The sequence below is a fragment of the Taudactylus pleione genome, unplaced genomic scaffold, assembly GCF_031769625.1.
Source record: "Taudactylus pleione unplaced genomic scaffold, aTauple2 ptg000685l, whole genome shotgun sequence".
Classification (NCBI taxonomy): domain Eukaryota; kingdom Metazoa; phylum Chordata; class Amphibia; order Anura; family Myobatrachidae; genus Taudactylus; species Taudactylus pleione.
In genome coordinates this window covers 5,160,336-5,429,034 of record NW_028285087.1, presented here as the reverse complement: position 1 = coordinate 5,429,034, position 268,699 = coordinate 5,160,336, and the positions used below count along the sequence as shown (strand labels likewise).

The 268,699-nt window shown below is 48.0% G+C and overlaps 4 protein-coding genes across 7 annotated transcripts; 3 read left to right on the top strand and 1 right to left on the bottom strand.

Annotated features, from left to right (window-relative positions):
• Window positions 1–40,764: 40,764 nt before the first annotated feature.
• Window positions 40,765–124,424, top strand: GNB3 (G protein subunit beta 3). The gene is made up of 10 exons (XM_088456062.1): window positions 40,765–41,472; window positions 95,687–95,753; window positions 97,433–97,471; window positions 98,697–98,803; window positions 106,458–106,521; window positions 110,327–110,489; window positions 113,665–113,731; window positions 115,508–115,709; window positions 122,993–123,209; window positions 123,825–124,424. Exons 2-10 carry the CDS (start codon window positions 95,697–95,699, stop codon window positions 123,929–123,931), a joined length of 1,023 nt encoding a protein of 340 aa, XP_088312188.1. The 5' UTR covers window positions 40,765–41,472; window positions 95,687–95,696; the 3' UTR covers window positions 123,932–124,424.
• Window positions 124,425–140,508: 16,084 nt separating this feature from the next.
• CDCA3 (cell division cycle associated 3) lies at window positions 140,509–151,055 on the bottom strand. Of its 3 annotated transcripts, none has more exons than XM_088456065.1 (6): window positions 150,966–151,055; window positions 149,644–149,794; window positions 142,499–142,628; window positions 142,092–142,379; window positions 141,811–141,929; window positions 140,509–140,821 (listed from the first exon to the last, which is right to left on the bottom strand). In XM_088456065.1, exons 2-6 carry the CDS (start codon window positions 149,761–149,763, stop codon window positions 140,702–140,704), a joined length of 777 nt encoding a protein of 258 aa, XP_088312191.1. In that variant the 5' UTR covers window positions 149,764–149,794; window positions 150,966–151,055; the 3' UTR covers window positions 140,509–140,701. The 3 variants fall into 3 exon arrangements, with proteins under 3 accessions (XP_088312191.1, XP_088312189.1, XP_088312190.1); XM_088456063.1 differs by lacking the exon at window positions 150,966–151,055 and adding an exon at window positions 150,839–150,959; XM_088456064.1 differs by lacking the exon at window positions 150,966–151,055 and adding an exon at window positions 150,767–150,830.
• Window positions 151,056–165,127: 14,072 nt separating this feature from the next.
• Window positions 165,128–213,301, top strand: USP5 (ubiquitin specific peptidase 5). 2 transcript variants are annotated; one of them, XM_088456060.1, is made up of 20 exons: window positions 165,128–165,340; window positions 177,936–178,061; window positions 182,915–182,981; window positions 183,226–183,359; window positions 183,507–183,652; window positions 183,779–183,963; window positions 184,894–184,988; window positions 185,068–185,261; window positions 186,369–186,440; window positions 186,792–186,873; window positions 194,928–195,053; window positions 195,225–195,378; window positions 195,455–195,629; window positions 203,695–203,783; window positions 205,237–205,428; window positions 206,811–206,954; window positions 209,202–209,347; window positions 209,596–209,752; window positions 212,410–212,494; window positions 212,794–213,301. In XM_088456060.1, the coding sequence occupies exons 1-20, from the start codon at window positions 165,233–165,235 to the stop codon at window positions 212,885–212,887; spliced, it is 2,571 nt and encodes an 856-aa protein (XP_088312186.1). In that variant the 5' UTR covers window positions 165,128–165,232; the 3' UTR covers window positions 212,888–213,301. The 2 variants fall into 2 exon arrangements, with proteins under 2 accessions (XP_088312186.1, XP_088312187.1); XM_088456061.1 differs by having other exon boundaries at window positions 165,130–165,340; window positions 205,237–205,359.
• Window positions 213,302–231,899: 18,598 nt separating this feature from the next.
• Window positions 231,900–249,690, top strand: TPI1 (triosephosphate isomerase 1). The gene is made up of 7 exons (XM_088456094.1): window positions 231,900–232,094; window positions 240,864–240,987; window positions 241,072–241,156; window positions 247,607–247,739; window positions 247,933–248,018; window positions 249,044–249,131; window positions 249,396–249,690. Exons 1-7 carry the CDS (start codon window positions 231,983–231,985, stop codon window positions 249,512–249,514), a joined length of 747 nt encoding a protein of 248 aa, XP_088312220.1. The 5' UTR covers window positions 231,900–231,982; the 3' UTR covers window positions 249,515–249,690.
• The last annotated feature ends 19,009 nt before the right edge of the window (window positions 249,691–268,699 follow it).

The following is a 268,699-nucleotide window of genomic DNA, read 5'->3' as shown; positions in this document are numbered from 1 at the left end:
TTATTAGTGAGAGCTCAGGGGAGGAGCTGGTTATTAGCGAGAGATCAGGAGAGGAACTGACAATTAGTGAGAGTGCAGGGGAGGAGCTGGTTATTAGTGAGAGCGCAGGGGAGGAACTAGTCATGGGGAGGAGCTGGTTATTAGTGAGCGCTTGGGAGGAGCTGGTTATTACTGAGAGCTCAGGGGAGGATCTGGTTATTAGTGACAGCTCAGGGGAGGAGCTGGTTATTAGTGAGAGCTCAGGGGGGGGAGCTGGTTATTAGCAGGAGCTCGGTAGCAGCTGGTTATTAGCGACAGCTCAGGGAGGAGCTGGTTATTAGTGAGCTCAGGGCTGAAGCTGGATATTAGAGAAAGCTCAGGGGAGAAGCAGGTTATTAGCAAGAACTCGAGGAGGACATGGTTATTACTAAGAGCTTGCAGAGCAACTGGTTATTAGCGAGAGCTCAGGGAGGAGCTGGTTATACCGGTCTACAAAATTTTAATTTTCGAATGTTAAATTGATCTGATAGGGTACTTTTTATAGTATTTTTGTGCTGATTTCAAATCTGTTTGCCAAATTTACATGGAGGGCTGGGTTTCGAGCACTATGCATTTAAAAATAATTGAAATATGAATTTTCCTTAATATTCAAAATATAATACATAATAATAACGCACCTAACATTAACGTGTAGTGGTTTTTCTACTGTATTCAGCTTGAGGAACATCCCTTTTTAATATCCAGCAGTAATATGGAAGCATATTTGGACTCCGAGTTTCCATCGTTGATATATCCCGCTGGAAGCGTTCACCGTGTTTCTCACTTATATCTTCAAGATTTTTTGGAAAAGAAGTCCAGATGCGAATCCAAAATGTACTTACAAAGACATATTACATCCTTGGGCTCTGTAGTTTTTAAGAAGTTCACTAAGCAGTTCGTTGTAGTTCACAGCCTTCTTGTTTCCAAGGAAGTTTTTCACAACTGCCTCAGACTCGTTCGAGCTTCCCTCAAAATCTTCATCCTTCGTGAGCTCTCGTATTGTGAGGCCGACAAACAACATTTTTATTTCCAGGTCACGGCCATGGCTTCTTAATAAAGTGGTTTTCCCTAACCCTACGATCCCACTCTATCCACTTTATTTTCTGCTTAGACATAAATAAATGATTCATAGGAAATGGCTAATGCATTTTACATGATTGTTTGCTCATTATGAACTTCATGAAACAAAAAAATAAATCATTTAAAAAAAACACATTTATACACTAGGTGGTTTTGAGCAAAATGTATAATTAAAAAAACAAAAATAAATATGTCGGTTTACAAAAAAATGGATCCCTTAGGACAAATTCTGACTTCATTTTTGGAATCAGCACCAGAAAATGCATAAAAATCAGTCAAGATTATCCATTTAACAAAACCATTGTTGACCAGTGTTTTTACTGAGAACTCAGAGGAGGAGCTGGTTATTAGCCAGAGCTCAGGAGAGGAGCTGGTTATTAATTAAAGTTCAAGGGAGGAGCTGGTTATTAGAAGGTACTCAGGAGAGGAGCTGGTTATTGGCAACAGCTCAGAGGCTATTAGCGAGAGCTAAGGAAAGGATCTGGTTATTAGCGAGAGCTCGGGAGGAGCTGGTTATTAGCGAGAGCTCATGAGGAGCTGGTTATTAGCGAGAGCCCATGAGAGGAGCTGGTTATTAGCGAGAATTCAGAGGAAGAGCTGGTTATTAGCAACTTCTCCGGGACGTAATTGTTATTAGCATTGTTATTAGGTGTTCAGGGGAGGAGCTGGTTATTAGTGACAGCTCAGGAGAGAAGCTGGTTATTAGTGAGAGTTCAGGAGAGGAGCTGGTTATTATGAGAGCTCACGAGAGAAGCTGGTTATTAGTGAAAGCTCAGGAGAGGAGCTGGATATTAGTGAGCTCAGGGCTGGAGATGGGTATTAGCGAGAGCTCATGAGGATTATTAAAGTAAAGGGAGAACTGCCTAATTACAAGACTGCAAACGAGAGCTCGGGAGAAGCAGGTTATTAGCAAGAGCTCGAGGAGGAGATTGTTATTAGAAGGTGCTCAGGGGAGGAGCTGGTTATTAGTGACAGCTCAGGAGAGAAGCTGGTTATTAGTGAGAGTTCAGGAGAGGAGCTGGTTATTATGAGAGCTCACGAGAGAAGCTGGTTATTAGTGAAAGCTCAGGAGAGGAGCTGGATATTAGTGAGCTCAGGGCTGGAGATGGGTATTAGCGAGAGCTCATGAGGATTATTAAAGTAAAGGGAGAACTGCCTAATTACAAGACTGCAAACGAGAGCTCGGGAGAAGCAGGTTATTAGCAAGAGCTCGAGGAGGAGATTGTTATTAGCAGTTGCTCAGGGGAGGAGCTGGTTATCAGCGAAAGCTCAGAGAGGAGCTGGTTATTACTGAGAGCTTGCAGAGGACCTGGTTATTAGAGAGAGCTCGGGAAGGAGATGGTTATTAGTGAGCTCAGGGCTGGAGAAGTTTATTATACCCCTTTTACACCAGAGCAAAAACATGGGTTTTTGCTGGGTCTACCCAGGTCGCAGCTCAGTGTAAAAGGGTCCCTGAAAAATAACCCGGGTCAAGTGACGCGGCAATCCAACCCAGTTAACTACCAGGGGATGACCCAGGATGGACCTGGGTAATGGTGCAGTGTAAACGGTGCAACCTGGGTTATTCGACCTGGGTCATGCCTAAAATTAGCTGATTGGTGGTTGTGGAGCAGTCACCTCCCACTTTTTATGACCTCACAAGTTTAGCAGGGCAGACCCAGGTTCAGTGTGAAAGGGGCTGACCTGAGAATAACCCAGATCGATGGTGCTGTGTAAATGGGGTCTGACCTGGGTTGGAACCATGTCTGAAAACCCAGGTCGGACCCGGGTTTGTGGTGGAAAAGAGGTATTAGTGAGAGCTCAGGAGAGAAGCTTAGTTAATAAAGTAAAGGGAGATCTGCCTAATTACAAGTCTGCAAGGAGAGTTTTGGGTATGTATGACAGTGCTGGTTATTTAGGAGAGTGGTGGCTATGTAGGACAGTGCTGGTTATTTAGGAGAGTGGTGGCTATGTATGACAGTGCTGGTTATTTAGGAGAGTGGTGGCTATGTAGGACAGTGCTGGTTATTTAGGAGAGTGGTGGCTATGTATGACAGTGCTGGTTATTTAGGAGAGTGTTGGCTATCTATGACAGTGCTGGTTATCTGTGAGAGTGCTGGTAATATATGAGAGAGAACAGGGATAGTGCTGTGAGAGCATTTGGGAGAGTGCTGATTATATATGAGAGAACTCTGGCTATCTGAGAGAGGTCATTTTGGAGAGTGCTGGTTAAATATGAGCATGGAGAGAGTGCTGTCTGTCTGTGAGAGCATTTGGGGCAGTGCTGGTTATCTGATCATACAGGGAGAGTGCAGGCTATCTGTTATATTATTTTGGAGATTGTTGGCTTATGTATGTAAACACAGAGAGAGTGCTGGTGATCTGTGAGTGGCAGGCGCTGATTACCTGCGAGACTGCAGGGCTAATGCTGTTTTTCTGATAACCTGCTTCCCCCTTTGTAATCTAATCTGTGAGAGTGCAAGGGAAGTGCCGAGAGAGATTGCATGGAGAGAGTTAACCAGTTTGCAAGGACTAATTTGCTAATAAAATGTTTCAGGTTTGTGTAACCAAATTAGTTACAAGCTCTCTCCCCATCCATCCATTTCTGTCTGTCACTTGTACAAACTATCTGTCTTCTTGCTCTCTCCTGAAATTCAGGGATACATTTGTATTTCCTCACCTGTCTTTAATGCCCAAGCCCGAGTCTCCTGTGAGATCTCCCCCTTCAGCATTGGAGTCTCTTAAGTACTCAATGTACGGTACTCAATGTAAGGGGCCGTAGGCCTCATCTGGCACTGAAAGAACTATAATAACTGGATGTCACTCTGTATTATGAGTTAATAAACACATGTGCTACATATTAATTACATGCTTTAACTCTCAGTATGCAGAGGTTTTCCTGATTTCCTGGCAGGAGCTTCGTACCCCAACATGCCCCCACCCCCGCACTCTCCAAAATGCCCACCTCAACCAATCAGCAAAGAAATAAAAGTTTCTTGTTACACCATGACCTGCATTAATGTGGGTGGTTAATAATAATAATAATAATCTCCATTATTAATAGTAACAGCACAGCTGCTTCCCCAGTAACACCTGTGTTTGGCTAGCAGGGGCCCGCGCTCTGCAGTTGCGCCCAGCGCTTCCTTCCTATGGTCTGGGAGCTCAGCTTCCTGGTCCCGGTGGCGGATCAGCCCTCTCTTTGTGACTTCATGATGTCACATGTGCGGGGGGGGGGGGGGGGATAGGGCCCATTGTCGCCCTGCCTGGCTCTGCATTCCTATTCCTGGGGGTGCAGTCTACTCCCCATGCCCTTACAGTTAGGTGCTCCAAGCTGAACCCCAAATTGAGTATGTGGTCTAACCAGTGACTTATAAAAGGCTAATACTATGCTGTCGATTCAATTGTGGACAATACCTGTGATGTTTTGTCAGAACGGTGTGGAAGTACCTGCAATGGCACATCAAAATGGCCCCCATCATGCCCGATTTCACCCCTATGATGTTGCAAACAAACGTTTGCGCGCACACTTGCTTGCTGGGCGCATTGTGTACATGTATTCTCTCTTTTATGCATAACAGGATGGTGTGTGCTGAAACTCCATTTTATGACTGTTTGGTATACCCAGGGCTATTTTTCTTGAAAAATAGGTTTAGGAACTGTGGGTGGAGCTATGGAAAAACAATTATATATACATATATATGTATTTTATATACAGTGCATCCGGAAAGTATTCACAGCGCTTCACTTTTTCCACATTTTGTTATGTTACATCCTTATTCCAAAATGGAATAAATTCATTTTTGTCCTCAAAATTCTACACACAATACCCCATAATGACAACGTGTAAAAAGTTTTTTTGAGATTTTTGCAAATTTAATAAAAAAAATCAAACTAAGAAATCACACGTACATAAGTATTCACAGCCTTTGCTCAATACTTTTTTGATGCACCTTTGACAGCAATTGCAGCCTCAACTCTTTTTGAATATGATGCCACAAGCTTGGCACACCTATCTTTGGGCAGTTTCGCCCATTCCTCTTTGCAGCATCTCTCAAGCTCCATCAGGTTGGATGGGAAGCGTCGGTGCACAGCCATTTTCAGATCTCTCCAGAGATGTTCAATCGGATTCAAGTCTGGGCTCCGGCTGGGCCACTCAAGGACTTTCATAGAGTTGTCCTGAAGCCACTCCTTTGATATCTTGGCTGTGTGCTTAGGGTCGTTGTCCTGCTGAAAGATGAACCGTCGCCCCAGTCTGAGGTCCAGAGCACTCTGGAGCAGGTTTTCATCCAGGGTGTCTGTACATTGCTGCATTCATCTTTCCCTCTATCCTGACTAGTCTCCCAGTTCCTACCACTGAAAAACATCCCCACAGCATGATGCTGCCACCACCTCCAAACATAACGCCTGGCATTCACACCAAAGAGTTCAATCTTTGTCTCATCAGACCAGAGAATTTTGTTTCTCATGGTCTGAGAGTCCTTCAGGTGCATTTTGGCAAACTCCAGGCGGGCTGCCATGTGCTTTTTACTAAGGAGTGGCTTCCGTCTGGCCACTCTACCATACAGGCCTGATTGGTGGATTGCTGAAGAGATGGTTGTCCTTCTGGAAGGATCTCCTCTCTCCACAGAGGAATGCTGTAGCTCTGACAGAGTGACCATCGGATTCTTGGTCACTTCCCTGACTAGGGCTCTTCTCCCACGATCGCTCAGTTTAGATGGCCGGCCAACTCTAGGAAGAGTCCTGGTGGTTCCGAACTTCCTCCATTTACGGATGATGGAGGCCACTGTGCTCATTGGGACCTTCAAAGCAGCAGATATTTTTCTGTACCCTTCCCCAGATTTGTGCCTCGAGATAATCCTGTCTCGGAGGTCTACAGACAATTCCTTGGACTTCATACTTGGTTGGTGCTCTGACATGCACTGTCAAGTGTGGGACCTTATATAGACAGGTGTATGCCTTTCAAAATCATGTCCAAACAACTGAATTTACCACAGGTAGACTTAAATTAAGCTGTAGGAAAATCTCAAGGATGATCAGTGGAAACAGGATGCACCTGAGCTCATTTTTGAGCTTCATTGCAAAGACTGTGAATACTTATGTAAATGTGATTTCTTAGTTTTTTTTTTTGTTTGTTTTTTATTAAATTTGCAAAAATCTCCAAAAAACTTTTTACACGTTGTCATTATGGGATATTGGACCTCATTCAGACCGGTTCGATGTTTAGGCCCTGCGCACCCGCAGTGACCGCACTGCGCGTGCGCAAGCCCTGGAGCGAGAGAGACATTCTCTTGCTCTTCCAAAAGGGGTGACTGTCGATGTTGATCGACAGATTGACCAGTTTTCTAGGCGTGGCAGGGGTGGTTTCACAAATGGAGGCGTTCCTTAAGGAACGCCAGCCATTTTGTAGGCGGCCGCACTGACATTAGCAGTGATGTCAGTGCGGAGCTTCCTGCTCGATCAGAGCAGGAAGCTCCCTGGGGCTTGCGGTTGCCGAGACCCAACCTTAGGGTCTCGTCGAAAGCCCCGATGGTCAAGACCATCGCGCCCATCAACCTGGTCGGTCACTAAAGCTGTGAGTGGTAATCCACAGCTTAGCTAGCGACCAGGAGGCCGCACTAGAAAAGTCAAGCGGCCGCCCTCATTCAGAGCGAGCGCTCACTTCTTGCAACCGCGTCTGAATGAGGGCCATTGTGTGTAGAATTTTGAGGACAACAATTAATTTATTCCATTTTGGAATAAGGCTGTAGCATAAAATGTGGAAAAAGTGAAGTGCTGTGAATACTTTCCGGATTCACTGTACATATACTGTATATAATACACAGTCGAGTCACATTATTACGACCACCAGCTAATAGCCAGAGTAGCAGCCTAGGGCAGCATGGCATCAGCTAGACGGACTGGGGGTGACTCAATAAGGTGCTGGTAGGTTGGCCCAGGTATCTGGAGCCATGCTGATCTTAGTGCATCCCAAAGCTGCTGGAGGGTGCGTGGTGGAGTATCCATAGAGTAAACACAACGATCGAGGTGGTCCCACAGATTCTCAATCGGGTTCAAGTGCAAGGAATTAGGGGGCCAGGGAAGTACTTGGAAGTCTTGGTCATGCTCGTCCAACCACTGTTGGACATTTCTAGCCGTGTGACATGTCGCCTTGTCTTGCTGAGAGATCCCATTCGCCTCAGGGAAGACAATCAGCATGTATGGGTGTACTTGCTCTACAAGGATGGATTCATAACCTAATCGGTTGTGGGTGCCTTCCACATGGATGAGTGGGCCCAGAGAATGCCATGAAAACATTCCCATAACGCTGCCACCACCAGCTTGTGTTCTTTCAGCAATGGTTGCAGGGTGTTTGTTCTCCGATGTTTCTCTTCTGACACGCCAACGTCCATCTGTTCGGTGAAGCAGAAAACTCATCGGAGAAGGCAGCCCTTCACCAATCAGCGGAGGTCCAATTCTGATACAGGAGTGAAAATGCAAGCCTTTTCCGCCGATGCACCTTTGTTAGTATAGGTGCAGTGACCATCAGTTTGCTTCGGAGCCCCATATGCAGCAGTGTTCGCTGAACTGTCATTTTAGACACACGTCTGGTGGCCCCCAGGTTCATTGTGACGGTGAGCTGCTCCACTGTAGTGTGTCGGTCAGCGCTCATGCACCTTCGTAGCCGACGTTCACCTCGCACATCAATGGCACATGGTGCTCCGCAGTTTCTATGTCGGTTATTCGCAATGGTGTCATATGCCCAGTCACGATACACTTTCACCACAGCAGCATGCGGACAGTTCACAAACTGCGCTGTTTCAGAAATACGCCACCCTTGGCCCAAAAGCCAATAATCATCCTTTTTTTACTACTCGGATAAATCGCCCCTTTTACCCATGACAGCGACAAGTGATATGTGTGCAGACGGTCTATCACACACCTTGTATACCCACCAAGCCAGCGCACGGAACGTGATGTACTTCATGGGCTACACGCTGCCGATGTCAAATGTAGGAGGTGGTCATAATATTGTGACTCAACGGTGTATTTAGAAAGAATGGCACCCAAAAGGGACTTTAAAATAAAACTTATCATATGGAAAATAAATTTTGGCCTAAGACATTACGTCATAGTTAATGAGAGGTTCCTGCTGAAAAAATAGCACCTCTTCCACTTCAGTCTTCTATTCCATAGGTGTATATTTTTTTTATATTGTTTTTATTGAAGCATTGAATCAACAATTATACATTATACAGAGTAATCAGAAATACAATCAATGTTTCAGAAAGTGATCATCTCAGCAACGATACATAATGCAATTAGCTGAGTGGTATAATTCAACTGCAGTATCTATAAGAATCCCTGACAAACAGCACACGGTGAACATTGTTAATTTGAAATTGAAGAATAACAATTTTTAATACATTATACAACAAAGTTATAACAGTTTCAATTTATATACCAAATCTGGAAGTATTTCCGAGACACAATATAAGGCGGACATATAAATAACAACAATTACCGAAACATTGTACAACAAAATTATAATAGTTTATAGAGGTATGCAGTCGGGAAGTCGGCTGACCTAATCCCGACAGCCGGCTTCCCGACTGCTTAATCCCAGCGAGGGTTAAATGACAGGCGTCTAAATCTAGACAAAAGATAGTTTAAACAAACGCGAACCACATTAAATAGGGCAGCACTGAAACAATGGTGATTATCACAGATCACCCCAATATCAGTATACAAACAGACAAAATGTTTCTATGCGCTCCTAATAGGAATTTGATTTTCAACTCTATTCCTTCTTTAGACGTGGCTTCTCTTTTATGCAGACTTTGAATATGACCTTTTGAGAAAGGTACAGTTTAACACATATAGGGGTATTATTTTGCTCCCCCTATAGAGCGTTACCTTCCCCGTCTGGGTGTGCGTCCAATATATGCCGGGAGACCGGCGCCCGGCATCCCGATCGAAGGGACGCCGAGCACGGATGGCCGCGCGGGGTGGGAGGGTTAGGTTTAGGGTTCCCAGGGGGGACTTAGGGATAGGCACCCCCCCCCCCTGGGATGTTGGGTTTAGGCTAGGGGAAGGGGGGGGTAGCATTAGGCACCCCCGGGGGGAGGTTAGGGATGAGCACCTCCCGGGGGACTTGGGTTTAGGCAGTGGGGAAGGAGGGGTTAGGTTTAGGCACTTAGAGGTTGGATTAGGGTTAGGCCCCGGGGGGAAGGTTAGGGTTGGGCACCCCCCGGGGGACTTAGGTTTAGGCGGCGGGGAAGGAGGGGTTAGGTTTAGGCACTTAGAGGTTGGATTAGGGTTAGGCCCCGGGGGGAAGGTTAGGGTTGGGCACCCCTAAGGGAGGGTTAGGGGGTAGAATTAGGTTAGAGAATACTTACCTTGGACGATCAGGATTTGCTCCTCTGCCGGTTTGTCGCTGTCGGGATTCCAACCGCCGGGCATGGGTCTGGCAGTAAATCATACCGATTCCCTTATAGAGAATCAAAAAAGAATAGAGGCACCGCAATCCAAAGCCAACACCCAGAATATAAGATCTCAACCAGTAGTGGGCACAAAATCTATTGGGGGATCATTGTCCAGTACACATAATAAGTACCAGGATGTGTTTTTAAGGCATTGGTGTATTTGACTTCTCATTTTCCATAGGTGTATATAATGTGTAAGTGGCTTAGGGGCCCATTTATCAATGAGTTTTATCATACAAACTAGTTTTAAAACTCGTTACATATGATATTTTTACTCATTGCTTTTTTTTTTTTTCCATCAATACATTTTTATTGAATATATTGCAAAATATTTATGGGGGTACAAAAAAAAAAGAAAAGGGAGAACATACATAAAATAAATTATAAGGGAAAAGGGGGTGACAGTACCTCCAGAGACATTAGCCAAAAACTTAAAACCGTAAATACAGAAATGAATAATAAACTAAGTGTTTTGGTCCGCCTGTGGGAGCTCATTCAAGTCAAAAGCAGAAGGACTCCGAGGGTTTGGAGAAGGTAGGGATAGGTGTGCACCCCTTCCATCTGTAACATATAGGTGCCAGGGGTGCCATTTCACAATGGGGGATGAAATGGCCGTAGAGTAATCGACCTCTCTCGTCTCCATTTCGAAATGGAATTGTGTTTTCGTTATAACTTTGGCAAATGGGGGAGGAGAAGGGGATTTCCAGTGCTGGGCTATAGTGGCTTTGGCAGATATCAGAACATAACATAACGGTCAGATTTAGGGACAGAGGGCCTGATTCAGAGCCGCTCGTAAGCGGCCGCTCGTTCGTTCCGAGTGATGTTTGCCCAACTGCGCATGCGTACGGATCGTAATACGCATGCGCGAACCAGTCAGTGCAGCCGAAAATCGTTTGTTCGCTAAATAGCGAAGGCCTGCTAATTTGAGTGACAGGAGGAGGCGTATGTGGGTGGTAACAGGGGAAGGTGCTTGAAAACGGGGAGTGGAGATCAGAACGCAGGCGTGCTTAAAGGTCAAAACGGGCGTTTTATGGGTGTGCATAATTAATACAGCAGCGTCATTGACCACGTCACTGGGTTATTTTATAGTCAGAACTGCTCGCATGATTGCGGTAGGAAAAACCAACCACAAGAATAGCGAGCAGTTCATACGCTGGTCGATGTACTCGATTAATCTAATAAATAGCGGACATGACGTAGGATGCGAGCGGCCAGGGGGCGTAGTTTCCAAAAAAACGACCGCAAGTTTTGTTCGCTTATTCAGACATAGAGGCATGAACAGACCGCAAAGAGCGAACGGTTCATTTGAATAGCCACCCCTTTTTTCAGAACGAACGAGCGCAAATAGCGTCCGGCTCTGAATCAGGCCCAGAGGCCGGATACCGGTGAAGAAGAGCGAGTGAGGGGTCCAGAGTTAGAGTGAGACCTAGAACATAGTTAATAAGAGTGAATACTTCTTCCCAGAAGGGGCGTAATATAGGACAATCCCAGAAGACACGGAAATAGAGCCTTCAGAGTGACATAGGCGCCAACAGAACTTTGAGACTGTGGGCCAAATTTTATGCAACCTAGAAGGGGTCAAATATAATCTATTTAAAAGTTTTACATACATTTCAATGTGGTTAGTACATTTAGATAGTGAGAAGGTAGAAAAATGAATAGTCTCCCATTGTGAGAAGGTGAAGGTACGTTGGAGATCTGTTTCCCACCGGAGTTGGGCAGGGGATTTAACTGTCAGAGCTGTAGGAGACAATAGAGAATACCAGTAAGATATAGCCCCACTAGAGGAGGGTTTAGTGAATTTACTCAAAATTTGGTTTGGTGAAGCTTGGAATACGGTGGGACCTGTATTCATCAGGACCTACCAATGTGTTGGTGGTAGTAAAACCAGGCTGAGGGTCCTAATGGATACTTAGCGCATTGGTCTACACATGATAAAATAGAGGTAGAGGAAAAAAAAAGTCTGCTAGGGACTCAGGGCCTGATTCAGAGCCGCTCGTAAGCAGCCGCTCGTTCGCTACGAGCGATGTTCGGACATCTGCGCATGCGTATGGGTCGTAATGCGCATGCGCCAACCAGTCAGTGCGGTCGGAAATCGAGTGCTCGCAAAAATATGAGATATGGTAAGAACTTACCCTTGTTATCTCTATTTCTACGAAGTCCATAGGGTTCCACAGGATACCTTGGGGTATAGGCGATGGCGGCAGACATCCAGGCACCACAGAGTTACATTTTCAGCCTCCCAGGATGCACTGGGGTCCCTCTCCTATACCCCGCCCCCGAGCCTCAGGCCACTCAGTTTCGTAACAAGCCATAGGCCTGGGCAGGAGCAAAAAAGAGAGAGAAGACAGTCTGGAACACACAAGAATCACATTCTCACCAGAAGGAGACGGAGAAACCGGTGACCAGATCAAAGCCCATCTGCAGTACAGGTGCGACAGGGCGGGAGTCCTGTGGAACCCTATGGACTTCGTAGAAATAGAGATAACAAGGGTAAGTTCTTACCATATCTCATATCTTCTACTTCAGGGTCCATAGGGTATCCACAGGATACCTTGGGGATGTCCCAAAGCAGTATTCTTTAAGGGTGGGGACGCTCCTGTGCTGTAAGAGGAATCCGCCGCCCGAAGGAAGCATCCTGAGAGGCGAAGGTATCAAAAGCACATTACCTTACAAAAATATGGACAGATGACCACGTGGCTGCCAATCACCGCTGAGGCGCCACGTCGAGCTGCCCACGAAAGACCCACAGACCTAGTGGAAGAGCTTTAATAGAGGATGGAACAGGAAGACCTGTGAATCCATCCTGCCAAAGTTAGCGTAGTGGCAGGCCAACCCTTTTTTTTTTTTTATGGAAACCAGAAAGGACAAAACCGAGAGTCTGATTTCCTAAATGGACTGGTACGGTCAACTTAAATTCTTAGCGCCCATACCACAGCCAAATAGGCCTCACCAGCAGACAGGACTGGGGAAGTAAAGGCCTGTACTATAATTTCCTCATTGATGTGGAAACTAGACACCCCCGTAGGTAAAAAAAAACCAGGGCAAGTGTGAAGCACTGCCCTGTTCCTAGGAAAGATGAGAAAAAGGGAGGTCTACATGACAGAGACTCCCATTCTGAGATCCTACTGGCCAAATTAAGAGCCAGAAGGAATATAGTCCTAGCCGTAAGCCATTTGAAATCCACTGAGCCCAGTGGATCAAATGGCGGTCCTCAGAGAGCCCTAAGGACCACAGCCAAATCCCAAGGAGCCACAGGTGGAACAAAGGGATGCTGAATATAACGTACACCCTGCACAAAGGTGCGGACATCAGGAAGAGTAGCAATCCTACACTGAAACCATACTAACAGGGCAGAAACCTGCACCTTTCAGGTAAGCAAGGCAAAGACCGTTATCTAAGCCCACCTGTAGGAAAGCCAACCTCTGGATATCCGGAATACCCGAGGAGCCTCGCCTCTAGGGCAACACAACTGAAAGAAAGTATACCATACCTAATGGTAAATTCTTGCAGATAAAAGCTTCCGAGCTCTTAGCATGGACAGAGCCCCTGTTAATTACAGAGCTGGAAAAAACTCCTAGACCTTAAGAGGGCAGTCTCCACCGCCACACCGTCAAGGACAAACAACCCAGGTCTGGGTATCAGCCAGGATCCTGAGACAACAGGTTCGGGCGTAGAGGCAACAGCTTCGGAGTGTTAACTGAGAGGCTCCGAAGATCTGAGTAATAGTGCCATCTGGTCTACGCTGGAGCTATCAACAGGAGTGTGCCTCCTTCTTGCTATTACTGGAGGAAGAAGGGATAACGGAGGGACGAGGTACACAACTTGGAAGGTCCACTGGACCTACCTACGTCTATCAGAAGAGTCTCATCTCTGAAAGCCTCCACTTGTTCACCAGAAGATTGAACACCTCCTGATACAGAGGACATTTCCCTGAATGCACGTCTTGACAGCTGAGAAAGCCTGCTTTCCATCTGAGGACTCCTGAATGAACACTGCCGATGACGGCAGGGATATAGCCTTCCACCCAAGCCAGAATTCGGGACACCACTGTTAGTGTCGCCTGACTTCGGGAACCTCCTAGGTGGTTTACATGAGCCATCATGATGGCGTTGTCAGACTGTACCTGCACGGTATTTCCGTGGAGGACCTGTCCTGCATGCTGGAGAACCTTGAATACTGCTCAGAGTTCTCAGATGTTTATGGGAAGCGCAAAAACTACTGGTGTCCACCTGCCGTGGAACAAGTGTGGACCCGTCACTGCTTCCCAGCCACGGATACTGGCGTCCGTCGTCAGAAGGACCCTGTCCGCAATCCCAAAGGGGGTGCCCCTTGTTTAGGTGAGCTTTCCGCAGCCACCAGGCCAGAGAGAGACAAACCTCCGGGGAAAGCCTATTGACTTTATCCTATGGGGCAACCCATCCCATCCGGAGAGGATCAAGTTTTTCAGAGGTTTACAGTGAAGCTGGGTATTCTCCACCATGTCGAACAGCGACACCCTGGAACCCAGGAACCACATTGCCAAGTGAATAGACACTCGGCGACTCTGCAGGCACCTGCGTACCTTTGCCTGTAATGCAGAGATCTTTTCCTCAATCACAAAGATCCTCAGATGTTGGGATATGGAGCATCCTCTGTGAAGAATCAGAGAGGACCATTTCCAGTTTCTCAGTCAGCCTTAACGTAGCAACACAGATATTGTCCGTTGCATATGGCACTGAAGTATCTCTGGAGACCGTGGTAACAACAGGAGGTCACCCGGATAGGGTAACAAGCGGACCCCCTGCATCCGCAGGTGGGCTGCCATAACTGCCATGACCCTGGTAAACCATGAGGCGTGGAGGCCAGACTAAGGGGCAATGCCAGAAACTGGAAATGCTTATCGACCACTGCAAACCTGAGGAAAACACTGGTGTGCTAAGAAAAGAGGGATATTCAGGTAGTCACCCTGAATATATCCAACGACACCACAAAATGCCCAGGCTCCATTGAATGATGGAATGCAGGGTCCCCCTCCCGAACCGAGGAACCCTTAAGAATTTGTTGAAGGATTCGAGGTTGAGAATGTCCTGGTAAGACCAATTGGGTATCTGTACCAGAAAGAGGATGGAGTAATACCTCGTTCCCCTTTGGGGCAACGGAATAACTCCTGCCTGGAGCATAGAGTGTAACACCCTCAAAAATTACAGGGCCTTGTCCTGAATTGACAGAAGACCTGTAACGAAAAACCGTCTGGGAGGCTTTTACCGGGAGGAGAGGACATACCTTCAAGAAAATACTTCTCTTACCCCCAGTGTCCGTAGTGGTCAGACACCAGCACTGGGCGAACTGGAGAAGCCGGCCTCCAACTCTGGGGTCTCCCGAGAGGAGGCCCGTCCCGTGAGGCTGAAGGCTTATAGTCCAACTTGGGAGTAGGACGTCTTGTACTCCAAGCCTGTTCTTATGGCTGAGCAGATTTCCTGGCTACTGACTGTCTTGGAAAGCTGTATTGTAGACTTACCCTGGCCTCACAGGGCCGAAAAGACAAAGCCCCAGACCCTGATGGGACTGTAGCCGATGGCAGACATGCAGACGTAGCTGCTGCCTGCAGGGCCACAATTGCGTCCAGACGAGGGCCAAACAGGACTTGTCCCGTAAAAGGCAAAGCATTCCAAATGGAATCTGCGTCCGCTTTCCAAGAGCGCAACCACAGGGAGCGGCAAGCCGCTACTGCTGCCGAGGAGATTGTGGAAAGGAGTAGGCTATATGTAAGACTGTCTCATTATGAACGTGGCAAAGTCTCTGAGAATTTGCCACTATCCACCTGCTCTGCTGGAGAGTCAGTGTGCAGAGATCCAGTTACCTACTCAGCGCTCCATGGCTCTGGCCCCCCAGCACACGGCCATAGCCGGCCTGAAAGCCCCTCCAGCAAGGGAATATTGGATTTTAGATATATTTGCACCTTGCAATCTGGAACCTCCTTCAAAGAGGACCTGGAGGGCATGGGCAACGTAGCACTCCTCACTAGGCGTGTAACATGAGAATCTACCCGTAAAGGTAACTCCCATTCGGAAATGTAATTATCCGCAAAAGGGGTATGCAAAAGGTCAACCGTTTTTGAGGCTGGAACCGCTTACCCGGATTTTCCACACCTCCTCTAAATGATCCACCTGACCAGATAGAGGAATTACAGTGGCAACACCCTTATCCTTAAAGAAGGCATATTTGGATTTAGCCACGGGGGATATGTAATAACCAAAGCCGCACGGACTGCCCGTATAAGGCCAGGTATATAGACTTTAGACCCAGACTACGCCTCCTTTGCACTAAGGGGCTCGTGTCTGAAAAAGTCAACAATGTCACCGTCATCAGACGTCATGTCTTTACCCGTCTGAGACCCGAAAGGCCGTTTAGAAGGCCGAAATGGTGACTCCCCCTGTAAAACGTCCATCAGGTGCTATACCATTTGGACAATAAATTCACCCACACAGGCTCCTGCGAGACCTGGGGGGGCGAAAAACAGGATACACTGGGGTACCATCAACTGTCCAGGGACCCCTGCATGTGATGAGACCACCACAGGCTGCGATAACCCCTATGGGGAAACGCAGGGGGCGTTGCCCACAAGGGCTGTAAGCATCTTAGCCAGCCGAGGGCGGTCCCCTTTTTTGTGCAGGCACAGTGACAGAAATGGGGCGTGATATATAATACAACATGCCCTCCATAAACCCTCAGCGTCTACATATCCCTCCGCTAACTGCACATGATATCAGTACATTATAGCTGGAAGAGGATATCCTCGTTCACTTTCAGACATGAGGAGTGTGAATGGAGCGTATGTGACCTCCCACACAGAAAAACCACGTTTACTGTGAGGTAATAAACACCCTGCAACACCGCACCGCAAGGGCTGTAGCAGAAGAACAGGGATAGGAAAAAGGCTGACAGTCAGAAATGAAAGTACAGGCAAACAGCGCTAGCATTTAAGTCACATAAAATGCACATATAATATCCTGCATTACAAGCACTGCGATCAACTACACAGACCAGAGCCTGGTAGGAAACAGTGCTGCATACACTGACCTTAATTGAAGGAGAGGTATGCGGGGGACCCGGACCGCAATGGCATCTGTATCAGCTTCCAGCAGCGTTTGCCATCCCCAGCACATGAAGTGAGAAAATGGCCACCGAGGAGCAGAGAGAAGGCAGGGCCCGGGGGAGGAGCGCTGACACAGCCCGCTCAGACCGCTGTGGAATGGCACTGTGCAGCGGGGGAGACACTGGCTGTGAGACAGGGAAGGCGTTCTCCCCTGGCCTGCTATTAACCCCTGGGACGCCGCGCTGTACTGCACATGCTGTGGTCCGCTGTCCCTGGTGGTCTAGTGGAAGGCGCAGGATCAGTACCTGTCCCCACGTGCAGCCGGTCTCCAGGGAGCCCCCTGCCTGGGGAGCAAACAGAACTGTGTTACAGGCGGGTGCCCACCGCGGGACTCCGCCGCTTACCTTGTTCCCCGTGCATCCGGCCACAGTCCAGGTAGCTGGGCTAGCGGTGACCCCAGCTACCTACCAGCATCCCCGGATCGGTACCGGCGTTCTGGTACCGGCGGGGTGTAGGAGTGACAGCATGGACGTCAATATTGACTGTCCTATGCTGGAGCACTCTAGTTGTGCAGCCACAGCTGCGAAGAAATATTCAGGGGCCTTAAAAAGACCCCCCTCTGTACGGTGCGACTGGTCCGGCCAGGCACCGACGAAGACTGAGTTGCCTGAGGCTCGGGGGCGGGGTATAGGAGAGGGACCCCAGTGCATCCTGGGAGGCTGAAAATTTAACTCTGTGGTGCCTGGATGTCTGCCGCCTATACCCCAAAGTATCCTGTGAATACCCTATGGACCCTGAAGTAGAAATAGCGAGTGCCTGCTAATTTGAGTGACAGGATGAGGCATTTGTGGATGGTAACAGGGGAAGGTGCTTGAAAATGGAGAGTGGAGATCCGAACGCAGGCGTGCCAAACGGTCGAAAAGGGCGTTTTAAGGGTGTGCAGAAAGCAGCGTCATCGACCACGTCACTTGGTTGTTTCTTAGCCTGAACTGTTCGCATGATTGCGGTAGGAAAATCCTACCACAAGCACTGCGAGCAGTTCAGACGCCTTTCGATGTACTCGATTAATCAAATAAATAGCGGAGATGACGTAGGATGCGAGCGGCCAGGGGGCATCTTTACAAAATAGCGAGCGCATATTTCGTTCGCTCGCTCAGACATAGAGGCGTCAACAGACCGCAAAAAGCGAGCACTCAATTTAAATACCCGGACCCTTTTTCTGAACGAGCGAGTGCAAATAGCGTCCGGCTCTGAATCAGGCCCTCAATACCCAGAGTCATCCAGTAGGACATATTAAGACTGGGCAATACTTTGTCCAATGCCTGAAGGGAAATAGTTCTAGTGGGCAGGGTAAAATCAAAATGAGCTGGGAGGTTAAGATCCCAAACTTATAAGGTATCAAGGATTGCTTTAGGGAATAGGGGGAGTCGTGGTCGAAGTCGTTGGGGTATCCATAAAAGGTCAGGAAAGGGAAATCGCCGGAGGAGAGCATGTTTTAGGTCTACCCAAGGTTTAACAGAAGGGGGGAGAAAACAATCGCATATTTGAGAGAGAAGGGCTGCTTCATGATATCTGGTCAGATCAGGGAGGTTGAGGCCTCCCTGGGGTTTAGAACGAACCATACGACCATAAGCCATTCTATGGGCTTTACCCTTCCACACATAAGAAATCAAACGGCGCATCTGTTGTAGTAGTTTACAGGGGATAGCATACGGAATAGCACGAAGTAGCTACATCAATTTGGTAATAGCATAATTTTGAACGCCGCTATACGGCCCAACCAGGAGATCTCGTGGCTCATCCAGGCAGTGGCTAAAGAAGACAATTGAGTCAGAAGGGGAAGATAATTTTCATTGAAAACAGCATTAATAGAGGATGGTATATTAATTCCCAGATAGTATAGGGAAGAATCCTTCCAAATAAAAGGGAAGCGTCTCTTTAAGGAACATAGAGACGAAGGTGGAATATTAATGGGTAAAGCTTCAGTTCTCGTAACATTCAATTTATAACAGAAAGCTGCGCTGTAGCTGTCTAAAATAATGTGGAGAGGTAGCAACGAGATCTCCGGGTCGGTTACAAATAACAAAACATCATCTGCAAACAGACATAGGGCTGATTCAGACCCGGTCGCAAGCGCTGAGCGCTCGCAACCGGGTCGATGGTGGCCCAGAGCGCATTGCGCACGACGGAGCCGACTCCGTCGTGCGCATGCGCGAGACACGGATAGCGACGGGCAATCCGTCGCTCCGGGTCTCGCACCGAAGGGGGCGTGCTGTTGATGTTGAGTGACAGCACGCCCCCTTTGGTGGGCGGGCCGGGGGGGTGGCTGCCCAGAGAACGCCTACCGTTTGGGGGCATCACAAGTGATGTCAGGGGAGAGCTTTCGGCTCTGTTTGAGCCGAAAGCTCTCTGGGGCTTGCAGCCACGAGACCCTACCACAAGGGTCTTGTCGCAAGCCCGATGGTCGCGATGGTCAAGACACAGCTATGCAAGTGGCCAAGAGGCCGCTCCATAAAAAAAAGATGCCCTGATTCAGAGCGAGCGCTCTGTCAGAGCGTCCGGCTCTGAATCAGGGCCATAGTTTGTGAGAGGTGTCATAGATGGATAGTCCCGGGAACTCAGATGACTGACGGATTTTTTGGGCAAGGGATTCTATGGCCAGCACATATATTAGTGGGGAAAGGGGTCACCCCTGTCTGGTGCCGTTGGAAATTGAGAAGGGTAAGGAAAGAAACCAGTTACTAAAAATTCGAGCAGAAGGGCCAGAATATAGGGCATTAATGGACCGGAGAATGTCACCCTGGATTTGTACAATACCTGGCGCATGTACAATACCTGGCGCATGCGATTTGTACAATACCTGGCGCATGTAGTCCCAGTGGAGCCGGTCGAACGCCTTTTCAGCATCAAGAGAGAGGAGGAGGCATTGTAGTTTATTGAACGACACTCATTCAACCAAATCTAAAACCCTACGGGTATTATCGGGAGCCTGACATCCGTGAACAAAACCCACCTGGTCAGGGTGTATCAATTGTGGGAGTAATGGATTCAAGCGATTAGCTATCAACTTAGCAAAGATTTTCACGTCCGTGTTAAGGAGCGCAATGGGTCTATAGTTTTTACTCTCAGAGGGGTCTTTACCAGGTTTCGGGATGGTAACTATTTGTGCTTCTACAATTTCGGGTGGTAAAGAACCAATATCAGAAGCTTCTGTAAACAAATTTAGAAGAACTGGGGAAAGGTCCTCAGTACATACAGAATAAAAAGAATTTGAAAAACCGTCAGGGCCGGGGGCTTTGCCCTTGAGCAATTTCTGAATTACTTCCTAAATTTCCTTCAAAGACCAGGGGGCATTCAGAGACTCTATTGCGAGCTTGATGTCCACGAAGCTTACATGCCAGAAGACGGGAAGCTTTGTTACCGGCCGTATAAAATTTATGGCGGAGACGAGTAAAAGCCACTTGCATGCGTGACTAAAAAAGTTTTGGGAGCTGTGCTCTCACCTCTTGGAGTTGTTTGCGTAATGCTCTAGTAGGGCGGAGCTGATTCTGGGACTCTAAAGACCGTAGGGTAGATTCCAGACCAATCTGTAATTCACGAGAGCGAGCCTTAAGTTGAGCTCCTTTTTGAATGGAGGTACCACGGAGGACCGCTTTTAAGGCACACCAGTGTGTGAAAACAGAGGTATCAGTAGGAGAATTAGTCTGTATATATAACATAAGAGAGTCGGTAAGAGCCTTCAGAGTCTCAGGATCTTTTAATTGGTCTTCAGGAAGATGCCAAGGACGGGTGAGAGAAAAGTGATGGCCTATATCCCAAATCCATAAAACAGGCGCATGGTCAGACCAAGTAATCGGGAGGATTTTAACCTTTTTAGTAAATTGTAGAATTCTTTTATCTAAAAGGACAAGATCTATTCTAGAATAACTATTGTGGACTGAGGAAAAAAAGGTATAGTCTCTCTCGTCCAGTAGATGGGTGCGCCAGGCATCATACAAATTGTACTCCGCTAATAGTTTCTTAAAGGCCAATGAGAGGCCTAAATCACGAGGGGAAGAGGAAAGGCCCTAGGGAGAGGATCTATCTATTTTGGGGTCAAGGACTAAATTAAAGTCACCCAGCAAAATAAGTGCTCCTTGCCGAACCTTAGATATTTCCTCAAAAGTTTCTCGTAAAAAGGGGACCTGATGGGAATTAGGGGCATAGGGCTCTGACCAGAGTGCTCGCTCTGAATCAGGGCCCTCCTACCTTTTTTTGGAGCGTCCTCATGGACGCTCGCATAGCTGTGGGTTACCACCCACAGCTATAGCGAGCGTTCATGATGATGGTCGCGATGGTCTTGACCATCGCGACCATCGGGCTTGCGACGGAGACCCTGCGGTAGGGTCTCGCTGCCGCAAGCCCTGGAGTGATTTTGGCTCTATCAGAGCCAAAATCACTCCCACTGACATCACTAGTGATGTCAGTGGGGCCGGCTTCAGACGGTAGGCGTTCCCATGGGAACGCCTCTGTCTGGCAGGCACGCCCACCAAAGGGGGCGTGCTGTCAATCAACATCGACAGCACGCCCCCTTTGGTGCAAGACCCGGAGCGATGGAGAGCCCGTCGCTCGCCGGGTCTCGCGTATGCGCACGACGGAGCTCCCTCCATCGTGCGCATGCGCAGTGGGGGAACATCGACCCTCTTGCAAGCGTACTGCCGCTCACGAGCGGGTCTGAATGACCCCCATAGAGAGACCAAAGTGACAAGAGTCTCCACAATTTTTCCGATAAGAATGAGGAACCTACCGTTCCCATCTTCTATCTTCTTATGTAAAACAAATGGGGTATTGACATGAAACAAATGGCAACGCCATTACGTTTGAGTGGACTATTAGCAGTGTAGCATAAAGGGTATCGTTGGTCCTTAAAAATGGGGGAGCTGAGGATGAGAAATGCGTCTCCTGGAGAGCCACAATATTAGCCTTATGGTGGTGGAAAGTAGAAAGGGCCAGGCATTGCTTATGTGGAGAATTAAGTCCTTTGACATTCAGCGAAAGGACTTTAACCATTGGGCATATTAAGACACTGGAACAATGAGAATGTCTTAAATGTACAATAAAAGAAAAAAGAATAACACATAGAAATAAAGAAAAAAATAGAGAACCCAAAAGGCCCAGTATATCGGGCCATAGTAGTTGCCGTGAAAAAAAACAATACGGCAAAATGGTTAACATGTGGGGGAGGACTGTGTCATTCCCCATCCCTGAGACCTATTATAGAACATATTATAAAAATAGAGCAATAAATCACATTTACCATCCCTCTCAAACCTAAATACAGAGAAATAATCTCAATACATACTGTAGCGAAGGAAAAGGTAGGAGAGGGAGAAATAACTATAGTAGAACAGTAAACCACTTACTTTAAGTGAAACCTTAAACATAAATCGCAAGGATACAACAAACCTTACACCGGGAGCACTCATAACTAAAAGGTGCAGCAGGGAACGTCCACTAAGAAGATCCAAAACTATAGATATGAGAAAGAAAAACAATGTTCTGGAGAGAGGACCTTGATTGTAGCGAATAGCTGAGGAGTGCTGAAGTAGACCGTATCGGCCCAGTGCAGGACAGATCCAGAGTCGGCCAATAAAAGACCAAACAATACCGAAGAAGTCCAAGGAGATAGGACAATGCGGCTTCATCCCACTCGGGACCGTTCCGATTGGAGAAGAGGGCCTTGGGAGGATGTGGGAAGCGAGACAGAAATTTCCCATTCTGTCCGCAATTTAGCACCAGCTTCCAAGGAGGAGATAATAAACGTTGAGCCGTCCTTTCGCACCAAAAGCTTTACCGGGAAACCCCATCTGTATTGAATATCATTATCCTGAAGTGCTTTCGTGAGAGGTTCTCCGTTTATTAATGGTGTGGACCGAGAAGTCAGGAAATAATTGAAGACTATTAAGAACTTCCGCATTCTCCGTCTCACGTGCAGCCCTCAGTATATCCTCTTGGATATGAAAGTGGAGCCGCAGGAGGACATCTCTGGGAGAGCCTGCCGGGGCTGAACGGGGCTTAGGTAGACGGTGGATACGATCGATCAGCAAATTGCGGGCCTCCGCAGAGGGCAATAATTTCTGAAAGATGTTCAAAACAAAGTTTTGGCGGTCGGAGTTAGATACCGATTCCCGGGATGCCCCTGATTTTAACATTTTTCTCCGGGATCTGTCCTCCAAGTCTGCCAATTTGTCTTTGACAGCAACCAACTCCATTAGGACCGAATTATGAGATGCTAGAAGGTCATTATGAGAGGAAACTAGTTCTTGCATCTTAGTCTCCAAGTTGTTCGTACGGTCTCCGATACCAGTCACTTCACTAGTGAGTTGTTTAATAGAGACTTGAAAGTCAGAGGTAAGGTCCGTGCGGAATTGCTTGAAGCATTTGGTGGGGTGTACGGAGTGTAACCGGAGCATCAGTAGAGAGATCGAGGTTGGCGTCAGAGTTAGGAGAGGGGACAACCTTGGTTGTCAGCGGAGATTTCCCAGTAGACATTGAATCGGTGGTTTTCTGCTATACAAATTTGATTGGTGGTGCAAGAGTGGACAGCTTACTCCATTTGTTGGGCATAATGGCTTCTCCGGATTTTAAATATTAACAGTAGTGAAAAGGCAAATCGTTTCTGTTGCAGTCATTGCAATATTAGGTAAACATGAACTGTGGAGGTCTCATAGGGATGAGTGACGGATATCACTGAGAAAACATGGCAGCGTAGGGTGTTATTACTCTGCTGGTAGGGAGATGTTGAGGAGCCAAATATTGAGCCACTAATAGGGGTATAGCAATGGGGTAAAAAAGCCATATACACTGTGTGGCAGGGTGGTGGAAGTGGAGGCAGAGCGGATTGCTTGCAGGTGTGCTGTGACTGGAGGACCCAGACCCAAGATGGCGCCTGAGGCCCCCCAGGGAGAAACTTCCACGAACCTGGTGTCCAGCAGCTCTATAGAGGAGGGATCTGGCTCAGCAGGCTGATAGGAAGAAGCGGAGGTCGTAGCATGGTATGCCCTCAGGCCGGGGGGACAAAGCGGCGTCTGTGGCAGTGACGTCACGCGGGTCCCCGCCGGGGGTTCCAAACTTGAGGTCGTGGCAGATAGGCCGTGGAGCGCCGGAGGTCACCGGGTTCTCAGGGGACACAGAGGGCTGAACAGGGGGGCAGCAGGCACCCTCAGGCAGTGAGGAAGCAAGTCTGCGTCCACGGCAGTGTCTTCACGCAGGTCCCCGCCGGGCCTCCAAACTCTAGGCCGCGGCTTCTGGGCGGCAGGCAGGCCGTGGAGCGCGGGAGGTCTCCGGGGTCTCAGATGGCTGAGCAGGGGGATAGCAGGTACACTCAGGCATGCAGGGAGACAGCGCTGGCTGCCAATAATTAGCATAAAGGGCTCCTTTATATTGAAGTCGGCAGGAGCTCCAGCAAGGCACGTCCGTGCTAGAAGACAGTCAGGCCACGCCCCCCCTCGTTACATATGATATTGATGCTCCAGCCAATCAGCTCCCAACTGACATGTTTGAAAAATGACAATTGGGAGCTGATTGGCTGGAGCTTATCATACGCCCTAAGTGTCACCACCTACACACAAAACACTATTATTGTCCATTACATGGCTCAATTTGCCATAGTATCTACTCCTTCCTGTTAAATTACTATCATGCTCCGTGTTAATTACCCAACACGGGTTTGTGTCATCATCAGATAAAGACACCTTGTTTACCAGGCCATTAAAGAGATTCAAAAGAACAGGAGCCGACACTGGGGCTAATTCAGCAGTGCACGCTAGATGTTCGGGAATCTGGGCAGGCCCCAGACCCATTCTGCGCATGTGTGGAACGGGTCTGCGATGCCACACGTAAACTGGCAGCAGACTATCAGTTATTGACAGCTTGCTGCCGTTTGGGGACGGGGAGGTGGGCAGCGATGCCCTCTGTTTCCCAAAACGGAGGTGAGTAGCCGCCGTTGCAGGGGAGGGAAGAAGCCAGGATCTCCGTAAGCTGACGGAGATTTCCTGGCCTCTTCCTCTAAATTGCAGTGACCAGCTCCGGAACCCCATGGGTCACCGCAGCCGACCGGTGTTACGCAGATTATCCGATGCTGCTTTGGACAAGTAATGCACAGGGGGTGTGATGGCTCCTGCTGCATTACCATATCTGCAAGGATCGCAATTGCAAAGCTTCCTGCGTGCATACATCATATCTATAGCCTGCGTGCATACATCATTTATCTATAGCCTGCGTGTATACATCATATATCTATAGCCTGCGTGCATACATCCTATATCTATAGCCTGCATGTTTACATCATATATCTATAGCCTGCGTGCATACATCCTATATCTATAGCCTGCGTGTATACATCATATATCTAAAGCCTGCGTGCATACATCCTATATTTATAGCCTGCGTGCATACATTATATCTATAGCCTGCGTGCATACATCATATATCTATAGCCTGCGTGTATACATCATATATCTATAGCCTTCGTGCATTCATCATATATCTATAGCCTGTGTGCATACATCCTATATCTATAGCCTGCGTGTATACATTATATATATATAGCCCGCGTGCATACTTCATAGCTATAGCCTGCGTGCATACATTATAAATCTATAGCCTGCGTGCAGCTTTGCAATTACGATCCTTGCAGAATCAGGTCCACTGATCCCTGAGGGACCAACTGATGACTTGCCCAGCCTACATATATATGTACTGTTTTTCCTCACCCAGTTCTCTACCCATGTACATAACTTTCCACGCCCCCGTTTACATCACTAATGGGCTTGTCCAGCATCTCCGAGATGCTCTTCTGCCCACGGGCTTCCTCCCTGCACTGTGAATAGATGCCATGCGCATGCAGACGGCATCTATTATCGCTCTGCTTACCTGCTGCTCTGTTATGCAACACTCCTATAAGACGCAACATCCCCGTGCCTCCTTTTAGCCTCCCCCGTTACCTCCCAGTCACTGCATGCGCGTGTTGTGACTCAGATGCGTGTACAGATGAAAAACACTGCTCCACTGCGTCCAACATAGCCGCTGCGTCCGACTCAGACCCAACGTCAGTATGCTATAGAAGAGCCGGATCATCCATCAGGCAACCTAAGCTCCAGTCACATCATTCACCAGGGCTGGAGTCAGACCCAGTAATTCCAATTTTGTTCTGTGCTGAAAGACTGGTACCACATCCACTTTCTGCCAACCTTATGGAGCTGGTCATGCAGGACACATAAATATATCAGATTTCTATCAAATACCTTAGTTACTTTACCATATCTGAGGCACCAGTGCATACCACCAATATGTCACATTGTACTGGTAGATGTACAACCCATCAAAAGTGCATGGAATAAGGAATAAAAGTGCATAAGTAAATACGTTGAGTGTGTTTTACAGTTTCCCAGGTAATAAGTGCAAACGAGCCCTCATCGGTGTGTATACAGTAGGCCAGGGGTCAGCATCCCCAGGCACGCGGAACGCCGAAGGTTCGGCAGATTTATCAGCTAGTATCAATGCGTCAGTATCATTTAGGTCTCCATATTTTATAAGTAAAACATATATTTGTTTTTTATTCAGTGAAATAGCAAACAATGCCATTAAGCCTAAACTAACTGATTTACCTATGGTCGGTCAGCGTATTGGTATTGCCGGATGCCACAAACTCTTCGGTTCTACCACTCTCACTACTTCCTCCTCTGGCCCGTTCTATTCTCGGTGCAGTACAATCAGTGAGTCAGTCTGTTTTCATTTCCATGGCGACACTGCTAGGTGACTTATGTGTGGTTTCTGGTGATATTGTTAGACTGATGGGATTGTTGTGTGTTCAAACTGTACGTTTTGTTCTGTCTGTGTATATGATGATTTATATATATATATATATACTGTATATATAATACACTTACATGATGTTTGGTAGCAGACAAAAAGAACGTCTTGTTCTAAGAAGCAAAAAAAGAACCTGATGTTTGTGCCTTCCAAAACTTTTGGACTTATGACTACACATTTATTCAACAAAAAGAATGAGCTGTTTTTGCAGCGAATTGTGGTTTTAAACAGTAGGTCCATTGCCATGCTTACAAGAGTACCATCCACGTCCTCTGCCCATCTGCCCCCTCCGGGAGATTTTGGAAAGTAGGCATGTCTGATCATACGGGATGCGGTCCCGACCGCAAGAACCCAAAGGTAAATAGCAGGATTAGGAGGAGGGTTAGCGTTAGGCACTAGGGGGAGGGTTAGGCACTAAGGGGGGTAGGGGGTTAGGTTCAGGCACCGGGGAGGGAGGGTTAGGGTAGGTAGAGGGGGAGAGTTAGGATACCTATTGGCAGGTGTCGGTATCCTAACCCTGTCGGGATTCCAGCATTGGGATACTGACCGCTGGGATCCCGAGCCCCGCATCCTGTACCCATCCTGGTCATACATCGAGCACCCAAACACATTCTCAATGAAAACTACGTATGCCAACACTGCGGAAAGAGCAGAAGCCATCAGAAAATACCTTATTAATATTAAATCATTGATTAGCATAAAATAGGAAATAATCAATTAAGTAAATTTATTATACATATAAACTGATTTCTGTTATTTATCCTCCTCTGTGAATATTCTCTCTATACCGTCTAGGATTAGTTTTCCTGCTTTAACATCATTTTGTGGCCCATCCTTGTAAGTTTTATCTTACTTGCGTCTGTACTTAAGGCCCCTACACACAGAACGATGTAGGCAACGATACGATCTCGCTAACGATTTCCCTTGAACTCCTGAACACTCCCGGACAAACGATATTGTGCATACACATGGAACGATTGTACAAACGATATAGGTGGGTCTTTAACGACTGCAAATCGTTAACGGTACATCGTTTGACAGCAAACAACCTCACAAAGCATCTTCTGTCTCTGCATTGGGATACGTTCGGCATCCCGGTGGTCGGGATGCCGACGTTTACATTACCGGCGCCGGTCAAAATCCTGGCGCCAGCATCCTGACCGACGGGATGCCGTAGGTAAATAGCAGGGTTGGGGGAAGGGTTAAGTTTAGGGTGCGGGGAGGGGGAGGTTAGGTTCAGGATTATACAGTTGAGAAGCCGGCGGACCTAATCCAGACAGCCGGCTTCCCAACCGTCATATCCTGGCAAGGGTCTAAAGACAGGCGTCGATATGCCGACGCCTGTCATTAGACATACGCCAGGAGCCCGACGCCCGGCATCCAAAGGTAAGCCGCGGAGGGGGAGTTAGCGTTAGGCACCCCCGGGGGGGACTTAGGGTTAGGTACCCCCCCACGGGGGACTTCGGTTTAGACGGCGGGGAAGGGGGAGTTAGGTTTAGGCACTTAGAGGGAGGGTTAGCGTTAGGGGGTAGAAATAGGTTAGTATATACTTACCTTTGACGGTCGGGATTTCCTCCTCTGCCGGGATGCTGCTGTCGGCATTTGAACCGCCGGGCATGGGTCCGGCGGTAAATCATACCGATTCCGGTTCAGGCACTAGGGGGGGGAAGGTTAGGGTTAGACACCAAAGAAGGAGGGTTAGGGTAGGGAGAGGATTAGCATACCGAACAATAAGTGCCGGTATGTTAACCCTGTCGGAATCCTGGCGTTAACGGTTGTTATGCCCCAAGATGGAGGATGATGTACATGTTAATGGTTGCTAGGACACCAAGAACGTCTAGAAATAAAGCAGTGTGTTAGCCAAGACATATGTGCAAATAGCGCTAGCATTTTCAGATCATCACACCCGGAGCAAATGTATCAAGCTACAGGTTTTGCAAAAATCATTGCGGGATTTTTAAATGGTGACTTCATTAATTGGAAAATGCACAATGATTTGCCTTTAATAAAAATGTCCCTATTAAATGTAAAAGCGCTATTCTGCAGAAGGCAGCGTGATGTGTATCCTACGGAGAGGCCTGAGCAGACCATTAGCAGGAGGGGGATTGGTTGTGAAGTGTTCTGGGACCCTGCCCTGTACATTTCTCCCCTGACTGATATTACTAGTTCCACCTGTCCTTTCACTGTATGTAATGCCCTTCTCCTAGTGTGTCTCCGTATTGTAATCTCTTTAGTGTAATCTGGTGGCTTTTGCTGCCCTTATCTTGCAGAACTCCCCCCCCCCCCCAGCCCTCCCTTCCCCCCCCCCACGGCTACATACACACGTACACACACTAATACACACAAACCTCTCCCACTTTACTTTACACATATAACAATATACACACACATACACACACAGAACACTCATGTCACTTAGAATGTAACTATTATACATACAGAACACTCGTGACACTTAACATGTAACTATCTGGCCAATGAAATTGGTTCCATTAACTAAAGATGGCTATGATCAAGTAATGGACGAAATGGAAGGTTTTAAATTGGACAGTAATTTACAGCTGTTATATTATAATATTCAGGTTTTCTTCCTTAAAGCTAAAATCTTGTGCTGAGAAAGCTTTTTTCTATTTCTCATGTTGCGGAATCACATCCAACGCAGTGGGGCCAGCAATACAGTGCTTTATATGGCGTCACAGGGCACGATTCAGAGATGGACGCCAATGCCGCCGCCGCTGCCGCCGCCAATGTGTACACAGTGGCTGTGCAAAAAAATGTAAATGTCGCGGTTGCCAGGATTTGCATTTAGATGCCTAATGGCGGCTCAGCAAATCCAAACAACTGCGTACAAATAGGCAGCTCGGTTGCAGATCTGTCAATTATAGTACTTCTGAGTAACCGTAGGGTTGTGCAGAATGGCCGCGGGAATTGAGATGCTGGAGCCATTTTGATTGAGTGCGGGATCGCAGTCGCAGGCAGAACAATGGTCGCTGAACTTCTGCGTTTGAGTAGCCACCTCCCTGCTGCATAACTCCCAACTTTGCTGTTCCAGGATGCGGTACAATAAGACAGGGCCTTGTTTCGCTATATGTATTATAGCCAGTGTGGAGTAGAACATCTATATTGTAGGTAGGTGGGGTACAATAAGACAGGGCCTTGTTTCTCTATATGTATTATAGCCAGTGTGGAGTAGAACATCTATATTGTAGGTAGCCGGGGTACAATAAGACAGGGCCTTGTTACTGTATATGTATTATAGCCAGTGTGGAGTAGAACATCTATATTGTAGGTAGCCGGGGTACAATAAGACAGGGCCTTCTTTCTGTATATGTATTATAGCCAGTGTGGAGTAGAACATCTATATTGTAGGTAGCCAAGGTACTATAAGACAGGGCCTTGTTACTGTATATGTATTATAGCCAGTGTGGAGTAGAACATCTATATTGTAGGTAGGTGGGGTACAATAAGACAGGGCCTTGTTTCTGTATATGTATTATAGCCAGTGTGTAGTAGAACATCTATATTGTAGGTAGCCGGGGTACAATAAGACAGGGCCTTGTTTCTGTATATGTATTATAGCCAGTGTGGAGTAGAACATCTGTATTGTAGGTAGCCGGGGTACAATAAGACAGGGCCTTGTTTCTCTATATGTATTATAGCCAGTGTGGAGTAGAACATCTATATTGTAGGTAGATGGGGTACAATAAGACGGGGCCTTGTTTCTATATATGTATTACAGCCAGTGTGGAGTAGAACATCTATATTGTAGGTAGCCGGGGAACAATAAGATAGGGCCATGTTTCTGTATATGTATTATAGCCAGTGTGGAGTAGAACATCTATATTGTAGGTAGCCAAGGTACAATAAGACAGGGCCTTGTTTCTGTATGTGTATTATAGCTAGTGTGGAGTAGAACATCTATATTGCAGGTAGGTGGGGTACAATAAGACAGGGCCTTGTTTCTGTATATGTATTATAGCCAGTGTGGAGTAGAACATCTATATTGTAGGTAGATGGGGTACAATAAGACAGGGCCTTGTTTCTGTATATGTATTATAGCCAGTGTGGAGAAGAACATCTATATTGTAGGTAGGTGGGGTACAATAAGACAGGGCCTTGTTTCTCTATATGTATTATAGCCAGTGTGGAGTAGAACATCTATATTGTAGGTAGATGGGGGTACAATTAGACAGGGCCTTGTTTCTGTATATGTATTATAGCTAGTGTGGAGTAGAACATCTATATTGTAGGTAGCCAAGGTACAATAAGACAGGGCCTTGTTTCTGTATCTGTATTATAGCCAGTGTGGAGTAGAACATCTATATTGTAGGTAGATGGGGTACAATAAGACAGGGCCTTGTTTCTGTATATGTATTATAGCCAGTGTGGAGTAGAACATCTATATTGTAGGTAGATGGGGTACAATAAGACAGGGCCTTGTTTCTCTATATGTATTATAGCCAGTGTGGAGTAGAACATCTATATTGTAGGTAGCCGGGGTACAATAAGACAGGGCCTTGTTTCTCTATATGTATTATAGCCAGTGTGGAGTAGAACATCTATATTGTAGGTAGCCGGGGTACAATAAGACAGGGCCTTGTTTCTCTATATGTATTATAGCCAGTGTGGAGTAGAACATCTATATTGTAGGTAGCCGGGGTACAATAAGACAGGGCCTTGTTTCTGTATATGTATTATAGCTAGTGTGGAGTAGAACATCTATATTGTAGGTAGCCAAGGTACAATAAGACAGGGCCTTGTTTCTGTATATGTATTATAGCTAGTGTGGAGTAGAACATCTATATTGTAGGTAGCCGGGGTACAATAAGACAGTGCCTTGTTTCTGTATATGTATTATAGCCAGTGTGGAGTAGAACATCTGTATTGTAGGTGATGGGGATACAATAAGACCGGGCCTTGTTTCTGTATATGTATTATAGCCAGTGTGGAGTAGAACATCTATATTGTAGGTAGCCGGGGTACAATAAGACAGGGCCTTGTTTCTGTATATGTATTATAGCCAGTGTGGACTAGAACATCTATATTGTAGGTAGCCAAGGTACAATAAGACAGGGCCTTGTTTCTGTTTGTGTATTATAGCTAGTGTGGAGTAGAACATCTATATTGTAGGTAAATGGGGTACAATAAGACAGGGCCTTGTTTCTGTATATGTATTATAGCCAGTGTGGAGAAAAACATCTATATTGTAAGTAGGTGGGGTACAATAAGACAGGGCCTTGTTTCTGTATATGTATTATAGCCAGTGTGGAGTAGAACATCTATATTGTAGGTAGATGGGGGTACAATAAGACAGGGCCTTGTTTCTGTATATGTATTATAGCGTGTGTTTAGTAGAACATCTATATTGTAGGTAGCCAAGGTACAATAAGACAGGGCCTTGTTTCTGTATATGTATTATAGCTAGTGTGGAGTAGAACATCTATATTGTAGGTAGCCGGGGTACAATAAGACAGTGCCTTGTTTCTGTATATGTATTATAGCCAGTGTGGAGTAGAACATCTGTATTGTAGGTGATGGGGATACAATAAGACAGGGCCTTGTTTCTGTATATGTATTATAGCCAGTGTGGAGTAGAACATCTACATTGTAGGTGATAGGGATACAATAAGACAGGGCCTTGTTTCTGTATATGTATTATAGCGTGTGTTTAGTAGAACATCTATATTGTAGGTAGCCAAGGTACAATAAGACAGGGCCTTGTTTCTGTATATGTATTATAGCTAGTGTGGAGTAGAACATCTATATTGTAGGTAGCCGGGGTACAATAAGACAGTGCCTTGTTTCTGTATATGTATTATAGCCAGTGTGGAGTAGAACATCTGTATTGTAGGTGATGGGGATACAATAAGACAGGGCCTTGTTTCTGTATATGTATTATAGCCAGTGTGGAGTAGAACATCTACATTGTAGGTGATAGGGATACAATAAGACAGGGCCTTGTTTCTGTATCTGTATTATAGCCAGTGTGGAGTAGAACATCTATATTGTAGGTAGATGGGGTACAATAATACAGGGCCTTGTTTCTGTATATGTATTATAGCCAGTGTGGAGAAGAACATCTATATTGTAGGTAGGTGGGGTACAATAAGACAGGGCCTTGTTTCTGTATATGTATTATAGCCAGTGTGAAGTAGAACATCTATATTGTAGATAGCCGTGGTACAATAAGACAGGGCCTTGTTTCTGTATATGTATTATAGCCAGTGTGGAGTAGAACATCTATATTGTAGGTAGCCGGGGTACAATAAGACAGGGCCTTGTTTCTGTATGTGTATTATAGCCAGTGTGGAGTAGAACATCTATATTGTAGATAGCCGCGATACAATAAGACAGGGCCTTGTTTCTGTATATTTATTATAGCCAGTGTGCAGTAGACCATCTATATTGTAGGTAGCCGGGGTACAATAAGATAGGGCCTTGTTTCTGTATATGTATTATAGCCAGTGTGCAGTAGAACATCTATATTGTAGGTAGCCGGGGTACAATAAGACAGGGCCTTGTTTCTGTATATGTATTATAGCCAGTGTGGAGTAGAACATCTATATTGTAGGTAGATGGGGGTACAATAAGACAGGGCCTTGTTTCTGTATATGTATTATAGCCAGTGTGGAGTAGAACATCTATATTGTAGGTAGCCGGGGTACAATAAGACAGGGCCTTGTTTCTGTATCTGTATTATAGCCAGTGTGGAGTAGAACATCTGTATTGTAGGTAGATGGGGTACAATAAGACAGGGCCTTGTTTCTGTATATGTATTATAGCTAGTGTGGAGTAGAACATCTGTATTGTAGGTAGATGGGGTACAATAAGACAGGGCCTTGTTTCTGTATATGTATTATAGCCAGTGTGGAGTAGAACATCTATATTGTAGGTAGACGGGGTACAATAAGACAGGGCCTTGTTTCTGTATATGTATTATAGCCAGTGTGGAGTAGAACATCTATATTGTAGGTAGCCGGGGTACAATAAGACAGTGCCTTGTTTCTGTATATGTATTATAGCCAGTGTGGAGTAGAACATCTGTATTGTAGGTAGGTGGGGTACAATAAGACAGGGCCTTGTTTCTGTATATGTATTATAGCCAGTGTGGAGTAACATCTGTATTGTAGGTAGATGGGGTACAATAAGACAGTGCCTTGTTTCTGTATATGTATTATAGCCAGTGTGCAGTAGAACATCTATATTGTAGGTAGCCGGGGTACAATAAGACAAGGCCTTGTTTCTGTATATTTATTATAGCCAGTGTGCAGTAGAACATCTATATTGTAGGTAGCCGGGGTACAATAAGACAGGGCCTTGTTTCTGTATATGTATTATAGCCAGTGTGTAGTAGAACATCTGTATTGTAGGTAGCCGGGGTACAATAAGACAGTGCCTTGTTTCTGTATATGTATTATAGCCAGTGTGGAGTAGAACATCTATATTGTAGGTATCCGGGGTACTATAAGACAGGGCCTTGTTTCTGTATATGTATTATAGCCAGTGTGGAGTAGAACATCTATATTGTAGGTAGCCGGGGTACAATAAGACAGGGCCTTGTTTCTGTATATGTATTATAGCCAGTGTGGAGTAGAACATCTATAGTGTAGGTAGCCGGGGTACAATAAGACAGTGCCTTGTTTCTGTATAGGTATTATAGCCAGTGTGGAGTAGAACATCTATATTGTAGGTAGACGGGGGTACAATAAGACAGGGCCTTGTTTCTGTATATGTATTATAGCCAGTGTGGAGTAGAACATCTATATTGTAGGTAGCCGGGGTACAATAAGACAGTGCCTTGTTTCTGTATATGTATTATAGCCAGTGTGGAGTAGAACATCTATATTGTAGGTAGAAGGGGGTAAAATAAGACAGGGCCTTGTTTCTGTATATGTATTAGAGCCAGTGTGGAGTAGAACATCTATGTTGTAGGTAGCCGGGGTACAATAAGACAGGGCCTTGTTTCTGTATATGTATTATAGCCAGTGTGGAGTAGAACATCTATACTGTAGGTAGCCGGGGCACAATAAGAGATATTGGGCTCGATCCAATTAGGTGTGAAGGGGTTGAACTGTCGTTGCAACGGCATAAAAGCACTGGCTATGGCATGACAAATCTAATGTCCCAAAGCCCTACAAGAGAGGTAGGACAGGGCTGTAATTTCAGAGATGTAGTGTCATGCTGTGCGATCAAATAAGAGGTAGTACAGGACTGTGATTTGGATATGCAGTAGAACAGGACAGGACTGTGCTTTGTATATACAGTAGGACAGGACTGTACTTCGTATATACAGTAGAACAGGCAGGGACGGATTAAGCCCTTGGGGGGCCCGGGGCATTTAATACAGAGGGGCCCTCCCCCTCTTCTCAGCACTGCCCCCTGGCTTTGCCTGCTGTGTGCCTCCTCCCCCAAACACTTTCATGAGGCAGCAGCGCAGGCAGGTGCTACCTGCACTGGGGGCAGACTTGGAAACCTCCTCCAGGCTCCATCACCAGCAGCAGCGTGCCATTTTGTCATGTTGCTGCTGGGAGAGCTGCTGCTGGCAGCTGAGGCTGGAAAGGAGTAGAATCGTCCTTGGACCTGTGGCAAACACAGGAAGGGGAGGGTACCTATAAATTATATATATATTTATATACACACACACACACACACACACACACTGTACATGAAAAGTCATGCACACTGATTGCAGCTAAATAGATTATCTTTTACCTTGTAGCCAATCAGGTCGGTTTTGATGATATTGGAAATTCAGCAGCACATACCTCATTGAGAGACAGGAGAAGACTTATGGAACATATTGTAGGTAGCGCATAATGCTGCAGCCATTACCCTGGAGGGAAATCCGCCTCCCAGACAGACAGTGGAGCATGGTGCCCACACTACTCACCTCCTGAAGTCAATAGCAATGGCATTGTGTAATGTACAGTCTCCCACCGACACTGGCTGCTAACTTGCAGGGGCTGCTGCGTGCGAGTCACAGTCTCTGCAGGGTAGAAACAGAGGAACTGGCATCCGCAGTGGGTTGATAGTAGAATCTATCCGACCTAACCATCAGCGGTGCTCAGGAGCTCGCTGTGATTGGGAGCTGAGTGGAAGGCAGAAAAGTCACATCCAGCCCTGGTTACATGATAGATTCAAGTCAGAGAGCTCTGCTCTGAGGAGCTGCCGCCTGCCACGCATGCGCAGCAGTGCCGATCAAGCACCGCAGGCAGCGCAGTGACAGTCCCCAGCCGGTGTGAAAAGGAGTGTGTCCCATCGGACAGCAGTGCAAGTACTCGCTCAAGGTACCTCTGAGTATGGCTGGGAAGGGGGCCCCCTAAGAAAGGGGGGCCCGGGGGTACTAGCCTCCTATGCCCCCCCCTTAATCCGGCTCTGAGAACAGGACAGGACTATGCTTTGTATATATTATACAGTAGAGTAGGACAGGACTGTACTTTGTATATACAGTAGGACAGGACTATAATTTGGATATATAGTAGAGCAGGACAGGACTGTGCTTTATATATACACAGTAGAACAGGACTGAACTGTGTTTTGTATATACAGTAGGACAGGACTGTACTTTGTATATACAGTAGAACAGGACAGGACTGTGCTTTGTCTGTACAGTAGAACAGGACTGGACTGTGCTTTGTATATACAGTAGGACAGGACTGTACTTTGTATATACAGTAGAACAGGACAGGACTGTGCTTTGTATATACTGTACAGTAGAACAGGACAGGATTGTGATTTGTATATAGTTATATACAGGACGACAACACTGTGATTTGGATATACAGTAGAACAGGACACGACTGTGCTTTGTCTGTACAGTAGAACAGGACTGGACTGTGCTTTGTATATACAGTAGGACAGGACTGTACTTTGTATATACAGTAGAACAGGACAGGACTGTGCTTTGTATATACTGTACAGTAGAACAGGACAGGATTGTGATTTGTATATAGTTATATACAGTAGGACAGGACTGTGATTTGGATATGCAGTAGAACAGGACACGACTGTGCTTTGTCTGTACAGTAGAACAGGACTGGACTGTGCTTTGTATATACTGTACAGTAGAACAGGAAAGGATTGTGCTTTGTATATACTGTACAGTAGAACAGGACAGGAGTGTGATTTGTATATAGTTATATACAGTAGGACAGGACTGTGATTTGGATATGCAGCAGAACAGGACAGGACTGTAATCTGGATATACAGTAGAGCAGGACAGAACTGTGCTTTGTATATACGGTAGAACAGGACAGGACTGTCAGGACAGTAGATCAGGACAGGACTGTGCTTTGTATATACAGTAGGACAGGACTGTGATTTGTATATACAGTAGGACAGGACTGTGATTTGGATATGCAGTAGGACAGGACTATAGTTTGTATATACAGTAGAACAGGACAGAACTGTGCTTTGTATATACAGTAGAACAGGACAGGACTGTGCTTTGTATAGACAGTAGAACAAGACAGGACTGTGATTTTGATATGCAGTAGAACAGGTCAGGTCTGTGCTTTGTCTGTATAGTAGAACAGGGCAGGACTGTGCTTTGTTTAGACAGTAGAACAGGACAGTGATTTGTATATACAGTAGATCAGGACAGGACTGTGCTTTGTATATACAGTAGGACAGGACTGTGATTTGTATATACAGTAGGACAGGACTGTGATTTGGATATGCAGTAGGACAGGACTGTGATTTGGATATGCAGTAGAATAGGACAGGACTGTGCTTTGTATATACAGTAGGATAGGACTATACTCTGTATATACAGCAGAACAGGGCAGAACTGTGCTTTGGATATACAGTAGAACAGGACAGGACCGTGCGTTGTATAGACAGTAGAACAGGACAGGACTGTGATTTGGATATGAAGCAGAACAAGACAGGACTGTGATTTGTATATACAGTAGAACAGGACAGAACGGTGCTTTGTGTATATATATATATATATATATATATTAGAACAGGACAGGACTGTGCTTTGTATATACAGTAGAGCAGGACAGGATTGTGTTTTGTGTATACAGTAGAACAGGACAGGACTGTGCTTTGTATATACAGTAGAACAGGAGAGGATGGTACATTGTATATACAGTAGAACAGGAGAGGATGGTACATTGTATATACAGTAGGACAGGACTGTGATTTGGATATGAAGTAGAACAGGACAGGACTGTGATTTGGATATACAGTAGAAAAGGACAGGACTGTGCTTTGAATATACAGTAGAACAGGACAGGACTGTGCTTTTGTATATACAGTAGGACAGAACTGTACTTTGTTTATACAGAACAGCACAGGACTGTGCTTTGTATATACAGTAGAACAGGACAGGACAGGATTTGGATATGCAGTAGAACATGACAGGACTGTGCTTTGTATATATAGTAGAACAGGATAGGAATGTGCTTTGTATACACAGTAGAACAGGACAGGACTGTGATTTGTATATACAGTAGAACAGGACTGTAATTTGGATATACACTAGAGCAGGACAGAACTGTGCTTTGTATATATAGTAGAACAGGACAGGACTGTACTTTGTCTATACAGTAGAAGAGGACAGGACTGTGCTTTGTATATACAGTAGGACAGGACTGTACTTTGTATATACAGTAGAACAGGACAGGACTGTACTTTTTATATACAGTAGAGCAGGACAGGGCTGTGATTTGGATATGAAGTAGAACAAGACAGAACTGTGATTGAATACAGTAGAACGGTACAGGACTGTATTTTGTATATACAGTAGAACAGGACAGGACTGTGCTTTGTAGATACAGTAGAACAGGACAGGACTGTGCTCTGTATATACAGTAGAGCAGGACAGGTCTGTGCTCTGTATATACAGTAGAAAAGGACAGGACTGTGCTTTGTATATACAGTAGAACAGGACAGGAATGTGCCAAATAGGACAGGGCAGTGGTAATATATATCTATAAATCTCTCTCTATAAATATATATAAAGCGGAATGAGACAGGGCAATGCTATTATATACACAACGGAATAATACAGGCGGAATAAGACAATGCAGAGCTTTATATATACAGCGGAATATGACAGTTCAGCGCTATTATATATACAGCTGAATAAGACAGCGCAGCACTATTATGTATACAGCAGAATAAGACAGTTCGGCACTATTATATATACAGCGGAATAAGACAGGGCAGTGCTATTATATATTACAGCGGAACAAGACATGGCAGTGCGATCACATATACAGCGGAACAAGACAGGGCAGTGCAATCACATATACAGCGGAACAAGACATAGCAGTGCGATCACTTATACAGTGGAATAAGACAGGGCAGTGCGATCACATATACAGCTGAACAAGACAGGGCAGTGCAATCACATATACAGCGGAACAAGACATAGCAGTGCGATCACTTATACAGTGGAACAAGACAGGGCAGTGCGATCACATATACAGCGGAACAAGACAGGGCAGTGCAATCACATATACAGCGGAACAAGACAGGGCAGTGCGATCACTTATACACTGGAATAAGACATGGCAGTGCGATCACATATACAGCGGAACAAGACAGGGCAGTGCGATCACATATACAGTGGAATAAGACAGGTGGAATAAGACAGGGCAGAGCTATTATATATACAGCGGAATAAGACAGGGCAGTGCTATTATATATTACAGCGGAACAAGACAGGGCAGTGCAATCACTTATACAGCGGAATAAGACATGGCAGTGCGATCACATATACAGCGGAACAAGACAGGGCAGTGCGATCACATATACAGCGGAACAAGACAGGTGGGATAAGACAGGGCAGAGCTATTATATATACAGCGGAATAAGACAGGGCAGTGCTATTATAGTCCACAGAATAAGACAGGGCAGGGCAATATATATATATATATATATATATATATATATACACATACATACATACACACAGTTTATACAGCTGATTAATATGGGGCAGTGCTTTGGATACCAGTGCAGCAGGACAGGGATTGCTGGAGAGTCATGGTTGGCCAGCGCATGTAGAGGAGAGGTAGGACAGGGCAGGCAATCCTGGGGTTATGGAGTATTATCTGCTTTGCTCAGGATAACAGCAGGTTCAACAGATGCAGCTGAAGAGGATTTACTAGAAGCTAAAATCAGAAATCACAGAGGCAGCGACCTGTTCCACTAATCAGGCTGCTTCTAACAGCCTCATCTTGTAGCTTCTCCTTGTTCACAACCTGATCCACGGTGACACCAGCTCAGTACCTAATAATCATATGTGACACACGCATACACACATGTACAAGGCTTGTGCTTATTATTCCAAATTCATTTACTAATAAGGAATAGAATAAAAAATGCTTTAGATATATATATATATATATATATATAGCGCTGCACGTGCTATTTTATACAGTTGTTCAAATAATTTTGTGCCTCTCCAGCAATATATATATATATATATATATATATATATGACATAATCTATGCTTGGAATGTGGATGCCTACAATGAATTACTATAAAGCAACAAGTGCATAATACCCAATGAATTCAGTACTCTGGATGGTCAAATAGGAAGATCTAAGTAATGCTGGGTACACTCTTTGACGACGGATCGGTCAGTAGATCGATCCGCCGTCAGAGCAGCCGATTGGTAAGCTATACACACTTACTGATCTGCCGTTCGATGTGTCTGGGGTGACATCACAACTGGGAGGGCATTTACATTTGCCCGTCCAGTTAAGATGTCAGTGTCGGCGTTCCCATGCAGCAAGCGTGCGGTGAGTCGCCATTACACACAGCCAGATTCAATATACAGTATCGGCATCGGCTGTGCTGCAGGGTTGACCTGATAAGTCTGTGACTGACGTTGTTCACAAACATATCTGCACTCGTGATATATCGCTCGTCGATAGAACGAGAGCTCCCTCCGCGCAATACATATATATATATATAAAATATAAATAATTAACATTAATAATAACAGTAAGCCCTTGGCTAGGCCTAAGTGTTCCGTCATGTGCTTTGCCCACATGATAAGAGCAGAATAAGTTAATGGGACACTTCCCATTTGTATGGTCACAGTGTGGTGTTTGCAGAAGGGCCGGCCTGTAGTTTTGGGGAGTATATTTAGCTTATTTATACTATAGAGATTTTCCATGCATAAAAAAAAAAAAGTGTGAACAATTCCATACAACTGACAGCATGAAGTCATAAGTAAGTTACTGACAAGTGCACATGCAACACTACAGACAATGCTGGTGACATGTCTGTATAAGTAGTAATAGACACACACACACATACACACCCATCCTTTTATTTCCTGGCTCCTGTTTTCCCATTTGCAAACTGCTTTGCATTTAAGCATTTAACTCCAAATCGGCTTTTAGCCTCATTCCTCCTCCTCCTCCAGCCCCCACCCGTCTGTCTCCCCCTCCCCAGAAACGTCTCATACCTCGGCAGCAGAGAGAGGATACGCACAGGGCAGGTGGGAGCACTGGAGCAGTACCAGGGGCAGGACACAGGGGGCCTGGAATAGGGGCTCTCGCAGGTGAGGTGAAAGGGAGGCACAGAGAGGGGAGAGGAACCCGGCCGGACAAGTGCACGGGGAAGGGGTGCAGCGAGGAGAGGCAACAGGTGGACACGAAGGTCCAGGAGGCCAGCACAGATTGCAGGAGGCAGTAAAACTGTGCAGGGGTAATAAGCAGACTGGAGGGGGCAGCAACACTGTGTAGTACCCGGGAGGAGTAGCACAACCGTGCAGGGGTAAGAAGTACCCGGGAGAAGTAGCACAACCGTGCAGGGGTAAGAAGTACCCGGGAGGAGTAGCACAACCGTGCAGGGGTAAGAAGTACCCGGGAGGAGTAGCACAACAGTGCAGGGTACCCAGGAGGAGACAGTGATAAAGTTTTGGGAGTAATAGGCAGGAGGGGCAGTTTCATAGGTTGGGTAATAGAATCAGCCTATTGGAGACTGTAGCAGAGTAATAACAGCTGACAGAAGCGGGATCCTTCCTACACAGGTAAGAGATAACTGTATCTTGTGTTTTTTTTTTTTATGGGACATGTGTTGGATGTTTAGCACTGATGTCTGCTGGTTATAACTTTGCATGTGGTGTTCATACAGAACTGGAGAATTGTGTGCATCTGTACATCAATGGGTTACATTGTACACTACACCCCACATCATCCTGACCCCTGGGCACACTATTACTGTTCTGTTACACTCTATACTAATATAGAACACTACACCCCACATCATCCTGACCCCTGGGCACACTATTACTGTTCTGTCACACTATGCTAATATAGAACACTACACCCCACATCATCCTGACCCCTGGGCGCACTATTACTGTTCTGTTATACAATGCTAATATAGAACACTACACCCCACATCATCCTAACCCCTGGGCGCACTATTACTGTTCTGTTATACAATGCTAATATAGAACACTACACCCCACATCATCCTAACCCCAGGGCGCACTATTACTGTTCTGTTATACAATGCTAATATAGAACACTACACCCCACATCATCCTAACCCCAGGGCGCACTATTACTGTTCTGTTATACAATGCTAATATAGAACACTACACCCCACATCATCCTAACCCCAGGGCACACTATTACTGTTCTGTTACACTCTATACTATTATAGAACACTACACCCCACATCATCCTGACCCCTGGGCACACTATTACTGTTCTGTTACACTATGCTAATATAGAACACTACACCCCACATCATCCTGACCCCTGGGCACACTATTACTGTTCTGTTACACTATACTATTATAGAACTCTAAACCCCACATCATCCTGACCCCTGGGCACACTATTACTGTTCTGTTACACTCTATACTGTTATAGAACTCTAAACCCTACATCATCCTGACCCCTGGGCACACTATTACTGTTCTGTTACACTATGCTAATATAGAACACTACACCCCACATCATCCTGACCCCTGGGCGCACTATTACTGTTCTGTTACACTCTATACTGTTATAGAACTCTAAACCCTACATCATCCTGACCCCTGGGCACACTATTACTGTTCTGTTACACTATGCTAATATAGAACACTACACCCCACATCATCCTGACCCCTGGGCACACTATAATGGTGCATACACACGGTCAGATTTTTCTTCAGATCTGAACGATAACTATTTAAAAAATCAATCAATCGTTCATATCTGAAGGAAAATCTGACATCTGAACGATGCGCGTTCCCGATGGTCAGATAACGATATCTGATGTGTTTGCAGTCAGATTTGGACGATTCCATTCATTTTAATGCAGTCAAAAATCGTTCGTAGTTCAAATCCGTCAAATCGTTTATCAAATGCCAGCGTTTTTCAACCACTGTGCCGCAGCCACGAGCGCTTGTCAAGTGTGCCGCGGCGGTCAGCTCATGTAGTGTGTTTTATTCCTGTGGAGGCCAATGTAGTGTGTTGTATTTCAGTGGAGGCCAATGTGTGTGTGTGTGTGTGTGTGTGTGTGTGTATTTCGTTTATGTGGGAGCCAATGTGTATGTTTTTTCATTGGTCAAACTCTGGGCCTGATTCAGACCCGTTTGCTGCCGCTGGCCGCTCGCAGGGTTTGTGGGCGTTTTTTGTTTTCTTTTGTTCTCCGGCCTCTCGCAAAGCTGTGGGAGGCCACCCACAGCTTCTGTGAGCGGCCAGGAGACCATCGCGATAATCGCGACCATCGGCCTTGCGACGAGACCCTACGGTAGGGTCTAGGCTGCTGCAAGGCCGAGTGGACTTCCTGCTCTAATAGAGCAAGAAGTCCACTACTGACATCAGTAGTGATGTCAGTTAGACCTAAGGGAACGCCTGCGTTTGTCCAGCTACCCGCCCACAAAACGGGGCGAGCTGTCACCATCGACAGCCGCCCCGTCTTGTTGCGAGCCCGTAGCGACTGAAGTTCAGTTGCTTGTCGGGTATCGCGCACGATGGATGCGGCGTATGCACAGTGCACAAACATCAGGCCGCTTGCGAGCGGCTCTGAATGAGCTCATCTGTGCATCGCCGTATAGTGTGCCTTGGCAATTTTGTGTAGTGTGCCACGAGTTGAAAAAGGTTGAAAATCACTACTCTATGCTAATATAGAAAACTACACCCCACATCATCTGGGCACACTATTACTGTTTATTTTTATTACCAGTTATTTATATAGCGCACACATATTCCGCAGCGCTTTACAGAGAATATTTGTCCATTCACATCAGTCCCCGCCCCAGTGGAGCTTACAATCTATGTTCCCTATCACATGCACACACACATACACACTAGGGTCAATTTTTGTTGGGAGCCAATTAACCTACCAGTATATTTTTGGAGTGTGGGAGGAAACCGGAGTACCCGGAGGAAACCCACGCAAGCACAGGGAGAATATACAAACTCCACACAGTTAGGGCTGTGGTGGGAATTGAACCCACGACCTCAGTGGTGTGAGGCAGTAATGCTAACCATTACACCGTCTGTGCTGCCCATCTGTTACACTCTATACTATTATAGAACACTACACCCCACATCATCCTGACCCCTGGGCACACTATTACTGTTCTGTTGGACAAGAGCTTAATACAATTCTATTACACTGTATACAGACATAGGACACTACAACCCCAACATGACCTGACCACTGTACATGACCATAATACACATCTATTACACTCTATACAGACATAGGACACTACACCCCCCGACATGGCCTATACACTGGACATGACCATAATACACTTCTATTACACTGTATACAGACATAGGACACTACAACCCCAACATGACCTGACCACTGTACATGACCATAATACACATCTATTACACTCTATACAGACATAGGACACTACACCCCCCGACATGGCCTATACACTGGACATGACCATAATACACTTCTATTACACTGTATACAGACATAGGACACTACAACCCCAACATGACCTGACCACTGTACATGACCATAATACACATCTATTACACTCTATACAGACATAGGACACTACACCCCCCGACATGGCCTATACACTGGACATGACCATAATACACTTCTATTACACTGTATACAGACATAGGACACTACACCCCCAACATGACCTGACCACTGTACATGACCATAATACACTTCTATTACACTGTATACAGACATAGGACACTACACCCCCAACATGACCTGACCGCTGTACATGACCATAATACACATCTATTACACTGTATACAGACATAGGACACTACAACCCCAACATGTCCTGACCGCTGTACATGACCATAATACACTTCTATTACACTGTATACAGACATAGGACACTACACCCCCAACATGACCTGACCGCTGTACATGACCATAATACACATCTATTACACTGTATACAGACATAGGACACTACACCCCCAACATGACCTGACCACTGTACATGACCATAATACACATCTATTACACTGTATACAGACATAGGACACTACACCCCCAACATGACCTGACCACTGTACATGATCATAATACACATCTATTACACTGTATACAGACATAGGACACTACACCCCCAACATGACCTGACCACTGTACATGTCCATAATACACATCTATTACACTGTATACAGACATAGGACACTACACCCCCAACATGACCTGACCACTGTACATGACCATAATACACATCTATTACACTGTATACAGACATAGGACACTACACCCCCAACATGTCCTGACCACTGTACATGACCATAATACACATCTATTACACTGTATACAGACATAGGACACTACACCCCCAACATGACCTGACCACTGTACATGACCATAATACACATCTATTACACTGTATACAGACATAGGACACTACACCCCCAACATGACCTGACCACTGTACATGATCATAATACACATCTATTACACTGTATACAGACATAGGACACTACACCCCCAACATGACCTGACCACTGTACATGATCATAATACACATCTATTACACTGTATACAGACATAGGACACTACACCCCCAACATGACCTGACCACTGTACATGATCATAATACACATCTATTACACGCTATACAGACATAGGACACTACACCCCCAACATGACCTGACCACTGTACATGATCATAATAGAGTTCTATGACACCCCAGATGTGATCTCATCCATTATTGCTGCAGTTGCGCCAAACGGCCCTTCTCGGTCCAGACTGACTCCGTCTGCTGTGAGCGTCTTTTTCACCAGAAAATGTGTTTTATGGTGGGTACACACTGGACGATGTGTGCCATGACGATATATCGTACTATGGGTACACATCAAAACGATGTAATGAACAACGGAATGATCATTCGTTCCATCCTTCATTAACATGAGTGGGGCTGCATGCGTTATCGTCGGGTTTGATGTGCAGCACATCAAACCTGATGTCGTTGCATGCGACCGCGGATGCGCACAGTGAGCACGATTTGTCACTCCGATTTGCCCAAACAATGACATCGTCCCAGTGTGTACCCAACATTAGTCGCAACAGGTGGATGGGACTGCACTGATTTATCTGATATGTGATACTTGTATACCTACAGCAGGCATGTATTACACAGAAATACCAACCGGGCCGAATATTCAAGGTCTGTAGCTCCATACACACGGAGCGATCAGACAACGATAACGATATCGCTGTCTGATCACCCTGCGCCCTCCTGGTGTGCTGGATGATTGATATCGATCATCCAGCACACCACCAACTTACCAAAGACTATATCGACCCGCGGTCAACGATTGCGGGTCCCTATCGAGCAAGTTGACCTGCATGCATGGGTGATGGACGATATCGCTATCGTCCATACGTGTTGGCGCATCACAAGTAGTTGGTGGGTTGGAAGGGGCCAAAAACATAACGATATGAACAATATCGTTATAGTTCAAATTGATCAATTTTATCGTACCGTGGGCCTGATTCAGACCCGATCGCAAGCTCTGAGCGCTCGCAACCGGGTCGATGGTGGCCCACAGCGCATGCGCATGATGGAGCCGGCTCCGTCGTGCGCATGCGCGAGACCTGGCTAGCGACGGGCACTCCGTCGCTCTGGGTCTTGCAACAAAAGGGGCGAGCTGTCGATGTTGAGTGACAGCTCGCCCCCTTTGGTGGGCAGGCCGGGGGGGTGGCTGCCCAAACGGAGGCGTTCCCATGAGAACGCCTGTCAGTGGGGCCGCCCCCAAACGACATCACGAGTGATGTCAGTGGAGAGATACCGGCTCTGTTAGAGCCGAAATCTCTCTGGGGCTTGCGGCCACGAGACCCTACCACAAGGGTCGCAAGCCCGATGGTCGCTCGCTGTAGCTGTGGGTGGTCACCCACAGCTAGGCGAGCGGCCAAGAGGCCGTTCTAAAAAAAACCGAAAGAAAACCCGGCCCTGATTCAGAGCGAGCGGGTCTGAATCAGGCCCCGTGTGTACGCAGCTAGAGTGCGGGCAGCAAGAAAATGCAATGCCCCCCCTGTATTAGAGCCCCTTATGTAATGCCCCCTGTATTAGAGCCCCTTATGCAATTTCCCCTAAAGTAGTGCCCATTATCCAATGCATCTGTATTAGAGCCCCTTATGTTGTGCCCCCAGTAATGCCCCTAGTAGTGCCCCTTTTGCTTTTGTCCCTATCAGTGTAGAATAGGCCCCACTCCCCACAGTGCAGTATTTGCCTCTCTTCACGCTGGCCGTTGGGCACCGCTCCAGTCCACGCCGTCAGCGCTCCCGCGTACACGCTGCCGCTGACTGGATCTAACTAGATCAAAAACCTTGTATATGATGTATAATTATTAATGGTTGTATGATGCATATGGTCTTTTTTTTTTTTTTTCCAACTGGATCCATCAGGCGCAGGTTCTTCTCATTGCGGGTGACGTCATCCGCGGACTGCTTCACTGGGAACGCTGGCCTCTAAAGCTATTAGAGCCTTCTTTAGTCTCCGGGTTTGGGCCGCATAATATATGTATTTGGGCCCACACTGTCGGGCCGCATAAAATGTTTATTTGGGCCGCACGTTTGCCATGCTTGATCCACAGTATATAGACATAGGACACTACTCCACCAACATGACCAGACCACTGGAAATGACCATAATACAATTCTATTAAACCCCTATACAGACCTAGGGCCTGATTCAGTACAGATCACAATTTCGACTGAGGTCACAGCCTGGGATCACCGATCTTGGACAGCGCAGGCCAGCTGAGTAAGCCTAAGCTTATGCAGGCTTGTCCGAATGTGAGGCCTGGAATCTGCATCCATGGACGTAGATCCAGGCCTTGCCACTCCTGGAAAACGGAGGCGACATGCCCCCATTTCCAGGGACGCAGGCTGTCCCTGCACCGCCCTGTAAACACCTCTGCCTGTTGATAAGGCAGAATCATACGGGGGCCTGCGCGTGATCCCGTTAATTAGAAATCTGCGATCAGCCCCCCAACATAACCGAACCACTGGACATGGCCATAATACAATTCTATTACACAGTATGTACACATCAATCTGCTTCTCCAAAATTATATGATTATCAAACACTTAAGTTTTTTTGTTTGCGTAATGTATATATTTGTATTATTGCAGTGTAAAAATTTTCAGTTGCATGCAAATCCTTGCAAGTGATGTGTTTGGAAGCGGTTTATATACTTTATTTTAATTTGTATATTTACGGCGTGCATATCTGTACATTGCACGTGTCGGTTATTTACATATCTAATTTGTTATACGTGCGCTGTTTACATACCGGCACAATTAGTTATTTGTGAGAGAGAGAGTTGCGTATATACCTTTGACAGTTGTTTTGCAAGTTATATGTGTGCTCGGACAATATTGGTGTGGGGAATTGCTAGTACACCTGTGCAGGTGATGTCAGTAAGTATGTCTGTCTGTACAGCTCATGACAATGTGTAAACATTGCTGGCACTTTGTAAGTCATCTTATTGATATAACTGCGGAGACAAACATGGCTGGTAAAGCAAATATTTGATAGATGTCCCTGCCCTCCAGAGCTTACAATCTAATGGGAAAAAAGAACTACACCCCCAAGGGATTAGTTGATTTAAATTGCCACTAAGAATTGTAATTTTTCATCCCTGACTTTTTTATTTGTCTTTTTTTTTTTTTTTTTTTTTTTGAGATTATGACCTTCAACTATTTATTTCTTCTTCAGGGTCCATAAGGGGTCCACAGGGTTGACCTTGGGGTATAGGTTGGGAACCAAATCCGGGCACCACGCAGTTAAAACTTTCAGCTCCCAGGATGCACTGGGTCCACTCTCCCTTTAACCCTGCCCCCAAGCCAGAGGCACCTCAGTTTTAAGTTGGTGCCCGGCTGGAGTCGGGTCACCGTTAATGTGGGGGGGGGGGCTGATTAGCAGCCCCTAAGCTACTTTTTATTTTATGAGTTTAAAGTTTTTTAAATCCCTTTAGACTCCAGAGCGGCAGCATCGGACTGTCCATAGGACGTCCAAGCTGCCGCTGCTCCACCCCACCGGTACAGAGACGCCAGTACAGATCTGGGGGTCTGTACTAGCCGGACTCTGCGGGCGCCCAGGGCTGCTGCTGGATTGACAGGGACAGGTAAGGTCGCGGATCGCCGCTTGCGGTGATCCGCGCATTTATGCAGTCCGATGTCTCTGGGGATAGACCGGAGGCGTTGGCATTGGCAGTGGCGGCGGGCCCCCCCATACCCCGGGGGTCCACTAGACCACCAGGGACTTAATGATCGGCAGCGGGAGCCGGAGTTCCGGGGTTAATAGCAGGCCGGGGGAGGCAGCCTGTTCAGCAGCTCCTCCCCTCAGCTCAGCGCGCCTTTCAGTTCTATAGTCTGGCGTCCCTGAGCTGCCTCCTCCGTGGGCCACGCTTCCTCTGAGGTCTCCAGGCGGCCATTTTATTTCTATGGTGCAGCACAGAACTCCTAGGACGGCAGTTGGTCCGGTCCCCCTTCGTACCTCACCATTTGGGTATGTGTACACAGTGCTATAGCCTTCCCAGACACTGAATCTGGGCAGTTGAATGTAGTGCCATTTGCAGTATATTATATGTAATGTTTATTAATTGTATGTGACTTATGCTAGTGCTGACTGTCTGTGTTTTTTCTCTCACCTGGCAGTATATATCTATCCCTTTTCTTTACAATCTGCCCTAATACAAGTGTACTTAGGGTGGTTCTGAGACCTCACATATATATACTTGTCAATATTTGTGAGGTTTGTCACATACTGTTGCGTGCTGCACGTTGCCATATTTTAGATGGAACTGTGTGTTGCATACGCTGGTAATGGGCCCCTGCAGCTAATCCTAGCGTCAGTCAGGACCAGGCTGCTTGATATTTCCACAAGGATGGTTAGTCAGATAGGTCTGACCAGAAAATAGAGCACGATACTGTACCCATTTTTGCTATCCTGCAAGTCATGGATTGCAGGTTTGTGTACGGAAGATTTGACTCAGAAAGGGTTATATATATACTGCGCCATCAGGTGCTGGGCCTCTTACAGGACCCCGTGGGCGGTTTCTTTCTCAAGATTCTAGCAGCCATTGCGGATCACCTGGCGGCCCACATTGTTGTAACTTACTTGGGGTTACTTCAACATGCTGCCTTTTCATCTCAGGGTATCTCGCAGTTATTGCGGTTTACCAGTGACACCAGTGGAGTAACTACTGCCCCCGCGGTGGCTTGGAGGCGCTGGGTAGCTTGGGGGCGACGGGGGCAGTAGTTACGCCACTCAGTGGTGGAACTCCCGTAACTACGGAGGGTGCAGGGGGTGCGGTCGCAACCTCCATCTGCCGGGCGCCCGCTGAGTGTGTTACCAGCGGATGCCCGGCTCCTATTCAAACCCCCGGCAGCAGCCAAAGGATGGAGCTCCCTCCGTCTACCGGGTCCTGCAGGGTACTATGGGAGTGACGTCATGACGTCACTCCCATAGTACCGAGGAGCGGACGCCGGGGACGGAGCTCAGGTGTGAGCTCCGTCTTCCGGGTCCCGCAGAGCAGTATGGGAGTGACATCATGACGTCACTCCCATAGTGCTGAGGAGTGGTCGCCAGGGATGGACGGCAGCAGCACTGGAGCGGGGATAAAGGTAAGTGTCTTTTTTTTTTTGTGTGTGTGCGCAAGGGGGGGGGGGGAGTCACTACTGGGGGCTCACTATTGGGATCGACTAGGTGCAACTACAGGGGGCTCACTACTGGGGGCAACTACAGGGCACACTACTAAAATGGGTACAACTACAGGGGGCACAACTACAAGGGGCACTGCATATGGGCACAACTACAGGGGGCACTGCTTTAATGGGCACAATTACAGGGGGCCCTGCATAATGGGCCCTACTACAGGGGGCATTGCATAAGGGGCACTATTACAGGGGGCATTGCATAAGGGGCACAACAACAGGGGGCACTACTTTAATGGGCATAACTACAAGGGGCCCTGCATAATGGGCACTACTACAGGGGACATTGCATAAGGGACACTATTACAGGGGCCATTGCATAAGGGGCACTAGTATAGGGGCATTGTGTTTTGGGGCACAACTACAGGGGGCACTGTATAAGGGGCACTAACTTGATACACACAGTTTACAAGTTATAAACTATGTTCCCAATAATCTGGTTCTACACGGACATAAAAACTGTGCAACCTGTCTTGAGCTGAGGTGACAGACTGGCAGGAGCAGAGAGGAGGGTTGGTGAAGTAGATCAGTCAGGGTGGGAAGTAATAATGGGCATTACTGTTTGGCATAATGTGTTTTTGGCATTACTGTGTGCACAATGTGCTATTAGGGGCATTACTGTGTGGCATAATGTGCTATGGCGCCTGAAACTTTTTTGGCATGGGGGAGCAAAATTTATAGTTACGCGACTGAGTGACACAGACTATCGCTCCCTAACGGGGTTTTTCACAGTACATGCAATTCCCTCAGGTACTACAGTCTGTCATTTTCCTTGCAGGGATTATCACAACAGCCACCCTGGGTGGATGTAGTTTCTAAGGAACACAAAATGGCGTAATAAACGCCCTGTGGTTACTTCCCAGTCTGCACTGCTGTCTATATATCGTCAGCCAAGGGTGAACTGGATGATGTATCGGACTCCTTTCCTCTCACACGAGGGGGAGCTTAAATCAAGAAGTATTATCCCGGCTTTGGTGCTGGCAGTCAAGTCCATCCTAGTTATAGAGGATGTCGAACCTGCACCTAAATCAAATCACCCTCAGTTTCAGCATTGTTTGGCCTCATGTTTCCCATTCCCTGAGGGTCATTATAAGTAATAGGAATCACCTCCTGGGGTGGATTTTCATATTACTCGTCTGTTTAAAAGCGCTACTACGCCTCCCATTCCTGCCCGGACGGATTCTGCGGATCCGTAGGTGGTAACTTTCCCTGAAATCAATATACTCGCTTTCAGGGGTTGTTGCCCGTCCAACCATGGCTTTCGCATGGTTGGCTAATGTAATTGAGTCCTGGGCTGATGCATTTGTAGAGCTGTTTCCCTCCAGAAACTTCTGGGTGTCAGATGTCTTTTGTTGCTCACATAAAAAATGCAGTTTCATATGTTGGAGTAACTATATTCAATGCCAGTCTCCTCACGTTCAGGGTTTCAGTTGCGACTGTATCCACTGCCATACCCTATGGCTGCGCTCTTGGAAGGCCGAGGTGGACTTCAAGATAGACCTTAAAATGGATACCCTATATTGGGGAGATCTTGTTTGGTCCTAACCTTGACAAGATTGTAGCAATGTTGGAAGTTTCACTAACGGCTAAATTTCCGCCTTCAGCTACTCCCACTACAAGGCCTCGGACTAAATCTGTTAAGTCTTTTTGTCCTCAGGGGCAGCCTGAAGGCCAGTCTTTTCCTCGGCTGTCGGCCTCCATAAGTGCCGCCATACCCGGTACCGACATCCAGACGTCTTGCTGCTAAACCTTCAGCCTGACGGGACAGGTCTTCATCTGGGGGATCCCAGAGTGAGATGCCGACACTTTCAGTTCGCCCAGTGCTGGTGTCAAGTCACCACGGATGCATGGGTAAGAGTTGAAGTCTCTCACCGGTGCGCCCTCTCATTGCTCAGACAGCCTCCCCACATGGTTTGCTACACAGGCCCTTCTTCAGACCTGAACAAGGGCCTTACAGATCCAGAAAGCTATACAGTTCTAGCGGTAGGCAGGGGTCGTTATGCTAGCCCCGCTATCTCAACGAGGGACTGTTCATTCTACTTTCTTTCTGGGGCAGAGGCCGAATGGTCCTCATTGGCCATTCCGCTATCTCAAATCCCTGAACCAATTCCTAAAGGTGCCTAGGTTCAGGAGGGTACCCCTACACTCCATCATCTGAGCTATGGAACCTGGGGACTTAATGGTATCGCTGGATATTCAGGACGCGTACCTACAGGTACCTAGATAGCCCTCTCATCAGTGTTCCTCAGGTATGCTGTGCCACAGCAACACTTCCAATTTTCGGGCTCTGCCCTTTGGCCTGTCCACAGCCCACCGGGGTTTACCAGATTTATGGCTTTTGTGACGGACCACCTGTTCAGGGTATCTGACTGCTCTTGTATCCGGACGACTTCCTGCTCTTAGCAGGATCACCAAGATACTTTAAGGCCAGTTCCAGTTAACCATTGCTTTCCTTCACACGCATAAATAGTTAATCACCTGGGAAAAAAGTCCTCCCTGAATCCCTCACAGAGTATGATTCATCTGGGAACCCTGCTGGATTCTCAGAATCGGAGAATACTTCTTACGTCAGACAAGATCTCCACTCTTCTTCAACTATGAGTGCGTGGATGTCTCCACAGTCGACAAGTGTCATTACACTCTGTACTGCAGGTTCTGGAATCTAGGGTGTCTTCCTTCTAAAGGGTGGCATATGCTCAGTTCCATTCCAGGCCTTTGCAAAAACTGATCCTCTCCAGATGGAATGGGTTTCCCCATCGGATCACTGTTCAGACGATGATGCTCTCTCTGGAGGTGCATCTGTCTATCTGGGTGGCTATGGCCATCTCATCTAGGGTAATCCTTACTACAGACGTCAGTCTCTGGGGTGCAGTGACTGGTCCACACTCCTTTCGGGGCAGTTGGACATCTGTCGCTTTCGCCCTGCCAATCAACTTATTGGATCTTCAAGCTGTCTTGGGCCCTTGCTCTGGCCTAACACATACTTCACAGTAAAGGTTCAGTCTGACAATGTCACAACAGTGGCTTACATGTAGGAGACACTCGAAGTTGGGCAGCAATGACGGAAGTGTCACACATTCTGACACAGGCCAAGGGTCTCCTCCCGGCCATCTCTGCAGTGTTCATTCAGGGAGTTCTCAATTGGGAAGCGGACTTCCTCAGCTGTCACGACGTGCATTCTGGGGAACTAGTCTTTTCTCCAAGAGTGAGCAGAGAGGGCCTCCCAGAGGTGGTCCTCATGGCCTCCTTACTCTATCACACACTGCCGGTGTTTGGGTCCAGACCTAAAGGCGCTGAAGCAACCTTCGGTGACGCGTTATCAGTGAAGTGGTCCTTCAAATTTGTGTACCTGTTTGCTCCGGTCTCCCTTCTTCCTCGAGTTCTTCGGAAGTTCAATCAAGACGAAGGTACTGTCCTGCTGGTGGCTCCAGATTGACCCAGACGTCACTGGTACTTAGATTTTCGGAGTCTCTCCATCGACACTCCTTTCCTGCTGCCTCAATATCCGGACCTGTGGTCTCAGAGTCCTTGCCTTTCCCTGGACCTGGATCGTTTGTCTTTGACTGCGTCCCTACTGTGGTCCTAAGGCTTCTCTGGCTTTGTCATCATCGGGATGTTTAGAGCGTGTAGGCCAGCTTTTGCTGGGATCTACCTTCAGAATGTGGCATACATCATTTTTATGGTATCGTACCTGTAGCTACGATCCTCAGGTGTGTAGGATTTCCAGATGTTCTGGCATTCCTTCCAGCTAGCTTGAGTCTAGCCCTCCGCCTGGCCTCCCTGAAAGTGGTCTCTGCACTGTCAGCATGGTTCGGATGTGGAATTGCTCCACACTCTGGTATCCAGTTCCTCCTTTACAGGTGTTTTCTGGATTTTACTTCCCTTTATCCCCCCAGGGGCTCTTTGGGATTTGGCAGTGGCCCTTCGTGCCCTCCTGGGGCCTTCATGTTAACCACTGATTTGGATAGTCCTTACGTGGTTTATGACTTAGACTCTCTTTCTTATGGCGTATGCATCTGCCAGGAGAGTATCGGAATTGGAAGCGTTCTCATAGGGCTCCCTCTTTTGGATGTTTCACCAAGACAGGGTTGTGAGTCGAACTTGCCTTGTGTTTCTTCCTAAAGTGGTTTTTGAGTTCCATATTATTCAGGTACTTATTGTACCGACATTTCAGTCTCCAGTCCTATCGGCTGGGGTGACCTCATTGACTGTGGTCCGGCCTCTCCAGGATTTAAGTGGTCCATTCAAGTTCCTTCAGGAAATCAGACTCCTTATTTGTGGTCTATGGATTTCTGGATTTCACAGGAAAGGATGGCCAGCCAGTGAACAGATATTGTCTGGATGGCTTCGTATGCCTATCTCAGGGGCCTACACATAGGAAGGCCTTTCTGTGCCTTTCTGTTTCTGTTGATGCTTATTCTACTCGGGCTGTGGGCCCCTCTTGGGCGGCTCGCTGTGGCGCCTCGGCTGTTCTGTCTTGCAAGGTGGCCACGTGGTCTTCTGTCCACACCTTTCTAAGGTGATATGCATTGGATTCCTTTGCCTCTCAGGATGCTTCCTTTTGGGCGACGGATTCTCCTCTCAGCACAGGAGCATCCCCACCTTTATAAGGACTGCTTTGGGACATCCCCAAGGTTAACCCTGTGGACTCTGAAGAAGAAAATGAGAGATATGGTAAGAACTTACCCTTGTTATCTATCTTTCTTCGTAGTCCACAGTGCACCCGCCCTGACGCACCTGGCTTCATATGGGCCTGTGTTACTGGTCACCGGTTTCCCTTCTCCTTCTCTGTGAGTATGGTTCTTGAGTGTTCCAGTCTTCTCTCTCTTTTCTTTCCTCCTCCGGCCTTTGGCTACTTACAAACTGAGGTGCCTCTGGTTTGGGGGCGGGGTTATAGGGAGAGTGGACCCAGTGCATCCTGGGAGCTGAAAGCTTTAATTGCGTGGTGCCCGGATTTGGTTCCCAACCTATACCCCAAGGTCAACCCTGTGGACCCTATGGACTTTGAAGAAAGACAGATAACAAGGGTAAGTTCTTACCATATCTCTTGTTTTCTTCAAACACTTAACCCTTGTGGGAGACATATGTATCATTAAAAGTGCATGATGGCAGCCATTTTGTTGACTGACTCATTTTCCAGCCTATTACTATAGTTGGCGAGGTACTGATGACCTCTCTGAGGGAACAGGTCACTTATTCCTAGTGAGCAAGTTGGCTGCTTTTACTTGCATTTTAGTTGCTTCCTCACAGTGGCTGCCTCTGGTTTGAGGCAACTAGCTTAATTTCAAATAATACAAATATTTCAAACTACTCCTTTTATCATTATCACAGATTTTAAAGCTGTATCGCTGCATCTTCATATTTTTAATATTAACCAATAAAATGTATGCAGGGGCGTTTTAAGAGAGGAGGGGGCCCGTGTGCACTCCTCATGCGGGGCCTCCTCCTCTCTCCCTGGTGGCTGGCAGCCGACTGACGCGGCTGGCCAGCCACCGGAGCAATAGTAGACTCCGGGCACTAGAGTGTGCCCGGAGTCTACTGCGCATGCGCAGTACGCTGATAAAAATGGGCGGTGGCCATTTTCCGGCGTTCTGTGCATGCGTAGGAGACTTCGGGCACACACTAGTGCCCGGAGTCTACTGCGCATCCGCAGAACACCGGGAAATGGCCGCAGTGGACATTTTTCCGGTGTTCTGAGCAGCAGTGACACCCAACGCGGTACCTCGGACAGGTAAGTTTAAAAAAAATATTGGTGCAGTGTGTGCGGTGCGGGGCCCCACTAGACTCGGGGGCCCGTGTGCCCCGCACGTACTGCACCCATTATAGATACGCCACTGGTTGTATGCAAATCTTACCACACCGTTCACCCCATTTGGATGTAATTGCCCTCAAATTAAATCTGAAAGTCTGCAGTTAAAGCACGTCTTGTTTGTTTCATTTCAAAACCATTGTGGTGGTGAATAGAGGCCAAAATATGAAAATTCTGTCAATGTCCCAATATTTATGGACCTGACTGTATGTCGTATTTTCTGTGCTGTATAAGTGAATATTTGAGTAAATGTTGTAAACATAACTATTGTTCCCACTAGACCGGGACAGGGACTCTGCGCGCCAAGGGGCGCACATGCTTCTGAAAAGGTGGCGTGGCCGACCAGGGAGGGGTGTGTCCTTGTGACACCCCCCAATTCGGCAGACTTGTGGGCGTGCCCAGTACTTACGGAGGTGCTGGGCTTCTCTCAAGCTCTCCCCTCACTGAGAATAGATGCCGTGGGCATGCGCATGCCATCTATTCACCCAGCGGTGTTCGGTAACCGCAGCTTATCCCACCCGTGGGACACTGCGGCCGGGTGAGGAAGGAACAGGGCAGGCTGCTTTTTAGCAGGGCGCATTTTCCTACTTTAAAATCAGGCAGGGCGCAGCGTCCCGCTAAAACAGCTTAGTCGGAACACTAATACTGTAGACCAGGGATGGGGAACCTCAGGCCCAGGAGACGTATAAGGCCCGAGGAATTATTTTAGTGTGGCCCTCTGAACTTTTTTCTGCTACCCTCATTTGGTTAGCAGGGTGCTTAGAATGGCGCCCTGCAGCCAGAATCTATGCAGCAGTGCCGCCTAAGTTCCCTTAGGATGCTTCAGACGGTCACACCGCTGCCCTTACAGCATTGCTGCAATCACCGGCGATTGTGGCCCTGCCCCTGTGTGACATCACATGGAGGGGTGTGACCTGCACCGGGCCTGCGAATAATGTTGTTGTATATATTAAAATGGCCGTCGGCAGAAAAAAGGTTCCCCGCCCCTGCTGCAGACAACCAATTATCCAAACACAGTCTATGAGAATCTGATGTACAAATTGATAGTGTATTTGCCCGTAGAAACATAAACTATATCGTAAAACTACAAGTCAAAAACAACATACATACGGCCTAATTTCTCAACGAGACATAACACCTGCCGACGCTGACATCACAACTGAGCGGGCAACTGGGGCCCAGTTGTGAGGTCTGACCAGAATTATCGAGCGGCCGATTGGTCAGTATGTATGCTTACCAAATCGGTCACTCGGTATGCGAGGACGGTCGCCCAGCTGCGGTGTCGCTTAAGAGTGTACTCGGCATTACAGTCCAGGTTTTAAGGATATTCAGGCTTGTGCACAGATGCTATAATCAAACTGACTGAGGTATTATATCACTTATGATTAAGCATGGTTATCCTTAAAACCTGGACTTGCTCGGTGTCTTGAGGAGTGAGTTTGGGAAGCACTGGTTTAATACATGTCCGATTATCCAAACTGCCCTAGGTCTTCGTTAGTTCTGATAATCGGCCTGTACTCAGCAAACCTGATACGAGTAGGATTGTAGGGTTCCAAGCACCACTGAGACAGAATTGCATAAAACGATCCTCAGTGCACCAGATGATCAGCTTTAGAGGATTGCAGTTGCGCCTTTCTTAAATGAACGGCGGCAAAAAGTATTTCTGACATCTGCCTTCAGCCTGATAGACCTGTACGATGGCTTCTTAATTGTTACCGGAATATGTACGTGAGGAAACTGGCCGTCTGGCGAGTATCAGTAGTGGTAATAGTGGGCGTTTCATACAGACGCAGAGAGATCTATGACGATATTTCATTTTCATGTATATAATCTGCAACCAAATGGCGTCCGTGAAACTGGATGAAATACAGAGGGCCGAGAAATGATTGACAGGAGGGGGATTTGGTCATTAATATAGGATTTGGAAACTGTTATCTAGGACTGACCGATCTGATCCAAGCAGCTATTTCCAGGAAAAGTTAAGAAGAGGAAAATTAAGAGGCTCAGAGGCCCCCGACAGGGAGGTATTTACCATGTACTGGTCTCGGTCCGCGCAGATCTGGGGTCCAGGATACACGTGGCTTTATGTTGAGTGTATATGCTTGGATATTTTCCATGTTTTTTTTTGTTTGTTTTTACCCCCCCTCCCTCCCTTGGTGTTTATCAACCAAACAAAAAATAATGGCAGATGGGGTGTTGGACAGAGGGACGTGAGCATCTGGAGCATAAAATCTTTAATTTAGTATTTATTGATCCAGGATATAATCCAGGCCAAACATAAAACTGTTACTGTAAGGTCTGATTGGTTGGTCCAGGTTACTGGACATTTGCCCTCCGTATATAATCCCCAGGCCCCAGGGTGTCCTTAATAAAATAAATCAAAGCAATTTTTTATTTTTTTTATTTAAGATTGTACCAATTCAGCTTTGATACTTTGGACCTCATTCAGAGTCTGTCGAAGCGGCCGCACGGTCGTACGCCACCAATGATCGCTATACTGCGCATGCGTAAAGTTCGCAATGCGCGTGCGCAAACTAGCCGCTACAATCAGAAATTTCTCTCTCCTTGAACACAGCCAGGTCGGTAGTTTGAGTGACAGATTGAGGTGTTTGTGGGTGGTAACAGGGGAAGGTACTTGAAAACGGGGGAGTGGAGATCCGAACGCAGGCGTGCCTAATTATGCGAACTGCGTTTTATGGGAGTGTATACGGTTTATGGGAGTGCATAATTAGCAAAGTAGCGTCATGGCACATGTGACATGGGAGGTTTTTACACTGACATGATCGTAGAGCTTAAGAGAGGGTATGGTCAACCTTAAGCTCTACGACCAGTTCCGATGGTTCCCGATGGTCTCGATTAATCCTTATATGCCCGGAGATGACGTGCAATGCGTACGAGAAGGGGGCGTATTTTTTTTAATTCCGGCCGCTTCCTCCCCTTGGTCAGCCAGCTACCGATCCGAACTTAGGGACGCAACTTGCTAGGGAATCATTTGCATATCCGGCCCCTTTTCCCGTACGACCGTGCGGCCGCTTCGACCGACTCTGAATGATGTCCTTTGTCTCATGAGCCAGTGGCATGAAATAGCTGGAAGATCAATTAAATGATCCCTTTATGACCACTAAATAGAATGTACTGTACAATCTGGTCGGTCATTCTTTAATATGCTGCAAATGTTCCGATGGGCTGATTGGCTACAATTTTTATTTTTTTTCTCGTCTTGTAAGGGCTGATATCTTCTGATTGGCTGAAGAGTTGGTTTAGGGGTGCGAACGTCCAAATTCTCCGATTGGCCATAGGATGCTGTGCCCACGTGGACTTTCTGTTTCTCTGATTGGCTACAGGCAATCACTATTGTTCTAATGCTCCAGGTTGGTGTAGTACAGTGGTAGGTAACCTGATACACCGTTCTGGGACCGCTTTGGAGGGCCCTCTACATACATAAAGGGCCGCAAGTGACTCTAAATAGCAAGTTAAGTTGATCTATTTTAATCAAGGAACATAATAATAACAACATATCAACAGGCTATTTTAACACGTTTTACCAGCTATAACAAGTATCACAACACAGCAGGAAGGAGTTGGGGGTTGCAAGTGAAGGTATGGAGCCCGAGGCCTGTTTCCTAACACTGGTCTAGCACGATGAATGTTCTAATGATCTGATTGGCTACAGTGGTCTACCACTACAGTTATCATGGTCTGTTTGGCTACAGGTTAGTCTACCACAATGAAAGTTATACTTGTTGGTCTAGACCACAGGTTCTCAAACTCGGTCCTCAGGACCCCCAACAGTGCATGTTTTCCAGGTCTCCTCACAGAATCAAGTAAAATAAATAGCTCCACCTGGGGATCTTTTAAAATGTGTCAGTGAGTAATGAGTACACCTGTTCCCCTACTAGGAGACCTACAAAATGTGAACTGTGTGGGGTCCTGAGGATTGAGTTTGAGAACCACTGGTCTAGACTAAACTCTAGCACTATGCTTCTTATAATGCTCTGATTGGCTATAGGTTGGTCTAGCACTATGCTTATTATAATGCTCTGGCTATAGGTTGGTCTAGCACTATGCTTCTTATAATGCTCTGATTGACTATAGGTTGGTATAGCACTATGCATATTATAATGCTCTGATTGGCTATAGGTTAGTCTAGCACTATGCATATTATAATGCTCTGGCTATAGGTTGGTCTAGCACTATGCTTATTATAATGCTCTGGCTATAGGTTGGTCTAGCACTATGCTTATTATAATGCTCTGATTGGCTACAGGTTGGTCTAGCACTATGCTTATTATAATGCTCTGATTGGCTACAGGTTGGTCTAGCACTATGCATATTATAATGCTCTGATTGGCTACAGGTTGGTCTAGCACTATGCATATTATAATGCTCTGATTGGCTACAGGTTGGTCTAGCACTATGAATATTATAATTCTCTGGATACAGGTTGGTCTAGCACTATGAATATTATAATGCTCTGGATACAGGTTGGTCTAGCACTATGAATATTATAATGCTCTGGATACAGGTTGGTCTAGCACTATGCATATTGTAATGCTCTGGCTATAGGTTGGTCTAGCACTATGCTTATTATAATGCTCTGGCTACAGGTTGGTCTAGCACTATGCTTATTATAATGCTCTGGCTATAGGTTGGTCTAGCACTATGCTTATTATAATGCTCTGGCTATAGGTTGGTCTAGCACTATGCATATTATAATGCTCTGATTGGCTATAGGTTGTTCTAGCACTATGAATATTATAATGCTCTGGATACAGGTTGGTCTAGCACTATGAATATTATAATGCTCTGGATACAGGTTGGTCTAGCACTATGCATGTTATAATGCTCTGGATACAGGTTGGTCTAGCACTATGCATGTTATAATGCTCTGGATACAGGTTGGTCTGGCACTATGCTTATTATAATGCTCTGGCTATAGGTTGGTCTAGCACTATGCATATTATAATGCTCTGATTGGCTACAGGTTGTTCTAGCACTATGAATATTATAATGCTCTGGATACAGGTTGGTCTAGCACTATGAATATTATAATGCTCTGGATACAGGTTGGTCTAGCACTATGAATATTATAATGCTCTGGATACAGGTTGGTCTAGCACTATGAATATTATAATGCTCTGGATACAGGTTGGTCTAGCACTATGAATATTATAATGCTCTGGATACAGGTTGGTCTAGCACTATGAATATTATAATGCTCTGGATACAGGTTGGTCTAGCACTATGAATGTTATAATGCTCTGATTGGCTACAGGTTGGTCTAGCACTATGCATATTATAATGCTCTGGATACAGGTTGGTCTAGCACTATGCATGTTATAATGCTCTGGATACAGGTTGGTCTAGCACTATGCATGTTATAATGCTCTGGATACAGGTTGGTCTAGCACTATGCATGTTATAATGCTCTGGATACAGGTTGGTCTAGCACTATGCTTATTATAATGCTCTGGCTATAGGTTGGTCTAGCACTATGCATATTATAATGCTCTGATTGGCTATAGGTTGTTCTAGCACTATGCATATTATAATGCTCTGGATACAGGTTGGTCTAGCACTATGAATATTATAATGCTCTGGATACAGGTTGGTCTAGCACTATGAATATTATAATGCTCTGGATACAGGTTGGTCTAGCACTATGAATATTATAATGCTCTGGATACAGGTTGGTCTAGCACTATGAATATTATAATGCTCTGGATACAGGTTGGTCTAGCACTATGAATATTATAATGCTCTGGATACAGGTTGGTCTAGCACTATGAATGTTATAATGCTCTGATTGGCTACAGGTTGGTCTAGCACTATGCTTATTATAATGCTCTGGATACAGGTTGGTCTAGCACTATGCATGTTATAATGCTCTGGATACAGGTTGGTCTAGCACTATGCATGTTATAATGCTCTGGATACAGGTTGGTCTAGCACTATGCATGTTATAATGCTCTGGATACAGGTTGGTCTAGCACTATGCTTATTATAATGCTCTGGCTATAGGTTGGTCTAGCACTATGCATATTATAATGCTCTGATTGGCTATAGGTTGTTCTAGCACTATGAATATTAGAATGCTCTGGATACAGGTTGGTCTACAGGCATCCTTTGGCCAGGCTACGGTAACAAAAGCTTACAGCAGCCCGACCGGGTCCTAGCAGCTTACGAGGCCAGGAAGTCTGCGTCCTTGGATGCAGACCCTGGCCTCGTCCCTCTCGGAAAACGAGGGCGACACCCACCCATCCTTTTCGAGGAATGCTCCCGTTCCGCCTCCCAAATGCCACAGCCTGTCAATCAGGCTGCGGCTTGGAGGCTCTGCGAGCGTTGGAGTGCTGCACAGGCTGTGCATGCGAGCGGTCCTCCCACCATCGGAGATGTACGCTTGCCATCGGGTTAGCTTACGTCTCTGAATCAGGCCCTAAAGGTGCCCATCCACTAGCAGACATGAAAACGACTGCACGATTACGAAATTGTAATTGTGCAGTCGTTTGTCAGTCTGTGATGAGCCTGCACTGAACGAGCAGTCGTTCAGTGCAGGCTCATCAATCATCTGCAAACGTTATCGTCAGGTTGTCCAGCATGTTTACACGATGATAATGTCTAAACGACCAGCAGGCACGCGCATCGCTGGTTGTTTTAGACATTTTTGTGAATTATCGTTATCGTTGAATCGCTCAACTTAATCGTCTAGTGGATGGGCACCTTAAAACAACACTGTAAAACCTGTTCACACATATACAAATGGAAGAAATGACTGCAAGAAAACCAAACCGATGCATTTTTAGTGCTCTGTCCATACGCCTTTCACTTTCACCAAAACAATCCCCTATAGGGGCAGGTGCGCGTTAACGCATCAGAAATGGGATGTGCTAATGCGGGTTAAAATTTTAGAAAGCAACAATGGGAAAGGCAACATTGACTGTTATTTATCTTGTTGTTAGTGCGCCTTTCATACATTAATTCTCACACTTATCGCATGAGAAGCACAAAATTACGGATAGGTGTAAACAAGCCCTCGAAGTAAAGCAACTTTTACATTTATAAATGTGACAGGAGCACTTCACAGATCAGAATGCCGTCGCGCTAGGTCTGGTGAGACTCTGCTAATGCGGGCATCTTTTTTTTTTTATACGAAAATGAGTCACAATGTGATTTGCCTAGAATGCACCAGCAGACACTGCTGATTAATTTGATATGCGACGCTATACAAAGTGCTTTAATGTAGCGGCCGCAGTTTTTTTTCCCGTTGTGCTTCATATACAGACTCAGGAGCACACAGATATACAGGTGTCACATATCACATTACTCAGCACAGTCTCCCATATACAGACTCAGGAGCACACAGATATACAGGTGTCACATATCACATTACTCAGCGCAGTCTCCCATATACAGACTCAGGAGCACACAGATATACAGGTGTCACATATCACATTATTCAGCGTAGTCTCCCATATACAGACTCAGGAGCACACAGATATACAGGTGTCACATATCACATTAATGAGCACAGTCTCCCATATACAGACTCAGGAGCACACAGATATACAGGTGTCACATATCACATTACTCAGCGCAGTCTCCCATATACAGACTCAGGAGCACACAGATATACAGGTGTCACATATCACATTATTCAGCGTAGTCTCCCATATACAGACTCAGGAGCACACAGATATACAGGTGTCACATATCACATTACTCAGCGCAGTCTCCCATATACAGACTCAGGAGCACACAGATATACAGGTGTCACATATCACATTACTCAGCGCAGTCTCCCATATACAGACTCAGGAGCACACAGATATGCAGGTGTCACATATCACATTACACAGCGCAGTCTCCTATATACAGACTCAGGAGCACACAGATACACAGGTGTCACATATCACATTACTCAGCGCAGTCTCCCATATACAGACTCAGGAGCACACAGATATACAGGTGTCACATATCACATTATTCAGCGTAGTCTCCCATATACAGACTCAGGAGCACACAGATATACAGGTGTCACATATCACATTAATGAGCACAGTCTCCCATATACAGACTCAGGAGCACACAGATATACAGGTGTCACATATCACATTACTCAGCGCAGTCTCCCATATACAGACTCAGGAGCACACAGATATACAGGTGTCACATATCACATTATTCAGCGTAGTCTCCCATATACAGACTCAGGAGCACACAGATATACAGGTGTCACATATCACATTACTCAGCGCAGTCTCCCATATACAGACTCAGGAGCACACAGATATACAGGTGTCACATATCACATTACTCAGCGCAGTCTCCCATATACAGACACAGGAGCACACAGATACACAGGTGTCACATATCACATTACTCAGCGTAGTCTCCCATATACAGACACAGGAGCACACAGATACACAGGTGTCACATATCACATTACTCAGCGTAGTCTCCCATATACAAACTCAGGAGCACACAGATATACAGGTGTCACATATCACATTACTCAGCGCAGTCTCCCATATACAGACTCAGGAGCACACAGATATACAGGTGTCACATATCACGTTACTCAGCACAGTCTCCCATATACAGACTCAGGAGCACACAGATATACAGGTGTCACATATCACGTTACTCAGCACAGTCTCCCATATACAGACTCAGGAGCACACAGATATACAGGTGTCACATATCACATTACTCAGCGCAGTCTCCCATATACAGACTCAGGAGCACACAGATATACAGGTGTCACATATCACATTACACAGCGCAGTCTCCTATATACAGACTCAGGAGCACACAGATATACAGGTGTCACATATCACATTACTCAGCGCAGTCTCCCATATACAGACTCAGGAGCACACAGATATACAGGTGTCACATATCACATTATTCAGCGTAGTCTCCCATATACAGACTCAGGAGCACACAGATATACAGGTGTCACATATCACATTACTCAGCGCAGTCTCCCATATACAGACTCAGGAGCACACAGATATACAGGTGTCACATATCACATTATTCAGCGTAGTCTCCCATATACAGACTCAGGAGCACACAGATATACAGGTGTCACATATCACATTACTCAGCGCAGTCTCCCATATACAGACACAGGAGCACACAGATACACAGGTGTCACATATCACATTACTCAGCGTAGTCTCCCATATACAGACACAGGAGCACACAGATACACAGGTGTCACATATCACATTACTCAGCGTAGTCTCCCATATACAAACTCAGGAGCACACAGATATACAGGTGTCACATATCACATTACTCAGCGCAGTCTCCCATATACAGACTCAGGAGCACACAGATATACAGGTGTCACATATCACGTTACTCAGCACAGTCTCCCATATACAGACTCAGGAGCACACAGATATACAGGTGTCACATATCACGTTACTCAGCACAGTCTCCCATATACAGACTCAGGAGCACACAGATATACAGGTGTCACATATCACATTACTCAGCGCAGTCTCCCATATACAGACTCAGGAGCACACAGATATACAGGTGTCACATATCACATTACACAGCGCAGTCTCCTATATACAGACTCAGGAGCACACAGATATACAGGTGTCACATATCACATTACTCAGCACAGTCTCCCATATACAGACTCAGGAGCACACAGATATACAGGTGTCACATTACTCAGTGCAGTCTCCCATATACAGACTCAGGAGCACACAGATATACAGGTGTCACATATCGCATTAATTAGCAGAGTCTGCTGGTGCGTTATAAGATGCCCTACGCTAGCAGGATCGCACGAGACCTGGTGACTTACTCACACCAGGCAAGTTGCTCTGCGTGGCGTTTTGAGGCTAGATGTATGAGGATACATCTGTAGATTTATATAGAGCTTTTATGCTAAAATGACATATATAGTTACTGTTGGGAGATGGTGGGGGAAGACAAATTGGGTTGACACAGATTGGGACGAAGGAGCATGTAGCAAGGAGTTAGAATGATAGCTGGAAGGCTTTGATGAAGTAGTGGGTCTTGAGAGCCCGTTTGAAGGATTGCAAACAGGTGGAGAGTCTGATGGGGAGTGGGAGAGAGTTCCAGAGGTGGGGAGCAGTGCGGGCAAAATCTTGGAGGCGGGAGTGGGAGGAAGTAATCAGCTGGCATGAAAGGCGGCGTGCATTAGTTGAGCGAAGAGGGCGGAGAGGAGCGTGAAGGGAGATGAGATCAGAGATGTATATGGGAGAAGATTGGGTTAGGGCTTTGTGAGTGAGCGTGAGAACCTTAAATTGGGTTCTAAAAGGGAAGGGGAGCCAGTGGAGAGCTTGTAGGAGAGGGGAGGCAGATGTAGAGCGCTTGGAGAGGAAGATAAGCCGTGCAGCAGCATTAAGGATAGACTGGAGAGGAGAGAGATGGGATTTGGGGAGGCCAGATAGGAGAAGGTTACAGTAGTCCAATCTGGAGATGACCAGTGAGTGTATGAGGGTTTTAGTAGCATCCTGGGTGAGATGGGGTCTGATCTTAGAAATATTTTTGAGATGGAAACGACAGGACTGTGAAAGGTTCTGGATATGTGGCTCAGGACGCAGTGTAGAGATGACGCAGTGTAGAGATTAGAGGAGTTGCTAATAGCAACCTAATGGCTTCTACCTATCATTTGATAGAATGTACTTGATAAATGCTACCGGTATGCATATTGGTTGCTGTGGACAGCTTTTCCCGTCTGCTTGGTACATCCCGCCTGTCTTCTAAAATATCGCAAAGGACAGCTCTCCCGATGCACAGAAGTGTTGGATCTCTCCTCAGGAGAGGCGTCCCAAAATGAAGCCCTTAGGCTTCTATTAGCTAACGCCACCTGAAGATGGCGTTTCCCATCGGACCGAAGCATCGGAATGCATCGCATATCCAGTGCTTAGTACATATGGGGCATGCAATTAAAACTCCAATAAGTGCACTTTCAATGGTTTTACCGCATTTTCCCCTTTAGTACATCCCGCTCCCTGTGTCTCAGTATTCCCTAGTTTTAACGTATATCGTTTTCAAATAACCCCACAATGTCACCAGGTTGTATTTATTTCACTTCCATAAACGTCCCCACAGGGATTTATTAGCTGCTTTTTCTGAAGAGCACAGAAAAATCGCAGTGAGAGAGCAATGACTGTAAAGCAGCCTCCCGCCGTTGTATAGTGACAGCGGCAGTGACACGTGTATAGTGACACGCTGGCGTCTGCCGATGAATACCAGCTTACCTCAGAGAAAGCATCTAATGGACGCCAATATATGGGAGAAGGGGAGTGATCTATAAAAGATAAGCTGCGACCTTGTGTCACCCTGAGCAGCAGTAACAATGTGAAGCTATAGCCACACTGTATAGGAAACCCACAGAGATACCTGTGTGAGAAGATGCAATATATGACACATACATGGTCACTGGGAAGTCACTGTTGATGTGGGTTTACGGATTAGCCATCACTTTGCATCGTGTTCTATGGAAATATTACTTACGTATATGAAAAATCTATTCTTAGGAACGGCGCTGAGTTTTATGACCAGGCCTCTGTATAACTGCACTAATTGCAGCTTGTGGCTCTCCAACCGCTGTAGAACTACTAGTCCCAGAATGAAGCTGTCAGGGCATACTGGGACTAGTAGTTCCACATGCCGATCACTGACTTGGACATCACATGTGACCTGTACCTGGAAATGTGACAGGAGCTGCAGGGGATTAGAGGGTTAGACAAGGCTTTATCATTCTGACGGATTATGAAGCATATTTTTGTCATGGATTGTGCATTTGCCTTGTGGTGAACATTGTCATGTGGCCAGACTTTCCCACAAATCAGTACATGGCATCACATGTGCATGGCAGCCATTTTGTGACCTAAACATGTATTGAAGACATTTCACAAGGTACCAGTCAATGGGTCCTAGTGAATTAATAGACTGCGTGCGCAGGAATATTCGACTAATCCACAGAATTAAATTTTTCTATTCCAGGAATATGCCACAACTGCTAGTATATTGCTATATTAGGGTAGACAGTCCTGCCTTCTGTCCCTCCATCCCAAATGCGGGTACCTTTTTGGAGGTTTGACCACGCTCTCATGCCATAATTGCGCATGGCATTGAATATGTGTTGAGGGGAGGGGAGTAAAGGTGAGCTTAATGCTTCAGAAGCACTAGGCACCCCCGTGGGCTGTGGTCATGCTTCCACCAGGATGTGGCATGCTCCCTTTCACAGTCGGTCCCGATTCTAAAGCTGGCCACACATGTGGCGATATTTTACACGATTTGGCCGATTTCGACGAATCGTGATGACAAATCGTGTAAAATATGCAAAAATCGTGAGTCCCCACTCACGATCACGATGCGATGCGCGTCCCCGCTGGTCGCACATCGCATCATCAGATCTGCCGTGCTGTAGGGCAGATCTGACAATCTAGGAAAGCAATGCACTGGGAAAGTCTGAATGCAGGAGACATCGTGTGCAGAGCTGCCGGGGAGAGTTTCAAGGGAAATCGTACACATCGACTGATCGTGAGCACATCCCATATGTGTGGGCACCATAAGAGCTGCACCGTTGGGAGTTATGTCCTTAGTTATTATATTATTTTAACTTTTCAGGAGGTTAGCATATCTTTCCACTGGCATTGCATGCAAATGAGAGGGAGGAGTTGCACTTAATTTAGTTTAAAACATTTGTTAACACTTAAGGTGCATACACACGTAACGATTTTTTGAACGATTTAACTAACGAAGTCGTTATCGTTCAATCGTTGAAAAAATCGTTCAGTTTCTGAGTTATAACGATGAACGATTATCGTTCATGCGTGTTCCCGTTTGTAGTGTTTAGTTCATTGTGACTGACCAACTGAACGATTTTCATTAAGGGAAGTTTAGTCGTTTAGTTCAAAAAAATCGTTCATTACACTTTAAAAAATCTGACAGAAAATTGTTCATAAAATCGTTGGTAACAAAATCGTTGTGTGTGTGTGCAGCTTAATACTACATCTCCCAGTGATATCTCCCCATAGTGCCACTGCCACAGTTATCCTTGGCTTCTAGGCCAAACCCCAATCTATTTTAATATAAGTGGGTTATCACATTCCATAGCAAAGGCATTTTGGGCAGAATGCGTGACCCAGAAGTCCTTCCGCGTATGCGTTGAGTGACGCACGCTCCTGTGATTGGATCCCTATCTCAGCACTTTGCGAATAGAAGCCCGTAGACCGCTCTTGGGCAAAGTCATCTAAAGATTGCCTACCACATCCAATCCCCGGAATGTATCTGATTCCAGAACTTGGCGCATAAGCGGCCAAACTTCCGAGTACGTCATTTTCGGAAGTTTGATAAAAACCACATTGATGCATCCTGCCCTTTATCTGACAAGAGTGCCTGTGGGCAATCTCCCTGCGTGCCCCTCCTTTGTGCCAGCACGTGCGTAGTGTAGACGTCTAGCATAGTCCCAGAGTCTCGCTGTACTGCGCATGTGCACATCTCCGGGGAAGAAGACTTGGTGCCACTTTCCCAGGGATTTTTTATTTTTTTTCTCAGCGGCAGCCGCAAAGTAAGTATATAATTAATGGGCGCAGGGTGTACTGTGTGGGCCCCCCTTTGAATCAGGGGCCCATGTGCACAGCACACCTTGCACTCATTATAGATACACCCGTGTTCCATAGGATTGACAGGAGGATGAGCTCAGGGGAAGATTAAAAAAATTATTATTGAGGAAAGGATTAATAAAAATGGTAGCAGTGCTGAACACCGAACTCGTCAAGCAGACCCGCTGGCATCATCATAAGAGGGAGCTGTCATACTCTCAACAGTGGGCCAATTCTCTTTTCGGGACCGGGACGTGGCTGTGGCGCGCTAGGAGAGACCATGTACCACCATAGTGTGGGTGTAGATACGCTGGCAGTTGGTGTTGCCAGAAGAATATGTTGGGCCACGCTGTGGCATACCTCCTGCATATCGGAATGACTGCACTGTGCCAGGACAGTTCACCGAAATACAGGACAGTTGGGAGATAATGGGTTTTTCAAAGTGGGCGACCCTCTAAAAAGAATCCGTGCCGCCCTGTGTGTCTGAACAATAAAACAGTCATTACAAAAATCTATTCCCTTATTAAATACAATTAAATAGGCAACTCTTTTTTTTTTAAATATATTTAAAGACCTTCCTATGACCCTGTTTTGAATCTGTCATGGAAATTCTCCTCTTAAGCCCTATATTAAAGACCGTGTATCCCCTTCATAACCCCTCGCCCTTGCTTAGCAGCAGATCTGTCCTTTGCACATATAAGGCATAATAAAGTGGTATTCTACCACCCTAGGGCGATTTTGTCTTCATAGTGGAACTGTTTCTTTTCATCGCCCTTAGATGGCAGGAGCTTTCCCGGGTAGATACGATTGCAGCTAATGCATAGACCTGAGCTTATATGGGTTACAAAGACGAGCAACCTGGAAAATGCGTTTCATGTTATTATGTCGCCCTCTTGTTATAGCAGCATGATCTGGGGTGTAGGCTGTCGTTGTAACGAGGGAGCACTCAGTATTCTGGTTATTTGGCGACCGATGGCTCTTGTGAATTTCTCCCTAGAATACGATTTACCCGACACAATCTGCCAGCAAATCCCTAGCACCCTGCACCTGTCACAGCCCGTGCAGTTCCTACCTGGGGTGTCGCTCTCTGTTCTGCTGCTTCTAGCACAGTCTGGTCTGCATTCCCAGCAGTGTGTTGCATCAGCAGAGTGTGTTAGAAGCACCAGAGTAGAGAGCTATACACCAGGCAGGAAAGAGGAACTGCAAAGGTTGCGTAAGGTGCAGGGTGCTGGAATGAACAATACCTATGGGAGCCGAATGAGCCTGCTCATTTCCTACGTTAAAATGACACGGTTAAAGAAGGCAAATTTTCCTGGTTTGAAAGTGCACTATTTGCATAGTATTAAAGGTGTCACATTCAGGTGCGTGCAGACCTCTCTGCCATAACGCACATGTTGTACTGTATGCTGGATACGCAGGCTAGGACTCAGCCAGCCTGTACATTTTCCATATGGTAATCTATGCGGCACAAGCACAGCCCCAGCCGTAAAAATCACATTGGTGTGACTGTGTTCACTGCACGGAGGCCCAGTGTGATCCTGGCAGTAGTCCCCTTTCCCGAACAACTTGTTCTCTGCAGTATAACGGTTCTACATGCTTGCCCACATTTATTACAGTTCTAGTAATTCAGATGTGATATATGCAACCAGCATAATTTCATTAATATAAATACTCGTAGATTACATCACTGATACACCTGGATTTTCAGTGTCACAATGTTATAGAAGGGTAAAGCTGTACGACCATAGGGTGTACGTTTACGATGCCGGCGACCGCAATATCGACCGCCGGCTTCCCGACTCCTCAATCCCGGCTAGGGTTAAATGACAGGCGTTTAAATCTAGACGCCTGTCATTACCCCTATGCCAGGAGACCGGCACCAGGCATCCCGATCTAAGGGATGCCGGGCGCCGTGAGTGGACAGCCGCAGGGGGAGGGGGGGGTGGGTTAGGTTAGGTTAGGGGAAGGGGGAGTTAGGTTTAGGCACCCCCGAGGGGAGGTTAGGGTTAGGCACCCCCGGGGGACTTAGGTTCAGGCAGCGGGGAAGAGGGGAGTTAGGTTTAGGCACTTGGGGGGGGGGGGGGGGGAGGTTAGGGTTAGGCACCCCTAAGGGAAGGCTAGGGTTAGGGGTTAGGTTAGTTAGTACTTGTGGACGATCGGGATTTCCAGCGCTGTCGGGCTGCCGCTGCCGGGATCTCTTCCTCTGTCGGCCTAACATTGCTGGGATTTGAACTGCCGGTCATGCGGCCGGCGGTTTTACATACAGACTCCGACCATAGCATAGTGTATTTTAGCAATTTGAAAGTTTTATTTAATGCCTTGTAAAAATATGAACAGTAGAACACTTAGCATTTATGTATAAGGTGCAATCAATATCTGCAGTGCCGTACATAGCAAAAGATACATAGTGTTCCCTCTAGGCTGTTTCAGGTGGGCGCCATGCCCTGCCAATTTGTAGTTGCTGAAATGTGCCATTATAGCCGCTCCCCGCTGAAACAGCCGTCCCCATCCTGCGGGCCGCAGAGTCACGTGGGTGGGTGGGGTTTCCGGTGAAACAATCACCGGTGAGTGAATAGATGCCACATGCATGCGGGATGTGCCTGCGGGCAGCCCAGCATCTCCGTGAGTGCTGGGCACACCCCTACAATGATGAAAAGGCGGCGTGTCTCAAGGATACCCCCATTTTCTAGTGACCACTGAGAGTCTCCCTGCCCACCCTAGAAGGAACACTAGATACAGATGGTAGTAAACTAACATAACATATTTACAAGTATAGGCATAGTTGCCGTGTGTAAATATTGGGTGAGTTAGAGAGCTTAGGGGGAGGGATGAAACAAGAGGAAGGAGGGCCCTGCTCGTGAGAGCTCACTTTCTAAAGGTGGGTACAGAGGCCCTCATTCAGAGGCGGTCGGAGGATGCAAGCGGTCGCTCAGAAACTGGGCGGCTGCTTGGATCCTGACCGGCCGCCTCTGTTTCGGTCGTTAGGCTGTGGGTTTAAACCCACAGCTCTAACGACCGCTCGGGTGATGGTCACGATGGTCAGAGACCATCGCGACCATCGGGGCTTACGACGAGACCCTAGGGTAGGGTCTCACTTGTCATAAGCCCCGGAGAGCTTCTGGCTCTGTCAGAGCCGTAAGCTCTCCACTGACATAATCAGTGGGGCCTCCCCCAAACGGCAGGCGTTCCCATGGCAACGCGTCCGTTTGGGCTGCCACCCCCCCGGCCCGCCTTCCAAACGGGGTGAGCTGTCAATCAACATCGACAGCTCGCCCCCTTTGGAAAGAGACCCGCTACGACCGGCGCTGTCGGTCGTAGCGGGTCTCACGCATGCGCACGAAAGAGCCGGCTCCCTCGTGCGCATGCGCACTGGCCAAACATCGAGGCGGTCGTAGACCGTACGGCCGCCTCTGAATGAAGCCCAGAGTCACTATACCATATGTCGGCCGATCCGCGACGGTTTGCAAAGACCATAGTGTGTACAGGCGAATTGGATGGTTGCATTGTTCCATCTGGTGTACAGCGCATCAGAAGGGACAACTCCGCGGACAATACAGCGTTACTACATGAAGCATGTAGCGATATGGTGGATCATGTAGTGTGTACAGCGACGTGATCTAGCATTACAATGCACCGCACCATCGTTCAGGTGTATATCCAGCTTTATAGAGATAGGAGGAGTCACGTGGATATGGGGGAGAAACCGGCTAAAGGACTAAGGTGCAGACCTCGTAGGCTAGAAATAAGAAGTGAGTTTTGGGGGAGCATTTGAAGCATTGAATGTTTAGGGAGATTCTGACAGAGCGAGTCAGAGAATTCAGTAGGTCAGGGGCAGCGCGGGAGAAATCTTGGAGGCTGGAATTGGAGGATGTATTTAGCGGGGAGGAGAGGCGGCTGTCATCTGCTGTTTGGAGAGGATGGTAGGGGTGTGAAGGGAAATTGGGCTGGAGATGCGAGGAGGAGAAGAGAGAAACTGAATCCTATAGGTTATAGGGACCCAGTGAAGGGATTGAAGAGTGTCATGAAAGATCATTCTAGCAGCAGCGTTACAACAGATTGAAGAAGAGGGAGGTGGTTGAAGGGAAGACCTTAGAGAAGAAAGTTGCAGTAATCCTGGCGGGAAATGTTGAGGAACTGAACAAGCGTTTTGCTAGTGTATAGAGAGAGAGAGGAAGGGGCGAATTCTGGTGATATTTCAGGTATGGAACTGGTAGGAGTTGGCGAGTGACTGAATGTGGATATTGAAAAAGAGACCGGAAGCCGGATTGACACCCATGCAGCGGACTTGTTGGACTGAGGAGTTGGTGGTTTTGTTGAGGCTGATGGAGAGATGTCGCAGTGAAGCAGAGTGGCAGGAAGCCGATGGCTGGCTGAAAAGTGTCCGGTGCACCAAATATCGCCGTGTGCTTGTCCAGCTCCTGGACTTAAACTAGGTACACACAGCAGCGATGTCTCATGATCCGTCTGTCAGTGCCACACTCTCAGCCTATGTAGCTGTGAATGCGGCCCCCCACTCTGGAATCAGCGGGTTGGGGTCACAAGCCAGAGTAAAGTAAGGAGCTGATTCTCAGTTGGATGGGGGGGGGAGGGGCATTTTTGGAGATGATTTAAGTTGTGCGTTGTACATTGTTCTGTGAGCCTTAGCAATTATCCATTAAAGCAGCCCATACATTACCAATTGGCACATCTGCATTGTTGTAAATCCTCGATTCTACCATTCGGACTCAAAAATGGTCGGAACCGGTGAGTTGAGGGTTTGTAACATGTTGGATTTTGTAGAACAGGGAATTGGGCTTGTTAATAATAGAACTAGCCGCTGTGGGCTGTGCCTCTGCTGTACTGTATGCAACATGTGTTTGATTATTTGACATGAAAGCTATTGGGTCACATGTGCTGGCCAATTATGTACAGTCAGGTTGGTAATTGTAATTCCTACACCGTTCACCTGATTTGGATGTAATTACCCTCAAATTAAATCTGAAAGTCTGCAGGTAAAGCACATCTTGTTTGTTTCATTTCAAAGCCATTGTGGTGGTGAATAGAGGCCAAAATAAGAAAATTCTGTCAATGTCCCAATATTTATGCACCTGACTGTATATCAAGGATTTATATAGATTTCTATAAACTTAGTGCAGTGTGGAAATTTGACGCCTACACTCTGGGGGAGATGTATCAAACCTTCGAGAGAGATAAGGTACCAACCAATCAGCTCCTATGTCAGTTTTCAAACACAGCCTGTAACATGACAGGAGCTGATTGGTTGGTACTTTGTCTCTCTCCAAGGTTTGCTCCACCCCCATGGTGTATCATTCACAACTCCATCACTTCAGGTTTAGCAAAAGGGTACTGGCAAGTGCCATTAACAAACAGGGTGAAAGAAAAGATTGCTTTCTCAGAGAATAGTGGGTGAACGCTGATGATGTAGTAATCCTTGGTCCTTACATGGTACAAGCAATAGGCTTCTATTTATCTAGCACAGTCTATGAAAGGATAGTTAGAAGCTGATTGGTTGTTTTGGGCAACGTCTCTACTTTATCTCTCCAAAGCTTGATACATCTCCCTGTTGAAACCAAGGTAATATACCTCTCCCATCCAGCACTTCTTTGGATTAGATGTCCACTATAAAGAGGTTTGGTAAAACCTCACCTTAATAATAAAAGTGGCTATTAAAAACTGACCTCAGGGCCTGATTCAGGTTGGTTCGCAAGGCTGCGTTCGCACACCCCCCCCCCGATCGCTGCGAAAATATGCTAATGAATGCAATCGCACGGCAACCGCAGCTCTATACCAAGACGCCCACCGCTGTATAAAGCCGCCCACATCCCATGACCTGCATCCGCAAGTCAGCGAAAACATCGGTAATATCGGAACACCTGACCCTACAGCACAAACTGATAAACTTCCTGTCGCCATCTAGACTTCTGCCAGCGTATGCTAATTACGTACGCCCCTGTAACTGTGTTTAAACGCCCAGGCACGTCCGCGTTTCTCTGACCACCTCCCGTCACCACCCTCAAATGGTCATTTCCTGTCAATCAGTGTGTGAGGACTCTGCTTCCTGAGCACAGTGGCCGGTTTGCGCTCGCGCACTGCGTCTTATACGCATGCGCAGAATGCAAACATCGGCTGGCTGCCTTGTGATCCAACCTGAATCAGGCCCTTAGCCCATAATAGAGAACACAATAGGAGCCTTTTAGGGATTCCGGGATAGTATTGTAAGTTTATACCCAATATTTGCCACCTTAGCTGTCACTTGGACTGGCGTTACCGGAGGGAAAACCTCTTGTCTTACGTTAACGTGGAATACTGAAGGGGAACTGCCTTTTCAGGCATTACAAGTGGATTTGGGCCTGATTCTGAGTTGGGAATAGTGTAAGGAGGAGTAAGTAACTGTGCATCTTGGTAAAACCATGCTGCACTGCACGTGGGCAGGCCCGGCGACAAGGGGGGACTAGGGGCACACCTTTGCCGGGCCCGAGGTTCTGAGGGGCCCCGAGGGCTCAGGGCAGTGGCATAACTATGGAGGGTGCAGGGGGTGCGGTTGCTATGGGGCCCGGCGGCTTAAGGGGTCCGCTGGCCCAGCGATCGCACCCCCTGCACCCTCCATTTGCCGGGATTTGAGATTGTGTTACCAGCAGGCACCCGGCCCCTTCTCTCACTCCCCCACTGTCCCACAGTGCACTATGAGAGTGACATCATGACGTCACTCCCATAGTTCCGAGGAGCGGGAGCCAGACGGCAGCAGGCACTGGAGCGTGGTTTAAGGTAAGTATTGTTTTTTGGGGTTTTGTTTGGTGTGTGGCGGGGTGGGGGGGCCTTACTACTGGGGGCACTACAGGGGACTTACTGCTGGGGGCATCCTATGGGGCCTTACTACTGGGGGCACTACTACAGGGGGCATTCCTTTCAGTGGCATTATTACCAGGGGGCATTATTACTACTGGGGGCACTGCGTAAGGGGCACCATTACAGTGGACATTGCATTAGGGGCACCATTACAGTGGGCATTTAATCTTTAAAGGGAACTACGGTGGGCATTGTGTAAGGCCTACGTTGGGGGGGGGGGTCCTTATAAATGTTGCTATGGGGCCCAAAAATCTTCTAGTTACGCCCCTGGCTCAGGGGCACAAAGCACCTCTCTGCCGCAGCTTGTGTAAAATTGTAATTTTACCCATTGCTGCTCCCCCTCCAAAGTGTGTGCCTGGCTGGCCCCGGCCCCGTCTCACTCGCTTGTGCCGAGTGAGGCCGGCGGAGGTCGGATGCTTGGCCAGGGAGATGGGCCAGCGCAAGGGGAAGAAAAATAAATCACTGAGAAAAGATGGGTTCTCGATGCCAGTTGTATAAGCTTTAGAAAGGACCAGCTGCTCTTATGGAGACCGTTTGAGCTAAAAGCTGATCACACACCTCTGATGTGGATGTGTGACCATAGGAAGCAGGCTGAGGGTCTCATTCAGCAAGGATCGCTAGTGCAATCGCATACGCAGATGGCTGATTATCGTGTACTGCGTATGCATCGCAGTGCGCGAATGCTTCATTGCGATCGCACTGCAATTGACAGAGCGTTTGGGGGGTGGTCGGAGAAACGCAGGCATGCCAGTGCGTTTGAACGCTGTTACAGGGCGTGTATAAATTAGCCCCTGCATACGTAGCTTGAGTGCTCACTGCTTACAGGAAAGTTAGCAATTTATAATTGAGGTCTAACCTGCCGTAATTGTGCGAGAGGCTCCGATGTTACCAATGTTTTGGATGGATTGGAAGGTATTACGGATGTGCGAGAGAGGAAGTGGGTGTCTGCGCGTTGACCGTGCGAATGCTTTGTGATTGTAATTATTAGCATACTTTTGCAGCAGAACTGCATACGCGATTGCAGTAGCGATTCATGCTTAACCAGGCCCTGAGCGTGTTGCCAGGTAGTTTCTGGCTTTACAAACTTTTAAACACTATCACAGGGCACACAGTGACATTGGTGTGAGGGGTGGATGAATAGGAGAGGTTACATAGCAGTATGTGCACAGGGCACACAGTGACATTCGTGTGAGTGGTGGATGAATAGGAGAGGTTACATAGCAGTCTGTGCACAGGGCACACAGTGACATTGGTGTGAGTGGTGGATGAATAGGAGAGGTTACATAGCAGTATGTGCACAGGGCACACAGTGACATTCGTGTGAGTGGTGGATGAATAGGATAGGCTACATTGCAGTCTGTGCACAGGGCACACAGTGACATTGGTGTGAGTGGTGGATGAATAGGATAGGCTACATAGCAGTATGTGCACAGGGCACACAGTGACATTGGTGTGAGTGGTGGATGAATAGGATAGGCTACATTGCAGTCTGTGCACAGGACACACAGTGACATTGGTGTGAGAGGTTACATAGCAGTCTGTGCACAGGGAACACAAGGCCTGATTCAGAGCTGCTCGTTCGGTCCGAGTGATGTTCGCACAACTGCGCATGCGTATGGGTTGTAATGCGCATGCGCCAACCAGTCATTGCGGTCGGAAATTGTGTGCTCGCAAAATAGCGAATGCCTGCTAATTTGAGTGACAGAATGAGGCGTTTGTGGGTGGTAACAGGGGAAGGTGCTTGAAAACGGGGAGTGGAGATCCGAACGCAGACGTGCCAAACGGTCAAAACGGGCGTTTTAAAGATGTGCATAATTAACAAAGCAGCTTCATCGACCACGTCACTTGGTTGTCTTTTAGCCTGAACTGCTCACATGATTGCGGTAGGAAAATGCTAGCACAAGCACTGCGAGCAGTTCATACGCCTTTCGATGTACGCGATTAATCTAATAAATAGCTGAGATGACGTAGGATGCGAGCGGCCAGGGGGCGTTTTTTTAAAAATAGCGAGCGCATATTTCGTTTGCTCGTTCACACATAGAGGCGTCAACAGACCGCAAAGAGCGAGCGCTCTATTTAAATATCCGGGCCCTTTTTCTGAACGAGCGAGCGCAAATAGCGTCCGGCTCTGAATCAGGCCCACAGTGACATTGGTGTGAGAGGTTACATAGCAGGTGAATAGGATAGGTTACATAACAGTATGTGCACAGGGAACACAGTGACATTGGTGTGAGAGGTGGGAGAATAGGAGAGGTAACATAGCAGCCTGTGCACAGGGCACACAGTGACATTGGTGTGAGAGGTGGGTGAATAGGATAGGTTACATAGCAGTCTGTGCACAGGGCACACAGTGACATTGGTGTGAGTGGTCGGTGAATAGGAGAGGTTACATAACAGTATGTGCACAGGGAACACAGTGACATTGGTGTGAGAGGTGGGCGAATAGGAGAGGTCACATAGCAGCCTGTGCACAGGGCACACAGTGACATTGGTGTGAGTGGTGGGTGAATAGCAGAGGTTACATAACAGTATGTGCACAGGGAACACAGTGACATTGGTGTGAGAGGTGGGCGAATAGGAGAGGTTACATAGCAGCCTGTGCACAGGGCACACAGTGACATTGGTGTGAGAGGTGGGTGAATAGGATAGGTTACATAGCAGTCTGTGCACAGGGCACACAGTGACATTGGTGTGAGTGGTGGGTGAATAGGAGAGGTTACATAACAGTATGTGCACAGGGAACACAGTGACATTGGTGTGAGAGGTTAAATAGCAGGTGAATAGGATAGGTTACATACCAGTATGTGCACAGGGAACACAGTGACATTGGTGTGAGAGGTGGGAGAATAGGAGAGGTTACATAGCAGCCTGTGCACAGGGCACACAGTGACATTGGTGTGAGAGGTGGGTGAATAGGATAGGTTACATAGCAGTCTGTGCACAGGGCACACAGTGACATTGGTGTGAGTGGTGGGTGAATAGGAGAGGTTACATAACAGTATGTGCACAGGGAACACAGTGACATTGGTGTGAGAGGTGGGCGAATAGGAGAGGTTACATAGCAGTCTGTGCACAGGGCACACAGTGACATTGGTGTGAGTGGTGGGTGAATAGCAGAGGTTACATAACAGTATGTGCACAGGGAACACAGTGACATTGGTGTGAGAGGTGGGCGAATAGGAGAGGTTACATAGTAGCCTGTGCACAGGGCACACAGTGACATTGGTGTGAGTGGTGGGTGAATAGGAGAGGTTACATAACAGTATGTGCACAGGGAACACAGTGACATTGGTGTGAGAGGTTACATAGCAGGTGAATAGGATAGGTTACATAACAGTATGTGCACAGGGAACACAGTGACATTGGTGTGAGAGGTTACATAGCAGGTGAATAGGATAGGTTACATAGCAGCCTGTGCACAGGGCACACAGTGACATTGGTGTGAGAATAGGAGAGGTTACATAGCAGCCTGTGCACAGGGCACACAGTGACATTATTATTATTATTATTAGCATTTATTTATATGGCGCCACAAGTGTTCCGCAGCGCCTTACAAAGTACAAAAACAAATTGTATACAAGTGACTTACAGAACAATACAATACAGGACATGGATAATATATATTGCTACATTAGTGACCATATCACCCAGATAAGCAACAGAGCATAAGCAACCAAGTGTTAGGTGCCCTAGTGGTGAGTAAGAAGTAAATGACACTATAGTAAGGAGAAGCACAAGAGGGTAGATGGCCCTGCTCGTGAGAGCTTACATTCTAAAAAGGTGGGGGAAGACAAACTGGGTTGACACAGATGGGGTAGATGGGGACGAATGAGCATGTAGCAAGGAGTTAGAATGATAGCTGGAAGGCTTTGATGAAGTAGTGGGTCTTGAGAGCCCGTTTGAAGGATTGCAAACAGGTGGAGAGTCTGATGCGGAGTGGGAGAGAGTTCCAGAGGTGGGGAGCAGTGCGGGCAAAATCTTGGAGGCGGGAGTGGGAGGAAGTAATCAGCTGGCATGAAAGGCGGCGTGCATTAGTTGAGCGGAGAGGAGCGTGAAGGGAGATGAGATCAGAGATGTATATGGGAGAAGATTGGGTGAGGGCTTTGTGAGCGAGCGTGAGAACCTTAAATTGGACTCTGAAAGGGAAGGGGAGCCAGTGGAGGGCTTGTAGGAGAGGGGAGGCAGATACAGAATGTTTGGAGAGGAAGATAAGCCGTGCAGCAGCATTGAGGACAGACTGGAGAGGAGAGAGATGGGATTTGGGGAGGCCAGATAGGAGGAGGTTACAATAGTCCAATCTGGAGATGACCAGTGAGTGTATGAGGGTTTTAGTAGCATACTGGGTGAGATAGGGTCTGATCTTAGAAATATTTTTGAGATGGATTTTTGACATTGGTGTGAGAGGTGGGTGAATAGGATAGGTTACATAGCAGTCTGTGCACAGGGCACACAGTGACATTGGTGTGAGTGGTGGGTGAATAGGAGAGGTTACATAACAGTATGTGCACAGGGAACACAGTGACATTGGTGTGAGAGGTGGGCGAATAGGAGAGGTCACATAGCAGCCTGTGCACAGGGCACACAGTGACATTGGTGTGAGTGGTGGGTGAATAGCAGAGGTTACATAACAGTATGTGCACAGGGAACACAGTGACATTGGTGTGAGAGGTGGGCGAATAGGAGAGGTTACATAGCAGCCTGTGCACAGGGCACACAGTGACATTGGTGTGAGAGGTGGGTGAATAGGATAGGTTACATAGCAGTCTGTGCATAGGGCACACAGTGACATTGGTGTGAGTGGTGGGTGAATAGGAGAGGTTACATAACAGTATGTGCACAGGGAACACAGTGACATTGGTGTGAGAGGTTACATAGCAGTCTGTGCACAGGGCACACAGTGACATTGGTGTGAGTGGTGGGTGAATAGGAGAGGTTACATAGCAGCCTGTGCACAGGGCACACACAAAAAAATTGTAAACCTACTTCATCTAATCACTTTTTTATTTATTTATTTTTTTTGTACAAGATGAGGAGACATGGGTGTTAGATCCTACCCTCTCTAAGGAAATTGTAAGTCAATAAGCAGGAAGCATTTTGCATGCGATGCATCACACCACTCAAACGTGCATGCCGGCATTCATAACTCTTCTATTTGGTAATGATGGTGTTACCCATACTTTGCTCACCGAAGCTTGGTGCATATCAGAAACTAGGTCAACCCCCCCCGAAAACAGCATTTCTGCTTCAGGGTCCATAGAAGATCCACAGGGTGACCTTGCGGTATAGGTAATGCAGAGTCATCCGGGCACCAAATTTCTCTCCCAGGATGCAACGGGTCTCCCTCTATACCCCGCCCCTGGGCCAGAGGCTCCTCCGTTTTGTTGGGTGCCCGGCCGGAGTCGGGTAACTGAACACACAGTGGAGCTGTTACATACAGCCTTTGAAGTATGACGATTAGAAGAATACTTTTCTTCTATGCGGACAGTCCAGTGGAAGTTCGCTCTGCTGCGTCATCACCCCGCTGGCGCCGAGACGCCGGTACTGATCCGGGGATCTCAGCGGGCCTCTGGGGTCTTGGCTAGCAGGAACTCCTGGAGGATCTTTGACTGTGGCTGGATGCTATGGGGCAGCAGGTAAGCAACACGCACTGTGGTGGTGCACGCCGAATCGCAGTCTTTTTCCTCCAGGGCTGGGGACTCCCTGGGGTTTACAGCGTGTGGAGCCAGGCACTGAGTCCTGCGCTTCCACAAAGCCGCCTGGGACAGCGGGCTAGAGTCTTTGGGGGGACGCTCCAGCGTCCTAGGGGTTAATCGCTGGCCAGGGGAGGCAGCCTTCCCTGTTTTACAGCCGGCTTCCTCCCCCGCTGCACAGCGCGCCTTTCCACCTCGGTCTGGCTGGGCTGTGACTGCTTCCTTCCGGCTCCACCCCCCCTGAGTTCTTCGGCGACCATTTCTCCTGGTTGCGTGTCGCAGATCTCGGCCCCTTGCATACCTCTCCTCCTGGTGGTGATCAGTGTATGTAGCGCTTTGTCATACTAGACGCTAAGTCTGTGTAGTTGACCAGTAAGTGCCATTAAGTGCAGATATTGTTATTATTCTGCATTGTCTGCGACTGTATGCTAGCGCTGTCTGTCTGAGTTTCTTTCTGTACTGTCAGCCATTTTTGCTATCCCTGTACCTACAGAAGATTCCCTCCAGCACACTGTAGCAATATTAGCAAAATTACTTGAATCCTACATGATAATAGAAATTTAGAGGTATTGGTTGCATACATTTGCAAATATATGATTAAGTCCCGGGCCAGCGTCAAGGCTCCTCTATACCGGCGTCCCTAACATTAAGGGGTTCACGTCCGAGGCGCAGAACAGCCCAAAAGAACCCAGCCAAGGACCACTCCCAGGGCATCACGCGAAAAATGGAAGAAAGGTGATAGTGAAGTGTAAAGTATAAATGTGTCAAGATAATCAATAAGTGTTAATATAATAAGAAAGAATTAAAATTACATAAATAATAAACAAATGGAAAGGTGATGAAAATATATCTATGTGAATTAAGTGGTGATGCCCTGAAAAAGGCCCAGTCAGAGCCACTCCGGGGGTCCCACACCCAAACGCTCACCCCAAAATAATTATTGCTAAAAAATAGTAGCACCCACTCTGGGTCATATAATTACTATTAATGTACTGCATGATAACAGCACATGTATAAGCTGAGAGCTGACTCACCTAGGAGGCACCCCAAAAACCTCCAAATGGCACTATACGGACCAGCATATCCTCCCAATGCTGTTTCCTTTCATGCCTCTCAGAACTGCAAAAAGAAAGTATGGTGGTCGCTAACATCAGCTTAATGATATTGCTCAGGTGCTTGTAAAGGGCGGGGTTTACACTGAACCACAGAAAAAAAAAGATTCCCTCCAGCACACTGCAGCAATATTAGCAAAAATACTTGAATCCTACATGATAACAGAAATTCAGAGGTATTGGTTACATACATTTGCAAATATATGATTAAGCGCCGGGCCAGCGTCAAGGCTCCTCTATACCGGCGTCCCTAACATTAAGGGGTTCACGTCCGAGGCGCAGAGCAGCCCAAAAGAACCCAGCCAAGGACCACTCCCAGGGCATCACCTATTCTGCTATTCTGAGCCATAGCACTGATGTTGTGCGGGTGCAGCTAAAGTCGCAGTCTGTGACCTTACTACGCAAAGTCGCAGTCTGTGACCTTACTACGCAGTCACATCTAAAGAGTGGTATCCTCTTCACTATGTCTGGCAGTGAGAGTAATATGTCTAATTTGGCTCCTACTAAGCTGTTCTGTAAAAAAAAATGTACAGCGGTGCTAGGGGCGGGGGACATAGCCTCTGAGGAGCTATGTTTGCGCTGTTAGACCCCTCCAGGTCCCTCTGCGGCGTCTGCCGCTCAGCAGGAGCCGCCATGGGAGTGCTTTACAAAAGCACTGACAGTCCTTTGCGGGGCGTTTGGCAGGCCCTCCTGTGTTTCCACAGTTCGGTTTTCAACAGCAGCACCTTTTGCAAGTGCAGAACCTGCTGCAACCATCTGCACCCATGCAGGTGCTGCTTCCCCTCCCCCAGTCGGTTAATACATTTCCCGCTGTGTTACAAAATGCAAGTGAGGTACAGCAGAGTGACGCACCCGTCAGCAGACCGAGTAAAAGGGTCTTTCTGTCATCGCAATCTACTGTGTTGGATGAAGATGATGTGCCATCTGATGATGGACTGCTCCCGGATGAGTCTGACTCTGAGGCAGAGGTCAAGCCAAAAATATATATTCCAGGTCTGATACAGGCTGTGAGGGCAGCCCTGATCATTGAGGAGGATGAGCCTCCTGCGCCTAAGTCTAGGCATGCATAGTTCATGGAAGAAAAGGTGACTGAGGCTATTTTCCCGTTGTCTGACCAACTGGTGAGCCAGGGAAGCGTTATCACCCGCAGAAGCGTCTAGTCTGTGCTTATCCTTTTGCTGAGAATTATTTTACCAAGTGGGAGACTCCACCGGCTGTGGATTCCCATATCACGCGCTTGGTAAAAAGCGCAACGCTACCTATGCCTTGCTTGTCATCCCTGAAAGATTCTACAGATAGGAAGGTAGAGGTCTGCCTTAAATCTGTTTATTCCCTTTGGGGGGCTGTGTGCAGACCAGCTATGGCGCTGGGTGGCTCTGGCCATGGAATGTTGGGCTAACAGCCTGGAAACGTCCTTAACCCCAAATGATACCAGAGAACACCTGAAACTTGTGGGAAACCTCAGAGGGCTGATGCGGAATCCAAGAAGGAGTTGGAGCCTTATGACGATAAAGTCTTGTTTGGACAAGATTGTTTGGACAAGAAAGGCCCCGGTTTGGACAAGATTGTGAATACCTTTAGCAGCAGCTAAGTTGGCTTGTCTGCCTTCTGCTCCAGCCTCTTGGGGGGCTCGGACTCCGTCCTTTCGGACCTATCGGGCCCCAGGTAAGGCTAGAACTCAGTCCTTTCCCAGGCCATCCACCGCCAAGAAATCTGCCAGGCCTAAGAAGCAGCCTTGGAGTACCAGACGTCCGGCTGCCAAGCTTGATGACAAGCCCTCCGCTTGATGGGATCGGCCTCCTGGGGGACCCCAGGGTGGGAGGCTGACTTCTTCAGTTCGCCCAGTGCTGGTGTCAGACTACCACGGATTCCTGGGTGAGGGAAGTGGTCTCTCAGGGGTACGCCCTCTCCTTCCGCAGAAGGCCTCCCCATCAGTTCTTTTGCACAGGACTTCGGAAAAGCACGGACATGGCCTTGGCTATTCAAGAGGTGGTACAATCCATGCTGCAGGCAGGGGTCATTGTACTGGTTCCGATGCGCCAAAGGGGCACGGGTTATTTTTCCATCCTTTTTCTAGTCCAGAAATCAAACGGTTCTTACCGTCCTATCCTCAATTTCAAGTCCCTGAACAAATTCCTCAGGGTACCCAGGTTCAGGATGGAAACCCTACTCTCAATTATACTGGCTATGGAACCTGGGGATTTTATGGTGTCTCTGGATATTCAGGATGCATACCTGCATATCCCGATTGCTTCAACACACCAACGTTTTCTCAGGCTTGCTGTGTCATGACAACATTTCCAGTTTCGGACTCTGCCGTTTGGCCTTTCAACTGCACCTCGGGTGTTTACAAAGGTCATGGCGGTAATGGCAGCCTAAATGTGGCTGCAGGGGATCCGCCTGTTACCATACCTGGGTGACCTCTTACTACTAGCAGGTTCCCCAGAGGTGCTTCACCACCACCTGCAGCTAACAATATCTGTTCTTCAGGTACACGGGTGGTTGATCAATTGGAAGAAGTCCTCACTGATTCCGTCTGAAATGATGCTCCATCTGGGAGCTCTGTTGGGTTCACAGCAAAGGATTTTTCTGACAGCAGAAAGGATCTCCACTTTGCAGACACATGTACGCAGATGACTTCACAGTCGCCGAGTGTCAGTCCACTCAATGCAGTTACTGGGATCTATGGTGTCGATGTTCAACATGGTGGAGTATGCCCAGTTTCTTTCCCGGCCTCTGCAGAAATCAATCCTTTCCAAGTGGGACAGATTACCCAATCATATACGGACTTAAATGATGGTGCTCCCTCCGGAGGTACGCCTGTCTCTGACTTGGTGGCTACAGACGGTCTACCTCACCAGGGGGTGTCCCTTTTGGATCCCGGACTGGGTCCTTCTGACGATGAATGCCAGCTTTCTGGGTTAGGGCGCAGTGATAGGTCCACACTCCTTTCAGGGAAGGTGGACCACAGAGGAATCTGCGCTTCCAATCAACATATTGGAACTTCGGGCAGTTTTAAGGGCCCTGCAACAAGCCAGGCTGCTGCTTCACGGAAAGCCCGTGCAAATGCAGTCAGACAACGCCACGACGGTGGCTTACCTAAACCGTCAAGGAGGAACTCGAAGTCAGGCGGCGATGACAGAGGTGTCACGCATTCTGACATGAGCAGAAGGCCATCTACCAGCCATATCGGCGGTGTTCATTCCAGGAGTGCTAAATTGGGAAGCGGACTTCCTCAGCTGTCACGACGTGCATCCCGGGGTTGGTCTCTTCACCAAGAAGTGTTTCAGCTCCTAGTGGACAAGTCGGGCCTTCCAGATATGGACCTCATGGCCTCACGACTAAATCACAAGCTCCGCAGTACGGGTCCAGGACGAGAGAAGCCAGGGCTCTCCTGGTGGTCGCTCTGTCAGTCAAGTGGACCTTCCAGGTTGTGTACCTGTTTCCTCCGTTCTCCCTTCCTCGCGTTCTTCGAAAGTTCAAGCAAAAGGGAGGCATGGTCCTGCTTGTGGCTCTGACTCCCCTGGTACTCAGATCTTCAGAGTCTCTCCATCGACACTCCGTTGCTGTTGCCTCAACGTCCGGACCTGTTGTCTCAAGGTCCTTGCCTCTACCCGGATCTGGGTCGTCTGTCTTTGACGGCGTGACTATTGAGCTATCCCTTCTAAGGTCCAAGGGTTTTTCCGGCTCTGTGGTTAACACCATGCTCAGAGCACGTAAAGCTGCTTCTGCTAGAATTTACCACAGGGTGTGGCATACCTATTTTGAATGGCGTCGCTCAAGGGGTTATGACCCCTAGGAGTTTTGGCTTTCCTGCAGGCAGGTTTGGACCTGGGTCTCCGCCTTGCTTCACTGAAGGTCCATGTCTCGGCCCTTTCAGTGTGGTTCCAGCGTAGGATTGCTCCTCTTCCTGATATTTGCTTCTTCTTTCAAGGGGTCCTTCTTATCCAGCCTCCCTTTGTCCCTCCTGTGGCGCCTTGGGATTTGGCTGTTGTCCTTAGGGCCCTCCCTTTGGACCACTGGGCTCAGTGGACCTCAAATGGCTTACTGCCAAGACTGTTTGTTTTTCTTCTGGCCATTGGTTCGGCCAGAAGGGTGTCCGATTTGGGGGGGCTCTCTTGTCGTCCCCCATTTCTGGTTTTTCATCAGGAAGGGCGGTGCTTCGGACTCGCCCTGGTTTAATTCCAAAAGTGGTCTCTAGTTTCCACATTAATGAGGAAATTATTGTGCTGGCCTTTTATTCTCCAGACCTCTCAGCAAGTGAGGCCTCATTGGATATGGTACGTGCCCTCCAGATTTACAGTCAGGTCCATAAATATTGGGACATTGACAGAATTTTCAGATTTTGGCCTCTATTCACCACCACAATGGTTTTGAAATGAAACAAAGAAGATGTGGTTTAACTGCAGACTTTCAGATTTAATTTGAGGGTAATTACATCCAAATCGGGTGAACGGTGCAGGAATTACAACAGTTTCAATATGTGCCTCCCACTTTTTAAGGGGCCAAAAGTAATGGGTCTATCAACTCAAAAGCTATTTCATGGACAGGTGTGGGCTATTCCCTCATTATTTCATTATCAATTAAGCAGGTAAAAGGTCTGGAGCTGATTCTAGGTGTGACATTTGCATTTTGAATCAGTTGCTGTCAACTCTCAATATGAGATCCAAAGAGCTGTCACTATCAGTGAAGCAAGCCATCATTAGGCTGAAAAATCAAAACAAACCCATCAGAGAGATAGCAAAAACATTAGGTGTGGCCAAATCAACTGTTTGGAACATTCTTAAAAAGAAAGAATGCATCGGAGAGCTCAGCAACACCAAAAGACCTGGTAGACCACGGTAAACTACTGTGGTGGATGACAGAAGAATTATTTCCCTGGTGAGGAAAAACCCCTTCACAACAGTTGGCCAAATCAAGAACACTCTCCAGGATGTAGATGTATATGTGTCAAAGTCAACAATCAAGAGAAGACGTCACAAGAGTGAATATAGAGGGTTCACCACAAGATGCAAACCATTGGTGAGCCACAAAAACAGGAAGACCAGAATAGAGTTTGCCAAACAACATCTAAAAAAGCCATTACAGTTCTGGAACAACATCCTATGGACAGATGAGACAAAGATCAACTTGTACCAGAGTGATGGGAAGAGAAGAGAAGGAAAGGAACTGCTCCTGATCCAAAACATACCACCTCATCAGTGAAGCATGGTGGTGGTAGTGTCATGGCGTGGGCATGTATGGCTGCCAATGGAACTGGTTCCCTTGTATTTATTGATGATGTGACTGCTGACAAAAGCAGCAGAATGAATTCTGAAGTGTTTCGGGCAATATTGTATGCTCATATTCAGTCAAATGCTTCAGAACTCATTGGACGGCGCTTCACAGTGCAGATGGACAATGACCCTAGAGTTTTTTAAGGCTAAAAAGTGGAATGTTATGCAATGGCCAAGTCAATACCCTGACCTGAATCCGATTGAGCATGCATTTCACTTGATGAAGACAAAACTGAAGGGAAAATGCCCCAAGAACAAACAGGAACTGAAGACATTTGCAGTAGAGGCCTGGCAGAGCATCACCAGGGATGAAACCCAGCGTCTGGTGATGTCTATGCGTTCCAGACTTCAGGCTGTAATTGCCTGCAAAGGATTTGCAACAAAGTATTAAAAAGTGAAAGTTAGATTTAGGATTGTTTAGTTTGTCCCATTACTTTTGGCCCCTTAAAAAGAGGGAGGCACATATAGAAACCGTTGTAATTCCTACACCGTTCACCTGATTTGGATGTAATTACCCTCAAATTAAATCTGAAAGTCTGCAGTTAAATCACATCTTGTTTGTTTCATTTCAAAGCCATTGTGGTGGTGAATAGAGGCCAAAATCTGAAAATTCTGTCAATGTCCCAATATTTATGGACCTGACTGTATGTGGATCGTACCAGTTCCCTTTGGAAATCAGACTCCTTGTTTTGTACTTTTATTGGCTGGCCATCCCTTCTTGTGGAAACCATAAACAAACTTTGACTAGATGGCTTTGCATGACGATCTCTGAGGTTGACACTCATGAGGGCCTTTCAGTGCCGCCCTCTGTTGCTTCTCATTCTACTGGGTTTGTGGGCAGCTCGGTATGGCGCCTCGGCTGTTCAGCTTTGTAAGGCGGCCACATGGTCTTCTGTCCAGACCTTCTTGAGCTTTTGATACCTTCGCCTGTCAGGATGCTTCCTTCGGATTCTCCTTTCTGCACAGGAGCGTCCCTGCCCTTGAAGGTACTGCTTTGGGACATCCCCAACATCACCCTGTGGACCTTCTGTGGACCCTCAAGTAGAAAAGTAGAGAGATGGCAAGAACTTACCCTTATCTCTTTTTCTACAAAGTCCATAGGGTTCACAGGGCACCTGCCCTGACGCACCTGTGCTTCAGTTGGGCTTCGCTCTGGTCACCGGTTTTCCGTCTCCTTCTGTGTGAGAAAGTGATTCTTGAGTGTTCCAGACTTTCTTCTCTATCTTTTATCCTTCTCCAGCCTTTGGCTTGTTACGTAACTGAGGAGCCTCTAGCCCAGGGGCGGGGTATAGAGGGAGACCCGTTGCATCCTGGGATAGAAAGTTACTGCGTAAGATGCCCGGATGACTCTGCATCACCTATACCCCAAGGTCACCCTGTGGACCCTATGGACTTCCTAGAAAAAGAGATAACAAGGGTAAGTTCTTACCATATCTCTGCTTTTTCGGGGGTTTGTCCGCATTATTGATGATAGTGCATCCCGTCTGATGTCTGGTGATCCATACAATCACTAATAAGGGGGCATGTTGTTTGAAAGAGGACACTCCTCTTGTGTGTTAAGGCCAGTATGGGAGAGGTGTGACCCAAAGTGCCCCCTCCCCGATCTTTGCAAAACCCAACTTTTCCATAGTGCGGGGTAGCAATAGCTGCTAAGGGACCACATCATGAAAGATGGTACTCCCCTCTTTCACACCTGTGCAGGTGCCGTTATGGAATAGGGCGCATCAGCTGCCCCCCACCCCTATATGGTTAAAGTATGTTATTCGTAGTCAGGTATGATATTTCCTGGTGAGTGATCACCAGACAGTGGACGGGAGGCAATAAAGGCGAAATGCCGTTTTGGGGGGTTTTACCGCATTCCCCAAATGTACTAGGCAGCGGAATGCATCGTCCCTTCAGGTGGCATTACCCAATAGAAGCCTGAGGGCTTCTTATCAGGACGCTCCCCCTTGGGAGGGATCCGATCGGATACCCCCCATCACCGCGCTTGTGCAGAAGGACGCCAGAAGGACTTTTGGGTGTTATACCTGGAAGTCCCTCTGTCCGGAGCCATCGCAAAGGATAGCTCTTATCAAGAGAGCTGTCCTCTGTGATAGTCTTAGTACATACTGCGGTACCACACGGTCTTTGGGTACATACCGTGGTTCATTACAGAGGTATATACCAAGAATATCTCTGCCGATAGGAGTTTTCTTTTGCGATGGCTTCGGACAGAGAGACTTCCGGGTTTAACACTCAGATATCCCTCTGGAGTCCTGCACAAGCGCAGAAGGACGTGGGCGGTGAAGGTGTGGCATAAGAGATAGACAGTAATTAGACAGACACCAGATGTTAGACAGTCAATAGTTAGACAGGTACAAAAGGTCGACAGAGTCAAAAGTTCGACGTGAAAATGGTCGACACAAAAATGGTCGACAAATTTTTTTTATTATTTATTTATTTTTAGCCCTAATCTTCACCCTAACCCTCCCCTTGGTGACTAACCCTAACCGTCTGTGTAAGTGCCTAACCCTAAGAAAAAAAAAACTGTCGACCATTTTTATATCGACCTTTGTACCTGTCGACCTTCTTACATGTCGACCTTTAAGGTGCCCATACACTGTGCGATATGCACCTTGCTGTGCGACTTGCGATCCGATGGCTGACATATCGGGTGGCCCCCACACACGGAACGATCGGGTGGCTGTCCGCCCGAGATGCCATCACCCGCCTTCCCCACCCGCATAGCGCTGCATGTGATCGTAGATGGCGTCCCCAGATCAAGTGAACATGCAGTAAGATCAGGAGGTGCGATGTACGACCTCATGGGAGCGCGCACAGTCCGATACCATGCCCACACACGGTACTATATAGCAGTGATTTCGTACCAATCTGTCGGATCAGCTGCTACATCGCACCGTGTGTGGGCACCTTTAGTGTGTCTGGCTTTTGTCGCTGTAGACCTTTTGTCCCCATCTAATTATTGACTGTCTTAACATCTAGGGGTAAATTTACTAAAGTGAGAGGTTTTAGAAGTGAGTTTTAGAAGAGATGGTGCCCATAGCAACCAATCAGATTCTAGCTATTATCTTCTAGAAGGTGCTAGTTAAATGTTAAGTAGAATCTGATTGGTTGCTATCGGCAACATCTCTTCTAAAACTCACTTCTAAAAACTCTCACTTTAGTAAATTTACCCCCTGGTGTCTATCTAATTACTGTCTATCTGTAGTTCGGAACCCCCCCGAAGACCGAAGTAATTACTGTCTATCTGTAGTTCGGAACCCCCCCGAAGACCGAAGTAACACATTGCGGATGCCATGCTTAGTACATCCTGCCCAATAAGTGCTCTGTCATAGCTTTTGAAAGCGGGTAGTCCGCCGTATCAGCTGATGCTGCCCCCACTTGTGTTTTTGCCCATGGGACAATAGTAGATGGTGTATATACAGATGTGTCCTAGTACACTGAGCATCTCTGCGCCATACGGCATAAGACGCCCCGAGGCGCATAGCGTGCCATATAATTATTTCAATTATGCGACTTAGTCGCTCGCTTTGTACCAGTCGCGCTGGGCTGCGAGAATTGGAATAACACACGTACAAAGTCGCATATGAAGCACAATGAAACCTGTAATGGGGAAAAGCCGCTGCTGCTCGTACCAGGAACCTTCAGACTCCATCACACAGCAATGTACTGGTGCCGCAGGTCTCCGTCTCGCTGTACGCTAGCGACGTAGCTTTGTCGCTTCTAGTTGTTTTTTAATTCTGCAAATAAGACTCACATTTTGAGAGAAAGAGACGTTCAACGTGGCCGAGTCACATGGTACCTGGCACGCCGAGAGAGGTTATTTGGCGCGCGTTGAACCAGCGCGTATGAGGACACATCCGTGTGTATCCCGGGTTTCTATCTTATGATGGAAATTGTAATTAGCGTTGGAAAAACAGCTTGCCAATATATTTAGCTTAATTACAAACTTGTTTAAGGGTCCCTGGAGTGGATGGAGGAGAGAGGGCGAGTCGACAGTCTATGGGGCCAGTTTGACATTATCTTTTAAAATGATTATTTTTTATGTTTTTAAATCTCTTAGCGCCATATTAATTCTGTAGTACTGCGTACTTATGCTGGGTACACTCTACACGATGTGTGTACCCAGCGACGGAAGGATGCGATGGCACGATACATCCTGAACAGCGGCGTGATTTGTGGTTCCATGCTGCCTTTTGCAGCAAGACGTCATTCATCGCATAGTTCCATCTGCTGTGGAGTATAGCAGATGGGACGATGCGATGAATGACCCGTGGGCATGTGATATCGCGTGTACACACGTGATCCGCACTATATATTATTCTGATCTGCGTCGGCAATATATATCGTGCGCTGGATCACCTAATGTGTATCTGGCTTTTTACATAGCTTTTTTTTTTTTTTTTTACTGCACAACATAAATACTATGAGCGGTATCAAATTAGCCCCAAACATTGTTCGGGCGCTAATTGACCCCGTGATCGGTGAAAAACGGGGATTTTTTTGCCGATGTTTCACTCTATCCTATTATTTCGGTCTAAATAATAGGATGGTTCTCCTGAAAACACATCGGTCCGCGATCTTATCGCGGCACCTTTGTGTTTTCGCCTTTTGTTTAGGTGAAAAAATGGCAATTATCGTGGATTATTTTTTGGGACACGTCAGGTCCCGGAAAAAAAAAACCTGATAAGTGCCCTCATCAGGCCAACTTCAGGGCTAATTGGATAGCCCCGGATGAGGTAATTAGCCGTGGTAATTTACCGCGGCTAATTGGATACCCCCCTATAGGTCCGCATTGATTTTGTAGCAAGCATCTAATTCAGATAAAATTTTAATAAAAAAAAAATATATATATATATAGATACTCTGTGTGTGTGTGTGTGTGTGTGTGTATATATATATTTAATTTTAAATGTTCATTTTTTATAAATTAAAAAAAAAAAGTTTTCATGAAAAAACAAAACAAAAACAGTGCTATGTGCTTATCTTGATCAGACTATGGCCCTCATTCAGAGCCGCTCGCTATTTGCGGTCGTTCGTTCTAAAACAAGGGGTGGCTATTCAAATGAACCGTTCGCTAATTGCGGTCTGTTCACGCCTCTAAGTCTGAACGAGTAAGCAAAACTTGCGGTTGTAATTTTGAAAAATACGCCCCCTTGCCGCTCGCACCATACGTCCTGTCCGCTATTTATTAGCTTAATCGAATACATCGAACAGCGTATGAACTGCTCGCTATTCTTGTGGCTGTTTTTTTCAACACCTATTTTGCGAGCAGTTCGGAGTAAAAAAAAAAACCACAAGTGACGTGGTCAATGACGCTGCTGTATTAATTATGCACTCCCTTAAAACGCCCGTTTTGACCTTTAAGCACGCCTGCGATCTAATTCCACTCCCCCGTTTTCAAGCACCTTCCCCTGTTACCACCCACATACGCCTTCTTCTGTCACTCAAAATAGCAGGCATTCGCTATATAGCGAACAAACGATTTTCGGCCGCACTGACTGGTTTGCGCATGCGTATTACAAACCGTACGCATGCGCAGATGTGCGAACATCGGTCAGAACGAACGAGCGGCCGCTTACGAGCATCTCTGAATCAGGGCCTATGAGCTGAGTTGATGTAAGACCATGGAGCTCCCAACACGTGTCATCTGGCCTTCAGACTCCCTTTCTTTTATGAAATGTGTTTATTATATTAATTGTATTTATCTTCCTCTAGAATTCTGTGAACGTTTTGCTGGTTATTGTTTTTATATGAAATTGGTTTAAATGTGTTTTTAACTTTTCAAACACTTGCAATTTCCGTTGGTACCTATTAAATGACGTCTAGAGATATAGGAGTCATTATAAGTCTATATAGTGTGTTTACGTACACCGATCACACCTGCTGATTCATATATTGATATATTTTTTTTAAGGGATTAACCCCTTCATCGTCACTGGTAACCACTTTTGGGGGACACTTCTTTGCACTGACACGTTATGCACTATGGGGGCATTCAGACTTGCGAGCAGCAGTACGCTCGCAAGCGGGTTGATGTTCCCCACTGCGCATGCGCATCCACGGATGGAGCTCCGTCGTGCGCATGCGCGAGACCCGGGGAGCGACGGGCTTTCCATCGCTCCGGGTCTCGCACCAAAAGGGGCGTGCTGTCGATGTTGATTGACAGCACACCCCCTTTGGTGGGCGTGCCTGCCAGACGGAGGCTTTCCCATGGAAACTCCTACCGTCTGAAGCCGGCCCCACTGACATCACTAGGGATGTCAGTGGGAGTGATTTTGGCTCTGATAGACCCTACCGCAGGGTCTCCGTCGCAAGTCCGAAGGTCGCGATGGTCAAGACCATCGCGAACATCTTTTTGGCCGCTCGCATATGCTGCGAGTGGTCACCCACAGGTTTATGAGCGGCCAGGAGGCCGCTCCATTTTCATGGAGGAGGGCCCTGATTCAGAGCGAGCGCTCTGGTCAGAGCGTTCAGCTCTGAATCAGGCCCAATGTACACACTTTGTATGCTCTCAATTGAAGACATTAATCCTTCTACCTTCATCAGCATTTTCAGCTTGCAGACACTTTTTGGCGCTGACACTTTAAACATCCTGCACACGATCGCTCATTAAACATCAGGTTATTACTAATATTTAGCCCAGCACTTTCTCATGACAATGTACAAACTCCCTTCCTCGCTCTGTGCCGTGTGTAATATCCCCTTCCCTTTGTCTTCGCAGTGCGGACAAGATGGGGGAGCTTGATGAGTTACGACAGGAAGCTGAAGCTCTGAAGAAGCAGATTACGGTAAAACAGATAAGCTCATTTGTCTGCAGCTGTTACATGTTACGTTATAGCCCATGTTGCTGACATGTTATATCGATCATGGCGACAGGTGACCCATTCCCCATCTTAGCAGATCTGCTCAGTCTGTCCTATGGGTGGCCAGACTTTTGGACTCTCTGATCTACTTTTAAAGCTAAAAATCTTTACTGATCTAGCGAGTATCTACATTTGCACTCGCCATAGGTGCCAGGGCGAAAAAGGGGGAGTGGCATGCCAAAAAGGGGCGGGACCTCGCAGCAAGGGGCGTAGGGACTGTCCTGCTGAAATCACACATTGGCCCCCACAGAAGAAGAAAAAAAAACACACACACATTGGCCCTCACCGCAGCAAAAAACCCAAACACAGTGTCACCCCATATAAAAAAAATAAAATAAAACATATATTAAATTGCCCCAGCCCCCGTACAGAATACTGACCTGTCAGAGAGAAGTCCCTCCATTCCCTTAGTCATGGGCGACACCAACCGTACAATCCAGGGTGCAGTACTGCTCCCCCTTTTGGGTTTGGCTCCTCTGAGCCGGCCCTGCCCCCCATGCCTCCCCCCTTAGCCCAGCTCTGTTCTACCCTGTCACTACCCTCCATGACTGTAGAAAATCTCCTGTCCCTGACCAAGGGGGCTATGTCCTAAGCAGTGTTAGGAGACAGAGTGAAAAGTGATAAGAAAGTGATAAGGTGCCAGCCAATCAGCTCCCAACTGTCATTTTTCAAACAGGCTGTGAGATGGCAGTTGGGATCTGATTGGCTGGCACCGTATCGCTTTCTTATCACTTTTCACTCTGTCTCCTAACACTGCTTAGTAAATAGACCCCCAAAGCTCTGTCCCCTCCCCTCACCTCGAGTCTCCTATCCTCGATCTTTGAAATGGAGGCTGTTACATGTGACAGCCTCAACCAATAAGCATTAGCCTGACAGCCGCCAGAGACAGCCACGGCTTCAGCTAGCCGCGGCTGCACTTCGGAGCAGCGACCAATAAGAATCGCACTGATTCTTATTGGACGTTGCTAACTGACTGGGACGGGCCAACGCGATCGTCTGGTCGAGTGTCTGCGGTCGACCAGTCGATTGTGATCGCCGCTTTGTACAGTTGATTATGGCCATTTCCAATCTTCAGGACCAACAATTGCTTCCTGTTATATTATGTTCTAGGTGAATCTGGTCTATTATCATCATCAATCATTTATTCATATAGCGCCTGCATATTACATTGCGCTTTACAATTGGGAACACATTGATAAAACACTGGGTAAACAGATAGACAGAGGTAAGAGGGCCCTGCTTGCAAGTGGGCGTGGTCTTGTCATACCCCCTTTTCTCGTCATGCGGGGGGTGTTCCCGAGGTGCTGGGCTGCCCCCAGCGTACGTCCCTTGCACTGACCTCCCAGACCTTTTCCCACCACGGGACACTACGGTCCGTGGGTGGTAAAATGCCCTAAAAGTGGGACTGTCCTGCCCAAATTGGGACTGTTGGCCGGTATGTCTTTTATCACGGGTCCTAAAAGAGGCGCGTCTACTAAACGCATTAATACAGAATATTCTTGCTCGTATGGCCCATTCAGTAGCTTTGTGACCTTTGATTTGCTTTATCCATCCACAAGTGAGGTCCTCTGTGCATTCTTCTCACACCTCTGTTCTTATTGCAGGAGGCCAGGAAACAGTGTGCAGACACAACCTTGGACCAGGTATGTACATATGTCTGTGTGTCTACTGTATGTATGGGGGAGTGCAGACCTGGAGTCGCAGTTAGTTTAGTCCAATGCCCCACGGGGCCAATTCTATGGTGCAGTCGCCCCAGCGTTTTGTACCCAAAAGTCATATCTGTATAAAACAAAGTACTAATGTTTGTAATAAATGATTCATGTACTACACGCTATCTATAATATGATATTTCTCATATCTATAATTTTAAATAGTAATCTTATCATTATTCACTTTTTTTTTACAATTTTAATGACATCCAAATTCCTAATGTGTTTAATAAACCTTGTAACTAGTGCTTAATGTGGATCTGTGGTTTCTCCCCTGTGGCTCTCATTGTCATATAAATACAAAGCCTAGTGCACTTGTGTGAAGGAGACTATAGTGGATAGTGGGCCCGATTCAGACCCGCTTGCGAGCGCTGAGCGCTCGCAAGCGGGTCAATAGTGGCCCAGTGCCCTTGCGCACAACGGAGCCTGCTCCGTCGTGCGCATGCGCGAGACCCGGATAGCGACGGGCAAGCCGTCGCTCCGGGTCTCGTACCAAAGGGGGCGTGCTGTCGATGTTGAGTGACAGCACGCCTCCTTTGGTGGGCGGGCTGGGGGCATGGCTGGCCAGATGGAGGCGTTCCCATGGGAACGCCTACCGTCTGGGGCCGGCCCCACTGACATCACAAGTGATGTCAGTGGGAGTGCTTTCGGTTCTGGTAGAGCCGAAAGCACTCTAGGGCTTGCGGCAACGAGACCCTACCACAAGGGTCTCGTCGCAAGCCCGATGGTCTTGACCATCGCGACCATCTTCCTGGCCGCTCGCTATAGCTGTGGATGGTCGGCCGGCCCTGATTCAGAGCGAGTGCTCTGTCAGAGCGTCCGGCTCTGAATCAGGCCCAGTGCTCTTACTGCTGCTGAGGTCAGTGTGTGGTCAGTGAGTCCGGTTTGTATTTATCTCGCACAGGCCGTGTGATCACATGGTTACAGGTCTCCTATCAGGTGCAGTAGGTGAATCAGACCTGATCAATGCACCGCTCATTTGCTCTCCGTGGCGGACTCACGCTTTGCGCTCCAGCGCGGCTTTACTTAATTACGGCCTAGGAAATACTGTATGAAAATAATTATGTGCCCTGCCTACAAATCTGGGCCTGTGTATGTGTTTCTTAATTTTTTATATATTAAAACTTATAATAGCAAGAAACATTTTTTTTCTCTACAGATAACCGGTGGAATGGAGGTGGTTGGGCGAATACAGTTGCGCACAAGACGAACGTTGCGTGGTCACTTGGCTAAAATCTATGCAATGCACTGGTCAACTGACTCAAGGTACCGTAGCCATGTAGGGTTTCTGTATTAGGCAGATCCAGGGGCACCGACAGGTGTGTGTGGGGGTACTACTTAACAGAGCCCGGGTCAGCGACCGCCCAAACTGTCCTGCTCACTACCACTGGTTGCGTGTGTATTAGTGCAGCAGCACATTGGGCATAGCCAGCAGTAGTGGACAAAGAAGAGACGTTTTACAGGTGAGGGGAATCGCATTGTTCGCCCCCTTTCTTTGGAGACGCCCCCTATGCTGAACACAGCGCCGTACATAGTGGTTACTTAATTTTTATTTTATTTTGCGGGGTGTGGCCACGTCTCATGGATTTGGCCACGCCGCCTCCCAGTACCCAGGCATGTCAGAGCTCTTAGTGGCCCTGGGCACATCATATCCAGTGGTCAGGTCATGTTGGGGATGTAGTGTCCTATGTCTGTATAGGGTGTAATAGATGTGTATTATGATCATGTACAGTGGTCAGGTCATGTTGGGGGTGTAGTGTCCTATGTCTGTATACAGTGTAATAGATGTGTATTATGGTCATGTACAGTGGTCAGGTCATGTTGGGGGTGTAGTGTCCTATGTCTGTATACAGTGTAATAGATGTGTATTATGATCATGTACAGTGGATAGGTCATGTTGGGGGTGTAGTGTCCTATGTCTGTATACAGTGTAATAGATGTGTATTATGATCATGTACAGTGGATAGGTCATGTTGGGGGTGTAGTGTCCTATGTCTGTATACAGTGTAATAGATGTGTATTATGGTCATGTACAGTGGTCAGGTCATGTTGGGGGTGTAGTGTCCTATGTCTGTATAGGGTGTAATAGATGTGTATTATGATCATGTACAGTGGTCAGGTCATGTTGGGGGTGTAGTGTCCTATGTCTGTATACAGTGTAATAGATGTGTATTATGGTCATGTACAGTGGTCAGGTCATGTTGGGGGTGTAGTGTCCTATGTCTGTATACAGTGTAATAGATGTGTATTATGATCATGTACAGTGGATAGGTCATGTTGGGGGTGTAGTGTCCTATGTCTGTATACAGTGTAATAGATGTGTATTATGGTCATGTACAGTGGTCAGGTCATGTTGGGGGTGTAGTGTCCTATGTCTGTATACAGTGTAATAGATGTGTATTATGGTCATGTACAGTGGTCCGGTCATGTTGGGGGTGTAGTGTCCTATGTCTGTATACAGTGTAATAGATGTGTATTATGATCATGTACAGTGGATAGGTCATGTTGGGGGTGTAGTGTCCTATGTCTGTATACAGTGTAATAGATGTGTATTATGATCATGTACAGTGGATAGGTCATGTTGGGGGTGTAGTGCCCTATGTCTGTATACAGTGTAATAGATGTGTATTATGCTCATGTACAGTGGTCAGGTCATGTTGGGGGTGTAGTGTCCTATGTCTGTATACAGTGTAATAGATGTGTATTATGATCATGTACAGTGGTCAGGTCATGTTGGGGGTGTAGTGTCCTATGTCTGTATACAGTGGAATAGAAGTGTATTATGATCATGTACAGTGGATAGGTCATGTTGGGGGTGTAGTGCCCTATGTCTGTATACAGTGTAATAGATGTGTATTATGGTCATGTACAGCGATCAGGTCATGTTGGGGGTGTAGTGTCCTATGTCTGTATACAGTGTAATAGATGTGTATTATGGTCATGTACAGTGGTCAGGTCATGTTGGGAGAGTAGTGTCCTATGTCTGTATACAGTGTAATAGATGTGTATTATGATCATGTACAGCGGTCAGGACATGTTGGGGGTGTAGTGTCCTATGTCTGTATACAGTGTAATAGATGTGTATTATGATCATGTACAGTGGTCAGGCCATGTTGGGGGTGTAGTGTCCTATGTCTGTATAGCGTGTAATAGATGTGTATTATGATCATGTACAGTGGTCAGGCCATGTTGGGGGTGTAGTGTCCTATGTCTGTATACAGTGTAATAGATGTGTATTATGATCATGTACACTGGTCAGGTCATGTTGGGGGTGTAGTGTCCTATGTCTGTATACAATGTAATAGATGTGTATTATGGTCATGTACAGTGGTCAGGTCATGTTGGGGGTGTAGTGTCCTATGTCTGTATACAGTGTAATAGATGTGTATTATGGTCATGTACAGTGGTCCGGTCATGTTGGGGGTGTAGTGTCCTATGTCTGTATACAGTGTAATAGATGTGTATTATGGTCATGTACAGTGGTCAGGTCATGTTGGGGGTGTAGTGTCCTATGTCTGTATACAGTGTAATAGATGTGTATTATGGTCATGTACAGTGGTCCGGTCATGTTGGGGGTGTAGTGTCCTATGTCTGTATACAGTGTAATAGATGTGTATTATGATCATGTACAGTGGATAGGTCATGTTGGGGGTGTAGTGTCCTATGTCTGTATACAGTGTAATAGATGTGTATTATGATCATGTACAGTGGATAGGTCATGTTGGGGGTGTAGTGCCCTATGTCTGTATACAGTGTAATAGATGTGTATTATGCTCATGTACAGTGGTCAGGTCATGTTGGGGGTGTAGTGTCCTATGTCTGTATAGCGTGTAATAGATGTGTATTATGATCATGTACAGTGGTCAGGTCATGTTGGGGGTGTAGTGTCCTATGTCTGTATACAGTGTAATAGATGTGTATTATGATCATGTACAGTGGTCAGGTCATGTTGGGGGTGTAGTGTCCTATGTCTCTATGCAGTGTAATAGATGTGTATTATGATCATGTACAGTGGTCAGGTCATGTTGGGGGTGTAGTGTCCTATGTCTGTATACAGTGTAATAGATGTGTATTATGATCATGTACAGTGGTCAGGACATGTTGGGGGTGTAGTGTCCTATGTCTGTATACAGTGTAATAGAAGTGTATTATGGTCATGTACAGTGGTCAGGCCATATTGGGGGTGTAATGTCCTATGTCTGTATACAGTGTAATAGATGTGTATTATGATCATGTACAGTGGTCAGGTCATGTTGGGGGTGTAGTGTCCTATGTCTGTATACAGTGTAATAGATGTGTATTATGATCATGTATAGTGGTCAGGTCATGTTGGGGGTGTAGTGTCCTATGTCTGTATAGAGTGTAATAGATGTGTATTATGGTCATGTACAGTGGTCCGGTCATGTTGGGGGTGTAGTGTCCTATGTCTGTATACAGTGTAATAGATGTGTATTATGGTCATGTACAGTGGTCAGGTCATGTTGGGGGTGTAGTGTCCTATGTCTGTATACAGTGTAATAGATGTGTATTATGGTCATGTACAGTGGTCCGGTCATGTTGGGGGTGTAGTGTCCTATGTCTGTATACAGTGTAATAGATGTGTATTATGATCATGTACAGTGGATAGGTCATGTTGGGGGTGTAGTGTCCTATGTCTGTATACAGTGTAATAGATGTGTATTATGATCATGTACAGTGGATAGGTCATGTTGGGGGTGTAGTGCCCTATGTCTGTATACAGTGTAATAGATGTGTATTATGCTCATGTACAGTGGTCAGGTCATGTTGGGGGTGTAGTGTCCTATGTCTGTATAGCGTGTAATAGATGTGTATTATGATCATGTACAGTGGTCAGGTCATGTTGGGGGTGTAGTGTCCTATGTCTGTATACAGTGTAATAGATGTGTATTATGATCATGTACAGTGGTCAGGTCATGTTGGGGGTGTAGTGTCCTATGTCTCTATGCAGTGTAATAGATGTGTATTATGATCATGTACAGTGGTCAGGTCATGTTGGGGGTGTAGTGTCCTATGTCTGTATACAGTGTAATAGATGTGTATTATGATCATGTACAGTGGTCAGGTCATATTGGGGGTGTAGTGTCCTATGTCTGTATACAGTGTAATAGAAGTGTATTATGGTCATGTACAGTGGTCAGGCCATATTGGGGGTGTAATGTCCTATGTCTGTATACAGTGTAATAGATGTGTATTATGATCATGTACAGTGGTCAGGTCATGTTGGGGGTGTAGTGTCCTATGTCTGTATACAGTGTAATAGATGTGTATTATGATCATGTATAGTGGTCAGGTCATGTTGGGGGTGTAGTGTCCTATGTCTGTATAGAGTGTAATAGATGTGTATTATGGTCATGTACAGTGGTCCGGTCATGTTGGGGGTGTAGTGTCCTATGTCTGTATACAGTGTAATAGATGTGTATTATGGTCATGTACAGTGGTCAGGTCATGTTGGGGGTGTAGTGTCCTATGTCTGTATACAGTGTAATAGATGTGTATTATGATCATGTACAGTGGTCAGGTCATGTTGGGGGTGTAGTGTCCTATGTCTGTATACAGTGTAATAGATGTGTATTATGATCATGTACAGTGGTCAGGTCATGTTGGGGGTGTAGTGTCCTATGTCTCTATGCAGTGTAATAGATGTGTATTATGATCATGTACAGTGGTCAGGTCATGTTGGGGGTGTAGTGTCCTATGTCTGTATACAGTGTAATAGATGTGTATTATGATCATGTACAGTGGTCAGGTCATATTGGGGGTGTAGTGTCCTATGTCTGTATACAGTGTAATAGAAGTGTATTATGGTCATGTACAGTGGTCAGGCCATATTGGGGGTGTAATGTCCTATGTCTGTATACAGTGTAATAGATGTGTATTATGATCATGTACAGTGGTCAGGTCATGTTGGGGGTGTAGTGTCCTATGTCTGTATACAGTGTAATAGATGTGTATTATGATCATGTATAGTGGTCAGGTCATGTTGGGGGTGTAGTGTCCTATGTCTGTATAGAGTGTAATAGATGTGTATTATGGTCATGTACAGTGGTCAGGTCATGTTGGGGGTGTAATGTCCTATGTCTGTATAGAGTGTAATAGAATTGTACTATGATGGAATGGGATGTAGTCAAAATCCCAGCTGTTGGGATGCCGGTGCTTAAAATGCCGGCTCCGGAATCCCGACACCAGTCAGAATCTCTGTGGCAGCATCCCAACGGTAAGTAGTGGGGTTAGGGGGAGGATTAGGGTTAGGCACTAGAGGGAGGGTTAGGTTTAGGTAACTGGGAGGAGGGGGATGGTTTGGGTTTGGATACTTACCGAACAGTGTCACTATCTTAACCCTGTCGGGATTCTAACCACTGTGATCCCGAGCACCGACATTTTGTGCCTAGCCCAATGGAATATGTGTTGCCTTGTAATATGTATTCATTCAGTGGTGTGTAACATCTAGCTTGGCGTACTGAGCAGTAAATTACCACATCAGAGGAAAGTGGCTCTCGGCAAACAATGGTTATGGGGATAAAACGCACCAACTAAAGTCCACAAAATTTGTTTTCAGAGTTTGGGACTTGGAATACTTGTTAAAATGACATAAATAATGTACAAACAAATAGAGAAGTGATAAAAGTATTCTATGTGAATTAAGTGGTGATTCCATGAGACAGGCCCAGTCAGAACCCCCCCGGGGGCCCCACTCCCAAACGCTCACCCCAGAATAATTATTGCTACATAATGGTAGCACCCAATCTGGGTCATATAATTACAATTGATGTACTGCATGATAACAGTACATATATAAGCTGAGAGCTAACTTACCTTGGAGGTACCCCAAAAAACCTCCACATGGCACTATAGGCATCAGCACCTCCTCCTAATGCTGACTGCCTTCATGCCTCTCCAAACTTGCAAAAAAATGGTAGATGCTCAGATCATAACACAGGTGCTTGCCCTTCTGCTCCACGGGAGGTTTCTGTCCTTCCTGAGCTCGCCTTAGGACACCTGCGTTACGGTTTGACAGGTGTACCGCCCTAGTCAAACTCCCCACCTGCCACTGCATAACCCAGGTGCTTGTAAAGGGTGGGGTTTACACTGAACACAGAAAAAAAGGGATTTGCACCCCAGCACACTGCAGCAAAAACAATACTTAAATCCTACATGATAATAGAGATTTAGAGGTATTAGTTACACACATTTGCAAATATATGAATAAGCGCCAGGCCAATTGTCAAGGCTCCTCTATACTGGCGTCCCTAACATTAAGGGTCTCACGTCCGAGAAGCAAGGCACCACAAAAAAATTCCAGCCAAGTGCCATCCCCAGGGCATCACACGAAAAAGGGAAAAAGGTGATATTGATTTAACTTTACACATCTTTTCTCTATACTTCACTAAGTGTTAATGAAATGATAAAGAATTAAAATGACATAAATAATGTACAAACAAATAGAGAAGTTATAAAAGTATTCTATGTGAATTCACATAGAATACTTTTATCACTTCTCTGTTTGTACATTGTCATTTTAATTCTTTATACAGGTGTTTCAGCACAGGTGACTGCAATCATAAGATAACTGGGAAGTCCAGGAGCAGAGTGTTTTGTACCTAATGGAATGGGTCATGTTGGAGGGTCTGCAACATGTGTTCCACAGGTAACTCTGTAGAAGAATCTGTGTTGCCCACAACAACCAGTCAGAAATGTCCTTCTTATAATACAGGTCAGAAAAAGCAGATGTTTAATTGGTTTCTATTGGCAACGCTGCATTCTCTGCACAGTTACCATGGAGCCGTATTCACTAATGTTCCTCGCATTTCATTTTCCAAGAAGCAGTAATTCAGTGTTACATCGCCCTCTGCCTGCACCAGCTGGAATTACAACACAGCAGGCATTCTAGTGTTCAGCTATAGCTGTATCCTGTACAACAGCATAGATAATGCCTGTAATACATGAAACCAATCATATTCCAGGGATTGAAGCTAGAACAATTTCTTTAATTATCCCTGTAATTCTGGCCAGGGGTTGCACTAGTCTTTGATGTCTACGATATGATAATGAGATTTAATTTGGAGAAATAATGTTGAGAAAATGAGTTGAAATTGGTGTTTACATACAGCTGGCTGAGGTTCCCTACAGAAAGTTTCTATAGATATGGGATGGGGGCCTCACACGTAAGTGGGGAGTTACTATAGATAAGGGATGGGGGTCTCACAGGTAAGGGGGAGTTACTATAAGTAATGGATGATGGGGGTCTCACAGGAAATGATGAGTTACTATAGGTAAGGGATGGGGGTCTCACAGGTAAGGGGGAGTTACTATAGATAAGGTATTGGGGTCTCACAGGAAAGGGGGAGTTACTATAGATAAGGTATTGGGGTCTCACAGGAAAGGGGGAGTTACTATAGGTAAGGGATGGGGGTCTCACAGGTAAGGGGGAGTTATAGATAAGGTAATGGGGTCTAACAGGTAAGGGGGAGTTACTATAGATAAGGGATGGGGGTCTCACAGGTAAGGGGGAGTTATTATAGATAAGGTAATGGGGTCTCACAGGTAAGGGGGACTTATTATAGATAAGGGATGGGGGTCTCACAGGTAAGGTGGAGTTACTATAGATAAGGGATGGGGTTCTCACAGGTAAGGTGGAGTTACTATAGATAAGGTATTGGGGTCTCACAGGTAAGGGGGGAGTTACAATAATTAAGGGATGGTGGCCTCACATGTAAGGACGGTGAGTGGGGTTCATGCAGATCAGGGTTGGTGTCTCAGATGAGGTGGAAGGTTCTCTTTTCTGACCGGGGCTTCTATAGCGGTGGGATGAGGCTCATATATACTGTATACAGTGGGATTACACATATTGGGGATGCAGTTCCCGCACATAATGTTGCCATGTGACTTTTATCTCCCACAGACTCCTGGTCAGCGCCTCTCAAGATGGAAAACTGATTGTGTGGGACACATATACAACAAACAAGGTGAGTGCACACGCAGCCTGCTCTCTTCATTCTGTCTACACAGACACACTCCAACCACACTCCTCATTCGTCTGTCTCCACCTGTACAGACACCACTCCTACTATCTCCCACCTGTACTGACACTGCTCCTACTATCTCCCACCTGTACTGACACTGCTCCTTCTAACTCCCACCTGTACTGACACTGCTCCTTCTATCTCCTACCTGTACTGACACTGCTCCTTCTATCTCCCACCTGTACTGACACTGCTCCTACTATCTCCCACCTGTACTGACACCACTCCTACTATCTCCCACCTGTACTGACACCACTCCTACTATCTCCCACCTGTACTGACACTGCTCCTTCTATCTCCTACCTGTACTGACACTGCTCCTACTATCTCCTACATGTACTGACACTACTACTCCTTCTATCTCCTACATGTACTGACACTACTACTCCTTCTATCTCCTACCTGTACTGACACTGCTCCTACTATCTCCCACCTGTACTGACACCACTCCTACTATCTCCCACCTGTACTTACACTGCTCCTTCTATCTCCTACATGTACTGACACTGCTCCTTCTATCTCCTACATGTACTGACACTGCTCCTACTATCTCCTACCTGTACTGACACTGCTCCTACTATCTCCTACCTGTACTGACACTGCTCCTACTATCTCCCACCTGTACTGACACCACTCCTACTATCTCCCACCTGTACTGACACTGCTCCTTCTATCTCCCACCTGTACTGACACTGCTCCTTCTATCTCCTACATGTACTGTCACTGCTCCTACTATCTCCCACCTGTACTGACCCTGCTCCTACTATCTCCCACCTGTACTTGCACTACTACTCCTACTATCTCCCACCTGTACTGACACTGCTCCTACTATCTCCCACCTGTACTTACACTACTCCTACTATCTCCCACCTGTACTGACACTACTGCTCCTACTATCTCCTACATGTACTGACACTACTACTCCTATCTCCTACCTGTACTGACACTGCTCCTACTATCTCCCACCTGTACTGACACTGTTCCTTCTATCTCCCACCTGTACTGACACTGCTCCTACTATCTCCCACCTGTACTGACACTGCTCCTTCTATCTCCCACCTGTACTGACCCTGCTCCTACTATCTCCCACCTGTACTGACCCTGCTCCTTCTATCTCCCACCTGTACTGACCCTGCTCCTTCTATCTCCCACCTGTACTGACACTGCTCCTACTATCTCCCACCTGTACTGACACTGCTCCTACTATCTCCCACCTGTACTGACCCTGCTCCTTCTATCTCCCACCTGTACTGACACTACTGCTCCTACTATCTCCTACATGTACTGACACTACTACTCCTTCTATCTCCTACCTGTACTGACACTGCTCCTTCTATCTCCTACCTGTACTGACACTGCTCCTACTATCTCCCACCTGTACTGACACTGCTCCTACTATCTGCCACCTGTACTGACACTACTGCTCCTACTATCTCCTACATGTACTGACACTACTACTCCTTCTATCTCCTACCTGTACTGACACTGCTCCTTCTATCTCCTACCTGTACTGACACTGCTCCTACTATCTCCCACCTGTACTGACACTGCTCCTTCTATCTCCCACCTGTACTGACACTGCTCCTTCTATCTCCCACCTGTACTGACACTGCTCCTACTATCTCCTACATGTACTGACACTACTACTCCTTCTATCTCCTACATGTACTGACACTACTACTCCTTCTATCTCCTACCTGTACTGACACTGCTCCTTCTATCTCCCACCTGTACTGACACTGCTCCTACTATCTCCCACCTGTACTGACCCTGCTCCTTCTATCTCCTACCTGTACTGACACTGCTCCTACTATCTCCCACCTGTACTGACACTGCTCCTACTATCTCCCACCTGTACTGACCCTGCTCCTTCTATCTCCCACCTGTACTGACACTACTGCTCCTACTATCTCCTACATGTACTGACACTACTGCTCCTTCTATCTCCTACCTGTACTGACACTGCTTCTTCTATCTCCTACCTGTACTGACACTGCTCCTACTATCTGCCACCTGTACTGACACTACTGCTCCTACTATCTCCTACATGTACTGACACTACTACTCCTTCTATCTCCTACCTGTACTGACACTGCTCCTTCTATCTCCTACCTGTACTGACACTGCTCCTACTATCTCCCACCTGTACTGACACTGCTCCTTCTATCTCCCACCTGTACTGACACTGCTCCTTCTATCTCCCACCTGTACTGACACTGCTCCTACTATCTCCCACCTGTACTGACACTGCTCCTTCTATCTCCCACCTGTACTGACACTGCTCCTACTATCTCCCACCTGTACTGACACTGCTCCTTCTATCTCCCACCTGTACTGACACTGCTCCTTCTATCTCCCACCTGTACTGACACTGCTCCTACTATCTCCCACCTGTACTGACACTGCTCCTTCTATCTCCCACCTGTACTGACACTACTGCTCCTTCTATCTCCCACCTGTACTGACACTGCTCCTACTATCTCCCACCTGTACTGACACTGCTCCTACTATCTCCTACATGTACTGACACTACTACTCCTTCTATCTCCTACATGTACTGACACTACTACTCCTTCTATCTCCTACCTGTACTGACACTGCTCCTTCTATCTCCCACCTGTACTGACACCGCTCCTACTATCTCCCACCTGTACTGACACCACTCCTACTATCTCCCACCTGTACTTACACTGCTCCTACTATCTCCCACCTGTACTTACACTGCTCCTTCTATCTCCTACATGTACTGACACTACTACTCCTTCTATCTCCCACCTGTACTGACACTGCTCCTACTATCTGCCACCTGTACTGACACTACTGCTCCTACTATCTCCTACATGTACTGACACTACTACTCCTTCTATCTCCTACCTGTACTGACACTGCTCCTACTATCTCCCACCTGTACTGACACTGCTCCTTCTATCTCCCACCTGTACTGACACTGCTCCTACTATCTCCCACCTGTACTGACACTGCTCCTACTATCTCCCACCTGTACTGACACTGGGCCTGCGTGCGTGGTTGTTAGTAAGGCCAGGGCTTGTGCAACTGTGTGTGAGGCTACGATGGTGCTTGATTGTACCAACCAAAAAAATGCAACTAAAGAAAAATAGCGCTGCATTCACTCAATTACTCAGAACTTCATCTGGCTCCATCTACGCTCACACTCCCTCATCTGGCTCCATCTACACTCACACTCCCTCATCTGGCTCCATCTACACTCACACTCCCTCATCTGGCTCCATCTACACTCACACTCCCTCATCTGGCTCCATCTACGCTCACACTCCTTCATCTGGCTCAATCTACGCTCACACTCCCTCATCTGGCTCCATCTACGCTCACCTCACACTCCCTCATCTGGCTCCATCTACGCTCACCTCACACTCCCTCATCTGGCTCCATCTACGCTCACCTCACACTCCCTCATCTGGCTCCATCTATGCTCACCTCACACTCCCTCATCTAATTCCATCTACAGTCATACTGCTTCATCTAATTCCATCTACAGTCATACTGCTTCATCTAATTCCATCTACAGTCATACTGCTTCATCTAATTCCATCTACAGTCATACTGCTTCATCTAATTCCATCTACAGTCATACTGCTTCATCTAATTCCATGTACACCCAATTTAGTAGCATAGTGAACCGTAAACCCCCCTCCACCCTGACTCTACCCATACATTTCATACCATTTATCGATACCGCACTAAGCATATGGCTTCATCGTTTCCCTAGGTCCACGCTATCCCCTTACGGTCCTCCTGGGTGATGACCTGCTCCTATGCACCATCCGGTAACTTTGTTGCATGCGGTGGACTGGACAACATGTGCTCTATATACAACCTGAAGACGCGCGAGGGTAACGTCAGAGTAAGCCGGGAGCTTGCAGCCCACACAGGTCAGTTTCCTTCCGCTGACTACGGACAGCAATGTTACATGCGTGTGGATGTGGCTGGAAATTACCAGTCTGGGGGAATGTGCAATCATTATTGAAATTTTCTATAGAATCAGATTTTATTTTATGTTCCTAATATTTTCTTACTATAACTCATGGTTGGATGATGCATAAGAAACGGTGAAGTAGAATGGTATTGGTTGCCGTACCCTGTAAACACCTTTACATTACATTATGACCCTGGGGGTAGTAGGGATCAATTACAAAGTAGAAAAGACGGTGAAGACTAGTTATCAAAATCTCATTTTTGAACGACTCCACCATACTGGTGCATTGACGCCATACTTGTCCGCTATGCTCTCATGCCTCAGTGAATGCCGCCATCTTGTGTGGCGATCCTATGGACTTTGATTTGTACTGGTATTTATATTTCTGCCAATGTGCACAGTGCCACCTAAAACTGGGTACACACTTAACAATGTGTGTATACAGCGACACGCGGACGACTGCACCGCCGAGGAGTCGACACATCGGGCGGGCGGTACACCTTACACGATCCGGTGTCCAACCGCCCCATACGTCGGCACCAGCTGCATCCTGCTGCATGGGGTCATCAGCCTGACTGTCAGATTGAGCTACATGTAGGGCCGATCTGACGATGTGACTGATGACCAAACAGGACCGCGCTTGGTCGTTAGTAGCGTGTACACACTGGACGATGTGTCGGCCCGATACTCCGGTTCAGACGACATATCGTCTACATATTGGCTAATGTGTACCCAGCTAGAGGGAATTTTTCCATGATGGCTCATCCATGGTGCGCATTGTAAATGACACCCTATATAATCTGAATAAATAACACTAGAGTAGGCCAAACAGACCAGAACGAATAACCTTTGTCTCATTTAGACACACACAGGCGTAATTACATGTATTGCACAGGCCAGGACCTAATTCCCTTGTCTTTATTTTTTTTTTTTAAATTGAGTTTTTTCATTGACATTTTTGATACTTACACCCATCAACAAAAGTAAAATAAATAAAAAAAAATTAAAATAAAGTACAGAATAATTGAATTGAGGCAAATGTGAAATATCAGAGTACATATGAATAGAATATAGTACATACATAACAGGATAAGTTGAGTACTTCTCAACACAAAATATAAAGCAAAAACGACCTGAAGGCGCCATTCAGGCCTGTAGATCCGGAGATATAAGAAATACAGTATGCAAATATGATAACAAATAGTACAGATATCCTGACATTACCAAACTTAATATAAAAATCATAGAATACATAAAATAAATGAAAAAATAAAATAAATCAAACCACCCCCGAACCCCCCACCCTGTATGGCCTAACCCCAACCCTGGCATACTTGGACCCCTTTATAGAAAAATACCCTCCCTAACCCCCTAAGCTACACTAAACACTACCAAAACCCTTCCAACCCAAATAAAGGATTTTAAAGACCACATAGATGACCAGGGCAATAAACGAATGGCCCTAAGCTAGGCTAGGCTCAGCTCTCCCGCATTATACGGAAATGAAGTTCCTCCCTTACAGCATATTTTGCAAATTACAAACATATAGAGCACAGAAAATAAAAGAAAACAGAAAAATAAAAAATATACAGAGTCAAAGTGATAAGAGAAAGGGGCAGAGAAAGCATCTCAATTGGCTAGGCATGATGATAGGCTTCAACACACTAATCTGGCCAGGCCTCAGCCCCTTGAAAGGATGGAATTAAAGAGACATTCCCGTCTGAGCTCACTTGAGGATTAGCAGGAGAGTACATAGGTGTGCAGAGACTGCGGATTTTGTCATGTCAGTACCCTAACAGGATTTGAGAACGAGTCTTTTGAAGGACCACAACTATATTGAAACACCCAGGAATGAAATAGTGTATAAACTTGGGAACGATCACATCCATTGGAAAGTATGAATCCAGATAAGTCAGTTGCAGAAACCGTGAGGGCCACAGACTCAGGAAGTGAATATATGCCCTGCACCACTCCATCACAATACTTCCATGAGATACCACAGGGAGAAAGGATTTCCGCGTTAATATCATCAAACTTATTGAGAAGCCGCTGAGTCGAGGCAGTAATAGCCTGAAGGATTTGTTGCAGTGAGTTATCCATTTTTCCAATACTGTACAGCCACGGAGAGCTATAAATTCACTTTAAGCAGGTGTCCTACATGGAACGGACCACAGGAGCCACCAATCCACCAGGAGCAAACAGGAGTGAAAATCAGATGACTGCTGAAACAGGAAACAGTGTAGCAGTGTAGGGTTCCTCAGTAGAAATTTAGCAGACTGCAAGGATGATGAAATGTCCAGGATGCAGAACACAGAATCTTCTTTCCAAAATGGCTACTACTTGCTGTAAGCTCTCAGCATAGAGAATTGCAGACTCTGATCCCCAGAGAAATGCAGGCACAGGCACTGTCACCAGCAGGTACAGATCCACACTAATTGGCAGCCAGAAGGTGAAGGAGGACGTCTAAGCCAGCCCAGTATGAAGAGGTACTGCAGGTAGTATACAGCAGGGGTCAAAGAGGTCCAGGAGCCGGAGCAGATGAAACAGCCAGAGAGGAAGCACAGGAGCAGCAGAACAGCAGGGAGACCCGGCAAGGAGCCCAGCGTCAAGATGGCGGCGGCTAGCACACAGCGCACCCAGACACTGGAGCTCACGGACAGGAGCCAAAGCGGAGACAGCCAGCAGGAGTCACTCCCAGGGCACCGGAGACTTGCAGGTAAGTAATCAACCGCAGGAGCCGGCGGGGACACCAGGCAGGATAGGGCAGAGAACCCAGCCACGGAGATACAGGGGAAACAGCAGAGAGGGACCGCACCCACAGCCCACCGCAGCACTCCAGGGAAGCAGGAGGGGATGCCCCACTAGTATAGGTACACCAACGGAGGAACTGCCAAACAAACAGGATGAATATCAGGATATTCGCGGGAGAGCTGACAAAAAGCTGCCTACACCACGCCCCTCCTACTTCCCTTGTCTTTTACAGCTGTCATACTTCTTGTAGACTCCCATTTTGTATATGTATATCTTCAGAAGAGTGCAGCGTAGTAACCTGTCATACACCCACGCTATCAACGTGAGCATTGTGCATAATACAGAGCGCTCATTCATTATATGTCCTCTGCAATCCGCAGGTTATCTCTCCTGCTGTAGATTCTTGGATGACAACCAGATTGTGACCAGCTCAGGAGACACCACTTGGTAAGGAGAACCAGGACCTTTATTCGCTTTGGTGAACAAAATAAGGAGCAACATCTTATTTAAAAAAAAAAAAAAAAATCATTATTATTTATATATATAATATGTATATGTTTCGTGGTTAAAATGTCACCTATTTTTTTTTTAGCTCTTTTCCCGTTATTGTTGTGATGCGACAAGTGCAGAAGTCTGTTCGCTCAGCCCATCGCGCTATTGCAAGATGTCCCCAAGTATTAGATTCGCTTTATTTTATACGTTTATTAAATTCCCACCTTTCCCGTTAATAGTGTTTTGTTGGCGGACCTTCCCCTGGAAATGCCTCCATTAGCTGCATTTAGCACAGTTCCAAAATCCACACGTAGCTGAGACATCGGCCGGGAACCTTCCGCGCTGCTGCTGCCGCCTCGCTCCGTATCAGAGGAGATATTACACAGTAGAACTAATGTTTTTAATTGAGTACATTTCTTTGGAAAGGAAGGGGTTAAGTAAACTTTTTTTTAAATAACACGGAAAACCCACTTTTAGGGCGCGGCCACATGACGGTTTTCACAAGTGGAGTATAAAAGAACCAGTGATACAATGTGCGATGTGACAAAGTGAAATACATTGTATAAAATGATCTCCCCAAAGTGTTAGACGTCTGGAGACCTTTCTCACATGTTTAGGGTAGTGTCATAATGGGATCTAATGCAGGACAAAAAGCTGAAATTTCAGTCAGTTAAGCTGCTGCAGCTTTACATGTAACGGTGTAGGAATGCACGGTCACTCACACCCTAAGGTTCACTTTATTTAACATGGACCTTTGGCCCTCATTCAGAGCTGGACGCTCTGAGCAGAGCGCTCGCTCTGAATGAGGGCCGTCCTCCATAAAAATGGAGCGTCCTCCTGGACGCTCGTATAGCTGTGGGTCACCACCCACAGCACATACGAGCGTGCAGGATGATGGTCGCGATGGTCTTGACCATCGCCAGTGCGACCCAAAGCCTGTGGTCGGGGTTTTCGACCACAAGCCCTGGAGTGATTTTGGCTCTATCAGAGCCAAAATCACTCCCACTGACATCACTAGTGATGTCAGTGGGGCCGGCTTCTGACGGTAGGCGTTCCCTTGGCACCCTGGCACGCCCACCAAAGGGGGCGTGCTGTCAATCAACATCGACAGCACGCCCCCTTTGATCAGACACAACGAGCGAAGGAAAGTCCTTCGCTCGTCGCGTCTGGCGCATGCGCACGACGGAGCTCCCTCCATCGTGCGCATGCGCAGTGCACACCATCGACCCACTTGCGAGCGGACAGCCGCTTGCGAGTGGGTCTAAATGAGGCCCTTTGATCGCTGTGATTATCTGTCTCCTACAGTCAGTTGTTAAAAAAAAAAGAGGCTGAAATAAAAACTACCATGCACAGAAGCCCGAACTATAACCTATAAAGTGCTCCATTACTGTGACCTGTTTATGTAAGGGCTAACATTATTGGATGGTGGTTGCTAAACAGCGGCTGAATAGGTCTATCCTAGGTGTCTTGCCGAAGGAAACTCACAGGGAAACCAATCTAGGTCCCACATAAGGCAACTGGGAGAAACCGTTCACATCCATGTAGAACATAGTTTGCGCGGCTTTCACCATTCAGATTACTGGCTGAGATATAGCCATAGAGTGACAATGTGGCAGTGGTATGAAATTCCCCGACAGCGATACTCTGGTCCAGGTAACGGAAAAATGATGCACATTTATAATAACAAAGCTTAGACACATGAACCTTTATCAACTCCCCATTTCTTCCCAGTGCTCTGTGGGACATTGAAACTGGTCAGCAGAAGACAGTGTTTGTGGGTCACACAGGAGACTGTATGAGCTTGGCCGTGTCCCCCGACTTCAACCTCTTCGTCTCTGGGGCGTGTGACGCAACCGCCAAGCTGTGGGATGTCCGGGAAGGCGAATGTAGACAGACGTTCACTGGGCACGAGTCGGACATCAATGCCATATGCGTGAGTATAGGTAGAGGGATAAATGGCCGGTCCGGGGCTGTCGTTGATTGTACACTATGTAGACAAAACTGATTGGACGCTGACAGTAAATAGATCAATAAGATGTTATTGACGTCAGTACTATGTAGGTCCCCACGTGCAGTGATTACTACAGACGCCCTTCTTGGTAAACTGTCCACAAGTTCCTGGACAGAAGCAGACGGTATGTTCTGCCATTCCGCCCTATGTACAGTGACCAACTGTGATACTGAAGAAGGGCGAGTTGGCCTAGAACGCAGCCACAAGTTCCTGGACAGCAGCGGACGGTATGTTCTGCCATTCCGCCCTAAGTACAGTGACCAACTGTGATACTGAAGAAGGTCGAGTTGGCCTAGAACGCAGCAGATACTCCAATTCGTCTCGGAGGTTCTCAGTGGGGTTAAGATCTGGACTCTGAGCTGACCAGCCGGGTTACCAAATTTACAGTATACCAGTCCAGCGTCGCCGTGGAAACATGACAGTTGGCATTGTCATCCTGATAAAAACATTTGTTGTTTCCGTAGTGGTGCAAGTGCATGGGTCTCCCTACCATGTGTGTTTGTTGAAACCGCCACCTTAGTGGCCATTTGGAACTTGTGTGCAATGATTTACATGGGACGATTTTGCTTGCATGGGGGTGTCCAACCACTTTTGTCTACATAGTATATGTATTTTTCTTCTTCAGGGTCCATAGGGCTCCACAGGGGAGACAATGGGGTTATAGGTGGTGGTTAGGAGGACTGGACACCAACAGTTAAAGCTTTTCTGTCCCAGGAAGCTCAGGTCCTTCTACCCCCCCCCCCCCTCCCTATACCCCGCCCACAGCCTGAGGCAATTCAGTTTGACGTTAGTGTTCGGCAGGAGCTGGATCACCGTTGACCAAGCTTTATTTTATATTTTCTTTTATTTGATTTTACTGAAGAGCAGGCAGCGCTAGGCAATCCTCTGGACACCAGTGTTGCTGCTCCATCACCCCTCCACAGCGCTGTTGCTGCTCCATCACCCCTCCACAGCGCAGCAACTCCAGCCCCAGGCTTGATACTAATTATGGCGGGGCACCTGGCTAGCGTGGCTCCACGGGATGACACCAGACTGCAGCCGGGACACAGGGGGACAGGTAAGGGGAGTTCCCGCTCACGGGAATCCGCGTCTATGCACAGTCTTAACCTCCATCACGGGAGACAGATCGGAGGTGCCGATGTGGACACTAGTTCGTCCAGGACTCCACTAGACCACCAGGGCATAAAATTATATTGGCGCAGGGTATAAACAGAGTCCAGGGACCCGGGTGGTTGATGTCAGCATAGGGGAGGACAACCCTCTCCCTGCGGCCCATCCCCCAGTTCAGGGCGCTATTCTGCCCCTGAGCTGCTCCTCCTTCATCATCCGCCCCCTCAGTGACTCACGGCAGCCATTTTCTTCAAAGCTGCCTCAGGTCTCCGGGAACGCTGGGTCCAGTCTCCCTGTATACCTCTCCTAGGAGCTAGGTTATACAGCGCTATTTCCTATCAGCCACTGCGTTCTGTGTAGTTGAATCGTGTGCCCATTGCAGTTATATTTTATACTCTGCATTGTATGTGACTTGTGCTAGCGCTGCTGTTTGTTTTTTCTCTACTATCAGCTTATACCTTTCCCTTTTATAACCCTGGGATTGCAGACCGCCTAGCAGTCCCTGCGGTAGCTCCCCCTATGGGATTACCACAACAGGTACACCCACCGATGCCAGTAACTCCTATGCCTCCTCCATGGGTAGACATGTTCTCTACCTCCGTGCAGAGTCTAGCGGCTACTTCTACAGCTTTTCAACAAATGTTGCAAAGTGAGATGCCCTTACCCAGTAAAACAGGGGTGGCCAGACTTTTGGACTATGTGATCTACTTTTAAAACTAAAAATCGTTTGTGATCTACCAAGCCCGAAAAAGGAGGCGTGGTATGCAAAAAGGGGGCGTTACCTCACAGCAAGGGACGTCCGTCCTGCCGAAATCACACATAGTATCCCCAATTCAAATTACTCCACACAGCAGCACAATCTTATTCACATTACACCACATAGTAGTGCCCCTTATACAAAGACCACTATAGTAGTGACCCTTAGGCAAAGCCCACTGTAGTAGTGCCCCTTATTCAATGCCTCCTGTAGTAGTGCCCCTTATTCAATGCCTCCTGTAGTAGTGCCCATTATGCAATGCCCCTTTTAGCAGTTCCCCCCTGTAGTTGTGCCCATTATACAATGCCCCTTTATTAGAGCCCTTTATGCAATGCCCCCTGTATTGGTGCTCCTTATGTAGTGCCCCTTATACATTGCCCCCAGTAATGCCCTTTATACAGTGCCCCCAGTAATGCCCCTAATGCTGTGCCCCCAGTAATGCCCATAGTACTCGTGCCCCCTCCACTGAGCAGTACTTACCTCTCTTCATGCTGCTCAGTGCTTCCGCGTAGACACTGCCGGCCGCTGACTGGATCTAAGTAGTAGATCCAGGTGCTCAGGCTCTTATCATCGCGATAGATGCGGGTGACGTCACCCGCGCACTGCATCACTGGGAACGCTGGCCTCTAAAGTGATCAGAGGCTTCTTTAGTCTCTGATCACTTTAGAGACCAGCGTCCCCATTTCCTGCAGCAAGTTGGTCGCGATCTACCGCCAGGAGCTCCGCAAGCTACCGGTAGATTGCGATCGACGTATTGGCCGGCCCTGCAGTAAAACTACTAAACATGCTGTATTATCCTCGCAGTTCTCAGATTCTGAGGTATCGTCTGGGGAGGCAGAAGATGCAGATCTCTCTATCACGGAGTCCCCCTTGCGGGAGGAGGAGCTTCAGTCTAAATTGAATGTACCTGCACTGTCAACTCAATTCTTCAAATAGAAGATGCAGAGCCCATTCCTACGGCAATAGAACCACCCTTCAAGTGACAGAAAGTGGTTTTGGTGGAATTTCTTCACTCTGATCAGCTTTCTGAACTCATGAGCGAGGCATGGAATACACCAAGTAAAAAGTTCCAGCTGCCAAAACGCTTGGTTTCTTTTTATCCTATTCCAGCAGCTGATTGCGGTAAATAGAAAGTTCCCCCAGCGGTGGATTCCCATGTGACACATCTAGTTAAAAGCTCTACTTTACCTATCCCTACAGCATCCTCCTTAAAGGAGTCTACGAATAGAAGTATTGAAGCTTGCCTCAAATCTGAGTATTCTCTTACAGGAGCTATTACTCGTCCAGGCATGGCTACTACCTGGGTGGCCAAAGCCATTGAGAGCTGGGCAGATGCTTTAGAGAACTAATATCCCTCTGATGCTTCGCGGGAACAGCTGTCCTACATCTCGCACATCAGGGATGCAGCCTCCTATTTAGGCGAAGCAGCTTTGGATACTGGTCGCCTAGCTTCCAAGGCATCTGCTCCTTCGGTGGTAGCCCGCCGTATCATTTGGCTTCATTCATGGAAGGCCGACACGGACTCTTAAGATGGCCTTGGAATCACTGCCTTACCCTGGGGAGATCCCGATAGGCTCAGAGGTGGACAAGATTGTGGCTACCCTGGCAGCTTCTAAGACTGCTTTCCTTCCCTCAGCATGTACACCAGTGGTCAAGGAACAGGGGTAAATTACCCCATTTGGGGTAAAACTGAAACTCCTGGGGGTAATGGACGGACAGCTGGGCATGCATATGAGTCATTGCATGCCTGGCTGTCCGTCCATTATCCCCAGGAATGAAGGTCACTGGCGCCTGGGGCAGCGGCACACCCAGCGTCAGTGATCTCCAGCCTGGCGCCGCTGGGAGGCTCTAAGCCGGACGAACGCTGAGATGTTATTACCAGCGGGCGCCCGACTCCTTCCCTGCAGCGCCGCGTTAGCCGGAGGCTGGAGTTCTCTTCTGAACTCCAGCTTCCGGCTCTCTTCATGCGCACTATGGGAGAGACGTCATGAAGTCAGTTATGGCGTCAGACCATCACAGACGCATGGGTATGAGAAATGGTCTTTCACGGGTATACCCTGTCATTTCTGAGATGGCTCCCCCAGCAATTCTTTTACACATGCCCTCCATCAGATCCGAGCAAAGCCCTGTTCCTCCAGATGACCATTCAGTCCTTGCTGCACTCGGGAGTGATAATTCTGGTCCCGTTGTCACAGCGAGGGACCAGTTATTACTCTACCCTTTTCTTGGTTCAGTAGCCCAATGGGTCTCATCGGCCTAGCCTCAATCTCATGTCTCTGAACAAGTTTATCTATTGTCCTATCTATGGAACCTGGGGACTTTATGGTGTCTGTGGACATTCAGGACACTTACCTATATGTACCTATAGCACCCTCTCATCAGCGATATCTACAGTTTGCTGTCATACAGCAACAATTCCAATTTCTAGCACTGCCTTTTGAGCTTTTTACAGCTCCGTGGGTCTTTATCGAGATCATGGCAGTTATGGCGGTCCACCTTCATCGTCAGGGGCTAAGACTACTCCCATACTTGGACAACCTCTTGCTGTTAGCACACTCTCCATAGGTCCTTCACCGCCATCTTCAGATAACCATGGCCTTTCTACAAAAACACAGCTGGTTGATCAACTGGAAAAACTCTACCCTGACCCCTTCTTCCTGACAGCAGACAAAATCTCCGCACTGCAACAACAAGTGCACAGGTTACTCCACAATCGCCGAGTGTCAATTCACTCAGCAATGCAGACCTTGGGGTTCATGGTATCTGCCTTCGGCATGGTGGTGTTCACTCAGTTCCACTCCAGGTCCCTACAACACCTAATCCTCTCCAGGTGGAATGGGCTGCCCCATCTGATCAGATCCCAGACGGTGGCCCTCTCTCCAGAAGTTCGTCTATCCCTCTCCTGGTGGTTAGACATCCAACCTAAACAAGGGTCGCCCCTTGTGGATCCCAGATTGGGTACTCCTCACCACGGACGTAAGCCTCCGCGGGTGGGGCACAGTGACTGGCCAGCACTCACTCTGGCTCAGGGACCCTGTTGTCTCTGGGTCCCTGTCTACATCCGGCCCTGGCCCATTTGAAGGTGTGGCTCATGAGACATCCCTCCTAAGGTCCAAAGGGTTTTCTCGCTCTGTGTTCAAGACCATGCTCAGAGCATGTAAGTCGGCCTCCGCCCGGATCTATCACCGGGTGTGGCATACATACTTCCAGTGGTTTTCTATCAGAAGCTATGACCCTCCGGGTTTTTCGGATCCTTGCCTTCCTTCAAGCTGGATTGAATCTCTGACTCCGTCTGGCCTCTCAAGGTGCACGTCTCTGCTCTGTCCATCCGGTTCAAGCACAGAATTTCTCCACTGCCGGATGTTCACACCTTCCTTCAGGGTGTCCTTCGTATAAAACCTCCCTTTGTCCCTCCTGTGGCTCCGTGGGATTTGTCAGTGGTTCTCCGTACACTTCAGGGGCCTCCGTTTGAACACCAGGGCTCAGTAGATGTCAAATGGCTCACTGCGAAGACTTTTTCTTCTGGCTATCGCCTCTTCCCGTAGTGTGTCAGATTTGGGGACACTCTCCTGTCGCTCTTCATTTCTGACCTTTCATCAGGACAGGCTGTTCTTAGAACTCGCCCTGGCTTTCCTTCCCAAGGTGGTCTCTCATTTCCACATTAATGAGGAAACTAGTTCCAGCCTTCCGATCACCAGAATTCTCGGCAGGTGAGGCCTCCTTAGATGTGGTTCGTGCTCTGAGGATCTATGTGGACCGTACTGGTTCCATCAGGAAAATGGATTCCCTCTTTGTCCTATATGGATTCCACAAGAAGAGCTGGCCAGCTAATAAACAGACTCTGACCAGATGGCTTCGCATGACTATCTCATGCTACACGCAGGCTGGCCTTCCTGTGCCGCATACAGTATTTGCTCATTCTACTCGCTCTCTGGGTCCCTCATGGGCAGCCATCCGTGGCACGTCTGCCAAACTACTATGCAAGGTGGCCACGTGGCCTTCTGTCCACACCTTTCTTAGGTTTTATGCCTATGATAGATTTGCCTCTCAGGATGCTTCCTTTGGACGTTGGATTCTCCTCTCCGCTCAGGAGCGTCCCCGCCCTTGAAAAACTGCTTTGGGACATCCCCATTGTCTCCCCTGTGGAGCCCTATGGACCCTGAAGAAGAAAAGGATAGCTATGGTAGACTTACCTTTTGTTAACTCTCTTTCTTCGAAGTCCGTAGGGTCCACAGGACGCTCGCCCTGATGCACCTGGATTCTCTTGTTTTCTTCTCTTGGTCATCGGTTTCCTTCTCTATTGTGTGATTCTTAAGTGTGCTAGTCTTCCTTCTCTCCTATCTTGCTCCTGCCTTGGGCTTGTTGACAAAACTGAATTGCCTCAGGCTGTGGGCGGGGTTAGGGGGGAAGGACCGGAGCATCCTGGGACAGAAAAGCTTTAACTGTTGGTGTCCAGTCCTCCTAACTACCACCTATATCCCCATTGTCTCCCCTGTGGACCCTATTGACTTCGAGGAACGAGAGTTAACAAAGGTAAGTCTACCATAATTCTCCTTATACAGATGTTCCCCTTGCCAAAGCCATTTCCACTCCAAAAAAAATAAAATAAGCAAAGCCGATACTGATTTGAAGGCTTTGTCCTGGCCGCTAATGTGTCTGTCACGTGGTGGGAAAGTGTTTCTGGTTGCATAGGAGGCAGCTTTACATGACACAAGAACAAGATGCACCCTCTTTGACGATGCAGCCGCACCCCCGCTGCGATTTCTGGATCTGTGATTGGAGGTTGTAATTTGATAGAACGTTTACACTTTTGTGCAATGTGGCTCCACAGAATTATAACCTCAAAAATTGCTGGGCAGATGGTTTAGGCACAAGATGCAGAATCCCGTATATCTTGCTGCACATATCATGTGCTATTCATTAATAACCTCCAGTATAGGCTGGTCTACTGCATTTGTGCTTCATAAGCACAATTTGTTTCATTTCTAAACTCCATTTAACTAAACCCACATAAATATGTTATCATTAAATATAAGCCAACTAGTACATATTAGCCGATGCCATAAAACAGGTAACGTAGGTCAGCTAGCAAGGGCGCAGGTACTTCTGTGATCCTTGATGAAGTGTGTTAGCAAACTTCAAAGGAGAGGGCCAGATGTGGCCCCTAAAACTCTCGTTTGATGTTCCTGTTGTAGAGACCCCTTAGGATGTCCCCTGGTTAATACGGCCGGGCGGTACTCCTTCTCGGCTCCCTTACTGTTCTAAAGGGCAGGGAATACTATGTCTGTGTATATGCGGATCTGTATGTGTATGTAATGTCTCTTTGTCCCGTGCACAGTTCTTCCCCAGTGGGCAGGCGGTATGTACGGGCTCTGATGACGCCACGTGTCGCTTGTTTGACTTGCGTGCTGACCAAGAGCTCAGTGTCTACTCCCAGGACAGCATCATCTGCGGCATCACCTCTGTGGCGTATTCCCGCAGCGGACGACTCCTCCTTGCTGGATACGATGATTTCAACTGCAACATATGGGACTCTCTGAAGGGGGAACGAGTTGGTGAGTGGAAGCTGCCATGTTATAGATAAGAGGTCCTGTTGATGTGGCTGAAAGGTACAGCCAAACGCTGGACAGAAAGAGCAATGTAACTAAGTTATTTGATGGTAGATATGTAAGGACTTATCACCTAGTAGAAATTGTTTCCATTTGTTTCGATAACGACTTAAAGGGAGAAACAGTGAGGATTTCAGAGATGCATTCTATTTTTTTGGACTAGCGCATGTTGTTTAAGTGTTATATACTGTATTTATTAAAGTGCAGTTTTTTTTGTTGCCCATAGCAACCAATCTGATTCTAGCTATTCTCTTCTAGAGTAGGGGTGGACAATAAGCGGCCTCCCCAGCTGGTGTTGAACTACAAATCCCAGCATGCATTGCCAAATAGCAAAAATCTGGCAGGGCATGCTGGCATGTGTAGTTTTACAACATCTGGGGGCGGCACTTATTGCCCACCCCCTATTTAAGAAGGTGCAAGATAAAGAAGTAGATTCTGATTGGTTGCTATGGGCAACAACTCCTCTTCTAAAAACCTGCACTTTAGTAAATATGCCCCTTTTAGTCTGCAAATTAGAGGCTTCAGCGTGCAAATGTTTATAATGGCGCTGTGCATTCACAGGAGTCCTCTCCGGCCATGACAATCGCGTCAGCTGCCTCGGTGTCACCTCGGATGGGATGGCGGCAGCCACAGGATCCTGGGACAGCTTTCTCAAGATCTGGAACTGAGTACTGAGGAGATACGTAATGCAGCGGAGGCTCTCGTCCCTAACCTCACCTTCTCCATCCCCCATTTATTGATTTTCCCCCCCTCTAGATGTACCTTTATTAACCTCTTACCTGACCAGCGCAGACCCACACCAGACTCCTCACCTTCTGGGAATTGCTGTGTTACACTTGGCTTTCACAGAGCAGCTACAAACCATCGCCTGCCACTCAGCTGCTGTACGACCCCCCGAGAGTCCGTACCCGTCTACCATGGAGCAGCCGGCCGGATCCACTGGCTGTCACCTCACACTCATCATCTCTCCCTGAGCCCCTCCCCCAGGACCCTCCATTACACCCCCTCCTCCCTGCTGCAGAAAGCGCTGTCTGACACCTGTGTGCATAATCTATTTTATTTATTTTACTGAAGGAGTTTCCCCTTTTACTGTCACTTTTTTTCAAATAAGTTTTGTGTTTTATAGAAAGAGGAAAATAAAATCTATTTTAGGTCATGGCAGCTAAAGAGTTAACGTGGCATCCTTCACATGGAAACGCTGTAGGGCAGAGGTTCCCCAGACGGCTGTTACAGTCCATGTTTTAAGGATATCCATGTTTGAGCGCAGGTGACTTAGAGCATGACTCAGAGATGATTGGAATTTGCCAGGCCATCCATCTAAATTGCTAATGCAGCAGGTGCCTGTAGGAAACCAACACCTCCATCCTGCATCTGTGATCCCGGCACTGCTACCATCATCGTGAGCATGGATGCCCCTTTGTCCAGGCTGCAGCAGCTGAAGCTTACCGTAGCCTGACTGGGTCCTGGCAGTTTGCGAGGCCAGGAAATCTGCATCCACCGACAGGCCCTGGCCTCGATCCTCCCAGAAAATGGGGGTGTCACACCCCCATCTCTGAGACCACTGCAGGTAAACCCCCCCCCCCCTTTCTTTTCCCCCAAACCCCGCAGCCTGTCAGGTGCTGTAAGAACACTTGCAGACGGAGAGTTGCACATAACCAGTACACATCAATTTGATTTAACCATTATGACTCGTGTGTGGTTATCCTTAAAACCTGGACTGTGATGACGGAGTTTGGGAACCTCTGCTGTAGGTTCTGATGCAGAATTGGTAGCAAAATGGGTGAAAATGAAAGAGAAACAAATGCACCCACAAATTGCGCATTTCTGCAGATATTTATTCACGATTATTTATATAGCGCGCACACACCGCTGCCCCAGCTTACAATCTATATCCCCTATCACACATGCGCACACACTACGGTTATTTTTTTTTTCAGAATCCAGTTAACCTACTAGTATATTTTTGGATTGTGGGAGGAAACCAACGCAAGCACTGTAGAACATACAAACTCCACACATATAAGGCCTTGGTGGGAATTGAACCCAAGACCTCAGTGCTGTGAAGCAGTAATGCCAACCATAGCGTGAGATGTGTTTACCCCCGCATCGCCAACATATGCGTAATGCATGTCCCCATTATTGGTGAGTACCTGAACGTGCAGATCTGCATTTATGTAAATGCCTCCTTGCTTTACTCTCCCTGTGTTTGTGCCCTCTTCAGCCTTTGAATCGTATGGTGTTCCAAGTGCCAGATGCGCGCAGATGAACAATGGTGCACCTGCATGTGCTCGCTTCCTGAGCCTGGGCAGATTACTGTGATGCCAGATACAGCAGGGAATCTGGTGTGTGCTCACTCCCGCATCGTCCCCTAAGGCCGGCTCCCCTAGCCGCACTGCTCTGTGCATCCTCACACCTCCATCCCGCTCTGTCGCTGACTTATTACACATTCACAGAAACATTCAGGGCAAAGCATTTGACTATATGAATTTTCTGGTTTAAGGTGAGAGCTGCCGTACATGCATTTGCAGCTTGTGCATTCTTCACCCCGTAACCAATTATCCCAATTTTACAAAACCGAATGGAAAGAGTCCGAGACCTCAGACTCCAACTTTTCCAATTATCACAGGTACGCTCATGGATTTTCAGACCAAGATGGCAGCATCAGGGGACGGTAATTGCATAGAAGATTGAGGGCGCAAGGACCCAGTGATGGGGAGAAGTTTAAAAAAAAAATCACTTTGTAGCTCAGGATTATTTAGTGAATAAAGTGTCCGCCAGTAACACATCAGAACGATATCAAAACGACACAATGGTCGTTCCAATCTCCCTTCATTCAAGAACAAAACTATATTTAGCGTACACACTGTGCAGTCCTTCAAGCGACGGAACGATTTATCATTGCTACTATACACACTGGAACAACCATCTTTAAGATCACTGGCTGGTAGTGGCAAGAAGTGATGTCTTCAGAGGCCAAATAGGAACAACATCGCCTTGTAGTCCAGTTGGCCGTACGCACTACATCGTTCACAATATCTTCTGTTTAACCGTGCAGCACGGCCCATCAGAAAATGTCATATATGACGCGCAGGCGTGCGTCATTGAGCGTACACACTGCGATCCACACAATATGTGGTTCCAATTTGCCTCGAAACGACATATCGTGCCGATGTCGCTGTAGTGTGTACCCGGCCAGGGAAGCCTTTTGGCAGATTTGTTCCTCGGTGTGGTTGTAGAAGAAACTTCACCCTTATACTTTGAGGCTATACTGTATTTTGCACCCATCAGCTGCACTTTTGCTAACTTTCTAGTTGCACATTAACCAATATATTAGAAAAAATAAGAGATATGGTAAGAACTTACCCTTGTTATTTCTACGAAGTCCATAGGGTTCCACAGCATACCTTGGGGGGTATTGGTGATGACATTGGGCACCACAGAGTTAATTTTCAGCCTCCCAGGACGCACTGGGGTCCCTCTCCTATACCCCGCCCCCTAGCCAAGGCAATCAGTTTCGTAACAAGCCATAGAAGAGAGAGAAGAAAGTCTAACACACAAGAATCGCATTCTCACCAGAAGGAGATGGAAAAACCGGTGACCAGATCAAAGCCCATCTGCAGTACACGTGCAACAGGGTGGGAGTCCTGTGGAACCCTATGGACTTCGTAGAAATAGAGATAACAAGGGTAAGTTCTTACCATATCTCTTATTTTCTACTTCAGGGTCCATAAGGTATCCACAGGATATCCTGGGGATGTCCCAAAGCAGTATTCTTTAAGGGTGGGGACGCTCCTATGCTGGAAGGAGAATCCGCCGCCCGAAGGAAGCATCCTGAGAGGCGAAGGTATCAAATGCATAATACCTCACAAAGGCATGGACAGAAGACCAGGTGGCTGCCTTGCAAAGCTGAACTGCAGAGGCACCACGGCGAGCTGCCCACGAAGGACCCACAGACCGAGTAGAATGAGCTTTAAGAGAGGATGGTACAGGAAGGCCCTCATGAATGTAAGCCTCAGAAATCGCCATGCGAATCCATCCTGCCAAAGTTTGCTTAGTGGCAGGCCAACCCTTGTTATGGAAACCATAGAGGACAGTCCTATTTCCTAAATGAACTGGTACGGTCAAAATAAATCCGTAAAGCCCGTACCACATCCAAGGAGGCCTCACCAGCAGAGAGGTCTGGGGAATTAAAGGCCGGTACTATGATTTCCTCATTGATATGGAAACTAGATACCACCTTAGGTAGGAACCCAGGGCGAGTGCGAAGCACTGCCCTGTCCCTATGGAAAATCAGAAAGGGAGGGCGACATGAGAGAGTCCTCAAATCTGACACCCTTCTGGCCAGAAGAAACACAGTTTTAGCTGTAAGCCATTTTAAATCCACTGAGCCCAGTGGTTCAAATGGCGGTCCTTGGAGAGCCCTCAGGACCACAGCCAAGTCCCAAGGAGCCACAGGTGGAACAAAAGGGAGGCTGTATGCGAAGTACACCTTGCATAAAGGTGCGGACATCAGGAAGTGTAGCAATCCTACGCTGAAACCATACAGACAGGGCAGAAACCTGCACCTTCATGGAAGCAAGGCGAAGACCGTGATCTAAGCCCGCCTGTAGGAAAGCCAAAACCCTGGATATCCTAAAAACCTGAGGATCATAGCCTCTAGGGCGACACCATTCAAAGAAAGTATGCCACACTCTGTGGTAAATTCTTGTAGAAGCCGGCTTCCGAGCTCTGAACATGGTGTTAACTACAGAGCTGGAGAAACCCCTGGACCTCAAGAGGGCAGTCTCAACAGCCACGCCGTCAAAGACAGACGACCCAGGTGCGGGTGATGGCAAGGACCTTGAGACAACAGGTCCAGACATTGAGGCAACAGCATCGGAGCGTATATGGATAGACTCCGGAGATATGAGTACGAGTGCTGTCTGGGCCACGCTGGAGCTATCAGCAGGAGCGTGCCGCTGCCTTGCTTGAATTTGCGAGTCACTCGAGGAAGAAGGGAGAACGGAGGGAAGAGGCACGCAAACTGGAAGGTCCACCGGACCGACAGCGTCTACCAGAAGTGCCTCTGTGTCTCTTGTTCTTGACCCATACACAGGAAGCTTGTTGTTGTGGCGAGAGGCTATGAGGTCCATCTCTGGAAGGCCCCACTTGTTCACCAGTAGCTGAAACACCTCCTGGTGAAGAGACCACTCTCCTGGATGCACGTCTTGACGGCTGAGAAAGTCTGCTTCCCAGTTGAGGACTCCTGGAGGGGAATTCAATTAGAGACGAAAAGCCATATTCGCCTGTTTTTTTGTGAAAAATTTGCCTAAAAAAAAATTTGCTAAATTCAATTCCAGGACAATTTCGCCTAAGTTGAAACAATTCTCCAAAAATGATTCTCCAATCAATAGCTGGTGAAAAGAAATGCAAAATCTTTATTTTGGGGTGCAAACGTGGGGAAACAACTCAGACCCCTTGGGACAGCCCCCCAAAGGACAAATACGCAAAAAAAACAAACTAAAACCTAAGAACACCCCAAAAAAGACATGTCATTTTTGGGGTGTAAATTTAAAAAGTGGGGGGATAAACATTAAAAGTAGCAAAAAAGACTTCTTGGGGGTCCACAAGTATGGGTCAGGTGTTATTTAGATTGCAGGGGTGGATTTTTCATGGTTTTTAAAAGTTCACTTTAGAGACATAAAAACATGCTAACACCTACTTTCAAGCACCCCAAATTTGACAGGAATACTTATTTTCACCAAAAAATACAGCTTTATGCCATTCTTCACCACTTTTACAAAGACGCTAATAGCAAGCAATTTACACAACTTAAGTACGCAAAATAGTTTTATTAGGGCTATTAGTACACATCTATATTGATTCCCTATGTTAGTGCATCTTTTTCTGGGGTACAGACTGATTTCCCCAATTCTTTCAGTATTTTTCACCTGTTCCGTATTCGCCTATTTCCGTGTTCGCCTGTTTTGCAATTGAATTAGGCGAAAAGCGGGGACGAGCACGGAATAAATTCGCCTCTGAAACAGGCTAATGAAGCGAACAGTCGGACAGGCGAAAACTTCATCTCTAATTGAATATGGCTCATAGTATGAACACTGCCGAGATGGCAGGGAGATTGCCTTCCCCCCACACTAGAATGCGGTACACCTCTGTCAGGGCCGCCTGACTGCGTGTTCCTCCTTGGCAGTTTATGTAAGCCACCGTGGTGGTGTCCAACTGCAACTGCATGGGTTTTCCGTGGAGGACATGTCTTGCTTGTTGGAGAGCTTTGAATACTGCCCTTAGTTCCAAGATGTTTATTGGAAGCGCAGATTCTGCTGACATCCACCTTCCCTGGAAGAAGTGAGGACTCGTCACTGCTCACCAACCTCGGAGGCTGGCGTCCATCGTCCGAAGGACCCAGTCCGCAATCCAAAAGTGGCGCCCCCTGTTCAGGTGAGTAGTCTGCAGCCACCAGGCTAGAGCCAGACGTACCTCGGGTGAAAGCACCATTGTCTGTCTTTATCCGTTGGGGCAACCCATTCCATCTGGAGAGGATCAACTTCTGCAGAGGTCTGAAGTGAAACTGGGCAAACTCCACCATGTCCACCATGGATCCCAGTAACCTCATCGCTGAATGAATAGACACCCGGCGACTCTGCAGGCAACTGCGTACTTTTGCCTGCAATGCAGCGATCTTTTCCTCCATCACAAACATCCTCTGATGTTGGGAGTCTAACAGAGCTCCTAGATGGAGCTTCCTCTGTGATGGAACCAGGGAGGACTTCAGTTTAATCAGCCAGCCGTGCGCCTGCAACACAGAGACTGTCAGTTGCAGATGGTGCTGAAGGATCTCTGGAGATCTTGCCAACAGGTCGTCGTCCAGATAGGGCAACAAGCGGACCCCCTGCATCCGCAGGTGGGCTGCCATAACGTAAACACTCAAGGCGCTGTGGCCAGACCAAAGGGCAGTGCCTGAAATTGGAAGTGTTGGTCAACTACTGCAAAGCTGAGGAAACTCTGGTGTGCTGAGACAATGGGGATATGCAGGTAGGCATCCTGAATATCTAGCGACACCATAAAATCCCCAGGCTCCATCGCCAAAATGATGGAACAAAGGGTCTCCATCCTGAACCGAGGAACCCTCAAGAATTTGAGTGATTTGAGGGTGGGCCTGTAAGACCCATTGGGTTTCTGTACCAGAAAGATTGGAGTAATACCCCGATCCTCAATGGGACCGGCACTATAACTCCAGCCTGAAGCATAGAGTGGATCACCTTCCGGAATTCCCGGGCCTTGTCTTGATCCGACTGAAGGCCCAAGGTGAAAAACCGGCTGGGAGGCCTCCGTCGGAAGGAGAGGGCGTACCCCTGAGAGACCACTTCTCTTACCCAAGTGTCCACGGTTGTGACACCAGCACTGGGTGAACTGAAGAAGCCGGCCTCCCACTTTGGGTCCCCCAAGGGGAGGCCCGTCCCATCAGGCTGAAGGCTTATCGTCCAACTTGGGAGTAGGACGTCATGTACTCCAAGCCTGCTTCTTTGGCTTGGCAGATTTCTTGGCCCGTGCCTGCCTAGGAAAGGACAACACTTTGGACTTACCTTGGGCCCTATAGGACGAAGTACCAGACCCTGATGGGACTGTAGCCGATGGCAGACACGCAGACTAAAGGTGCGTGCATACACACACGATTTTTTGAACTATATCGTTCAATCGTTGAAAAAAAACGTTCACTTTCTGAGTGAAAACAATTAACGATTATCGTTCATGCGCGTTCACGTTTGTAGTTAAGACTGGCCAACTCAACGATTTTCATTAAGTTAGTATGCCAAAATCGTTCGTTACACTTAAAATCTGACAGAGAATCGTTCATACAATGGTGCAGAAAATCGTTGGTAACAAAATCGTTGTGTTATGTATGCAGCTTTAGCTGCTGCCAGAGTGGACACAATTTTGTCCAGATCAAGGCCAAACAGGACCTGTCCATTAAAGGGCAAGCATGCCAATCCCTTTTTGGAATCTGCGTCCGCTTTCCAAGAGCGCAACCATAGGGTGCGGTGAGCCGCCACTGCTGCTGAGGAGAATCTGGAAGTGAGGAGCCCTATATCCAAGGCTGCCTCATTAATGTACGTGCCTGAGTCTCTGAGGTTGCCCACTAACTCCACTTGCTAAAGTGATGAGTCAGCGTCTAGAGACGTCTCCGAGCTATCAGCCAAGCGCTCCATTGCTCTGGCTACCCAGCACACGGCCATTGCCGGTCTGGACGTCCCCCCCTGCAAGGCAATTAATTGATTTCAGACATATTTCAACCTTGCGATCCGTAGCATCCTTTGAGGGCATGGGTAATGTAGCACTCCTCACAAGGCGTGTGACATGAGAATCCACTTGTGGTGGGGGGGGTGGTCCTGGTCTGAAAAAGTCAAAAATCTCCCCGTCAGGCAACATATCATCCTCATCATACTGAGTGTATTCACCCATGCAGGCTCTTGCGAGACCTGGGGGGGGGGCGCGAAAGTGGGAGACATTGGGGTACCATCAGCTGCCTGGGGAACCCCTGCATGGGTGATGACACTACCAACTGCTGTGATAACCCCATTTCGGGAAACGCAGGGGGCATCGCCAGCTGGCCCACAAGGGTTGTATGTACCTTAACAAAACAAGCCCAGGGCGGTTCTATAGGCGCAGTGACAGAAATCGGGCGTGACATTAGATAACATGCCCCTACATAAACCCTCAGTGTTGTCATCACCCTCCGCTATTGGTACATTACATGTGGTACACTTTAGCTGGAGAGGAAAATCACGTCACCAGACATGATGAGTGTAACGGAGCTATATATGACTCCTCTCACAGAGAAATATTTTTACAGTGAGGCAATGAGCACCCTGCAAGACCGCACCGCCATGGCTTTAGCAGAAAAAGAGCAGGGATAGTAAAATGGCTGACAGGCAGAAGTGAAAGTACAGGCAGACAGCGCTAGCATTAAGTCACATAGTGCAGGGATTGTTTCTGCATTGTATCAGCACTGTGATCAACTACTCAGACACAGAGCCTGGCAGGAAACAGCGCTGCATACTCTGACCTTATAGGAGGAGAGGTATGTGGGGGGACCCGGACCACTAAGCCACCTGCATCCAGCAGCGTTTGTCACTTCCTATGAAGAAAATGGCTGCCGAGGAGCAGAGAGGAGGCGGGCCCAGGGAGGAGCGCTGACACAGCCCGCCAAACCGCTGTGGAGAGGCACTGTGCAGCGCAGGAGGCCCCAGCTGTGAACAGGGAAGGCGCGCTCCCCTGGCATGCATTTACCCCAGGGACGCTGGAGCCTGTCTGCTCTGCTGCAGCCCACTGTCCCTGGGGCCTGTGGAAGCACAGGTTAGTAGTTGGCTCCACTCACAGCCAGTCCCCAGGGAGCCCCGTGCCTGAGGACTCAGGACTGTGTTATTCCGGCGGACACCCTCCGCGGGACCCACCGCTTACCTGTCCCCCTTTGGATCGGCCACAGTTCGGGAGGTCCGGGGTCACTGCTAGCAGTGACCCCAGACCCCCACCAGCATCCCCAGATCGGTACCAGCGTTCTGGTCCGGCGGGGTGAAGGAGCGACAGCATGGACGTCTGTGCAGACTGTCCATGCTGTACTGCTCTAGTGTGCAGCCACAAATGCCTTTAAAAATCTTCAGGGGCTGTTAAGAGCCCCACTCTGTAGAAGGTGAACTGACTCCTGGCTGGGCACAGACGAAAACTGAGTGCCTTGGCTAGGGGGCGGGATATAGGAGAGGGACCCCAGTGCTGTGGATACCCTATGGACCCCGAAGTAGAAACATCTTCAAAAGACAAATGTGACACATAGTAACTCCAGTCCTGAGGTTCCCTCACTGTCGTGATTCATTGGAGACCAATTAGACTGAACCAAGCAAGTTTTGTAACAATTATAGCGACTGTTTGTTATGTGCTATAGGTTGGTCTTTTCCCAACATTCAAGTTGTCCAGGGCATCCGCCAAACCACCCGCGTAGGTGCTCATTGGTTTATAGGAGGTCTCTGAAACCAGGAAGCCAACGTGCACCTTGCCATGCGCCAGGCACTAATAGAGGCCGTTCGTAAATGAGTTATGCTGGGAACTAGACGATACGACAGCAGATTGAACTAAATATCGTCCACATCGGCCAGTGTGTACTGGCTATGAGTGCGCTCGCGCGTGTCAGCAACATCACTCGCCAGGAATGAATGCAGGTCCGACGGGCGATCTAGTCAGCAGGGGCCATACTGCTGAATGCAGCATGGCCCCTACAGGCGTCGGCAGGTGTGTATGTACTTGCCGATGCCGGCACCCCCTGCTCACGATATTGTGCTGGGTATATAACGTTTAGTGTGTACCCAGCTTTAGGAGTAAAGTGGAAGCTTTTCAAAGCCACTGATTGTCTGTGGTTCTGCCCAAGGGATTTTAAAGCAATAACAAGAGATATGGTAAGAACTTACCTTTGTTATCTCTGTTTCTACGAAGTCCATAGGGTCCACAGGGTTGACCTTGGGGTTATAGCTGGAACAGGATCCATGGGCACCACACAGTTAAGCTTTTAGCTCCCAGGACGCACTTGGGTCCTCCTCTATACCCCGCCCCCGAGCCACAGGCACCTCAGTTGGTAAGCAGCCTAGGCCGGAGGAGAATATGGAACAGAGAGAAGGAAGACTGGAACACACAAGAAACCATACTCACAGCAATAGGAGACGGAAAACCGGTGACCAGCCACACAGCCCATTTGAAGCCAGGTGCGTCAGGGCGGGCGCCCTGTGGACCTTATGGACTTCGTAGAAACAGAGATAACAAAGGTAAGTTCTTACCATATCTCTTGTTTTCTACTTCAGGGTCCACAGGGTTGACCTTGGGGATGTCCCAAAGCAGTTCAACTAAGGGCGGGGACGCTCCTGTGCTGAAAGGAGCACTCGGCGCCCAAAGGAAGCATCCTGAGAGGCGAAGGTGTCAAACGCATAGAACCTCAAAAACGTTTGAATAGAAGACCAAGTGGCCGCCTTACACAGCTGAACAGCAGAAGCGCCACGTCTAGCAGCCCAAGAGGGACCCACAGAACGAGTGGAATGAGCCTTAACAGAGGCTGGCACAGGTAAACCCTCTTGTGCATAAGCCTCACAAATAACGGAACGAAGCCAACGGGCTAACGTTTGTTTGTTGGCAGGCCAACACCTCTTGTGAAAACCAAAGAGGATAAACAAGGAATCAGACTTCCTAACCGAAGCCGTCCGGTCTACATAAATTCTAAGCGCCCGGACCACATCTAAGGAAGTCTCACCAGCTGAAAGATCAGGGGACTGAAAAGCTGGCACAACAAGTTCCTGATTAATGTGGAACTTCGAGACCACTTTGGGCAAAAACTCAGGACGAGTGCGGAGCACCGCTCTGTCCTGGTGAAAAATCAGGAAAGGAGGGCGACAGGAAAGCGCCCCCAATTCAGACACCCTCCTGGCCGAAGCAATTGCCAGGAGAAAAACCGTCTTAAATGTCAGCCACTTGAGCTCCACCGCCTCAAGAGGCTCAAACGGAGGACCCTGCAGGACCCGTAGCACCACCGCCAAGTCCCAAGGAGCCACAGGAGGCACAAAGGGAGGCTGGATCCTGAGAACACCCTGGAAAAAGGTGTGAATGTCTGGTAGTATTGCAATCCGCCGTTGAAACCACACGGACAAGGCGGACACATGAACCTTCAGAGATGCAAGGCGTAAGCCGAGATCCAATCCTGACTGAAGAAATTCCAAGATCCTAGAAACTCGGAACACCTGAGGATCATAATGTCTGGACTCACACCACTGAAAGTAAGTGTGCCACACTCTGTGATAAATCCGTGCTGAAGCAGGCTTGCGTGCCCTGAGCATGGTACCAATAACCGAACTGGAGAAGCCCCGAGACCTCAAGACGGCTGTCTCAAGAGCCACGCCGTCAAAGACAGCCGACCCAGATCCGGGTAAAAGCAGGGCCCCTGAGACAACAGGTCCCGACGCTGAGGAAGAAGGTACGGAGCGTCGATGGAGAGGCTCCTGAGATCGGAGTACCAAGGACGTCTGGGCCACGCCGGAGCTACCAGCACGAGCATGCCGCCGTCCTGCTTGAATTTCCGCAGAACCCGAGGAAGCAGGGATAGCGGAGGAAACAGATACGCCAGGTGAAACGTCCATTTCACCGACAGCGCGTCCACCAGACTTGCGCCAGCGTCTCTTGTCCTTGACCCGTAAACGGGCAACTTGTGATTGTGACGGGAGGCCATCAAGTCCAGCTCCGGCAGTCCCCACCTGTCCACGAGTAGCTGAAACACCTCTGGGTGAAGCGACCATTCCCCGGGATGCACGTCGTGACGGCTGAGGAAGTCCGCCTCCCAATTGAGGACTCCGGGGATGAAGACCGCCGAGATCGCCGGAATGTGACCCTCCGCCCAAGTCAGGATACGAGACACCTCCGACATCGATGCCTGACTGCGAGTTCCGCCTTGGTGGTTGATATACGCCACCGTGGTGGCGTTGTCGGACTGCACCTGTACCGCCCTTCCGTGAAGAGCGGGGCCGGACGACTGCAGGGCCCTGTATACTGCCCGCAGTTCCAGGATGTTGATGGGGAGAAGTGCTTCTTCCGCTGACCAACGACCCTGAAGCGACAAAGAGCCGGTCACTGCCCCCCAACCCCGGAGACTGGCATCCGTCGTGAGCAGGACCCAGTCCGGGATCCAAAATGGGCGCCCCTCGACCAGATGAGCTGTCTGAAGCCACCAAGCCAAAGATTGCCGAACGTCCGGAGACAACACCAGCACCTGAGAGCGGATCCGGTGAGGTAACCCGTTCCATTCTGATAGAATCAGCCCCTGCAGGGGCCGGGAATGGAACTGGGCAAATTCCACCATGTCGAGTGTCGACACCATGGACCCCAGAACTCTCATAGCCGAATGGACCGACAGGCGGCAACGGCTCAGGCAACTGTGTATCCGCAGCTGTAGGGAGGCGACCTTCTCCGGGGTCAGGAAGATCCTTTGCTGACGCGAATCCAGCAGGGCTCCCAAATGAACCATCCGCTGTGATGGAATCAGGGAGGACTTTTTCCAATTTATCAACCACCCGTGTGCTTGCAGGCAAGCGATCGTCAGGTGGAGATGTTGAAGCAGTACCTCCGGGGAGCTCGCCAGCAACAGGAGGTCGTCCAGATACGGCAGCAGCCGTACATTCTGGTTCCGAAGATGTGCGGCCATGACCGCCATAATCTTCGTGAACACCCTCGGTGCCGTGGAGAGACCAAAGGGTAGCGCCCGGAACTGATAGTGGTGTTGAAGGATAGCGAACCTCAGATACCGCTGGTGTGAAGATGCTATGGGAACATGGAGGTAGGCGTCCTGGATGTCCAGGGACACCATGTAATCCCCCGGTTCCATCGCCAGAATGATGGAACGTAACATTTCCATCCTGAACTTGGGAACTCTGAGGAATTTGTTCAGAGACTTCAAGTTGAGGATAGGGCGATGAGAACCATTGGGTTTCTGCACCAGAAACAGAGACGAATAATACCCCGTCCCTCGTTGTGATAGAGGAACGGGAACAATGACCCCTGCTTTCAGCAAGGACTCTATAGCCTCCTGAACCTGTAACGCCTTGGTCTTGTCCTGAGAAGGACTTGTGCAGAAAAACTGGTGGGGTGGTCTGTGCCGAAAAGACAGGGCGTACCCCTGGGAGACCACTTCTCGAACCCAGGCATCCGTGGTGGTATTGTGCCAGCACTGGGCAAATAGAAGAAGTCGGCCTCCCACTCTGAGGTCCCCCAGAGGGAGGCCCGTCCCATCAGGCCGCAGGTTTATCTTCCTGCTTGGAAGAAGGGCGCCGAGCACTCCAGGCTTGCTTCTTGGGTTTAGAGGCAGTCTTACTCGCAGACTGTCTCGGGAAGGACTGACCTTTCGCCTTACCCTGAACCCGAAAGGAACGAAAAGCCGAACTCCGAACCTTAGCAGGCAGTGCCGCCGAAGGGAGGAAGGCCGACTTGGATTTAGCCAGGGTGTCCACTATTTTGTCCAAGTCCGGACCAAATAGTAATTCCCCATTGAAAGGTAAGGCCTCCGGACCCTTATTTGAATCAGAGTCCGCTCTCCAGGACCGCAACCACAAGGATCGGCGGCCAGACACCGCTGCAGCCGATACCCGCGAGGTCAGCAGACTAGCATCTAAAGAAGCTTCACCAATGTAAGAAGCAGCGTCCCTCATTTGTCCCAACAACGCCCGCTGGACATCCGGAGCGTCGTCTGGGAAGGTATCTTCCAATGCATTGGCCCACCCCTCAATGGCCTTGGCCACCCAGGAGATGGCCATGGACGGTCGGGCCACCGCCCCGGAGAGGGAGTAAATAGACTTTAAGCAAGTCTCAACTTTCCTGTCCGTGGGATCCTTCAGCGAGGATATCGACGGTAATGGTAAGGTGGCGCCCCGAGTTAAACGGGTGACATGGGAATCCACCGCCGGTGGAGTTTCCCATTTTTTACAATGTGCTTCAGGGAAGGGGTAATTAGAAGCCAACCGCTTCTGAGGAAGGAATCTCTTACTGGGCGCCTGCCAAGCTACCGCCATATGACCCGTCAACTGATCCGACAGGGGAAACACCGCAAAAGCCACCTTAGTTTTTTTTGAAACTAGGAAACTTCGACTTAGGAACCGGTGCCTCATCCTCTATAAGAAGAATAGCTCGCACCGCCCTAACTAGTGCTCGCACATTAATGGACCGAGGCGTCCGAGTCAGTGTCATCAGGGACCTCCCCATCATCTGAGGAACCCTCTGAGTCCGATACCTGAGCAGCCCGTGTCATGAGTGGGCGTTTTGAAATCCTAGAAGGCATGTCAGTCTGCAACATTGACTGAAAAGCCGAGGAAGCGGCCGCCAAATTTTGCACGGAGTTGGAGAGCACATCCACCCATGGTGGAGGAGTCGCCATAGGGGCCTGAAAAGGTACCACAGGCTGCTGCGGCACAGGGGAAGCCTGTATATACCTAGGCAACCCCGCATAGGGACCTACTGATTGAGACCCAGGAGGACTCCGCAATAACTGCGGGACACCCGGGGAATGGGGGATGGTCGGCTGGGGCACCGCCCTAGTAGGGAGAGCAGTCGGGACCGACAGATGGTCCGCAATAGACACCAGCACTTGAGAAAACATCGCCCACGGTGGTTCCTGCGCCAGAGAAGGTCTGGATGGGCCAGGAGCCACCTGGCATCGACTACACAGGCCATCCTGTGACAAATCCTCCCTATCTACTCCTGCAGAACAGCGTCCGCAGGAGGCCAACACCGGAGCCACTGAGCGCTCAACCTCCTCGTCTGACATGACAGAATATATTATATATCTGGCACCAGGGTAGAAGTAAAACGCACTCACCGGTGTGCTGAACAACAGCCCACAATATGGCACAGAGTAGCACACAACTGTATGTGACGGACCTCACAAATACGTGATCTATATAAGTGAGGTCAGTAGAAACGCCCCTCCCCCACACACCTGTAGGGCTTGTAGGAGAAGTAAAGGGATAGGTATAAGCTGACAGTAAGTAGAAAATAAGCACAGACAGGCAGCACTAGCAAAAGTCACATACCATGCAGGAAGATATACTCACTGCACCTTTACACTACAATCAACCTGCCCAGATTCAGTGTCTGGGAGGGCTATAGTGCTGTGTACGCTGTTCTTAATCAGGGGAGAGGTACACAGGGGGACCGGTCCGCGTGCTCCCTGAGATCTGCGCTGCCACTGGGAAAATGGCCGCTGGAGACCTCAGAGGAGGAGTGGCCGTGTAACTGCAGCTCAGCGACGCCAGACTGCGTGCTGAAAGGCGCGCTGAGCTGAGGGGAGGAGCCGCTGACAGGGAAGGCTTCCTCCCCTGGCTGGCCATAACCCCAGGGATGCTGGCTTCCCGCTTGCCCCTTTATCCCTGGTGGTCTAGTGGTCCCACGGGTTATGGGGGGGGCCCGCCGCCACTGCCAGCAGCCTCCGGTCTGTCCCCAGGACCGGAGGCTAAAGGACTGCATTTAAGGCATTCCGCGCGCCGCCGCTAGCCAGCGACGCGCGGCTTACCTGAATCCCCGGCGACTCCGGCAGCAGTCCTGGGAGGTAGACAGAGTCCGGCTAGTACGGACTCTGCCCTCCCGCCACGATCTCCAGATCAGTACTGGCGTCGCGGCGCCAGTCGGTGATCAGAGCGGCAGCGTGGGCGTCTGTACAGACAGCCCTTCGCTGCCGTCTGTAGTAAAAAGAGATTAAAATAAATAAAATCTAACTTAAAATAAAAAGCTTCTGGGGGCTGCTCCTGCAGCCCCCCTGCGCGGTGACCGACTCCGGCCGGGCACCAGCTTACACTGAGGTGCCTGTGGCTCGGGGGCGGGGTATAGAGGAGGACCCAAGTGCATCCTGGGAGCTAAAAGCTTAACTGTGTGGTGCCCATGGATCCTGTTCCAGCTATAACCCCAAGGTCAACCCTGTGGACCCCCTATGGACCCTGAAGTAGAAATTATAAATGCTGGAAATGTGTTTTGCATTTAATATCACCATTTTACCCAGGCAGAAATGCCACTCCTGCTTCATTAGTGTACCCATAAATGTCTAGCAAGAGAGGCTGAACGCACCTGTACTCTAAATGACTACAGAAGCTGAGAAGTGTGCCCGATATCGGCGGATCGCCACGATAATTGTAGCGTGGGGGGGCGGCCGAGGGTTAAATATTGCTCGGTCGGGCATGCTGGATTGTCCAGCATGCCCGTCCGATGCGATATTACCCGGTAAACTGTCGGCCGCATCGGGCAGTGTATGCCCAGCGCAGCCGACAGACAGACATTTCCTGTGTTCCTTCCTACGGAAGGAACAGGGAAATGTCTCCTCCCCCAGGGGCGGAGCGTCGATGTCGGGTTATACACTCTGAGATTTCTCTTACAATGTATGCCGCGGACATCTGCGGCTGGCAGCCGGCCAGATAAAATGTCTGTCGGTCCGACAGACATTTTATCTGGCAGTGTATGCCCAGCATAAGACGGCACTGAAGTCCTCTTGTTTGGAGGATCCCAGTTGGATGCAGTATTTTAACACAAATGTTTCAATCAGAATAGAATAGGTTTACTCAGAACCAGCCGCTTTCCGAGGAACAGTTTTAGTGCAAGAAACAGGACTGGTATAGAGGAGAACAGAGGGAAACTTCACTACATTTGTGTGTCCCCCCCCCATTTTATCACCCCCATAAAGACACCTTGGTAATAAAATCATGTTTATTATTTGTCCAACATAGAAATTCACATACAAGAAGGAGCAGCGATATTTACACAAGTAGTGCATGAGAGTTCTGCACATAGCAGCATGTATACAGGGTGGGGGACATGCAGAATATACCAGCACCAGCCAGATAAGATTATATACGTGTCCTCTATACGTGGGAACGGGCGGGGGCTCAGCTGTCACTGTGGTTGTACATAGCATTCTCCTTGTTATGTGAAATCTCCCAACTGCTATGCAAAATCTTCGTGTTCCCCAGAGACGAGGGCTGGTCGGACTGGAAGGAGATCTTCACCTACAACAGGATTGGGGAGAGTGAGCAGGCTCTGTAGATGGTCATCGGAGCATCCCCAAATACATACTGACGGACCACCACAACTGCACTCTAATTAAATTAACCCCCCCACCCCTCCTTTGAACCAAGAATAAAGTAACCTACAACACAGCTGCGTCACCCTCTGGTCACATGGTGAGAGACGGGCTAGGGCTGGACCCTGCCCTGACGGTGCTCAGACTGTGGGACTGGTTTATAGTATTCAGGCCTCAGGGATAAACACAGGTCTGGTACTAGACTGTGCAGTACGACTTAGTCACAATCGGATACGACAAACCACTTCACAAGGAAAGAAAAAAAACACAGCACTGATAGGTTCTTTATCTCGGCACTGGCGCATCACTTCACAAGACGACGATTCATTTGATATACGACTGAGTCAATCAGTATATGAATCACAGCAGAAGGCGGCATGGAAAAAAGCAGCAGCCGATTCATTGCAGCTTTGTATACAGACTCAGACGCACACGGATATACAAGTGTCGCATATCAAATTAATCAGTGCAGTCTCGTGAATCTGCTTTATCGCACTGCGTTACGACTAAGATGCTTTTTTTTTCCCCCCAGGTGAAAAAGGATTCAATAAAAAAAGTAAAATACAAAAACACACTGCGCAAGGGACCTAAAATAGTCCTTAAATCTAGAAAAATGCAAATATTTTTTTTAAATGTAAGACAGAGATTGGATAGGGGATGTGTTCTCTCAATCATTACAGGTTGAGTCTCCCATATTACGAAATACGAAATATTTTTAGCATGACTGAAATAGTGAAATCTTTGATTTTTGATGGTTCAATGTACATAAACTTTGCTTAAGGCACAAAATTAAAGATAAATTATAAAATGACCTGCAGGCTGTGTGTGTATAAGGTGTATATAATGACCTGCATGAACATTGTCTGCAGCTGCGGATATTGTGAGGAAGAGACACTGCGAGAGGGCTCTACTTACCGGTCTGCCATGCACAGTGTTGCTGGGGGAGTTGTCCTCCTGCAAGATCTTTAGCGGAGAACGCCCAGGAGCAGCCGTGAGCAAGGTCTTCCTCGGGCGCTGGCGGACTTTCTTTGCGCCTATAAAAAAATAGGGATACAAGAGAAGTTGTCAGACATGATCACCCTGTAAAGATTTGACAGTTTATGCATCCATACCCGCCACGATTTTTTGCCATCAAACTCTTTCTATGTACCACAAATATGACAAAGTTATAAACAATTCCTTAGTCGTGGGCCCACCTGCTGCACGTGGGGATTTGCCCCGTGGATTCTGTAGCTGGAGAACAGGTGGAGTCAGATCTACTGAGGCCACAGGTTGGATAATTGGTAAGACCACTAGTTCCTCTGTTGCTTCTGGCTCCGTAGCATCAGGGGCAGGAAGGGGGCGTCCTGCTTCACTCGCCGGTTGGTCTTCATAAATGGCAACTGGACCCTCCACATCAGTAGCAGCAGCAGGGCTTCCTTCTATCCCAGAATCCTCTGCTACAAACACCTCACTGAGCTGCTTGGCCAAAAGGTTCAAGGAAGCTGAAGGGGAGTAGATAATTAGTGGCACGCTTACCCACAAATTCCTATGCGCCCCCACTTTTTTTTTTTTTTCCCCCACACAGATCCACCCACTGCAGTACATTTAGCACTGCACTCACCATGTAAAGACTGTCGCAAGGGGGTGCGGAAAATTCCTTGTGTAGGGGAGCGTGGGTCACTTGTTACCGTGGGCTCTACAACTCCTTCCTCTTCTACCACCAAAGGACTGCTCCGTGAAGAATGTCCAACCTGTACAAGCCACGTGACCGGTCACTATATGTGGTGTGCATATTCAGTCAGACAAAGCCTATTTTTTGTTTTTTCCCCAGAGTTTTGTTTACCACAAAGAAAAAAAAAAAAAAGCCTGCGTCTCTCAGAGATCGGTCAGTGACCACCAGCTGCTAAATCCCTGTTGGTTTAATTGATATAACAAGAGATATGGTAAGAACTTACCTTTGTTATCTCTGTTTCTACGAAGTCCATAGGGTCCACAGGGTTGACCTTGGGGTTATAGCTGGAACAGGATCCATGGGCACCACACAGTTAAGCTTTTAGCTCCCAGGATGCACTTGGGTCCTCCTCTATACCCCGCCCCCGAGCCACAGGCACCTCAGTTGGTAAGCAGCCTAGGCCGGAGGAGAATATGGAACAGAGAGAAGGAAGACTGGAACACACAAGAAACCATACTCACAGCAATAGGAGACGGAAAACCGGTGACCAGCCACACAGCCCATTTGAAGCCAGGTGCGTCAGGGCGGGCGCCCTGTGGACCCTATGGACTTCGTAGAAACAGAGATAACAAAGGTAAGTTCTTACCATATCTCTTGTTTTCTACTTCAGGGTCCATAGGGGGTCCACAGGGTTGACCTTGGGGATGTCCCAAAGCAGTACAACTAAGGGCGGGGACGCTCCTGTGCTGAAAGGAGTACCCGGCGCCCAAAGGATGCATCCTGAGAGGCAAAGGTGTCAAACGCATAGAACCTCAAAAACGTTTGAATAGAAGACCAAGTGGCCGCCCTACACAGCTGAACAGCAGAAGCGCCACGTCTAGCAGCCTAAGAGGGACCCACAGAACGAGTGGAATGAGCCTTAACAGAGGCTGGCACAGGTAAGCCCTCCTGTGCATAAGCCTCACAAATAACGGAACGAAGCCAACGGGCTAACGTTTGTTCGTTGGCAGGCCAACCCCTCTTGTGAAAACCAAAGAGGATAAACAAGGAATCAGACTTCCTAACCGAAGCCGTCCGGTCTACATAAATTCTAAGCGCCCGGACCACATCTAAGGAAGTCTCACCAGCTGAAAGATCAGGGGACTGAAAAGCTGGCACAACAAGTTCCTGATTAATATGGAACTTCGAGACCACTTTGGGCAAAAACTCAGGACGAGTGCGGAGCACCGCTCTGTCCTGGTGAAAAATCAGGAAAGGAGGGCGACAGGAAAGCGCCCCCAATTCAGACACCCTCCTGGCCGAAGCAATTGCCAGGAGAAAAACCGTCTTAAATGTCAGCCACTTGAGCTCCACCGCCTCAAGAGGCTCAAACGGAGGACCCTGCAGGACCCGTAGCACCACCGCCAAGTCCCAAGGAGCCACAGGAGGCACAAAGGGAGGCTGGATCCTGAGAACACCTTGGAAAAAGGTGTGAACGTCTGGTAGTATTGCAATCCGCCGTTGAAACCACACGGACAAGGCGGACACATGAACCTTCAGAGATGCAAGGCGTAAGCCGAGATCCAATCCTGACTGAAGAAATTCCAAGATCCTAGAAACTCGGAACACCTGAGGATCATAAAGTCTGGACTCACACCACTGAAAGTAAGTGTGCCACACTCTGTGATAAATCCGTGCTGAAGCAGGCTTGCGTGCCCTGAGCATCGTACCAATAACCGAACTGGAGAAGCCCCGAGACCTCAAGACGGCTGTCTCAAGAGCCACGCCGTCAAAGACAGCCGACCCAGATCCGGGTAAAGGCAGGGCCCCTGAGACAACAGGTCCCGGCGTTGAGGAAGAAGGTACGGAGCGTCGATGGAGAGGCTCCTGAGATCGGAGTACCAAGGACGTCTGGGCCACGCCGGAGCTACCAGCACGAGCATGCCGCCGTCCTGCTTGAATTTCCACAGAACCCGAGGAAGCAGGGATATCGGAGGAAACAGATACGCCAGGCGAAACGTCCATGTCACCGACAGCGCGTCCACCAGACTTGCACCTGCGTCTCTTGTCCTTGACCCGTAAACGGGCAACTTGTGATTGTGACGGGAGGCCATCAAGTCCAGCTCCGGCAGTCCCCACCTGTCCACGAGTAGCTGAAACACCTCTGGGTGAAGCGACCATTCCCCGGGATGCACGTCGTGACGGCTGAGGAAGTCCGCCTCCCAATTGAGGACTCCGGGGATGAAGACCGCCGAGATCGCTGGAATGTGACTCTCCGCCCAAGACAGGATACGAGACACCTCCGACATCGCTGCCTGACTGCGAGTTCCGCCTTGGTGATTGATATACGCCACCGTGGTGGCGTTGTCGGACTGCACCTGTACCGCCCTTCCGTGAAGAGCGGGGCCGGACGACTGCAGGGCCTTGTATACTGCCCGCAGTTCCAGGATGTTGATGGGGAGAAGTGCTTCTTCCGCTGACCAACGACCCTGAAGCGACAAAGAGCCGGTCACTGCCCCCCAACCCCGGAGACTGGCATCCGTCGTGAGCAGGACCCAGTCCGGGATCCAAAATGGGCGCCCCTCGACCAGATGAGCTGTCTGAAGCCACCAAGCCAAAGATAGCCGAACGTCCGGAGACAACACCAGCACCTGAGAGCGGATCCGGTGAGGTAACCCGTTCCATTCTGATAGAATCAGCCCCTGCAGGGGCCGGGAATGGAACTGGGCAAATTCCACCATGTCGAATGTCGACACCATGGACCCCAGAACTCTCATAGCCGAATGGACCGACAGGCGGCAACGGCTCAGGCAACTGCGTATCTGCAGCTGTAGTGAGGCGACCTTCTCCGGAGTCAGGAAGATCCTTTGCTGACGCGAATCCAGCAGGGCTCCCAAATGAACCATCCGCTGTGATGGAATCAGAGAGGACTTTTTCCAATTTATCAACCACCCGTGTGCTTGCAGGCAAGCGATCGTCAGGTGGAGATGTTGAAGCAGTACCTCCGGGGAGCTCGCCAGCAACAGGAGGTCGTCCAGGTACGGCAGCAGCCGTACATTCTGGTTCCGAAGATGTGCGGCCATGACCGCCATAATCTTCGTGAACACCCTCGGTGCCGTGGAGAGACCAAAGGGTAGCGCCCGGAACTGATAGTGGTGTTGAAGGATAGCGAACCTCAGATACCGCTGGTGTGAAGATGCTATCGGAACATGGAGGTAGGCGTCCTGGATGTCCAGGGACACCATGTAATCCCCCGGTTCCATCGCCAGAATGATGGAACGTAACGTTTCCATCCTGAACTTGGGAACTCTGAGGAATTTGTTCAGAGACTTCAAGTTGAGGATAGGGCGATGAGAACCATTGGGTTTCTGCACCAGAAACAGAGACGAATAATACCCCGTCCCTCGTTGTGATAGAGGAACGGGAACAATGACCCCTGCTTTCAGCAAGGACTCTATAGCCTCCTGAACCTGTAACGCCTTGGTCTTGTTCTGAGAAGGACTTGTGCAGAAAAACTGGTGGGGTGGTCTGTGCCGAAAAGACAGGGCGTACCCCTGGGAGACCACTTCTCGAACCCAGGCATCCGTGGTGGTATTGTGCCAGCACTGGGCAAATAGAAGAAGTCGGCCTCCCACTCTGAGGTCCCCCAGAGGGAGGCCCGTCCCATCAGGCCGTAGGTTTATCTTCCTGCTTGGAAGAAGGGCGCCGAGCACTCCAGGCTTGCTTCTTGGGTTTAGAGGCCGTCTTACTCGCAGACTGTCTCGGGAAGGACTGACCTTTCGCCTTACCCTGAACCCGAAAGGAACGAAAAGCCGAACTCCGAACCTTAGCAGGCAGTGCCGCCGAAGGGAGGAAGGCCGACTTGGATTTAGCCAGGGTGTCCACTATTTTGTCCAAGTCCGGACCAAATAGTAATTCCCCATTGAAAGGTAAGGCCTCCAGACCTTTCTTTGAATCAGAGTCCGCTCTCCAGGACCGCAACCATAAGGATCGGCGGGCAGACACCGCTGCAGCCGATACCCGCGAGGTCAGCAGACTAGCATCTAAAGAAGCTTCTCCAATGTAAGAAGCGGCGTCCCTCATCTGTCCCAACAACGCCCGCTGGACATCCGGAGCGTCGTCCGGGAAGGTATCTTCCAATGCATTGGCCCACCCCTCAATGGCCTTGGCCACCCAGGAAATGGCCATGGACGGTCGGGCCACCGCCCCGGAGAGGGAGTAAATAGACTTTAAGCAAGTCTCAACTTTCCTGTCCGTGGGATCCTTCAGCGAGGATATCGACGGTAATGGTAAGGTGGCGCCCCGAGTTAAACGGGTGACATGGGAATCCACCGCCGGTGGAGTTTCCCATTTTTTACAATGTGCCTCAGGGAAGGGGTAATTAGAAGCCAACCGCTTCTGAGGAAGGAATCTCTTACTGGGCGCCTGCCAAGCTACCGCCATATGATCCGTCAACTGATCCGACAGGGGAAACACCGCAGAAGCCACCTTAGTTTTTTTGAAACTAGGAAACTTCGACCTAGGAACCGGTGCCTCATCCTCTATAAGAAGAATAGCTCGCACCGCCCTAACTAGTGCTCGCACATTAATGGACGACTTGGTATCCATTTCCTGGACCGAGGCGTCCGAGTCAGTGTCATCAGGGACCTCCCCATCATCTGAGGAACCCTCTGAGTCCGATACCTGAGCAGCCCGTGTCATGAGTGGGCGTTTAGAAATCCTAGAAGGCATGTCAGTCTGCAACATTGACTGAAAAGCCGAGGAAGCGGCCGCCAAATTTTGCACGGAGTTGGAGAGCACATCCACCCATGGTGGAGGCGTCGCCATAGGGGCCTGAAAAGGTACCACAGGCTGCTGCGGCACAGGGGAAGCCTGTATATACCTAGGCAACCCCGCATAGGGACCTACTGATTGAGACCCAGGGGGACTCCGCAATAACTGCGGGACACCCGGGGAATGGGGGATGGTCGGCTGGGGCACCGCCCTAGTAGGGAGAGCAGTCGGGACCGACAGATGGTCCGCAATAGACACCAGCACTTGAGAAAACATCGCCCACGGTGGTTCCTGCGTCAGAGAAGGTCTGGATGGGCCAGGAGCCACCTGGCATCGACTACACAGGCCATCCTGTGACAAATCCTCCCTATCTACTCCTGCAGAACAGCGTCCGCAGGAGGCCAACACCGGAGCCACTGAGCGCTCAACCTCCTCGTCTGACATGACAGAATATATTATATATCTGGCACCAGGGTAGAAGTAAAACGCACTCACCGGTGTGCTGAACAACAGCCCACAATATGGCACTGAGTAGCACACAACTGTATGTGACGGACCTCACAAATACGTGATCTATATAAGTGAGGTCAGTAGAAACGCCCCTCCCCCACACACCTGCAGGGCTTGTAGGAGAAGTAAAGGGATAGGTATAAGCTGACAGTAAGCGGAAAATAAGCACAGACGGCAGCACTAGCAAAAAGTCACATACCATTCAGGAAGATATACTCACTGCACCTTTACACTACAATCAACCTGCCCAGATTCAGTGTCTGGGAGGGCTATAGTGCTGTGTACGCTGTCCTTAATCAGGGGAGAGGTACACAGGGGGACCGGTCCGCGTGCTCCCTGAGATCTGCGCTGCCACTGGGAAAATGGCCGCTGGAGACCTCAGAGGAGGAGTGGCCGAGGAATCTGCAGCTCAGCGACGCCAGACTGCGTGCTGAAAGGCGCGCTGAGCTGAGGGGAGGAGCCGCTGACAGGGAAGGCTTCCTCCCCTGGCTGGCCATTAACCCCAGGGATGCTGGCTTCCCGCTTGCCGGTTATCCCTGGTGGTCTAGTGGTCCCACGGGTTATGGGGGGGCCCGCCGCCACTGCCAGCAGCCTCCGGTCTGTCCCCCGGACCGGAGGCTAAAGGACTGCATTTAAGGCATTCCGCGCGCCGCCGCTAGCCAGCGACGCGCGGCTTACCTGAATCCCCGGCGACTCCGGCAGCAGTCCTGGGAGGTAGACAGAGTCCGGCTAGTACGGACTCTGCCCTCCCGCCGCGATCCCCAGATCAGTACTGGCGTTGCGGCGCCAGTCGGGGATCAGAGCGGCAGCGTGGGCGTCTGTACAGACAGCCCTTCGCTGCCGTCTGTAGTAAAAATAGATTAAAAATAAATAAAATTTAACTTAAAATAAAAGCTTTTGGGGGCTGCTCCTGCAGCCCCCCTGCGCGGTGACCGACTCCGGCCGGGCACCAGCTTACACTGAGGTGCCTGTGGCTCGGGGGCGGGGTATAGAGGAGGACCCAAGTGCATCCTGGGAGCTAAAAGCTTAACTGTGTGGTGCCCATGGATCCTGTTCCAGCTATAACCCCAAGGTCAACCCTGTGGACCCCCTATGGACCCTGAAGTAGAAATATAACCGTTTTTCTAATCAATAGTTTGTCAGTTCTGTGTATTTTACATTTCCCCTTCCGTAGACATGAACATAATTTCGCTGCAATTTTTAAGCTTTCTTGAAACACTAGATGTACTGATCCCAATAGAATCAGCAATATGATGAACACCCCGTGTTATGCACTTTTTCTAGTGCCAACTTTAAATCCACAAAAAAAAAAAGTACTTTGTCCTAATCAACCTGCGCAACACTGTAAAGAGACCACACGCCTAAATGACACATTAATCCTCACTTTATATAGATTAAGCTGCTTCCCTGATCACACAAGTTATGTGATCTATAATCATAAGGGGGCGATTCAATTCAGCGCGATGGCCCTGATGTGACGTTCTGGAAATACACATCTCCTCCATCAAAATCACACGTTTTTACCTTGTACCCCCCTAGAGATGCGCAGCAAAACCTTTTGGGAGTAATGTAAACGGACGATACGTGCAGCGAGCATTGCAGCATATCTCTAGTAATTAAATTCCCCCCTTAGTATGAGAACTGGGTTGAGTTACAGTAGTTAGACATTAACACAGAAAGTGAGATGCTCGGGGACCTTTGTTCCATCCTATTCTGCTGTATAAATAAATCCCAACTGTGATCCTGTAAAACTGCAAATTAGACTTCTATGTAGTTTGGCCAATTTACTCCCAACTGGAGAATTATTTTCATCAGGATCATGCTACACCCACCTCAATGGGCGTCCTCGTGATTCCTGCAGTAGGAGAGCGGGGGTCAGTCACATGTGACAGATGGAGATTCCGCAGAGGACGTGACGGAGTTGTCTGCATTTTGGACTCTGTTATTCCCATGTTAGAAAAGGTACAAACCAATGAGACAAGTCTGGATTTGAAGAGAGAGTCCATTGTTAGGATCAAGTAAACACATTCATCCGCCTCTAAAAACATACGTTCAGGCAGTTATAAGTTACCAATGTAACACTACAGCAAAGTGCAACACTCAATGTGTATATGCAGATACAACTAGTATATTGATAACACTGACGGCATTTAACAAATTCATATCCTAGGCCTAAAGCCAGCTGCATTAAACATACAACTCTCGTCCGTCCAGGGGTGTAACAATAGGAAGCACAGGCAACCGGGGGGGGGGGGGGGACCCTAATTGCTCTACACCGTGTTCCAGCTCCCCCTACACCATACTTTCCCAAACATTCCACCATATCTCTACTACACCCTACTGTTCCATCTGCCCCTCTATCATATACTCTGTACAGCCTATTATTCCATCTGCCTCCCAACCAAATCTCTACACCCTACTGTTCCATCTGCCCCTCTATCATATACTCTGTACAGCCTATTATTCCATCTGCCTCCCAACCAAATCTCTACACCCTACTGTACCATCTGCCCCTCTATCATATACTCTGTACAGCCTATTATTCCATCTGCCCCCCCCCTACTATATATCTCCCTACTGTTCCATCTGCCCCCCCTACTATATATCTCCCTACTGTTCCATCTGCCCCCCCTACTATATATCTCCCTACTGTTCCATCTGCCCCCCCTACTATATATCTCCCTACTGTTCCATCTGCCCCCCCTACTATATATCTCCCTACTGTTCCATCTGCCCCCCCTACTATATATCTCCCTACTGTTCCATCTGCCCCCCCTACTATATATCTCCCTACTGTTCCATCTGCCCCCCTACTATATCGACACCCCATGCCCCAGCTCCCTCAAGCTGTGCCCCTCACTCCCTGTGCCCCAGCTTCCTCATATCCTGTGCCCAAGCTCTCTCATGCCCCTTCACACCCTGTGCCCAACAGCTCACCCGCACTACAGGACCTACCTGGACACCGATCAGCGCACCTGTGACCTGACCCTGTGCAAATCACCAGCACCCACATAACACGCATCATACCTGTCGCTTCCCCGGATCCGCGATCCCGCAGCGTCAGCCAGAGTCAGACTCACACAGCTGCTGCTGACCCCAGCTCAACCGCAACATTCAAACTCCCCGCCACAGCCAATCACGGGTCTCGCCTCACCGATTGGCGGTGTACTGTCCCGCCTCCGTGTACCCGCCAATTGTATTCCTCAGAAGCCAGTCGTTGGCTGCTATACTAGCCGGTGATTGGTTAGTGTTGGCGTCAATGAAACAGCTCTTGGTCGATGCTTACACTTATTGCACTGCCCGTTTAGTTGTTATCAAAGAACAGCCAATGAGCGTTCCTTCCATTCAGCCAGTTAGAGAGCAAAACTTTTTGGAGTACTGCGGCGGCCATTATTGAGGAGACCAAAGTCAGTTGCAGGCGAAGCCGTTGCCACCAGCAAAATGGCTCCAATAACGGGGACATAATGAGTTTATGTTTTTTCATACAAAAAAAAATGACTATCTTCTTACAACTGATAAGTTTGCAAAAATATCCATAATAATAATTTCCAGTGGGCTTTCCAGAGTTTAAAGCTTTATTTGTCCCTGGAATTTGAAATGTCCTTATTTTCCAGTAATGAACAACTGTACAATAAAATTCTTCTGCTCCTTCCTGTAGAATGCATTTTTTACCCCTCATTCTTATTCTGCGTATTATTATTATTATATTATTAATAATAATATTATTATTATTATTAATAATATTAAATAGGAGTATTTAAATTGCAAACAGCACAACTTAATAAAATGTAATAACGGGCACAGCAGCTCATATACAATAATTAGCATATTGCATACTCTGGACCTCATTCAGAGTCGGTCGTAGCGGCCGCACAGTCGTATGCCACCGATGTTCGCTAAACTGCGCATGCGTAAAGTTCGCAGTGCGCGTGCGCAAACTAGCTGCTACGATCACAAATTTCTCTCTCCTTGAACACAGCCAGGTCGGTAGTTTGAGTGACAGAATGAGGCGTTTGTGGGTGGTAACAGGGGAAGGTGCTTGAAAACGGGGGAGTGGAGATCCGAACGCAGGCGTGCCTAATTATGCGAACGGCGTTTTATGGGAGTGTATAATTAACAAAGTAGTGTCATGGCACACGTGACATGGGAGGTTTGTACACTGACCTGATCGTAGTGCATAAGAGATGGTATGGTCAACCTTAAGCTCTACGACCAGATTCGATGGTTACCGATGGTCTCGATTAATCCTTATATGCCCGGAGGTGACGTGTAATGCGTACGAGAAGGGGGCGTATTTTTTGCTTACGGACGCATCCTCCCCTTGGTCGGCCAGCTAACGATCCGATCTTAAGGACGCAACTTCCGAGGGCATAATTTGCATATCCGGCCCCTTTTCCCTTACGACCGTGCGGCCGCAACGACCGACTCTAAATGAGGTCCTCAGACCCTCCAACATGACCCGTTCCATTAGATACAAAATGATCTGCTCCTGGACTTCCCTCTTAATATGATTGCAGCCACTTGTGTTAAAAACACCTGTCTCATCAATTAACTAGTTCAACACAGAATCGGTATGAAATACCGATGGACGGGATGCCGGCTGTCAGTACGCTGACATCGGCATCCCGAAGGTTCTAATACCGACAGGGGAACGGTGAGTAATGTTACCCTGTCCTATTTACCCCCTAACCCTCCTTTCCTGCACCCTCATGCTAACCCTCCCGGTAAGTGCCTAAACCTAACCCTCTAACCGCCCCCCCCTCCCCCCACCCGGCTGATACTTACCTTTCCCCGGTCTCCTTACGATCGGGATGCCATCTGCAGACCCTCCAACATGACCCGATCCATTAGGTACAAAATGCTCTGCCCCTGGACTTCCCTCTTAATTTATGATTGCAGACACCTGTGCTGAATCACTGTCTCATCTATTACCTAGTTCAACACAGGTGACTGCAATCATACATTGAGGGAGATGTATGAAACCCAGAAGCGGTATCAGGGCACGTTATGTGCGCTGATACCGCTTCTCCCCGATGTATGATCGGGGGTCTGGGCGGTAAATGACAGGGGCGCTATGCGCCCCTGTCATTATCGGCGCTATCTACAAGAAAGCAGCGCCAATAGCTTGGGCCATGTACGAACGGTCATACCGCATGACCGTTCGGCCGGCTGTAGCTGTCGTTATCGAAAGCTACAGCCTGGCGCTGCCCTATCCCCACAGCAGGGACAGCGCTGTCCCTGCTGGGGCTGCTGCCGGCTCCAGGTCTGCACGCGGGGATCTCGCGATACTTGCGAGATCCCGCGCATGCTCAGTGGAGCCGGCCGGGATTGACACACAGCGCGTCAGCCGCTGTGGTCTCTACTGGGTAGCGCCAGAGGGGGGAGCTAACGCTCCCCTTCTCCGGCCGATGAGATGTTCTTACATCTCATCGGTAGTGCTTCCTGCTTCACCTCAGTAAAGAGGCGAAGCAGGAAGCGGTATAGTGGCACGTTAATTGCCGCTATCATACATCTACCCCATTAGGTGGGAAATCCAGGAGCAGAGCATTTTGTACCTGATGGGAGGGGTCATATTGGAGGGTAGGCATCCGACATCAGCATCCCCAGTCATGTTGGGTTTCCGTCGCCGGTGTTCTCGCAGCGACCGGGATTCCAGTCCCGGGATTTCGGCAGACGGCATCCCGGTTGTCGGGATTTTAACCGCATCCTGTTCAACACAGGTGACTGCAATCATAAATTAGGTGGGAGGTCCAGGAGCAGAGCATTGTGTAGCTTACGGAAGGGGTCATGTTGGAGGGTAGGCATACTTGCATACCTTACCGGAAAGTCCAGGAGAATAACAAATTTCTGTTAGTTCTCCCAAACGTCCTGCAGAAAATCGTGCTAATTGCGTCTTCACGCTCCTTGCATTTGCCCCTGGGACTCCCCTCCAGCCAGGTATCCCCATAAGGGAGGTAAAAAAATGTCTGCAGCGATGAATAATCATACCATGGGGTCAATCCAATTAGCCGCGATGATCTTGCGGGTGTGAGTCATCGCGGCAATGGCCACACTTTACGGCAGCCCCGATCTACTGTGCTCGCAGACCCATAGGGCTCCGAGCAAAATTAAGCAAATTCAGGCTCGGTGCGGGACGCAAAGGGTGCAAAGTGCAGGTCCATTGCCAGCATTTTTAACGCCGTTGCAACGGCAACTAGCACCCTTCGCATATAATTGGATTGACCCCCATGTTGGGGGAGTTCCAGTACTTTCAAAATGTTAGACCTCCTCCCCTAAAATATCTTTGAATTGCAGTGTGCACCCCCTCAGCATGGCAATGTCCCTTCTCACCACACATCCCTCAACTTCCCAACAAGTCAGGACAAACTAGCCAGCTGCAGGACTGTGCCACCTTAATTGGAACAGTTGGGAGCATATGTGCCAAAATTCCAGCTGTCCTCTACGCGAGGGGGTAGTCAGGTTGGAGGTGCAGGAGGTGAGGGGGCGTGAAACTGCGATTGCGCCATCGTGGCCCGGTCCCCCTCTATACAAAGCCATGATTCCCTGGATTGTAAAGTGTGGGCGGGGCCGTGATGATGCAATTCAGTGCACACACACAACAACTACTGTCACTTCTCCTGAGACTGCTGTTTCACGCCTTAACCAAACTCTTTAAATAGCCCTTGATGAAGTGGCTCCAGCTACCCATCAAACTTCACGTAAACTGAAATGACAACCATGGCTTTCCCCAGTAACAAAACGTCTACAAAACTCTCATGTAAAGTAGAATGTCAGTGGCGTCAATCTCTTACTCCAAATTACTTCTTCACATACTGTATAGTTGCCCCGCCCCCGCAACACAATGCTGGCATTGTGAAGCAGGGGGCGGGCCAAAATGATGAAATTAGGCAAGAACCGCGTCACCGCCCCCACTGCGAAGGATTCTCTCGTAACCGCAGGGGGGCTGGAGGGGTCGGCGTGCCTGCTTTTCTGGGGGGGGGCAGAGAGCAGCACCCGGTTTTGGGAGGCTCCCGGCCAAATCAGGAGGGTAGGCAAGTATGTATAGTAGGAATCCAACCATCTCTTATCCTAGCCCTCTGTCCCATGCTCACTGTCTACCCCATCTGCGTCACCCCTGTCTGTCTGTCCCTCCCCTTTAGGCTGTAAGCTCTAACGAGCAGGGCCCTCTTCCCTCATGTGCTTTTCCTTCCTTTACTTATATTGATATCTACTCTATACTCCTTACAACAGCAGCTAACCCGTGACTTTTGCCATCCTGCTACTGTTGCAGTAATGTTTATATACCATGTACTTGTCCTGCAATGTCTTATACTGTATGTCAGTGTTTTCTTGTTCTTTTCAACTGTACTTTGTAAGGCGCTGCAGAACCCTTGTGGCGCCATATAAATAAAGGATAATAATAATAATAAGAATAATAATAATAATAAAATTGCATCATCAAGTTGTTCCAATTGTCTGAGTGTGCGGAACCAAGGAGATTGCGGGAGACGTGCCTACTCTTATGGGAGTCTAGGAAAATAACTCCCTTACATTGCCAAACGCCCCATTACGTAATGCACATCACAAGAGTCCTGGCCATTGGGACAATATAATGGCTGTCAACCCTCGATGGCCACCGCTGCGGGGGAGAATGGCTGGCCGAGGGCCAATCCGAAAACAGGGCCGGGGCTTAGCAGCACTCGGGGGGGTGCACAACTAAGCTCATCCTGTCCGGAAAAAAACAAACAAACATCGTCTCCCACTCGTTCATCGATGGCTAAAATCCATTGGCTCTTAGCCATCGATGGGTTTTTCAACATCGGCCATAAACCATCAATTAATTTGAATCATCGATGGCCGATGGCCATCCCTATTATAAACAAATAACAAAATGCAACTTTTATTAGGTATAATTAAAATAAACTAATGTTACCTTCCAGTACTAGAATAAATTGTTTACATAAACAATCATATGTAATAAAATAGCAAAGTGAGAATTAGATTAAATGAGCGTCCAGACTATAAGCTCTCACGAGCAGGGCCCTCTTCCATCATGTGCTTTGCCGTCCATCACTTATACCATCATCTCCTCCCCTCTTCCTACGACGGTACCTATCCCTTGGGTATTGAGACTGCTGATGCAGCAATGTTTATAAACAATGTTCTGTACTGCAAGTGACTCTGTTATTGTTTTGTTCATACTGTTTCTGGCTATGTACCTTGTAAGGCACTGTGGACCCCTCAGTGGCACCATATATATAAAGGATAATAGGCCCATCTCCCTGTTAAATGTCGACTTGAAGCTTTTCACTAAGCTAATGGCCAATCGTTTCAAGTTGCTTCTTCCTACCCTAATTCACTCGAACCAAGTGGGACTTGTCCCTGGCCTGTGAGGCCAGGGACAATACCACAAAGGTTTTAGATTTAATTCATGAGGCCTCTCGTCAGAAGACCCCAGCCTTCTTCTCTCAATAGATGCGGAGAAGGCTTTTGACAGGGTAGATTGGGACTTCTTATTGGGTATACTTGAACATTTAGGTCTGGGACCGGTAGCATTCCAGAAAATCTGGGCTTTCTATTCAACCCCTTCAGCTCGTGTGAAGATCAACGGGGACCTGTCGGAACCTGTCCTGATCGCTAATGGCACTCGTCAGGGCTGTCCTTTGTCTCCACTGGTTTTTGTGTTATGTATGGAGGCCCTGCCACATGGCAGCATGATCAGATTACGGGGTTAAATGTTGGAGTTAGGGAGCACAAATTAGCTCTATTTGCCGATGACCTCCTAGTTATAGTGACTAATCCTTTGACATCTATCCCCAAACTTTTAACTGAGTTAAAGCGTTTTGGAATCTTATCAAATTTTAAGGTTAACCTCTCCAAATCAGTGGCTCTTAACCTCACAATGGATCAAACCAGCCTCCGAGACGTACAATCTACATCCCAATTTTCATGGCATCCGACACATTAAGTATCTTGGAGTGTTATTACATAGAGATCTTTCCCAGATCTTCTCTTCCAAGTTTCCCCCCTTGTTGGCTAGCCTTCAAGCAAATCTTCTTGCCTGGAGCACTAAGAGGATTTAGTGGATATGGAAGATAAGTGTCATCAAAATTAATATACTTCCTAGCGTTCTGTATCTTCTGCAAACACTCCCTATTGCGATCCCGCACTCCTGGTTCACAGCACTCTATCGCATAGTCAGACACTTTGTATGGGCAGGCCGTAGACCCCGTTTTAAGCATGAAATCTTATATAGAAGTCAGTCTAGGGGTGGCCTCCGACTGCCTCATTTCCCTTCATACTGTCATGCAGTTTTGCTTACAAGAATTATGGAATGGGGCAAATTATCCGATAAGAAGCAATGGGTCGACATTGAAGCTGCTTCTCTATCTGCGCCCAATTCGGAGCTACCCTGGCTCTCGGCCTTTCCTTCCATTTCCCACCCCCTACTAGGCGCTACCGTTTCCTGCTGGCATCGCTTGCGTTTACAACAACTTATTTCTCCCACCCCTTCCCCTCTTACTCCATTATTTGGGAATCCTACTTTCCCACCTGGAGTTCAGAAGAATGCATTTCAGGTTTGACAATGTCATGGGATCACTAAGGTGAACCAATTGCTAGAGACCTCAGGTATTCTGAGCTTCCCTTCGATTCAAGCTAAATAGGATCTACCCAATAAAGAGATATGGAGATATCTTCAGATTAAGCATTGTTTTCAGAGCTTAGGTTCCCCCATAGGTTACTGTCGTGGGGCGACTCCGTTTGCAAATATGTTTACTTCCCAGGCGTACACCTCTCACCCCCTATCCTCTATTTATAAAATTCTGGTAGACCACACTTTTTCCACTAATCCTAAATTTACACGTGATTGGGAGATAGATTTAAGGGGTTTGGTGGGAGAGGATGATTGGCATGAGATTTTCAAGAATACATTCTGTAGCTCCTCGAATATGCTGGTGATGGAAACACACTATAAAATTATTTCCCGCTGGTACCGCTGCCCCAGTTTACTAGATAAAATGTATCCTGGAAGGATTGGATAGAAATGCTTTTGCTTAGGGCAGGGATGGGGAACCTTTTTTCTGCCGAGGGCCATTTTGATATATATAACATTATTTGCGGGCCTGGTGTTGGCCATGCCCCCTTCATGTACCGTCACATGGGGCGGGGCCACAATCACCGGTGATTACAGCACTGCCAGGAGCATCCTGAGAATGCTCCGGGGAGCTGTAAGGGCCATGGGAACGCCTCCGTCTGGGCAGCCACGCCCCCGGCACGCTCACCAAAGGGGGCGTGCTGTCACTCACCATCGACAGCACGCCCCCTTTGGTGCGAGACCCATAACGACGGCTTGGCCGTCGTTATTCGGGTCTCGCGCATGTGCACGATGGAGCAGCCTCCGTCGTGCGCATGCGCACTTGGGCACCATCGACCCGCTTGCCAGCGCTCGCGAGCGGGTCTGAATCGGGCCCTCTGTTGTATTAATCCCTTATTTGCATTATACAAAAGTTACAATTTAGTTACATGAAGTATTAATTCCCTACAAAATGTAAATAAACTCAAAAAGGCTTTAAGCTGTTTGGACATCTGCTTTCTGAATTACACTGATATACAGTGTCCTAAAAAAAATCAACTTTTTGTACGACTGGATTACAATTTATCTTTCAATACTTTATAATTTTGTTTTACTTGTGCAGATTAGGTACCGTTAGTGTATTAAACCTGTAACCTTCTATTAATCTCTCTTAAATTTTGAATTATCTTAAAGGAGGGCGATCCATCTGCATTTGGGATGTTCTGTTTAATAAGGAACAAAGGCAAGTTTCAACTGGAACGGCGTTCCTTAAATACCCCTACTTTTACGTAACCTTCTACCTATTTGGTTACTGGATCTGATCTTAAAGGGTACTGTTTAACTGGCCAAACATGTTAGCTTTAAGTTTAATTTAAATGGGCAGTAGCCTCATATCTATTTTACCCTGTGCCCATAACATATCAGGGAGTTTAGCAAACATCTCATCTCAGTATAGACTTTCACCATTGTGGCATTTAATGCTGACAATAGATCTGCCCCTGGCAGATTAAGTGGGCAGTCATCAGAGACTAAAAACTGTGTTTCTAATGTTGTACCATCATTTACAGTAACTTGTAATGGTTTTGTCTTTTGTAAATACTGTATTTGACCATCCAGGCCAGTGGCCGGGACTACAGTAGAGGTCAAACGTTCTGGTGAGATTAATTTCAACTGAATAACACCTTTAGCAGCCCCAGATAGATACAATAAATTGCGGGACTCTATGACTGGTCACATTGAGAGGTAGATGATTCTGAGGGCTACAGTATCTTCCTATGATTGTTTGGCTATGCGTGTTCTATTCTAATACACATACACATAGGTTTACTGAGATGAGGACAATCCTTATGTTATTAATGTTACCTTCTCAATAATTGTTAAATTTCAACACTTGTTGTAAACACTTAAATGTTACAATCTAATTTACTCATTATGGGTAACATATATGTAAGTAGCAATAAACTTATAAATTCTTCTACAGGATTAAGGTAAAGGTGGACACTGTCTCCGTAATACCATAACCATACAACACTCATACATTTTTATGTAGTATCATTAGAACAAAGGTCAATAGCAAAAAAATAAAAACACTTTTGCAACAAAACAAAGGCTCATATTAAAAGTAAAAACAATTGTGATTTGCTTGCTGGCCTGTGGAATGTTACTGCTCTCTTTACAGAGAAAATATATCAGTAAGACAAAACTTAGCATACACAGAGATTTTTCACCGAGTCTTTTGTGAACAATTATGTCATACTTTCAAATATTTGAATATCTTACTAACATCACATTTAAATTTAATTGAATATACACTTTCATTTATATATTTTTTACGTTCAAATCATCAGACATTTTCATTTTGAAGGTCCTTTGCATTGCAAGCTCATTATTTTCTGCACAAACTGCTGAAATTTCAACTTCTTCGGAACACTCGCTCCCTCTCCCTTCAGAATGTCTTAAAGGGAGATTGTCAGATCTCAGACACACAATAACCAAAACTTCAGCATCTGATTCAAAAATCAATTTATTTTAAAACTTACCTACAGTATTACATTGTATGGGCGTCCCCAAACACGTAGGATTAAGCTGAAATATTTTAACACATATCTGAAATCTGCCTTTTGCAACTTTTACATGCACTTATCTTTACATTTAAAATCATGAACAATTTATCACTCTTCACAATTTCATTGAGGACGTTCACATTTCTATGTATTTTTCTTCTTCTAATATCTGCTATCTTTTCTGGGATCAGTATATGAAACCTTCAGTTTACAACCTCTACAATTTACAGCACCACAATTCCAAATCATCACATGCTGTACAGTCTATATCAGGGCATAGCTACTTTTAGCAATATTCTTTACTGAACAATTTAGACCTACTGTCCTTACAGATGTTACTTCAAAATAATTCTTAAGGTACATACAATTCATTTCTTATTCCCTTTCTTGTGAATCTTTGTTTAACAAGACCTGTTTTAACACTTTTATCCAATTTAAAAGTTTGCTTTCAAGTTTGTTACTCTTTATGCAGGGGCCATATGACTTACGTATCTGTTGTCATTTAATCGGGTCAAGTGTGCCATCTCTGTGAATGCCAGCCCTTTTAAAAAGCTTAGTTTTAAAAGGGCTATCACTGGGCCTGATTCAGACCCGGTTACAAGCGCTGAGCGCTCGCAACCGGGTCGATGGTGGCCCAGAGCGCATGCGCACGACGGAGCCTGCTCCGTCGTGCGCATGCGCAAGACCCGGATAGCCACGGGCAATCCGTCGCTACGGGTCTCGCTCCAAAGGGGGCGTGCTGTCAATGTTGAGTGACAGCACACCCCCTTTGGTGGGCGGGCCGGGGGTGTGGCTGCCCAAACTGAGGCGTTCCCATGTGAATGCCTACCGTTTGGGTCCGGCCCCACTGACATCACAAGTGATGTCAGTGGAGAGATTCCGGCTCTGTTAGAGCCGAAATCTCTCTGGGGCTTGCGGCCACGAGACCCTACCACAAGGGTCTCGTCGCAAGCCCGATGGTCGCGATGGTCTAGACCATCGCGACCATCATCATGGCCACTCGCTATAGCTGTGGGTGGTCACCCACAGCTATGCGAGCGACCAGGAGGCCGTTCTAAATAAAAAAAAGACCTGCCCTGATTCAGAGCGAGCGCTCTGTCAGAGCGTCCGGCTCTGAATTAGGGCCTCTGTATGTATAATATCCATGGGGGATTGACAGGTGGACAGATGCTAGCTGTCTGCATTTCCCATATCTGTGGTTTCTACAAACCCCTATCCTATAGGTTTACCAAAACTCTATATCTGTACCCGGTAGGTTTTACCAAAACTCTACCCAGTAGGTTTACCAAAACTCTACTCAGTACGCGGTACGTTTACCAAAACTCTACTCAGTACGCGGTACGTTTACCAAAACTCTACTCTGTACTGTGAGGTACTTCTATTTAGAGAAAGAAACCAGACACAGATTCCTTTGTATCCCTTCTGTTACTAAAGTGGGTCCCCTTAGTAGTCCTGGGCACACTATTACCGTACCTTTTGGGATATAGATTGATTGGCAAAGTTGTTACAAACAAATCCCAAACTTCTCCTAGTATAGTCTGGAGATAATCTCCATCAATATGGCAATCTACCAACAAACAAAATGTACTTTTATGTCTATTCACTCTGGAAATATAAAGATCACAAGATGTATCAAAGGACAATACTTATGCCAATCAGGAAAACTAATTATTAGACTGTTAAACATAATAACACATTTGCTCATATTCAAATCTATAAGGATTATAATCTGTATACATTTTTAAAGATTCATTGGACATGTCATTTCATAAAACAAACCCGAAACAAAAAAAAACAAAAACAAGAGTCTGAGACACAGATTTCCGTACCTTAATCCCCAGGCCAGTGGTGTCAAACTCGGGCCCTTCAGCTTTTGTGGGACTACATATCCCAGCATGTCTTGCCACAGTTTTAGCATGCCCTAATAGCAAAACTGTGGCACTGCATGCTGGGATGTATAGTTCTACTGCACCTGGAGGGCCCGAGTTTGACACCACTGCCCCAGGCAGACACGGGAGCTCACAAAACAGCGGGGTCCAGCTTTGAGTAGAATACCACTCACCCCGGGATTAAAGTCAGAATCCACTGTCCTGGTCACCCCCGACGTGTCCACGCACGGATAAGTGCAGGAAATCTCGGTGAAAGGACCTATAAATGATAGATCGGAACCAATCTTCTGTAATTAATCACCAGCTCAAGTTCATTAGTGTATGTCAGACCCTTGCATTACTGAGATCTCAGGAGACAGAATCACAACCACTAGACTTGGCTTCAAGATTCTCTCTGACTATATTTGCGTGTAGACAATAATATAAAGCACAGCGTTCATACAGTTGCAACATATGATTACATCTCAACACAGCAGTCTTTGTTAGCATTCATTATATTACTATCTGTACATGTGGGAATGTTAGGGGGGTAAGCATACACAGTCTTATTCATACCATTATCTGCATGTTTATACATTCCAAGGTTCTTCGGCTCATAGCTCAGCAGAAATCAGTTTTTGTAATATTTTGCAATTCAAAGCTTATGAATAACTTTACAGGCTCAGATCATCCATCTTGTTACAAAATGGAGTCTTGTGTGGATAGCTTAATAACAGGTTTATCATAAGCAATACCTTTCAGGATCAACCTCAGGAGCCCCACAGCTTGTCACCAACGCGTTTCAACCATCAGAGTGGTCTTTATTTTTTCTACTTATAGAACTGTCAGATGTTAACTGAATGTAAGGTATAACCTAGATATTAAATAAAAATTATGTTAAATAAATTGGCACGAAAAAGTATGTGAACCCTTTGGAATTCTGAATTTCTGCATAAATTGGTCAAAAAACGTGATCTGATCTTTAACTAAGACACAATAATAGACAAACACTATCTGCTTAAACTAATAACACAAACAAATATCAGGGATCACACTTTACACGCTATAGCCGGTGAGGGTCTCAGTTTTTTAAAAATGCCGCCAATAGTATTTGAAAAATTATGTTAGATAAATAGATCGATCGATAGATCGATCTATCTAGCGAACAATCAGTGGTGAAATTCAGGCATACTGATTCATAGACAGTGTTTGTGATGTCACTCAGTTTAATGTGAGGTTTATCTAAATGTTTAATGACAATAATGATATAAACAGATAAATGATAGATAGATCAGTGGTGAAATACAGGCGGGTTGAGATCACCTCAGCAGGCCGATCATAAAAAGCCTTTGTAATGTCACTTATGTTATAGAAGCTGAATGACATCACAATGCTGAATGACATCACAAAGGCTGTCTCTTAAATGATTGCCACTTTAAAGCACTGGGCAGACTTGCAGATGCCTTTATCGCGCAGGCTATTATATTTACCTCTCAGTCTTGGATAAGGCAGATTCCTCCCACTCTGGTAGGATATCTCTAAGTGGTTTTCACTTATTGAAACATATTCATAATTTAAATAATCCCTGGCCTAACAGTCATTGTTCCAGAAGGGAATATACTTTTTTTCTCTAAAGAACAAGTTACCCTATCTTGTTTGATTACACTTTAATTGCATCAGCCCTATTTCCCAGAATTAAAGCGGCTATTATACATACAATTCTGATTTAGCATCACGCCCCTATATCTCTTGTAGTTGATATGCCTATGGTCTTTAAATATCGCTTGGGGTTCCTTCCCTTTCTCTACCATAGTGACGATTTTAGAACCTATCTGAAGCATAAGTAGTATTAATTTGCCGGTGATAATACAAATCACTAGGAGGACCATGTTTTATTATGGGAAGCATGAAAGCGGTTCTGAGAGGGGGTGTAATTGCTTAATAGGCTAGCCAGAAGAAAGCCTTTGTGGACATTTATAATGTTTTATGTGATCATATGTTAATGGCACAACATGCCTATATCGCTGACCCATCGGAGGCTCCTTTCACTGTATAGTCTCAACATAAACAATTGCTGGAAACGTTTCTGACACAACACACTCAACATCAAAGCTCATGTAGTCAACATGGTAAACAGTACATAACAAGGGGTAGGCGAGTATGTTTTCTTTTACAGGTGCCGTGGATTCTACTGGACAAGTGGACATGAATGGCTACAGGGATTCTAGGGTGAGTATGAGTGAATGTGAGTGTGCATGTATGTTTTAACAAAATGTTACTGTCACGGTGTGCGTGTCTTATTATTGTCTTATAGTTATTTTAATATTTATTTTGCAGATAAACTTTAGAGGTACCAACGGGCCCTTGGTGCCCCTTATGCTGGTACTTGTGGTTCTCCAAGTACCAGCATGCGGGGGAAGCTTGCTGGAACCTCTAGTTCTCCAGTAAAAGACAATATTATTACTTTTATTTTTTACACACACATTTACACAATCAACTCGGGACCCACCGGCCAGGGATATCCCTGGGCTAACAGCCGAGGCCTGGGGTGCCCTGGAGAGTGGGAACTCCTTTATTGGGGGCTCCCCATCTCCCCAGGGATCCCAGTGAAAGGGTTCCCCAGCTGTGGCGTTACACCCCTCTAGAAAGAGTCCGTGCTGGTTATGGAAAATACAGGGGACCCCTACTCATTTTGACCCCTGTATTTTCACAACCAGGACCGGCTCAACAGAGCCTGTTGCTGGTTCATAAAATACAAGGGTCACCTACGCATTTTTTCCCCTGTAGTGTAAGAACCAGGACAGGCTCAACAGAGCCCGGGCTAGGTTGTGCTTGTGGTGGGGCGGCTGTCCCTTTTTTTTTAAAACTGTTTACTTTTTTAAACACACAGAAACATGCACGGTTCTGAGGGAGAAAATGCAGGAGGTGGGAGTAAGGGACACGAGGTTAGAGGCAGCAATGGTGTTGTCCATAGGGATGCTGTAATCCCTCTGAATGGGAGTAGGCTGGTCGATGGACAGGAAGATAGAAATCACTGTAAGGGCAGCGGCCATTAATACATGCCAATAAATGTCACAGCTGCCCCTGTTTGCCAGTACTAGGGTGACAGCAGACACAGGGAATCTTCATGCAAAGTCATGTAACAATGGCTCATCATCATTCCCCTGTGTGCTGGGAGGGAGGGGGCACAGCACACAGACTGTGTATCCTGCCCTCATCCATCATGGCGGCCGGGATACGCACCACGTGACACTTTGCCGCAGAATTGCATCGTCTGCACATGCGCGACTCATGGGTGGAACGCCGTGTCACTGCAGCCTGCGCATGCGCTCTCCTTCCTGTCCGTCAGTCCCGTCACCACCGAGACTGGGGAACGGAGGACAGAACGTCACCGGAAGCGGAAACGGAGCCTTGCAAGCTTCCAGGAACCGGAGTCATGGTGGACGTTAAAGATGCGCTATTATCCGTGCTGCCGAGTATCCGGGTTCCCCGGGCTGGTGACCGAGTGCACAAGGATGAGTGTGCATTCTCCTTCCATACCCCGGTATGGCTCCTATAGATCACTGTCACCACATGTACACTGACATATATCCTCATCCTGCCTACACCTATACATCACTGTATACCTCCCATACCCCGGTATGGCCCCTACAGATCACTATCACCACATGTACACTGACACTGCTCATCACTGCCAGAGATCCTCATCCTTCCCTACACCTATATATCACCATATACATCCCATACCCCGGTATGGCCCCTATAGATCACTGTCACCACATGTACACTGACACTGCTCATCACTGTCATATATCCTCATCCTACCCTACACCTATATATCACTATATACATCCCATACCCCGGTATGGCCCCTATAGATCACTGACACCACATGTACACTGACACTGCTCATCACTGCCAGATATCCTCATCCTACCCTACACCTATATATCACCATATACATCCCATACCCCGGTATGGCCCCTATAGATCACTGTCACCACATGTACACTGACACTGCTCATCACTGCCAGAGATCCTCATCCTTCCCTACACCTATATATCACCATATACATCCCATACCCCGGTATGGCTCCTATAGATCATTGACACCGCATGTACACTGACACTGCTCATCACTGCCAGATATCCTCATCCTACCCTACACCTATATATCACTATATACATCCCATACCCCGGTATGGCCCCTATAGATCACTGACACCACTCATCACTGTCATATATCCTCATCCTACCCTACACCTATATATCACTATATACATCCCATACCTCGGTATGGCCCCTATAGATCACTGTCACCACATGTACACTGACACTGCTCATCACTGTCATATATCCTCATCCTACCCTACACCTATATATCACTATATACATCCCATACCCCGGTATGGCCCCTATAGATCACTGTCACCACATGTATACTGACACTGCTCATCACTGACATATATCCTCATCCTACCCTACACCTATATATCACTATATACATCCCATACTCCGGTATGGCCCCTATAGATCACTGACACCACTCATCACTGTCATATATCCTCATCCTACCCTACACCTATATATCACTATATACATCCCATACCCCGGTATGGCCCCTATAGATCACTGACACCACTCATCACTGTCATATATCCTCATCCTACCCTACACCTATATATCACTATATACATCCCATACCCCGGTATGGCTCCTATAGATCATTGACACCGCATGTACACTGACACTGCTCATCACTGCCAGATATCCTCATCCTACCCTACACCTATATATCACTATATACATCCCATACCCCGGTATGGCCCCTATAGATCACTGTCACAGCATGTACACTGACACTGCTCATCACTGCCAGATATCCTCATCCTACCCTACACCTATATATCACTATATACATCCCATACCCCGCTATGGCCCCTATAGATCACTGTCACCGCATGTACACTGACACCACTCATCACTGTCATATATCCTCATCCTACCCTACACCTATATATCACTATATACATCCCATACCTCGGTATGGCCCCTATAGATCACTGTCACCACATGTACACTGACACTGCTCATCACTGTCATATATCCTCATCCTACCCTACACCTATATATCACTATATACATCCCATACCCCGGTATGGCCCCTATAGATCACTGTCACCACATGTATACTGACACTGCTCATCACTGACATATATCCTCATCCTACCCTACACCTATATATCACTATATACATCCCATACTCCGGTATGGCCCCTATAGATCACTGTCACAGCATGTACACTGACACCACTCATCACTGTCATATATCCTCATCCTGCCCTACACCTATACATCACTATATACCTCCCATACCCCGGTATGGCCCCTATAGATCACTGTCACCACATGTACACTGACACTGCTCATCACTGCCATATATCCTTATCCTTCCCTAACATCTATACATCACTATATACCTCCCATACCCCGGTATGGTCCCTATAGATCACTGTCACCACATGTACACTGACACTGCTCATCACTGCCAGATATCCTCATCCTTCCCTACACCTATACATCACTATATACATCCCATACCCCGGTATGGCCCCTATAGATTAGTCCCCACTCATGTGTACTAACATTCTACTCCCTCACCTCGGTAGTAACTCATTCTACCCCTCACCTCTGTAGTAACACATAATCCTCGCTCACCTCTGTAGTAACACATTTCCTTCCTCGGCCATGTTGTAACAGATTGACATTCCCGTCCGTCACCTGTGTAGAAATACATTCCCTCACTGATCCCTATAGTAACACATTCCCCTCCCCCACCCCTGTAGTAACACATTCCCCTCCCCCACCCCTGTAGTAACACATTCCCCTCCCCCACCCCTGTAGTAACACATTCCCCTCCCCCACCCCTGTAGTAACACATTCCCCTCCCCCACCCCTGTAGTAACACATTTCCCTCCCCCACCCCTGTAGTAACACATTCCCCTCCCCACCCCTGTAGTAACACATTCCCCTCCCTCACCCCTGTAGTAACACATTCCCCTCCCTCACCCCTGTAGTAACACATTCCCCTCCCTCACCCCTGTAGTAACACATTCCCCTCCCTCACCCCTGTAGTAACACGTTCCCCTCCCTCACCTCTGTAGTAACACGTTCCCCTCTCTCACCTCTGTAGTAACACATTACTTTCTTCACACCCTAACACATTACCCTCCCTCATCTATGGCCTAGGAGCTATTGAGGAATCAGTGAAAATTAATTTTTACCCCTTTGGAGTTCTGTCTGCCTCATAAGCCACATCAGGATCATACGGCTGATGGTGGCTCCAGAGGTGGGGCTGCGGCACAGTCCAGTATTCAAGTAGGGGAGCCACACCAACTGCCAGTGATGTTTGGCAGCACTTGGGGTGACAGTTGGTGTTTGAATATGATCTGTGCTACAGCCATGATGAGACAGTCAGGACATTGCACAGGGAAAGGAAACAACTTAGCCCTTTTCACCCCCTTAGAAGTCGAATATCGAAATATCTCTCCTTAGTGGGTACCTACGTCATGGAAGGAATATACTCCCTAATTTTCATGTTTCTAGGTCTTGGGGTTCGGGCTGGGCGTTCATCAGTCAGTGTATAGATGTCGTGCGCACGGCATCATTACACAGTGAGTGGAGAGCTTGGGGGCTGCTCAGCATGTCCGTAAGTGCTGAGGATGCCCGCGAAAGTCATGAAAAGGTGGTGCGTCTTAAGGACACGCCCCTTTTCATATGTCCACACCCCCTTTTCGAGCGTTGCCAGCGCCCTTTTAACGGTCCGGCGTCCTGCTCCACGCCGGACCTAGAATGATCACTATATATTCACTGCCACTCCTTCCTAACACCTATATATAACTATAGACAATGTCCCTTTTCTCATACACCTATATCGTTATATAGACACTGCCACGCCTTCCAAACACATATATAACTATAGACAATGTCCCTTTTCCCATATACAGTCAGGTGCATAAATATTGGGCCATTGACAGAATTTTCATATTTTGGTCTCTATTCACCACCACAATGGCTTTGAAATGAAACAAACAAGATGTGCTTTACCTGCAGACTTTCAGATTTAATTTGAGGGTAATTACATCCAAATCAGGTGAACGGTGTAGGAATTACAACGGTTTCTATATGTGCCTCCCACTTTTTAAGGGGCCAAAAGTAATGGGACAAACTAAACAATCCTAAATCTAACTTTCACTTTTTAATACTTTGTTGCAAATCCTTTGCAGGCAATTACAACCTGAAGTCTGGAACGCATAGACATCACCAGACGCTGGGTTTCATCCCTGGTGATGCTCTGCCAGGCCTCTACTGCAAATGTGTTCAGTTCCTGCTTGTTCTTGGGGCATTTTCCCTTCAGTTTTGTCTTCATCAAGTGAAATGCATGCTCAATCGGATTCAGGTCAGGGGATTGACTTGGCCATTGCATAACATTCCACTTTTTAGCCTTAAAAACCTCTTTGGTTGCTATTGCAGTATGCTTCGGGTCATTGTCCATCTGCACTGTGAAGCGCCGTCCAATGAGTTCTGAAGCATTTGACTGAATATGAGCATATAATATTGCCCGAAACACTTCAGAATTCATTCTGCTGCTTTTGTCAGCAGTCACATCATCAATAAATACAAGGGAACCAGTTCCATTGGCAGCCATACATGCCCACGCCATGACACTACCACCACCATGCTTCACTGATGAGGTGGTATGTTTTGGATCATGAGCAGTTCCTTTCCTTCTCCATACTCTTCTCTTCCCATCACTGGTACAAATTGATCTTTGTCTCATCTGTCCATAGGATGTTGTTCCAGAACTGTAATGGCTTTTTAGATGTTGTTTGGCAAACTCTAATCTGGTCTTCCTGTTTTTGAGGCTCACCAATGGTTTACATCTTGGTTTACATCTTGTGGTGAACCCTCTATATTCACTCTTGATTGAAGTCTTCTCTTGATTGTTGACTTTGACACATATACACCTACCTCCTGGAGAGTATTCTTGATTTGGCCAACTGTTGTGAAGGAGTTTTTCTTCACCAGGGAAATAATTCTTCTGTCATCCACCACAGTTGTTTTCCGTGGTCTTCCGGGTCTTTTGGTGTTGCTGAGCTCTCCAGTGCTTTCTTTCTTTTTAAAAATGTTCCAAACAGTTGATTTGGCCACACCTAATGTTTTTGCTATCTCTCTGATGGGTTTGTTTTGATTTTTCAGCTTAATGATGGCTTGCTTCACTGATAGTGACAGCTCTTTGGATCTCATTTTGAGAGTCGACAGCAACTGATTCCAAAGGCAAATGTCACAACTAGAATCAACTCCAGACCTTTTACCTGCTTAATTGATAATGAAATAATGAGGGAATAGCCCACACCTGTCCATGAAATAGCGTTTGAGTTGATAGTCCCATTACTTTTGGCCCCTTAAAAAGTGGGAGGCACATATAGAAACCGTTGTAATTCCTACACCGTTCACCTGATTTGGATGTAATTACCCTCAAATTAAATCTGAAAGTCTGCAGGTAAAGCACATCTTGTTTGTTTCATTTCAAAGCCATTGTGGTGGTGAATAGAGGCCAAAATATGAAAATTTTGTCATTGTCCCAATATTTATGCACCTGACTGTATTAGTGTGCAGAATCTATTTCTGTTTCTATACGCACACATGCACGTATATACATGAGACTGTATTTCTTCCATAAGCCAGTACAGATACTGTAAGGTGCATTTATGAAATTCTCCTCAGAACATAGAAATAGAACACAAATGTTACTGTGAATTGTATGACACTGTCAGGTGCTCAGAAATGTAATTCTATTGCATATGGAGATAGTTACCCCCAGGGCTTCATGCGCGGCTCTTACGGTAGGGCTGCGGGGGAAGGACGGAGCTGTAATGCTGCGGGGGGGGGGGGGGGGGAGGGCAGAGCTGTAATGCTGCGGGGGGGGGAGGAGGGCAGAGCTGTAATGCTGCGGGGGGAAGGACGGAGCTGTAATGCTGAAGGGGAAGGGTGGTTCTATAATGCTGCGGGGGAAGGGCGGAGCTGTAATGCCGCTGGGGGAAGGGCGGAGCTGTAATGCTGCGAGGGGAAGGACGGAGCTGTAATGCTACAGGGGAAGAACTGGTTTTCTCTATTTTAAGGCTGCAGCATCTCTGTGGATGATGTAAACTGTCGTACAACAAAATATTCCTGAAATATCCCCTATATATCACTTTATATCCACACTCATGCCCCCACCATACACCTATACATCACTATATAGAAACTGGCACTTTTTCAATATACCGCTTTCTTCTTCAGGGTCCATAGGGCTCCACAGGGAGACAATGGAGTGTAGGTGGTACTTGGAGGACCGGACACCAACCGCAAAGCTTTTTTCTATCCCAGGATGCTCCGGTCCTTCCCCCCCTATACCCCGCCCACAGCCTGAAGGCAACTCTGTTTTGTTGGTGGAGCTGGATCACCGTTAGAACAGTGGGGCTGCTGTTAAGCAGCCCAAGCTTTATTTTTAGGATTTATTTTCATTTTTAATACTGAGCAAGCTGCGCTAGACAGTCCTCTGAACGTCTGCACTGCTGCTCCATCACCCCTCCGCAGCGCTGCGACTCCAGCCCTCGGCTATGTACTCTCGGCGGCCTCCGGGGGGACCTAGCTAGCAGGGCTCCTTGGACCCCAGACTGCAGGCAGGACTCAAGGGGACAAGTAAGGCGGGGACCCGCGTCTATGCGCAGTCTTACCACTGGTTTCAGGAGACAGACCGGAGGTGCTGATGTGGACCCCGGTTCGTCCGGGACTCCTCTAGACCACCAGGGTATAACCTATACTGGCACAGGGGACAGCTAAGGCCAGGGACCCGGTGGTTGATATCAGTATGGGGGAGAAGACACTCTACCTGCGCCCCCTCCCCCAGGTCAGGGCGCTATTTCACTGCGGTCTTGCCGCCCCTGAGCTGCTCTTCCCTCATCTTCCACCCCCTCAGAGACTCACAGCAGCCATTTTCTGCATCAGGTCTCTGGGAAAGCTGAGTCCGGTCTCCCTGTATACCTCTCCCAGGTGCCAGGTTATACAGCGCTATTTGTGTAGTTGAATTTAGTGCCCACTGCAGTAATATTGTATTCTCTGCATTGTATGTGACTTGTGCTAGTGCTGCTGTCTGTTTCTTTTCTCAACTGTCAGCTTATACCTTTCCCTTTCTTCATTATAACCCTGGAATACTGAGGTACAGGGGGTTAATTGAACCTCACATATACCTATATTTGTGAGGGCTATCACATACTGCATATCTGTGCTGCACACTACACTGTGCCATATTATACATCGGTGTTCTCCCCAGGCTGTTCAACATGGTGGAGTTCACTCAATTTCACTCCAGGCCCCTACACCACCTGATCCTCTTCAGGTGGAACGGGCTGCCCCATCTGCCCAGATCGCAGATGATGAGCCTCTCCTATCGCCTGTCCCTATCCTTGTGGCCACAGACATCCCACCTAAACAAGGGTCTGACTGGGCACTCCTCACCACGGACGCAAGCCTCCAAGGGTGGGGCGTAGTGATAGGCCAGCACTCCTTCCATGGACGCTGGACTCCAGCCGAGGCGATCTTACTAATAAACATCCTGGAATGCCGAGACATTTACAAAGCCCTCACTCTGGCTCAGGATATTCTCTCAATCCAGAAGTCTTGGGTCTACCGGACGTGGACCTCATAGCCTCACCACACAGCCACAAGCTTCCACTGTATGGGGCCAGGACGAGGGACCCCGATGCAGCCTTCATGGATGCATTATCTGTGACTTGGACCTTCTATTTGGCGTACCTCTTTCCTCCAGTCTCCCTTCTGCCTCGGGATCTTCGGAAGCTCAAGCAAGAGGGGGGCACAGTCCTGTTGGTATCTCCGGCTTGGCCCAGGCGCCATTGTTACTCCGTTCCTCAAAGTCACTCCATTGACGTTCCTCTCCAACTTCCTCTACGACCAGACCTGTCGTTTCCAGGGTCCCTATCTCCATCCGGACCTTGCCCGTCTGTCTTTAGTGGCTTGGCTCTTGAGACATCCCTCCTAAGGTCTAAAGGGTTTTCTAGCTCTGTGGTCCAGACCATGCTCAGAGCGTGTAAACCGGCCTCCGCCAGGATTTATCACCGGGTGTGGCATACATATTTCCTGTGGTGTGCTACTAGAAACTATGACCCTCAGGTTTTCAGAGTCTCTAGAATCCCTGTCTGTCTTCAACCTGGATTGGAACGTGGACTCCGCCTAGACTCCCTGAAAGTGCACGTCTCTGCTCTGTCCATCTTGTTCCAGCGCAGAATTGCTCCTCTACCAGATGTTCACACCTTCCTGCAAGGTGTTCTACGTGTACAACCTCCCTTTGTCCCTCCTGTGGCTCCGTGGGATTTGTCAGTGGTTCGCCATGCACTTCAGGAACCTTAATTCGAACCACTGGACTCAGTAGATATCAAATGGCTCACTGCGAAGGCTGTATTTCTTCTGGCTCTAGTATCTGCCTGTAGGGTATCGAATTTAGGGGCGCTCTCCTGTCGCTCCCCATTTCTAATCTTTCATCTGGACAGGGCTGTTCTTCGAACGTGCCCTGGCTTCCTTCCCAAGGTGGTCTCTCGTTTCCACCTTAGGGCCCTATTCAATTTGAAGCGAAAAGCCGTTTTCACATGGTTTTTAAGCGATCATTTTTTTTTTTTTTTTTTTACTCTGTATTCAATTCCATTCCGTTTTCGCCTATGCGGAAAGTCAAGGCACTGAAATAAGGCTATACTTTTTCTCCACAGATTAGCAGGTGAAAAAAAGTGTAAAATCTATATTTTGGGGGTGCAGATGTTGGGGAAACACTCAAAACCCTTGGTATACCGCCCAATGGACAATTCACCCCCAAAAAAAGAAAAAATTTCCAGGATCACTCCAAAAAACACCTTTGACATTTGGGGCCAAAATGACAAAAGTTGGGGAACAACTTCAAAAACTAGCTAAGCTTCTGGGGGTGCTCTAAGAAGGGGCCAAGTGTTTTGGGGATTGCAGGTGCTTGTATGACGGAGGAATTTCACTTTTCAAAAACTCTACTTTAGAGACATTAAAATATGCTAGTACCCATTTTCAAGCACCCCAACTTTGATGGGACTACTTATTTTCAACAAAAAATACTGCTTAATACCATTCTTCACCACTTTCAAGGACGCTAATAACAAGGATTTTAAACAACTTCAGTACCCCAAATAGTTTTATTAGGGCTATTTGAACACTTCTACATTGATCCCCAATGTTAGTGCATCTTTTTGGGGGGTGTAATGCTGATTTCCCCAAGTCTGATAGTACTTTCCGCCTGTTCTGCATTCGCCGCTTGCAGTTTTGGAATTGAATAGGGCGGAAAGCGGGGACGCGCGCGATAAGTTTTAGTGTCAAACACACGCGATGTAGGCAAAGTCTAGCAGGCAGAACTTTTTCACGGATGCAGAACTAATTGAATACAGTCCATAATGAGGAAATTGTGGTTCCGGCCTTTCCATCACAAGTCCTCTCGGCAGGTGAGGCCTCTTTGGATGTGGTCCGTGCTCTGAAGACCTACGTGGACCGTAATAGTTCCATCAGGAAATCGGACTCCCTCTTTGTCCTATATGGATTCCACAAGAAGGGATGGTCAGCTAACAAACAGACTCTGGCCTGATGGCTTTGCATGACTCAAACTCACAGGCTTACACGCAGACTGGCTTTACTGTGCCGGCTACAGTATCTGCTCATTCTACTCGCTCTGTGGGCAGCCCGCCGTGGCGCGTCTGCCGAACAACTATGCAAGGCGGCCACGTGGTCTTAGGTTCTATGCCTTTGATACATTTGCCTCTCAGGATGCCTCCTTCGGGCGCCGGGTTCTCTCAGCTCAGGAGCATCCCCGCCCTCGAACAGCTGCTTTGGGACATCCCCATTGTCTCCCTGTGGAGCACTGTGGACCCTGAAGAAGAAAAGGAGAGTTATGTTAAAACTTGCCCTTGTTGACTTTTTTCGAAGTCCATAGGCACCACAGGGCACCCGCCTGACGCACCTGGCTTCTATGGGTTTCTTCTCTTGGTCACTTGTTTCCTTCTCTATGTGAGAGTGTGATTCCTCAGTGTACCAGTCTTCCTTCTCTCCTGTCCTGCTCCTGCCTTGGGCTTGTTAACAAAACTGAGTTGCCTTCAGGCTGTGGGTTGGGTATAGGGGAAAGGACCGGAGCATCCTGGAATAGAAAAACGCTTTGCTGTTGGTGTCCGGTCCTCCAAGTACCACCTACACCCCATTGCCTCGCTGTGGACCCTATGGACTTCGAAGATAGAGAGTTCACAAGGGTAAGTTTTACCATATCTCTCCTTATTTCTTTTATTCGTTGGTATGTCCTCCTCCTTTACCAGTATATCCAGTACAAATCCACTGACACCTCTACCATACACTGATTTACAACAGTATATTCATTTAATATATCTAAATTAAGACATCACCTGAATGTCACGTTTAGGCCTCGTGCACGTGTTAATTTTAAGCATTTCGTTCACTTTCTCAGAATCTGTTAAATGCTCTTTGACAATACTGAAGAGAAACAGACCTGTGCGCACACGCAGGTGATCCGGGATGCAGTCAGGAAGCCAATGGTCGAAATGCCGACCGCTGGCTTCCCGATTGTGTAATCCCGAGAGGGGACTAATGACAGGCGTTGAAATGCCGACGCCTATCCTTATCCCTACGCCGGGAGGCCGACGCCCAGCATACTGAATGAAGGTAAGCTGGACGGCGGGACCGGACAGTCGCGGGGGGGGAGGAGGGTTAGGTTAAGGGCTCCCTGGGGGGAACGTAGGATTAGGCACCCCCCCGGAAGGGTTAGGCAAGGGGAAAGGGGGGGTTACAGTTAGGCAACCCCGGGGGGAGGTTAGGGTGAGGCACCCACCCGGGAGGGTTAGGTTTAGGCTGCGGGGAAGGGGGGGGTTAGGTGTAGGCACTTACAGGTGGGAGTAGGGTTAGGCACCCCCCCTCTCGGAAGAGTTAGGGTTAGGCGAGGGAAAGGGGGGGTTAAGGTTAGGCACCCCCGGGGGGGAGGTGAGGGTTAGGTTTAGGCTGCGGGGAAGGTGGGGGGGTAGGTTTAGGCACTGGGGGGAAGGTTAGGGTTAGGCACCCCTAAAGGAGGGTTAGGGGAAGGGAAAGGGTTAGGATTAGTGAATTTACTTACCCCGTCGGATATCTTCACTGCCGGTCTTCTGCTGTCGGGATTTGAACCACGGCATAGGTCCGGCGGTCATTCATACCGTTCCCGGTGATGCACAGTATACCATAACAATTGCCCATATGCGAATGTACAAATAGACGGCTGCACATTTGTTTCCATCTGTGTTTTAGGTTACAAGACTTCAATTCATATGTAACATTAAACCTGGCATACAGATGTGTTGTCCTACATCTAGCCTCAATACACTACGCAGTGTGACTTGCCTGGCGTGAGTGTGACTATGCTGATTAATATGTGACACTTGTACAGCGCCTGAGTCTGAATATGAACTTGAAATTCAAAAAGCTGCGGCCGCTGCATTGTAGCACTTCGTATACAGATTCAGAGACTTAAGGCCCCCACACGCGGAGCGATATAGAGGCCGATCTGGCGGATTGGAACGATATCGCAGCTCTGTCAATCCTTGTGTGGGCATGATCTCGTACACTGCGTGCTCCCGTGGGGTCGTCCGTCCCTCCTTCAGATCTTTCTGCACGCACAAGAGATCTGGAGAATTGACGAACGATCCCATGCTGGTCTATGCGTTGGGGGGGCATGTCGGGCACCGAATCGCTCCGTGTGTGGAGACCGCTCGATATGTCGGCTGTTGGATCATGGTTCGCGTCACTGGGTACTCATCGTACCAGGGGCTTTTTAGCGCAACTGCGGCAAAGATGTATAAGGACTCATCTGTATAGATGCAATGCAAATAGATAAAAGACAACATCACCTTGTGTGGTGCAAAGTTTACTCTTGGTAAGGAGTCTGTTTCAGAGGCCCCGATGTACCCAGTGCTGTACTGCACTAGGCACAGCCAAACAGCGTTATCCTGTGATCTACTCCAAATCTGTACCTCACCCGTGAGGGCCGCATCTCTCTGTATCCCCAGCAATTACACCACAAGTCCTTCACTGATTTGTAAAGTGCCGACCTAATACACTGAGGGATCGTGACACTAACAAGTTACTTACAGTGACGTAAAATCTGTATTAACCTCACAAAGGTTTACACAGTTACAGTATTACTAATTGCGCCACAAAAGAGATATACAGATATGGTATTGTTAGTAACCTCACAACGGGGCGGCTCTAATTTAATCTGCCCAATGTAAAGCGGTCTTCCTGCATTCAGATGGCAGATAAGGGCGCATATTGCCTGTTACTGGTAGAGGCAGCTATGTAGTGTATTTATAATGATGCAGCCGGTACAGTATAGCAATCCACCAGGTGTCAGTGACATCACGGTGACCAGGTCTATTAGAGTGCCGTAAATGTACTGACCGATTTATACTATTACCTAGTGACGTGATGGGGGGGTGCCTTAACATTCTTGTGAGAAACGCCCTATAATATTCCTGCCTACCTTGTGTGTAGCGTTTAGTTCTCTACAAAACCGCCCTCATTATACGTCCATGGTTCTGCCAGCTGTAATCGCCGGGTCCCGGATGTCACTGGTAAATGCATGACAAAGGTGCCCGTCTCCATACGATAATGGGTAGGGGGTGTGGAAGGGAAGACCTAATCCAGTTCACGTTTACCTGTAGCCATGGAGACCAGGGTTTGTTTAGTGTATATGTAAAATCAAGATGAACATGTTTCTTGCATGTTGAATTGTTTTCTGAAAATGAGTGTATTATATTTAGCACAAGATGATTATTTTGCTTGCATAGCAAACCTTGGTACCTGGTAGTGATCACGTTTCCCATAGGTAATCTATGGCGCTTGTATATTCCTATGGACATGATTGCCGCAGTCGGTGTGCTATGTAATTGCTGAGGCAGTGTTGGGTCGTCAGTCACTGTGATATCACAAAGCGTCCCCATGAAGTTTCTCTTTATCTTCCTGTTCTTTGTTCTGCGTTGTAGGAGTCGGACGGCGGATTGTACATCTGCATGAACACCTTCCTGGGGTTTGGTAGACCCTATGTAGAACGACACTACAATAAAACTGGTCAGAGAGCCTTCCTGCACCTCAAGAGGATCCCAAAACCGGTACTTGGACTGATTGCTTGTGTGTCATAGCACAACACTTTGCTGGTGGAGGCAGAGACATCCGAGGCTGCATGAGACAGAAATGAGTATAGGTGCCTTATTACACAGGACAGGGTACATTGCAGAGGTTGCCACGGCCAACAATAGGAATCGGTCTACTAAAACCTGGCACTGTACAACCATTCCTGCGACTCTCTACTAGTCTTTATGGTAAACCAAGAGCCAGAGACACCTGAACAGGTGGGATTGGCATATATATACGCGCACCTGAGCAGGTTCCATAGAGACACATACATAGACCCCGGAGCTGGTGGCATAGGCGTACATATAGAGACCCCGGAGCTGGTGGCATAGGCGTACATATAGAGACCCCTGAGCTGGTGACATAGGTGTACATATAGAGACCCCTGAGCTGGTGGCATAGGCGTACATATAGAGACCCCTGAGCTGGTGACATAGGCATACATATAGAGACCCCTGAGCTGGTGACATAGGCGTACATATAGAGACCCCTGAGCTGGTGACATAGGCGTACATATAGAGACCCCTGCTCTGGTGGCATAGGCGTACATATAGAGACCCCTGAGCTGGTGACATAGGCGTACATATAGAGACCCCTGAGCTGGTGACATAGGCATACATATAGAGACCCCTGATCTGGTGGCATAGGCGTACATACAGAGACCCCTGAGTTGGTGGGATAAGTACAGAGATGTCAGAGATTAGCGCATACCCTGAGATGGTGATAAATACAGAGATGTCAGAGATTAGCGCACACCCTGAGCTGGTGAGATGGGGATAAGTACAGAGATGTTCGGGGCTAGTGTACACACTGAGCTGGTGGCATAGGGATACATGCAGAGACCCCTGAGCTGGTGAGATGGTGATAAATACAGAGATGTCAGAGATTAGCGCACACCCTGAGCTGGTGAAATGGGGATAAATACAGAGATGTCAGAGATTAGCGCACACCCTGAGCTAGTGAAATGGGGATAAATACAGAGATGTCAGAGATTAGCGCACACCCTGAGCTGGTGAGATGGGGATAAATACAGAGATATCAGAGATGAGCGCACACCCTGAGCTAGTGAAATGGGGATAAATACAGAGATATCAGAGATGAGCGCACACCCTGAGCTGGTGAGATGGGGATAAATACAGAGATTAGCGCACACCCTAAAATAGTGAGATGGGGATAAATACAGAGATGTCAGAGATTAGCGCACACCCTGAGCTGGTGAGATAAGGGATAAATACTGAGATGTCAGAGATTAGCGCACAGCCTGAGATGGGGATAAGTACAGAGATGTCAGAGATTAGTGCACACCCTGAGCTGGTGAGATGGGTATAATTACAGAGATGTCAGAGATTAGCGCACACCCTGAGCTGGTGAGATGGGGATAAATACATAGATTAGCGCACACACTGAGCTGGTGAGATGGGGATAAGTACATAGATTAGCGCACACCCTGAGCTGGTGAGATGGGGATAAGTACATAGATTAGCGCACACCCTGAGCTGGTGAGATGGGGATAAGTACATAGATTAGCGCACACCCTGAGCTGGTGAGATGGGGATAAGTACAGAGATGTCAGAGATTAGCGCACACCCTGAGCTGGTGAGATGGGGATAAGTACATAGATTAGCGCACACCCTGAGCTGGTGAGATGGGGATAAGTACATAGATTAGCGCACACCCTGAGCTGGTGAGATGGGGATAAGTACATAGATTAGCGCACACCCTGAGCTGGTGAGATGGGGATAAGTACAGAGATGTCATAGATTAGCGCACACCCTGAGCTGGTGAGATGGGGATAAGTACAGAGATGTCAGAGATTAGCGCACACCCTGAGCTGGTGAGATGGGGATAAGTACATAGATTAGCGCACACCCTGAGCTGGTGAGATGGGGATAAATACATAGATTAGCGCACACCCTGAGCTGGTGAGATGGGGATAAGTACAGAGATGTCATAGATTAGCGCACACCCTGATCTGGTGAGATGGGGATAAGTACAGAGATGTCAGAGATTAGCGCACACCCTGAGCTGGTGAGATGGGGATAAATACATAGATTAGCGCACACCCTAAAATAGTGAGATGGGGATAAATACAGAGATGTCCGAGATTAGTGCACACCCTGAGCTGGTGAGATGGGGATAAGTACAGAGATGTCAGAGATTAGCGCACACCCTTAGCTGGTGAGATGGGGATAAATACAGAGATGTCAGAGATTAGTGCACACCTTGAGCTGGTGAGATGGGGATAAGTACAGAGATTAGCGCACACCCTAAAATAGTGAGATGGGGATAAATACAGAGATGTCAGAGATTAGCGCACAGCCTGAGATGGGGATAAGTACAGAGATGTCAGAGATTAGTGCACACCCTGAGCTGGTGAGATGGGTATAATTACAGAGATGTCAGAGATTAGCGCACACCCTGAGCTGGTGAGATGGGGATAAATACATAGATTAGCGCACACCCTGAGCTGGTGAGATGGGGATAAGTACATAGATTAGCGCACACCCTGAGCTGGTTAGATGGGGATAAGTACAGAGATGTCATAGATTAGCGCACACCCTGAGCTGGTGAGATGGGGATAAATACAGAGATGTCAGAGATTAGCGCACACCCTGAGCTGGTGAGATGGGCATAAGTACATAGATTAGCGCACACCCTGAGCTGGTGAGATGGGGATAAGTACATAGATTAGCGCACACCCTGAGCTGGTGAGATGGGGATAAGTACAGAGATGTCAGAGATTAGCGCACACCCTGAGCTGGTGAGATGGGGATAAATACATAGATTAGCGCACACCCTAAAATAGTGAGATGGATAAATACAGAGATGTCAGAGATTAGCGCACACCCTGAGCTAGTGAAATGGGCATAAATACAGAGATGTCAGAGATTAGCGCACACCCTGAGCTGGTGAGATGGGGATAAATACAGAGATGTCAGAGATTAGCGCACACCCTGAGCTGGTGAGATGGGGATAAGTACAGAGATGTCAGAGATTAGCGCACACCCTGAGCTAGTGAAATGGGGATAAATACAGAGATGTCAGAGATTAGCGCACACCCTGAGCAGGTGGGATGGGGATAAATACAGAGATGTCAGAGATTAGCGCACACCTTGAGCTAGTGAAATGGGGATAAATACAGAGATGTCAGAGATTAGCGCACACCCTGAGCTGGTGAGATGGGGATAAGCACAGAGATGTCAGAGATTAGCGCACACCCTGAGCTGGTGAGATGGGGATAAATACATAGATTAGCGCACACCCTGAGCTGGTGAGATGGGGATAATTACATAGATTAGCGCACACCCTGAGATGGGGATAAGCACACCCTGAGCTGGTGAGATGGGGATAAGTACAGAGATGTCAGAGATTAGTGCACACCCTGAGCTGGTGAGATGGGGATAAGTACAGAGATGTCAGAGATTAGCGCACACCCTGAGCTGGTGAGATGGGGATAAATACATAGATTAACGCACACCCTGAGCTGGTGAGATGGGGATAAGTACAGAGATGTCAGAGATTAGCGCACACCCTGAGCTGGTGAGATGGGGATAAATACATAGATTAGCGCACACCCTGAGCTGGCGAGATGGGGATAAGTACATAGATTAGTGCACACCCTGAGCTGGTGAGATGGGGATAAATATAGAGATTAGTGCACACCTGAGCTGGTGAGATGGGGATAAGTACATAGATTAGCGCACACCCTGAGCTGGTGAGATGGGGATAAGTACATAGATTAGCGCACACCCTGAGCTGGTGAGATGGGGATAAATACATAGATTAGCGCACACCCTAAAATAGTGAGATGGGGATAAATACAGAGATGTCCGAGATTAGTGCACACCCTGAGCTGGTGAGATGGGGATAAGTACAGAGATGTCAGAGATTAGCGCACACCCTTAGCTGGTGAGATGGGGATAAATACAGAGATGTCAGAGATTAGTGCACACCTTGAGCTGGTGAGATGGGGATAAGTACAGAGATTAGCGCAAACCCTAAAATAGTGAGATGGGGATAAATACAGAGATGTCAGAGATTAGCGCACACCCTGAGCTGGTGAGATAAGGGATAAATACTGAGATGTCAGAGATTAGCGCACAGCCTGAGATGGGGATAAGTACAGAGATGTCAGAGATTAGTGCACACCCTGAGCTGGTGAGATGGGTATAATTACAGAGATGTCAGAGATTAGCGCACACCCTGAGCTGGTGAGATGGGGATAAATACATAGATTAGCGCACACCCTGAGCTGGTGAGATGGGGATAAGTACAGAGATGTCAGAGATTAGTGCACACCCTGAGATGGGGATAAATTCAGAGATTAGTGCACACCCTGAGCTGGGGATAAGCACACCCTGAGCTGGAGAGATGGGGATAAATACAGAGATGTCAGAGATTAGTGCATACCCTGAGCTGGTGAGATGGGGATAAATATAGAGATTAGTGCACACCTGAGCTGGTGAGATGGGGATAAGCAAACAAAAATGGCAGCTGCTCAATCAATCCAGCAGTACTAATCAACTGGTGAGATGGGGATAAGCACAGAGATGTCTGAGATTAGTGCACACCCTGAGCTGGTGAGATGGGGATAAATACAGAGATGTCAGAGATTAGCGCACACCCTGAGCTGGTGAGATGGGGATAAATACATAGATTAGCGCACACCCTGAGATGGGGATAAATACAGAGATGTCTGGTATTAGCGCACACCCTGAGCTGGTGAGACTGAAATAAGAACAGCGGCGGTGGAGCTCACAGGACATGACAAGGGGGTAGGACGGGCGCGATGACACATACTTTGCCTGAATAGTATGTCCATGTTTTTCAGAAGTCTGATGACTCCAGTTCTAACATAGGAGATCCTCCTCGCAAGAAACCAACCCGTCTCGCCATAGGTAAGGACTGAATCCCTGACCTGCCTGTCCGGCCTTTCTGTTGGCAATGGCTACACGGGTGCTCTGTGTCTGGGGTAAAATAAGAGTTGATAATGGCGACTTCATAACAATGTGAGTTTCTCTCTGTGCTGCCTCCTGTGTGCTGTTATTCATCCTGTTATTTCTGCCTCTCGCTCTTTGTTGCCCCCCACTGGCCATTCTGACATTGCTTTGGACGTCTTATCCTCCATGTCTCTCTCTTTAGGAATGGAGGGCGGATTTGACATGTGTGATGAGCAGTGTGAGTATGAGGAAGAGTTGAAATTGGTCATTCTGCCCGAGTTCCTGGAGATTCAACGGGATGGAATGTTGGGACTCCCGGAGATGGTCAGGGACCGGGTGGGTAATGTGAGGTGTGTGGTTGCGTGTGTGTGTGGGGTGGTGGGATATACTCTTGTAGATATTAATATAGCTACATAGGGGCTTAAAGTCAGAAGACTGGTCTGTTTTATGCTGTTTTATGTGATCTTGTTCCCGACTATTCAGGTATCTTCTGCCATCGATGCCATTTTAGCAGCCGATTCCGCTTCCCGCAAGCAAGAGATCCAGGCGTGGGACGGGGAGGTGAGGCAGGTCTCTAAACACGCCTTCAACCTCCAACAGCTGGAGGGAGCCCCCCGCATCCCTCCGTGGTGAGTGGCTTACATTTCCATTGTCCTCGATGTAGCTCCTATATGTCCTGTCTTGTTACACTGTCACGCGTAAGTCTTTGCTCCATCTCCCTCTCATTATTAAGCTGTATCTCCCATTTTTCTCAGCGGCTGGAAGTGTAGCGTCTGCGACCTGCGGGAGAATCTGTGGCTCAATATGACCGATGGAGCGATCTTTTGCGGAAGACGATACTTCGATGGCAGTGGAGGGAATAACCACGCTGTGCAGCATTACAGGGAGACAGGCTACCCGCTCGCTGTCAAACTGGGCACTATTACCCCCGATGGAGCTGGTCAGTCTTCTGTTATTATCTGTTTATTATTATTGTGTTGTTACCGGGCTCTATTCTCTTATTGCTGCTGTTATTGTTGTGAGAACACCGCCCCCTCCTTTGATCTTTGCTTAAAGGTGTTAAATATGTTCTTGAAGTCATTCTTGCAGTTATCAGTTTCTGTTGTGTCAGTCTGTAGTGTTTGCTATAGATGCACTAATGTCCTCCTCACCACGAATTCTAAAGTGGGTACACATTAGACGATATGTCGCCTGCTCCGGCGAATCGGGCCGACAGATCGTCTAATGTGTACCCACCGTGTCGGCCACATCGCATGCTGCTCAATTTGTCAATGTTACGAACGACCCCCCCATGCATTTGGATGCGGTTGGTGAGCGACCTATCGTGCGGTCGTTCATCAGATCGTGCGGTGTGTACGGACCGCACTATATGTGATCCGTCGCATCATGGGTCGGCTGGGTACACGCATCGTGTAACGTATACCCAGCTTACGGGTCACTATTCTTATTCTCCTGGATGTGCCCAACTGCCTTTGGCACCGTTTACTACCCTGTCCTCCTTCACACCCTCTACTCTCATGGGCACAGGGGCCCTCTCTTGGCTGTCCACCAAGCTCTCATCTGTTTAATCTGTCTCTACCTCCAACTAATTCTCCCCCTCTTCCTGTTGGTGTTCTCCAGTGCTCAGTCCTTGGCCCCCTTCTCTACACCTCCTCCCTCACGTGATCTCATCAGCTCTACAATACCCCCTCTATGCTGCTGATAAACAAATCTACTACTCCTCCTCTGACCTCTTCCCCACCAGCCTCTCTCACATCCACGTCCGACTGTCTCTTCTATCCCTTCATGGATGTCCCAGCGCTTTAAGCTCAACATGTCGTCTCTTTCTATCCTTCGTTCTCTTTCACTGAATCTCGCGATCTTCCCCCAGATGTCTACTCGTATGATGAAGACGATATGGTCCTGGATCCCAGCCTGGCGGAACACCTTGCTCACTTTGGTATTGATATGATGAAGATGCAGAAGGTGAGAGAGGCCATACTGTGGGGTGTTCTCACTGGCCCTTACCCTCGTACACACATGTAACCGCTCTCCCCATTACTAGACGGACAAGACCATGACCGAGCTGGAAATCGATATGAACCAGAGGATTGGAGAGTGGGAGCTGATCCAGGAGTCGGGGGTACAGCTGCAGCCCCTGTACGGACAAGGGTACACGGGGATGCGCAATTTGGGGAACAGCTGCTATCTGAACTCCACCATGCAGGTTATATTCAGTATACCTGCCTTCCAGCGCAAGTGAGTGGCCAAGAGCCCGGGGCAGGGGGGTAGGATAAGGGGCGGGGCTTGGGAGGAATCCGGAGTCCGTGTACCAATGACTGGGGCATTAGTGTATTGGGGAGATCACTGGAGAGAGATTAGTTCCACCTTATTGGGAAGTGAATTTACCTGACTTAGTTTCTATGATCCTGTATGAGGTAGGATGTGGGGACAATGAGAGCAGAATGGGTAATGGGAGATGAATATTATAGATCATCTGTACATCTCCAGCATATGGAAAACAATATAGTAGGGACTGTAACAAGGTGACACGTGGTTGCAAACAGGGCCGGCTCCAGGGTTCTGAGCACTCTGTGCCGGACCCTGAGAGAGCGCCCTAAGATCGCGCGCAGCTTCCAAATTTGGGGGCTTGGCCTAATTACCATAGGCCACGCCTCCTGTGTGACGTTATTTGGAGACGTACCCGCATGGCACGCCTTCAAATAACGTCAGGCTGGGGGTAAAGCCCAGCACTCCGTCACTGGCTGGGCTTTCCCCAGCCCTCTCCTGTCAGTGAATGATTGCCGCGCGCATGCGCGCGGCATACATTCACTCTGCGGGGGTCCGGCACCGCCGCACAGCTGCGGCAGTGGGGGTCCCCAGCCTCCCCGATTTTACCACCCGCGGGCCACAGTACTGTCCCGCTGAAATCGGGATGCTGGGGAGGGGTGGCGACTTTGTGCGACCGCACTGGTCGAACACCCCTAGAGCCGGCCCTGGCTGCAAATTAGTAGTACAATGCAGACCTCATTCTGTTAGGGTGGATAAGAGATGAGAGCATCCTATTGTTCGGTGCATATAACGCCACCATGTGAGCCACAGACATGGGATGTTTCTCTATGCTCCTGTTAGAAAAGGGTCTAGAATAAAGAATGGCTCATTGCTGAACTAGGGCCTGGAAGGGAGGGTACAAGTAAACCGTGGGATGGTGACTGTCGCGTAGGGGTGAGAGGTTTTGGGCTGTTCTATTGGGTCATTAAAGCTGTATAAATTGCAGAAAGGGTTTGGAAATTGGTTTCTCCCCCCCTCCCCTGCTTAGGGAGGATATTTAAAGTGTGGTCCCATTTCTGCTTTTGTCTCCTTTAGATACGTAGAACGAATGGAGCACATTTTCCAAAAGGCGCCAGCTGATCCTACGCAAGACTTCAGCGCCCAAGTGTAAGTGAATAGGAACATAGCGTTAGCATACTTAACGTACATGCATGCAGAGAAGGTCGGATGTGTCCGCGCTGTTTGGCGGTATGTTTGAGAGTCTGCAGTCAGAAAGTGAGATGCTGGGACGTCTATGGGACCAGAGCGTGGCCCAGCATTGGCTGGGATTGGTGTCATATATGGAGGGAATTTGGAGAGTAGGATGTGCCTGTAAACACCTAGAGAATCAGTCACCCACTAAGAATGAAATAAGAGTTTAGAAGCTCTTACCGTGACGTGTGCATGCAGGTACAGCATAATATCCATGATTATTTTGGTGGCAGAAAGATGTAATTTACCTTTTATTGGTTCCAACAGAGCTAAACTTGGCGGCGGTTTGTTGTCCGGTGAACACTCAAAGCCGGCACCTGAGCGAGAGGGAGACAGCCAGGAGCAGAAGGTGAGGAGGAGGAGTTTTTTTATATATAATTAAAGTTTCAGGAACCCAATAACATTATTCTGCTACCTGAGCATGTAGAGAGCAAACACTTATAACTATTAAGGAAAGGCAGAGTTGGGAGTCGGGTAAGAGGGGGATATTTATGGCCCAAAGGAACCCACATAATATAAACAGGCCAATGAGTGAGAGGAGGGAGAATTAGGCATTGTCTAGAGCAATATTTCCTGTGTCCCCAATGGATGAGAAGAGAAAGTATGAAGACTCGTAGTCCGTCTCTGGGGCTAAGGCAATGACAGAGGGAATGAGTCCAGATTTTGTATATGTGAGAGTCCTAAGACTCAGTCCCAGCTGCCCACGTATGGATATTGGTCATTCCCTCTGAATACAGCCCCAGAATGAGATGAGAGCCAGGAATTCTGGGAATACATTGATAAAACCTCCATAGTGTGCTCATTGTTGTTGCTGATCTGTAAGGGGCCACAGTGCTGCAAAGCATCGATCATTGGAGAGAACGCAACTTTCATAAAACATAATAGAGGAGCAAGTGTGGCCCAGGGGGGGTTGGGTATGAAAACCCGCCGCGGGAAATACTGACGCTGGAAGCCCGAACATGAAGAATCCCTATGGCAGAGGTAAGTAAGCTAACCCTGCCCTTCTCCCCCACCCTTCCTAACCCTAACTCCCCCGTGGGTGCCTAACCCTAAAGCTCCCAGGGTGGTGCCTAACCCTAACTCCCCCCGGGGATGCTTAAACCTAACCCCACAGGGGGGTGCCTAACTATAACCTCCCCCCAGTGGTGCCTAACACTGAGTCCCTCTGGGGGTGCCTAAACCTAACCCTCCCCACCCCGCGACTAAGAGCTAACAGTAGCCGGCTTACGTTCGTTCGGAAAGTCGTCTGTCAGGATTCAGTCGTCGGGCTAAAGATAGACGCCCATCTTTAGTCCTAATTCAGGATTTCGACGCCGGGATTTAGTCAGATGGCATCCCGGCTCAGGGTGATGGGTGTGTAGTGAGGATGCATCTATGTGAGTGGCGGAATAAGGATGGGGGGGCACGCATTTTTCTTTTTGACGCGCGCCGGGTCTTCTCCACAATAAAAATAAAAACTTTATCTGACGGCGCAGGCAGGCGCGCACTTCAGGAAGCTGCACGGCCCGGGGGGGGTGGGGCTGGCAGCAGCCGCCGCCTCATCCTCGTTGCGACTGTGCAGGCGGGCCGTGCAGCTTCCCGAAGTGCGCACCTGCCGACGCCTTCAGATGAAGAAGAGTCGACCCGGCGCACGTGACATAATGCCGCACTGCTGAAGAGGACAGAGGAGCCGCGGCCCGTGAGAGCACTGCAGCAACAAGGTAAGAGGTGGGGATTGGGGGCACAGAAGGTGACCTGTCGGGGCTGGCTTGGGAGTGGGTACTTAGAATGGGGGACTGGATTGGCAGTGGGGAACATAACAGGCTGGGGTTGGCTGTTGAGTGGGGGCACAGAAGGGGGTTGGCTGGGGAGTGCGGACTTAGAAGGGGGGCTGCTGTTGAATGGGGGACATAAAAGGCTTGGGCTGGCTGGGGAGTGGGGGCACAGAAGGGGACCTGCTAGGGCTGGCTCTTAGAATGGGGACTGGATTTTTTTTTTCCTGTGGAAGCCAATGTGTGTTCTTTTAATATTAAAAATAGTAAAACCTGTCAGAGGCGACAGGGCTGTGAGGGGGGAGAGCTGGGGGGGAAGGGGGGGCGCCAGTCCCTTATTTTGCCAGGGGCGCTCTGACCCTTAGATACACCCCTGCACAGGGTTGACCTTGGGGTATAGCTGGATCTGGATCCACGGGCACAACGCAGTTAAAGCTTTTGCTGCTCACAGGATGCACTTGGGTCCATCCTTCTCTATACCCCGCTCCCGAGCCACAGGCACCTCAGTTTTAGTTGGTGCCCGGCCGGAGTCAGGTCACCCTTTTGCAGTGGGGCTGCAGGAGCAGCCCCTAAGCTTATTTTTAAAGAAGAAAAGTTTTTTTATTTTATTTTTTCTTGTTTTACACTGTTTAGAGCGGCAGCATCAGACTGTCCTGTAGGACATCCACGCTGCCGCTCCTATTTCCCGCTGGCGCCGCGACGCCAGTGCAGATCTGGGGATCGCGGCGGGACCCCAGAGTCTGTACTAGCCGGGCTCTGAGGACTCCCTTCGACTGCTGCCGGAAGCGACAGGGTTCAGGTAAGCTGCGGGTACTAATAATGCAGTCGGATGCCTCTGGACTCTGGGGACAGACCGCAGGCGCTAGCAGCGGCGGCGGGCTCCCCCTCTAAGAGGCATTCCCCGTGTGACCGATAGACCACCAGGGTGACAGGCTGGCTGCGGGAACCGGCAACCCTGGGGTTAATTGTTAGCCAGGGGAGGCAGCCTTCCCTGTCTAGTGGCTCCTCCCCTCTGCTCAGCGCGCCTTTCTACTCGAGTCTGGCGTCGCTGAGCTGCTCTTATCTTGCGGCCACTCCTCCTCTGAGGTCTCCGGCGGCCATCTTCTTTTGGCAAGCATCGCAGATCTCCCAGGCATTACAAGTGGACCGGTCCCCTTGTGAACCTCTCCCCTGCTAAAGGACAGTGTACACAGCGCTATAGCCCTCCCAGACACTGAATCTGGGCGGTTGATTGTAGTGGAAAGGTGCAGTGAGTATATCTTCTCTGCATGGTATGTGACTATTGCTAGTGCTGCCTGTCTGTGACTTATTTCTACTTACTGTCAGCTTATACCTGTCCCTTTCCTTCTCCTACGGCCCGGCAGGTGTGTGGGGGAAGGGCGTTTTCTGTGGACCTCACTTATATAAAACAAGTATTTGTGAGGTCAGTCACATACAGTTGTGTGCTACACAGGGCCATATTGTGGGCTGTTTGTGTTGCATACTGGTGAGTGCGCGGGTGTTAACACCATATTTCTTCTGGTGATACGTATTCATTACTGTATCATGTCTGATGAGGAGATTGAGCTCTCCGTGGCTCCTGTGTTGTCTTCCTGCAGACGCTGTTCTGCGGGAGTGGATAGGGAGGATTTATCTCAGGATGGTCTGTGCGGGCGGTGCCAGCTGGTACCTGGCCCATCTAAACCCACTATGTCGCAGGATCCTCCTTGGGCAATGTTTTCCCAGATGCTGGCGTCTATTGCGGACCGTTTAGCGGTCCCGACAACGGTCCCTTCTAGGGCGTTGCCCCAGCCTACCATCCCCCATTCCCTGGGTATTCCACAGCTATTGCAGTCTCCCCCCGGGTCTCAGCATGTGGGTCCTTATACGGGGTTGCCTGTGTATGTTCAGTCTCCCTCAGTGACGCAGCAGTCCGTGGTGTACTTTCAGGGGTTTCCTCAGGCGGCTCCTCCACCCTGGGTGGATGTACTCTCCAGCTCTGTACAGAGTCTGGCGGCCTCATCTTCGCCTTTTCAGTCGATGTTACAAAAGGACATGCCCTCCAAGGCGTCCAAGCGCCCCGTTACGGCTTCACTGGCTGCGCAGTTAACGGACACAGACGTGTCTTCAGTTGACGGAGAAGTACATGAGGACACTGACTCGGATGCCATGGCCCAGGAAGTGGAGACTAAGTCCTCCATTAATGTGCCGGCATTGGTTAGGGCGGTGCGGGCCATCCTTCACATAGAGGAGGATGCACCGGCTCCTAGGTCGAAGTATCCTAATTTTAAAAAGGCTAAGGTGACTTTGAATGTTTTTCCCCTGTCTGACCAATTGACGGATCATATGACGGGGGCCTGGCAGTCGCCCAGTAAGAGAGTCCAACCACAGAAATGGTTGGCATCCAATTATCCTTTTCCTGAGGCTCATTGCAGGAAATGGGAAACCCCATCGGTGGTGGATTCCCATGTCACCCGCTTAATTAAAAGCGCTATATTGCCCTTGCCGTCTATTTCTTCTCTGAAGGATCCCACGGACAGGAAAGTGGAGATTTGTTTAAAGTCTATCTACTCTCTCTCCGGGGCAGTGGCCCGTCCGTCATGGCCATCTATTGGGTGGCTAAAGCTGTTGAGAGCTGGGCCAACGCTGTAGAGGATACTTTTCCAGACGATGCTCTGGATATCCAGAGAGCGTTAATAGGACAGATGAGAGATGCGGCTTTCTATATTGGGGAAGCTTCGTTATAGCCAGCCTGCTGACCTCTAGGGTTTCGGCTGCAGCTGTGTCTGCTCGTCGGTCCTTGTGGCTGCGATCCTGGAGAGCTGACGCAGACTCTAAAAAGGGCCTGGAGGCCTTACCTTTTAATGGGGAGTTGCTATTTGGTCCAGACTTGGACAAAATAGTGGATACTCTGGCTAAATCCAAGTCAGCCTTCCTCCCTTCGGCTTCAGCACCTGCTAAGGTGAGGAGCTCCGCTTTTCGGTCCTTTCGGGTTCAGGGTAAGGCCAAAGGTCAGTCCTTCCCGAGGCAGTCGGTGACCAAGACAACCTCTAAGCCCAAGAAGCAGGCCTGGAGTGCCAGGCGCCCTTCTTCCAAGTAGGAAGATAAACCTTCTGCCTGATGGGACGGGCATCCCTCTGGGGGACCCCAGAGTGGGAGGCCGACTTCTTCAATTTGCCCAGTGCTGGCACAATACCGCCACGGATGCCTGGGTTCGAGAAGTGGTCTCCCAGGGGTACGCCCTGTCTTTTCGGCACAGACCGCCCCACCAGTTTTTCTGCACAAGTCCTTCTCAGGACAAAACCAAAGCTTTGCAGTTTCAGGAAGCTAGAGAGTCCTTGCTGAAAGCAGGGGTCATTGTTCCCATTCCTCAGTCACAACGAGGGACGGGGTATTACTCTACTCTGTTTCTGGTGCAGAAACCCAATGGTTCTCATCGCTCTATCCTCAATTTGAAGTCTCTGAACGAATTCCTCAGAGTTCCCAAATTCAGGATGGAAACGTTACGTTCCATCATTCTGGCAATGGAACTTGGGGATTACATGGTCTCCCTGGATATCCAGGACGCCTACCTCCATGTTCCGATAGCACCTTCGCACCAGCGGTATCTGAGGTTCTCTATCCTACAGCATCACTATCAGTTTCGGGCACTACCCCTTGGCCTCTCCACGGCACCAAGGGTATTCACCAAGGTGATGGCGATCATGGTCGCACATCTTCGGAGCCAGAATGTATGGCTGCTGCCGTATCTAGACGACCTCCTTTTGCTGGCGAGCTCTCCGGAGGTACTGCTTCAACATCTCCACCTGACGATCGCTTGTCTACAAGCGCACGGGTGGTTGATAAATTGGAGAAAGTCCTCCCTGATTCCATCACAGTGGATGGTTCATTTGGGAGCCCTGCTAGATTCTCGTCAGCAAAGGATCTTCCTGACCCCGGAGAAGGTCTCCTCCCTACAGCTGCGGATACACAGTTGCCTGAGCAGTTGCCGCCTGTCTGTCCATTCGGCAATGAGAGTTCTGGGGTCAATGGTGTCGGCATTCGACATTGTAGAATTTGCCCAGTTCCATTCCCGGACCCTGCAGGGGCTGATTATATTAGAATGGAACGTTTCCCTCACCGGTTCCGCTTTCAGATGCTGGTGTTGTCCCCGGAGGTTTGACAGTCTTTGGCTTGGTGGCTTCAGGCAGCTCATCTAGTCGGGGGGCGCCACTTTTGGATCCCGGACTGGGTCCTGCTCACAACAGATGCAAGTCTCCGGGGTTGGGGGGCAGTGACAGGCTCGTTGTCACTTCAGGGACGTTGGACTGCGGAAGAAGCACTTCTCCCCATCAACATCCTGGAACTGCGGGCGGTGTACAGGGCCCTGCAGTCGTCCGGCACCGCTCTTCAAGGAAGGGCGGTTCAAGTTCAGTCTGACAACGCCACCATGGTGGCGTACATCAACCACCAGGGAGGAACTCGCAGTCGGGCTGCGATGTCGGGAGGTGTCTCGCATCCTTGCTTGGGCAGAGTGCCACATTCCAGCAATCTCGGCGGTCTTCATCCCCGGAATCCTCAATTGGGAGGCTGACTTCCTCAGCCGTCACGACGTGTATCCCGGGGAATGGTCGCATCACCCAGAGGTGTTTCAGCTACTCGTGGAAAAATGGGGGCTGCCGGAGCAGGACTTGATGACCTCCCGTCACAATCACAAGTTGCCCGTTTACGGGTCAAGGACAAGAGACGCAGACGCATGTCTGGTAGACGCGCTGTCGGTGAAATGGAAGTTTCAACTGGCGTATCTGTTTCCTCCGATATCCCTGCTACCTCGGGTCCTGCGGAAAAACAAGCAGGACGGCGGCATGCTCGTGCTGGTGGCTCCGGTGTGGCCCAGACGTCCTTGGTGCTCCGATCTGAGGAGCCTCTCCATCGACGTTCTGTACCTTCTTCCTCAGCGTCAGGACCTATTGTCCTTACCCGAATCTGGGTCGGCTGTCTTTGACGGCGTGGCTCTTGAGACAGCCGTTTTAAGGTCTCGGGGCTTCTCGGGTTCGGTTATTAGTGCCATGCTCAGGACACGCAAGCCTGCTTCCGCACGGATTTACCACAGGGTGTGGCACCCTTACTTTCAGTGGTGTGAGTCCAGAAACTATGATCCTCAGGTGTGCTGAGTTTCTAGGATCTTGGAATTTCTTCAATCAGGTTTGGACCTAGGCTTACGCCTGCCTCCCTGAAGGTACATGTGTCCGCGCTGTCCGTGTGGTTCCAACAAAGGATCGCTACACTGCCAGATGTTCACACTTTTTCCCAAGGTGTTCTCCGAATCCAGCCTCCCTTCGTGCCACCTGTGGCTCCTTGGGACTTGGCTGTGGTTCTTAGGGTCCTGCAGGGTCCTCCTATTGTGCCTCTTGAGTCGGTGGAACTCAAGTGGTTAACGTTTAAGACCGTTTTTCTCCTGGCAATTGCTTCTGCCAGGAGGGTGTCAGAATTGGGGGCGCTTTCCTGTCGTCCCCCTTTTCTGATTTTTCACCAGGACATAGCAGTGCTTCGCACTCGTCCTGAGTTTTTACCTAAAGTGGTTTCGAAGTTCCACATCAAACAGGAACTTTGTGTGCCAGCTTTTCAGTCACCTGATCTTTCTGCTGGTGAGGCTTCCTTGGATGTAGTCCGTGCTCTCAGAATTTATGTGGACCGGACTACTACTACTGCTTCTGTTAGGAAGTCGGAATCATTGTTTGTCCTCTTTGGTTTTCACAGGAGGGGTTGGCCTGCCAACAAACAAACGTTAACCCGTTGACTTTGTTCTGTTATTTGTGAGGCTTATGCACAAGAGGGTTTACTTGTGCCAGCCTCTGTTAAGGCTCATTCCACTCGTTCTGTGGGTCCCTCTTGGGCTGCTAGACGTGGCGCCTCTGCTGTTCAGCTATGTAAGGCAGCCACCTGGTATTCCATTCAGACGTTTTTGAGGTTCTATGCGTTTGACACCTTTGCCTCTCAGGATACATCCTTCATGCCCGTGGATCCAGATCCAGTTATACCCCAAGGTCAACCCTGTGGACCCTATGGACTTCGTAGAAACAGAGATAACAAAGGTAAGTTCTTACCATATCTCTTGTTTTATGGACCAGTGTGTGCTAGAAGCACCAGAGAGTGACAGCCCAGGCAGGGAAAAGGCACCGCACGGGTTGTGACAGGTGCAGGGTTCTAGAATGGAGACTATGTACATATAGAGAACAGGGACCATGATAACTGCTTCCAGTTTGTCCCAGCAATTTGCCATAGATTTACTCACTTGCATGTTTTCAGCAAAATAATTGGTAAGGGCAGAAGTCCCCTCGAGGGCAACAATACTGTCCAGGGCCCTACCTTGTAGCTTCTCACAGACATGGATAAATATCTTAACAATCGTAGAGGCGAATTTAAATGATGTATGAACCATGTCCACGTGAATGTCATTGCTGCCATAAAAATTAAATTGATTCTTGAAAAACATCATGGATAACTGGGAAATATGTGACCCCTATCCCAGAACTCCCCCCTTCCCCCCAGGGCTAAGTGTTGCAAGATAAGCCTAGAAGCATCTGGAGTCTGCAGTCAGACATGTGCCCCAATATGTCATGTGCCCCAATACGTCATGTGTGTGTTCCCCCTGTGCGGATATTACCATATACACTGCCATGTTTTTCTGCAGGGAATGCAGGATGGGATTGCACCACGTATGTTTAAATCACTGGTTGGGAAAGGACATCCCGAGTTTTCTACTAACCGGCAGCAAGACGCCCAGGAGTTCTTTCTGCACTTCATAAATATGGTGGAGGTAAGGCCTGTGCGGCAGAGATGATGGGCCCGGTGCTTGCAGGCTGTCCTGTGTTTGTGGCAGTTGTGCGTTTGTTTTGCCTGCATTGTGTGATGTTTTTGGCTGTGATGGGGTTTACGCTGGTGCCCCAACGCTCGTGGCAGAGGCTGAAACCTACTTCTGTTTCCACAGAGGAACTGCCGCAGCTCGTCCAATCCTAACGAAGTTTTCAGGTTTCTGGTGGAGGAAAAGATTAAGTGTCTGGTTTCTCAGAAGGTGAAGTACACACAGAGGGTGGAGTATATCCTGCAGCTCCCCGTGCCCATGGAGGCAGCGTTAAATAAAGGTCAGTAGGAGGTTGCAGGGTTATAGAAGTAAGACGTGCTGTGCCGCACTTGGTTTACCTGTCCTTGTAATTACAGAGGAGCTGTCCGCATATGAGCAGGCCCGATTACAAGCAGAGCAAGATCACAGACCCCCTCCTGAGCTAGTCCGAGCCCGGATACCATTCACATGCTGTTTGGAGGCCTTCGCTGCCCCTGAGCAGCTCGATGAGTTCTGGAGCGCCGCCCTGCAGGCCAAATCTAGCGCACTCAAGTAAGGAGAGCGAAGAAGGCTATTGTCCTGTTTTTTTAATCAATATGCACACTAGCTAATTGTAGGAATTACCACTGCTGTCTATCTCTTCAAGTCATGAATTATTGACTGTATTACCAAATATGACCACCAGTTGGCGATGCAGTACCATTCTATTTAAACTGTAGTCAGTGACTGAGCGGTGTAGTTTGTACAAGGAAAGGAAGGTCAACCCTGTGGACCCCCTATGAACCCTGAAGAAGAGAAGCACTTGTGTATTTTTAAATATGCATTTAAATGTGTTTGTTTTTTGTTTTTTTAACTTTATGAAAATACAACTTTGGTATGACTCATATAGTAGTAGTATAGGTCAAAAAGATTAATTAAAAGGACTTCAATGGTTTTAGCTATTTCTACTTCAGGGTCCATAGGGGGTCCACAGGGTTGACCTTGGGGTATAGCTGGATCTGGATCCATGGGCACCACGCAGTTAAAGCTTTAGCTGCTCCCAGGATGCACTTGGGTCCGTCCTCCTCTATACCCCGGCCACAGCACCTCAGCTTGAGTTGGTGCCCGGCCGGAGTCGGGTCACCTGCGCAGGGGGGCTGCAGGAGCAGCCCACAAAAGCTTTCTATTTTTATTTAAAAAAAAAAAAAAAAAGAACCTGTTAGATTTTTATTTTAAAACAGAGGCTCTAGTGTGGCAGCGACGGGCTGTCTATGCAGACGCCCATGCTGCCGCTCTCCTTCCCCGCTGGCGCCGCGACGCCAGTACTGCACTGGGGATCGCGGCGGGAGGCCAGAGTCCGTACTAGCCGGACTCTGGGTCCCTCCCTGGACTGCTGCCGGAGTCGCCGGGGACAAGGTAAGCCGCGAGTCGCTGATTAGCGGCGGCTCGCGGGTTTTGCCTGCAGATGCAGTCCTTTGCCCCCGGTCCTAGGGGACAGACCGGGGGCCGCTAGCGGTGGCGGCGGGCTCCACCTCTGAGGAGGAATAACCCGTGGGACCACTAGACCACCAGGGATATATGGCAAGCGGGATGCCGGCAAGCCCTGGGGTTAATATGCTAGCCAGGGGAGGAAGCCTTCCCTGTCAGCGGCTCCTCCCCTCAGCTCAGCGCGCCTTTCAGCACGGAGTCTGGCGTCGCTGAGCTGCAGCTACTCGGCCACTCCTCCTCTGAGGTCTCCAGCGGCCATTTTCTCACAGTGGCAGCGCAGATCTTCAGGGAGCACGCGGACCGGTCCCCCTGTGTACCTCTCCCCTGATTAAGGACAGCGTACACAGCACTATAGCCCTCCCAGACACTGAATCTGGGCAGGTTGATTGTAGTGGAAAGGTGCAGTGAGTATATCTTCCTGCATGGTATGTGACTTTTGCTAGTGCTGCCTGTCTGTGCTTATTTTCCGCTTACTGTCAGCTTATACCTATCCCTTTACTTCTCCTACAAGCCCTACAGGTGTGTGGGGGAGGGGTGTTTCTACTGACCTCACTTATATAGATCACGTATTTGTGAGGTCCGTCACATACAGTTGTGTGCTACACAGTGCCGTATTGTGGGCTGTTGTTTAGCACACCGGTGAGTGCGTTTTCTTCTGCCCTGTTGCCAGATATATTTTTTGACTATATAATATATTTTGTCATGTCGGACGAGGAGATTGAGCACTCAGTGGCTCCGGTGTTGGCCTCCTGCGGACGCTGTTCTGCAGGAGTAGATAGGGAGGATTTGTCACAGGATGGCCTGTGTAGTCGATGCCAGGTGGCTCCTGGCCCATCCAGACCTTCTCTGGCGCAGGAACCACCGTGGGCGATGTTTTCTCAAGTGCTGGTGTCTATTGCGGACCGTCTGTCGGTCCCGACTGCTCTCCCTACTAGGTCGTTGCCCCAGCCGACCATCCCCCATTCCCCGGGTGTCCCGCAGTTATTGCGGAGTCCTCCTGGGTCTCAGTCGGTGGGTCCCTATGCGGGGTTGCCTATGTATATACAGGCTTCCCCTGTGCCGCAGCAGCCTGTGGTACCTTTTCAGGCCCCTATGGTGACTCCTCCACCCTGGGTGGATGTGCTCTCCAACTCCGTGCAAAATTTGGCGGCCGCTTCCTCGGCTTTTCAGTCAATGTTGCAGACTGACATGCCTTCTAGGATTTCAAAACGCCCACTCATGACACGGGCTGCTCAGGTATCGGACTCAGAGGGTTCCTCAGATGTTGGGGAGGTCCCTGATGACACTGACTCGGACGCCTCGGTCCAGGAAATGGATACCAAGTCGTCCATTAATGTGCAAGCACTAGTTAGGGCGGTGCGAGCTATTCTTCTTATAGAGGATGAGGCACCGGTTCCTAAGTCGAAGTTTCCTAGTTTCAAAAAAACTAAGGTGGCTTCTGCGGTGTTTCCCCTGTCGGATCAGTTGACGGATCATATGGCGGTAGCTTGGCAGGCGCCCAGTAAGAGATTCCTTCCTCAGAAGCGGTTGGCTTCTAATTACCCCTTCCCTGAGGCACATTGTAAAAAATGGGAAACTCCACCGGCGGTGGATTCCCATGTCACCCGTTTAACTCGGGGCGCCACCTTACCATTACCGTCGATATCCTCGCTGAAGGATCCCACGGACAGGAAAGTTGAGACTTGCTTAAAGTCTATTTACTCCCTCTCCGGGGCGGTGGCCCGACCGTCCATGGCCATCTCCTGGGTGGCCAAGGCCATTGAGGGGTGGGCCAATGCATTGGAAGATACCTTCCCGGACGACGCTCCGGATGTCCAGCGGGCGTTGTTGGGACAAATGAGGGACGCTGCTTCTTATATTGGAGAAGCTTCTTTAGATGCTAGTCTGCTGACTTCGCGGGTATCTGCTGCAGCGGTGTCTGCCCGCCGATCCTTATGGTTGCGGTCCTGGAGAGCGGACTCTGATTCAAAGAAAGGTCTGGAGGCCTTACCTTTCAATGGGGAATTACTATTTGGTCCGGACTTGGACAAAATAGTGGACACCCTGGCTAAATCCAAGTCGGCCTTCCTCCCTTCGGCGGCACTGCCTGCTAAGGTTCGGAGTTCGGCTTTTCGTTCCTTTCGGGTTCAGGGTAAGGCGAAAGGTCAGTCCTTCCCGAGACAGTCTGCGAGTAAGACGGCCTCTAAACCCAAGAAGCAAGCCTGGAGTGCTCGGCGCCCTTCTTCCAAGCAGGAAGATAAACCTGCGGCCTGATGGGACGGGCCTCCCTCTGGGGGACCTCAGAGTGGGAGGCCGACTTCTTCTATTTGCCCAGTGCTGGCACAATACCACCACGGATGCCTGGGTTCGAGAAGTGGTCTCCCAGGGGTACGCCCTGTCTTTTCGGCACAGACCACCCCACCAGTTTTTCTGCACAAGTCGTCCTTCTCAGGACAAGACCAAGGCGTTACAGGTTCAGGAGGCTATAGAGTCCTTGCTGAAAGCAGGGGTCATTGTTCCCGTTCCTCTATCACAACGAGGGACGGGGTATTATTCGTCTCTGTTTCTGGTGCAGAAACCCAATGGTTCTCATCGCCCTATCCTCAACTTGAAGTCTCTGAACAAATTCCTCAGAGTTCCCAAGTTCAGGATGGAAACGTTACGTTCCATCATTCTGGCGATGGAACCGGGGGATTACATGGTGTCCCTGGACATCCAGGACGCCTACCTCCATGTTCCGATAGCATCTTCACACCAGCGGTATCTGAGGTTCGCTATCCTTCAACACCACTATCAGTTCCGGGCACTACCCTTTGGTCTCTCCACGGCACCGAGGGTGTTCACGAAGATTATGGCGGTCATGGCCGCACATCTTCGGAACCAGAATGTACGGCTGCTGCCGTACCTGGACGACCTCCTGTTGCTGGCGAGCTCCCCGGAGGTACTGCTTCAACATCTCCACCTGACGATCGCTTGTCTGCAAGCACACGGGTGGTTGATAAATTGGAAAAAGTCCTCCCTGATTCCATCACAGCGGATGGTTCATTTGGGAGCCCTGCTGGATTCGCGTCAGCAAAGGATCTTCCTGACTCCGGAGAAGGTCGCCTCCCTACAGCTGCGGATACGCAGTTGCCTGAGCCGTTGCCGCCTGTCGGTCCATTCGGCTATGAGAGTTCTGGGGTCCATGGTGTCGACATTCGACATGGTGGAATTTGCCCAGTTCCATTCCCGGCCTCTGCAGGGGCTGATTCTATCAGAATGGAACGGGTTACCTCACCGGATCCGCTCTCAGGTGCTGGTGTTGTCTCCGGACGTTCGGCTATCTTTGGCTTGGTGGCTTCAGACAGCTCATCTGGTCGAGGGGCGCCCATTTTGGATCCCGGACTGGGTCCTGCTCACGACGGATGCCAGTCTCCGGGGTTGGGGGGCAGTGACCGGCTCTTTGTCGCTTCAGGGTCGTTGGTCAGCGGAAGAAGCACTTCTCCCCATCAACATCCTGGAACTGCGGGCAGTATACAGGGCCCTGCAGTCGTCCGGCCCCGCTCTTCACGGAAGGGCGGTACAGGTGCAGTCCGACAACGCCACCACGGTGGCGTATATCAATCACCAAGGCGGAACTCGCAGTCAGGCAGCGATGTCGGAGGTGTCTCGTATCCTGACTTGGGCGGAGGGTCACATTCCAGCGATCTCGGCGGTCTTCATCCCCGGAGTCCTCAATTGGGAGGCGGACTTCCTCAGCCGTCACGACGTGCATCCCGGGGAATGGTCGCTTCACCCAGAGGTGTTTCAGCTACTCGTGGACAGGTGGGGACTGCCGGAGCTGGACTTGATGGCCTCCCGTCACAATCACAAGTTGCCCGTTTACGGGTCATGGACAAGAGACGCAGGTGCAAGTCTGGTGGACGCGCTGTCGGTGAAATGGACGTTTCACCTGGCGTATCTGTTTCCTCCGATATCCCTGCTTCCTCGGGTTCTGCGGAAATTCAAGCAGGACGGCGGCATGCTCGTGCTGGTAGCTCCGGCGTGGCCCAGACGTCCTTGGTACTCCGATCTGAGGAGCCTCTCCATCGACGCTCCGTACCTTCTTCCTCAGCGTCGGGACCTGTTGTCTCAGGGGCCCTGCCTTTACCCGGATCTGGGTCGGCTGTCTTTGACGGCGTGGCTCTTGAGACAGCCGTCTTGAGGTCTCGGGGCTTCTCCAGTTCGGTTATTGGTACCATGCTCAGGGCACGCAAGCCTGCTTCAGCACGGATTTATCACAGAGTGTGGCACACTTACTTTCAGTGGTGTGAGTCCAGACATTATGATCCTCAGGTGTTCCGAGTTTCTAGGATCTTGGAATTTCTTCAGTCAGGATTGGATCTCGGCTTACGCCTTGCATCTCTGAAGGTTCATGTGTCCGCCTTGTCCGTGTGGTTTCAACGGCGGATTGCAATACTACCAGACGTTCACACCTTTTTCCAAGGTGTTCTCAGGATCCAGCCTCCCTTTGTGCCTCCTGTGGCTCCTTGGGACTTGGCGGTGGTGCTACGGGTCCTGCAGGGTCCTCCGTTTGAGCCTCTTGAGGCGGTGGAGCTCAAGTGGCTGACATTTAAGACGGTTTTTCTCCTGGCAATTGCTTCGGCCAGGAGGGTGTCTGAATTGGGGGCGCTTTCCTGTCGCCCTCCTTTCCTGATTTTTCACCAGGACAGAGCGGTGCTCCGCACTCGTCCTGAGTTTTTGCCCAAAGTGGTCTCGAAGTTCCATATTAATCAGGAACTTGTTGTGCCAGCTTTTCAGTCCCCTGATCTTTCAGCTGGTGAGACTTCCTTAGATGTTGTCCGGGCGCTTAGAATTTATGTAGACCGGACGGCTTCGGTTAGGAAGTCTGATTCCTTGTTTATCCTCTTTGGTTTTCACAAGAGGGGTTGGCCTGCCAACAAACAAACGTTAGCCCGTTGGCTTCGTTCCGTTATTTGTGAGGCTTATGCACAGGAGGGCTTACCTGTGCCAGCCTCTGTTAAGGCTCATTCCACTCGTTCTGTGGGTCCCTCTTGGGCTGCTAGACGTGGCGCTTCTGCCACTTGGTCTTCAATTCAAACGTTTTTGAGGTTCTATGCGTTTGACACCTTTGCCTCTCAGGATGCATCCTTTGGGCGCCGGGTACTCCTTTCAGCACAGGAGCGTCCCCGCCCTTAGTTGTACTGCTTTGGGACATCCCCAAGGTCAACCCTGTGGACCCCCTATGGACCCTGAAGTAGAAAACAAGAGATATGGTAAGAACTTACCTTTGTTATCTCTGTTTCTACGAAGTCCATAGGGTCCACAGGGCGCCCGCCCTGACGCACCTGGCTTCAAATGGGCTGTGTGGCTGGTCACCGGTTTTCCGTCTCCCATTTCTGTGAGTATGGTTTCTTGTGTGTTCCAGTCTTCCTTCTCTCTGTTTAGTCTCCTCCTCCGGCCTTGGCTGCTTACCAACTGAGGTGCTGTGGCCGGGGGCGGGGTATAGAGGAGGACGGACCCAAGTGCATCCTGGGAGCAGCTAAAGCTTTAACTGCGTGGTGCCCATGGATCCAGATCCAGCTATACCCCAAGGTCAACCCTGTGGACCCTATGGACTTCGTAGAAACAGAGATAACAAAGGTAAGTTCTTACCATATCTCTTGTTTTTACGTGGCTAAACCTAGTTTAATGGGGCAAGATGAGCACTCTGTAATTAATGGGGGCCCAAAACAATTGAATTGCTACATTGAGTGCCCACTAATTAGCGCAACTAAGAAAACAATTGAATTGCTGACTATAAGGATCTATTTGCTAATAGTGCATTTATGTGCAGAGTTATCACTGAGCCACAGCAGCCAATGAAGAATTAGCTTTTATCTGCCCAGTGTGACTTACACAATGTATTGCTGCCACTGCCCAATCCCCGTCACCAGCTCAGGAACACAAGTTACATCATTCTTTCACTTCACATATAGTTAATTGGCTCCGTATATCAGGGGATGATGGGCTCTGTGCACAATATACAGTGGGGCCAAAAAAGTATTTGGGCAGCCACCGATTGTGCAAGTTGTTGCACTCTAAAAGATGAGAGAGGTCTGTAATTTCCCTCATAGGTACACTTCAACTGTGAAGTCGTTGGATGTGAAGTCAACGTTGTCATGGATTCAAATCCTGCACCGCCCGAAAGGTCCCCCTGCTTAAGCCAGCACATGTCCAGGCCCGTCTAAAGTTTGCCCGTGACCATCTGGATGATCCATATGAGGATTGGGAGAATGTCATGTGGTCCGATGAGACCAAAATAGAGCTTTTTGGTATAAACTCCACACGCCGTGTTTGGAGGGAGAAGAATGATGAGTGGCATCCCAAAAACACCATACCCACTGTGAAGCATGGGATTGGAAACATCATGCTTTGGGGATGCTCTTCTGCAAAGGGGACAGGACGACTGATCCGTATTATGGAGAGGATGAATGGGGCCATGTATCGTGACATTTTGGGGAAAAACCTCCTTCCCTCAGTAAGCGCTTTGAAGATGCAACGTGGCTGGGTCTTCCAGCATAACAATGACCCCAAACACACCGCCCGGGCAACTAAGGAGTGGCTCCGTAAGAAGCATTTCAAGGTCCTGGATTGGCCTAGCCAGTCTCCAGACCTCAACCCAGTAGAAAATCTGTGGAGGGAGTTGAAAGTCCGTGTTGCCCGGCAATAGCCCCAAAACATGACACATCTAGAGAAGATCTGCATTGAAGAGTGGGCCAAAATACCTGCTGCAGTGTGCGCAAACCTGGTCAAGAACTACAGGAAACGTTTGACCTCTGTAATTGCCAACCGAGGTTACTTTGCAAAGTATTGAGTTAAACTTTTTGATTGTCCAAATATTTATTTTCCGCAAGAATATACAAGTAAATTGTTTAAAAATCATACAATGTGATTTCCGGAATTTTTTGTTCTAATTCTCTCACAGTTAAAGTGTACCTATGATGGAAATTACAGACCTCTCTCGTCTTTTAAAGTGCAACACAATCGGTGGCTGTCCAAATACTTTTTTGCCCCACTGTATGTACATTTTATGTTTGTTCTACATATTGAAAATGTGACCTTTGACCTGAAGTCCAGATGTAATAGTAGCCATGCTCCCACCTACCCAACTAGATCTGCTGATCTGTGTGGCCTTGGTCTCTCCTCACAGGACCTCCCGATTCGCCTCATTCCCCGATTACCTGGTCATCCAGATAAAGAAATTCACTTTCGGCCTGGACTGGGTTCCGAAGAAACTTGGTAAGGACGGAGGGAAGATCCGTCTCTGTAAACTCATTTTGGCAGGACCATTGTTACCTGCAGTTTTGTGTCATTGTATGTAATGCGTTCGTATCATGATATCCTCCATACAGCGCTATAGTTGCGGATAACAGCCTTATATGGTCGGAATTATTAATGAAAGGTTCTGTTCAACTTCTGGCAATGTGTTTAAACTGTGAAATTTAAATAATAATTTTGTCTACCAGACCACAAATGGTTACTGATGAGCGTGATTTTATGTTCTCATTTGGGTTGCTGCCCAATATCGGAGAGGTTCCATACCAGTTATGTCGCCATGGTTACTCCACCACCATGGATACCCCACCGCCTGCTCCCAAAGGGTAGAATGTATAAGTAGCACCTGACCGTGCGCTTTCTGACTAATAATTCTAGCAGTTTCCAGTGCACAAAGGCAGAGAGCGTAACACTGACTTATGTACATCTGTAGATGTTATATGAAGTTAAGGTTTTCATTCAGTTGTATTTTTGTTGAATTGTATCAGGGACAAAAATTCATTTTAAACATGTCGGGAATTAATTTTCAAATGGAACCACTTTTACCATCTGCAGTCGGGGCCACCGGTGATGGTAATGGTTTAGGCTATAGCGCCATCCTTGGCTTTTCACTTATCTCAGACACTTCCTGTTTACATCTCGGAAGCTGCCTCGGGCAGGTCCCTCATCCAGCGCGTCTCAGAGCTTTTCAGGAAGTTTTGAAGGCCTCTAGCTGGACCTTTCCCCTCCAGGGCTGAGAACTGCAGTCAGGGCCATTATGGGAGAGTACCACAGTAGAAGCCTGCCTAAACCCTAATGAGGGCACCAATAGCTGTCAGACCATGAGGGAGACATCTTGGATTCTGTGTTTGACAGAATCATTTCAATTCCAGAAAGGTCTAAGATGGATTGAAACCAGCACCTGACTAACGCTTGGACCCGTCCCCTATGTGTCCAGCTTATACTGGGAGGAACCAAGTGTGAGCCAAGGACTGCCTTAGGGACCGACCATGGTCTGTTTCACAGTGCAGCCTCAGGCAAAGGGATTGCTGGAAATGTAAAAAAAAAAAAAAAGAGAGACTTATGTCTTACCTGTTAAGTCCTTATCTTTGAACTCCATAGGGGATACAGGGACTACGCTGGGGTATAGGTTAGTCCATGTGTCCCCTATGGTGAAGAAGAAAAGCCCACTGCGCATGACAGCGATCTTTCATTAATATATGGACTAAGGTTATTGGCCCTGGCATATGTTGAGTCACTTCATTCTCCGCTCCCATCCCGCCCTCCGCTCTGTCAGATACTGCCCCCTCTCTACCTGTCTGACACCCGCCGCTCCATCATGACCGACACTGAGTTACGCGTTTTACTGTCATGCTTCACATGTGATTCCATCATCTATATGCACAACTGATACAACCCTCTCCTCTTATCACTTTAGATGTATCTATTGATGTCCCAGAAGAGCTGGACCTATCCCAGTTTCGGGGTGGGGGGCTGCAGGGGGGTGAGGAAGAACTTCCAGATGTTGCCCCCCCATTGGTGACCCCAGACGAGCCCAAAGGTAGCCTTGGTTTCTATGGCAACGATGATGACGACTCGTTCTGCTCCCCTCACTTCTCCTCTCCGACATGTTAGTGTTTCTGCCTCTTGTGGGACATGTGACTGCTGTGTTATCGCCCGGGGTAATCCTCCGGCCCGTGCATGTGACCAGGTTCATCCCCAATAACAGTGTAGCATCCTCCCCCTCTGTCCTAACAGCGACTGTATACAGGCCCAGCTGCCCCTTCCCAAAGCCAGTTATAGTCCCTCTAATCTGTGACTGTTTCTTCCTCCACCATTGTATCATGGTATAATCATTATAGACGCTCATTTTAATATTGATTCGCTTGTTATACTTTTTATTTTTCAGCTTTGAGATTTATGTACAGTACCATATCCTATTATAGATCATCGCTGAAAGACTTTTTCATGGATGGTGGTGTGCAAATTCGCAGCCTGTACATTTACTAGGAGCTAGTGCCACCATCCGACTCATTAGCTCTGTGGTTCTCAAACTCCGTCCTCAGGACCCCACACAGGTCACGTTTACCAGGTCACCCAGCAGGTGCACAGGTGTATTCATTACTCACTGACTACATTTTAAAAGATCCACAGTTGGAGATAATTGCTTCACTTGTGGTTCTATGAGGAGACCTGGAAAACATGCACTGTTTGGGGTCCCGAGGACCGAGTTTGAGAACCTGTGCATTTAGCTTAATGTGGTTAGTCTCCTCAGTTAATAAACTAGATTCAGTCTCTTCATCCAACTTGAACTTTGCTGAAAAATAGAGGAGATATTATGTTGCAGACACTCTAACGGCAGGTATCCACTACCCGACAGTGAAAAGACTGAACGATATCGTTATCGTTCAGTCGTTCACTACACTGCAGGGTGCCCACACTGAACGATATGTGGTTCAGCGCAGGCACAATCAATCATCTGCAAACATGCTAAACCTGACGATATCGTCAGGTTGACCAGCATGTTTGCACGATGATAGATGTCTAAAAGATCAAATTTTCAAATGATTATCGAACGATTTTATCGTAATCGTTCAACTTAATCGTCTAGTGGATACCCCCCTTAAGGTGTCACAGAGGGAGCATCGCGCCCTCTTCTGCTGGCATCGTCCATCTCCTTAACTGTAATACTTAACCATCCTGCATGTAGCTTTTGATGGCTCAACTCCACAACACCCTGAGCAATAATATGTGCGCTGGTTGTCACTACAGTAATGTAGCTCAGTGCATGCGTGTTAATGTGTGATGTGTAAATCTCTGCATGACCGGCTTGTGTGGGGAGGGGGGTCTGCCTGTGGGCTCCCTTGTCCCGGGATCTCTGAAGCCATACATTCTCTCTCTGCTGTCCCCTCGGGTGTCTCTTGAACCCCACCTCTCCCTGAACATAGAGTGCCACATCCAATATTTCTTTCTCTACTTTTGGTCAACCCCAAACCGTCCTTGTTGTCACAGCTCCCATGCTGGATGAGTCCGTGGTCACACAGCTGGTGGAGATGGGATTCCCGGCGGAAGCGTGTCGTAAAGCTGTTTATTACACAGGCAATAGTGGAGCAGAAGCTGCAATGACGTGGGTGATGTCACACATGGATGACCCAGGTAATATGCCAGCATGTACTGTAGAACAAAACCGTTGTCATTCCTAACAGCCCCACACATACATTCCATATTGAGCTAGGAGTTGTGAGGACTATCCTCCTTCCACAGTCACTCATTGATAGTATAGGACATTGAGATGTAGATGTGAGGACTATCCTCCCACCACAGTCACTCATTGATAATCAGTATAGGGCATTGAGATGTAGATGTGAGGACTATCCTCCTTCCACAGTCACTCATTGATAATCAGTATAGGACATTGAGATGTAGATGTGAGGACTATCCTCCCTCCACAGTCACTTATTGATAGTATAGGACATTGAGATGTAGATGTGAGGACTATCCTCCCTCCACAGTCACTTATTGATAGTATAGGACATTGAGATGTAGATGTGAGGACTATCCTCCCACCACAGTCACACGTGGATACAGTCAGTATGGTGCTATGAGATGTGGGGACTATCCTCCCAACACAGTCTCACGTGGATACTGTCAGTGTATGGGTCTATGAGATGTGGGGACTATCCTCCCAACACAGTCTCACATGGATACTGTCAGTGTATAGGTCTGTGAGATGTGAGGACAATCCTCCCACGACAGTCTCACGTGGATACTGTCAGTGTATAGGTCTATGAGATGTGAGGACTATCCTCCCACCACAGTCACACATGAATACAGTCAGTATATAGGTCTGTGAGATGTGAGGACTATCCTCCCACCACAGGTACATGTGGACACTGTCAGTGTATAGGCCTATGAGATGTGAGGACTATCCTCCCACCACAGTCACACGTGGATACTGTCAGTGTATAGGTCTATGAGATGTGGGGACTATCCTCCCAACACAGTCTCACGTGGATACTGTCAGTGTATAGGTCTATGAGATGTGGGGACTATCCTCCCAACACAGTCTCACGTGGATACTGTCAGTGTATAGGTCTGTGAGATGTGAGGACAATCCTCCCACCACAGTCTCACGTGGATACTGTCAGTGTATAGGTCTATGAGATGTGAGGACTATCCTCCCACCACAGTCACACATGAATACAGTCAGTATATAGGTCTGTGAGATGTGAGGACTATCCTCCCACCACAGGTACACGTGGACACTGTCAGTGTATGGGCCTATGAGATGTGAGGACTATCCTCCCACCACAGTCACACGTGGATACTGTCAGTGTATAGGTCTATGAGATGTGGGGACTATCCTCCCAACACAGTCTCACGTGGATACTGTCAGTGTATGGGTCTATGAGATGTGGGGACTATCCTCCCAACACAGTCTCATGTGGATACTGTCAGTGTATAGGTCTGTGAGATGTGAGGACAATCCTCCCACCACAGTCTCACGTGGATACTGTCAGTGTATAGGTCTATGAGATGTGAGGACTATCCTCCCACCACAGTCACACATGAATACAGTCAGTATATAGGTCTGTGAGATGTGAGGACTATCCTCCCACCACAGGTACATGTGGACACTGTCAGTGTATAGGCCTATGAGATGTGAGGACTATCCTCCCACCACAGTCACACGTGGATACTGTCAGTGTATAGGTCTATGAGATGTGGGGACTATCCTCCCAACACAGTCTCACGTGGATACTGTCAGTGTATGGGTCTATGAGATGTGGGGACTATCCTCCCAACACAGTCTCACGTGGATACTGTCAGTGTATAGGTCTGTGAGATGTGAGGACAATCCTCCTACCACAGTCTCACGTGGATACTGTCAGTGTATAGGTCTATGAGATGTGAGGACTATCCTCCCACCACAGTCACACGTGGATACTGTCAGTGTATAGGTCTATGAGATGTGAGGACTATCCTCCCACCATAGTCACACGTGGATACAGTCAGTGTTTAGGTCTATGAGATGTGAGGACTATCCTCCCACCACAGTCACACGTGGATACTGTCAGTGTATAGGTCTATGAGATGTGAGGACTATCCTCCCACCATAGTCACACGTGGATACAGTCAGTGTTTAGGTCTATGAGATGTGAGGACTACCCTCCCACCACAGTCACCCGTGGATAGAGTCAGTGTATAGGTCTGAGATGTGAGGACTATCCTCCCACCACAGTCACGGTCAGCGGTCAGTATAGGGGTCACCACAGTCACATATTGTGAGGTTGGAGATGTGAGACACTCGTATACAAAACCTATAAGACTAATTGTATAGCACGAGAAACAAAGCATTGACATTAATTTCCAGCAATCACTCAGTTCTCTCTCTCCTTCCAGACTTTGCTCATCCTTTGGTTATATCTGGGGTCAGTGCTCCATCTTCAGTCCCAACAGGAGGGGACCCCCCTTCAGAGGAGCACATAGCAACCATCATATCCATGGGCTTCTCCCAAGAGCAAGCCGTGAGAGCGCTGCGTTCCACTGTGAGTACTCTGCCAATGCCGGAATATGTTCTCCCCATCTCTGGTTCTCCCTGTTCCCCGGGCTCCAACTATCCCTGAATTCTTCTGTCCAGATATTTATACTCTACTTTTCCCATTTTCTTGTCCTCTGGTCCCTGCCCACTGTGACCTCTCCAGAGCCATCATTTTCCTGTCTGTGTCGTGTATCCTCCTGTCCCACTTCTCTTCCACTCTCTACGTGCCCAGCTAAAGTATCTCTGATCCCTTAGAACAACAGTCTGGAGCGAGCTGTGGATTGGATCTTCTCTCATATTGACGACCTGGATGCCGAGGCTGCCATGGACCTCTCAGAGGGACGGTCCGCTGCGGAGTCTGTGTCCGAGAGCATTCCGGCTGCTGGTCCTCGCGTAAAGGATGGAAATGGCCGTGAGTGTTTGTGTCATCGTTGTGTGATATCGAACGTCCCGACCGTACAGCGCTCTCAGTAATGGTGCCAGGTTATACATGAGAATAGATTAAATAGGTCCAATATGAAAAGTCAGTGTGAAACCTCTAAACATATAGAAGTAAATATTATGTAGAGATGGCACTGTTTTCATTGTCGGAAACAACAGGAACGAGCCTGGCAGTTCCGTCCAGCTGAGATTGGTTGGAAGGACGTTTACCATGGTATATACTTAAAATACTGGGGACAAAACTAGGGTCTTGTATAGGAGTCTGTCAAAATATGAGAGGACCACAAAAATCTCCATTGTCGGACTATGATCACGACCACCACGTACATATTAGTGGTTCGGATGCAAGACCTATGCCCTCAAGGCACCCTAACTGTCCAGGTTTTAAGGATTTTCATGGTTGAGCACAGGTTGCTTACTGTAATTAGGAGCTCGGTCATTTTGATTTAACGATCTGTGCTGAGCCATGGATATCCTTAAAACCGGAAGAAAGAAAGATATGTGGCGCGGAACACAAAAGCGAAATAACCAATAAATGTAAATGATCTTATTTATTAAAGTCATATATTTGTATATTTTAATATCAAAAGTACAATTACATAAAATCGAAAAAACACTACCGGGAATGTGTGCAAGACATTTATATACGAGGTGCAAATTGCATATATATTGTATGTAATGATACACCACTAAACACTAAAGTATTATGTCTAATAAATAGACTGAATCTCAGCCACCGTGCAGAACAAGGTAATAGTAATTACCGCCCTTCAGGGAGTCCTGCTAATACATGTTACTCTGTCCCAGGTATAAGTATGGGCTATACTTGTCGCTGAGACACCTCCGTGTCCGCGCAGTCGGAACGCTGCTCCTGTCTGTGATCAGGTGAATCCGCAGCTGTGCAGGAAAACTCGATGGGAACATGTGATAAATAATGTTATGACAGGGCAGTGCTTCAGGATGTCAGTGACTGTAGCTGAATGATAATAAACACAGCACCAGATAACAGCCAATCATTACAGGGTGGTCACATGAATCGCAGGGTCGCTGCCAAGGCCGCGCACAGTCCTATAGGTACGGGGGACCGGTGATACTGCTGACAGCTGGCTCAGGCTGTTATTAGCAAGGCCGCGCACAGTCCTATAGGTACGGGGGACCGGTGATACTGCTGACAGCTGGCTCAGGCTGTTATTAGCAAGGCCGCGCACAGTCCTATAGGTACGGGGGACCGGTGATAATGCTGACAGCTGGCTCAGGCTATTATTAGCAAGGCCGCGCACAGTCCTATAGGTACGGGGGACCGGTGATACTGCAGACAGCTGGCTCAGGCTGTTATTAGCAAGGCCGCGCACAGTCCTTTAGGTACCGGGGACTGGTGATACTGCTGACAGCTGGCGCAGGCTATTATTAGCAAGGCCGCATACAGTCCTATAGGTACGGGGGACCGGTGATACTGCTGACAGCTGGTTCAGGCTATTATTAACAAGGCCGCGCACAGTCCTATAGGTACCGGGGACCGGTGATACTGCTGACAGCTGGGTCAGGCTATTATTAGCAAGGCCGCGCACAGTCCTATAGGTACGGGGGACCGGTGATACTGCTGACAGCTGGTTCAGGCTATTATTAGCAAGGCCGCGCACAGTCCTATAGGTACGGGGGACCGGTGATACTGCTGACAGCTGGCTCAGGCTATTATTAGCAAGGCCGCGCACAGTCCTATAGGTACGGGGGACCGGTGATACTGCTGACAGCTGGCTCAGGCTATTATTAGCAAGGCCACGCACAGTCCTATAGGTACCGAGGACTGGTGATACTGCTGACAGCTGGCTCAGGCTATTATTAGCAGGACTCTCTGAAGTGCTGTCATTTTAAATTTTGATATTAAATATACATATATAAGCTTTGTGTGCTGTGCCATCTATTACTTTCTTCTGTTTATTTGAGAGTATTGGTAACACTCTGAAGAGGTGTGCAGCAGCCATTTTCACAATTGTGTATTAGGATTATAGTGATATTTGCGCCATGATAATCTAGTCTCTGTATCCTTAAAACATGGACTGTTGTGGTGCCTTAAGGGCCGAGTTTGGGAACCACTGCAGTAAAATGTATGAATGTTAGAGATGGTAAGGAGTACCTAACGTCCTACATACCCTCAGGTATAACACAGTAATCTGATATAAGGTGTAACAGCTATATACAGATGTATCCACATACATCTATCCTACGTGCGCTACAAGTCGCGCCACACATAACGCGGGAGCTCCGTGACTCTAGCGCCGAGCGTCTTTTGTGCGACTTTTTACCTTCAAATGCGTCTTATTCGGTTGTATCTGCACGTTACAGCCGCTGACGCGTAGCGTTCCGCACGCAGATACACCCGCACTCGCTCATAGGCGTGCCGCGTATCATTTTACTCAGCAGAAGCTGTTTGTGCTATCTATTCACATCGCTGTGCAAACAAGAGGCATTGGAAGGTAAAAAGTCACATAAAAGACGCTCTGCGCTACCGAGTAATGCCCACGGCATGGCGCGACTAGAAGGGCTGTTTAACGCGCAAGGAGGTGAGATGTATGAGGACTCATCTGTAGTATGAATATTAGAATGATCAATATCTCTTCTCCCTCACAGGATATGAACTGTTTGCCTTCATCAGTCACATGGGGACCTCCACCATGTGTGGTCACTACGTGTGTCATATAAAGAAGGATGGCCGGTGAGATGTTCTACAGTGTCCGTCTGCTAAGTATTGTCTACTCCATCTATGTATTGTCATGACGCTGTGCTTTGCCTTCATGTTACTCTTCTCTCTATCTGTCACTGTCCAAACGCCTCACCTCCTGATCTCTGTTGTGCACCTGACGTTCCTGCCTTGTTTTCTGCCTTCTCTCTGTTCCTTCAGCCATCCGTAGAACGTCATTGTCTCTCCTGCTGCCTTATGGGCTTTCTTCCTTTTTTTGTCCCATTGCCTCTTCCACTCTTTGTTGATCCTAGTCCTCACTTTGTCTCCTCCAGGTGGGTGATCTACAATGACCAGAAGGTCTGCGCATCCGAGAAGCCTCCAAAAGACCTTGGTTATATTTACTTTTACCAGCGTGTGCAGAGCTAATCTCCCCTTCCCCCTCTAGTACCTGTTTTATGCCCCTGGATGTCACTCCTTTACGAGGAGTAATGGGATGGAGGGTCTCTCGTTCATTTCCTCAAGGCTTGGGGGGCAGCTTTATTCGTGGGTAATTTCAGCAAGACGTTCTCATCCTCTTCAAGAGAGTTTTGGATCGTCCCGAACCTCCAATCCCATCACTGCACTCCCCCCAGCACTTACAGCAGAGGATGGCTCTGACACGGAGTCAGTCACTCTGCTGCTGCATTGGGGGCTGGACTTGGCACGGCACTAGCGGTGGAGTTCTGACACTTAGGTGTATCTGCGTGACCTGAGCTGGGTACGGAGAATGCTCTGACTGTCGTTGGCTGATTTATGTAATCCCAGAACTGACCCTGTGTGAATAAAGATTTTTCCCCCCTATATTTCAGGCTATTTATTGAAAAAAAAAAAAAAGTGTACAAAGTGTTTTATACGCAGCGGTCTCTTTAAAGCTGAACGACCCCCAGGATTGTACGTTTTACTGACTTGGAGATTCCCCTTGCAGACTTTTTTATTTTTTAAAAAGTTTTATTTATAATTTGAGGTGCAAGAGAGAATGTCACGAACATCCAGATGAGAATAAACAATCATTAAAGAGTTGAGCATATAATTGTAGTAATATTCAGAACAGTATCGTTAACAGAAGTAAAGAACATGTACGATATAGGAATATATTGCGAGTAACTGATTAGAAAAAATTGCAGTGAAGACAGAGCAAGATGAAAATAAAGAAATAAATAAAAAGGGGGGGCTGCTGGTATAGTGTCTGAAAAAAAATATGTAAGAATAGTATTTCTACTTCAGAGTCCATAGGGGGTCCACAGGGTTGACCTTGGGGTATAGGTTGGGAACCAAATCCGGGCACCACGCAGTTAAAGCTTTTAGCTCCCAGGATGCACTTGGGTCCACTCTCCCTATAACCCCACCCCCAAGCCAGAGGCACCTCAGTTTAAGTTGGTGCCCGGCCGGAGTTGGGTCACCGTTTAGTGCAGTGGGGGCTGATTAGCAGCCTCTAAGCTTTATTTTTTTCTAAGAACAGAGTTTTTACTTTGGACTTTTAGAGCGGCAGCGCAGAACGTCCATAGGACGTCTAAGCTGCCGCTCCGTCAGCCCACCGGCGCTGAGATGCCAGTACAGATATGAGGATCTCAGCGGGACCCCAGAGTCTGTACTAGCCGGACTCTGCGGGCGCCCAGGACTGCTGCCGGATCCACGGGGAGCAGGTAAGGTCGCGGATCACCGCTTGCGGTGATCCGCGCATTTAATATGCAGTCCTGTGCGTCCGGTCTCTGGGGACAGACCGGAGGCGCCGGCAGTGGCGGCGGGCCCCCCATACCCTGTGTGTCCACTAGACCACCAGGGACTTAGCGATCGGCGCTGGGAGCCGGCGTCCCGGGGGTTAATAGCCGGCCAGGGGAGGAAGCCTTCCCTATTGTAGCGGCTCCTCAGCTCAGCGCGCCTTTCAGTAACCATAGTCTGGCGTCGCTGAGCTGCTTCCTCCATGGGCCACGCTTCTTCTGAGGTCTCCAGCGGCCATTTCTCTGTGGTGCAGCAGAAATCTCCGGAGATGGCAGTGAGCCCAGTCCCCCTGCGTACCTCACCATCAGGTCAGTGTATACAGCGCTGTAGCCTTCCCAGACACTGAATCTGGGTAAGTTGAATGCAGTGACATAGTGCAGTATATTATATGACATGTTTATGTATGTGTATATATATATATATATATATATATATATATGTCTGCATGGTATGTGGCTTATGCTAGTGCTGACTGTTCTTTATTCTCACCTGTCAGTATATATCTATCCCTTTTCTTTATCTGCCCTAATACAGCTGTGCTTGGGGTGGTTCTGAGACCTCACATGTATATACTCGTTCATATTTGTGAGGTTTGTCACATACTGTTGCGTGCTGCACATTGCCATATTTCTACTTCAGGGTCCATAGGGGGTCCACAGGGTTGACCTTGGGGTATAGCTTGGATCTGGATCCACGGGCACCATACAGTTAAAGCTTTAGCTCCCAGGATGCACTTGGGTCCTCCTCTATACCCCGCCCCCGAGCCACAGGCACCTCAGTTTCAGTTTGGTGCCGGCCGAAGTCAGTTGCACTGTGCAGTGGGGCTGCAGGAGCAGCCCCATAGCTTTATTTTTACAGAAGAAAAGTTTTTTTATTTTTTCTCTCTTGTTTTACACTTAATGCGGCAGCATAGGACTGTCCTTATGGACGTCCACGCTGCCGCTCCAACACCCCGCTGGCTCTGCGACGCCAGTACTGCTCTGGGGATCGCAGCGGGACCCCGGAGTTAGTTCTAGCATGGCTCCGGGACCTCCCTCTGACTGCTGCCGGATTCTACGGGGAACAGGTAAGCCGCGAGCAGCGCTCTTAGCACCGCTCGCGGGGATAAACGCAGTCAGTTGCCGCCGGTCTCTGGTGACAGACCGGCGGCGCTAGTAGCGGCGGCGGGCTCCCCCTCATGCAGGCATACCCCGCGCTCCGCTGGACCACCAGGGTATAAGTTCTGGAGGGGAACCGGCATCCCTGGGGTTAAATACTAGCCAGGGGAGGCAGCCTTCCCTGGTTTAGCGGCTCCTCCCCTCAGCTCAGCGCGCCTTTTCTCATGTGTACTGGCGTCGCTGAGCTGCTCCTCTGCTGGCCACTCCTCCTCAGAGCTCTCCGGCGGCCATCTTTAGAAGGCTATAACGCAGGCTCCCAGGCAGGTGCATGGTCAGGTCCCCCTGTGTACCTCTCCCCTACCAAAAGGACAGTGTACACAGCGCTATAACTCCCCCCAGACACTAAATCTGGGTGGTTGATGGTAGCGATTGGTGCAGTAAGTACAATCTTCCTGCATTGTATGTGACTTTGCTAGTGCTGCTGCCTGTACTTATTTTCTAATTACTGTCAGCTTATATCTATCCCTTTGCTTCTCCTACAGCCCGAAGGTGTGTGGGGGAGGGGCGTTTTTCTATTAACCTCACTTTTATAAATCATGTATTTGTGAGGTCAGTCACATACTGTTGTGTGCTACACAGTACCATATTTTTGGGCCTGTTTGTGTTGCATGCTGGTGAGTGCGGGGGTGTTAACACCGTATGTCCTCTGCTGATAAGTATTTATTGCATAATTACTGTATCATGTCTGATGAGGAGACTGAGCACTCCGGGGCTCCTGTGTTGCTTTCCTGCAGACGCTGTTCTGCTGGTGTTAATGAGGGGGATTTATCTCAGGATGGTCTTTGCGGGCAGTGCCAGCTGGCACCAGGCCCTTCTATACCCCCTATGTAGCAGGACCCCCCTTGGGCGATGTTTTCACAAGTGCTGACATCTATTGCAGATGTCGATCCCTACAGTGACCCCTTCTGGGGCATTGTCCCAGCACTCTATCTCCCATTCCCCGGATATTACGCAGGTATTGCGGTCTCCCTCCGGGGCCCAGACTGTGAGACAGTATTCGGGGCTGTCTGTGTATGTCCAGCCTCCCCCTGTATCACAACAGTCTGTGGTGCCTTTTCAGGGCTTCCCTCAGTCGGCTCCTCCGCCTTGGGTGGATGTTCTCTCCAACTCGGTACAGAGTTTGGCGCCTTCATCCTCGGCTTTTAAGTCATTGTTGCAGGGTGATGTGCCACAGAAGGCGACTAAGCGGCCTGTTGTGAGTTTACTCACTGCGCAGGTATCAGAATCGTATCCCTCTTCAGATGATGGAGAGGTCCATGAGGATTCTGATTTGGATGCTGTGGGACAGGAGGTTGAGCCTAGGTCCTCCATTAATGTTCCAGCATTAGTTAGGGCGGTGTGGGCTATTCTCAATATAGAAGAGGAGGCACCGGTCCCTAAGTCGAAGTTTCCTGACTTCAAGAAAGCAAAGGTTACTTCTAATGTGTTCCCTCTGTCCGATCAGTTGGCGAATCATATGGCGGCGGCCTGGCAATTACCCAGCAAGAGATTCCAACCGCAGAAAAGGTTGGCTTCTCATTATCCCTTTCCTGAGGATCATTGCAGGAAATTGGAGACTCCACCGGCGGTGGATTCAAATGTCACTCGCTTGGTTAAAACCGCTACGCTACCATTGCCGTCTATTTCCTCTTTAAAGGATCCAACGGACAGGAAAGTGGAGATTTGTTTGAAGTCCATTTACTCGCTCTCCGGAGCGGTGGCGCGCCCGGCCATGGCCATTTCCTGGGTGGCTAAAGCCATTGAGAACTGAGCCAATGCCTTGGAGGATTCTCTTACGGACTATGTTCCGCATGTTCAGAGAGCATTAGTGGCACAAATGAGGGATGCCGCTTCCTATATTGGGGAAGCGTCATTGGACGCAAGCATGTTAACCTCTAGAGTTTCGGCTGCGGCTGTGTCTGCTCGGAGATCCTTGTGGCTGCTGTCCTGGAGGGCTGATGCGGACTCTAAAAAGGGTCTGGAGGCTCTCCCCTTTAATGGAGAATTGCTATTTGGTCCGGATTTGGACAAAATAGTGGATACCTTGGCTAAGTCCAAGTCGGCTTTCCTCCCTTCGGCTTCTGCGCCGGCTAGGGTGAGGAGCACTGCCTTTCGGTCCTTTCGGGTTCAGGGTAAGGCCAAGGGCCAGTCCTTCCCGAGACATTCAGCGACCAAAGCCTCATCCAAACCCAAGAAGCAGGCATTGAATGCTCGGCGCCCCTCTTTCAAACAGGAGGATGAACCTGCTGCCTGACGGGACGGGCCTCTCCCTGGGGGACCCCAGAGTGGGAGGCCGACTTCTCAGATTCGCCTAGTGTTGGGTCAGTACCACCACGGATGCTTGGGTTCGAGAAGTAGTCTCTCAGGGGTACACCCTGTCGTTTCGGTGCAGGCCGCCCCACCAATTTTCTGCACGAGTCCTTCGCTGGATGAGTCCAAAGCTTCCCATCTCTGTTTCTGGTGCAGAAACCCAATGGGTCTCATCGCCCTATTCTGAATTTAAGGTCTCTGAACAAGTACCTCAGAGTTCCCAAGTTCAGGATGGAAACATTGCGGTCCATCATCCTGGCGATGGAACCAGGGGACTTCATGGTCTCCCTCGATATCCAGGACGCCTATCTCCATGTGCCCGTAGCACCGGCACATCAGCGGTACCTGAGGTTTGCTATCCTAAACCATCACGACCAATTTCGGGCGTTGCCTTTCTGTCTTTCCACGGCTCCGAGGGTTTTCACCAAGGTGATGGCAGTCATGGCTGTCCACCTTCGGGGTCAGGGTGTACGGCTGCTGCCGTACCAGGACGATCTGCTGCTGCTGGCGAGCTCCCCGGAGGTGCTTCTTCATCATCTCCACCTGACAATTGCTTGTCTTCAAGCACACGGGTGGTTAATAAATTGGAAGAAGTCGTCTCTGATCCCATCTCAACGGATGGTCCATCTGGGAGCACTTCTGGACTCCAGTCAACAAAGGATTTTCTTGACTCTGGAAAGATATCCTCCCTACAGCTGAGGATACATGGTTGCCTGAGCAGTGGCAGGGTGTCAATACATTCGTCAATGAGAGTCCTGGGGTCCATGGTGTCGGCATTCGACATGGTGGAGTTCGCCCAGTTCCATTCCAGACCCCTGCAGGGGCAGATTCTTGTGGAATGGAACGGGTTGTCCCGCCAGTTCCGATCCCAGATGCTGGTATTGTCCCCGGAAGTGCGCCGGTCCTTCCCATAAACATTCTAGAGCTACGGGCAGTGTACCGTGCTCTTCTGGCGTCAGGCACCGTTCTTCTCGGAAGAGCAGTTCAGGTGCAATCAGACAACGCCACCACGGTGGCATACATAAATCACCAGGGAGGAACTCCCAGTCGAGCTGCGATGTCGGAAGTGTCCCAAATCCTGACTTGGGCGGATTGCCACCTTCCAGCAATATCGGCAATCTTCATCCCGGGAGTCCTCAATTGGGAGGCAGACTTCCTCAGCCGTCACGACGTGCATCCCGGGGAATGGTCGCTTCACCCAGAGGTGTTTCAACTTCTCGTGGACAAGTGGGGACTGCCGGAATTGGACCTGATGGCCTCTTGTCACAATTACAAGTTGCCCATATACGGCTCAAGGACAAGGGACGCAGGCGCAAGCCTAGTGGATGCGTTGTCAGTGAAATGGTCGTTTCACCTAGCGTATCTGTTTCCTCCAATCTCCCTGCTCCCTCGGGTACTCAGAAAGATCAAACGGGACGGAGGCACGTTTCTGCTGGTGGCTCCAGCGTGGCCCAGACGTCCTTGGTACTCCGATCTCAGGGGCCTGTCTGTAGACGCTCAGTACCTTCTGCCTCAACGTCGGGATCTGCTGTCTCAGGGTCCCTGCCTTTACCCGGATCTGGGTCGACTGTCTTTGACGGCGTGGCTCTTGAGACAGCCGTCTTAAGGTCCCGGGGCTTTTCAAGCTCTGTCAACAGTACCATGCTTAGGGCACGTAAACCTGCCTCTGCACGGATTTACCACAGAGTGTGGCACACTTACTTTCAGTGGTGCGAGTCTAGAAGCTATGACCCTCAGGTGTTCAGAGTTTCTAGGATTTTGGCATTTCTGCAGTCAGGTCTTTACCTGGGCTTACGGCTTACTTCCCTAAAAGTTCATGTATCGGCCCTGTCAGTGTGGTTCCAACGAAGGATTGCCACACTGCCTGACGTTCACACCTTGTTGCAAGGTGTGCTGAGGATCCAGCCTCCCTTTGTGCCTCCAGTGGCTCCGTTGGGACTTGGCGGTGGTTCTTCGGGTCCTGCAGGGTCCTCCTTTTGAGCCTCTTGAGTCGGTTGACCTCAAGTGGTTAACACTTAAGACTGTGTTTCTCCTGGCTCTTGCTTCGGCCAGGAGGGTATCCGAGTTGGGGGCACTTTCCTGTAGCCCCCCCTTCCTGATTTTTCATCAGGACAGGGCTGTGCTTCGCACCCGTCCTGAGTTTTTGCCTAAAGTGGTTTCTTAGTTCCACATAAATCAGGAACTTGTGGTTCCAGCTTTTCAGGCTCCGGGTCTTACGGCTGGCGAGGCTTCGCTGGACGTGGTCCAGGCTCTCAGAATTTATGTTGAACGGACGGCCTCTGTTAGGAAGTCGGATTCGTTGTTCATCCTCTTTGGTTTCCATAAGAGGGGTTGGCCTGCCAACAAACAAACTTTAGCCCGTTGGCTTTGTTCTGTTATTAGGGAGACTTATATACAGGAACGTTTGCCTGTTCCAGCCTCGGTTAAGGCTCATTCCACTCATTCTGTAGGCCCTTCTTGGGCTGCTAGACGTGGTGCCTCCACTGTTCAGCTGTGCAAGGTAGCCACTTGGTCTTCAGTTCAGACATTTGTGAGGTTTTATGCGTTTTGACACCTTTGCCTCAGGATGCATCCTTCGGGCGCAGGATTCTCCTTTCTGCTCAGGAGCGTCCCCGCCCTTAGTTGAACTGCTTTGGGACATCCCCAAGGTCAACCCTGTGGACCCTGAAGTAGAAAACAAGAGATATGGTAAGAACTTACCTTTGTTATCTCTGTTTCTACGAAGTCCATAGGGTCCACAGGGCGCCCGCCCTGACGCACCTGGCTTCAAATGGGCTGTGGTACTGGTCACCGGTGTTTCCGTCTCCCATTTCTGTGAGTATGGTTTCTTGTGTGTTCCAGTCTTCCTTCTCTCTGTTTAGTCTCCTCCTTCGGCCTAGGCTACTTACCAACTGAGGTGTCGGTGGCGGGGTATAGAGGAGGACCCAAGTGCATCCTGGGAGCTAAAGCTTTAACTGTATGGTGCCCGTGGATCCAGATCCAAGCTATACCCCAAGGTCAACCCTGTGGACCCTATGGACTTCGTAGAAACAGAGATAACAAAGGTAAGTTCTTACCATATCTCTTTTAGGTGGAACTGTGTGTTGCATACGCGGAAAATGGGTCCCTGCAGCTAATTTTAGCATCAGTCAGGACCAGTATAGCGCTGCTTGATATTTCCGCCATGGTCAAGAGCGCGATACTGCACCCATTTTTGCTATCCTGCAAGTCATGTGCTGCAGGTGTTAGTGCAGAGGATTTGACTCATAAAGGGATATGTATGCGGCGCCATCTGGTGCCGGGCCCGTTACACGACCCCCTTGGGTGGTGTGTGTCTTGGGATCCTCTCGATTGCGGATCGCCGGGCGGGCCCCTTTGTTGTACCTCACTTGGGGTTACTTCACCATACTGCCCTTTTCATATCAGGGTATCTTACAATCATGTGACACAGACTATCGCTCCTTTCAGGTACCACAAAGGTCTGTCATTCCCCTTGCAGGGATTACCACAACTGCCACCCTGGGTGGATGTCGTTTTTTTCTACAAAACGCAATATGGCGTGGTATACGCCCTGTGGCTACTTCCCAGTTGGCTCTGCCGTGAACTGGATGCTGTTTTGGGCTCTTACACGGGGGGAATCCTATTTCAGGTATTATCCCTGCTTTAGGGCTGGTAGCAGGTCCATTCTGGTTAGAGTGAATGTTGACCTGCACCTGTATCATGCACCCTCAGTCTTACGTGCCTTCGGGTTCCCTGTTGCTGACTAGCGGGTGGATCGCATGGCGGGACTCTGGCTGTTGCCAGATACGAGGTATTACAACAGTGTTTGGCCTCCTGTCCCAAATTCCCTGAGGGTCATCACGAGCCCCTCCTGGGGTGGATGGGCGTGTTACTCGTCTGATTACAGACGTTACTACGCCTCCCATACCTGCGTGGTCGGATTCTTCGGATCCGTAGGTGGTAACTCTGCCTGAAATCAGTATACTCGCTTTCAGGGGTTGTTGCCCATCCTACCATGGCTATAGCATGGTTAGTTAATACTATTGCATACTGAGCTGATGCATTTGTAATGTTTTTCCCCTCCAACACGTCTGGGGTTCAAATGTATTTGGTCGCTCACGTAATATATGCGGTTGTCATAGGTGGAAATGCCTATATTGGATACCAGTCTCCTAACTTTCAGAGTTCCGGCTGCGACTGTATCCTCCGTAATACCCTATGGCTGCGCTCTGGGAATGCAGAGGTGCAGATACCATCTATAGGGTGGATCTTGTTTGGTCCTGACCTTTGACAAGATTGTAGTTACATTGGCAGTATTACTAACGACAAGTTTACCCCCTTCAGCTATGCCCACTACAAGGCCTCGGACTGAGTCTGTTAAGTCTTTTTGTCCCCTGGGTCAGCCTAAAGGTCTGTTTCTTCGTAGACTATCGGCCTCTACAAGGGCCGACATATCCAGTACCGAGCAGGCCTGGACTGCCAGCCGATCCTGCTTCTGAACCTACGGATATATCTTCAGCCTGACGGGACAGGCCTACAACTGGGAGATAGCGATTTTCTCAGTTCGCCCGGTACTAATGTCAAGTTGCCGCGGATACGTGGGTAGGAGGGTACACCCTCTCTTTGCTCAGGCGGCCTCTTTACATGTGATGGTACGCGGGCCCTTATTCAGACCCGAACAGAGCCTTACAAATCCAGAAAGTTAAACAGTTGTTGCGATAAGCGGAGCTAATTAGGCCATCCCCACTTTCTCAGCGAGGGACTGGTTGTTCTGCTTTCTTTCTGGTGGGGTGGCTGAATGGTCCTCTTTGGCCTATTCTCTGTCTCAATTCCCTGAACCAGTTCCTAAAGCTACCTGGGCTCAGGAGGCAATCCCTATGCTCCATCATACTATGTTCACTGGATATACAGGATGCGTGCCTACGGGTACTTACAGAGACCTTTCCTCAGCATGGACTGAGGTTTGCTGTATCACAGCAACACTTACAATTTTTTGGGCTCTGCCTGTTGGGACTGTCCTCAGCCCCACAGGGGTTTACCAGCGTTTTGGATTTTCTGACAGTTCTCCTGTTCAGTATATCCCAATGCTCCTGTACCTGGACGGCCTCCTGCTCTTAGCAGGATCACCGGTGTCGATACGATCCTCCGGTGTCCAGGATTTCCGGATATTCTGGCATTCCTTCCACCTGGCATTCCTGACTGTGCGGATCTCTACACTGTAGATATGGAATTGCTCCACTCTGGTATCCAGTTCATCCTTTGGAGTGTTTTTCTGGATTATGCCTCCATTTGTCCTCCCTAGGGACTCCTTGGGAGTTAGTAGTGGTTCTTTGTTCCCTCCGGGGACAGTCAATGGAACCGCTGGTGGTGATAGCCATTACATGGTCTATTGCTTAGGCTCTCTCTTTCTCTCAGGGTGTTTATATCAACCAGGAGAGTGTCTGAATTGGGAGTGTTCTCATGTGGCTCCCTCTTCTGGAGGGCATCATGTCAGGGTGTGAGTTGCTCTCGCCCTGTGTTTCTTCTTAAAGTGGTTTTTAGGTTCCATATTATTCTGGAACTTCTGGTAAGGCCATTCAGTCCCCAGTCCTCTCGGCTGGTGTGGCCTCATTGACTGTGGTCCGGCCTCTTTGGATTTATGTGGACACCATCATGGTTACATGGCATTATCATCTGGTATATCTTTTTTCCCTGGTACCAATGCTTCTTCAGGTACTCAAGAAGGATAAGATAGAGGGTGTTCAAGACATTCTCATAGCAATGGACTGACCAAGTACATCATGTTATGCCAACATGCTAACTATTGTAGCAGACCGCCTTGGAGGTTGCCTCTCAAAAAAGACCTGGTTTGTGGCCCTTTTTTTTTTTTTTCCACCTAGACTTAGCTTGGTTGACTTTTTAACATCATAGTTGTTAAGGTTTTATTCTTCAGGCTAAAGGGGTTCTCTGAGCAGGTCATTCAGACAATGATCAAGGCAAGAAGACCAGTCTTTTCCAATAACAACCATAGCGTGTGGAAGATATACATCTGTTAAAGTGAATGGAATTAATTTAGTTTGTCCACATCTTTCTTGAAGGATGATGTGGACAATGGCCTGCAGTTGGCCTACCTTAAGGTTCAGGTTTCATCCCCCTATTTTCTTTCAGTAAAATATTCCATAAAGCAGTCTTTTCTTCAGAGGGTTCTTCAATTCAATTCAATTGATCCCATGTTCTGCCAGTTGTTTTGTGAGTTCTCAACTTGGTACCTTTAATGTTGCATAAACCACCATTTCAGGCACTTGATTTTATGGACTTTAAATTCCTTACTTAGAAGGTGTCCTTTTTTGCTGGCCATCACTTCCGCAATGTATTTATCCTTGATGGTAATTATTCTGAAGACAGGAAGAGATCCCACATTGGATTTGAATGCTCCAGTTCATTCGTATCGTAATTGCTAGCCCTTGTATAAATCCACTAACCAGGCAGGGTCCATGAAGGCACGGTTTTGGCATCCCAGCCTTTACCACAGGTCTTGACCCATCATTCTTTGCTCCATGGCTGGCGGTGGTAGATATTTTAACAATCTAACCCAATTGGCCACATTTCCCCAATCTGCGGAGCACGCACCGCTGCTGAATATTGCAAACACCTTTTTTTTACCATTTTCTATCAAATTGTTCACATATGAATCCAAGGCAAGATTAACATTGGGGCAGATGGGACTACAGCTTCAGGCCTTCACATAAAAATAAGCCCATCATCTTGATAGCACAAAGTTATGCATTTCTTCTATTTTGACATATTTAGGGAGACATTGGGGCTGGTAGTGTAAAGGGATGTACACACCCACATTGCATTGGCCCCACCCACACAGCACTGGTCACACCTCCTTCGCTTCTCACCTATGTCGCCTTGTATGAATCAATCTCTATCCTTGGACTTTGTATGCAGAGCTTTCTAAACCTGGACCCACATGAACTTGCATGGGAAGCTATTATTGGCGAACCCTTAGATCAGGAGGAATGAACTGAAATCTGGGAGCCCACCTACAATAATCCTATCGGTGTCAAAGTTACAGAAAATGTTTACAAGCTTGTGTACTGCTGGTATGTCCTGTCTACATTATGTAACATTTTTCCAGACACATCCAAAAGATGTAGGAGAGGCTGCTTCACTCCTGTAACTTTTTTATTTTACATAACGAATAACAAAAATTTGTGAATAAAACCAGTGCTCTTCAAAGCAGCCAATATAACTCTTCAGTGTAGCAGTCACCACACAGACCCAAAACAGACGTTAAACAAAAATATCACCAATGAGTCCTGTAGGCGCTAAAGCAGATAATGCAGTCCCACACTGCATAACCTTCATTGCGGTATCCTTAATGTATAAGTTTCACTCGATCCTTCCAGCTGTTATACCTCAAAGAGACAAAAACAAACTTCTCATAGTGCAGTAAAACAAACACTATATAAACACAGGCACAGAAACCGACAAATCACAGATGCACAACTCCAAATTACTGATTATATATATAAATACATTATGCAATAAATAGAGGTTTTTAAGCATAATTATGGCCAAAGTTATGGGCCTACCCACCATATCCAGGTAACCTCTGTAGGGTAGGTCCCTAACATACTAGGGGTTCAAATCCAGAGCGCAGGACACCTCCAAACCAGCTCAGCCGAGCCACCCCAGGGCATCGCTCTCATGAGAAAGGTGAAGAGCAAAGTAAGATAGGTAAGAGCAGCTGCTGCTGCATATATAGGATAGTGAGGTGAAAATACAAATATAATAAAAACAAACAGTAAAAGTGTTAAAATGTGCAAAACAGGAAAAATGTTTATAATGCGATGCCCTGAAGAAGACCAACCAAAGCAATCCAGGGGACCCACGCCCCAAAAATCAACACAAAGTTGCACTACAGTATATAATTTGTAGGACTAACCTAAAATTGTGCCTATTACTAGTGTGCATTAACAATACCAGACTCCATGCTTTAAACCAATAAGGGAGGGGTGCTAGTCTATTACCGCATACGGTGGCCTACATATAATAGTAGAAAAATGGGCATTCTACAGGAGAGAGGGTTAAACCCAATTGGTAACTGAAGACCTCCTCATAGATCCCACCGGTACTTCAAAATTCACATAAAATAGATGGAAAAACCTTCAACAATGTGAAACTTTATTTATTCAATTGTAAAACATAACACAGGGTGCAATGGTCTCTCATCGGGTATAATGGTCTAGCAGATGTAATAGTAGACAAAGAACCAGGGACATGCGGTTAGGGGAGCCAGAGCCTGTCATACTCCCGTCCCTGTCATGCTCCAGAGTTATGAAATAAAGACTGTGTTTTTATACATGTGTGCCCCCCAGCCATTGACCTCGCCACACGTCACTGTAAAGAACACAGTGTTAAAGAGGGTACCCGGGCGTCCCTGGAAATCCCAGTCCATCTACCAGGTCAAGTTCAACTGCATCCCACATATTTGCTGGTCTTGTCCCAAGTTATCGGGCTACTGATCTGCACTGAAAAACTTGATATATTCTGTCCTCCAAATTGACCTGCAACTAATAATGATGTGGGTATGCAGTCATCATATTGACGATGACTATATAGAGAGCCATTGGGCTTCATTCAGAGGTGGGCGCTGCTGCGTCTGTTTTTTGCATCTGGCGCCATGGCTGCGATAATATGCAAATGCTAGAATCATCCTTCCCCCTGGTGCAGTAGGCAGTGCCTGAATGCCCAAGCACTGAGGCGCCCACTTTCCCTGTCTGCGCGCTGTAACACCGCCGGTGATTCTTTACACGCCACCATCGGTGCACCACCAACACTTGCACCAGCCCTATGGCCGGTGCAGTTTCTTAGTCTAAACATGGCCTCTGTGGCTGCGGCTAAGCGTCTGGGAGTGCAGCCGCTTTCACTGACATGCACGCAACACACCCTTGAGACAGACTTTTTTTTATTGTGTTCACTTCAGGCCAACGCCCAGGAACGCCCATGGCTTTGCCGCCCTGTTTCTGATACCATCTATCCCAGCATCTTTGGGCATGCTTCAGAGATAAAATACCGTCTATCATTGTGGATACAAAAGTATATCTTTTTTTATATATTATTTGCAGTTTTAAGTACCGATAGTGAAGGGTATTTTATATTCCTTCCTCTGTACCAGTATTGCTGGTACTTGTTTCACAACCAGGGGAAATTATTGGCTCCAGAGAATTGGGGGCACGTCTTCCGGCCAAGGTGGTCTCCCAGAAAGCCTTATTCACATTGGTTGCATACGGAGGGAATACCAGCCCCTTGAAAGTAGGTTATGCCCATATTTTCCAGCACTCATACTTTTCTGCCCTCTGTATCGAGAAGTTCCAAGATGTTCATCACCTTAGTTTGGAGACCCTTAGAGAGGCGTCTTTCTTTTTTCCTAATATATGTCTTTGCCCAGGGTGAGGGGCTTGATCTGATATGAGAACATTATGGGTGAGGGTGGGAGGAAGATGAGTTAACCCTTCCACTTGCGCCTCCCTCAGACCTCGGAGTGGCACCAGTAGAAGACCAGGCGTAATGTAAAGTTTTGGAAAATGTGGTTATAAAAAAAAAAATGGTAAAGTGTTAACCGATATAAAAGAGACCAAATAAATCTGCCCATACATGTGATGCTCAAAGATCTTTCATGAAATGAAAGATGACCTCCTAGCCGCAGGGTCACTAAACCATTATATTATTCAATGTAGGATTTTAATTGCTGTCAATGCTCCAGTGTCTGTGGTGTGGAAATCTTTTCAGTGGGGCTGAATATCCTGTGGTGATAAAGAAAAGAGAAACTAATCCAACATATGCTGATATCTTCAAAAACGTCACTTAGTATGAAAAAAGAGGGTTTACGAGTGGATATTTTTCACAAATCGATACAAATTTCAGTTTCCATCAATAAATATAACGCGTTTCGCGGGTCGTTGCCTGCTTCTTCAGATATTACAACTTACTGGTGTAAGTAAGAGTATAACAGCTTGTGCTGGAATATGTATGTTCTCAACCAGCAGTGTCATTTAGTGTGGGACTATGATAGCGTGTTTGCTCTGCTCACGGTCCCAGATGGGTATATTATATATATCAGACAAGTCAAGACAGAGTGCGTGAGCCACCTCCTTACTTTGGTGCGTGCACAACAAAAGGGTGTGGACACGTAACATTGGGGGCATATTATATCCACTGGGGAGCATTTACAGCACTAGTTGCCACCAGAAGCCCCTTCCCCTCCCCTAAATACACCTCCCACTGGTACGCATGGAATCTAATTAAAGGATCATGCCTCCCAAGTGTCCCCAAGTCAAGACAAAAGTCCATATGCATGGGGAGTCAGAACAGTCCAGATGAATCAGGAATGTCCCACCTAAATCAGGACATTTGGGAGGTTATATCGTCCCAAGAATGTTCTTGCACTGTGCACGTACAGTATGTTGTGCACATTATTGATTGCAGGTCCCATCCTCAGTGGGTTTTACCACTCCATGGACCGTCAATGCTGCTCTGTCATACCACCACTGATTAGACAGGACAGTTCTGAATTGCGGGCTCTGTACAGCTTTGTCCCGATCAGTCTGAAAGGTTGGAGGGTTGAAGAATGGGCAGGGAGTGGTCCAGTCTGCACATGTTTTTCATGATTCCCTGGAAGGTAAGCCCTCTGAAGACACTTTACCTCGAGTTTTATTTAATTCTCCATAACTACAACCTGACTTGTATTGTACTGTACAAAGCCATTTCATTACTCTCCAGCCATGTCCTTCATCTCCTTTATCTCCAACCAAAATCAGCTCCAATCACTGCCATTTTCTACAGCTACATTCATGCCGGCTCAATTATACTCTAGAGCAGGCCTAGCCAACCTGTGGCACTCCAACTATTGTGAAACCAGCATGTTTTACCAGTTGATCGGTGGGAGGGTATGCTGGTTTCACAACAGCTGGAGAGTCACAGTGTGGCCAGGCCTGCTCTAGAGATACAATCTGTCCCAAATTATACTGTGCAATTCTATTTCATTACCCATCAGCCATTCTCTACAGCTCCTTGCTGTCCATCACCTACCATTGCGACCAGTACCAGACAGTTTGTGCAGCTACACCACCTTTATCTCCAGCCTTTCTATATAGCCCATCCCCTATATCTCCACCCATTCTATATAGCTTACCCCCTTTATCTCCACCCATTTTATATAGCCAAACCCTCTTTATCTCCAGCCTTTGTGCATAGTCCAACCCCATTTAACTGTAGCTATTCACTATAGTTCTATCACCTTATCTCCAGGGGTTGGGTAAGGGATGCCAGCGCTCGGGATCCCGGCGGTCAAAATCCTGATGCCGACATTCTGACTAGGTTACAATACTGATGCCTAGAGGTAAGTAAGCTTACCCTAAACCCTACCCCTAACCCTTTGTCCCTGCACCCTAAACCTAACCTTCCCCCAATGCCTAACCTTAATCCCCCCACCCCTAGTGACTAACCATAACCCCCTAGTACCTGACACTCTCCCTAACCCTATTACTGTCGGGATGCCGGCACCGGGATTCTGACAGGTGTCGGGATTCCGGCGCCGGTATTCTAAGCATTGGCATCCTGACTGTCAGTATAAAGACTACATCCCCTCTTCACCAATCTCTAAACATCTTCTTTTCTTCTACCCATTCTCTATAGCTCCATTCGCTTTCTCTGCAACCATTCTATAACTCCTCCCCCTTTGTCTTCATCTATTCTGTATAGCTCCATCTCCTTTATATTCAGCCATTCTCTATAGCTCCATCTCCTTTATCTCCAGCCATTCTCTATAGCCCCATCCTGTTTATCTCTAGACATTCTTTATAACTCCATCCCCTTTATCGCCAGAGATTCTGTAAAGCTCTATTTACTTTAATCTCTGCCATTCACTATAGCTCCATCCCTGTTATCTTCAGCCATTCTCTATAGCTCCATCTCCTTTATCTCCAGCCATTCTCTATAGCTCCATCCCCTTTATTTTCATCCATTCTCTATAACTCCATCCTCTTTATTACCAGAGATTCTGTATAGCTCCAGTTACTTTAACCCCTGCTATTCTCTATAACTCCATCCCCTTTATATCCAGCCATTCGCTATAGCTCCATCACCTTTATATCCAGAGATCCCGTATAGCACCATTCACTTCAACCTCTGCCACTCACTGTTGCTCCATTCCCTTTATCTCCAGCCATTCTGTATAGCTCCATCCCCTTTATCTCCAGCCATTCTGTATAGCTCCATCACTTTTATCTCCAGTCATTCTCTATAACTCCATCCCCTTTATCTCCAGCCATTCTCTATAACTCCATCCCCTTTATCTCCAGCCATTCTGTATAGCTCCATCCCCTTTATCTCCAGCCATTCTATATAGCTCCATCACTTTTATCTCCAGCCATTCTCTATAACTCCATCCCCTTTATCTCCAGCCGTTCTCTATAACTCCACCCCCTTTATCTCCAGAAATTCTGTATAACTCCATACCCTTTATATCCAGAGATTCTGTATAGCTCCATTTACTTTAACCCCTGCCATTCATTATAGCTCCATCCCCTTTATCTCCAGCTATTCTTTATAACTCCAGCCCCTTTATCGCCAGCAATTCTCTTTAACTCCACCCCCTTTGTCTTCATTCTGTATAGCTCAATCCCCTTTATCTCCAGCCATTCTCTATAGCTCCATCCCCTTTATATCCAGAGATTCTGTATAGCTCCAGTCACTTTAATTTAACCCCTGCTATTCACTATAGCAAGCTCCATCCCCTTTATCTCCAGAGATTCTGTATAGCTCCATCCCCTTTATCTCCAGAGATTCTGTATAGCTCCATCTCATTTATCTCCAGCCATTCTTTATAGCTCCATCTCTTTTTCCCTCAGCCATTTTGTACCCCTCCATTCAACCAATCTTAAGCTGGCCATACACCAGCGCGATTTTGTGCCGATTGCACAAATTTAGACGCCTCTTCGATGCATTGTGTGCAAATCATGCAGTTTTTAGGTATGACTCCGATCCGATGTGCGCCTCTGCCGCTCTTATATCGTACCTTATTTATTTATTACCAGTTATTTATCTAGTGCACACATATTCCGCAGCGCTTTACAGAGAATATCTGGCCATTCACGTCAGTCCCTGCCCCAGTGGAGCTTACAATCTATATTCCCTACCACATGCTCACACACAGACACACTACGGTCAATTTTGTGGGGAGCCAATTAACTTAGCAGTATATTTTTGGAGTGTGGGAGGAAACCGGAGTACCCGGGGGAAACCCACGCACGCACAGGGAGAATATACAAACTCCACACAGTTATTATTACATTTTATTTATAGGGCGCCACAAGTGGTCAGCAGCGCCGTACATACAGTAAAGGGTACACAGAACAATACATTACATTACAGTAACCAACTTATAAACAGAACACAAGTAACAATTAGCAACACAATTCTCCATACACAGTACAGCTGGGAAGGTGAAGGCTGTCATAGAAGTGCTAGAGAAGAAGGCTGTGTTACAATGGGGAGGAGGATTCTGCTCCTAGAAGCTTACAATCTAGGGGCCATAGTGGGAATCTAAACCATGACCTCAGTGCTGTGAGGCAGTAATGCTAACCATTACACCGTCTGTGCTGCCCTGTACCTTATGATCAGACGTGCAGTCCACATTACCCGTCGTAATCGTATGCAGATCGTGCCGTGTATTTGCGCATTCAATGCATCGTGCGTCCGACCGTGAGCGGCGTCATTTGAGTGACATTTTCCTCTATTTAAATCTATTATGATTGCATGTTTTTAGTGAAACACACGATCAATTGTATCACGACCCGTCGTATAGGGGCGAATGATCGTATGTGAGATCGTATGTACATCGTGTGTAAAAAAAAAGCACCAAATCGTGCAGCGGGGACTGCCAGAAGCTGGCGGGGAGTTCAAGGGAAATCGTATGCTGAGTCGCATCTTATGCTGGTCGTACTAGTGTATGGCCATGCTTCACTTCTGTCTCTTCCATATATTCATTTTGGGGTCTTGGAATAAATTACTATGGTAAAATGAAGCGAGTATAGTGACAGTATGTTACTGCAGTGACCCTGGCAAGTGACAACAGTGTATCGGGGGATTGCCCACAACAAAAATGGCGCCTGGGAGCGAAGGCGTGTCCCATCTATCAGAGCGCCGATGGGCGGTGCTAGCGCGGCTCCCTGCCAGTAAGTGGGCGTGTCCTCAGTGCATATTTAAAGACGCATCGCGGAGAAGCTGCTCTTGTTACCGCCGCACCGGATTATCTAAAGAGACCGCACTGTACCCAGTCGTTGCCGCCATGTCTCCAAGGAAGTTCTTCGTGGGGGGAAACTGGAAGTTGAATGGTAACAAGAAGAGCCTGGGGGAGCTGATCAACACCCTGAACAGCGCCAAGATCAATGCGGAGACCGGTAGGAGAGCCCATGTTCCAATACAGACATTAATGACAAAATTACTTGTAGTGGTATTATTAATTGTATTTGTCCCCTGATCAATAAGGCGATCACTGTCTCTATCCTAATCACTAGTGATTATTAGCAGAGGCTGGTTGTGTGCGCCCTGATCCGTGTGATTGCTAGCAATCAATGATTAATACAGTTATTGCCAATGATTGTTGCCTCTGTTGCATGAGCAGTCTCCTGTGATTGCATTACCTAAGGATGGTCATGTACTCTGCCTGACCAGTACAGTTACTGTCTCTAGATCAGTGCAGTGGTCATTGTATCTAGGTAATTTGTGTGGAGTTTGTATGTTCTACCTATAAACATTCTGACAATAATAAGTTAACCCTAGTGCATGTGTGTGTCTCTGTGGGAATTCAGTTCAGTGCGTTGGACACTATGTGCCATTCCGGAATGGCACATCGCGCACCTCTATGGGGAAAACTTGCGATTCTGGCCCTACAGTATATGGCTGATGTGTGCAGTTGGGCATCGTGGCAATGCCTGGCATCGCGTTCAGCTGCATTTGCCCCCTCCTCCCATGTGGTAGGGAATATAGAGTGTAAGCACCACTGAGACTGATATAGTGTGTGTGTGTGTGTGTGTGTGGAACTGAAGTGATATATATTACTTTATTGGGCTAGAACATGTACCCTAATCCCTTCCAATACTTTAGCTGCATACACACACAACGATTTGTTACCAACGATTTTATGAACGATTTTCTGTCAGATTTTTTAAAGTGTAATGAATGATTTTTATGAACTACAAAATGATTTTTGCATATTTCCTTAATGAAAATCGTTAATTTGACAAGTCTGACTGAACTACAAACGTGAACGCGCATGAACAATAATTGTTCATCATTTGACTCAGAAAGTGAACGATTTTTTTAAACGATTATCGTTAAACTATATCGTTTAACGATTATCGTTCAAAAAATCGTGTGTATGCAGCTTAATGGAGCGTACACACGGTCAGATTTGTCAGATGAACGACTAAACGATTTGGACGATTTGACCAAAGATTTGAACGATTGAACGATTTTTGACTGCATTAAAATGAATGGAATCGTCCAAGTCTGACTGCAAACCCATCAGATGTCAGATATCGTTATCTGACAAACGGGAACGCGCATCGTTGATCGTCCATCGTTCAGGCATGTCAGATATGAACGATTTTCCATCAGATATGAACGACTGAACGATTTTTAAATCGTTATCGTCCATATCTGAAGAAAAAATCTGATCGTGTGTATGCACCATAAGTATTAATTTCTGTGGATCATTATTAGCCATGGTTCTGCTGAATAATTGCTAGCTCTATAACTAGGCCCTTACGAATGGCAGTCAACGTCCGCTAGACCTACTGTTCCATGATAGATACGATTTCAACATGTTTGTATATGATCCCAAAAGTGCTGTGCAATAGTCTCTCATCTATTCTCTAGTTCCAGACTGTCTGTCCGATGGCATCAACCACTGACCTGGCTGTGCAATGGGGGGGATAGTAGGTGCCTGTGGCTCAGCTAATAGGCTTGGCCCAGAGCAGCCCACTGCTGGAAGTGTCAGGTTGCCAGCCTGGGCCTGTATCTCCATCTTGCTAGGAACAGAGATATTGGCAGAAATATGGTAGTGTGTCGCTATAACTGATATAGAAATATTGTAATCAATTTGCTCCCACTTAACACTTAGTAATGAGCCTTTTATCACTTTTAGCATTAAAACAAGTTGCTGAAGTCCTTTTTAGTTGTATGGGCTTTGTATTGACAATGAGCGGTGTCAGAGACTTACTGCTCACTGAGCACTTTGAAACTCGCCAGGTAATCATCTGGCGTCCAGCTGCACCGGCGAGTGGTAATGACCCAGCGGGTAGCCGGCATCTAGGACATTACCCACAAAGCTCTGTCTCCTGGCCCCACTCTCTGCCCCCACCCTCCTGCTTCTTGCACTGATTCTCTTCACTTGCGGGCGAGGGGCAGGTAAAATAACAGTACTGCTAGGGTTGGTTGCCAGCAGCAGTTAATGACTTAGGGGCTCATTTATCAACAAGCGATGAGTTTTAAAACTCGTTGCGTATGATAAATGGTGCTCCAGCCAATCGGCTCCCAACTGTCATTTTTCAAACAGATGGCAGTTGGGAGCTGTTTGGCTGGAGCACCATTTATCATACGCTAGGGGTTTTAAAACTTTTTGAGTATGGTAAAACTAGTTGATAAACGAGCCCCTAAGAGTGGCAGCGAGAGTGGGCACTAAATTGTGGGTTTTTTTTTTTTTTTAACATTGTTAAATGGAGCCCTTAGTTTGTCACTGTGCAGCCAGTATCTTCTGTGTCTTTCATTGCATCTAGGTTAAATGCCCCGATTATGGCTACTTCCTGCACAGTGTATTGATCGTTGGTGAGGTCGGTCCATTTATCTGTGAATCAATGGACTGTGTAATAATAATAAATTGTGTCCTCCATATAACCTTCTGCTCATCGTGACTGGAGGCACCGTGCTTTCTATATCTGATACAGACCAGCACACAAATAAGCGAGGTGCAACATAGAAATATATATATATCTATATCTATATCCCCTACATGACTGGGATTGGAGTGACCTGCTACCTCCGGTCTTACTAATTGGGCCTAGGTTCCATTACCCCAAGCGTGGTGGGTGCCTTTATATGAAGTGACTATGAAAGGGGTTAATGGCTGAGTGACATGCAGGGAACGAGGTAACTGTTTCCTGTTACTAAGGCAGCGTATACAGGGAATATGAAGTAAGCCTTCAACCACAGAAATGCATGTGACGTGTACGCGTGTAACGGTGTAGATGTGTACATGTGAGATTTGTCTTCCTAATGAGAATTCTGCCTCTTACATGGGATGCTGGTTTGTACCTACAGGCTGCAAGATGCTCCTGCTCCTCTATCTAATGCATCACTGACCTAAATGACCTTGAAAGTGGGGTGGTGTCTGCATGGGCCTGGCCAGTGTTTAGGATGAACTTCCCCTATAGGGTAGATCATAATCTGTGCACTGTCTGGGCTGCAGTGCACTGTACGGAACCACAGCCAGGGGCCACATTACACGCTGGTCCAGGCACCAGACTGTATATGGAGGCAGAAGGGGGTGGCCCAGAATGCATTGCGAATGGAACTGAGGTGAGAGATGCTGAATGCAGTACGTGGTGTAACAAGATCAAAGGAGAGGTTATAGCCCAAAATTCAGTGCTAGACCCAGAATATAGTTCAGTTGAAGATAGAACAATAGGGAGAGATGCAGGAGCCGGTATACAGCACAAAGCAATGCAGATAGATGTCATTATTTAGAAGTGTGACTACATTGTGGTGCTGCTGCCTACTAGAGGCTGTGGCTGTCTCTTGCTTCAGCTGTCTCTGTGCTCTCAGGCACGTCCACGCTCTGCAGTGTCAGACTTAAAGGGACCGTAGCAGTGACATGCAGGCAGTAATGTGGCTGTACACGCTCTGCTCTGTGCCAGCTCTCCTCCAGGACATGCTGCTTGCTATCTATGCCCCCAGGCGAGGTTGCATCGCTCCAGCAGACAGACTGATAGTCTTTCAAGTGACCTTTCACCCTGCCTGCCTGTGACAGCTGAATAGAGGCCTAAAAACAGCCCTGACCTTTCAGACTGCTCTGCACTTGCCATAGTGTGAAGGTCCTGACTTTTAACCTTTTCAGGTGCCCAAAATAAACGATATGATTATCTGAAAATAGCCGAGCGAAGGGTATTAGGGTTGTTCGCCTGCGTGTAATTTATACTGTACTTGTGTGTATTCTCGGTGTCTGGATATATATGAGCAGACTGGTACTCTGCTGCGTATGACACTGATAATTAGCAGAGGGATCCTGTGATTAGATATAAAATGTCTGGTTTGGGTTCTTTACAGGTCAGAGAAAACTGGGGCCTATGGGGGTTATCTGCACACTTAAGCTGATCAATTGATCGCCCAATATATCTACTGCCCGTCGGGCAGTGTACCCGCGATATGTCGGTGAATGTTGGTGTTCACCGACATATCGCATTGGCTGTGCTGCACAGCCGATGGACAGATGTTTGCTGCCCGCCCACAAACAGCGGCAGGGCAAGGAGGGGAGTGGGATACGCCCCCCTGCCTGCAGGGACTTGCACCCTAGTCTCCTGGGACCTGCAGGCAGATGATAGTTGTTCGTACACACTGAACCACCATCTGCAGATCACTCGATCTGCAGATATCTGTATAGTGTGTGCCCACCTCAATACTCAATAAGCACATAAGTGATGTCCAGATTATATCTGATTCTATAGGTGCCCACACACTAGGCGATTATCTGCACGATTTCGATGCATTGTAACGATAAATGGGTCAAATTTGTGTAAATCGTGCAGTTCCCCCTGATCACTTTATGCACGGTATAGTTTGTCCAGGACTGCTGGGGAGTTCAAGGGAAATAGTTAATGACATTGCATCGTTTGCGAGTCGTTTAGAGTGTGGGCACCTTATGTCTGATGTACCTTCTGTTACAGACGCATATGCGCAGAAGTGAGATTATGCATTTTTGCGCACATTTGGTCTATTCTGAGCCGGGCAGTTCTCTGCAGGATCCCGCTTTGCATGAAACTAGGCTGTAACACACGAGACATCTCATAGTGGGTGAGAAGCTAAAGCTCCATAAGTCGCACACAGGACTGAAGCCTGTTTTGGACAGATCTCTTGAACTTGGCATGGGGCAAGTGCTGATTCTAATGATGGCGGTTGCAGCAGTTACCGTAAAATCCCAGAGCAGCGCTGCTCCTGCGGTGTCCAAGCAATCTGTATAACCGAGTGGATTAAGCAAAATCAACAGTAACAGTGCTCATGTATACTGCAACAATTATATGTAATAACCACTTGGAGGATTTCCATTCATATGGAGCATAAGCTGAAGACACTACATCCAGACTGTCTGGTAAATGCCCAAGTGCCCAGGAGGTTGTAACTACCCTTAAAGAATGTGCCCTTAGGACTACTGGCACCTCATGTCCCCTTCTCTTGTAACCCTGCACAATGCCATCTCAGCTTGATCTTGTCAGCATATGTTTAGACAGAGCCTGTCCATGATGTCCTACAGGCTGTGGGCAAAAAGATCAGTCCTCAGTTCCTGCATTCCGTACAGGTAATTCAGAATTGCCCTGGATCTAACCAGGGCATGTAATTCAGCATTGCTCGGTTGTGGGCAGAGGCTAAAGTTTGATTCCTTGATTTATATGAAAAGTTGAAGCTGCCTTTTGTAGTAGATACCAGATACACCTGTTGAAGACCCCTTGCCCATGGTGCAGACATTATTGCATCGAATACTAGGAAATGGTAAATGGGGGAAAAATCTTATTTCCTGCCTTTAGTACATCAAAAAAGGTTGGGTACAGGATGCTGACACTCAGGGTTCTGGTGTCCGTATCCTGACACCGGCATCTTGACAAGTTTAGAATACAGACACTTGTCGGTAAGTATCCTGACCCTTTCCCTAGTGTCTAACCCTTCCCCACCACTTACCATCGGGAGACCGGCGCTGAGATTCTGACTGGTGTAAGGATTTCGGCACCAGCGTCCCAACAGCCAGTATTGAAACTACTTCCCATCAAATACTGTGACGCACTCCTCTGCAGCTTGGCAATGACCACTCCATTTCCATTCAGGCAAATATTGGACATTTGGGTCTGGCCTGGGCTTTTTAAGAAGCGCTCCCCAAGCCACTAAACCACAGGCAGCATAGCGGAAACAGGGCAACCCCCGTAGTAATTCCATCCTGTGAGCTGTCCTATCTTTTGGCTGCACGCTTGGACCTTCCTCTCTAAACAGTGTCCTGCAGATAAGGCCACACCATGACTGTTTCCTGGGAGCCAGAAGAACTGCCAGCTACTAGTTGCTGGTCCTTGGAGAAGTGACTAGTCCAAATGAGGGCAGTGTGACCCGTACACCCTGTGTCCTCACTTATCTCATCGATGTTGCTTCCACCCCTGTATATTCTATAAATCCTGCATTGATGCCACCACCCATCTAGTTAATGGTTTTAATTTGTTCAGGTGGCCGAACTATGGTTCCTGTATACTTGCTGCTGGTCTTCCCTTCAGCAGACTCCAAAATAATGTAATAACTAAAACTAATGGGTGCAGTTCAGAGTTTTGGAGGCGGGTTAAGGGTCCATCTTGCAACACTGCTTGCCCACCAGTATACCTAGCCTGACCCGGGGGAGAAGACTGCTATCCACTTGCTGATTAACATGAGCGATTGAAAGAGAACTATATTATCATTCAATCGCTCATTAATTGTGCACAAATCGGGCATGAAAATATCGGAAACTACCAGCAATGCGCACTCCCGCTGGTCATTTCCGACATCATTCATCGCCTGAACATGCCGATCGATCTGCCGTTAACGACCGATTGACAGTGTTCAGGGAAGAGGGAGGATACCTGCACCACTGAATGACCTATCATTCAGTGTAGGCAATGCAGGGGAAGAGGAGCGACTGTACAATTACAACGTGTTAATCGTACTTCTCAGTATCTGCTAGTGGATACGCAACTTTATACATGTGCCGCTGCACTCCTCTACCCAGCTGACTAATGACCCATACACAATGGCATTTGACGTAAATCTATATCCTATAAATCTTTGTCCACCTGAAGGCCAGCCAAGGGTTTCTGGTGGCCACTAAAGTTGCTAACATTAGACCAAATGATATCACATGGTGGTCTGCCTTAGAGCATATATCTATGGGTGCAGTGCTGTATCTTGCCAGGACTGCGCCCTGTGTTGGCCTACGCCCCCTGACCCAATGATGTCAGAGTCACGCAGTGGGGGCGGGAGGTACCAGTGCCCGGAAGTGCAGCATTGGGAGGCTGCAGTGTGCATGGCTGGAGTGTCCAAATGAAGCTTCAGGCAGTATGGCCGTAACTAGGGGGGTGTGACCAGTGCCGCAGCACAGAGCGTAGGGCTCTGAGTGGCACAGACTCTGCCTTGCAGTCCCTTGCGTCTGGCTCGCACGCCCTGTATGGGTGTGACATGTTGGGTAGGTGGTTTGTATGTCGACCGTGACATGTTGACATTCATCATTTCTACGCAGCTTAACCATAACCTACACCCATAGCCTAACCATATCTTCCCCTGCGGCGCCTAACCCTACTCATTGGCATTCTAAGAATTACATTGTAAATGTGACTATGTGGTATCTGCCGACATGCTGAACCATGTCGCTCATTGGGAATGTCGACCATGTGACAATCCCATACGTACTGTATGTCTTCCTCTAACCACGGAGGTTGTGAGTCTGATTCTGATCTGCGCCCTGTTAGGTTAATTGTGTTTATTACGAAGCCCAAGTGATTTAAATGATTTATTATCTGTAAATAAAATACGGAAGCAAATGATCGCAAAAGATGTTGTTTGTGTAAAACAGTTGTGTTATTGTGATGTTTAAACAAGTGCAATTCTACAGTAAGTATGGCAAAGGACTATCCGATTTTAATGTCACTCGTCGTTACTGTTCCACAAGGGGTCCGCAGCGCATTACAAGGTACATAGACACTGTATATGTGTACATACAGTATAAACTGAGTCACTTCCAGTGTAGAACATTGCAGGACATGGTTTATAAACATTGCTGCATCAGCAGTCACAATACCCAAGGGATAGGTGCCGCTGTAGGCAGTGGGGAGGAGATAATGGTATAAGTGAGGGAGGGCAAAGCACATGAGGGAAGAGGGCCCTGCTCGTGAGCTGACAGTCTGAAGGGGAGGGCTACCTCCCAAACCTATACAACAGACAAGAGTGCATTATGTCTATATAAAACAACAAAGTATACATCTAATCTAGAACTCCTCCATACTGTAATCCCTACTGTAGAAGTAGCTTCTTTATAGAAGCTTTCAGACTATAGTATTGCCTTTATGTGCTCACATTGTGTATTGATCACCCTAGTTAGATGCGTCCTCGTACATCTGGCCTCCTTGCGTGTTAATCAGCACTTCTAGTCGCGCTGTGGCGTGACTCTGTAGTACCGACTTCCTGCGACTTTTTACCTTCAAATGTCTTATTTGCACTGTGCAAGCAGAAGTGCTATGCGGCATGCCTATATTCTGTGTGACCGCGGGCGTATCTGCATGTGAAATGCTACGTTATACTGTCAGCGGCTGTAACACTGTAACATAGCATTTCACACGCAGTCACACACAGAACATAGGCATGCAGCATATCATATTAATCAGCAGAAGCTGCTTGTGCTAAATATTCACACCGCACTGCAAAGAAGACTCATTTGAAGGTAAGTTGCATGAAAGACGCTTGGCGCTAGAGACTCAGAGCTCCCATGTTATGTGTAGCGCGACTTGTAGCGCGCGGAAGAGATGTATGTGGATTTCTGGATACTCCATTTCTTTTCCAAATAACCGGCCTTCAGCGTTCCCTCCCCTCAGCAGGACATGTTACCTGATCGGTGATCGGCCACATATAGCCAGCTGGCAGTGCCACACTACCACCTGTCCCCTCTACTTACAGTATATTCTAGCTCAGATGCTTGTTTCATAGGAAGCTGATTTTTGTACAGGGCGTGGAAACCATTATAAGCTCTCTGCTTCTGCTGGGGGAAAGTGCACATGATATCTGAATGTATGATTAGTGTTGGTATTGGCACATAATGGCTCTTGGCTGATGTGTAACTTTCTGGCCCTCAATACAAGCTATAAAAATGAAATCTATTTTCTTTATTCCTCTAGAGGTAGTGTGTGGTGCCCCCTCAATTTACATGGACTTTGCACGTCAGAAGCTGGACGCTAAATTTGCAGTCGCTGCACAGAATTGCTACAAAGTGGCAAGTGGTGCGTTCACCGGGGAGATCAGGTGTGTATGTGTATATAATGTGTATGTTCATGGTATACACTGTTGCAGAAGTCTGTAGCTGACACAATCCTGATCTCATCCCAGCCCAGCTATGATTAAAGATATTGGTGCTACCTGGGTGATTCTTGGACATTCCGAGAGGCGACACGTTTTTGGGGAATCCGATGAGGTGAGATCCTGGTCTAACCAAAGTGTCCTGACTGGTGTGATCTTGTGGTAATCATTACCCTGTATTTTAAAGGCAAGGAAACAGAATTTTGGGCATTATATAAATATACTGTATTTAATATTAAACAAATTAGAATTGTATACTATATCCTTTCCATTTGTCATAAGGTGATGGTTGCTTTTTCCCTGCTTCTGACAGAGCTCCTCCTATCTTGTTTTAAACTACTGAAAGCTTATAGTCTCCTAGGTAACAACATTTAATGTTCTGCGTGGACTGGTACTTTTACATACCAGGACATAGGGGTCTATGTACTAAGGAGTGACAGAGTGAAAAGTGATAAGTCTGTGATAAGGTGCCAGCCAGTCGGCTCCCAACTGTCATTTTCTACTTCAGGGTCCATAGGGTATCCACAGGATACCTTGGGGTATAGGTGTGACGTCAGTCGCAGGGCACCAAAGAGTTAAGCTTTCAGCCTCCCAGGATGCACTAGGTCCCCCTCCTATACCCCGCCCCCGGGCCAAGGCACCTCAGTTTAGTTTGGTGCCCGGCCGGAGTCGGGTGCACCTGTTGGAGTGGGGGCTAGAAGAGCCCCTGAAGCTTTTTCTTCATGCAGCTGTGGCTGCACATCTGGATGAACAGCATGGACAGTCAGTCCTGACGTCCATGCTGTCTTCCCTACACCCCGCCGGTACCAGAACGCCGGTACTGATCCGGGGATGCTGGTGGGCGTCTGGGGTCACAGCTAGCGGTGACCCCAGATGCTCCGGACCATGGCCGGATTCAAGGGGGACAGAGGTAAGCAGCGGGGTCCCGCGGTGGGTCCCCGCTGATCACATGGTCCTAAGTCCCCAGGCAGGGGGCTCCCTGGGGACTGGCTGCAGCGTGGAGCCAGGCGACCAACCTGCGCTTCCACTAGCCCCTGGGACAGCGGACCGCAGCAGAGCGGTAGCGCTGCGGCGTCCCAGGGGTTAAATGCATGCCAGGGGAGCGCGCCTTCCCTGTCTCACAGCCGGCGCCTCCCCCGCTGCACACAGCCCTCTCTGCACTGTGCTGACTGGTCCTGTGTCAGCGCTCCTCCCCCAGGCCAGCTTCTCTCTGCTCCTCGGCGGCCATCTTCTCTGCAACGCATGGTGAACGCTGCTGGAAGTCTGGAAGGAAGCATCGTGGTCTGGGTCCCCCCGCATACCTCTCCTCCGCTGTGGCTCAGGTCTGTGTATGCAGCGCTGTGTCCTACCAGGCCCTGTGTCTGTGTAGTTGAGTGATCAGCGCTGTTAGTGCAGGAATTGTTATTTCTCTGCATTGTATGTGACTGTGCTAGCGCTGCCTGTAACTATTCTTCTCTAAACTGTCAGCTTTATTACTGTCCCTGTTCTTTCTGCTAAAGCCCTTGCGGTGCGGTGCTGCAGGGTGGTCTCTCGCCTATTTAATACTTAATTGGTGAGAGAGGTCACATACGTGGTGCCATCATGTCTGAAAGTGATTTTCCCCTCCGGCTACAGTGTACCACGTGCAAAGTACCGTTAGCGGAGGGGGAGGGTAGCGCGGAGGGCCTTTGCCGGCAGTGTTTGTCCATGGCGCGGCCTATTACGGTTACAGCACCGGTACAGGAGCCGCCCTGGGCTTGTTTCGCTCAGGCGTTAACAGCTTTAGTGGGCCAGTTAGCCCCGCAGCCTGCGTTTACTCCGATGGGTTTGTCCCAGCAGTCTGTGGTGTCGTCACCCATGCAGGGGTTCCCACGACAATTGGTGGTACCCCACAGTCTCCCTATTTTCCCGCTCCCGGGTTCTCAGGAGCCAGCGTGGGTTAACTCCCTGACGAGTTCTTTACAGCACTTGTCGGATGTGTTGCAAGGGGAGTCTGTGATGCGGCCTCATAAAGGGCCGGTGGCGTCTCTGTCCGCTCCTTATGAGGATGACGAAGGGACGTCTGATGATGGGGAGATTCTGGATCCTTACGATCAGGAACCTTTCCATACTAAAGACGCTGATGCTAAGTCCAAAGTATATATTCCTGGACTTATTCGGGCGGTCCGCACAGCCTTGGTGATTGAGGACGAAGTTCCCCCAGCGGCTAAATCTAAGTATGCCTTTTTCAAAGATGTGAAGGGCGATGCCACAGTCTTTCCTCTTTCGGGTCAGTTGGTGGACCATTTAGAGGAGGCGTGGAAACAACCTGGCAAAAGATACCAGCCGCAGAGACGCCTGGCGGTGGCTTATCCGTTCGCGGATAATTATTTTGCTAAGTGTGAATCCCCTCCACAGGTGGATTCTCACGTGACCCGTCTTGTCCGTAGTGCCACATTGCCGATGCCATCCATGTCCTCCCTTAAGGATGCTACGGACCGCAAGGTAGAAATCTGCCTGAAGTCTGCTTATTCCCTTGCAGGGGGGGCAGCACGGCCGGCTATGGCCATTTGCTGGGTTGCCAGAGCGATGGAGCGCTGGGCGGATTCATTAGAGGCTTCTTTTGAATCCGACTGTCCGGCCGAACAAGCGGAGTTGATTGGCAATCTCCGTGATTCGGCCACCTACATCAACGAGGCGGCTCTAGACATTAGTACTCTGGTGTCTAGAATTTCTTCAGCAGCGGTAGCTGCTCGTCGCACCTTGTGGCTGCGATCCTGGAAGGCGGACGCAGATCCAAGAAAGGTCTGGAAGCATTGCCGTTTACCGGAGAAGTTCTCTTCGGTCCGGATCTGGATAAGATTGTGGCCACGCTGGCGGCAGCCAAATCTGCTTGTCTCCCGTCGGCCGCTGCTCCTTCTGGTTCTGGACCATCGTCCTTTCGGTCATCTAGGGCCCAGGGCAGGCCCAAACCACAGTCGTTTCCTCGACAGGCTGGCCCTAAGAAATCGGCCAAGCCCCGGAAACAGGCATGGAGTACCAGACGTCCGGCCCCCAAGCCAGATGACAAGCCTGCGGCCTGACGGTCCGGGTCTCCCCTTGGGGGATCCCAGGGTGGGAGGCCGCCTGCTGCAGTTATCCCGGTGTTGGTCGTTCACTACGACAGACACTTGGGTTCTGGAGGTGGTCTCTCACGGGTACGCCCTCTCCTTCCGGCACAGACCCCCGGCTCGATTCTTCACCACGGGTCTACCATCAGACCGGAACAAGGCTACGGAGCTGCGGAAGGTATTGCACACTATGCTCCAGGCTGGAGTTATAGTGCCTGTTCCATTCTCCCAGAAGGGCCAGGGTTTCTATTCAAATCTATTTTTGGTACAGAAACCCAATGGGTCATATCGTCCGATTCTCAACCTCAAAGCACTCAAGTCTTTGCGGGTCCCGAAGTTTCGGATGGAGACCCTACGGTCCATCATTCTGGCGCTGGAACCTGGGGACTACATGGTGTCATTGGACATACAGGACGCTATGGCGGTCATGGCGGCTTCTTTGCGGCTGCAAGGAGTCCGCATGTTGCCGTACTTGGACGACCTGTTATTGGTGGCAGGATCTCCAGAGCTCCTGTTACACCACTTGGACCTGACCATTGCACTGCTGCAACGGCACGGCTGGCTAATCAACTGGCAGAAGTCCACTCTAATCCCGTCTCGGAGGATTCTGCATCTTGGAGCCTTATTGGACTCGGGACAGCAAAGGATCTTCGTGACTGAGGACAAGATCTCTGCTTTACAGTCAAGGGTGCGCAGTTGTCTGCACAGCCGCCGGGTGTCCTTACACTCGGCGATGAGGTTACTGGGCTCCATGGTGTCTGTGTTCAACATGGTGGAATACGCCCAGTTTCACTCTAGACCTCTGCAGCACCTGATCCTGTCCAAGTGGAACGGCTGCCTCAGTCTCTGAAGTCCCAGACGATTGTGCTCACCCCGGAGGTTCGCCTGTCCCTTGCGTGGTGGTTAAAGACGACCCACCTCAACAAGGGACGTCCGTTCTGGGTTCCAAATTGGGTCCTGTTGACAACGGACGCCAGTCTTCGGGGCTGGGGAGCAGTTTCGGGTCCACACTTGTTCCAGGGCAGGTGGACACCGACAGAAGCGGAGCTTCCAATAAATATCTTGGAACTCCGTGCGGTCTTCAATGCTCTCCTGCAGGCACAGCGGTTTCTCCAGGGTCACCCGGTGCAGGTCCAGTCGGACAATGCTACCACCGTGGCCTACATAAACAGGCAAGGAGGAACTCGCAGTCGGGCGGCTCTCGTAGAGGTCTCTCGGATCCTGGTTTGGGCGGAGCGCAATCTTCCGGCCATATCAGCGGTCTTCATCCCGGGAGTGCTAAATTGGGAGGCGGACTTTCTAAGTCGCCAGGACGTTCATCCAGGGGAATGGTCCCTGCACCCGGACGTTTTTCAACTACTGGTGGACAGGTGGGGTCTTCCAGAAATCGACCTCATGGCGTCCCGGCACAACAACAAGTTGCCGGTGTACGGGTCTCGCACAAGAGACGAAGGGGCGTCTCTGGTGGATGCTCTGTCCGTCCGGTGGACGTTCAGGTTCGCATACCTGTTCCCTCCGGTCTCCCTTCTTCCACGGGTAATCCGGAAATTCAAACAGGAAGGAGGGACGCTCCTGTTGATAGCTCCCGCGTGGCCCAGACGGCACTGGTTCTCAGACCTTCAGGGTCTGTCCGTGGACAGTCCTCTGCGGTTGCCGCTACGACCGGACCTTCTGTCTCAGGGTCCTTGTCTTCACCCGGACCTGACTCGGCTGTCTTTGGCGGCGTGGCTGTTGAGACGGCCATGCTGAGGTCCTGGGGGTTTGCCAGCTCTGTGGTGCGTACCATGTTACGAGCTCGGAAACCGTCTTCTGCGAGGATATACCATCGCGTGTGGCATACGTTCTTCCAGTGGTGTCGACCGAGAGGTTATGCACCGCGGGAGTTTCGTCTGTCTCGGATTCTCGCCTTCCTGCAAGCGGGACTAGATCATGGGCTTCGCCTTGCTTCTTTGAAGGTACAGGTTTCGGCCCTATCTGTCTGGTTTCACCGTAGGATTGCTACAATCCCAGATGTGCGCACCTTTATGCAAGGTGTTCTCCGTATTCAGCCGCCCTTTGTTCCACCTGTGGCGCCTTGGGATTTGGCTGTGGTCCTGAGGGCTCTCCAAGGACCGCTGTTTGAACCACTGGGCTCAGTGGATATTAAATGGCTAACAGCTAAGACTGTTTTCCTTCTAGCTATTGCTTCGGCCAGACGTGTTTCTGAGTTAGGGGCTCTTTCTTGTAGACCCCCTTTCTTGGTTTTTCATGGGAACAGGGCAGTGCTCCGCACTCGGCCCGAGTTTCTTCCCAAAGTTGTTTCCCAGTTTCATGTTAACGAGGAAATAGTTGTTCCGGCCTTTAACTCACCGGGTCTTTCCGTGGGTGAGGCCTCTTTGGATGTTGTGCGGGCCTTAAGGACTTATGTTGACCGCACTTCTTTGTTTAGGAAGTCGGACGCTTTGTTGTCCTCTATGGCTTCTGTAAAAAGGGTTGGCCTGCTTCAAAGCAAACTTTGGCAGCCTGGATCCGTATGGCTATTTCTGAAGCTTATCTTCATGAAGGCCTACCGGTCCCTCCTTCTCTGAAGGCTCATTCCACTAGGTCTGTGGGTCCTTCGTGGGCAGCTCGACGTGGTGCCTCGGCAGTTCAGATCTGCAAGGCTGCTACGTGGTCTTCTGTCCATACCTTCGTGAGGTATTACAGGTTTGACACCTTCGCCTCTCAGGATGCTTCCTTCGGGCGGCGGATTCTCCTTTCTGCACAGGAGCGTCCCCACCCTTAAAGGATACTGCTTTGGGACATCCCCAAGGTATCCTGTGGATACCCTATGGACCCTGAAGTAGAAAATATGAGATATGGTAAGAACTTACCCTTGTTATCTCTATTTCTACGAAGTCCATAGGGTTCCACAGGACTCCCGCCCTGTCGCACCTGTGCTGCAGATGGGCTTTGCTCTGGTCACCGGTTTTCCGTCTCCCTCTGGTGAGAATGTGATTCTTGTATGTGTCCAGATCTTTGTTCTCTCTCTTCCTTCTCCTCCTCCGGCCTATGGCTTGGTAACTAACTGAGGTGCCTTGGCCCGGGGGCGGGGTATAGGAGGGGGACCTAGTGCATCCTGGGAGGCTGAAAGCTTAACTCTTTGGTGCCCTGCGACTGACGTCACACCTATACCCCAAGGTATCCTGTGGAACCCTATGGACTTTGAAAAATATGAGATATGGTAAGAACTTACCCTTGTTATCTCTATTTCTACGAACACAGCCTGTAAGATGACAGTTGGGAGCTGATTGGCTGGCACTTATCACAGACTTATCACTTTTCACTCCTTAGTACATAGACCCCTTGATCAGTTATATTACAAACTTAAGTTACCATGAAAGGATTCTCATCATTTTGGCTGCATTTTAATGGCTATAAGATGGGATGTAGTTCTTGCTCTTGGATGGAAGGTTTAGCAAATAGCCTGCTTTTAATCATACTGTCCTGACTTAAGCCCCCTTCTGTGGTCTGTGCAGCTGATTGGCCAGAAGGTCGCTCATGCATTGTCGGAGAAACTGGATGTAATTGCTTGTATTGGGGAGAAGCTGGACCATCGGGAGGCTGGAATCACTGAGAAAATAGTGTTTGAGCAGACAAAGGCCATTGCAGGTGAGTGCTCGTGGTGACTGGCATTGATGACCCCTGGGCAGCCTCTTACTGACACTGTCTTAATGGGCATTAATGAGTTCTCGAAGCAGCCAATGCCATGTACTATATTTTTCCAGCATCTCTTATTACTTTCTATTTTAGTCCCTATGTAGCTCATACACTGTACTGTAATTAACCCAATCCTCTCTGGCAGATAATGTAAAGGACTGGAGCAAGGTCGTCCTGGCATATGAACCAGTCTGGGCCATTGGTACCGGCAAGACTGCCACACCCCAGCAAGTAAGTGCAAATCCTCCGTAATTCTGAGCAAATACTAACCATGAGATGTTTATGGAAACGCTAACGCTAGGAAAAGGTCCTGATACGGATATATAGGCTATACCGGTGCATTGTTTGCCATTGAACGTGTGTAAGCTGTACTGCGATTGTGCTCGCACAGGATTAGTCAGTGACCGCTAGTCAGTGTTTGGGAGTGGTAATGGGGAGGGGCCAAGCAAATGCAGGCATCTGACTAAATGCGGTTTCATGGGCGTGCATAAATCGGCCATTGCGCTGTCCTGTGCAGTATGAGCTCTGCAGATCAGGAGAGCTGCAGTGTTTGTGGCTGGTGCTGTGATTGCCCGACCCGCGTTGATCTTACTGATGTTTACGCTGTTATGTGTCCGATGACGTACATGAGAAAGTAGCAGTGGGCGGCCCTATGCTCAGCTGTACTTTGGAAATTGCAGATTTTCGCAGCTACCTTCCATGCAAAATCATAACTGCGATTGCATTAGCGTGAAACTCTGAAACAGGCTTAGTGTCCCTTAAACCTCCCCTCTCCTAGGACCACTTACAAAATAAGAGCCTGTACAATCAGATTGCATGTAGATGTGGTTTCACAACAGCAGAGACACAGGCTGGCCGGGCCTGCATTAGAGCATAGGAAACTAAAGTCCCAGCATGCTTTTAGAGGCTGAAAAGTGGGAGGGGATGCTGGGACATGTAGTTTCACAACAGCTGGAGAACCACAGGTTGGCCAGGCCTGCTCTAATATCTCTTTCAATGCATTGTCACAGCTGATTATTATGCTGCTGCCATGTCTGAGACCAAATAAAATAATGGCGATTTTTATACCCGATACAATACACACATTGGCTGCTTCCTCAGGTGTCCTAGGACTTCACAGATCTCTGGAGAGCACCATCTGGATAATGGCTCTCCAATGGTTCTAGAATGAATGGGTCTTGTCTGGATCATGTTACAGGTCTGCACTGTGTATATAAGCTTTCTTGTCTAATGCTGTATAAACATATCTTATCCAGGCCCAGGAGGTGCACGATAAGCTCCGGAAATGGCTGAAGACCAATGTTTCTGAACAAGTTGCCCAATCAACCCGCATCATCTATGGAGGTAACGACTAAGCTTTCTCCTTTTGTATTCCTAGTTTGTAAACCACATGCCTCCTGGCATAACCCATGGACCTTCAGGGGGGTGGTTTGGGTAGATCACGGACAGGACTGACATGGTATTTAAAATGCTGGGAGGGAGAGTATTTAATGTGCATTACCTTTGGAGAACCCTGTGCTATAACCAGCTGACTTGGGATGTTAGAAGTCAGAGCCTATGATGTGGTGTACTGTATTAAAGCTCCGCTGTGTGGTGGTCTCTCTGCAGGTTCAGTCACTGGAGGCACCTGCAAGGAACTGGCGTCTCAACCGGATATCGATGGCTTCCTGGTGGGTGGAGCGTCACTGAAGCCGGAGTTCATTGAGATCATCAATGCCAAGCAATAATCCCCCCCCCCCCACATGTCACCTTCTCATGCGGTTTACCACAAAGCAGTACTGTCTAATGTCCCTCGTTTCATGTCTGGTGACCCTTTGGTGTGAGCCTCCTCTCCCCTGAGGGGATTCTGTATCGGAGCAGTGTGGGTGGTTTAGAATGTGTAATAAATTAAAGACTGCCTAGATTTGTATTTCTTATTGCAGACTTACCTGTAACTTGTGTTCGAGCTTCTCTACATTAGAGCATGTTACAGCTCACTACCAGTATCTACTGTTGAGAATTAACTTCATAGGACTGGTGCAATTATACAGCTTGGGGGGCACATAATGACGGTGATTTGCATTTTGAAGGTTCCTCTTGCCAGTCTTGGGGAATGTTTTATGGGTATACGCTCTGGAAGCTGGCGGATGGAATGCCGACCGCCGGCTTCCAGACATTGTTAGTCCGACTAGGGTCGAGTGACAGGTGTCTAAATCTAGATGCCTGTCATTTTGACCGACCGGTGTCCGGCATCCTGATCGAGCGGATGCCGGGCGCCGCAGTGGACAGCCATGGGGAGCCTGGGAGGTTAGGCTAGGGGGAGGGTTAGGGTTAGGCCCCCCCCCCCCCCCCCCGGACTTGGGCTTACGTGGTGGGGGAGGAGAGAGAGAGGGAGGTTTGGGGGGTAGATAAGGTTAGTGAATACTTATCTAGAGGAGGAAATGTCGGGCAGGCACTGTCGGGATTTGAACCGCCGGCCAGGGGTCCAGCGGTAATTCATACCGATTCCGTTTTATGTTGCAGCAGCCCTGGCACACTTGCATTTTACAGGCCTATAGATGGATTGTATCCCATGTCTCTGCTCCCACTTGTGTTTGAGCGCCCCCTTGTGGTTGTCTACTTCCCTTACTGGTATTAGAGTGGCTTAAAAGATAACGTGGAAAAAAAGGCAGAGGGTGAAATCTAACATCATGGATCGTGCATATGCAAATGATCTGAAATTCGCTAGGTATTTGATTTAAATTGTATAGTGTGTAGCAGATATCTGGACCATGATTTCACTGAAAAATCATCCCAATTATCGATTTGATCGAGAGATTGCATAGTGTACCTGGGAACAAAAGTGGCGTCTCTGCTGGATATTTATTAATGCTGCGTCAATTGTGCCTGCATCGGAATACTGCTGGTCTCCGACCCCCTACGTATCTGTGTGGCTTTCACTCATACCAGACCAACTTTTGTTTTGTTCGGTTTTTTTTTATCCATGTGTGCAGGAGGTGATATGATTTTATGGGCGCTTTCTCACATTGTTATAGGTAATTTTTCCAAATAATTATACCAGAAATGTTTGACCTAGTTATTTCCAGTAAAGCTCTGCAACATAATCTCAATCCCACTCACTAAATGTTGCGTGTATTAGACGCACCCACAAAATGCAGGCATGTGGCTTGTCCTGGCATGGGACTGAAGCCTCACAGGTTTCGGTCCACAAGTAACATGCTGTTGCCACAATGTCTACATTCCCAGATTGCTGACATATAGGGGTAAAATAGTTAATGGAATGCAAGTCACATGGCTGGAGACGCCGCTACCACTGGGACCAGTTAAATGACCGCTGGGCCACCAGGGACATTGGGTTGACATTCTATCATGTCGACGTAATATACCACACCCGCGTGTCACTATGTAAGGCAGGCGTATTCAACTTGCGGCTTTATAGCTGCTGTGGGACTACGTATTCCAGCATGCCCAGCCACAGTTTTGCCATTGGGGCATGCTGGGATGTGTAGTTTCATAGCAGATGGAAGTTGAATACTCCTCCATGTAAGGGGTCTGTAAATATGCCCAAGGCTAAAACACATAGTATAACGTATCTGAACTACCATAATGACAGTAAGTAGAGGCCGATACTTTTGCCCCTTTCACTTACCACATATGTTTGTTGCTTTCGGTGTTAACATCTATCGTCCTATGCTGTCCTCATAGACTGGTTCTGGTGGCTGTGAGAAGAAACCATGACAAGGGGGCTAGAATTACTTTGGGTGGGAGTAGATCTGGTACAAGTGCAGAGGCTTAAGAGCCAAAGGATAACTGAGTCCTCCAGATAGGATGACAAAGGTTACATTAAAGACAGACCTGTGCTAATTAGGGACCCGCATCTCTACATAATAACCAGCAGCGTAAGGAACTGTGGCTACAATTGCAAATGGCAGTTCTGATTCTTTTATCTCTACTGGGGGGGGGGGGGGGGGGGGCACATGGATAACCCTGGATATAGCCTAGAGAGGACAGTCTGGGTACCAAATAGTACAATTTCGGTTCCCAGCAGCTCTGGCCCCCCGCTATACCCTTCCCCAGCCACTAACAGCCAGTTTTAGTTTGGTGCCAGCGTGACTTCGATTTTATGTGTAGTTATTTTTACTTTCTACAGGGTGTCCTAAAGGAACCATCTCACCACCGGTGGTAGCAGCACTGGTGACTGTCAGTGACTTTGCCCGCAGGCTCCACAGGAGCAGCATGCCGAAGCTGGACACTGGAGGGTTTAGTTAAGTGCAACTCCCTGATGGCAGGAACTTGCACACTTGCGGTGTTCATGGAGGTGCAGGAGACCACGGCCAGTGCTGGTAGGTGAGGGCATTGGTTGTCTCTGAGCAGGGCAGTCTGGATGGAATAGGACACTGCTTAATATTGGTGATGGCCATTATCCTGGGGGTCTGCACCAGATGGGAGAGGCTGGTGCATTCTGTTAATGCCTCCCCCACCGCTGGGTGCGCTTCCTCACTGCAGACAGCCCACCTCGGGTATAATCCTCCACCTCAGACGCCGAGTGGCTATTTTCTACATTTCCTACCTCAGCACAGCTCAGGGAGATGTTTCTGCTCCTGTCTCCCCATAGAACTCTCCTAGTAACCAGGTTATAGCCAAAGCTCCTTCCTGCTGCTGAAGCTGGTTTGAGTAATATCTGCCCACTTGCTAGCAGTGGTCTGTGCATGTGAGTGTATTATTACCAGTTATTTATATAGTGCGCACACATTCTGCAGCGCTTTACAGTGTATATTTTGCCATTCACATCTATCCCTGCCCCAGTGGAGCTTACAATCTATATTTCCTATCACATGCTCACACCCATACACCCTAGGGTTAATTTGTGTGGGGAGCCAATTAACCTACCAGTATATTTTTGGAGTGTGGGAGGAAACCCACGCAAGCACAGGGAGAATATACAAACTCCACACAGGTAGGGCCGTGGTGGGAATCGAACCCATGACCTCGGGGGTCATTCAGACCCGGTCGTTAGTGCCGATGCCCTCGGACCGGGTCGATGGCCCCCCACAGAGCATGCGCGCGACAGCGCCGTCGTGCGCATGCGTGAGTCCCGCTACGACCGACGGCGCTGGTCATAGCGGGTCTCGATCCAAAGGGGGCGAGCTGTCGATGTTGATTGACAGCTCGCCGCGTTTGGAAGGCGGGCCGGGGGGGTGGCAGCCCAAACGGAGGCGTTCCCATGGGAACGCCTACCGTTTGGGGGAGGCCCCACTGACAAAGCCAGAAGCTCTCCGGGGCTTACGACAAGTGAGACCCTACCCTAGGGTCTCGTCGTAAGCCCCTAGGGTCTCTGACCATCGCGACCATCACCGGAGCGGTCGTTAGAGCTGTGGGTGTTGACCCACAGCCTAACGACCGAAACAGAGGCGGGCGGTCAGGATGCAAGCCAGTTTCTGAGCGACCGCTTGCATCCTCCGACCGCCTCTGAATGAGGCCCTCAGTGCTGTGAGGCAGTACTGCTAACCATTACACCATCTGTGCTGCCCATGTATTTAGTGCTTTCTGCTTTTGTGCCCTGCTGTTGATACTGGTCACTTTGGGTTAGTTAGTGCTTATGCTCTGCAATAAATATACATTTATATATACTTTATTGAATTTTAATACTAAGTTGTCAATACTAAGTGAACACACAACTGCTCAAGCTTTTGTGTGTGTGGGGACATTCTTTTGCATTAGTGTCTTCCAAGAACAAGGCTCCCAAGGAAGTGGGTGTTCCGCACTTGTAATGTGTTAACATGACTTCTCCCCAAGACTGTTGCTTTACGGCTCCACGGTGGGAGGGTCTTGCAGCTTCCAGTCAGGAACTGGTTTGGGCTTTTACGTTGACACAGGTACTGTCTTTGTTAGTTAACTAGCTTCCAGCGTTAGTATAGCTACAGGTTCCCTCCCAGTTGCAAACTTTATCATCTCCATAGCTACCTAATGTTGAGCCACCATGGATGCAGTCCTTTACTCAGTCTGTGTATGCGTTGGTGCAAGTGTTGGCATCTCTTCAGCAAATGCTAGACCAGGATAGAACTTTCAGGTGAAGGCCTTCTACAGTGGGGCAAAAAAGTATTTGGACAGCCACTGATTGTGCAAGTTGTTGCACTTTAAAAGATGAGAGAGGTCTGTAATTTCCGTCATAGGTACACTTCAACTGTGAGAGACAGAATCAGAACAAAAAATTCTGGAAATTCCATTGTATGTATGGGCTCACTCCGATATGCACTTTCAGGTTTCTAAGTGTTGCTGCAGATAGGGCCAAGCTGGAGTCTCTTCTGCTAGTTGATGGCGATATTGCCTGTCTTATCAAGTCCTCTATCCTCCCTATTCCAAATGGTTTCTCAAGAATCCTACGGATAGGAAGCTGGAAAACTTTCTCAAGACCATATATGTTAATGCTGGTGTCCTTTCTTAGGGCTACACTCTAACCTTTCAGAAACATCCTCAAGCCCATTTTTGGTCCACTGGCCTTCAAGCACATCCAGGAAAGGCAGGAGCTCTCAAAAAGTCCATTCACTCCTTCGTGGCCAGACGTGTTTCTCTGCCAACCTCTTTCCTTGCCCAAAACCCCAATCGCTCATTTTGGCCCATCCCATTTGAATGTTCCTCCAATTTCTGCATGGAGTCTCTTTGCTCCATTATTCTGGTCTGTACCCTGGGGATTTACATAATTCCATCTGAGTGTGCTACCAGCACTTCCTCAGGTTTGCAGTGAAGGGCAATCATTTCTAGTTTAAGGCATTGCCATTTGGGCTGGCCACTGCTCATGTTTTCACGAAGGTCATAGCTGCGCACTTTTTCCACAGGGGTGTCCGAATCTTACCTTATATGAACGACCTTCTGCTCCTGGCCCAGTCTCTGTCTGTTGTAAGGGATCATATCCACTTGACACTGAAGCTTCTACAGTCTCACAGGTGGATAATCAATTGGTGGAAATCCACCTTGACTCCTTCTCAGGAGATGCTCCACTTAGGAGCATTATTGGACTTCAAGACTCAACGGGTCTTCCTTCTGTCAGACAAGATATTTGCTTTGCAGTCCAAGAGCCACTCTTCTCTGGGTTATTGTTGGGTGTCCATACACTCCTGTATGCAGGTCCTGGGGTCTCTTGTTTCTAACTTGGCCATGGTGGTGTACGCCCAGTTCCACTACCGGTCTCTTCAGCTGGTCATTCTAGCGCAGTGTAACAAGTCTCAGCTGAATCTCAAGATGCAGAAACTCAATTTCCCCAGAGAGTTTTACCTCTCTCTCCTGTGGTTGCTCCAGAGGTAGCACCTGGACACGGGGATGTCCTTTTTGGATCCAGGACTAGGTCCTACTCACCACCAACGCAAGTCTTCGAGAGGAGGGGGGGAGGGGTTTAGTGATGTGTCATCCAACCTTCCAGGGTCATTGGACCTTTTCAAGAGTGAACTGTCAATCAACGTCCTGGAGCTCTCTGCCAGGCGCAGTCACTTCTCCAGGGGCGTCTGGTCAAAGTACAGTCGGACAACAAAACTGTAATTGCCTACATAAACCACGAGGGTGGCACTGGCAGTTGCGGCGCCATGAAGGAGGCAGCCGCAATCTCTGGGCAGAGCGTCATCTTCTGCCTCTCAGCGGTCTTCATCTCCGGAGTCCAGAATTGGGTAGCGGACTTCTTAAGCCGCCTGTTTACAAAAACAGACAATACTAATCATTCTTGTGTATGCTTTTTCACCAGCAGGGGGTCACCAGGTTCTTCAGAAAGAACTGCAGTTCTGGTCCCTGCCAGAGGTGCTGCTCTCTGGACATTTTTTGATAAGTTTCCTGGTGAATCATTGCTTATTAGTATCATGAACTACACCTGTTTGCTAGCCTTACAGGCTGCTTGGAACTGGCATGGAGTGCCTGGTCATTGTTTGTTATCCTTGCATTGAATTTAGACTATGTTCCAGTTCTACCTGTCTAGTCATTGTAATGTTCCTGTCTGCAAAGCTAAGGTATCCCTGCAAGTTCTCTGTGTTCTCAGCACATGGATGTTTCTGGACCTTTGTACATGTGAACCATAATATCAATTAAGATTTAGGAACTTGTATCTACTTATTAGTCTGCCGTTTATTCCACTGCATATCTCAGAGCTAAGTGTACCTGTTAACCAGCCATGGTCAGAGTTTTTCTGTTCTCCTAGTTCTAGCACTGTTCCTGTGTATCCTGCTTTGCTATTTTGTATTTTAAGGTCATCTGCACTACCCTGCCATCATTTCCAAACCTTAATAAAGTTTTTGTATTTACTGTTACATTTTATGACATTGCGATTCTGCTGCACTCCAGGGGTATTCATAACACCGCCAGGTCGTTCACTCAAATGAGTGGGCTCTACATCCAGCAGACATATTTCAGTTACTAGTCTGCTGTTGGAGCCTGCCGGACATAGACATGATGGCTTATTGTCACCACCAATTGCTGAGATATTGTTCCCGTACCAGGGATCCTGGCGCTCTCCTGGTGGACGCTCTGTGGTTCCATGGATGTTTCCACTCCTATACATCTTCCCATCAGTCTCGATGATTTAGTTGATCCTACGCAAGTTCAAGTTGGAAGGAGGCATGGTGATCCAGGTGGCACCAGATTGGCCAAGGTGGGCATTATACGCAGACCTTCTGGGCCTCTCCATTGACGCCCACTACGTCTTCCCTTGTGGCTGGATCTTCTGTCTCAGGGCCCGTGCTTCCATCCAGATTTGACCTGTCTCACTTTGACGGGGTGGCTCTTGAGACATCCGTCCTGATAGCGAAAGGGTTTTCCAGAAGGGTAATTCGGACCATGCTTAATGCCCGGAAGCCCTCTTCAGTCACAATTTGGCACTGAGGCCCTGATTCAGAGCCGGACGCTCTGACAGAGCGTCCCTCTGTTTTTTTTGAGCGGCCTCCTGGCCGCTCGCATAGCTGTGGGTGACCACCCACAGCTATAGCGAGCAGCCAAAAAGATGGTCGCGATGGTCAAGACCATCGGGCTTGTGATGAGACCCTTGTGGTAGGGTCTCGTTGCCGCAAGCCCTGGAGTGCTTTCGGCTCTATCAGAGCCGAGAGCACTCCCACTGACATCACTTGTGATGTCAGTGGGGCCGGCCCCAGACGGTAGGCGTTCCCATGGGAACACCTCCGTCTGGGCAGCCACGCCCACCAAAGGGGGCGTGCTGTCACTCCACATCGACAGCACGCCTTCTTTGTAGCGAGACCCAGAGCGACGGCTTCCCCATCGCTGTCCGGGTCTCGCGCATGCGCACGACGGAACTGGCTCACTCGTGCGCATGCGCACTGGGCCAACATCGACCCGCTTGCGAGCGCGTCTGAATCAGGCCCTGAGTTTGGTGGACATATTTTGATTGGTGTTCAACAAGGTGCTTTAATCCCGGGTCTTTTTGCCTCTCCCTCGTTTCCTTTTTGCTGACTGCTCTGAATTTGGTCCTCTGGCTCTTTGGACATTGTGAGGGCTCTCCGCATTTATGTGGACAGGACCAGAGATTTCCGCAAGACTAATTCTCTGTTCGTCCTGTATGATTTTCACAAGCAGCGCTGGTCGGCTACTAAGCATTACCTTATTAGGAATTAATTAGAAATTTATTAAAATTAAACAATTCACATATAAAACCACAATAATGTTAAATAACTAGCAGTCATAGGATTAGTTTGTTATATTTAGGAAATGTACTAATAATTAAATCTAATACATTCAATGAAAACATCTGAGGAAGCCGCTGATGCTGTATGTAGGAGGAGAAACACGTTATACATCATCCCCGTTTTTTGCCCTGAGGAAAGCTATATAATCTGACAGCAGGTTACCGGACCCAGATGAGAAATATACACTACTTGCATTTTGCAGGAGGTATAAGTGATTATCTTACTTATACCCCTTTTACACCGGAGCTAAAACCCAGTTATTGCAGGATTAACCCGGGCAGCTCCTTGGTGTAAAAGGGGTGAGGGTTGGATCGCCTGGTCGAGTGACCTGGCAATCCAACCCAGGTAAATAGCAGGGTTCAACAAGGGAGTAACCCGTGAAACCCTGCTGTGTATACGGCGCACTCCGGGTCTTGATGACCTGCAGTGCGCCGCAAGCCGGTCGATTGGTCCGGCTTCAGTGGCTCTTGGAGATGACATCATCTATGCAGACCCGACTGCGGTGTGAGTGGCGCCGACTCGGGAATAGCCCAAGTCGGCGCCGGCTACATTCCGGGTCTGATCCGGATAGGAACCTGTTTCAACTCCGGGTCAGACCCGGAATTTTGGTGGAAAAGGGGTATTACTTGGGATCCGGACCTTGTGGATATGCAGCTATTCTAAAGAGCCTACCAGATATATATATATATATATATATAATTTTTTTTTTTTTTTACAAGTTAACAAAGTTGTATATAACTAACAAGTTAGGAAAAGGATCCTATTTATCTATAGTTACTAATACCCCTTTTACACCGGAGCTAAAACCCGGGTTTTTGAAGGGTTAACCCGGGCAGCTCCCTGGTGTAAAAGGGGAGAGGGTTGGATCGCCGGGTCGAGTGACCCGGCAATCCAACCCAGGTAACTAGCAGGGTTTAACATGGGCGTAGCCCGTGAAACCCTGCTATGGGAACAGCGCACTCCGGGTCACGAAGACCTGGAGTGCGCTGCTAGCCGGCCGATTGGCCCGGCTTCAGTGGCGCTTGGAGATGACGCCATCTCCAAGCGTCCACTTTCACTCCGCAAAAGCCGGGTCTATGCAGACCCGACTGCGGTGTGAGCGGCGCTGACTCAGGAATATCCCGAGTCCGCGCCGGCAAAATTCCGGGTCTGATCGGATAGGAACTTTGTTCCAACTCCGGGTCAGACCCGGAATTTAGGTGTAAAAGGGGTATTAGTGACTATTTACAAATGAATTTGGAGAAGATATAAACAAGGCTTTTAAATGACTTCTTAATCAGCGTGCTTTTGAAACAACAAGCACCTTTTCAAATTAGGAAGTAATTGTCAGATACCTACAACTTCTGCATGACTAACAAGTTGTGAAAAAGGAATCGTTTGGAATGAGCTCACTGATTTATTGATGTGAAGGTCCTAATGTTTTAATTGAACGTATTTATATTTAGGAATAGTGTACTAATAATTCAATCTAACAACTAATCCTATGACTGCTAGTTGTGGTATTATATGTGAATTGTGTTTAATCTTAATTAATTTCATAATTACTACTAATAGAATAGCGCTTTCTTCATGAAGGTTTTTCCAAAAAATGATTTACACTAATAAGAAAGGGGACAATACCCTTTTTGAAAGCTGCAGTTTGATTAGCGACTATTGTCACTGGCTAGACTGGCGCCCTAATATTTTCTGTGTGTGTAAGCATACCTTAGCCTGCTGGCTCCGTTTGACTATCCGACAGGCCTATTCTTCGGCGGATCTTCCTGGCCATTCCACCTAGTCGGTTGGAGCCTCTTTGGTAGCTCTCTGTGGTGCATCTGCGGAGCCACTTTTTAAGGCATCGACTTGGTCCTCTGACCGAGGGAGGGAAATAAAATAAATATGAATCAGTTGATGGATGCACTGGAGATTCCCTGGGCGGGTCCTACCGTGTTGGGCTTCATTTTAGTTTAGCTGCTGAGTATTACTCTCCCATTTTTGATAGACAATGAAGGTGTAGAGGTAGATGCTGTATCATCACATGGTGAGTCCAATATAAATGATTATAGGCTACATTATAGGGGATGTAGTTACCAACCCGATGGTCAGGATCCCGACAGCCAGCATCCCAATGGTAAGTATTAGGGTTAGGCACTAGGGGGAGGTGTGGCCGGAGGCAGGCCACACGGGGTTAATGGCTGCTACAGCACTGAAGGGGTTAACCCCCGTGCTGTGCCACCATTTTTAAAAGGACAAAAAGGCGCCGGACGACCATTGTAAATGTATACTCTGCGCTACGCGCTGAGTGTTGATAAGTGTGGTCTTAATGTTTTATACGCAGCGGCCTGGACTTGCTGCACTGGGGGAGTGTAGGTAGAGTGTGTCATGGCCGCTGCGGGACAGGGAGAGCCAGCTCCCACTGCGACCAGCGCTGAAACAGTTAAAGTGGACAGTTTAAAAGCACACTGCACATGGTTCATAGTAAACTGTATTAATATACACATATTGTGCGGTAGAGCACTGCATCTGCAATGCATTGGTGTATAAAGTGAAGTAGTATAGTCTATGACATGTGTGAATATATTTTTTTATGTAATATGGGTTTAAATGCACTTATAGAAATGTAAAATGTTTTGATCTCTGGAGACAAACTGCTGGTTAGACGTCCTCACCTAGGGATGGATATGGTAATCACCCTAGCCTGGCAGTGGGAATGGATATGGTAATCACCCTAGCCTGGCAGTGGGGATGGATATGGTAATTACCCTAGCCTGGCAGTGGAGGGTTAGGTGGTGACTGAAGAAGCCTTTCCTTTGAAATGCGGGCTAGGGAGACTCCTGTGTGTCTGTATACGATACCAAGCAAAGTTGTAAAAGACAAGTTGTTTGTGGTTAGGAAGCTTCTATGTTGTGTAAGAGCTTAGAAGGTGATAAGACTCAGAAAGCCCAACTGGTTTAGTCATAGACATGTGAAGAGACGAATGCAATAGGAATTTGCATTATATTTACCTTTTCAGAAACAGTATATGCTAACTCAGTTTGTGCTTAGGAAACCAAATGTTTTTGGGTGGTATCAAGGAAATTGATTTCATTTCTGTGAAATGTAAGACGTATTTATTTATGTTTTCTGAGATAGCCTGATTGGCTGGAAGGAGCACAGGGTGGATTTGCTCCCTGTGATGTTATGTGTAAGAATGACATAAAAAGAGGGCCTGTGAGCCCTGTATGTGTACAACCCTGTAACTTCTTTGAGGAGAAGAGCTGCTGATAAGATTCCTGTATGTGGTACATCTTTGAAAATCCTTTGTGGAGAATTGCTGTTTGATTTCTGTGTGATATCCCCTTCAGACGGAAGAGAAGGTCTTCTTTAAGACATTGAGCAAATAAACACTGTTTGCCTTTACTTCAATTGACTCAATCCTGCGACCAACAGAATTGCGCCAAAACGCTATTCCGTTCTGCTGTTCTGGGTAAGAGCTCCGTGTCTCCAAATTCAAGCCCTCTGCCAAGCTACCGTGCAGACCTGGTCCATTGCGAGGGATCAGGTGGGAACAGCCGACACCAAACAGGAGGTGTGTCCGCAGTTAATCAAACGCATATGCAGCAGAAGCGGTTCCAGGTTCCGAGGCAGGACCCTGAGTGTACCTAATAAGCGGTTCCAAACGCAGATGGTAGAGTTTGGTGGTGGCAGCATCGTTAAACGCGGGCGGAGTCAGGGACAGGCGGTCACTGACAGTGAGTGGGAGTCCAAAAGTGCTAACCCGTGACCAGGGCCGGCCTAGGCGAAAGGCGTCCGGTCACAGAAGGGTTGTGGGAAAGGTTGGATAGGGGGAGGGTTAGGACAGTCAGGATTTTGATTGTCGGGTGTCGCTGTTGATATTCTGACCACCGGCATCCCAACTGCAGGGATATGGTACCCAACCCCTTTATAGGTATGGTCTATGCTTTTCCTGTTTATATTATCACACACCTATAAACTGTAATTTCCTGTAGAGACCCGGAGAACAATGTCTGATCATTATACCATGGAGGGAGATGTAACAAGCTTTCTAAAGCCCTAACTGTGTGGAATTTTTATGTTCTCCCCGCACTTGCATGGGTTTTCTCCCACAATCTAATAATGATAGGTTAATTGGCTCCCAACAACAACAAAAAAATTAACCCTAGTGTGTATGTACATGTGGTAGGGAGCATAAATTGGTCACTGCTCCAGTGGAGCTAACAATGCGAATGTTCGAATATTCTCTGCTAAACTCTACGGAATATGTGTGCGCTATATAGATAACTGATAATACATAATTATTAAAGAGTGGAGAAATAGCCCATTGCAGCAAATCAGATTCTAGCTATTATTTATCAAGTACAGTCTATAAAATTATAGGTAGGAGCTGATTGGTTGCTATGGGTAACTTCACTTTTTAGAAGAGTTCCATGTGCCTTCATTCTAGCTTCACCACCACATCTTCTGGGAGGTAGAAAGCATTTGCTGGCTATGGTCTATTTATATACACACACATTTGGAATTTAATTTGTAGAAAAGTGCGTAATAATTGTCATCTGCAACTAGTGGAAGTTGCCCTGAGGAGGCTATATAATCTATATAATTCGTAAATTGTATGAGGCACGTGCTGTAATTGAGACTTTTAGTGTAACTTCAAAAGTTTGAGAACTTCCACAGATGCCCCTCCCTGTAGAGATAAATCCGTCTCCTATTTGCATCCTATCCTCACTGTCCATCCTTAATATTCCAGCTGCCTTTCTCTCGGCATCACCATCATGCCTCCCGCCATCATATGGGGTTTTACTGCATCCTTGATCTTGGTCTGTCTCTTGGGTATGACCACCAATGGCTTTGTGCTGGGAGTCTACCTTATGGACTGGATTCATTCTCTCCCAGAGCTGGCCCTAACCAATTTGGTGCCCTAGGCAAGATTTTGGCTGGTGCCCCCTAGCAGACAATCCCACCACCAAGCTTAGTGTTTATACACGGATGCCAAAAATAAACACATTGGTTTATGACCTATTTTGTATTTTTAAAGAAACACGTGTAAAACTACACTAGAAATATAAAGGAACCAAACTGCAATATAAATACTACCGACCTATACAATATAGCACCCCTGGCCTCGTTTAGCACCCCTAATCCAGCACAGCATTCCCCCACCCTCCCACATGACCGCTTCCACCAGGTACAAAATGCTCTGCTCCTGGACTTTCCACCTAATGTATGATTGCAGTCACCTGTGTTGGGCTAGGTAATAAATGAGACAGGTGTCTGCAATCATACATTAGGTGGGAAGTCCAGGAGCAGAGCATTTTGTACCTGGTAGAAGAGATCATTTTGGAGGGTCTGCATTCCTGGCCTCATCCAACTCCCTTATCCAGCACAGCACCCCTTATCCAGCACAGCATCCCTTATCCAGCACAGCACTCCTCTTCCAGCTGACTTTACTTAAGACTCTTGAGTCAGGACCAGACAGCCGCCCCTGTGAGCAGAAATTAGTGTAGAACTTCTTACCATAACTACTCTTATGTGTGCAGCGCAAATGCACGTAATTGAATTGGCCCCAAAAGCATACAACACCCTCAACGTACATGTATACACAAAGGATTTTAATTCCCACTGTATGTACCCCATGATATAAAATGTGTTTGTGGGGAAAGGGGGGAGGGGAGGCACAATGCAAAATGTGGAGGCTGGCCTAGAGGTGTGAAAGGGGTTAGCCCAGCTCAACCGCAGACTTGAGTATTAAAGAAACCATACAAAACAGAACATTTACATTCTTGTCCATTGTACACATTTTATTAAAAAAACACCTTGATATATTCTACTATGATACAACATATGACATATACAGAAATTGAGATAGATATATCTATCGGTGTTCTCCCCAGGCTGTTTTCAGCGGGCGCATCGCCCGGCAGAAACAGCCCACCGCCTGTCACTTCCCCCCGCTGCATTCCCTGTCACCCTCCGCCTCCTGGTGTGGAACGCTGGCCTCTGAAGCGACCGGAGGCTAAAGAAGCCTCCGATCACTTCAGATGCAAGCGTTCCCCATGACGTCACCCGCGATGTGAAGAGCTTACCCTATGCGCCTGCTAGATCCAGTCACAGCGCGGGAGTGGGAGCGCCGCCGCCGAGCATGTTCAGGTAAGTTCTGTGCTGGGGCCAGCCTGGGGGCACTGCATATTTCAAGTTTAAATCATTATAAGGTCAGGGTTTAAAACATTTTATTATTATATTAAGGCCTCACCTGGCTACTTGTTGACACCGCCTGGCTGGAACAGTTTTCTGGGGAGAACACTATATTATATAATTGACACAATTGCAGGTTCAAGTTCAGCTACACTTGACTCACTGGATGCTGTGAACACTAAAACTACATCTTCCAGCATGCTCTGTTGTACACTGGCTGGAAGATCATGTGACTCTTTCAGCCAATTGCTGTCCACTTACTTCCTTTTTCCGGGGACACATGCAGGAGGGGATGAATCATAGTGACAGCTGATGTGGCTGGCCCGGCAGGGGACTGCAGCATAAATAAGTAGGCGTGGCTGTGACTGAATTTGATCGGAGCTGAGCTGAGCTCCGATCATGGCAGCTGCTGCTGTCCCAGTGCTACGCTGGCCCTAGGGTTGGGAATCGGGATGCCCCTAGGCACTCCAGATGCCCCTAGGCATTTGCCTGCAATGCCTATGCCTAGGGTCGGCTCTGTTCTCTCCCCATTACAAGTTTGGAAATGTACATGTCCTCTATGGAAACATCCAATTTTTTACTCCAGATTTGGGCTGCTACCAAATGGACGTGTTGTCACTCAAGATGAAGACTTTCTCTGCCTCTTTGACAACACTTTCAAGATAATTGCCAGTTCCAGTAGCCTGCTGCTGACCGCATCTCTCTACATGTTCCACTGCAGTTGGATCGTAGTGTTCAAGAACAGTTTCTTTCAAGAGCAGCATCAAGCTTTTGGTACTTAAGCAGAGTGTTTGGTGCCTAAATTTATTTATTTTTTACTTTTGATAGACACAAATGCAATTCACACACTATTACGGATATTTTATATTTGGGATTATCGTTCTGTGCACGGGGATGGGGCTACCCTTGGCATGGGGCGGCTATAATTCTGTTACAATTCCATGTAACAGCTCCTCTGCTGCATGTAACAAGACGCAGCATAGTGATTCCTACATGAATAGGTATCGCCTTGTACTAATATACTTTGGATACGCAATGTCACTCGTCTACATGCTACTGTCCGCTGGTCCTATAGTTCGATCACTCATTAACCACATGAGGAAGATACATGTGACCTTATAAAACAACACGGAGTCCATATGGAAGCCCATCTAAAAGCTGGATACACAGTGATCTCTCTACTGCTCTTGTTCATTGTGTACTTTGCGCTGTCGATACTCATTCTAACTCATACCCCTTTTACACCAGAGCTAAAACCCGGGAAGCTCCTTGGTGTAAAAGAGGACAGGGTTGGATTCCTGGGTCGAATGACCCGGCAATCCAACCCAGGTAACTTGCAGGGTTTAACACGGGAATGACCCATGAAACCCTGCAGTGTAAACTGCGCGATCTGGGTCACCTGGAGCGCGCCGCATGCCCAATTCAGTGGCGCTTGGAGATGACGTCATCTCCAAGTGTCCACTTCCATGCCGGAAGAGCGGGTTCACTGCAGACACGGCTCTGCTGTGAATGGCGCCAACTCGGGAATATCCTGGGTTGGCGCCGGCTAAATTCCAGGTCTGATCCGGTTTGGAACCCTGTTCCAACCTCCGGGTCAGACCTGGAATTTAGGTATAAAAGCGGTATGAGACCGTTCCTAAGGGTAACTCACTTCTATACATTTGCTGTTCAACCCCAATGCTGTACTCCTTTGTAAATAGTCTTGTAATTATAAGAGGGAATAGGAAACTAAGATGAGCCGCAACAGGGATTAAGCAAAAATTGCAAGTTGCGAAGGGTCAACAGGTATTCTTACCACCTCCACACAACAATCCAAACATCTGCCTAGTGTATTGTGGGTTCTCGTGACAACACGCAAAGCAAGAATAACAAAACTTTAATACTTTCACTTGTGTTGCCACCATGTCCTCGACCATCATATTCGTTCTCACTGCAATCCAGGTAGCGGCCTCTCTGCTAGGGATGGCCAGTAACTGCTTTATAGTGGGAGCCAACCTTTGGGATTGGAAACACTGCATAGCCCTAACCACAGCTGATTACTTTATATTCAGTATTGCCTTATCAAATCTCTTCCTCCAGTTGTGGTCAGGACTGAATTGGTTTTGTGATCTTTTCTGGCACTTTGACTCCTTCTGCACGTCAGCTATGTCCTGAAGATGATCTCCACTCATTGTAGTATCTTACTTACCGGAATCCTGTGTACATTCTACTGCTGCAGAATTGTGACGTTCAAACACTGGTTATTGCAGTTTTACCAAAGGCACCTCCTGAAAAATTACAGGCAAATTATCCATCGCTGCGTCCTTCTCTGCTTCTTGTTGGCGGCGCCATTGTTTAGCACTAAGAAGGATCAACTCTCGGTCAGTGCCAACTGCAGCTCCGTCTACTGCTCTAATGTTTCTAGGCAAGATTACTTTGCCACATATCGGGTTTTACTTTTGGTTGTTGGGTACACATTGCCATTACTATTAACGTTGACTTCAGCTGGTCTTATAATAACCTCTCTCACGAAACACATGATGCAAATGCAGGACACCATGAAGATGAGGCATAGAGCCCACATAGATGTCCATCTGCGAGCAAGCTACACCGTGTTTCTATTCTTCTGTTATTCAATGTTCGCTTTATATCTTCCATCATTATCCTCATTGACCTATTTCCAGAACACGATCTGCGCCTCACTGTCTGCCAGTTGATCTCTACACTATATGCACCCATAATCAGCATTGTGCTTATTAGAGGCAACTCCAAACTCAGGAGGGTGGCAGGTGAAATTATGAGTTGGGTAGTCCGGGTACTTAGGTCACGCAGTTCCATCGAAGAAAAAACAAAAGCTGATATTCAGAGTTAAGGGGTTAACAGGGTTTAAATATTGGTCTGTGGGAGTAGATCTGGTACAGGTGAAGAAGTTTCTCTAGAGCCAAAGGATAGCAGAGTCCCCCAGATAGGATGACAAAAGGTTACATTAATGACACACCTGTACCAATTAGGGACCCAAATCACTACATTATAACCAACATAATTAAATGTGACTACAAATGAAAAATGGCATAAGCGCGTATTTTAATCTAATGATCGGAATGGCAGCTAGTTAATGTTATATCTGAAATATAAAATAATTAGCAATTTGTGTTTCTGCAACTGCCATGGAACTAGGAGACGCAGCCTGCAGGAACTTGTAGTTCTACAGGAGCTGCGGGTCCACGAGTTGGTTCTACCTGGTATACAATAATAAGACTATAATACTGAGCAGGGCTTTCAATGAGGGATATTCAAGTCTGGAGGATGTTTGGTTTATTTAAAAAACTTGATTATTATAATATATACCTGATGAGATATAACTGATATGTCTAAATAGTTCAATAGGAGAAGCAAAATAATCAAATTCTAATATAAATTTTATACAGCAAAACAAGATATTTATGAAGCACAGAAATGGCTTGTGATCCATGTGACTGGTTCCTGCCATCCCGTACACAATGTGGAAATTGTTTAATAATGTATCTAGTGCAGCAAAACACCTTGTGAGGGGCTCTGAATAGGCATGTGCTCTATTTGAGACTTTTAGTGCAACTTCAAAAGTTTGAGAACTTCCACAGATGCCCCTTCCTGTAGAGATAAATAAATCTGTCTCCTATTTGCATCCTATCCTCACTGTCCATCCTTAATATTCCAGCTGCCTTTCTCTCTGCATCACCATCATGCCTCCCGCCATCATATGGGGTTTTACTGCATCCTTGATCTTGGTCTGTCTCTTGGGTTTGACCACCAATGGTTTTGTGCTGGGAGTCTACCTTATGGACTGGATTCATTCTCTCCCCATGACAGGATCAGACAAGTACATATCCTCTATGGCAACATCCAATTTTTTACTCCAGATTTGTATTATGTAGTACATTAATTTGTAATTATATGACCCAGAGTGGGTGCTACTATTAGGTAGCAATAATTATTTTGGGGTGAGCGTTTGGGTGTGGGGCCCCCGGAGTTGCTCTGGCTGGGCCTTTTTCAGGGCATCACCACTTAATTCACATTGATACTTTTTCATCACCTTTCTATTTGTTTGTTTATTATCCATGTAATTTTAATTCTTTCTCATTATATTAACACTTATTGATTATCTTTACACATCTATACTTTACACTTCACTATCACCTTTTTTCCCTTTTTCGTGTGATGCCCTGGGGATGGTCCTTGGCTGGAATCTTTTGGGGTACCCTGCGCCTCGGATGTGAACCCCTTAATGTTAGGGACGCCGGTATAGAGGAGCCTTGACGCTGGCCCGGCGCTTATTCATATATTTGCAAATGTATATAACCATTACCTCTGAATTTCTATTATCATGTAGGATTCAAGTATTTTTGTTGATATTGCTGCAGTGTGCTGGAGGGAATATCCTTTTTTTTACTTTCAAGATAATTGCCAGTTCCAGTAGCCTGCTGCTGACCGCATCTCTCTGCATGTTCTACTGCAGTAGGATCGTAGTGTTCAAGAGCAGCTTCTTTTGATGGACATATAAACAATTCACACACTATTACAGACATTTTATATTTGGGACTATCGTACTGTGCATGGTGATGGGCCTACCCTTGGCATGGGGTGGCTATAATTCTGTTACAATTCCACATAACAGCTCCATTGCTCCATGTAATAAGAAGCAGCATAGTGATTCCTACATAAATAGGTATCACCATTTGCTAATATACTTTGGATACGCAATGCCACTCGTCTACATGATACTGTCCGCTGGTCTTCTAGTTCGATCACTCATCAACCCCATGAGGAAGATACATGTGTCCTTAAAAGACGGGGCATGGAGTCCACTTGGAAGCCCATCTAAAAGCTGGATACACAGTGATCTCTCTACTGCTCTTGTTCATTGTGTACTTTGTGGTGTCTATATTGATTCTAATTGAACGGTTCCTAAGGGTTACCCACTTCTATATATTTTCTGTTCATCCCCAATGCTGTACTCCTTTATAAATAGTCTTGTTATTATTAGAGGGAATAGCAAATTAAGATGAGCAGCAGCAGGGACTAAACAAAAATTGAAAAGTTGTGAAGGGTTAACAGGTATTCTTACCACCT

Coding starts and splice junctions, on each gene's coding strand:
- GNB3 (XM_088456062.1), top strand. CDS start 95,697: ATGGGGGAGCTTGATGAGTTACGACAGGAAGCTGAAGCTCTGAAGAAG. Junction 106,522..110,326: donor ACACATATACAACAAACAAG/GTGAGTGCACAC, acceptor TCGTTTCCCTAG/GTCCACGCTATCCCCTTACG. Junction 113,732..115,507: donor AGCTCAGGAGACACCACTTG/GTAAGGAGAACC, acceptor ATTTCTTCCCAG/TGCTCTGTGGGACATTGAAA.
- CDCA3 (XM_088456065.1), bottom strand. CDS start 149,763: ATGGGAATAACAGAGTCCAAAATGCAGACAACTCCGTCACGTCCTCTG. Junction 142,629..149,643: donor TCACGAGGACGCCCATTGAG/GTGGGTGTAGCA, acceptor TGGCTTGTACAG/GTTGGACATTCTTCACGGAG. Junction 142,380..142,498: donor CTTGCGACAGTCTTTACATG/GTGAGTGCAGTG, acceptor ACTCCCCTTCAG/CTTCCTTGAACCTTTTGGCC.
- USP5 (XM_088456060.1), top strand. CDS start 165,233: ATGGTGGACGTTAAAGATGCGCTATTATCCGTGCTGCCGAGTATCCGG. Junction 182,982..183,225: donor ACCAACCCGTCTCGCCATAG/GTAAGGACTGAA, acceptor CTCTCTCTTTAG/GAATGGAGGGCGGATTTGAC. Junction 185,262..186,368: donor ATACCTGCCTTCCAGCGCAA/GTGAGTGGCCAA, acceptor TGTCTCCTTTAG/ATACGTAGAACGAATGGAGC.
- TPI1 (XM_088456094.1), top strand. CDS start 231,983: ATGTCTCCAAGGAAGTTCTTCGTGGGGGGAAACTGGAAGTTGAATGGT. Junction 248,019..249,043: donor AGACTGCCACACCCCAGCAA/GTAAGTGCAAAT, acceptor TATCTTATCCAG/GCCCAGGAGGTGCACGATAA. Junction 249,132..249,395: donor AACCCGCATCATCTATGGAG/GTAACGACTAAG, acceptor GTCTCTCTGCAG/GTTCAGTCACTGGAGGCACC.